Here is a 286,307-nt window from a genome sequence, read left to right on the forward strand (position 1 = left end):
TCCACACAAAAGTGGCACACAGTCAGTATGCAGGTTACATAAGATTATATACACGGTTAGCGCATGCGCTGCCTGCAACGGACATGCTGAGTCACGTCTGCCCGGAAACTGCTCCGGTCTAATTGTCCACAGTGCCTCCATTTTCCCTTCAATTGGGTAATAGTCAATACAGGAAAAAAAAAGATAATCTATCCAATGTTTGAGATGTACAAGTTACACCACAGGAAAACCAATTACCTCTATAATCTTCTCAGGTCAGAAGTCAGAACTTGGCTGAAGTTAGAACTGAAGGGTTATTGTGCTTACCAGAGTTCTTTATCTACTTATTGTGCACCCAGATGTATTTATTTTAAGCTGAGAAAATAGCACATATATCCTTCAAACACACTGCATACTTTTTCTTGTCTATTTTCCGCTGCTAGAATGTAAGCTCTCTGCGGGCAAGGAGTTGTGTTTTTTCACTGCTGTATTCCCAGGTGCTACTATGTTTGGCATGTAGTAGTCACTTGATATCTGTTGAATAAATGGCTACCTTCAACTCACTATTTTAGCTGCTGGTCAGCTATATTCTTCAGGAAGCTGCAACATTAATTTTTCCTTATGGTCAAAGAATTGGGAATGAAGAAGCTGGAGGCAAGACCAGTCTCTTGAGTATTTTCCTGTGTCTACTGACTTTCTGCCAGTCGTTAAGATCTGGCGCTCTCACTGCTGCAGCCTGGGTTTGTTTCTGGTCAGGGAACCACACCACCAGTTTGTTGGTTGTCAGACTGTGATGGCTGCTGTTGCTGTGATGATGAAAGTTCAAATATCAGTGGGGCCACCCATGGTCGACAGGTTTCAGTGGAGCTTCCAGACTACACAGACTAGGAAGAAGGACCTGGCCACCCACTTGTGAAAAAATTGGCCATGAAAACCCTATGAATAGCAGCAGAGCATTGTCTGATATAGCACCGTTAGTGAGAGGATGGCACAAAAAGATTGGGCAAGGTTCTGCTCTGCTGTCCACAGGGTCACTAGGAGTCGGAATCCACTCAACAGCACTAACCAAAAAACCTGACTTTCTATGTAAAACTTAAATTATCTTGTGATTCATTTCTTATCCATAAATTCCAGGAGCAGTGATCTTGTAAGGGTCTGAAAAATAAAATATTTGTTGAATAAATTTTAGAATAAGTGGCAGAGTTAAAAAAAAACACTATTGATGATATAGGTGGGAAGACTAGAGGGCACAATTCCAGAATTATTTCTCCCTTATTAATGAACAATAATTAGCATGTAATAATACAGCTGCAGCACACTGCTGTGGGGATTCTGTGGAACACGTAGTCAGTCTTAATGGAGACTTGGGGTGTAGTATTTGTAAATACCCAAGAAAAGCTATAGTTGCTAAATTATTTTTTGGTACTCGTTGGATCTTTGGACTTTTAAAAAGAGTTTGGTGTTTCTAGCATAGTTTATATTTATTGTTTACTAAGTGCCAGGCACTGGTCTAAGTACTTTTTGTCTATTGTCTCTCACCCTGTGAGGCACAGGTACTAGCATTAGCCCCATTTTACACATGGGCGTAATTGCAGCTTGGAGAGATCAAGTAACTTGCCTTAAGTCTTATCAAATTGCAGTGGTGAGGTGGACTTCCAGCATGGAGCTCCAGCTCTCTTAACTTGCTCTTAACAAGCCAAGAGAGCTTGGTGTCCCACCCTCAGTCATCTGCTGAAGCTTGTGGCAAAATATCCACAACTCAGAGCTCGAATTACTGCTTTCAGTGCTAATCTGGGCTCAGAGCTTGGGCTTCGGAAGCAGTAAGACTTGAGTTGGGATCTTGGCTCCTTTACTTACTAGCCAACTAGATGTGGGCAGTTTACTTCTGTAAATCTCAATTTCCTCCACTGTAAAGTGCGAATAATACCTCTTAAGAGTTGTGAGGATTAGAGGAACTAAAAGTAAGAGCCTGATACTCAAGTGAGTTAATTTTGCTATTGGGTTTTTTCCCCAAGCGAGTAATACGTATTGAATTTGTTGCCAAGCCTGCTTCAAAGGTCCAATGTTTTTCAGAAAGTGTTTGCTCCAATTGAAAAGAACAAGAGCTAAAAATGAGATGAATTGTGGTTCTGGGAACCACACTTTGAGAAATAATGGCAGGGCATGATAGACTGGTGAGAGAGAATTCTACGTGCATTAGTCCATGCATTTTCACCTCCACCTCTTTCAAGCATGCAGACCATTTGTACATGTTTACTTAAACAGGATGGCATATCATCAATCCTTGGAAGATTGAAGTTAATCAGTTTTTATTTAGTTGGCGATGTCCAACAGTCTAGGGTCAAAACTGCCGCTATGTGACCTTGGACACGTTATCTCAATGTGCCTTCGTTAAGAATTTGCAAAACTACCTGGTATATGCTAAGACTTTTAAAGTGTTAAATTCTGTTAAAAAAAATTTACTATCACTGTCTCTGGTGTCACTCCCCTGGGGCTCTCAGAACTATCCCGAAGTTTTGGGCAGCGGGGGCCCCCTGCTGGTCACATCCTCAGAGATGCCAAGTTGGATGGGCAGGCGATTTCCAACTCGGGAGACGTTCAACTTTATTGTGCATGGGGAAGGAGCTTGCTAGTTTAAATGCCTCAGCCCCAGCTAGTCTTCAAGGTGTGAAGGGAGACGGGGAGAGGACTTAAAGCCTCCAAGAAATTAGGGTAAAAAAGGTAGAGAAAATTTTTCTCTGTGCGTCCAGTTTAGTCTTTTTGCTAACCAAAGGTCCTGCGTTAGGGCACCTCAATTCCTTTCAAGGCTCAGCTTCGATTTCTAGCGTCTGGGGCGGGCACTTAAGAGGGCCATTTCACAGACCGTAACGCCCGCTGGCTTTCTTCTCGTCAAGTCCTTACCCGCTCCTCCGACCAGGCTGGAGCGGCTGTCGCGGACGCGCGGGCCGGCTCAGCGCTAATCCCTCTGCGTCTAGGACCCAGCGGCTGCCGGACAGCCCTGGCCCCGCCTCTCCGCGCATCAGCGCCCGCGGATTGGCTCCAGGCAGCGCGGCTCCGCCCCCGCCATGGCCGCCGCCGCCGGGGGAGCTAAGTGGCTGCTGGGGTAGTGGTCTCGGCTGCCGGCGGCTGCTCGGCCCGCCGGCCGTGGCGCATGGGTCTTCTTCGAGGCGGGCCCCCATGCGCTCGGGCCATGGCGCGCCTGGGTGCCGTGCGCTCCCATTACTGCGCGCTGCTGCTGGCCGCGGCGCTTGCCGTTTGCGCCTTCTACTACCTAGGCTCGGGCCGGGAGACCTTCTCCAGCGCCACCAAGAGGCTGAAGGAGGCCCGCGCCGGGGCCCCCGCCGCGCCCTCGCCGCCCGCGCCGGATTTGGCGCGGGGCTCCGTGGCGCCGGCCCCGGGCGCCAAGGCCAAGAGCCTGGAGGGCGGCGGGGCCGGGCCGGTGGACTACCACCTGCTGATGATGTTCACCAAGGCGGAGCACAACGCCGCGCTGCAGGCCAAGGCCCGCGTCGCGCTCCGCTCCCTGCTGCACCTTGCCAAGTTCGAGGCGCACGAGGTGCTTAACCTGCATTTCGTGAGCGAGGAGGCCAGCCGCGAGGTGGCTAAGGCCCTGCTGCGGGAGCTGCTGCCGCCCGCCACCGGCTTCAAGTGCAAGGTGAGCGGGACCGCAGCTGGGGGCCCCCGGCGTGTGGCCCACCCGGTCCCCGGTGTAGTCAGAGGTCCGAAGGGAGGTGTCTTCGTTGCGCTGTCCGCTGCCAACCCCTGTAGAAGCCTAACCCCTTAAACCACCGCCCCACGTGTGTGTTCACAGCATGCTGGAGGCATCGTCTGGGGGCGTGTCCCACAGAAGGTCGCGCTCAGCTTGTGCAGGAGTGGAGCCGCGGTGCCACCTGACTTCCCCTCTCCCCCCGCCCCGGCCACGTCTCTCCTTCTTAAGTGGGGCCCCCCGGAGAATTGGCACGCCCCCTCTTTGCTAGCGTTGCAGGATAGTGCCTTCAGAGTCTGCACCTCTTTCTTCTCCTCAAGCTTTGCCTTTTGAGGATGGAGCAGGTCATCTGAAGGCACCGATAGTCATCCTGTGCAGAGTCTGCTGGGCAGGGTCTTAGTGAGGCCTCTTGCATCGTTGACGTTGCAGTGACTTTCTCGTAGCCCTTAAGGTATTGCGGTCGAAACTGGTCAAGCCCAGACCCAGCCAGTGTGAACCATCTCATCTCTTCTCCATGCCCCCTTGTCCCCTACCCTCAAGGGTCATGAGCCCATTTAGAGAAGCTGCGGGCTCCTCCAAAGGAGGAAGAGAATGCGCGAAGAGGTGCAGATAAGATCTGGGGAGAGCCGAGCAGAGCTGTCTCCCTTGTCCCAGGCTGGACCAGCCTGCCTCCGTGGCGGTGCCCACCTCTCCCCATCATCACACTTCGCCTGCTTGTCAGAGATTGGGTTCCTAGCCTAGTGTTCATCGCTCAAATTGCTTGCCTCAGTTTGACCTAATGGTTGCACAGAGGGGATCCAAGGTCTGAGTTTTGGGTAGGAGTAGGTGATCTCAAAGGATGGAGACTGATGTTGGGGGAGGGCGGTGAGGCAAGAGTAGGGCTTCATGTGTCTGTGTCCAGAGAGTGACTCAGGGGAGCTGCTGCTAGGGTCCTGAGGGTTCAGGGTCTGCTGTTTGTTGCCTACAGAATCAAGTCCCAGTTTCTTGGTAGGGCTGTCTGTGTTGTGGGCCCAGCCTTCCTCTCCAGCCTTGCTTCTTGTCCTTCCCCTACATGCACCTTACATCTTAGTGGTACTGAATGTGCCTTTACACAAGCTGTACTCTGCCCAGAATGTCCTTACTTCCCTCTTGAGCCCTTGGCTCCTTTTTAGTCAGCTCTCACCTCCCCTGGGAATGTCCCTAGACCCTGGAGATAGTCCATGCCCAGCACTCCACAGCTCTCCATTCCTGCTTCCCCCATAGCATCAAAGGTCTGTTCCCTGCACAGGACAAGTGAGCCTGTCGGGAACACCCACCACAGGGAAGGGCACCTGAGTCTGGATTTCATGCTGTAGGAGACCAAGAGTCCAGGACCTGGACCTTGTGACTGGAAGGGCCTTTGGGACCCACTGTCTGACCTGGGGTTTTTCAATTTACCTAATTAGAATCTCCAGATGTAGGGCCTGGCACCCTGTCCCAGGTGATCCTTAGGAATATAATGTCTGAGTAACTGTGCTAGTCCAATGGAGAAAGCCAAGGGCTCTTGGTCACAGGTCCAGTCTGGGCAGAGCTGAGATTTGACCAGCATTGTCATCCCTTCACTTTCTGAGACAGAGGAAGCAACTCAGGCTTACTCTACACCATTGCCAGATCTCTGCCGTCCCCGTATGCCAAGCTCCAGCCACAGCTACTTATTGCACACCCAGTGCTTTCCAGGCACAGCTACTTACTGCACACCCAGTGCTTTCCAGCCACAGCTACTTAACTACACACCCAGTGCCTTCCAGCCACAGCTACTTATTGCACACCCAGTGTTTTCCAGCCAACATACCTTTGCTTATGTCATCCCTCTGTCAGGATACTCTTTCTCCGTCCATCTCCAAGTCTTGCCCATCTTCAGATACCATCCCCTCCTTGGAGCTGTCTGAGGGATCCCCCTCTGAAAGGCGTGTCTTCCTCTTCCTCCTGCAAGTACCCCCCTGGTGCTGTGACTATATCATGTTGTGTCTCCCATCCCTATGCATAATGCCTGGCACATAGTGACACCAGAAATACTTGTCCAGGGGCAGGCCAGCCTCAGGGCTGGGTTCCCATCTTGGGGTCTGTGTTTCATGCTCTGACTCCCTCCCTCCCTTTGGTGAGCCCTGTTCTGACAGCCATAGTGGTCACCCAAGGCCTGGAGGCAGCTGCAAATGACCTGAAGGAATTGACCCCACCCCTGTTGAGACATGAGAGGTGAGGGTCCAGGGCTTCCAGCCAGATGGCTGTCGTCAGATAAGGATTTATCAGTTCCAGCATAAAAGTGCTCCCACTACTTTTGAGTTCATATTGTGTGAATCTGTTTTCTGTTTGTGATAAGAGGTGCTCTTTTTTCTTTAAATGTGTGGTCCTAAAAGGTTTGCCTCATTTTATTTGTCATTTAATTTTTTCCTCAGGTTTTGAGTATTCCTGAAAGCAATGCATCTTCAGGCACCACTTCATACATGCCTTCCCCGCTGCCAGCAATACCCCCGTGCCCGCATCCTTAGCTCGTACTCTGCTTTCAGGTCTCAGTGTCAATGTTGTTTCCTTGGTAACCCTTTCCTGAGCCCCTATAACACCCTCTCATAGCATCAAGTACTTTTCTGTAGCAACGTTTATCACAGTTGTAATTATCTAATTATTGAATGAATTATTTGTCTACCTTGCTAGACTGTAAATCCCTTAAGGGCACGGACCCTGCCTTCTCTGAAATGTTTTATCCCCAGCACCGAACATCATGCCTTACATGTGGGAGTGCATTTTATACTGAGAATTATCTATTCCATATTAATTAGGAAGAAGGAAACTGTAGAAATTCTCACCCTGGTTGCATCAGAGCTGGGAGGGATCTTCCAGAGCACGTAGCACACCAGGTGAGGAAACTTCCCAAGGCCACGTGGGGAGTTACTGACTGGCTGGGGCTAGACCCCGTGAGCTGGGCCAATGTTTTCCTTTTGTACCATGTTTCCCTTCTAAGGAGCTCTTCTCCCGTCTAAGATAGGGTGGGGAGGACAAGTCACTTCCAGGGAGGGTTTCCTTGAAGTGTGTTAGAACACCTTGGGAGGAGGAAGGCCGCTCCTTGCCCACCCAACTGTCTGCAGACACCCTGGGAACCGCCCCCCGCCCGTGTCTGCAGGATGCAGAGCAGGGCTACCGTGAGCAGCATAGACATGCTCACACCCAGAGGGCCATTTTCAAGTGACACAGAAATACCTGTTTGCTGAAATGCTTGTGGAAATTGATCACAGTGACCTGAGATTGTGTTTTGGTTAATGAACTACTAGCTAAAAAACCATTCATTTAGCCAGAATAATCTTTCAGTTATTATTGAAAGTCTCTCAGAATCTACTGGTTTATCTCCTAACAGTGGTGGTTACGTGCTGTCATGTTGCCTCTGACTCCTGGCAACCCTGTGAATGGGTGATGTCCACAATGTCCCGTCCTCACAGCCCTACTCAGAATTTTTTTCTTTTTCTCTTTCTTTTAAACTTTTTTACCTTGAAGATCCTATGATGAGACACTCCTGCACTAAGGGAGTATATTTTTTGTTCATTTATTTAATAACTATCCAAACCAGGTACTGGGTTAGGAACTGCTTCTAGCCTATGTAATAGGTCTATAGACTAACTGCATATGATCACCTGATGACACTTAGTAAAAATACAGAATCCTGGGCCCTGCCCCAGTCTGTGGGTCAGACTGTCCTGGACGAGTCTTGGGAATCGGAGTTTTTATGGGGCTGCAGAGGCGAGCGTAGGAGTCCTTGCTGTAAGGGGTCCAGGAGCACCTGGTGCTCTCCTGCCAGTCTTTCAGACTCAGTTCAGGCATCCTTTTCTCTGTGCAGCCTTCCCTGGGAGCACAATGCCTGGCACATAGTAGGCATTCAGGAAACATCTGACTGAACAGCTTTCTTTCTTCCAGGCTATCCTGGCTCAGCTGGCCTGGGAAAGACTGCTGCATTCACCTTGCTAAAACGCTGCCTTTATCACATCATTTCCACTCCAAACCTCTGTCATCCCAGGTCATTCCAGCCTTCTAGACCCACAGTAGCTGGCTTCAGCTTCCTTGTCCAGCCTTTCCTTCCTAAGCTGTAGGAAAAGCTGTTCCTTATCATAGAGCTTTGCTTGCTCTGCTTCTGAGCCTTCTGTTGTCTCCTGCTGTCTGTCAAGTGGAATACTATGCTTTTAAAACTTATGTCAAGACTTATCTCTTCCATAAGTCTTCCTTGCTGTACCAGGTTTGATAGAATATAGCATGGGAACCCCCAGATATTGGTGGCTTAAGCAAGAGTGAGCTTTATTTCTTATGTAAATGAAGTCCAGGCATTCCTGGGCTGGCATGGGAGCTTTGTGAAGTCATCAGGGTTGTAGGCTCCTTCCAGCTCTGTTTCACTGTCCCTAGGGAGTGGCCCTTGTCCTCATGGTCCAGGATGGCTGCCAGAGCTTTAGCCATCACGTCTGTGTTGCAGCAGCAGGATGGAGGCAGAACCAAAGCAGAGTACTCAGTTAAAAGGAGAGGTTCAGTTAATAAGGAAGGAGAAGAGAGCATGTTTTGGGCTGGCAATCAGCCATCTCTGCCCCACCCCCTCAGGAGCCCAGCCTGCACTTTGAAGCCCCAGGAATGACCAAGCACCTCTGTGTGTGGGACCCTGAATTCCCAGCTGCAGGGGACACAGGCATGGGTCAGGCACAGCCCCTGCCATGCAGGAACCACATCGCTTAGCATTGCACTCACTTACATCCTGTCCTGCTGCAGACCACAGTGGGGTGGGCAAGGAGAGGTCCCGAGGGAGTGAGACAGCGCTGAGTTTAAATGCTGGTTGCAAGTTACTGCTGGGTGACCGTGGGTAATCCCCCTCACCTCTCAGGGCTTCCAAGCCTCCTGTAAACTGAGGGTGAAATACCCACCTCCCATGTGCCAGTGAGGATTAAATGCACGATGCTGTACCACACTCAGCCCAGGGCTGCTGTGTTGGTTATTATGGGTCCAGTCTCACAGTGCCGTTCTGCTCTGCTGACTTCTGGGGAAATCAACACAACGAGTGGGCCCCAGAGCACCTCGCCATGACTTGGCACTGACAGGACCCTGCGGTCATCTCCTCCCTCCTTTTTGGGGTGGCCGGCCCCCTGCAGCGGCCTGGGGGGCTCACCTGCCTCTGTTGGTACACCCTCAGAGGCTCAGCAGTGTGGCTTCTTTGTGGTGTTTCTCTTGTGCTGTCGCTGTGTCATCACTCAGATGTTAACCACTCAGAAAGCCCTTCCTTGAACCCTTTTTCTAAAGCAGCCCCCACCCCAGGCCTCGTGATCTTTCCCATCACCTTGTTGGGGGCACCTATTCATTTGTTCATTCATTCATTCATTCAACAGATGTTACTGAGCATGCAGCCCCTGTTAGGTGCCTGCGAACAGCAGGAACAGAACAGAGTCCCTGCCCTCACGGAACTTACAGGGTGGGGTTGCGGGGGGAAGTTGGGAGGTCGACTTCAAATAAACGAGAGCGGGAGTCAGGTTGTGATAAGTTGCAGAGAGAGAAGTAAGGCTGGAGGAGGACACGGAGTGTGTAGGGGTGGGGAGGGTTGGCAGAGGTGGTCAGGGACAGTCCCATGGATACGCTGCATTTGAACCGGGGCCAAAGGAAGTGAGAGGTGAATTGTTGGAACGTCTGGAACGGAAAGCTCTAGTCAGAACTGCACATGAGAGGGCTCGGGCAGGGGTGTGCTCCACGCATTTGAGAAAACATCCTGTTCCCCCTCCTGGAATATAATGTCCACGAGGGCAGGGGTACTACTTACCTCCTTCGTCTGACCTAGTGCAGCCTCCTGCGTATGGAAGGCATGGAACAGTTGAGACGTCCATCACTGTCAGATTCTTAGCACAGTTCCTGGCACCTTCTAGGCTCTCAATAAATATTTGTAGTTGACTGATTGATGGCTCTATTAATTAAACCCAAGAAATCCTAGAAGAGTTCTCAGCCATCTGTCCCTCTTCTGTCAAACCCCCGCCTCCTCAGGGCGTGAGGCTGGGTTGCTCAGTCTCCAGATGACAAGTCAGGAATAAAAGGGAGCCATGTGCATTCCATGCTTAAAAGCGATTGTTGGCTTCCAGGAGGAATGTGTGCTGAGTTCTAGGGGTGACTAGACAGATGTTAAAGCTCTTGGCGCACACTAGGAAATTTCCAGTTTCTTTTACTGCAAGAGCATAACGGTGAGTGTCCTTGAAAAGATAGTAGCTCAGCTCGTGGTTGGGGCTGGAAAGAAGCCTGAGTGTCAAGACCTCGATGCTGGCTGTCTCACTGATGAAGCTGATGACAGACAGGTGACACTGAAATGCAGGTTCTCCAGCTTGTCATGGCAGCGGGCACCTGGCACCCAGAATGAAACTTCTGAATATGGTATGACAGTCTGGGAAAGAGGTGATCAGAGAAATGTGTCCTGAAATGAGAGACTCTTTGAAAACATAGGCTGACATATTATTCTATAGGATTTAGAGAACAGTGGTGTTTTACCAAACTCACTTAACAGTGGAACTCTTTTAAATTATAGTATGTTCATGAAAGAACGGTAGTAGTTTGCGTACCAGTGCATGTTTCTCATGGAAAACTTTACTCATGGATCTAGAGAATAATTTTGTATAGTATTATTGTATCATATACAATAAACTCTGGATTATTTCACAGGTATGTGTTGAAATGATAAGGCAAAGTCCACAACATAGGCCATGGGTCATCATATAGATGAAACACACTGATACATGGATGATTTGTAATTGCTATGGGGGCCTCAACACACAGATGAAAGTTCCAGCTTTGGGCATCAGTAGTTCTCATGATTTTCTGACTGTTCTCTGTTCCCATGGGCCATTTTTAAAAGACATAATTACATTTTTTTGCAATTTAAAAAAACTGATATAATTCACATACTCTAAAATTCACCCCTTTAAAATACACAGTTCAGTGGTTTTTAATATTCACAATGTGGCTCAGTCATGACCACTAATTCCAGAACATTTCATCGGCCCAAAAAGAAACCCCATACCTATAAGTAGTCATTCCCCATTCTCCCTTCTCCTCAGCCCTGGCAAACACTAATCTGCTTTGTGTCTCTGTAAATTTGCTTATCCTGAACATTTCATAAAAGGACTCCTTCACTGTGACCTTTTGCGTCTGGCTTCTTTCACTTGCCATAATGTTTTTTTTTTTTTTTATTAATGTTATGATAGATTACAACCTTGTGAGATTTCAGTTGTACATTTTTGTTAGTCATGTTGTGGGTACACCACTTCCCCCTCCGTACCCTCCCCCCACCCCCCCTTTTCCCTGGTAACCACCGATCAGATCTCCTTCTCAATATACTAATTTCCACCTATGAGTGGAGTCATATAGAGTTCGTCTTTCTCTGACTGACTTATTTCGCTTAACATAATGCCCTCGAGATCCATCCACGTTGTTGTGAATGGGCCAATTTCGTCTTTTTTTTTGGCTGAGTAGTATTCCATTGTGTATATATACCACATCTTCTTTATCCAATCATCAGTTTCTGGGCATGTAGGTTGGTTCCACGTCTTGGCTATTGTAAATAATGCTGCGATGAACATAGGGGTGCAACGGACTCTTGAGATATCTGATATCAGGTTCTTAGGATAGATGCCCAGTAATGGGATGGCTGGGTCATAGGGTATTTCTATTTTTAACTTTTTGAGAAATCTCCATACTGTTTTCCATAGTGGCTGTACCAGTTTGCATTCCCACCAACAGTGTATGAGGGTTCCTCTTTCTCTACAACCTCTCCAACATTTGTCGTTCTTGGTTTTGGATGTTTTTGCCAATCTAACGGGGGTAAGGTGATATCTTAGTGTAGTTTTGATTTGCATTTCCCTGATGATTAGTGATGATGAACATCTTTTCATGTGTCTATTGGCCATATTCATCTCTTCTTTTGAGAAATGTCTGTTCATGTCCTCTGCCCATTTTTTGATCGGGTTGTTTGTTTTTTTGTTGTTAAGCAGTGTGAGTTCTTTGTATATTATGGAGATTAACCCTTTGTCGGATAAGTGGCTTGTAAATATTTTTTCCCAATTGGTGAGCTGTTTTTTTGTTTCAATTCTGTTTTCCCTTGCCTTGAAGAAGCTCTTTAGTCTGATGAAGTCCCATTTGTTTATTCTTTCTATTGTTTCCCTCAACTGAGGAGTTACAGTGTCCGAAAAGATTCTTTTGAAACTGATGTCAAAGAGTGTACTGCCTATATTCTCTTCCAAAAGACTTATTGTCTCAGGCCTAATCTTTAGGTCTTTGATCCATTTTGAGTTTATTTTGGTGTGTGGTGAAAAAGACTGGTCAATTTTCAATCTTTTGCATGTGGCTGTCCAGTTTTCCCAGCACCATTTGTTGAAGAGACTTTCTTTTCTCCATTGTAGGCCCTCTGCTCCTTTGTCGAAGATTAGCTGTCCATAGATGTGTGGTTTTATCTCTGGGCTTTCAATTCTGTTCCATTGATCTGTGGACCTGTTTTTGTACCAGTACCATGCTGTTTTGATCACTGTAGCTTTGTAGTATGTTTTGAAATCGGGGATTGTGATTCCGCCGGCTTTGTTTTTCTTGCTCAGGATTGCTTTAGCAATTCGCAGTCTTTTGTTCCCCCATATGAATTTTAGGATTGTTTGTTCAATTTCTGTGAAGAATGTTCTTGGGATTCTGATTGGGATAGCATTGAATCTGTATATTGCTTTAGGTAGTATGGACATTTTAACTATGTTTATTCTTCCAATCCATGTGCAAGGAATGTTTTTCCATCTCTTTATGTCATCGCCTATTTCTTTCAAGAAAGTCTTGTAGTTTTCATTGTATAGATCCTTCACTTCCTTGGTTAAGTTTATCCCAAGGTATTTTATTCTTTTCGTTGCGATTGTGAATGGGATAGAGTTCTTGAGTTCTTTTTCACTTGCCATAATGTTTTTAAGGTTCATGTTGTAACATGTCAGTACTTCATCCCTTTTTATGGTTGAATAATATTCCATTGTATGGATATACCACATTTTATTTATCCATTCATTAGTTGATGGACATTTGGGTTGTTTCTGCTTTTTGGCTATTAGGAATAATTCACTGTGAATATTCATTTACAAGTTTTTGTGTGGATATAGTTTTCAGATCTCTTGGGTTTATACCTAGGAGTGAAATGGCTGGGTCATGTGGTAACTCTTGTTAACCTTTCGAGGAACTGCCAGACTGTTTTCTGAAGTAGCTGCGCCATTTTACATTCCCACCGACAGTGTATGAGGGTTCTGATTTCTCCACATCCTCACCAGAATGTGTCTGTCTTTTTGATTATAGCCATCCTACTGGGTATGAAGTAGCATCTCATTGGGGTTTCGATTTGCACTTCCCCAATGATTAATGATGAAATGATTACATACTGATAAGGTCAACTGCATAAGTGTATTTGGTATTTTTCTTACATATTTACCAAAATGCATTTTACAAGAAAAACCAGGTATCTTGACTCCCTCCTCCTCATCCTGAAAGATGTTGTAACATCTCTGGAAACACCTATATTCTGAAGAACACGGTTTGGAAATTTCTGATGTGTACAGTAATGTTATGCCTAAAACCAATGAGGGGGTGTTACTAGTATGAAGATTTGAGTAGGAGAATAACTAACCACATTTGTTCAGCACTGCAGAGCTTATAAAAACGTTTTCACAAACGTCTCATTGGAGCATCAGTGTGATGGTGAAGGAACCCCCAAGGCTGAGAGATCTGGGACTGACCTGAGCTCCACACTAGGGCTGGAGCTGGCCTCTTAATCTGTATCATCCCCCTGCCCAGCTGCCCCAAATAAATACAGTATGAACAGACTGTGCCTGCCGCCAGTGCAGCTTCAGTCTCACTGGGCTTCACGGGGCATCGCAGAATCACCAAGCATTGGAGAAGGAAGGAAACAACCTCTGGGCGTGGCATCCTCCCAGTGACAGACCTCAGGCAGAGAGGACAGAGACTTAGTGCCACACAGAGCTGGGCCCGCCCTTGTTCTATTTGAGTGTCAGCGTTACCAGCAGCCTTGGTCCCTTTTGGAAGGGTGGATGAGAGCTGGCTTACCTTAACCCCCACAGCAGAGCAGGCAGGATGTGGGGCCCCCACGGATCTCTGGCTGGGGGTGGGCGAGCACCACCTTGACCTCCAGGAGGCCAAACCCCTGCCGGTTCCTCAGGGCTAGTTTTCCAGCTGCCCTGTGCTTGAGACGGACCAGGGAGTTGCTATTGGCGGAGATGTATTCCCCAGATGGGCACCAGGTGGTGTGTCCTCTGCTTGAGGGCGTGCGCTGGAAGGAGCTCCAGGGCTGGAATCAGCGCGCGGGGCTCCCCGGCCAGGAGAAGGAGGAGCTGCGGGAGTGCAGCTCACGCTGGACCGCCGGGCTCCCCTGCGGGTCACCGCGCCCTCTCTGAGACCCGCGGGCAGTAGTGGGGAGGGCAGGAGCTTGCCCTCCTGCTCCCGGGCCAGGGTCACCTCCCCGGCCTACGAGCCGCGTGCGGCGCTCCGCGCGGCCGCTGGGAGGCGCTGCTGCACCGCGTTTGCGCGGCCGGAGCCAGGCGCTGGGTGCTCGGGCCGCGCTGCTTCTCCCACCACCGGAACCTCGCGCGCACGCGGAGCTGTTCTTGTTCTTTCTCGACGAACGTTCTCCCCCCTCCCTCCCTCCCTCCCCGCCCCCCGTGTTTTACAAGGGAAGACTGAAGTGAAAGGGAGTCTGCGTGGCGATTGTGGGCGGTCATTTCCTTCCTGCGCCCGCTGTACACCTGCTTTGATGAGGCCCTTTGAAAAAGGTGGATGAAAAAGAAGCTGCGATCCTGGCTGGAGAAGCCTGCAGTGCTTCCCCGCGGCACAGTCGGAGGGAAGAGTGAGGATGGGGGCGGAGTGTGTCCCTGCGCATCTGAGCCTGCTCGCCCCTCCTTGGTCCCAGCCCCGTGACCCCACCCGGCGCCGCCCCCGGGCCTCTCAGCTTCCCAGGGCGCATCCTTTCCCCTCAATCTGGGGTCCCGTCTCACCTAGCACGGGCCCTCCGGGTGCAGGGAGGCGGGCTTCCGCTTAGAAAGGGAAAGCGTGTCTCTTGGAGCTGCGTGAGAGGAGAGCCCCTCTCGCCCGCGGTGAGCTCGGTTTGCGCTCCGTCTGGGGACCCAGATGTCCTGGCACTTGGTGGAAAGTTGGGCAAGTGGCCCGAGTCTCCGAGAGGCAGGCATGGCGGGGAGGGGCGCGTTCATCCCAGTGCAGGTCCTGGTTGCCTGACTGCGTGGAGTCTCTGCATCCTTAGCTGTCAGATGGCCTCGGATTCCCCCCTCATGGGGCACGTCACAGCGGTGAATGTGAGCATCCCCAGTCCGTGCCTGGCGGAGGGAGGCTGCTAGAGGTGAGGAGAAGCCCCCCGGCCGCTGGAGGGGTCGAGAACGGGGGCTTCCTGCATCTCCCGCACCTGCAGAATGCCGTCTGGGGTACCTGGCAGGACCTGGGAGGGACTCCCTGCTTCCCTTCCTCACACCTTTCCCTGTCCACGGCTCTTTCCTTTGGCCTCTGCCACTCACAATGGCCTGTAGGTTGCTGAGGGCCCGTCAGGGTGACCAGGACATCTCCAGCCTCCCCCAACCCCCCCCACCCCCCTCCCCGCCCCGCTTCCCCAGACCATAGGGCCCTTTACTAGGGACCCTGGCCCCAAGAGGCAAGTTTGTGATGCAGTCTGTATGTGCTCCTGTCCCTGTGTGCTCCTGTCTCTGTTCCAGGTGCCTGTTCTGAGCAGCAGAGCCAGGGCCTGTCAGCTGGCACAAAGCCTGCTGTTAAGTTAATGTGTTTTAAATTAAAGCCATTTGTTTTATTTATTGGGGTAATTACTGTTAAGCAGCCCCGATTAAGTGATCCTCCTGCTGGTGGGACGGAGTGTCCCAGAGGCTGGCCTCTGTTGCCCTGCTCTGGTTCTCCGGCCTTGGAAGCACCCCTGTGCTCCCTCACCTCCTCTTCCTCTCCACCCTGGAGCTGTCCACCAGCAGAGCTGTCCTGCCTGCCAAGGGGTGGCCCCAGGGCAGGAGCGCATGACTTGGAGCCTGAGACTTGGGCTCAAATGCAGTCTGTGACATTTGGGAACAGCATGGCCTTGGATGTAACCCCTCTGAGCCTCCAGCCCCTCACCTATGACTTTACAGGGTGGTTGTGAGGTAAAATGAGGCAGCATGGGGTCCGGCACATGGCAGATGGCCAATAAATGGTGGCTGCTGCTAATGGTACCTGAGTAGGTGTGTCGGGAGGAGAGGCCCTTTTCTCATCATCTTAGAAGGCACAATGCTCGTTGATTCAACTGGAGGGCAGTGAGGCCAGCTCGAAAAACAGCGTTCTGTCCAGGTTTGCTCAGGGCGTCTTAGTCTCTTCTGGCTGCTATAGCAAAATACCACAGACTGAGTGGCTTATGAACAATAGAAATTTGTTTCTCACAGTTCTGGAGGCTGGAAGTCCACGATCAGGGTGCCAGCATGGTTGGGTTCTGGCAAAGGCCCTCTTCCGGGTTGCAGACTGGCAACTTCTCACTGTGTCCTCACATGGTGGAGGTGGGAGGGGCGGGGAGCTCTCCGGGGCCTCCTTCATCAGGGCACTAAGCCCATTCAGGAGGGCTCCACCCTCATGGCCTAAGCACCTCCCAAAGGTTCCACCTCCAAATACCATCACCCTGGGTGTTCGAATGTCAACAAATGAATTCTGGGGGACACACAAACATTCAGACCATAGCACAGGGTGTCCTTGTGTTCTTTCGTCTTCTTCAGTTCTCCAAACTACAGTGTTCTCTCCTTCTCTGACCCTCCCCTCGTCCCCCACACACTGCTTGACAAGGCACTGTTTGTCTCTCTCTGAAAGCACCAGACACTGTGGCTTCATCTGGTGCTCAGTTGTGTCTATGCTTTCTCTTTTCTGCTGGAAGAGGCTCCAGTCTTCGTCTCTCCCTCCCCGACTGTGCCTAGCACTTGTCTGGCTCTGGGCGGAGGCTCAGCAAATGCTAGCTTGATTTGGTCTGTGTGCTGGAGCAGGTGCTACTATTTCTTGTCAGGATGGTGATGCTGGAGTCTGTGCTTTTGTAGTCTTTGTGTAGGCAGCATGGATGATCCTGCTGCATCTTCTGGGGGATGGAGGCTTCTCTGTGAATCTTCCTTTCTAGAAGTTCCAATTCTAGAAGTTTCTAGAAGGTTCCAGTTCAAACTTGTTTCTAGTAAACTGTGAGCATTTTTCATGTTTTGTTTACCTCTTCTTAATTTGTTTTCTTGGTCTGATTGCACACATCAATTGTTCATAATCTTTTTGGGAATTCAGTGAAGTATCAACTGCAAATGATTGTAAAATGCCAGGCTACTGGGGAGACCCACATGCCTCCAGAACTTGGTCATATCCCCTGCTCCTGCTCATCCCTCTGAGTGGGGTCTTGGCCTCACCTTCTGTGGCTCACACCCCACAGAGTGCTGTGAGGGGGCCCTGCTCTTGTCAGATCATCATGGCAGTCCAGGACGTGGGCTCTGTGAGACCTGCCCACTTAGTCAGTCTCCTTGAGTCCTGGTCCGTGTGGGATTCTGGAGGGGCTTCACTGGCTCTGGCAGGTGGACAGGAGGACTAGTCATTGTTTGAAAAACCTCTACAGGATCAGGCATAGGGCAAGCTTTGCTCAGGGTGCCTGAGGCCACCTCCTGTCTGGGGGGTGGGAAGACATGGGGCAGGGGGTTCCAGGTGTGCCTGGGGCTGGCTTTGTGAGGATGGAGGGGCTGCTTGTAGGAGCCGGGGGGCTTTGGGGCTGTGCCTCCATTGTAAGTGGGTAGGATGTGACCCTCCCATCTTACAGAGGAGGGAACTGAGGCAGCTGGGGCAACAGACTGGGCTTGTCTCCTGTCAGTGGCAGGGGAGTCATGGCCAGAAGGTAGGCGGAGGGGAGCTGCAGGAGGGAGGGCCATCTGGCTGGGTCAGGCCATGGTGCTCTGGCTGGTTGGCAGAGGTCAGACCTAGTGTGGGCAGTCAGGACTCCAGAAGAGCAGAGGGAGCCACCAAGCCTGTGCCAGCCCGGCCGTCTCATGGAGCAGCTGGCTCTCACGTGGCTCTGCCTTCCCGAAGTGCCCAGAGTTGTGGTACACCCCGATGCACCGCAAGCAGTTCACGCCTCTGGGACTTTGCTCAGGTGCTTCCTCTCTGGGAACACCCATCCCTCCTTTCTGCATCTCATGAGCTCTTTTTACCCTTCAAGATTGAGCTCCAATGGGTGCCAATTATGTGTGGAAACCATCCCTGACCACCCCACTCTGGGTGAGCCCTTCTCTGAGCTCCTGCTTTGCTGAAATTGGCCCCTCTGCAAGCTCCCAGAGGGCAGGGCAGTGTCTTATTTCCTCCTGTGTCTCCAGGGCATAGTGCAGCACAGGCCTGCCGTGGAGTGAGACTTGGCACAAGCTCGCTGGACTAGACTAGGAGGTATTTGCCAGTGCAAGTGGGCAGTGAAGTATAAATGCAAGCTGTGAGCTGTGTCCTGAGGCCCACGGGAAGGGAGGAGTGGGCTGCCCTGCCCCCTGCTCCTCTCAGACGTTGTGAGCATGCTCTCACATGTGTAGGATGTGGATGGCCACCATTTGGAGTCTACCATCTGTAGAGGCTTTTTGTTTTAAAGAAGACTTCCTTGTCCTTTTTAATGCAGGCTCTCCAGGCAGGAAGTTGTCCAACCCAAGACCAGCCGGGAAGATCCTGGTCTGTTTTGGAGACTTCTTTCTGGGTTTCAGAACTAACCCCCTTGTATTACTATGAAGAAACACTGATGCTGGTCTGGGGGGTGGTGGGAGGAGCTTGGCTTGTGCTTCTGTCTTAGGGGTTTTGTTTCGCTCTCTCACCTTATACAGATAGGGAGGTTGGGGCTGCAGTGGCAACTCAAATCTGCCCAGATCTCCCAGCTGCTAAGGGCCGGTTGTTTGGTCTCTCCAGTAAGCAGCCCAGCCCCTGCCCATAGATACTCGCCCTCAGCTGAAGTGTGGTGGACAGAGCCCAGCCGGGTATTGTGTTCCTGGGTTCTAGGGCTCTGTGACCCTGGCTTCCACTGGCAAGGTCTTTCATGCCTCTGAGCCTCAGTTTCTCATCTGTAAGATGGGTTGGGACCTTCCAGCCCTGAGGGATATTCCATCGCTCTCTCACTGGCGTGTGGAGACTGGGTGCTGGGAAGTTGTAAAGCACTTGTCCTTTCCAGACCTTTCCGGAATGGAGGGTGAGAGATTGGAGGGGTCTCAAAGCCAGTAGTCCCTGGAATGGCTCTGACCAAGTCCTCCTTGCTGACTCTCCTTCCCCCCTCTGGGAGATGTTGATTCGTTTCTCAGCCTCAGTCCCAAGCCAGGCTGCACCTCGGGGTGAAGGGGGCGACGTGCAGAATCACCCAAGCTCTCTCAGGTCTTAGCCATCGTCGTCAGTGATAGCAACGGTTGCCACCATTTAAGTGACAGGCACGATGCCAGCTTCTACCTTCATTCTCTTATTTGAGCCTTGGAGCAGTCAGTCCAGCGAGGAGGGAGGGATTCTCCCCCAGGAAGAGGTTTCACAGATGAGCATCATGAGCGCAAAGCAGCTGTAGCAGCTTCCTCAGAGCCACACAGCTACGAGGTGGCTGAGCCAGGGTAGGAACCCGGTTTTTCTGACTCCTCAACACTATGCCTTGATGCCTGTAGTGTCTGTTTATTTTGTGGTTCGTTCTAGTCCCTCCAAACAGGGAACGGCGCTGTGAGAGCTAGGCTCCCCCGAGTAGGATTCCCACACTGCCCCTGTGCCCAGTGCTCGCTGGGGCCTTATGCACATGTCCTATTGCCCTTGTCAGCAAGTCGAGGGCCCACTGTGTGTCTTGGGGCATGCATGGGGCAGATCTTTTATTCCTCCTCAAGGTTATTCCCTGGAGAGCCAGCTGGGGGCCTTGCTTTAGTGTGTGGGATCTTAGAGGACCCTCGTTGGGCAGCAAGTCATAGCAGGTCAGCATTGGAGGGAACTGGAAAGGTCATGTAGTCCAGTCCCTTCATGCTACCTTCAAGAAAATGGAGGCTCAGAAAGGCCAAGCGACTTGCTCAAGACCACACAGCTTGTCAGTGGACAAGGGACCTGGGGCCCAGGTCTCCTGCCCTCAGTGTGTCCCTGCCTGCTGTCCTTGTTGTTTGTGTCTGAAGCCAGTTCTGAGTTGCGCTGGCTCTCTGTGCGCTTCTTTGTCCTCTGTTTTTGTTCCCAGCCTGACACATTTTTCGGATCTCACCTGTGATTGCCCTGCAGTCGTCTGTGTTTTGTGTACATTGAATGGCTTTGCTTCACACCCCACTGAGCAGCTGCCCCAGAATGAAGCTGAGCGGGCGTCTTCAGGTGCAGGCCCCAAGCCGTTCTGAAAGGCGCCCACTGCCCCTTTGCCTGGCCCTACGCAGCCCACTCCGGGCCTCCTGGGGGCTGAGCCTGTGTGTGTCTGTGTGTGTGTGTGTGTGTGTGTGTGTGGAGGGGATTGTATGTGTGACAGGGGTTGGTGTAATACTCCCACTGCTGCTTTGGCCTAGGTCTGAACATCAGCCCCAGTCCTGCTGTGTCTGTTACAAGGATTTCTGGGTAGTGGGCTCCCCATTATGTGAGCTGATCTACACGACACACAGTAGGGGCCCTGGATGCCTCTTTTTCTGCTGGTTCAAAGTCCAACTAGCTTGTCTTTAAGGTGCCGCTCATGCACCCCTCCTGGAGAGTCCACTCTCTCTGAAGACCTATTGCCTTGATCGCTCTCTCTGATGCCTCTGTTTTCCCCTCCTCTGTCTGCAGTGGTGGTGAAGCTGCCAGATGGGAGGCCTCCAGGGTAGCGTCCAGGTCTGATCTCTCTCTGTCCCGGTGCAGCCTGGTGTAGGGGTGGGCTCATGTCTCTTGAATGAGTATGGTATTAACTGCAGGGGGCCTGGGTCAGATTCCAGGTCTGCCTCATCCCTCTGGGAGGTGATGGGTGGTTGTTTGCCTTCTCTGAAATCCTTCCTCATCTGTAGAAGGGGTGCAATAATATCACCCACCTCAAAACCTTGTGGAGATGAAGTTAAATGAATTACTGTGTCTAAAGGACTTGTTTGTGCCCAGCATGTACCAGGTGTCTGCTGTGAACCTCAGGCCCGGCTGCCCCGTCCCCTGTGAAGGTTGTCCAGGTCTGTTCTGCCTTCCCGCAGCAGGCCCCTCTCTGGGTCCACCCCTACAGTACCATCTCATGGCCCTGCCCTGCCGGTCTGCACCTGCTCATCCTGTGTCACGGGTCAGCTCCTAGTATAGGTGGCCACGCCTGAGCCGGCTGCATGGATGCTTAGGTTTGTCTTATCAAATAAAAGAGTAGGTTTGGCACAGAGACCCCTGGCCCACATACTTTATTATATCCTGCGTACGAGCTGAGTAAGAGTGAGGTGGTGACTGAGCCTGGAGGGATCAGCTGAGACGCATTACGCCCTGTGGTCCCCAGTTTTCTCACAGTGGAAAAGCAACAAGCTTTCAGCTCAAGGGAATGGCTCCTGGGGAGGACATGGTAACTTGGAAATACCTGGTAGGGAAGTGGGCCTGCGCCTTGTGGTTGGCGGGGTGAGACGCTTGTTATTTCAGCTGCTGACTACTTGTTTTAAGGTAAGTTTAACCTGTGGTCAGTGTGGGGTGGGACTTTGGTCCTGAGTCCCTGGGGATGGTACACTGGAAAACTGGCAAGGCTTGGTCAGTCACTGCTGACCTCTGAGTCATGGCCAGAATCTCAGGTCTCTGATTGCCCATTCGGGGTCCAGCTGTGCCTGTGGCCCACTCAGCCAGGAGGGGACTGATGGGTAGGGCATGTGGGGTGCCCTCTGGGAGCATGGTCACACGCTGTCCAGCCTCAGGTGCACTGGCCACCCTGCAGTCCATAATGGAAGGTGCTCCCTAGTGTGAGCTGATGGCGGGCGCCCCCGTGACTTGTCTGAGAGCACCCTTTCTTCCATGTGTTCCAGTTTAAAACTCAGCATAGCTAGTGACTCCCTTCACCAGTGCAGAGCCAACAGCTAAATAGTTAATCAAGTCTGGTGAGTAGTATTTGCAGAGGATTTAAGATGTTATGTGGGTTTGTTCCCTTGACTTGTCTGTTCTTTAGACTCACTGAGCAGCTTTTGCTTTAATCAGAAACGTGAGCAACTGAAGTTATTTCCTGATATGGCTCTCTCAGAGTTGCAAGACTTTTAGAGCAAATGCAAAATGAAAACATTCTCTTTACCTAAGGTGAAGGCTCTGTCTCAGGCAGCTGGCTTTGGGAGATGAAATACGACCTTGCTGCTTAACCTCCTGGTTTCTGGAGCTGTTGACTTTTGAGCCCTTTTCTGTGACATGTGCGGCATCTGGAATTGATTTATGGAAATCTTTGGGGGATTCGTTATAACCTGGAAATATGAAAGGGAATTCTCGCTGCCCCATGAGCCCCCTGGGCCATGGATGGGCGTGTGAAGGCGGGAGGAGAAAGTGCTTAAGAGTGGGCAGGTGGGAGCACCAACTGGACCCCACTGAGAGCCCTTCGTGACCTGCCTCCAAGAGAGTAGAAAACTATAAATGTAGTTCTAACGAGCCGTCTTCATTTCTCCTTGTTCCCCTGAGCCTTGTCCACGTGCAGGCGTTCTTTGGTGCAGCAGGGGAATCTGGTCCCCTGCCCGTTCTGCTTGGTATGGGACCCGCACGTGATGGTGTCTCTCATGGACATTCTCCCGTCTTTCTGTCTTGTCTTCTGCTTGTTGTTTGTGCGGCTGTAGTGTAAGTGATCATCATATTTCTTTGGTAAGCCGTTCTGTGAGTTTCTGATTTTTCACACTGTAAGTAAACCACAGAGAACTTCTCTGTTGTGTACGGTTTTTCCTTTTGAATTGTTCCCAGGAACACTTGCTTGACTTTTCACCAGGAGCTCTTCCCAATCCTCTATGGTCCTGTACCCACAAATGAATGTGTCAAAGTCAGACCCTGCAGGAATGCTCCTCAGTGCCCACTCTTGGCTTTCTATTGGAAAGAGTTTTGCCAGCAAATTTACATTGCCCGGCTCTGATTTCTCTCCTTTTATGTAGTATTTTATTTAAAAAAATTTTTAGTGTTTCATTTTTTATACATTAAATTATGAAGCATCAAAATATAGAAAAATTCAAGAAAAATGTAATAGATACCTGTTTTCCTACTATATATGTTAAATAGGGACTAACAGTTTGTTGTGTTTGTTTCAAATTCTTTTTTAAAAAAATCAAATGTAGATATAGCTGAAGCCCATCCCTACGTCTTCCCCACCCCACCCCCTCCCAGGTGTTCCTTGTCACACCCAAGAAGGTGGTGTACTTTGTGGAATTTGTGTTTTTGTACTTTTACCACCTATATGTGTTTATATATACACAAACGTACATACATAAATATGTATGTTATTCCTTTGTGTATTTTAAACAGTTAAATAAATGCTCTTGTTATATATCCTTTTGATATTTCTCTTTTTACTCGACATTACGGTTTTGAGATTTATCCATGTTGATACATGTAGGTCTTGTTTGGTCATTTTAACTGCTGTGTAGGATTTTGTTATGGGCAGACCTGTTTATCCATTTTCCCTCTGAGAAATGGCTAGGTTGTTCCCACTTTTTTGTTGTTGCAAACACCGCTACCATGAACGTCCAGCCGCACGTCTGTGTACACAGGCATACTTGGGTTTCTCCAGGTTCCCTACCTGGAAGGGCATTTCCTGCCCCATGAGCCCCCTGGGCCATGGATGAGCGTGTGCCCATCTGGGAGCATGTGCATCTCTCCAAGATCCTGCTGAGCTCTTCTCCAGCCGCTGGTCCCACTGTGTGCTCCGTGTCCTCCGGAGCCCGCGGGGTAGACCCCCTTTCCTTGCTGTGGGTCCCGCTGCCATCATGTCAGGAGGTGGAAACCTGAGAACAGCTTTGGGAATGGGACAGGAGAGAAACCGAGGGCAGACTTGAGCGTCCCTTAGCGCTACTCCAAAATTCCTGGCTGTGGCGACTGGGGCCGCCTTCCCCGGCATTTTCAGAATCTCTGTGGAGGAGGGTGAGAGGAAGGTGCCTGCAGCTGAGGGCGGTGTGGCCTTTGCTGAGTCTTGGCCGACTGCTGCAATGCTGTCGAGGAGGCAGGGCCTGGCTCCCCCAGTGACCTGCCGTGTAACCTGGGATAGCTCCATCCCCTGTCGCTGGGCCTCCGTTTCCCTGTCTGCATCATGAGGGTTAACCTGTTGACAATGAGTGACCTGTATGGCCTCTTGGCTCTCCCCATGTTGCTCCCCCACTTTGATTTTTGTAATTGGCAACGTGGTCTCCACTTTCTAGCCGCGGCTCCTTGCCCTGAGTCTCTGGAGGCCGGCAGGTCCGAGTGGGGGTGGGGGCTGCCTTGCAGGGCGTCAGTGGCCTGGTGCTCCCCGATGAGCGTCCCCTCAGTGAATGGTCTGTGCGTTCATAAGCCTTGAGGGAAGGGCCTCAGATCCCGGGGGCGGGACGCCGAAGCAGATTCATGCTGACAGAGGGGACTCCAAGGGCTGCTGCTGGCCCAGGGGACACTTGCGAAAGCCAGAGCAAAGGAGCACTGCTTTCTTTTCAGGTTCGTGTAGCCCTGTCCAGTATGGCTGCGGTGTAAACTGGTCACGGAGCCAGTATTTACTGTGTGCTTAGTAGGCGCCAGCACCGTCCTAGGACGTTCGTGCTCACTGGGTGGATCAGGGAACAGAAGAGACAGAGCATGTGGAAAGCCTCTGCCTTTGTGGAGTTTCTGTTCTGCAGGAAGAAGATTAAATGAGCTAATAGTATTTGTCTGCTTTGCTGCTTGGGATGCAGTGATGTTTGTGCTCAGAAAGGGTTGGGTTTCATTTCATCACTTTGTTGTTCTGTGGTAAGCAATGAGTCAACTGTACGGTGTCCTAGGAGGTGAGTTATACAGTGTTAGCAGGGTAAGAGGCAGCAGAAGTTTGGGGTGTCGTGATTTTTAACTGGATAGGAATGGACACCGTCACTTGAAGGTGGCATTTGAGCAGAGGCGTAAAGGGTGAAGAAGTTGGCCAGGCAGCTCCTGAGAGAGCATTTGGGTGATGGGGTCAGCCAAGCTGAGGCTGGGGTGGGTGAGGGGTGCCTGGTGTGTTTGAGGAGCAGCAAGGCCAGCGCAGAACATGTGGGGAAGGGTGTCTGACCCAGCGGGAGGAGGGCGGGTCCCAGCCCTGGTCCCTCTGAGGAGTCTGGCTGTGACTGACTGGCAGGAGGAGCCTCTTCTGTGTTTTGAGTAGAGAAGGGTCACTCTGGCCACTGTGTGGAGGACAGAATGAAGGGGACACCCATTGGGAGGCCAAAGTGCCAGCCCAGGGGAAAGAAGACAATGGCCTGAGCAGGGGGGAGCCGTTGGGGTGGGGAGGAGTGGGAGATTCAAAACCCATCCATGAAAAGGGGAAGCACAAGGTTTTCTACATTAGAGTTTATTCAGACACGGACTTGTGGCCTCAAAAGGGCTGTAAACAGCAGCTGCCCCTTTGACAGAGCTCGGGTTTGTAGTGTCCACGCTCAGTTGGGATCTGCCCTTCCATGAAGGAAGAAAAGAAGAAAGGTGGAATGAGGGCAGTCTCTGGTGACTGGGAGGTTGTTCGTATTCTGGAATCGGAAAGGCCCGGGCTCAAATCTGGGCCTTGGCCGTTCACTGAGTCACCTTAGACAGGTGACTTCACCTCTCCTGCTACAGCTGCCTCCTCTATAAAGAGCACGGTCATGGCCAGGATCAGATGAGCTCCTGGTTGTTTACGTTGCTGCCTGACATGTTTCGTTTCATTTCTTTGTGGTCCTAGGATGAGCAGATGCCAGTGCCTGGCGTGGTGGGGCTTAGAGAAGTGCTGGGTCTCCAGTTATCACCCAGGGAGTCTGTCTGAGCTTGAGGTTGCACGAAGGGACTTAGTGGGGAGGACTCAGGAGATCTGGTTCTGACGTCAGCTGTGTGTGACCTTGGGGGAGGCAGGGACTCTGTCTGTGCACATCTCCTGGCTGCCGGGGCTGTGCTTGGCATTTTAAACACGTCATCTCACCCACAAAGGGAGGCGACGGACAGGAGCAGTCCTGTTAAAGTCTGGTCGTTGACTGTTTCCTTCCCTGTTCTTGACAATATCCTAGAACTGCCTGCAGCATTACCACTTGATGTGTGTTTTAAACTGACTCACCCTGTTTTTTTTCTTTTTCCTTAGCCTCTCCTTAGGTAACATCTGTGAAATCATAGTTCTAAAGTGTTTTTTACTAACATTTCTAGTAGTCTACATATCAAAGTAAGTCCCTAAGTATTAAAATAGAATGGGTGGTCTGTGTGCCTCTTAGAGGTCCCTTTTGTACCCCTCTGGAGGTGTGTACCACATCTTGGGGAGCACTGGACGAGGAGGTTTCGTGAAACCTGGGAGAGTGGGCAGCCTCTGGAAATGATGGAGGCTGCCCTGAAGTCTGATTGGTCTGAGCTTAGCAGAGTGCTCTGGTGCATCGATCCATCTGGGTCCCCATCCCAGAGAGCCAGGAGGGGAGTGGGGCTTGTGGGGACTGAGGCTCAGCCATGCACAAGACGATGGGTAGGAGGTGGAATGTGAGGCAGGCCCCCCTGGCTGAGGCCACCTTTCTGCCTGTCTGATGAAGCAGGAAGATGACTAAGTGCATCCCTTTGGGTGTCACTTGTGGTCAAACCGCAAGGTTCTTTGGGAAGTCATAGGTCATGGGAGATTACCACACAAAAAAGAACAAATCAAGGAATCTGGTGAAGAAGACTCAGCAGACCTACAACCAGTCAACTTCCTGGTGAGTAGGTAGACTGGGGCAGCTTGTCCTCTGATTCCACAATGAAATCCCTCTTAACGACCGTCTCTCCTCCTTTCCCTGCTCTCCTTCGCTCTCAGAACTTTTCTTATCTTTTGGGGTGGAAAACATTATTTTGTAGCAAACTGGCTCCTACTGTCAGGAAAATTTAGCATTAAATGTAAAAAACCAAAACCTTGTAATTTTTAAAAGAGATGTATTGGGGAATGATTATACCCACTCTGTAAAGGTTATTTGCTTTAAAAAGAGATCACTAAACGTATTCTTTAGTGAGTGCTAGAAAAAGGTAGGGAGTGACTGAGGGCATTTGTTTTTAAGAATGACGGCTCAGTGTTGAGTGATGGGGATCCAGGGGCTGGAGGCCAGAGCAGCAGGTGGTGAGTGGCGAGGTGAAGCTGTGGGGCTGTGGGAGTTGGAGGGACTGTGCTATAGAATTATGGATCGATACTTATGGAACCCCTCTGCTATGTCAAGAATATCTGGAAGGCACGGGGTCACAGTGTGATATCACCGTTAGCTGGTTATTAACACTTACAGAGGCTAGAAGATGGCACAGACCTGTTTTTTCTGCCCCCACTTTTCCCTTGGAGTCGCCTTATGATTCATTGATAATCAGCCTTGGAGGAGCATCTGGGCCACCCCCTCTGTCTCTCTGCTTCTCTCAATGTGTTCGTCTTGTCTCAGATTCTTCCTTGCCCTCCAGGGACGTGGCTGTGGCTCCTTCCCGGTGATTTGCCATAGTTCCTGGTGGTCATCCTGGAAACTCACTTGGAAGGCTCAGGTGTTCGAAGGTCTACAGAGCAGAGCACCTACAAGACCCACCAACCGTTTTCTTGCTTATTCTCTTATACACAATCTCTGTACATCGGTATGCTAACAAGGTCTTCATCTCTGTATCCATTTGCCAAAGACCCTCTTACCACTGGAGGCGAGGAGGATGGGAACAGAGCGAGGAGGAAGAAAAGTTGGTGCAGCCACACTGGGCGCACAGAGGGCACTGGGTCCAGCTCCTTAGCCTGGGGCCTCCTCCCTTCTGGTCGTGATGGGCTGTTCTTCCTTGATGGCTCTGTTAGGGGCACCTGAGTCAACAGAGAACTGAGGTTTTGAAAGCGAAAAGGGGTTTATCTTTGCCATTTATCCTGTCTCCATTACAGGCAAGAAAATGAAACATGGTGGGAACACGAGTAGGGACAGAGGGAGGAGCTGGAGAGAAGGCCCTGGCAGTGTGTGAGGTTGTGTAATCCCCTCCCCACCCCCACCAGGGCAGATGCCCATGGAGCCTTCAGCTGCTCCTCGGATGAAAGGAGTCTGGACCTTTGCCACCTTGGTCTTCTCCTTTGCACAGGCTCTGGAAGTTTGCCCACAGCCTTCCTGCAGTGTGATTTCCAGAGCTGAAACCAACCAGTACCCTGAGGCGGTCTGACTGGCACGGAGTAGAGTGGGGCCATTGTCACCACCCTGCTCAAAGTCCCCATATGGGGGCCACCTGCGCTAGAATCCTGGGGGGTGGTTTTAATTAAATGAAGATTCCCAAACCTCACCCCAGACTCTGACTCAGAATGTCTGGGGTCAGGACCCAGGAGTCTGCGTTTTTACGAGACTCCTCGGTGAGAGCCTGTGCACAGTGAAGCTGGAAACCCTCGGATCCAGGCCACCCCCCTAGCAGTACGGCTGGAGCTCACAGGCTTGCTGGACACACGTCTCCTGTCGATGTGGTTCAGCCCTCAGTCACCCACCATCCAGGTGCCAGGCCCGTCTCTCTTATGTTATGTTTCCCCCTTGTCCTACCCTGGTCACATCAAGGTTTTGGAAGACTGGAATACAGCCCCTCTCTGCTGAAATGCTGGGGATTTTGTAGGGGTCCCAGAACGTTAACTGCAGATCTAGTTGTCTGGAAAGCACTGATGGTGCAGGTGGGGGTGAGGGTGGAGAGGGAGCCAGACAAGGTGCTTTGTAGTGGCTGGATACCCTGCAGTGAGGACGGTGGGGGGCCCTGTAGCTTTTGAGCTGTTAGTAAAGTGGGTCATGAGCATAGGTGTTGGAAATTGCTTTGGAAATTAGATGGGCAGGCTTCGTTTTTCCTCTTCAGCTGCTTGTGGTTCTGCCTGACAAAATGGAATTAAATCTGGGACATCTTGCAGAAGTGATAAAAGTCGCATTAGGGAGGGGCCCAACTTGTGGATTTATATTTTCATTTTCTCAGAAAAACTGTACATCAATGATAATTTTTAGCTTTTTCATTGAAAACTAACAAATTCAGAGCATTTTTCATTTATCCTGGGAGATCTTTGTTTTGAAAGAGAGTTAAAGTTATTGGTGGGGGGGGGGGCAACAGGCAGCCACTGATAACAGAGTATTTTTAGGACTTGATAATGATTAAAAAAAGAGATCAATAGATCTGTTACTCTACCCATCTGCCAATCAATCATCTATCTATTGCTCCCCAGTCCAGGAAGACTTCATTCAAGGAAGCACCTTTGAGATAATTTCAGACGTAAAATTAAACAATGGAGCATAGTTATTCTAAAGCAACTTGTAGGTTAGGAATACAACGTATTAGGCAACAGCTCCTGTGACAAAGTGAGATATTACAGCCCAGCCCTACTGGACATTCTGACCAGCAGGTTAAAGGTGAGAAGAAGACCCAGTTTCCTGAAGGTTTAGAATGAGTCCCATGTGGAAGAAATTCCTCTCCTTTGGGGAGGGGCTAGAGTGAAGCTGGGGAAGCACATGACACACCCGGGGGAGATCCTGGGGTCAGGAAGGAGCCTCTGCCTTCTCCCGTCCTCCCAGGAACAGGCCCTGTGGGACCATTGCTGTGTCCTGGAGCAGGTTGTTGGGTTACCCGTTACTCTGGGTGCTTTCCTCTGCCCGTTCACTTGCTCATTCCTTCCTACAGCAAGCACTTGCTGAGCTTCCACTGTATGTAAAACACGGCCAAGAGCTGGACGCGTAGTGGTGAGCAAGACAGACTAGGTCCCTCCTTCATGGTGCCTTCCAGGCTGGTTGGAGCCTGGGGAGAGACAGACAATACATGAGAAGACCCTTGAAAATGTAACTTGTCAGGTGATAAGAAGTGCTATGGAGAAAATAAATCTGGTAATGGAATAGCCAGGACTGGGGGTGTGTGTGTGTGTGTGTGTGTGTGTGTGTGTGTGTATATGTTGAGGATGGGGTAGCTACTTTTTTGGTCGGAGAAGATCTCAGGAGGTGACGGTTAAATTGACACCTGAATGGCTAGAAGGATCTAGGCATGTGAGCACTCTGGGAGAGGCTTCTGAACAGAGACGACAGTCAGTGCAAAGGCCCTCAGGTGTAACAGGTGTTTGGCATGTTTGTGGGATTGGAAGATTGCCAGTCTGTTAGCAGATTTTTCTTTCCTTCATAGAAATATGCCTTCACATTCATAGTGCAAGTCAATGAGAAAAATTTTTTTCCAGAAAAGCATTTTTCCTCCAGCTCTTGTTGGAATTGATTACTAAGATCACACAGATTAGGAATGTATTTGTGGGAGCTGACCAGCCTGTGTTGGGGCTCCCTTGTGCCCACTCACTGCCCTCAGAGCAAGTCACTCTCTGATACTCATTCTCCAGTTTGTCCTGAAGGATGCTATGGGGTGGGGGTGGGGGAGGAAATGGGAGACCTACCCCCGCTCCAAGAAGGCACAACAGCTCCTCTTTGGGAAGGTGCCAAGTACTTGTCGATTCCCTGAAAGACGTGTCCTGATTCTTGAACTCAAGGAGGGCTCTTCTCCCATCTTCCCTGGTGTCCTCCCAGGCTGGAGAGGCCTGAGAGCAGGGGTCTGGCACAGGGACATGTTATTTCTAATTGTGAGGCAGATATCCTTACTTAGTGACTTTTCTGATATTAAGATGTCTTCAATTCAGAATTGTGTTTAATCGACCTACTGGTTTGGACGGTTTTAGTAACTTTAGAAGCTTGGTTTGCAAATAGGTACTCCATGCTGAGCAGGAAGAGTGAGGAAGGAACCTTCTGGTTGGGCACTGGGCAGCCCTGGCAGAGGCGGGACCCGGGGTGCGGGCTGAGTGTAGCAGGAGGGAGGACCCGGGACCACCTTTCCTCCCAGGCCGAGCACCGCAGAGCAGCGGGTTATTGCCGTGTAGTATCTTGGACTGTTCATTACACAATGTATTCTTTTGTCAAATCTAGGTGTCCTTCTATGGGGAAGGCTTTCTGTTGGACAGGGTGATATGTCAGTTGTCCTTACTGAGCTCCTCCTCATTCCTCATAAAAACCCTGTGAGACAGCCACCGTGATTCTTTCCCATTTTATAGATGAGGCAGAGTTGAAGTACTGTTTTGACCAGGGTTGCCACGTGACTAAGTGGTGGAGTTTGCATCTGAACCCAGAACTGCCCACCCCATGCCTGGGCTTGGCTCTCAGGAGGCACCGACTCCCCATCACAGGCGTGAGTCCAGCCCAAGCTGGTGCTCGCAGAGCTGAGGTGATAGCTCCAGGGGAGGGGAGTTTGCCAGCCCCCTGGCGGACATTACCGTTAACGCTCTTTTGCCGAGTCCTGGTGTTGCTGCAGAAGCCTTCCTACCCGGTGCTCCGGGCGGCCCCTTGGGGCAGGTGGAACCCCATTTGGTGTTCCCGCAGTACAAGGATTCCAGCATATGGCGGGGTGCGCCTGGAGTGTTAGATATGGATAGGTTTCCCAGAGCTTTGTGCTGTCACTCTTCTTTCCAACAGCTCTTCCAGGGACAGTCTCTGGCTGAGCATGGGGAGGGGACGTCACCCTCCTGCGGCACTGCTATTGGTGGCGGGAGGAGCTGCTGTTCCTCAAGCAGGCCTGGGTGTTTCCTGGAAACCTGGCATCTCCCTGTGCACAGGGCTGGTCCCCGCCACCTCCCTTCTTGGCTCCAAGAGCATGGCGTGACCTGACTCCAGTGGGGTATGCCAAGTGGTAAATGAGTTTTCTCCACCAAGCTGGACTAAGGCTTGGCATGGCTTTATGTCCCCAGTAGAGCAGTGGTCTGGCTCTTCAGGCCTGTCTGTGCCAACGAGCCCAGGGCCAGGCTGGCAAAGATGTCTGTCCTGCCTGGCACCAGGCCCTGCTGTTCTGGTTGCTTTGGCCTCCCCATTTTGGAAGTGTTGCGAATGTGCTGTGCATGGTGGATACGAGACAAGCTTCCCCTCTCCCCTCGCCCAAAATCTCTTGTATTACACAGTGCTCTCTCAGTGACATGCTGTATTTTGAATAACAAAGTACAGCGTGAGAACACCTTAGCCTGGAACAACCTCAGTCATTACTGAATTGGGGTGTTTCTGGAAGTTACTTGACAGGATTCATTAAAAATAAAAGGAGGCAAAGAAATTTAACACAGATTTAGCCATTATCTCTGGGGTTTTGATCTCATAATTATAAGCAAATTCCAGGAATTATAAGCGCTATTCCAGAGCTAGGAGACTGTCCCCGGAGTGTTGATGTAAGAAAGCCTTTTAAAGATCACTAATAAAAGGAAGATACTAAATGGCTCATGATTATAGGCTGATGGAAAAACCAACTGCCTTAATGATATGAACATGGGTTTTGGGGGTTGGGATACCATTTCCAATAACAACATCCTATATAAATTCACAAGGAGCCGTGTCCAGAACATCTCAAATGGATGATGTGTTCTGGAAAACTGCTGTGCGTGACTCAGCTTGACTCGGGTTGATAAAGGCATTAACATTGAGGCTGCACATGAAGGGTTTGAAAAAGAAATCATTTTTTAAGGTGGGTAGGGGAAAATAGTATTTAATAATAAAATGTTTAATTTTAAATATGTATATAAATTAATTAATAAAAGTTACAAACAGTGATTTGACTTTTTAATTGACATCCCTAAAAATCATGTAGTCAAGTTGGGATAAGCCATTGTTTTGGATCTTCTTGTTGACCACTTGCCTTCAATATGAGAGTCGCCTTATATTCCTGGTTTTCTAGATTCTATGATAATTCTTCCTGCAGCCCCTGAGGTGGGGAATGTGAAAAGGAGGAAGAACAGAGGGAGGGGTGGCATTTTCTCTGACCATTTCCCTCTCTTTCCATCACTCTTGCTTCACTGCCTCCTGCCTGGCACTGACCCTGGGCTGGGGGCTTCAGAACCTGCCAGACCCCGACCCTGCCCTCGGAGACCACAGGGTGCGAAATGGTTGTAGACATGGGGAGGCCTGGATGTTTTGATCACACTTGCAGTGTCTGTGGTTTGCTTCTTGCTGCATAAAGTGAACTCCATGGAACATATTAATTTATCTTTTAGGAGATTTATTATATGAAATATTCATTGCAGCAGGCTTCACCGTACTGCATTTGGAACAACGTACTCAGTACAGTTTGTCCTCATAAATCTATCAATGCTGATGGGATGTAATTGTCTCCTGTGAAGCTTTGGGGTGGGGTGGGGACCCGGGAGGGGGAGAAGCTGGCTGCTGGGGCAGGCCCTGCTCTGTGTGTGTGTGTGTGTGTGTGTGTGTGTGTGTGTGTTGGGTTGTACATATCCATTCCCTATCTTTTTAATGATTATAGAGCCTTCCATTTCTGAGAGAGCCCTCTTGTCAGCTTCCAGTTTCTTGTCAAATTCCAGCTTCTGGCAGTGGTTGGGATGTGTAATGAGGCTCAGAGAGAAAGGCTGCCTCCTGAGTGAAGACTGATCTGTGAGGAGAGGGGATTCAGGGGTCTGAGGAGGGAGATGGAGTGGGGGCAGGGGCCTGAGTGTGGAGTAAGTGCAGTGTGGCCGTTCCATGTTAGGTGCTTTGTCTGCTTGTCCTGAGGAGTCCTAACAGCCACCAGGGGAGGGAGGCGTTATCATTCCTGGACATCCATGAAGAAACTGAGGCTCAGGGAGGGTTAGTAACTTACCCAGAGTGCAGTTCATTTAGTTCATCAAACCTATACTGATGCCTGTCACGTGGCCAGGGGCTGGGCACAGGGCAGTCACAGCCTCCAGCCTCAAGGAGTGCCCCACCCGGCGTTCTAGAAACAAAGACCCGGAGAGGAGTCAGACAGGGAAGCGGAGCCTCCTTCCACGTGATACAGGGTGCATGGGACGGTGTGATGAATGGTGGGAGGCTGTGCACAGCCTGGAGTGAGAGTCCATCTACCAGGCAGATGGGGGCTGGGAGGGAGGGGCGAGGCTGGGAGACGGGGTTCCCACGGTGCCACAAAGAGCAGATACAAATTTATAAGGACATAGGACACCAAGGTGTGGCGGACAGAGTGGGGACTGCCTAGTTCAGTTCTGCCCGATCCCCGGAGGAAGGGAGGGCAGGAGGGGCACCCAGAGCCACTAGTGTGGGGTCTCATAAGCCTTGCTGGGGAGTTTGGACAGTAACCGAGGGCAGTGAGGAGCCGTCACAGGAAAGAGAGAAATGAATTTGTATTTTGGGAAGATTACTCGAGAGGCACAAGAGAAGCTGGTTTGGAGGGGGATGAGGCAGGAGGTGGGGAAACCTATCAGGGTTTGCGATGCCCGTGCAGCCAGGAAGCCGCGGGCAGAGGGTGAGGGGAGCATGTGGGGTGCAGGAGGTGAAAGACGAAATTCGGCATCTGTGTCGGGAAACTGCAGAACTGGTCTGGATTCCCCACCTCGGGGTGACAGGTCACAGAAAAGAAAACGTCAAAGAAGAAAAGCAGTCAGAAATAGGATAAAGGAATATAATCCATTAGAAAAGGAATGTCAAGAAATTTTAAAAAGACTTTTACAAAGAGATGAAAGATTTAAAGAGTTACAGTTAGGCAGTGTGAGCACTAACACAATATAAAAGTTTTTCTACGTTTAATAGTGTTTTAGAAATTTAAGTAGACCCATAGACAAAAGCAAACACACTCGTGAGGTAAGAGAAAAACAGGTTTCTGGCCAAAATCCGAACCCAAAGAAGGGAAAAGCAGACAGAGGGCACTTGACCGCCCCTGCAGGGCTGCGAAGGAGATCTGGGGGTGCAGGCTGGGGTGACACCAGGAGACTAGAAGGAACTGGGCAGAGTGAAAGCAAGGAAAAGAGAGAACGGAGCTACCCAACTTGAGAACTTTTTGGGTACTGCCCACACCTGTCATTTTTCCTGCTGGCAGGGCCACTGACAGTGTCCCTGAGCTGGTCAGGGTATCTGCATGGCTTCTACTCTCTGTTGGCACCCTCCCTGTTCAGGTAGGTTCTTGGTCCTGAGGTTGTTACTGTGCTGGCTGTGCAGCGTGTGGCAGCCTCGCAGGCTTGTCCGTCCTGTCAGCTGCCAGGAAAGAGGGAGGTGGAAGGGGTCATCAGCAGATCTCTTGTGAGGGTTGAAGATGGAGGAAGAGGAACATCTGGGCTCTGGCTTGGGCTGCATTTATTGAGTGCCTCTTGTGTGTGGTGGAATGTTCTAGATGTTTCAGGGCACAGGGAGAAACAGGGAAAAGTTGCAGGACTATGTGAGCAGAATGTCTGGTAATTTGATATCCTGGGGCTACATGTGGGCTGGACTTATAGTTTGGACTAATATCGAACAAGGAAACCAGCTCTTTAGGGTCCTGTTAGTTCTCTCGTCTACTGTAATCACTGGTCGTGCTGATGTCTTCCTCCTCTGCTGGTTGCTATTGAGAAAGAGGATGCATTTACAGTGGAAAGAGCCTGGGACGTGGAATCTGGAGACAGGGTTCAAGTTCTGGCTCTGCCATTTATTAGCTAGGTGACCTTGGGCAGGTGTGACCTCTGTGAGCATCTGCTCTCTCAGTTGTAATTTGGAGCTGTAACAGTGCTGGCTGCCTCCCTGAAGCCCCAGGTTGCCACGGGGATCAGTGTGTGTGTGTGAGGGTGTGTCATAAACTGCAGGGCTCTCTTCAGCAGCTGTGACATCTTTAGACTTAAGTGTTCTGGGGAAAGTGGTGCCTCACAGCGTCTCCAGGGTGTCTGGGACACTCAAGAAATGCTGTTGAGTTGATGGATGAGTTTACTTAGGCAGTAGGCATTTCCCGGGTTCCGTTTTCCAGTGGCCAGACCCTCTTACTATTCACCCTGTTGGTTAAGGGAGGTGTAGCATCTGACTAGCCCATGGAACACGTGTAGTGGCCACCAGGAACACCCATGCCGGGGCCCGTGCCAGCTGCCCAGACTTGCTGAGGGTCCTGATTTCAGGATGAGACTCTTTAGCATGGTTTCCAGCCACTGGGCACAGAGCTACCTTCAAGGAGGCTCAGTTTGAAGCTCAGAAGCAGAAGGCAGACTGACTGCTCCCATTCCTGTCCTCACTCCCACTCCTCTTCCTAAGCACCCCCACATGCATGCCTGCACACCCCTCCCACACAGCGTCCCCGTCCCCACAGCCAGCCTCTGCAGACTCCAACTGTTCCCTGTTTTCTTAACCTTCACTTGGGACCCTGCTCGTGGACCCCGAGAGGCACTGTCTGTCTCCCCAGCATGAGCCCACATGTGTGCTGGGTGTGCAGACCCGGTTCGCTCACTCTTGCCGTCTCCTTGCACCCTGCTGCAGGTTGTCTTCCACGATGTCGCTGTGCTGACGGACAAGCTCTTCCCCGTCGTGGAGGCCATGCAGAAGCACTTCAGTGCCGGCTCGGGGACCTACTACAGCGACTCCATCTTCTTCCTCTCGGTTGCCATGCATCAGATCATGCCCAAAGGTAACCTGGACTGCCAGGGGCAGCAGCCCCTGCTATTTGACCTTTGTGTCCATTTCCTTGCCTCCAGTTCTGCCAGTGCCCTGCATCAGGGAGAACAGCTCCACTGAAACAAGAGGGAGAGGGCAAGGGGCCGGCACACCCTTTGTATAACAGAGCTTCCTGCACAGAGACTCAAGGGCAGAGCCCTGGGTTGCACAGCTCTGGGCCCATTCACAAGGACACAGTGTGAGTTGTGCAGTGTGGTGTCCCTGGGTTTAGGGCATCTGGGCTCCAGGCCTGACTCTGCTTCTTGTACACATCTGTCTCTGGGACTCAGTGTGTCCATCTGTAAAATGGCAGGTTGGACAAGATGACCCTCCATCCAAATCTGTGATCCTTTTCTTTCTAGTTTGAACCTGTATTTGTCTGACTTTAAAATATCAAATCTAGGTGTGAGAGGTGAAGATTATGACTGAATAGGACTATTTTTGAAACTCTGATGCACAATTAAAGTATTTTCCGGGCTTTGGTCCCTCCAAGGCAGAAGAGATGTGATCGTCTGGTTGAGACAGGTCTGCCTTGTATGGAAGTGCTGGCAGGTCATCCTTGGTCTAGAAGTCTTGGGGACAGGGTCTCATTCGTGGGGTGCCCCAGGCTTCTGGGTTCTTCTCCTCCAGATGGTCCTTGATTGATTCTGGAGCCCTAGATATTGCCCCCTAATTTCTGGCCATGGTGAACCATGACCTGAGCCTTTTAGGGCAGAGATGGGGAGTTCCAGGGTCTTGGGGTAGCAGCTATCTGAACCATGACTGGTTGAGTTCCTCACAGTTTCCAGAGCAGGCAGAACTCGATAGCCTAGGGGACAGCCAGGGCATCTGGTGGGGGCCTGCTGCTCCGGCCCAGCAGACGTGAAAGAGGAGTCAGGAGTGGGGCTGGCCCCGTGGCCGAGTGGTTAAGTTCGTGCGCTCCGCTGTAGGCGGCCCAGCGTTTTGTTGGTTTGAATCCTGGGCGCGGACATGGCACTGTCCATCAAACCACGCTGAGGCAGTGTCACATGCCACAGCTAGAAAGACTCACAACAAAGAATATACAACTATGTGCCAGAGGGCTTTGGCGAGAAAAAGGAAAAAATAAAATCTTTTCAAAAAAAAAAAGAGGAGTCAGGAGCACCACTGTTTGAAGGGACTGGTGAAGCAGGAGTTCAGGAGCTGGAGGCTGAAGCTGGCTTCCCATTGGCATGTTGTCAAACCACAGGAAGATCTAGCCCACTCTTTTGGCTGGGACTTTGTCTCCACAAGGTGAGTTCCTGCACCATGCAGGCCTCCGAATGTTCTCTTAGCTGTAAGGCAAGGGCTCAGGGAGCTTCACGGAGCAGGGGTCTGAAGGAGAGAGGGGATGAGCCCACCGAAAGGGCACAGGGAGAAGAATCTGTGATCCTTCACGGAAACCAGGTGCCGCTGTCAGCTCTCTGCGTCTTCCCACCGGCCCTGTGAGGTGGTTGCTGAGAGCTGAGCGAGCAGCTGAGTGACTTGTCCCGGGTATACAGCCATTTTAAGTGGCGGGGCTGGGACTCGGACCCCGGTCTGTCGAGGCCTGCTTTTCCAAGCAGCAGTTATTTTTGTCCCCTCAGGTGGAGCATCTGTGATCTCACTGGGCAGGTCCTGTGCAGGTGCTGGGAGTGACTCAGACTTGAGGCAGGTGTGGTTCCCGCTTTCCTGGGTTCTAGGGGACAAGAACCCCTAGATCCTGGTCCCAGCTCTGCCACTGACCATTTGTGCGCCTTTGCTGAGCCACTTTGTCTCTCTCAGCCTCAGTTTCCCCCCCTTAACCCGAGGGGGCTGATCTAGTGAGCTGTTTCAGCTTGGCTGCGGAAGAGTCCCAGGGTACAGGAATCCCCCTGCGGGTTTCTGTAGTTCTGGGGAGCCGAGGGAGCAGGGGTCTACCCTTCTCCTCCCTCTCTCTCCCGCCCCGACTCTCCTCCCTGTCGTCCATCTTGACCGCTGTACACATCAGGCTTTGGAGCAGGATTCTAGCGGTCAAAAGGTTAAACAAGCTCCTTTGAAATGTCTCAACTAGATGGGCGGTAAGGGCTTGAGCAGTCCTGTTGTCCTGTGTGTGTGATTGGCCTTGAATGAGACTCTGTGCCAGAAGAACTGGCGAAGGACAGCAGATGTGGGGGAGCCGTGCCTGACCTTATTCCCCTTTCATCTCTCATCAACTGTTAGGTGTCTGCCCATCGTGTGCTCAGCTCTAGGCCCGGCTATGCTCTGGCTCTGGGGCAGCCAGAGGGAGGGGAAACACAGCTCCTTGGGGATTGTCAGGGCAGAGGAGATACTGCTGCCTCACAGGGCTGGGAAGGACCAGCAGTGAGATGTGACGTGCCGATGACAGGTGTTAGGGAGCCCCAGCCTCTCCCGCTTTGCCCTGCCTGATAGCCTGGCCTTGCCCAGGGGCAGTGTCTGCAGACAAAAGGCTCTGGCCAGAGCTGTGCTTTCGATGCAGGAGATCAGATCCTTGGTGTCCCTCCAAGCGTGGTCCAGTGCTCTGAGGGGCCTGTGTCAGGAGCTGGGGAAGGAGCTGTTTGAGATGTGCCGGGAGCAGACCCAAACGCTGCGTCTTTTCTTGGGTTCTTTAGGCAAACAGTAATGCACTGCCAGAGATTCATTTCTACATCGGCTCAAAGTCCGCTTCTTAAGAAGAGAGCTGTTAGGAGTGACTAAACTCTGATAGTCGTGAAATAAAGCGAACAGTGCTGGAGTTCCCCATGGAGTGTGGGGTGTTTCTGCTGAGCAGTCTGGCTGCCGCACCCGCTTGGCAGCCTTGCGAAGCTCCTACGGGGCAGATCTTCTGGAATGCCTGCAATTTTCGGGATACTTGTTTTCAGGCACTGTTAGAGCTGTCTTGAGTTTTTCATGGCTGTTTATTGCTGCTTTTTTGTATTCATTTTTTCAATCATAGAAATTACTGTTGTTTTGTTGATGGTTTTGTTCTTGTGTAACTGCTGCATTCTTGCTGTTTTGGTTATCTTGTTTATGTTTTCTCAGGGAAAGTAAGACTGGGGTGTGGGTGGGTCATAAGCCCTTTGTCCCACCCAGGAAGGCTGGTCAGAAAAGCTTGTGTTCCCCTGAGTTATGTCTCAGGGGGTCCTGTCTGGTGTTTGCCCCAGAAATCCGGGTTATTTCTCTGCATCGAAACCCCTCCTTCTCCTCCCTGTCCTGTGCCATGAGTGTCACCCTTCAGCGCCTAAACTACCTTTAAAATAGATGTGTTTCTCTTTCTCTTTAAAAGTAACACTGACTCACCTGAAAGCTACATTAAAATAGATAAAAGCCATTCCTTTCCAGCTACATAAACATCATCGCTGTTAATTCTTTGGTTATTTCCTAATATTTTCCCAACACATAGCTTTTTTAAAATTTAGCCAAAGTAGGAGTTATACTGTATGTTTAAAGCATTCTGAGTCTTTTTTTACATATCAAAACATGAAATTGAACCTTCATTTAAACTCAAAAAATGAAAGAAATGGTACCAGTAAAGCTGTACCATGACATTTTCAATTCATGTTACTCATCACCATTTTCTGCATAATCATAGTCTTTGAAAATTTTTTGAATGGTTCCATTGAGTAGATGAACCTTAGTTTACTTTATCATTTCCCTGTTCTTGGCTACCCAGATGCTTTCTGTTTTTTTCTACCATCATAAATTATACTGTGACTAATATCCACGTGCATAAAGATTATTTTCTCTAATTAGGATTATTTCCTTGTGATAGCTCCCCCCGGGGGGAGTTACTGGGCCAAAGGTGATGCTCACAAAGCCAGCCTGCGTCAGCTCCCCCCGCCCCGATGTCATCAGCCTGCGTGTGTGAGGTTCTGTGTGGTTTTCTAAGCCCATTGATGTCTGACCTCTCAGAGGGATCTCAGGCAGATGCATAAGAGCTTCAGGACAGCTGCTGTCCCCTGTCCCCACTTTGCAGGAGAGGAATCTAGGAGCTGAGGTCAGGCTACTTCTCTGAGTTCTGGGGTGAGCTGAGCCTCCCACCCGGGTTTCTGATGCCTCGGTTCATGCTCCTTCTGGTGGCCAGACCTCAATGCCCAGCCTCTCACACCCGCATAACCCCTTGAGGCTTACAAACCTTGGCCTCCTCTCTCCTCTTCTTGGCCGCTCACTGCAGTCATGTGGAGGGGGCCTGGCTGGCCTAGGTAGCTGTGTGTTTTGCCCTGATGGGGCCCCTTGGAGCAGCGCTGCACAGACCACGTCTGCAGAGTGAGTAACAAAGGGGTCCGTCCTGCCAGTGGAACGTGCTGGCTCTGATTTTGGTCAGACCTTGTTTTTCTTTCCGTTGCTTGTTAGAGGGGTCACATGTGGCTGGCTGGCCAATCTTGCCACCCACGCTTGCCTGCCCATGTGTCCTACACTGACACGCAGCCACTTTCTGCTCCTCATTCACACCCACAGGGCTTTTATCTCCTCCTGTTGGTGGTGTTAGGTTTGTCACCATTGGAAGCATCTTATGCAATGGAAAAGAAAACATTTTTTGCTCAACTGGAGCTGGAGGGAGTGAAGAGCAGCTCCTCAGGGACAGCCAGCTTCCCTCTCCTGTGTCACGCTTCTCCAAGGAGCTGTTGGCTCCTGCTTAATGATGTGGGCCGTAAAAACAGTCCTTACTGAGGCTGAACCATGCTGCCTCATGGTTGTGATGGGGTTTTCCCTGGGCAGGGAAGGCAGGTGCCCAAACACTCAGCAGTTTGTGAGGCTGGCCAGAGCCCCCAGGAGACTCTTCTGGAAGGCTCTCCTGTCCTGTGGTCAACCTTTCGCCAATAGACATCGTTTGCGAAGGATCTGATGCTTGCATGACATGGCGCTGACCACTCTGGGTGTCTCAGAGATGTTTGCGGGGTTGCTGCTTCATGGGCTCATGGTAGTGAGATGTGTGGTATGGTCCAGCAGTTAGGGTGGGATGCCATGAAAGCCGTAGGGAGAGCTATACAATGCTGAGGGTTTCAGAAGAGGATGCGTCACAGGCATTTGGCAGGAAGGAGGAGGGCTTCATGGAGGAGGTGGAAGTAGAAGTGGGCTTTGAAGGGTGAGTAAAGTTTCATTATGTGGAAACAGGTAGTGAGCAGTTCAGGCAATTGGGAAGAGTTTGGGGTGTCTTTGGGAACAGGACACTAGCTTTTTCGACAAACACATTAGGGCACACTTTGGGAAGTAGTGGAAGAAAAGATGGGCAAGGGAGGTTGGCATGTACTGTGGAGGCTTGGCTGCCAGGCTGAGAGGCTGGCCCTGGGCACAGGGGACAGAGCCTCTGTGGGCATTTTAGCAGGGAGGAACCTGACCAGATCCAGGGTTTCGGAAAGCCGATATGTCTGAGATGGGGACTGCATTGTAGGGAGAGATGTTGGGGTCCAGCTGCATATCTTGACTGAGTGTCTGCTTGGCTGGGCATTATGGATGGGCTGCAGAGACCCCGAGTCGACTCCCTGGCCTCAAGCAGCAGCTGATCTAGAGTGTGCATGTGTGTGTGTGTGTGCACGCGTGCTCATGTGTACCCAGCATGAACACATACAGATGTTGAGTTATAGTACCTGGGGAGACCTGACAGGCATCCCCAGCCTTTGCACAGCCTCCCTCTTTCCATGAGAACCCAGGGGCTGCAGAGGTCATTACACTGGCTGCTGTGGGACCAGTTATGAACTAACTTGCAGCTTTTAGCAACTGTCTTGGTTCAAAAAAAACAGCAAGTGAAGTTATGAGAGTAGGCAAAGCAGACAGCCTTCCACACAGAGCTCTGATCAGGATGGGTCATAAACGCCTGTAAAACCAATGCAGGCATTTCCGCCGTTGAACCACCTGCCTGTCAGCCGGCCCTGGAACCCAGGCCTGGGCAACAGAGCTAGGCTTTAGCCACGCTGTGCATGTACTTGGCTCCTGTAGGCCAGCCTGGGCTCCCGACCCTTTTTACCCTGCTTTCTGTTGGGCTAGGGGTTACAAAAAAGTCCCAGTCAGTTGACTGCATGATGGGTTCTGGGCAGCACCAGCTCCATGTGACATAGGTGGTTTATACCTATGTGGTACCCATATATGGTTTATACCTTGGGCCCCAGTGGAGTGTGGGGCAGCCGTGTACTCTTGTCTGTGCCCATTACGGGGTCATGTTTCCAGGGGCCTTGTGTTTCTCTTGGCTTCCCTCCCGCAGTTGAAGAATGAAGTTCTGCACGTCATCCTGTGTCTACACAGAGGAGGGGTGGCTTCGAGCTGTGGCCACCTCTTCTGACTTGGCCTGTGGCAGGTGGATTTGCACCTCTGGGCTCAGGATTCCCATGGCTGCTGGCTGGGAGCTGTGCTGGCAGTGCTGGCATCTAGATTCCACTGTGTGCCTGGGAGGACTCAGGTGGCCTATCCTTGGAGCGTGGGAACTGTCACTCTGGCTCACTCTGGGCCACGCTGAGGAGGGGCCATTTCACATGAGGAAGAGAGTGTCTTGACTTGCCTGGGGACAATATGTCCATCAGTTTAAACCCCTCATCTTTATACAGGACATTTGTGTCCACCTAAAATGGGGGTGCAGCAGTACTGTGACCCCATTTTTCAGACTAAGGAATTGAGGCACAGAGATGGGGAGAGACTTTCCCAGGGTCACAGAGCCTGGCTGAGCAAGGACTGGACTGAGGATCCCTGACTCCCAGTCAGTGCTGTCCGCAGGCAGACACTTTGCTCCTATGTGCCCTGAGGATGTCCCTACCCTTCCCTGGCTTGATCTTGGGGCTGGCCAGCTGTGTTGCTCAACTGTCCACGTTTACCACTCAAGCCTGGCTCTGGGACAGTGCAGGGAGGGTTCCCTTTTGTGGAAGCGTCTCTGTTTGCCTGTGAGTCAATAACCCAAAATTCGAGGGCCAGCTCTGCCCTCAGCCCTGTGCTGGGCCTTTGGGGTGAGCAGAGAAAATTCATTTTTGCCTCAAGTGAGGCAAAGCTCAATGAGGGTGAGAAAGCGGACACAGGCCACACAATTATGGAGAAACAGCAGAGCTTTGCCTCCGTTGTGAGAGGGGCTGGTAGGCGTGGTGGAGGCACCAGAGCTCAGCCTCTGTGCGTCATACTCCTCTCCGGCCTTAGCTTCCTCATCTGTGAGGCGGGGATGAGTTTAGCCCTTCTACCTTGGTTCCAGGGCTGTTGTGAGGAGAGGTCAGTGTGGGGAAATAGTGAATGAGTGGTGATGTGATGTGATGTGATGATGATGATGATGATGATGATTGCCACTTCATGCTGGTGTTTCTTCAGGTCGCATGCCCCTAGAGCAGTGGTGCCCAAGTTTGGCCGCCTAGAGACCCCTCCAACTGTGCTGATCACCAAGGGCTGTCTCTCCCATTTGCCACCAGGAGAAAACCGATGCCCAGGCAGGGGGAAAGGATCGTGCTGGGTTGGGTGTGCTGTCCAGAGAGGTGGGGTCTGGCCTCTTGTCACCTCAGGGCTGGAATAGGGCATCATGTCATCCCATTACTACGTGATCCCATACGCCACAGGAGGTTGTGTCCATCCCAGGGTAATGACATTAGGTTGCAGGGAGCAGGGATTGTTGAAGGTGGTTGAGCAGATCTATTATTTATTTTAAGCCTCCTAACAATCCTATGACTTAGGCAGGAATTAATATCCCAATTTTGCAGATGGACAACATGAGACCAAGAGAGGTGAGGGAATTGGATCAAAGTCACCTAGTGACTAAGAGGCAGAACTGAGGTTAGGACCTAGGTTGTCCAATGCCAGTTCTCTCCTGGCCTCAGTTTCCCCAGCTATTCACAGAGGGTATTGGGCTTCATTGTCTCCTCCATCCTCTCTAGCCAGGCGTTCTCTGAGTGTTCCCTGGGGCACACACTTCCTCCATATACGTACCAGGGGCATATTGGCCGTGTAGGTTCTGTATGATGTGTTTGTTTTCTGTATGTTCCATGGTCTTCAGTGTGATATATACCCTTCCAGATATTTGTGTGTGTGTGTGCATGTGTGTTTTCTTCACTCAAACTTCTCAGAATCCCCTTGTCCTTGGCATTTTAGGCCTTTGCATCTCTTCTACGTCTGTCTCACTGTCTAGTCTTGGATACTCACTTTAAAAAAAAATAAACTTTATTTTTTAGAACAGTTGTAGATTTATAGAAGAGTTCTGAGGATAATACAGAGAGTTCCCATATACCCCACACACAGTTTCCCCTTTTAGCATATTACATTAATGTGGTATGTTTGTTACAATTAATAAACCAATATTGCTACATTATTATTACCTAAAGCCTGCACTTTGTTCAGATGTCCTTAGTTTTAATCTGATGTCCCTCTTCTGTTCCAGGATCCCGTCCAGGACACCACATTACATTTGGCTGTCATGTCTCCTTAGGCTTCCCTTGGTGGTGACATTTTCTCCAACTTGCCCTGTTTTTAATGATCTTGACAGTTTTGAGGCGTACTAGTCAGATATTTTGTAGAGTGTCTGTCAGTTGGGATTTGTCTGATGTTTTTCTCCTCATTAGACTGGAGTCGTGGTTTTTGGGGAGGAGGACTGGAGGCAAAGTGCCATTTTCATCACATCTTATCAATGATACATCACATCATATCCAGGGTACACGATTCATCACTGTTGGTGGTGACCTCATCACCTGGCTGAAGTAGTTTGTGTCATATTTCTCCACTGTAAACTTACTCTTATTTCCTCCTGCCCATGCTTAACGAATGTGGATGGTCGCTTTTCAAAGGATATCTGTCCACTGCTTGGGCTCCATCCTGCACATCCTGCTGGTGACGTCTGCGCACTCGCAGTGCCACCAGCCATGGTCTATGGGAGCCCAGAGATTCTGAAAGACTGCTTCGCCATTCCAGAGGGTTGACCCCATTCTACTATATGGGTCAATAGATGATCGTGTCTGAGCTTCCCTTGACTTCCAGGCCCAGTGTCTGCAGGGAGCACTGAGCCAGGCAGGTCTGAAGCAGGTTGAAGGGGCAGTCGGTAGGTATATCACAGAGAATGGGAGTTCAGGCTCTGGGTCAGACAGCTGGGTGCAAATTACAGCTCCGTGACTCACTGTATTTATGACCATGGATGGTGTGGTTAAGAACATGGGCCTGGAGCCTGCCTGCCTGGGTTCATGGCAGCCCAACCATTGCCTGCTGTGTGACTCTGGCCAAGTTACCCACCCTGTCTACACCTTGGTTTCCTCATCTATAAAATGAAGATAACAACAGTTCATATCTCATGGGGTTGTTATGAGAATTAAATGAGTTAGTATATATAATGGGCTTAAAATAGTGCCTGGAACGTGGTAAAGTATTAGCTTGTCTCCTCTCTGGATCTCAGTTTCCTTATCTTTAAAATGGGGATGATACAGTACTTACCTCAGAGGATAGATGAGATGATACCCTTAGCCCTTAGCGCTGTGCCTGGCACATGGCGAGTGCCCAGTGATTATTAGCTGTTTGGGTGGTAATGATGTGTTGTGCCTTCAAACACAGCACCACGTGGTGTGGGATTGGAGTTATTCTCACATGGTTAGACTTTTTGCCTTTTGGAAAGAGGGTCTGATATGGGATAAGGAAATTTTCTGGATGATCTTGGGCCAGTCATGTCCCTCTTGTCTCCCAGGTGAGGATGGTTATCTCTGACCTACCCTCCTCTCAGGGTACTGGGAGCTGGAAAAGGAGTAATGCAGCTAAAAATGCTTCATCTCCCACAACCTCCCAGAAGACCTTTTCCACCAGCTTCCAGAATCAGGGTACCTGAAATCTGCACAATCGTAGCAGATTATTACGTCCATCATCATCAGCCCCATCCTGCTCATGTTTCCTAAGGAGATCTATGTGTGTAAAAAGACCAGGCAAATGCAAAATGTTGTAAAATCCCTGAAAACGTAGGACTTGGGGCCCGAGCTGCCTCTGCTCCAGAGTCACCTTCTGGAAGCCTAGGGTGACGCTTGCTGTTGTAGAAAAGAATGACAAAGCTGACTGGTGATCAGCAGGGGGTGGCTCAGTCCTCCTCCCAGCCCCCTTCTCCTGACATCATGGGTGTCATCACCCCTAAAAGTGTCTTTATTTTATCAGTCTCTTGCTGAGGCCTTGCTGTCCTGAGGCTGGAGACAGACGACTGGATTCTTGTGAGAACATTCTTGGGTCCTCTTCGGGTCGGTGCTGCTGGTTGGGAAAGGCTGGTGTGAATCTCGGGTAATTCATGTGCAGGTGCATCTTAGCCCAGGTTCACAGGGGCACAGGAGAAAGGGTGGAAGCAGGACCAGAAAGCCTGTAAGCTGAGACAAAACCAAAATGGGAAAATCCAGACTGGCAGCTGTCATTCATTCATTCATTCATTCATGCTTTGAAACACTGAGGTCAGTGCACAGCCTTTTGCAGAAACCCTTTAAAAATCCATCACTTTTCCCTCCCTTATGTGAAATTTGACAAATGTAGTAAAAGCCGTTTTCAGCTTGGATTTCTTTGTTCTGTGCTTTTGGTATTTTTACTCACTACCATGGGAGGTCTTTAATGTTCCCTGCTGTTCTTTCACAGCAGTTTCATAAAACAGAAAAAGCTTTTAAGGTTGTTTTATAGAACTTTACAACTTTGTTCAGTTTGAAAGCAAATCAGGAAACTGGTCTATAATCAATCTTTAATTTTCCGTCAGTGAGGCAGACATGTGTCTAGTGGAAGGGGTCTTGCAGGGGGATGCATGTGCATTCTGGAACCTGGGTGTGGTGGAGAAGGGGTGGGGATCCTGGAGTGGCCTCTTCTCTACCCCTACCCCATCAGCATCAGCATCAGGAGAAAGCAGAGACAAGGGGCCTCCTCACTGATGCTGTTGTAATTGGTTTTCCAGTCTCTGAAATCCTTAACGTGAAAGGTGCTGGCTGGCATGTGCCCCTTCCTGCAGTTAGTCCTGTGGCCTCTGCTTACTTTGGGGGTGAAGCAGCCTGAAGATGGATGGGGGCTGCTTTAGTCTGGACGTGGGGTCAGCAGCCTGGGAGCGAGTTCTTGCTCTGTCCCGACTATCCTGGCTGTCGGATGTCGGGGAGAGGGAGAACCACCTCCTTTCCCTGATTCCTCCCCAGAGGAGGCGACACAGAATCTGGTTCAGGACCCAGTTTACCAGTGGGCACGGTCTCTGTGTAAAGATCATGTGCACGAGTGGGGCTCTCCTCGTCTCTGGAGTTTTCTTCTCACTCCTGAGACAGAAGAAGCACAGCAGGAGGGGTGCCATTTTCCTCTCTCCTCTACCCCTCATGCTTACTTGTCCAGAGGAGAGTGAGATCCTGTGGAGATCTTGGGCCTCAGCCACATTCTCCAGCCTGGTTTGCCAGAGAGTTCTGGTTCGCACCCCAGCTAGTAATAAAGTGGTCCTTGGCTTTTCCACCTGCCGTTACTCCTGGCATGTCTAAATGTCTTCGAAACCTCCGCAGGAGTAGGGGTCATCACATCATCCCTGAGTCCTCTGGCCACATAACATCTCATACTGCCCACCCCCCTCCTGACTCCTAACAGAGACCGAGGGTGGATGACCTAAGTCCTCTGAGCCACCATGCTCTGCATATAAAATGGGGATAGTGGTGGTACAGATGTCGTAGGGCTGTGACGGAGGTCGTGGATGGAGAGTCGTAGTGCCTGGCACGCAGAGGTGCTCAGTGGTCGATGTTATTAGTGCTTTTCCTCTCAGAGGCTCACGTGCACTCAGCGATTCAAAAGCTCAGGTAAGTTCTGAAGTAAAAAACAGTTCAACTTCGTTTAACCCAGCATTTCTCAAACATAATTTCTCTCAGAGCACCTTTTTGAGGAATACCTGCTCACATTCTGAGATAGGGCTGTTTCAGAGAACTCACTGTAAGAAATGCTGCCCTAAAATGAGAGTAATAAATAAACAGGACTTGTGTAGCCCTCTCCGTGGGGGTGGGCGTGGGGGTGGGGGTAGGGAACGCCTCAGCCTTCAGAGAAAGGCACTTCCTGGCTGTTAGTCTTTCCTCCTCTCCTGCAGCATCTCATTGGGTGTGGCCTTCTAATTATCCACTCACCTGGCTGCCTACACCACGACTACTTCCTGAGTGGATCTGAAGTAGCTTTGGGGATGCCTGATGTTTGCCTCAGACCCAGAAGTGTTAGGAAGACTTTTCCCTGGATCCTGAATCGTGGTGGGGACCCAGGGACAGATTTGTTCAAAAGGAGCGAGCTGTATGTTCGCTGCCACCCTGCCAGCAGGGCACCCTGGCGGCACTGACAAACTGGAGTGGCTTCAGAGGAGGAAGTCCCAGAGCGGGGCTGGAGGGATCCTGAAATCACCCCTAGAGAAAACGGAGCCTCCACACCAGAGAGGTCTCACTGTTTTCTGAAGGGCCGTCCCGGGAAAGAGAAAGCAGGCCTGTTCTGTGTGGCCCTGAAAGGTCACACCGGGTGCAGCTTACTAGATATTTCTAACTCAGCCACCACCTTTCTGTGAGCCCGTGGGCAAGGCCGTTTCCCTGCCCGGGTGGCAGGTCCTCACCTATGGACTGAGGGGTTGGATAAGATCCATGGTGCAGACTGGCTGCCTGTGGCCACAGACCACAACCTGTTTGGCCATTTCATCATCCTTACGGGGGCTTTGAGTGGCAGTGGACCTGGGTATGGATACCATCTGTTCTAGTCTCACGTGGTTCCATATCTTTACGTCACCTGTGATGCCCCCTGGCCTCAGCTCTCTTTAAAGCTCTGATGGTCCGCTCAGCTCCTGCCGAGTGCTCCTTTGCTCACTCCATGCAGCTGTGCCAGCTCCCCTGCACGCTGCCCATGGATACCCCCAGGGCTGTTTCCTCCCCTCTTTCAGATCTCTGTCCAGATGTCACCTCAGTGAGGCATCCCTGACCATCCTCTGTAAAATTGTACTTACCTCCTCTAGAGCGCCCTGACCCCGATCCTGCTTTGTTCTTCTTCATCGTGCTTGTCACCATCTGAAAGAGAGTGTATTTTACTTTTTTCTGATGGTCTGTCTCCCCCTCCCAAAAGTAGACTCCACAGGGGCAGGATGTTTCATGAGTTTGTTCATGGCTGTGTTCCCAGTGCCTAGAACACACCCAGACACACAGTAGGCATTTGTCAAGTGAACTAAATGGATGAATTATTGTGAAGTGTGTATCTTGAACCAGTCTATTTTTCGGGTCACCTCAGTATGCCAGAGCCGACTTACTGCCTCAGCACTTTTTCTTAAGCCCTTTTCGAAGTGCCTGGGGAGGAAATCCAGCAGCTTCTGATAAATTGCGTAGAAACTGGACGTTCCTTGTGGGCTAGACACAACCAGGAGTGTGAATTTTCTGGATGACCATTTCTTGATGGGTCCCCCAAGCCTTGAGGAAACACAGCGGGTTCTGATTTCCTGGTGTAGTGGGCGCTGCCCGGGCTGCCAGCATTCAGCATGGCGTGAGGTGCCAGAATTCTGGTGTGGAAGAAAGCAAAAGGAGAAACAGATATTCAGGAACTTGCCTGAGTGAAACCATCTGAGTAAATATTGAACAAAGGCTATAAACATGTGTCCAGTGGTTTCAGTGAAAACTGTTTTCTGGCAGCTGCTGTGGAGCAAATTGGAGGCATTTGAGTCCTCTTATTTGGAAGAGGGACAGGCTGAGTGAATTTGTCATAAAATGCTAAAAATAGTAATGCATTGGAGACCGCTTTCTGCTCACTTAATGCCAAAAGCTCTTTCTGAGCTAATGAAAATAGTTGCCAAATTGATTGAACAGTAATATCTCCCATTTGGTTCCCCTCGATTAGATTCTGTCTGTTAACTTTTCAGGATCCTCTTTTAAATTCTCGGCCACCAGTCAAAGGCGTTAGCCAGCGTTTGTTGTTGCTGGGAGGTCAGGCAGAGGTCAGGATTGTAGGCATCTTGTCATCTGTGAAGGGTCTGCCGTCCTCCCACCATGTGCAGGGCACAGGGTGGGTGCTGCTGCCCTGCCCTCAGGGTGGGGGCGCTCACCTTCTGGGTGAGAAGAGAGCCCAAGCAAGTGGGTGCTCACAAAACCAGAGGTCAGAGGTCAGCGGCACTGGGCTTGGATTTAAGGGAGATCGTGTGGGATTATTTGCATGGCGAGTGGACCAGATACTGTCAGTTCTGTCAGAGTTCAGAGAAGCAGCTTCGTCCAGGAGGGTGAGATGGGTTGTGCCAGGCCTTGAGGGCTGAGGGGGATTCTGGGTGAGGGATGTGCTGGACGGCCTAGGCCTCGACCTGGGCAGAAGCCAGCATGCCCTGGGGTTGCCATCTCTTCCGATGGCGTTGGATCCCAAGTCCTCTCATGCAGTGTGCTTGACGAGCACCTCCGGGCTGCCTGGAAGGAAGCTGCTGCACTTTGCCTCTTCCCTTGCGCACCGGCCCCTGGTGGGATAATGTGCAGCTTCTCTACCCAAGCCATGTGTGTCATTGCCAGTGACCAGGTCCTTCCCGTTAGCCATCTCTGATTGAATTTCGGGCCTGCTCTTCCTTTCCTTTCCTCACCCACTTACACTGGCTTCTGACCATCCTTTGGAAGGTTCCCGGCCATGCTGGGCCTCCAGAGAGAGGGTTGCAGGGACCAATGCCTGACTCTCCTTGTTTGGCCTGGTTGCCCCTTCAGCATGGTTTCTTGCCGCTCCCCCACATCCACCCTGTTCTCCAGCCAAACTAGCTGCCATAGACTGTTCTTGGTCAAACGTACACTCTGCTTTCCTACTTCCTTGGCTTGCTCAGCTCTTCCTTTGTCCCCCAGGTCCCTGATCACTGGCTCTGCCTTTCAGAAGGGCCCTAAAGGCGAGCTCTCCAGGCACGCAGAGTGTCAGCTGGGCTGCCTCTGCTGGACCTTTGGGGGCAGGAAAACCCCTTGAGAGTCTTAAGTCAGGCATGATGTGATGTGGCGTGGCCTTAACTTTGTTATAAAATCTGAAAGCCCTTGGGGGGTGAGTGAGGATGATTCCCCTCATGTATAGATGAGACCTGTCAGCAGCCACGTGATTCCACTGAGTAGAATCAGCCATTCTGATGATGAAACCCTATTTTGGAGCTGCTTGTCTCCCAGGGAGCTTTCAACCTTGGCTTTTGACTTCTCTCCCTCCTACCAGCTTCTTGCCCCAGTTCAGGACTGACTTCTTAACTAGGCTTAGCTGGTTCTGCGCTAGTGTCACTCACATCTTAAGCTCTGGGGTAACTTCTTCCTGAGAGGTGAGTGCGCATAGGGGGTGCAGTGGGTGATGGTTTCCTTTCTGCACTGGGTTGAGGGAGTCAGGTACGATATTGACTTTTTTTTTTAAAAGGCATCATCTCCCACATCGTAAGATTTGTCCATTATAGTCATTAATCATAGAATGGTGAAATTTGGGGAATGAACAGTGCCTGGGATAGGAGTGCACTTCTGACTGTGAGCTGATTTCGTGGCTGACCTCAAGCAAACTCCCTCTTGCAAGCCTGTGACGGAGTGTGCTGGCCCTTGCCTGACGACCTCTCCTTCCCTGCTCTGCCTACCCCTCCCCTGTGTCTTTCCTTCTCCCTTCTGAGAGCTGAGTGCAAGTCAACACAAGAAAAGAGGGATTACTGTGGGAGGGGCGGGAATGAGAGAGCTCAGAACTTGGGGCAGCTGTGGGCACTGGGCTGTTTGGGTTATTCTCTTTATCTCTCTCTCTCTCTGATGGCGTCTTTGTTCCTGTCTGCACTTCTCCATTTTCTTCTCTCCACAACTGCTTTTTTAAATGTATTTTTTCCGTTCCCACAGAACTGAAGCTTGCATGGGGCTTTGGTTTGTTACGACTTCCCCATAACAGGCATCATCTCTTGCTATTTTCCATTTCAGATCCTGAAAGAGAATCTTCTGACCAGCCTGCAGGCCATAAATTGTTGATTTTTTTTGTTGTCATGGATCCAGTCAGCTGGGACCAGAGCCAGAGGAGGTGGGGCCACGTGGTACCAAACCTGGCCACCTGGGCCTGCCTCTTCAGCAGGTGTGTGACTACTGCTCTCAGATACAGAGTAGCTGCTGGCGTGGGAGGGGAGGGGAAAAGATGTGGATTACATGGGGATTTTGCCCTCATGATCAGATGTAGGTTTTGCCCTTATGACTTCATTTTCTAGTGGAGGAATTATGTTAGACGTTACTGTCATACAAATACCAGCCACCCTGGGGCATGTTGTAGGCAGCCTTGAAGATGACTCCCAATGATCCTCACCTCCTGGTGTTCATGCCCTTCGCTTGAGAATGTGGGCTGGACTTATTCACTTGTTTCTAGTGCAAAGAATATGGCAAAACTGTTGGCATAACACTTCTGAGATTATGCTATGAACGACCGTGGCTTCCATCTTGGATATCTTTTTTCCTTCTCTGAGTCCTTGCCATGTCGTGAGCTGCCCTGTGGAGAGGCCTCATGGTGAGGAATTGACATCTCTGGCCAACAGCCAAGAGGATCTGAGGCCGCATGAGTAAACTGTGAGTAGATGGCTGCCTGTGAGCCAGGGGCATCCAGCTGAGCTGTGCCTGAATTGTCTCAGAAACTGAGATAATAAATGTTTGTTGTTTTCAGCTGCTAAGTTTTGGGTTAACTTGTGCAGGAATAGATAACTGACACAGGGAGATATAAGCACAGAGCTGTGGGAGTGCAAAGAAGGGCACACCTTTGGCTAAGGAATATGGGGAAGGCTTTGAGAAGCATGTGGCATCTGAGGGAGGCCTACCTTTTCTCCATAGAGTGTCTCTCGTACAAGGTGGGCCATCTGCATGACAGAAGGCGAGGAGGCTGATCTGTAGTCCCAATTTCCAAAGTGGATTGGATGAACACCTGTTTTTCTGGTGAATGGCCTCTGAGAACCTCCAAAACTTCTGTTGAAGAAGGGCAGGATTTGCTGTTTCCTTGAACCTCCATTTAGCCTGCTGTGTGGTATCTCTGTTGAAGGTTGGGTCTCTTAGGCCCTGGTGGCCTCCATCACTGCACTGCCAACTGTGTATGAGGCTGCTTAGTATCCCATATACTGATTAGAAAGCAACAGCTCGGGTTCACAGGCCTGGCCATTCAGGTACTCCTTACACCTTGCTCTCTGAAAGTCTTCTGGGCCAGCCTCTTGCCCTGCCTTCAATGGCTCTTCCCAAAAGAGACTGGCTCAGCCTCTGCTAGCAGAGTCTGAGGACCTGGGTTGAAGTCCTTTTTCTCTCTCCTACTGATGATGTGGCCTTAAGCAAGGCACGAAGCATCCTGTCTGGGACTCTTTTTATTCCTCTACCTTTTACTATAAAAATTTCAAATAGTTACAAAAGTAGAGAGAATAGCATAATGAACTCCTGTGTACCTATCACCCAACTTCAATAGTTATCCGTTTATGGCCTATCTTATATTATCTCTACTCCCACCCACCGCCTTCTCCCCCAACTCTGGGTTATTTCAAAGCAAATACTAGATATCATATTATTATTTTATTCTTAAATATTTTGATAAGTGTCTGATAAATGTGTTCTTTTTTTTACATAAACACAGTATCTTTATGACATTTAACACAATTAACAATAATTTTTTATTACCACCTAATATCCAAGCAGTATGTACATTCTTCAAATGTATTTTTATAGGTTTGTTCAAATCAGGATCCAGACAAGGGCTACATGTCTCTTAAGTCTTTCTCTCTCTCTTTTTGTAAATTAAACTTTTAATTTTGAGATGATTATAGATGAACATGTAGTTGTAAGACATAACGTAGAGATCCTTTGCCCACTTTCTCCCAATGGCACCATCTTGTAAGACTGTAATACAACATGACAGCAAGATCTTGACACGAATACAGTCAAGATGCAGAACAGTCCCATCGCCACAAAGATCCTTCACGTTGCCCTTTTATAGCCATCGCCCCCCAACCCTTGCCAACCACGAATCTGTTTTCCATTTCTATAATTTTGTCGTTTCAAGAATGTTATATAAATGGAATCAAAGTATGTGATCTTTTGGGATTGGCTTTTTTTTCGTTCAGCATAGCGCTCTGGAGATTCATTCCAGTTGTTGCAGGTGTCCATAATCCATTCCTTATTGCTGAGTGGTGTTTCATGGTATGGATATACCACAGTTTGTTTGCTCATTCACCCATTTAAAGACGTCTGGGTTGTTTCCAGTTTTTGGCTATTATGAATAAAGGTGCTATGACATTTGTGTACAGGTTTTTGTATGAACATAAATTTTTATTTCTCTGGAATAAGTGCCTGAAAGTACAGTTGCTGAGACTTATGGTAGTTCCATGTTTAGTTTTATAAGAAATTGCCAAACTTTTCCAGGGTGGCTATACCATTTTACGTGCCCACCAGCAACGTGGAAGTGTGTCTTGAGTCTCTTTTAGTCTATGGGTCCTCTCTCCCTCTGCCTCTATTTTCTGACCTACCAGCTGGGGATAAAAACTTGTGCTCTGATTATCTTGCATGATTGAGGTGATACATGTGAAACTGCTTTATAAACTGTCCCAAACTGGGACTGTCAATGCTTCTCTTTTATGGGGGTATCAGCAGATGTCATCACAGCACCTTAGGGAAGTGCTGTGGATGCTTATTCACTGTCTCCCCTGGGTTTCCTAGGCTGGCTGGATTCTGCAGGGCACCAGGGTAGCCACAGGTCAGGCATTGTTAGCTGAGCTTGGCTTTTAAAAGATGTTGGAGGTGGAAATGAGATGCTCAGCTTGCCTGAGCAGCCCATGAGACCACAGTCCCTGCCCACCTCTTAGGCACGCTCCAGCACGACCACTCTGGCTGCTGGGCTGGTCCTCTAGTCACCCTCTCATTCTTCCTAGTCCTGGCTGGCCGGCAGTTCTGTGTGGTATGATAGTGTGTGTGTGTGTGTGTGTGTGTGTGTTGTGTGTGCGCGTGTGCACCCTGGCCTTTCAGCCACAGGTCTATATACCAGATTTGCTTAAGATGATGACAGTTTTCTAGAACACTGTGTACAGCAAATTCTGGGTTCTATTAGAAATAAAAATGCGAGGCTTTTTAAAAGCACTTTCCCCGTCTCCTCCCTGTGCTGTCTCTAACATGACTGTAATTTCCTCAGTTGTCGTCCTCCTCCCCTCTCCCTTGCTGAGCTGTTGACTGATGCCCCTGATGTTAGTGTCAGCCTCTGTTCCAGGGGCTGACCTGACTAAATGTCCCCAGGTTCCTTGGTGGCTTCAGACAAGAGGCACAGCAGTTACCTGTCCTCCCAGCCCCATCAGCATTAGGAATGACAGTTCCAGCATACTGCAGGGGGGCCGTGTGGAATGACTAATAGACTTGTGGAAAAACACCGTGCAGAGGAATCGTGGTGGAGAGACACTAACTCAGCAGAGGGAGTGGATCTGCTATGTTGTTTGCACCTTACTTTAAACTCCCAGTGATTGCTAGATCTCTGTTCTTTGTGTTTGAGAAAATGAGATTTTTCTCTTGTTGCATTCACAACTTTTGTGGGTTTTCTCTAGTGTCGGCATGCTCCCCTCTCGCATTGCTGTCAGTCCCAGGCTTGGGGTTGAGATTGTGTCTGCTGCTCTCTTGAAGGGTATGTGGACCCCCAAAAGAGTTTCCAGTGAGGTGGAGGGGTGGGTACTAGCCACTCAGTCAACAAATTAGTGCGTCAGTGAAGGTCTGGGAATGACGCTGGCCTAAGTGTTCACATCAATGCAGGACAAAGATGTGAGCAAGGATTGCAACCAGACGGCAGTTAGAGGTATCTTTGGGGCTACTCTACATGGAACCTACTAGCTGTTTCTGTCTCATCATCTCTGACATGTCCCCCCTCTCTGGGGGCAGGGCTCTAGGGAATTCCAAGGAGCCAGGCTCTTTCTCTGGTGGCAAAGTGCTCCTCTCTTTGGACCGCTGTGACTTAGCAATCGCCTTTCTCTGGGGAGTCACTCTCAGGGTATCAAACATGGAGGCTCTAAGGGCCCAGGGGTCACATTTTTTATCCCACAGTCCCTTTCACTTGTGTCTTACTTTTTGTAACCCTTTTATCAACACCCGCCATGGACTAGGGCACCAGTGAGAGGTGCTAAGAGGCACCCTCCTTGCCTCTTGGCCCCACAGAGCTTACAGGCTAGTTAGGGAGAAGACCCTGTTGCCAGTCATTATCCCCCAGCTGCCCTTCCCCTCTGCCTGTTCTTGCTGCTGTCTCCTTGGGTCAGACCCTCACTGCAAAATGTTGTAGTGTAACATGTATAATATAAATGCACAATTTCGAGAAGACTGACCTTGTGCCAGGAATGTGCTGCGTGCCTTACTGTATGTGTTATCTTATCCCCTGTAAGCCCAGAGGGAGGAACATTCCCTACTTTGGGTGAGGAAAATTGGACCTAGAAGGATCAGGTGAATTGCCCAATGAGAGACACAGCACTGCTGGGAGAGTTGGACAGGAACTTAGACCGTCTAACTCCAGGGCCTGTGCTCTTTACCAGCAAAAGGGGATTTGGATGATCCTCAAACCTCGGGGGAACTTAGTTGAATGCTGTCCTAGCCACTTTCATTCTCACAAATAACTTTCAAGGACAATGAACAGTGCACAGCCAAAAATAACCAAGCACAAAGAAAATACGGTGTGATGAGTGAGAACCGGTAAAAACAAGAGACAGCAGAAGCAGACCCGCTAGGACTTCAGACGATCAGACACAGAGCACGAGAAATGTACGCTAACCACGTTTAAAGAAACAAAAGACAACCCTGAAAATCCCTGCAGGAAACAGTAAAAAGTGACCTCGCGTATTTGAAAAACAACCATGTAGAACTCTTAGGAATAAAGAATACGGTAATCAAAATAAAAACATATGGATGGTCAATTAGAAAAATCTTAAAAATGCAGATTTTTCAAGGTAACCTGTGCACAAACTCCTTCATTCCTTCTTTCCTAACCCAATTCTACTCTCCTCTTCAAGGGTAAGCACTGTAAATAGATTGGTGTGTTTCATTTTAGGCCTTTTGCTATGCATTTATGAACACACATATGCCAGCAGACAACAAAAGTTTTAAAAAATATAAATGAGATTAAGCTCTACATTTTTACTTGCAACTTGCTTTTTCTCCCATACTTAATAACATGAGCGATATCAACATACATAGATTTACCACATCAGTGAAACTCATTTAAAGTTTTGTTTGTCGTCTTATTTTCAACCACATCCACATGGTACAAAATTCAGAAAATACAAACACATATATGGAGAAAATAAGTCTTCTTACCCTCATCCCTGCCACTAAGTTCTCAACTCCCTAGAAAGGTTCTGCACCTTGTTTTTTTTTTTCATTTAACAATATGTCTTGTTGATAGTTTCACATATGTGTGTTTAAGGGTGCCTTGTTCTTTTTATAGCTACGGAGTATTTCATTGCATGGAAATTTGTTTAACTAGTTGTTGAATAAATTGTTGAAGTACCTTTAGATTATTTCCAAATTTTGTGATTAAAAACAATACTGTAGTTACTGTCTTGTTCATAAATGATTTTACCCTTAAGCAGGATTTTGTTGGATAAATTCCTGAAAGTGAAATTGCTGAGTCAAAGGTATGTGCATTTAAAATTTTTATAGATCTTGTTAAATTGCCCTCCATTGTGTTTATATCAATTACTTTTTCTTTTTTTTTTGAGGAAGATTAGCCCTGAGCTAACATCTGCTGCCAATCCTCCTCTTTTTGGCTGAGGAAGACTGGCTCTGAGCTAACTTCCGTGCCCATCTTCCTCCACTTTATATGTGGGACGCCTACCACAGCATGGCTTGCCAAGCAGTGCCATGTCCGCACCCGGGATCCAAACCGGTGAACCCCAGGCTGCCAAAGCAGAACGTGCACACTTAACCTCTGCTCTACTTGGCCAGCCCCATATCAATTTCTAAATCCACTAGCAATGCATGAGATTGTCTTGTTTCCCCACACCCAGCTCAGAATGTAAGCAAACTATTTCATCTTTGCCAATTTTATAGGTGAAAAATTCTATCTCAATGAAATATTAAGGTTTCTTTCTCTTATTTTGAGTGACATTGGGTCTCCTTTCATATAGTAAGAACCACTGAATTTCCTTTTGTGTGAACTATTTATATCCTTAGCCTATTTTTCTATTGGGTTGTTGACTTTTTCTTACTGATTTCAAGGAGCTGTTTATTTCTTAAGGAAATTAGCATTTTTGTCACTGATATACGTTGAAAATATTTGTTGTCTTTTGATTCTTTTTTTAACAAAGATTTAAAAAAATTGCGTTGTCAGATATATCAGTCTTGTGACTTTTAGATTTTGTGTCACACCTAGAAAAGTCTTCTGCACTCTGAGATTATAAAAAACATTATTGTGTGATTTCTGATGAAGTACTTTGTACATTGTAGTGTGTTATCAGAGAAATGAACTATTGTTATCCTTAAGAATAGTCCTGGCCTGCTTTTTCCTGTGAATTTATCTGAAGTAGTCCTTCTTTTGAGGTGACCAAAGTGGGTGACTGGATACAGGAGGCTGGAAGCTAGGAATCGGATAGTCTCAGGATATCCTTTTAGCTTGAGTGTGTGGACCCCAAGTCGACAGTGTTCTCAGGGTTCCTAGGTTTTCATCTTTGGGGGCTGCTGGTAGACATGACAGTCTACACATATGGGAGTGAAAGCTATATAATTTTGAAGAAAGATGGACAGGACGGTGGGCGTTGGAACCGGAATGCTCTAAAGCCCACGACTGAGCTTCTCCCCTGCAGAGGGCTTGGGTGGGCAGTGCCAGCATTTGCTTCTGAGATTCTTTGTCTTTTGATTGACAACTTACCTTTTTAAATTTATTAATGTATTCTATTAGGTTATTGCCAATTTTTTTTGACCGGGGACCTAGTTGGTCTCTTTAAGATGACATTGCAATGTATGTCCTATTCCATTGTGTATTGATTTTAGGATTGTTTCTAAACATTGATGTTTATTTCTTTTGTTTCCATGTTACTAGGAGTCTCTGTAGTTGTTTGTGCTGACAGTCGGAACAAAGTGGGGTTCAACACTCCAGAGATTTGTTCCAAGTCTGAAGTTGGCCCTGGCCAATCCCTGCAATACTCTTGGCTCTTTTTTAGCCCTCATTTACCTGTGGTGATGGAGAGGAGGAACAGAGAGGTGGCTAAGTCCCCAAATTGGAATTAATCAGAATGCTGAGGCTTTGGGTCCTTCTGGGCCTCAGGCTATGATGCCTTTTTTCCCTTGGCCAGTCAGGTCCTGTGAGGCTTGGATGGTCCCTGGGACCCGTGTATCAGCCTAGTTGGGGCTTGGTCTGGAGGGGCCAGCCAGGATAGGTGTTCTACCTGAGATAGCCCAAAGTGTGAAGAGCCAATGGAGTGAATCTAAGCCAGGGTCCTTGTCAAAGGGAAGCCTGAGACTCCAGTACAGATTCGGAGTCCAGAAGGGCAGAAATGGGATCACCAATAAGGAATAACATCAGGACAGGACTTGAGATAAAGTGAGTATAGATTAGGGAGGAGGATCTAGTTGGTGCTTGCTTTTGTTGGCACTTGGTTTGAGAGTGTGTTAGGATAAAGCCAGAGGGTTGAGATAGACTCACAGAGACAGGTACCTGGAAGGAATGTCCCAGATGCAGTTGGGTAAAAGTTGTCCTGGGGCCCCAGGATGTACAGAGCCTCTCCCCCTGCACGGACTGAGGGCTCTTCCCAACAAGCCTGACCTCGCCCAGCCAGTGATTTGAAAGGCAGTAGGTTCCACACCCTCTTCGCAGAGGAATGCAGAAGTCTGGTGGCCTTTTATAAGATGCCAGAGAGGGTGCTCAGGGATCATCCAGGACAGTGGCTCTTAACAAAAGGGCAGATCAGAATCACCCAGGGAGCTGTTTCCAAAATACTTTGTCTGGGTTCCAGTGCTCAGAGATTTTTTTTTTACTTGAGGTGAATTTTATATACAGTGAGAAGAGATGTTTGACTGAGGAGGTCTGGGGTTGGATCGGGACAGAATTACAGAAAAGTGCCCTGGATAAGTTCAATGTACATCTCTAATGGAGAACCTTTGTTCTCTTCATTCCTAAATTTTACCGATGGAGGGGACTGAGGCCCAGAGAGGTGACTAGTGGTGGAGCCCCAGAGCACCTTGGATCTTGGGGCTCATGTTGAACCAGGGGCCTGAACCCGGGTTTCCTTCTTGTGGTCCAGGGCTCTTTCCACCAGGTGACTTAAATGAGTGACTGATGAAGTCAGACAAGAGCAAGGCTGTTTGACCACCTCTTCCCAGCCCAGTCTAGACAGATGATCCCAGGTTTACTGATGTTACAGTGCAGCCCCAGATCCCTGCCCTACAGAGTGCAGGAGGAGGTTCACATGAGAGAACTGATTATGGGTCGGTGAGCCCTTGTCACCAAAGCTCTTGCTTGGGGGGAGCCAAGTTGTGAGGATGAAAGACAAGTTCCATGTCCTGTTGCAGGCCTCTTGGGAAGCACTGGGAAAAGCATTTTCCAGGCTTGATTCCGGAGGAGTTAGGGAATTCCACCACCGCTGTTTCCACTGCTGCTCCCAGTGGACCGTGCTGTACACTTTGATGAATTCTCTCATGTGATTCACTCTTGGGAGCAGGTGCAGTCATTTATCCCATTTTAAAGATAAGGAAGCAGGTTAAGTGAAATGGCCAAGTTTACCCAGCTACCTGGGTTGGAGTTGGAGTTCAAACCCAGGCAGAATGACTTCAGCTCTGGGCTACCACCCAGAGCACTGGATCTGAAAGAAATCTTGAAGAACAGCATTCCCTAGACTGCATTTTCCAGGGAAGACCCTTATAGGAGATGTGAAAAGCAGCGATGAAAAAATATGTGGAAACAGAGCCCTCAATCCCCTTCTTGGAGATTCACAGCGTGCGCCATCACACTGAAGACTTGGAGAAGAACAGCACCAAGGAAATCCATTTAACTTGGATTAGCAAGCAGTCCCCAAATTGATTCACCCACGGAACGTTTCTTTCCACATTATTCTAAGTGGATATCCTAAACACCATCATGGCTCATAAGTTCACTTCTCTTATTTTCAATGAACACATGTGACCCAGGGGAGGGCAGGGGCTTATCTAAGTTCCCACATGAGTCTGTCGCAGGCCTGGCGATCTCTGCAGCCTGAGGTTTGTCAGGATGGCCATATTTGAGGGGGCACTTGGAACCCTGATGGGACACAGGTAGATGATAACCACTAGAGAGGCCCTTTAGCTTGGGCCATTCTGAAGGTGGCAAAAAGATGTGTTGGAAGTAATTAGTTCTATATGTAGTTATATAGAGCCATACACATTATTTTGAGGAACTTTGGATAAAATCCAGTTCTTTCCCACGGTGGTGATGGGAACCCTGAGCCAGTGGCTAAGGGAACAGACTGTGCCTTTTTGGTCTGGATCCCTCTTCCGGTTCTGCCAATGGGGTCTCTTCTGTGGGCCCTGCTCGTTCCTACCCCACACTGACTCCTGGGCCTGGTAGTTGCATTCACATATCCCAGCTCTTCATTCACTTTGCAGATTAATTTTAGTCCCTGGCAATGCAGCTGATCAAAATTTATTTCCATGTAGCAAGACTTCATCAGTTGATTTTTATAGAGATTTGTTTTTTCCAGTGTGCTTGGCAAAATGCCCACCAATATTTACTCATTAACTTGAGAATTGGTTTTTGTGCTCCCATCTGAGGGCTCTGTGGCTTTTGTCCTCATTTTCCGCAGGGATCATTGTTCTCGGTGGGAAGGGGAGGGGATATTTCGCTCCTTGTGATGGAAGAGTCGCTTCCTGAATTGGCTGTCCAGAACTGTGGATGTCATGACATTGTGAACACCATGAAACTTTTCTCTGATGACTAGGGTGTTCATGTTTAAGGATTCTGTTATGTATTGCATAACGGTTAAGAGCATTGGAACAACACTGCCTGGTTTTGAATGCGGCTCTGCCTCTTAGTACCTGAAAATAATAGTATCTGCTTGTGAAGGGTAATTGAGTTAATAGAAGATATGCTTACCAGGCACATAACGGGTGTTACAGAAGTGCCGCTGTTACTGCTCTTGTTAGTGTGGCTTCGGTTGGGATATCCCTACGACCAGCTCCCCTGAAACCCAGGCCCTTGACTCTCTGTACTTGGTGACCTTTCTTGTCATGGAGTCACCGTGGCCTAGAACTCCTTCTTCAGGCACTTGACCTTCCCAGGATGAAATGCCTGGGTGGCTTGCTCCTGACTGACTCTTTTCTAAAACTCAGGGGGAGTGGGAAGGGAAGTTCTGCATTACACAACTCCTCTCTTTGAGCCTACTTCCTACTTAGAGTTACTCACCCTTTTTATGAATCACCTGTGCCAATGATTACTTCCTAAGTTTGCATCCCTCCCTTCCCAAACATGCTTCTGGGATATCTTCCTCACCAGTTGCTCCACAGTCAGGAAATGCAACTTAGTTTTCTATAATCCAAGCCAGACAGAATTGGTGAACCTGACATACACTGTATATCTCCAAGCCCCAGTGGAATGGTTATTGGATTATCTGCCAATGTGAATTAGTCACACTTCAGCTAGTCTGATTTTATGGATAAGGGAAAGCTGAGGGTGAAGCCTGTGATTAGCACGTGAGCCAGGTTTGGCTCGGCTCGGCTTGGCTCCTCTCTCCAACTTGAATGCAAGGTGCAATGGATGAGTGGGGCCAGCGTAAGTTCCCCCCAGTCCTGTGTCTGCAGGGTCTTGGGGGGAGGCCTCTGGATTTGCTTTTCTATAAGTTCCTGGTCTGCATTTGCAGAGTGTGTGAGACCAAGTGAGCAGAGTGTTTCTAGAAAGGGAGAGTGATCACCTGTGTCAAATGCTGATGACAGGTACATATGATGAGGGCTGGATTTAGTAACAGAGAGGCCATCCGTGACCTTGATGAGCAGCTTCACTGGAGCAGTGACAGGTGTGAGCCTGAGTGCAGGGGATATACAATCATTTTCTTTTTTATAGACATTTAATTTGTTTAGATTGTTTCTAGACAATTTTTGCCATTTTAGATTGTGATGCTTGTGAACATCTTCAGGTACATAGTTTTTCTTTCTGAATATTATTTCCCAAGGATAATCATCACAGTAAGATTACTGGACTAAAAGATTAAAACATTGTAATATTATGCCACTACAGTTTGACTGTCAGTCTCTCCTTTGCAGATTCTCTAAAACAATTTGAAATAGCATTGCATTTTTGTTGTAAATAAATATCCTGGATAAAAATAGAGACTGGCCGCTATTGTTTCAAGTTAAAAGCTAATTGAACCGTGAAAACTCATTGCAGTTCAGGAGTAGGAGGTACAGAAAATAATTGCCTCGGTGCATATTGATTTTTTTCAATCCAAAGTGGTTATGCTGTGAGATAATTGACCAACACTGGCATTTTAAAAGGACATACCAGTCCCAAAGCAAAGGATTTTCATTCTGCTAGTTTCTCTGTGTTGAAATGTGCTACTTCTTTTTTAAAAAATTTCCATGAAGTGACAATTAATGACTTGAAATTATAGCCAATTTAGTCTCACCTCGTCTAATACTCATTATTACATTGGTATTTTAGTTCCTGTAAGGCATTTTATAATAATCCCTTTTTTTCCTGTCTGATGTGACTTTTAAATTTTGTTTTACATAATTTGGGCCCCAATTCTTAGTGTAGTGGTGAAATTATGACAAAATTCAAAGCAAGTTATTTATTCAGCTTTAAAAAGAGACAGCAGAGGCCTCGTCCATCCCTCATGTCTGCATCATAGGTCTGACTCATGTCTGTGGTCTCTCCCTCTGTTCTTTTTTCCCCCTAAGATGTGTTGCTGAAAGATGGAGGGAGCAGCCCTGAGACCCCTGTGAGCACACCTGGTGCCCCAGGGGAGTATTTGTATAAGTCTGGCTTGCTGGTCCAGGTAATGCTGGCAGGGATGGAGAGGAAGCCAGGGCCCTTGTGTGCTGTGGGGAGTGGGGCAGCATGAGTTTAGGGAGCACCTAACCCTGCTGCCAGCTGCCCCCTGAGGGGTTGCTAGGCCAGTGTTCAGTATCTAAAGCTGAGCTGTGTGATACAGTAGCCAGGGGCCACATGTGGCCATTTAAATAGAAATTAATTAAAAGTAAATAGAGTTAAAAATTCAATTCCTCTGTCACACTAGCCATGTTCCAAGTGCTTAGTAGCCTAATGTGATTAGTGGCTATTGCATCCGCCAGTGCAGATATGGAACATTTCCATCTCTGTAGAAGGTTTTATGAGATAACAGTGCTCTAGAGGATGTGGCAGCCTCCCCAGGGGGTTTGAGAGGCCAACCTTTAGAGTACTTGTTGGTCAAACCCCTCGTATAAGGAATGGGGTTCAGCTTCCTGAAGAAGGGAAGTTGTCGGTGATCTGGGAAAGCAGCCTTCGGCCTCAGGCCGGAGGGAATGGCAGTGCCAGGCAAGTAAACTGAGGCAGAATCCCAGACACACACTGGGTCAGCCCCGTGAGGAGGAAAGGGGGCTGTAACCTGGAGGTCATGGCTCATCATGAGTCCCATTGAAGCACTGCGATACCTTAATGGCAGTGAGACTGAGTCCAGACCCCTGCAGCTGTGGCTGGGGTTGCTGAAACCCTGCCCCCCCTCACCCCCAGGGACTGAGCCTGCTAGGAGAGGCTCCTTCTGGGGTGCAGGGCAGGCAGGGTTCCCAGTACAGCACTGTCTTGCCTCTCAGAGCTGTTCCAGAGAGTTCTGGGAGCAGAGCTTGGGGGTGGGCAGAAGGGGGACACTTGGAGAATTGAGGGACCCGGACACAAAAGGCTAGTTACTCATTCATGAGTCTCTTTCATTTACAACACACTAGGAGTGAGCTTTCCCGCAGGCATCTGGGGTTCCAAGAACAAAGAAACAAATATGAAAAAGATGCCCCCTTTTTCTTAAAGCTGAAAGAGGCTCTACCCAGTGGAAGAAATGTGGCCACACTCCGTGGGACTCCTTCTAGGAACAATTCTGGCTGCCTGAGAGCCTGGGGAAGGAGTCCATAGTGGCCACCCCTGGGGGGCCCAGCACCACCTTCTAGAGCCCTTCAAGGCATGCCTGCCACGTTAATAATAATAATGACACTGAGGATGATAGTCAGAATAATAATAATGATGATAGTTAATATTTACATAATGTCCAGGACCCAGGCACTGTTCTAAGTGATTTATATAAGTTCATTTATGAGAACAGTAGCAAAGTTTATCGTTGGAGGGTTCTCAGTGGGAAAGGCCTGGCACAACAACATTTAACAGCATCAACCACCATTATGATAGCAGCTGCTGTATTTTATGGTTTAAAAAGAATTTTTACATACATTGTCTTTTTTTCCCCCAAACTGCTTTGTTGAGATAAAATTTACATACCACAAAATTCACCCATTGTAAAAGCACAGTTCAGGGGCTGGCCCCATGGCCGAGTGGTTAAGTTTACACGCTCTGCTGCAGGTGGCCCCATGTTTCATTGGTTCGAATCCTGGGCACGGACATGGCACTGCTCATCAAACCACGCTGAGGCAGCGTCCCACATACCTCAACTAGAAGGACCCACAACGAAGAATATACAACTATGTACCAGGGGGCTTTGGGGAGAAAAAGGAAAAAATAAAATCTTTAAAAAAAAAAAAAAAGCACAATTCAGTGATTTTGGTAAATTTATAGAGTTATGTAACTATCACCACAATCTAGTTTTAGAACCTTTTCATCACCCCAAAAAGTTCTCTTGTGCTCATTGGCAGTTAATCCCTGTTCCCACCCCTAGCCAAAGGCAAGCACTGATCTGCCTTCTTTCTCTATAAATTTGCCCTTTCTGAAAATTTCATATGGATGGACTCATACGATATGTAATCTTTTGCATCTGGATTCTTTACTTAGCATCATGGTTTTGGGGTTCATTCATGTTGTAGCATGTATTGGTAGTTTATTCCTTTTAATTGTTGAGTAGTATTCCATTGTATGGATATACCACATTTTGTTTACGTATGTACGAGTTGATGGACATTTGTGTTGTTTCCAATTTGCAGTTATTATGAATAATGCTGTTATGAATGTTTACGTTTTTGTATGAACATAATGTTTTCATTTTTCTTGGGTAAATTCTTAGGTGCAATTAACTGAACGTTTGTGTCTACCCAAAATTCATATGTTGAAATCCTAATCCCCAATATGGTGGTATTTGGAGGTGGGACCTCTGGGAGGTGATTAGTTCTAGTGGTTTTTCTGTGTGGATTCCTTGAGATTTTTAACATACAGGATCATGCCATCTGTGAATGAAGACAGTTTTATTTCATCCTTTCCAATCTGTATGCCTTTAATTAATTAGTTGATGATGATGATTTTTGCCTATTGTACTCAGTGGAACCTCTACTTCAGTGTTGAATAGGCGTGGCAAAAACGGGCACCTTTGCCCTGTTCCCAGTCTTAGGAGGAAAGCAGTCAGTTTCTCACCATTTATATATGATGGTTGGCTGTAGGTTTAAAAAAACCTGATAGATGCCCTTTATCAGGTAGAAGAAATTCCCTTATTTTCCTAATTTATTGAGAATTTTTATCTCGTCTGTTGAGATCATCAGTGATTTTTATCCTTTATTCTATTAATCTGTTATATTATATTAATTTTGGATCTTATACCAACCTTGTGTTCCTGGGATAAATCCCTACTTGGTTATCTTATATAATCTGTTTTATATGTCAGTCAATAGAGTTTACCAGTATTTTCTTAAGAATAAAAATTTCTTTTCTTGTGATGTCTTTGGTCTCAGCGAGTGAGTTGGGAAGTATTCCTTCCTCCTATTTTCTGAAAGATTTTGTGAAGGATTGGTATTATTTCTTCTTTAAATATTTGATAGGATTCACCAGTGAAATCATCTGGGCCTGCACTTTTCTTTGTGAAAAGATGTTAAATTATGAATTCAGTTTCTTGTTATAGATTTATTCAGATCATCTATTTCTTTTAGGATCAGTTTTGGTAATTTATGTCTTTCTAGATACTTCCATTTTATCTGGGTTGTCCAATTTGTTGGCATAAAGTTGTTCTGTGGGGTTGGTAGTGATGTTCTTTCTTTAATTCATCATTTTGTAATTTGTCTCTTCTCTGTCTCTTGCTTTCTCCTTCTCTCATCAGTCTAGCTAAGGATTTGTCAATTTTGTTGAGCTTTTCAAGGAACCAACTTTTGGTTTCTTGTTTTCTCTAATGTTTTTCTGTTTTCTCTTTAATTGATTTCTGCTCTCATCTTTTTTATTTCCTTTCTTTTGATTGCCTTGGTTTTAGCTTGTTCTTCTGTCTCTAGTTTTTTTTAAGGTGAAAGTTAGGTTATTTATTTGAGACTCTTCTCTCCTGATATGGGCATTTAAAGCTATGAATTTCCCTCTAAGCATTGCTTTAGCTGTATCCCACATATTTTGTTATACTATGTTTTCATTTTCATTGAGTTCAAAATATTTTGTAATTTTGCTTGTCATTTCTTTTTTGACCAGTGGGTTATTTAGAAGTATGTAGTTTAATTTCTAAATATTTAGAGGTTTATCAGGTTTCTTTCTGTGGCTGATTTCTACCTTTAAAAAGAGAATATACTTGATGTGATTTCAGACTTTTTAAATTTTTGAGACTTGTTTCATGGACTACCATATGATCTATTCCAGGAAAGCTTTGTGTGTACTTTAGTATGTTGAATCTGTACATTGTATATTCTGCAATCATTGGCTGGAGTGTTCTCTATATCAGTTAGATTAAGTTGGTTGATTGTATCATTCAAGTCTTTTATATCCTTGCTGATATTCTGTGTAGTTGTTCTATCAGTTATCAAGAATGGAGTATTTAAATCTCCAGCTATAGTTGTTGAATTCTCTATTTCTCGTTTCAGTTCTGTTAGTCATTGCTTCCTGTATTTTGGGGATCCATTTTTAGGTGCATATGCATGTATAATTATTAAATCTTCTTGATTAATTAATTGCCCCTTTTATCATTTTGGAATTTCCCTCTTTATCTCTAATAATAATTCTTGTGTTAAAGTCTGATTGTCTCTTACTAATATAGCCACTCCAGCTTTCTTGTGGTTACTGTTTGCAGGGTATAGCTTTTCCCATTCTTTTACTTTTAACCTATTTGAGTCTTTGAATCTAAAGTGTGTAATTTGTAGTCAGCTTATAGTTTGGATCTTTCTTTTTTATCCAGTCTGGAAATCCTTGCCTTTGTTTAGGATGTTTAGACCATTCATATTTAATATAATTAATTGTTATGGTTTGGTTCACATTTGCCATTTTGCTGTTTGTTTTATGTATGTCTTCTGTATTTTTCGTACCTGTGTTTTTCCTTGATTGCCTTCTTTTATGTTAAATATATTTTAGTGTACCATGTCAATTCTTCTGTTGATTTTTTTAAACTGCATTTTTTTAGTTATTTTCTTACTGGTTTCTCTAGGGCTTACAATGTACATTTTAACTTATCACCACATACTTCAGATTAATGGAAACTTAATTCCTGTACAATAGAAACTTTGCTCCAGTGAAGCTCCATTCCCTCTCCCATCCTTTGTGTTATTATTGTCATATTTATTGCATGTGTATATATTATAATGCCAACAATACTGTGTTATATAATTTTTGCTTCATACAATTTTATGTCTTTTGAAAAAATTAAGAGAAGAAATAAGAAAAATATGTTTAGTCTTTTATATTAACACATATATTTAACATTTTGGTGCTCTTTATTTCTTTCTATGGATTCAAATTACCATCTGGCATCATTTTCTTTCAGTCTAAAAGACTTCCTTTATGGGCTGGCCTGGTTGTGTAGTAGTTAAGTTCATGTACTCTCCTTTGGCAGCCCAGGGTTCAGGGGTTCAGATCCCAGGCATGGACCTACACACCACTCATCAAGCCATAGTGTGGTGGCATCCCACATACAAAAAATAGGGGAAGATCGGCACAGATCGTAACTCAGGGCCAATCTTCCTCACCAAAGAAAACAAAACAAACAAACAAAAAAGACTCGCTTTAGTATTTCTTATATGGCTAGTCTGTGAACAATGATTTCTTTCGTCTTTGTCTGGAAATGTGTATTTTGTTTTCACTTTCGAAGAATTGTTTTGCTAGATATAGAATTCTTGGTTGATAGTTTTTTTCCTTTGAGTGCTTCAAACATGTCTTCCCATTGCCTTCTGGCCCCCATTGTTTTTTGATGAAAAGTTAGTCGTTAATTATATTGATGCTCCCTTGTACATGATGAGTTGTTTTTCTCTTGCTGCCTTGAAGATTTTTCTTTCTCTCTGTCTTTCAAGAGTTTAATTATGTTTTGTCTAAGTGTAGACATCTTTGTATTTATCCTACTTGGGGTTTGTTGAGCTTCTTGCATGTGTAGATTAATGTTTTTCATCAAGTTTGGGAGATTTTCAGTCATTATTTCTACAAATATTTTTTCTTTCTCCACTCTGGGACTCCCATTGCACAAATATAATATGTTTGATGTTATACCACAGGTCTCTGAGACTGTTCATTTTTTTTTTTCAGTTTTTCTGTCTTCTTCAGATTGGATAATATCTATTTCTCTATATCCAAGTTCATGGATTCTTTCTTTTGCCATCTTAAGTCTTCTCTTGAGCCTCTCTAGTGAGATTTGATTTCAACTATTGAACTCTAACTCCAGAATTATCATTTGATTCTTTTAAAGAAAAATTATCTGTCCTTATTGAAAATATTTATTTGTTGATTTATTGTTATCATATTTTCTTATAATTCCTTGAACATGTTTTCTTTTAGTTCTTTGGACATATTTATAATATCTGCTTTGAAGTTTTTGTCTGCTAAATCCAACATCTGGGTACACTCAAAAATAGTTTCTATTAATTGCTTCATTTCCTGAGGATGGGTCACACTTTCCCCTTTTTTTTTTTGCATGTCTCATAATTTTTTGTTGAAAACATAACATTTTGGTAATATATTGCAGCAACTTTGGTTTCTGATATTTTCCCCCTGAAGGTTGTTTCTATTTTATTTGTTTGTTTCTTTGCTTAATAAGTTGCCTGGAATAAATCTGTGAAACCTGTCTCACCTGCAATGTGTGGCTGCTGATGTCTTTGCTCATTTGTTTTTTATTTTATTTTATTTATTATTTTTAAGCCTGGATTCCTAGAGGTTGCTCTGTCTGTGTAGCTTAGTGGGCAAGTCATATATTTCTACCTCTTGGTTTTCTTATGTAAAATGGAAATAATATAGTACCCAACTCATAAGGTTCTTGGGAGACTTGAATGATCTAATCGGTGAGGGGTACTCAGCATACTTTACTAGGAACTGGTAGAGTAAGTACTCAGTGGATGTGAGCATTATTATCATCTACTATTATTGTGTAAGGAAAGTGAGGCTGAGAGAGATGAAGTGACTCAAGATCCCACATCTGGTGTGAAAGCTGGAGCAGAGCTTGGACACAGGCCAGTCTGATGCTCTTCCACCAGTCGCACCTCCTGCTTCTGAAATGGCTCGAATGATTTGACTATCAAGTCACAAAATGTTTGAGTAAGTGCTTAATATTTATACAAGCTTGACTGTGGAGGAAAGTCAAGCATTGGAGTGAGGATTGGAAGAAATTTGCCCTTTTAACCCCAAGATTCTATGATTCTAAGATAGTACACAATGGACAGAGATGGGAACAAGAAGTTTTAGCTGTTGGGCCCCTGTGATCACCTGGTGCTGATGATCAGGGCCTCAGATTCCTGAGGATCTGAAGTGGGGGAGACCACATGCACCCAGGAGGCGTCGTTGGCCCTTAGTCTGGAAAGTGCCTGGCAGAGCTCATCTCACCAGGGCCTTGCAGGAGTCTGGATTTCTAGAGAGCTCCCTGGGGCCAGTGTACCTTACGTCACTGTCTGCCCAGCTCAGGAAACGAGAGGAAACTGCAGAAGAAAGTTTGCAGAACAGATATAGCTGTTGCTGGAATGCGCAGTCCCTGTGATTCCCGTGGCTCCACAGTCTTCTCCAGCCAGCACAGAGGATTGTTTCAGCCTCGCTTCCTGAATTTCCTTCCTCCAGGAGTGAAGGGCGAGTCCTGCATTTGTGGTTAGCTGGCTAGAGACTGTTCCTGTTCACTGTACCTTAGGGAGGTAAACTAATTCAATTCTGTCCCTTAGACTTTTTTCCTGTCTAGAGTGGTATCTCTGGGATCAAACTTTTCCTAGAATCAGATGTTTACTGTTGTCTAAATTTAGAGCCAGGCACACTTGTTGAGGCATGAGTTGAACTCATGTCCTTGGGATGTGTTTCATATCACAGTGACTTTCTTTTGCAGGACCTTTGTCAGAGAGAAAGGATTTACTTTTTTTTTTTTTAAAGGGGGGCTAAAAGGTTGACAATAAATAAGGGCACATCTTGAAGTGTTTAGTAAGAAAGGGAAGTTTTAAGTATTTCCTGGCATTCATCTAATTTGCAAGTGCACAACTTGGTTAATCATGTCCAGGCATGTCCTTAGCCCCAAGTCTTCTCGTAATATTACGAGCATATTCACAGGAATGCAGCCTGCATCATTCACTTCTCTCTGCAAATGAAAAAGTTTCAATCAACTGGGACTCTACCTCAATTTGCACGCAAAGCAATTAAGATCAAAGCAGCTTAGAGGAATCGTTTCCAGAGATGGAATCCCCTTTCTTTCTCCTCTATACCTTGCAGCTCTTGAGCTGAGTCACTCCAATAAACCTTAGGACAGGATATTAGGGGGAGGTTGCCTCTCTGATTGGTTGACCCTATTCTTATGGTTCCTCTTGGTGCATTTCACAAGGATAATGTGAAATTTCCTGGAAAAATTGAATGGGGGTAATGGGGGTGGAGGCAGATATCCAAAGAAGGAACACAGAAGGGAAAGTTGAGGGTATCAGAAGCAAAGGTTCAGCCAATATTGCCAGTAAGAGGACTCAGGTAGGTGGAGAAGTTGTCACCAGCACTTCACTCCCTCAGTCATTCAGCAAAGATTTATTGAATTCCAACCATGGGCCAAATCCTGCCCTAAGTGCCAAGGACACAGGGGTTAGAAAAATAGATGTGGCCTCTGGAAGGTACAGTGAAGATAGACATTAATCAGATCATTGAACTGTGGTTCATCAGTTGCAGTCGTGATTAGGGCAGTGAAGGGGACCTACAGGTGCTGTGTTAGTGGGGATTCGGGATGTGTGGGGGGGTGTTAAGAAAGGCTTCCTTGGAGAGAGTGACATTTAAGGTGAGACTGATGGGTGGGTGGGATTTCGCTGGGCCAGGAGGCAGAGGGAGAGGAGTACAGGCTGAGACCATATCAATGTAAAGCCTTGCTGGGTAGAGGGAGCACGATGTGCCCTAAACACTGAGGCCTAACCAGTGTTGTTGGAGCCTGGCGAACAGCAGAGCAGGGCTGGAGGGGTGGGTGGGGTCAGGCCATGCAGGGCCATTGACAGCTTCAATGAAGATTGGTTATCAGTGGAATTTACGACCATTGACGGAGTTTTAAGCAAGGGAGCAACATGGTTTGCGTTTTCATCTAGTGACTTAAGTGCTTTTTCATGCATTCTTTTGTGGGGTGGACCCCAGAGTGGCGGGACTTGAGGATCCCCATGGAGCACATCAAAGCCCAGTGACGAGTTCTCTGTGTGGGGTTGTGGTTGCGGAGCCAGCACTGGAAGGTTTTGAAGAGGAGAATGACTTAGTCTGGGAGCAGCTCTGCCGTGGCTTCCAAGTTCTGGAGAAATTTAGTATGTACCAGAAGGCAGCTGAGGAGGCCAGTCCAGGCGTTAGGGAGAGGAGTGGCTTGGGATTTTTAAGTCAGAGGGGAGGTGTAGCACCCATGGCTGGTCTCAGAGGGATGGTGAGGCAGGAAAGCTGTCCTCTAGAGTCTTCAGAGCTTGAGTGCTGAGGGAAGAGGAGGCCTTCACAGGAAAATAAAGCAGGAACAGAGCTGAGTGAAACCGATTGAAGAGCTTGGGGCGGGGGGGTGGGGGGGGGTATGTGCGGGCGGCGAGGGAAAGGTAAGGAAGGGAGGGGCCTCTGGGCTTGTGAAAGGAGAGGTGAGCATCCAGGTGTAGAGATGGATCTCTGAGCCCCTTTTAGAGAAATGAGATTGGAGCTCACTTTCAACACTCAGGAAGGACCTGAAGGAAGAAAGTAAAGCTGCCGTGTCCACTGTGTCCACTAGCATCCAGAGGGTGAGCCCACCTGTCGCTCAGGCCAGCTCAACCTGGTTCTAGTCACTAGACGACCTCAGAGTGCAGGGCTCATATAATTTGCACCATAGCTCTAAAATCAGAAAGCTGATTTTTATAAATCCACACAAACTGACTTCATTACCCAGGAAGTCATTCAGTGACTTTAAAGATTCAAGTGAGACAACAAAAATGGGTCAAAACCCCCTCCAGACCGCAGCTTTGCTCCTGAGGCAGGCCCCAGTGGCTTCTTTCTGCTCGAGTCTTTCCGTCCTCATGGTGTCGGGTCTGGGGACTGTCCCTTCAGCCTCGTTATTCCTCCCCATTTCGCTGCACCTGTATTCAGAGTTTCGTGTTCCGCTGATCAGATTATCGTGATGGAACATTCGCCAACCGAGCTGCTGTTTCTATTCTTTATTCTCCTGAGGTCAGAGACCCTGAGCCTTCCCAACCCTGATTGTTCTTCTCTGTCTCACAGAACACATCTTTCTTCCCAGTTCTTCAGGGCACCCTGTCCTTTCATTCCTTTTCCCTTCTTTCTTTCTTTCCTTTCCGTATTTTCATTTGTGGAGCTCTCACTGCTCTGCCAAAGAGCAGACCTATGACGCCTCGCCTCCTTGCTATGACTTCTGATTTGTACAGTCTGCAAAGTGAGCCGTGTAAAATACCCAGCATTTGGGAAAATAGGATCTCAAGGATTGTTTAAGATACTGGGGAAACTATAAAACACTCCTTTTTAATGTGGTCCATTTTATTGGTAAAAATAAGAATGATTTGACGTGAAGGAGGAATTTCAGATTATTTTCTGTAACTGAAGTGTAGGCACTTCCTTCAGGATTAATAATTTTCCCAGAATGTTTTCTCAGCCCAAAGTGTCTATGCTGATTCCAACACTGAAAGTTTTTCAAGCTGTGGGGAGTGGGGAGGGGGTGGCGTTGATTGTCCAGTGAGACCTGAAGAGGGAGGGACCTTATTTCTGGGTAAATAGACCTGGATCAGATAGACTCACCAGATTTCGTGGCGTGGGGAGAGGGGGTTCTTCTGTACCATGTTGAGGATTTTCCTAAACTTCCAGAATTAGGCTATGTCTTAAGGTGGTCTGAGGGGTGATAGCCGAGGAGGGGAGTTGGGATTTTAATCATGTTTTCAGTTTATAGGCAAAGGCAGAGAAGATGGATGCCATTCTGTTATGGTCCAATGATGTTGACCATTGGAAATCCAAAAGGAAGTCAACTGAGGTATGGAAGGCTCCACATGTTGTGCCAACGACCGTTCTTCATTCCACATTTAGCATTTTTGGGAAGGTGTTATCTAAAAAATTTGTGTCATCTGTCGTTATGAAAATGAAGCAATCACCAAGCTTGTCCATTGTTCCTTTGCACTGAATTAACTCACTGTTAGTGAAAGAACTCGGATGGAGCTCTACACAGGTGACCTTGGTGCAGGACTTATCTGTGTATCTTGCTCTGACTGTTTGTTCCTGGTGGACCTCATAGGGCAATTATGGAGATGAAATGAGTTTATATATATGCTGGGAATTGTTGCACAAACTAGGTCATTAGTTTTTATCTTTTTCTCCTCCTTTTCTCTAGATGATGAACTCAGCCTGTCTTCTAACAAAGGATTTTCATTCCAGAATTTAGGATGGGGCTCCTCTTCCAAAAGGAGATGCCTCACACGTGGCCTAGGGCCACCAAGTGGATCACAGAGCTCCTTGACCTTGGGAAGTCTCAGGCCTTCAGGCTTTTTCTGACCATTCAGCCCTCACGCTTGTTCCCTGTAACCCTTGGGCTATTGAGGGGTGGGATCTGACTTGGTTCCAGGTTACCCCTTTCCTAGGGAGTAGGGTGCATAACAGTTGGGTTCTGGACCCCTTGGTAATTTCACTTTGTTCTTGTTCACAACCATAGCAGAGCCTTGATGCCAGTCTGGAGGGACTTCAGTCTTCTGGATTCCCGGAAATAATTTGACCTTCTTCCAGTGGCTACAGCAGAGAGAAACCAGTTTCTCAGAGAGCCTAAGAGCAGACAAATCCCAGCCTGAATCCCAAGGGTTTAGTGGGAGACAGACAGTGGGTGGAACAGCGTGATGAATTTAGAGTTCCCAAACCTGAACCTCACCCTTGCTTTGCCACTAACTGGTTGTGTGAACTTCGTCATTTGTTCATCATGCCTGAGCCTGTGAAATGACGATGATATGTATATGTGAGAATGTATTTCACAGGATTTTATAGAAAATAAAGGAGATGGAATATGTGAAAACATGATATAAGAGCTTTAGTAACACAGTTAATTTTTTCTGCTCTCTCTATTTTAAAATTCTTTTATCCTCGGTTCATGCTTTAACACCAGGCACATTAGAAGGATCTCAGTAAATGGTTTTGGGTTCAGGGAGTTGTTTTGGCAGTCCCATCCTAATGGTTTTAGTTCTGACCTTTATAGGGAGGTGGTGGTAGATGTTATTGTTGGGAGAAAAAAATAGATTTCATATAAAGGGATGAAAAATGTAAGGTCTTTTATTGTTTTTTTTCAAATTTCCTTCCTGCTACCAATGCCTTTTTGTGTTAAGATCTTCACCTCTTAATGGTGAAAGCAGACCTTGGCTTATTGCTAGGTTTCCAGGAGAGGGAAGGAGAATGAAAAATAAGCAGGATGTTTTCTCCTCTGCAGAGCTGTTTACAAGCTTTTGGCAGTGGGAGTAATATAACCCTGCTCATCTAGTGTGTCTGACTCTGTGGTCCTGCGGCTTGTTCACTTGAATATAGGGCTAATTGGTTTATTCAGAAAGTGATTTGAGACTTAGAACGTTGAGAATGGAGATGCTACATTCCAGTCCCTTGTATAATAAAAACTACTATTATTGCTCCAGGAGATATACAGATTGCCTTATGTGGTTGTCATTGCCAGATAATGACAGCAGCAATAGCCAACATTAATTGAGCAATTACTAGATTCTAGACACTATGCTAAGTGCTTTATGAGTGCTAACCCCTAATCCACACAGCCACCGTATGAGATAAGAAATAAGAAAGTAGGTGAACAGGATGTAATGTATACAGAATTCGAAATATGATGTGCATCCGAAAAAAATAAAAATTAAAAGAAAAAAGAATTTAAAAGAGTGCCATGAATACAGTAAACCGTATATGTTACCTTTTATTATTATTCAATAAAATTATTTTCACAATCTTTAAAACAAACAAGATATATTATGCTGTTTTTTGAACAGCAAAGTGAAGTTTACTTTGTATTTTTATTTGAAATATATTTACAGTGCTAAGTATTTTAGAGTTGACCTTAAATACTGGGTAAATATTAAATTTAAATATATTTTTAAATTATAGAGAAGGTGACTAAAACTCTGAATGAGAAAAAATATCTCATTAAATTTAAGACTACCTAATGTTTGTGAAAGAAGAAAGATTAGAAGAACATGTATTAAAATTATAAAGTAATTTATGTTTAAATTGATGAGGTGGGTTAGGGGTTTTATTTGTTTCTATTTTCCAAGATTTTGTTTGTACAATTAAATTATTTTCATAATGAATGCAAGATTTTAGAAGAAAGATTTGCAGAAACAAATGATACCAGACTTAAAGGAAAGCTACTGTAATATTAAAAAAAAAAATAAAAAAAAAAGAAAGTAGGTAAAGAGTTTTCCCATCTTAAAGGTGAAAAAATCCAGCACAGAGAGGTTAGGTGACTTGCCCATGAGCACACACCTGGTTAAGTGGCTGGCACAATGTTTGGAAAGATGGTGACTGGGAATCAGGGGACTTGGATTAATTAATTAATGTGCCCTTCACAGTGTCTGGCACAAGGCAAGAACTCAAGAAATGGTAATTTTTAGTCCTATTGGTCTGGACTTGGATTGGAGAAGACAGGTGTCTCTTGAGATATAAATGTGTCTGCAGTAGTGTGTTTCATGGGAGATCTTGGGGGACCAGGGCCATCAAGAAAAATATAGTTCATTTGGAACTAACCTCAGAATTTAGCCTGGGGGCTTAACCACTGTCTGTGAGTTAATTAGATAATTCATTGTCTTCCCCTGTATTTCCATGTAGCGTGCCACCGTGGGGAAGGGTACCGCCCTGGAGGAAGACCACACTGGTTCAAGCCCTCGCTCTGCACCATCCCGCCTGTGGGCTCTGACCCACTCTGGGGCCAGGTTTCCTCTTTTGTGAAGGGAGCAGAATAACAATATGCCTATCGCCAGGGTTGTTATGACAACCAAATGAGTTTCTGTAGAGGAAGTGCTTAGAACGGTGCCTGGCACATGGTAAGCACTCAGACAATGTTCGTGTACTGTTATTGTCACTATTTATTATCCTCATCTTCCTGCTTAATCCCTTGCCTTATTCCTCAGAGAACTTGAGGTGTTCACTAAAATAACACAAAGTTAAAAAAATAAAAACAGATAGAGACTCAGTGCCAGGGGGTAAATATATAGAAAATGAAAGTTGAGGCCTCATCGAAAGACATCAAGACATGCATGGTTGCAAAAGAAGCTCTTCAGCCCGGCTGCCAGTGCAACAAGGGAGCTTGCTGTCATCTACATTCATCATCAGAGAGAAGGAAGCAAAGCTTTCCCCAGCATTGACTTCTAAAATGAATGAACGCCTTTATTTCTCTTATTGGAGAAAATGGGCCCTACGTTCTGGACACCTGTTCGGTCGAGAGGATGTGCTCACTGCCCGGTTGGATGCTGGGGAAGCCTCTGTCATTGTTTGACCTCATCCTCTCTCTCTCACACCCTGCACCCTCCACCCTTATGTCTTTTGTCTACACTTAATTCTTTGGAATCAACTGGGCATTTTCTGTTTTGATTTGTGGTCAAGCAGGGATGAAGCATGTCACTTACTTTTTTACAGTTAAAGGTCTAAAGCAACTTCAGCTTTGAAAACGTCTGATGAACAAAGTCCTGGGCTAGGACTAGGGTTCTCTTCGTTTCTCCTGGGTGCCTGTTGCTGTTGCTTCTTGTGAGCAGATGTGCAGGCGTGTGGTGGGGGAGCAGTGGATGCCTTTCTAATGTGCCCTTGGTGTGTGTGGGGCCGTTAGGCCATGAGCCTGGTCTCTTTGCAGTGGTGCTTGCTGCTCCGGCCACCGCTGCCATCTGGTCTACTTGGCCAGATGGGGCATCATGCGCTTGTGAGGGCTGGCCCCTGAGGCTGACCCTTATCTGTTTGTTTGCCTATTTCCAAGGGTTACAGAGCCAGGAAGACAGCCCCCATAGTAAGAAGAAGAAACAGGAAATTGTTCAAAAGGGGATGATGAAATGAGAAAAGCAGCAGGAAACGGCTCAGGAATCAGGGGAGGCTGCAGTCAAAGGAAATATGTTTTGAGGACCAGGCAGGCCAGAGGGATAAATCATCCCCAACCTTTAGGACTCCTTCCTTCTTGGTCCTGACCATCCAGGTCTCCAGGATGTAAGTGACCTCTCCTGTTACTAAGGGACCGTCTGTGCCACTGCTTCCCGCTAACTTCAGCACAGATCCGGCGTCTGGAGTTAGAAGTGAATCTGTGCCGATCAGGGCCGGACGCGCCCAGGTGTGCTGTGTGGCCACCTCCCCTCCCTGCACCTCTTCTTCTGCTCCCCTCCTTCTGCTGCAAGGTCAAGAGTGCTCTCCCAGGGATCCGTGGAGCTCCAGATCACTCCTCGATGCTGCTCAGAGATCTCGGTCCCTCAGCAGCAGCTCCGTCACTCTACTTCACCCCGGTCCTGCTCTGTCTGCAGCCTGGAGTCCTGGCCAGGAGCTGCCTGTGGGTGAGGGAGACAAAGCAGGAGGGAGGGGGAACTGAGGTGCAGCATGGGGAGCACAGAGGAGGCCTTCTCAGAGGCGCACACCCAAGTCACACGGCACGGAGGGTGCAGACACAGGGCTTCCTGGGCCAGAAGCCGTACTTAGGAAATCATTTGGTAATTGCGGCTTGCTTTTAAATTTGTGCCACATTTTTTACTATTCTAAATGGAATTTAGGAAATCACCTTTCCGTGTTTACTCACAGGAAGGATGAAACTGAGTCCCCGGTTAGAAATTAATTTCCTCTGGGGTATGCCAGACTAGTTCCTTTCTGTTTCCTGGGATTGATAATGAATTTGTAACCTAACCATATCCATTCTGGGGTTTATATCCAACCCCCCGGCCATCTACTCACGTGTGCTCGTGTGCGCACACACGCACACACAGATTTCTTTAGCTTACTGATTCTTTGGCTGTGATTCAGGTTCACTTTGAATAGGACGTGACTGCACACCAGTCCTGGAACTTCCATATCCTTTTCTGGTCCAACAATTGAACATGGCAGTTTTTAGCAGAGATGAGGAGGTTGCTGAAATGGGTCAGAGAGTTTCAGGGTTGGAACAAACCGCAAGGTGTGATCCCTTCGCCGGTTCCTGAATCTCTTCTGTGGCCTCCCCAGAGAGTGAGACTGTCCAGTGCGACCTGCTTGGGTTCATGATGACGGCCAGCTGCTCCTGCCAGAAACAGCCTCTTTCATCTTCAGACATGTTTTGATGTTAGAAACTTCTTTCTTACATTTTCCAAAATCTACTTTTATCTGTTGATGCTTATACCAACTCTTGACCTCAATGAAGAAGCCCAGTTCCTTTCTTTCAGAAATTCAAAGGCAGCTTTCAGTCAGGGGAAACAGCCCCAGTTTCCTTTTGTGTTCCTCACAGGAAGTATTTCTAGACTGCTCGTGACCCAGATGCCTGCTTCTGGGTGTGCTACAGTTGGTCTCTGCTCCCCTTAAAATGTGGGGCCTAGATTTGAACACGGTACTTCAGAGGTGGGCACTATGAGAGGGACGGGCACACTGTACTCTGGAGCTCAGATTAAGGTGGTATTCTCACCTCCACATGTGAAGCACTATACCTCTGTTGATGCAGCTGCACGTAAGTTCTAGGTTGATGGCTGCATCCTGCTGGAGATGGCAATGCTTGCAGTTACCACAAGTCCCCATGTAGCCTCTTTGTTGTGGCTGCCCCACTGTACCAGGATTTACCCCATCCCAAGTTTGGTTTGGTTGGGATTACATAATGAGACTTCCTGGAGAGAGCAGGGAAGGCTTCCCAAACTGCTCTGAAAATGACTGGTGAGAGTAGGGAAAGGGGAACTGCGTGGAGTTTTACATTTGGTAGGGGTGGGGTTGGGGTGAGGGTTCCGTGCAGGCTGGGGCTCGTGTTGTTTGAACTTAGCGCTGTCACCAAAGGAGGGGGCCCCCAGCCTTTCATATCAGCTTGCCCAGATGTAGGGCCAAAGGGGAAGACGGGGCGTGGGGCTTAGCTGTCACCAGTCAGATACCAAAAAATCGAGTCACACTATCATTCTGTATCTCTGCTTCATGACCTGGGCAAGCCTGGTAGGTAGGTTTCTGTATCTTCCAACAAGTCCTTGGTGGAAGTATGTCACAGAATAAGTCTGAAGAGAGTCCTGACTTCATTCACCTGAGTTCATCTTGCAGTGGAGGCCCTCCTGTTCCCCGGGCTGGGGACTAAGGGAGGGTCAGACAGTGCCCACCTTTGTGGGGCTGCCGCCTGGTGACCATCACAGACTCAGAAACGGCTAATGTAATACCATGTATGGTAGAGTTATGTGAAAAAATACTGTAAGGGAGCAAGTAATTCTGCAGCGACAGCCTAGAAAGTCTACAAGAAGATGAGGAGTTCGGCAGGAGGACGCCCGCTGAGGGCCTGAGGAAGGGACGGGGCTCTCGTGGGCAGGGCCTGGCCCTCTGCCAGAGGAGGAGCTCCTGGCTGGTTGTGCTGATGCGAAGGCCCAGAGGTGGGGGGTGGCAGGTGGTCCCTGATGTGCTAGAGAGGGGATGTCGGCTGTGTCAGCAGGCCTGGGGAGTTATTTCCCAAGCAGGGGGTTGAGAGTTCCTTCCCATTGGTTCTGAGTAGTTGCCCGTGTCCTCCATCTAAAATCACATTCTCAGCAGACCCTGTAGGCACGTGTTCTGTGAGGTAAGGAGTGTTGCCATGGGAACAGTGACTTTTGTATCTTCTTACTGAGCTATTTACATTGTCATTTCCAGCCCCAAACTTCTGCCTTTTGCTCATTCAGAGTCCCCATGTAAGTATTAAGGAGTTAGCACGTGCAGGCTGTGGTATGAGATACAGACTAATGTCATACTCCACTCCAGTTCTCCAGCCTCCTCAGCAGTGGTGTGTCTCCAAACATGAAGAACTGGAGAGGCTGAGGGAGCTTCATAGACATGAGAAATTAATCAGACAGTGCCGGAGTATCAGAGAGGTGGTGCACACTGATGGTGCATAAGCGTGGATTGTCGTGTTTGAGACTGAGTGACAGAACTGGGATTGATATTCAAGATCTGTTTCTCTCCTCATTTCATCCCAGTTATTCTCAGATTGTGGGGGTGGAGGATGAGCACAGAGGTATCAAAATGACCTGGACAGGATTTAAACATTCTGTATAACTCCCTTCCACCCAAGATTATGATATGTGCCCTAGAGTGGGGCAAGGGTGCCTCTTCTTCCATACAGGTCATTACTGGGGTCTGGTCCTATTGTTGAAATTATGCCCCAACTTTTAGGTGTGTGGGCAGATAAAAGATGGTGCATGCTCACCTTATGCGTAGCTTGACTCGGCAACTACCTGTTCTCTCATGACTTCTGCAGTAGTAAGGCTAGGCTAGACTGGGCTGCAGTAACAAAGATGCCTTAAAATCTCAGAATTTTTTCCCCCAAGCAAATTTCACTCTGGGTGCAGTGGCTCTCTAGGGCAGCTTCCTTTCAAGCAACAACGCAGGGGTCCAGGCCACTTCCATCCTGTAGCTATGCCCCCTGGAACACATGACTTGCAGGGGAGGAGTGGATGAGACTGTGCAGTGGCTTTCTCTGTTGCAGTCCAAAAGTTACACCCATCACTTCTGCTCATAGTCCATTAGCCTGGGACTAGCCTTATCTAACTGCAAGGAGCCAGGAGAACAGGAGATGGTGAGCACTTGTAATGTTCTTACCACCATGTCCACCTGAGACCTGTTATTTAAAGGTCTCAGTTAGCACTGGTCCTGGAAATCTCTATCTGAATATCCCTTAGGTACATCAAAGTCAACATGAGCACAGAACTGATTGTCTTTCTCTCACCAAATTTGCCCTCTCCTTATCTTGGCAAATGATGGGTTGCCTAAGCCAGAGACAAAGGACTCATCTTAGACTTCCCTTCCTTCCTCATTCCCCCTTAGAATGTCATGAAGTCTCGCCAGTTCACTTGGCACATATCTCTTGCTAGCTTCTGCTCTCTGTTCCCGTTCACGGGACTGGTGCTCAGTCACTGCACACAGCATGGCCACCCTGGTTGTAAAAATTTTGAAATACTTATAATCTGGTTGACATGCTCCCTACTGCCCAGTGACTTGGCCCAGGCCTCCAGGATCCTGCTGCAGTGTTCAGGCAGCTTCCTTTCCAGTTGGTTGGCTTTGCCTTGTGCTCTGTTGACCTGTGGGCCCTCTTGTTACTTGTAGGGTCCTGCCACTTGTCTTCTAAAGACTTGGGTTGAGCATTATCTCCTGAGTGTCCTTCTCTGACCCCGCTCCCCAGCAGAGTTTGCTGTCCACCTCTGTGGCCCTGAGGCCCTGATTTCTCTGTCGAATAGCAGTTTTTATAGTCACCCTCAAGATACCAAGGTCCTTAAGTGGGTTGCTCGCTTGTAAATGAGTCTGGTTCTCGGAGAGCCTTGTATTTCCTCCTTTTATTTTATTTATTTATTTATTTTTTTTATTGAGTTAATGAGAGGTTGCAATCTTGTGAAATTTCAGTTGTACATTAATGTTTGTCAGTCATGTTGTAGGTGCACCACTTCACCCTTTGTGCCCACCCCCAACCCCACCTTTCCCCTGGTATCCACTAAACTGTTTTTAGTCCATAATTTTAAATTCCTCATATGAGTGGAGTTATACACAGATTATCTTTCTCTCGCTGGCTTATTTCACTTAACATAATTCCCTCAAGGTCCATCCATGTTATTGTAAATGGAATGATTTTGTTCTGTTTTACAGCTGAGTAGTATTCCATTGTGTGTATGTACCACATCTTCTTTATCCATTCGTCTGTTGATGGGCACTTAGGTTGCTTCCATGTCTTGGCTATTGTAAATAATGCTGCAATAAACATTGGGGTGCATAGGACTTTTGGGATTGCTGACTTCAAGCTCTTTGGATAAATACCCAGTAGTGGGATGGCTGGATCGTATGGTAGTTTTATTTTTAATTTTTTGAGGAATCTCCATACTGTTTTCCACAGTGGCTGCACCAGTTTGCATTCCCACCAGCAGTGTATGAGGGTTCCTTTTTCTCCACAACCTCTCCAACATTTGTTACTATTAGTTTTAGACATTTTTGTCATTCTAATGAGTGTAAGGTGATATCTTAGTATAGTTTTGATTTGCATTTCCCTGATGATCAGTGATGATGAGCATCTTTTCATGTGCCTATTGGCCATCAGTATATCTTCTTTGGAGAAATGACTGTTGATGTCTCCAGCCCATTTTTTGATTGGGTTGTTTGATGTTTTGTTGTTGAGTTGTGAGAGTTCTTTATATATTATGGATATTAAGCCTTTGTCAGATATATGACTTGCAAATATTTTTTCCCAGTTAGTGGGTTGTTTTTTTGTTTCAATCCTGTTTTCATTTGCCTTGAAGAAGCTCTTTAGTCTGATGAAGTCCCATTTGTTTATTCTTTCTATTGTTTCCCTTCTCTGAGAAGGCATGGTATCCGAAAAGATCCTTTTAATACTGATGTCAAAGAGTGTACTGCCTACGTTTTCTTCCAGAAGCCTTATGGTTTCAGGTCTCACCTTTAGGTCTTTGATCCATTTTGGGTATTTTGGTGAACAGTGAAAAAGAATGGTCAATTTTCATTCTTTTACATGTGGCTTTCCAGTTTTCCCAGCACCATTTGTTGAAAAGACTTTCTTTTCTCCATTGAATGCCCTCAGCTCCTTTGTCAAAGACAAGCTGTCCATAGATGTGTGGTTTTATTTCTGGGCTTTCAATTCTGTTCCATTGATCTGTGCACCTGTTTTTGTACCAGTACCATGCTGTTTTGATTACTGTAGCTTTGTAGTATGTTTTGAAGTCAGGGATTGTGATGCCTCCCGTTTTGTTCTTTTTTCTCAGGATTGCTTTAGCAATTCGGGGTCTTTTGTTGCCCCATATGAATTTTAGGATTCTTTGTTCTAATTCTGTAAAGAATGTCATTGGGATTCTGATTGGGATGGCATTGAATCTGTAGATTGCTTTAGGTAGAACGGACATTTTAACTATGTTTATTCTTCCAATCCATGTACATGGAATGTCTTTCCATCTCCTTATGTCATCATCCAATTCTCTCAGAAAGGCCTTGTAATTTTCATTATATATGTATTTCCTCCTTTTAGAAACAATGGTTGTTGAATGTGCCAAGCACTGTGCTAGGTGCTGACATTATAAGCCCTCGTGGAGCCTGCAGTCTCATGGGAGGGGCCAACCATAAATAGGTAAACAAATGTATAATTGCAAATCGTGAAGAGTCCTAAGAAGAAAATGAATGGGGAGCGTAGAGCAAGAGAGTCTGAGCAGGTCCTTGGACTTGGTCCGTGGGGTCCTCGTGGAGGGAAGTGAAAGGCTCGTCCCTTGCGCTAGGCAGGCCTGATCCTACAGGTCAGTCTTCTGATCAGTAACTTCCTTGACTCCCTGCCAAGGTGTGTGTCACTGCAATCCTCCAGAGCTTGCCCCCAGACTTCCTTTCCAGCCTCATCTCCCTCTAGGCCCCTCACACATCCTTACTCCAGCCAAGTGGCTTGCTTTCTGCTCTCCCAACAAGTCTTCCAGGTTCCCATGTCCCTGCCTTGGCTGTCAACAGTCTCCTGTAATTCCATTTCCCATATAGAGAGACTCTGGCTCATATCCGTCTTTCAAGGCCTTTTATGGACTGAATTGTGTCCCCTCTCACATTGATATGTTGAAGCCTCACTTCCCAGGTGATGGTTTTGGAGATGAGGCCTTTGGGAGGATATTAGGATGAAATGAAGTCATAAGAGTGGGGCTCTGGTCCTATGGGATCAATGTCTTTATCAAAGAGGGAGAGACATCACAACACCATCTCTCTATGAGCGGCCGCAGAGGAAAGGCCAGGTGAGGACACAGCGAGAAGGCGGCCATCTACAAGCCAGGAAGAGGGATCTCATCAGAAACTGAATTTGCTAGCACCTTGATCGTGGACTCCAGCCTCTTGAACTGTGAGAAGATCAATGTCTGTTGTTTAAGCCACGCAGACTGGGGTGTTTGTTACAGCAGCGCCAGCGGACCAAGACGAGGCCCAATGGAACCCCAAAGCTGTTCTCTTCTCCAGAGCTGCCTCCTCGCTGCCCCCACCACACTGCCTCTCTCCCTCCCTCATCGATCACAGGCTTCCTGGGATTTTGTTGTTATTATTTAAGCTCTGTCAAGCCTATCAGTTTGAGGGCAAGGGCCTTGCTTTACTATCCTAATCAGAGTGCCAGATAGTGTGTGTTTATTCAACTAATACTTGAATGAGTTAAACACACAGAGATACACCCACATACTCCCTCTCCTTTACAGTTGGCCTTTGGGCCACATGGAGTCTTCTAGGCCCGCTTTGCTGTTCTCCCTGCTCTCGACAATCACTTAACCCGATTCCTCCAGTGTACTGACCTGTGGGGTGGGGTAGGGCCCACGGTGTGATTTTTCCACCCTCATTGTGCCTCGGTTTGCCTGAACGTGCAGTGTTTCCCAGCTCAGATGGTAAGAGGAGAGGAATTGTTTTGGTGATAGCACAGAGGAGAGCCGAGGCCAGGACCAGGCCAGACCATAATGCTGAGGGGGACAGGGAAGGAGAGTGTGTGTTCCTGTGCCTTCCTGGTATGGTCTTCCTTGAGGAGGAGCAGCCGCATCTGTCTCTGGACCCCAGCCTCACAAAAGTTAGGTGGTGGAGAGAAGCATTTCCCTAAACTGAGGGGGGGGGGTTGGGGCTCAATCTCTCAAGTGGAACACTGGGAGCACAGCCAAGAGAGCCAGGGTGCCGGAGGGATGCATCAAATCAGGTACTAGGACACCCGGATGAGGACAGCACAGAGAGGTGCCGAGGACACAGAGCGGGAGGTTGCAAATCAGGCTGCTCCCTCACCCAGCCTGAAGCCCCTCCGTGGGCCTTGTGCCCACCCGGCTCTCCGGCCATGACTGTCACACCTCTCTCTCCTTTGTCTACTCAGACGTGCTGAAGGCCTTCCCTGATTCTTCACTTGTGGCTCCCTTTGTCCTCTCTTCCCCCAGATCTTTGCATTTCTGTTTCTCCGTCCTTGAGGTCTCAGCTCAAATGTTGCTTGTTCCTAAGGCCTTCTGTGTCTTCCCGACTTCAGGAGCCCCTCATAGTACATGTTGCGTCCCAGCACTCTTCTTTTCTCTGACTGAAGTCGTCTTGTCCAGACTGTGAGTGGCACGAAAGTAGGGCCCTTCCTGTCTTTTCTCTGCTGTATCTGCAGTGGCAGGAACAGAGCCTAGCACACAGCCGGGGGGTAATAAGTGTTTGCTGAATGATGGAGAATGCACAGTTGTTCGTCATGAACAGGAAAGGCTTCCAGCGTCTTGGATCTCCGCAGTGTGTCTTCGGCTGTTCGTGGTGTTGGTGGGAGGAGCGCTGGGAGGTCTGGCTTGGTGCTGCCCTGGAATGGGAGGGAATGGAGGCTGTGCTCACACTGAGCAGGGTCCAGCTATCAGCTTCCCGGGGGCGCGTTTTTCCTCCTTTGTGGTTTACTTCTAGCTTCATTGAGTTTCCATTTTTGTTATAGCATCTCAAGCCTCTCATTAGATGCAGGAGGAAAATTTGGTGTGGTTCCAGATTTTTCTTTTGAAAAGGAGAAGGACTCCATCCTTGAACAGAAAATCATAGCTCTGCCTGAGCTAGAAGTGTTTTTGAAGGTCAGGAAGACCCTGAAATTTTAGAGACTTTGTTTATATTAAGGGAGTTAAAGTTACCAAGCGTCATGACTGTACTTAAGATACGAGTGGAGGTGAAAGTGTTTTAAAAGGAAAATAAAACGTGTCCTGGCTTCCCCAGAAAAGGAAGACATTTTTTTCTTTTGGTATGTGTTCGTTTTTCTCTGACCACACGGGCATGCCTGGCTTTATAATTGAAATCATTTGGGAAGTTTTAAGCTGGTTCAACTCTTCCATCACTGTCAGTTACCAAACTCTGTACCTGGATGTTTATCACGAATGCCTCTAATGTCACAATTACCTTTTACATGAATTGCACAGAGGCCGCTTGGTCTCCTAATGTTGGACTGGAATATTCCTGAGGCAGATTTGCCCTGACTCAGCATTCCAGTAGCCAGACCATAAACACTGACCTGTGGGACTCTCCCTTCCTCAGTAGAAGATGGAAGGGGCGGGTTACGGCCTTCCTCCTTAATCAGAGCAGTGTAGGTTTAGACAACAGTCAAGACACCAAGAATCTGGATACCATCCTGCCAAGAAAAGGCTAAATGTCATATGTTTCCATAGGAATCCTGAAGTTTTTCCTTCATACAGGCATGCAGGAAATTAAACCACAAGAAAGGCCAAGTCGAATTTCTTAATCCACCCCAAACAATGAAATTGGAAGTGTGGGTTTATGGTTGGAAAGTGACTGGGTAAAAATAGCGCTGACTGACTCAAGAAGTCGGCCTCCTCAGGCTCCCAGGGCCGCTGAGTGTGGGCTCTGGTAACAGACCCCGGGGCTTGGCTGGTCAGACCTGCCCCTCGGGAATGTGGAGCCACTGGGAGAACTCAGTCCCACTTTTGTCGTCTCCTGCCTGGGTTCTCTGCTCTGTCCATACTCAATTCCAGAAGTTTCCAGTCCAGGCTCACCTGTGTCCTTCGGTGGATGTGACTCAGGGAGGCCCCCTGGCTGCTTTTGGTGTTGAGTTTAGATGGTCTCTGGATTTTCAGGCAGTGGCAGCTTTATTGTTTTCCACCCTCACTGGCCGTGTGCAGCTTACACTGTCGCTTACCTGACAGGAGGGGGATTGCTCTGCCTCAGGTCACCTCCCTTGCCCCAGAGGGTTGACTGAACTTTCCAGTTTGTGACCTTGTGTCCTCATGTATCTCTAAGGCTGAACTTGTTTTTGGCTTCCTCTAGACCTGGAGCTCTGAGAATGCAAATTGGCCTCTGAGAGACACTCATCCCAGTAGACTTGAGGGTTTTCCTGAGCTGCTCAGATACCCAAAGCGCCTGCCATTTGCCTTGGACTTCCAAGTTGTACTTGGCACGAGGAGATGGAGAAAATGTAGCGCAAATACAATTAGATAAATGACGGGAAAGAGAGACCAGATGAGAGTAAGTGCCAGCTTGTTATTGTTTGCTTTTTTCTTTAAAAAATGCATTTGGAAACCCAGAAAACCATCTTGTGGTAAAGTAGGAGGAAGGCCGAAGTTTCTAGATGGGCTTGCTTAGGAAAATGATTATAAAAATGAGTTACTCTGGCCACCTCGAGAAGGAATCCTAAAGAAACTTGCGCTTCATGGCAATATGCCTTAAATTTGATATACATTGCCAGATAATGGATATTTTCTGTGAGGTAGTTAATTAATCCCTTTAAAAATGCTTTTAGTTTAAAAGCAATACATGAAAAAAGTATGTAAAAATTCACATTTTCTTCTAGTTTCATGTGTGTGTATATATAAATATATATACGTACACATAGAAATACATAATACATTAATATATATTTGACATACTGATAATCTTATGATTACAATATTCTTTGAAAATATTAATTTATTTCTGTGATTACAAAAGAATATATATATTGTAGAAAATTTAGAATAGTATAAAGAAGAAATATAAAATAATCTGTAATTTCACGATGGGGTGAGGGTATACGGTAGCTGGTCTCCGAAGATGGACCCCTAATGAGGCATGCCTCCTGGTAGTCACTTTTGTGTCGTCTCGCCTCCTTGAATTTGGGCTGGCTCTGTGACTCATTTGTGACGAACAGGATATGCCGTGGAAGTGATGCAGTGTGACTTCCGAGGCTCAGTCGCCAGGAGCTTTGTGCAGTTTCAGCCTGGGTCTCTTGGAACACTTGTTCTTGGCAAGCTCCCTTTTGGAATCCAGCTGCCATGCTGGACGAAGCCAAAACCCCAGGAGAGCCCACATGGAAGTGCTCTGGTTGACAGCCCCAGCTGAGCTCTTTGCTGATTGCCAGCGTCAACTGCTAGCAATATGTATAATGTGGATGGTCAGCCTGGCTGACCCTTTAGATGGCTACAGCCTCAGCCGCCATGTTCCGGTATCCACATGAGAGACTCCTCCGGAGGACCGCCCAGCTAAGCTGAGTCGACCCATAGAACTTTGAGGGATAATCATACACCATTTTAAGCCACTCAGTTTTGGGGTGTTTTGTGATGGGGCAACAGAAAACTGGCATGAGGCGTGGGCTATTTTCAGCGTAAACCCATTAAAAGGGAGCATGTTGAGGCAGAAGAGCTCAGACTCCAGGGCCAGTTAGGCCTGACGTGCATTCCTGCTCTGTCGCTCACTAGCTGTGTGACCTTAGGCAAGTTATTTGGCTGCTCTAAACCTTAGTTTTTTACGTTTGTTAAGTGGAGATTGGGAGCTTTAACAGACTTCCAGTGTCTGGCACATAGTAGGTACTAAGTAAATGTTAGTTCCCATATGGTAATATTTAATAGTCATGAAGAATGGTGATAAAGAAAAATTGGAAACAGCAGTGGCAGCAGTAGAGAATATATAATGAAAAGTCTATATTTGCATTTTCTGAGGGTAGGAACAATGTTATTCATTTCTGAACCTCCTCCAAATGTGGCGTAGTGCTTGGCACATAGTAGGGACTTTGTGGCTTGCTTAGCTTGGCATGGCTGAGGTCGACGAGAGGCATATACTGTTCTGAGAACAAGCAGCTGGGTTATGAGAGAGGAAAAGGCCACCTCTCTTCAGAATCACGGGGTGGCCAGGAGGAGTCTTGGGGGGGTTTGGTCTATTCTAGCCCTCTTGTCTTTACGGTCTAGAAAAACTGACGCCCGGAGGGGAAGTGGCTTGCCCAGGGTTGGACATGGTGGCAGACTCAGGCTCATGGCTGGGGCTCTAACCCAGTGCCCTGTCTACTCGCCTAAAGTTTCCAAGTTCACATTTCATTAAATAAGGTGGAACCCATTGCATCACTTGTTTAAAAAAAGAGGAAAGAAAAAAGAAGACATAGTGTGTTCTAAAGGTATCTATGATATACAGTCATCTCCTACTTGTTTCTTTATTCACTTATTTATTTTTGTAAGAGTGGACAAGGGCCTCCTAGCCTGGTGCTGCTGGACATTTTTCAAGAGGGTCATTGCCACCCCTGAGTGCTCGGATGATGAGCTCCAAGCGACAATAATGGCAGCTCTTACCCTCTCTCTTTGTCCAGTTCCCCCACAGTGGGCAGCACCAGAGCGTTCCGGTCAGGGAAGAATTTGCTTGTTACAAGCTACCATATTTGTACCAATTTGCTTGGTACAGTTCTACCATAAGTGGGGAGGACAGAAAGCTCTCTACAGTAGAGTGCCAACTAATAAATGTAGAAGGAAGGAAGGCCTTAGAAAGTCACCATTTGGTGACAGCCATTGTAGTAGTAATTTATTCAGACAAGAAGAATCAATGGATGCTGAACCAGAGCAAGCAAAAATTTGTTTAGGAATAGGATATTTTCACAGACTCACAATGTTTCCCCACATAATGTATTGTTATAAAGAAAAAATAGTAACTTTACAGTAGTCAAAATTAACATCACCAGGGGCCAGCCCAGTAGTGTAGTGGTTAAGTTCAAGGGCTCTGCTTCGGTGGCCCAGGGTTCACAGGTTCGGATCCTGGGCACGGACCTACATGCTGCTCATCAAGCCACACTGTGGTGGCATCCCACATACAAAATAGAGGAAGATTGGCACAGATGTTGGCTCAGTGACAATCATCCTCAAGAAAAAAGAGGGAGACAGCTCAGGGCCAATCTTCCTCACCAAAAATAAATAAATAAATAAAAAATAGAAAATTTAACATCACCAATAATGAGACAAATTGACATGCTGTGCCTCCTGATATGATAGAGTGAGAAGAACACAGTGTCATTTCTGTGCTATTCTTGACAAAGGTGCATAACCTGAATCTTATCATAAGGAAACATTAGGTAAACCTAAATTGAGAGAGATTTTATTAAATAATTGGCCTGCACTCCTCAAATTGTCCTAGGTCGTGGGAAGATGTGGAAAAACTGAGGAACTATTTTATTTTATTTCTTTTAAAGATTGGCACCTGAGCTAGCAACTGTTTCCAATCTTTTTTTTTTTTTCCTGCTTTTTCTCCCCAAATCCCCCCAGTACATAGTTGTATATTTTTTTAATTGTGGGTCCTTCTATTTGTGGCGTGTGGGATGCTGCCTCAGCGTGGCCTAACGAGCGGTGCCATGTCCACACCCAGGATCCGAACCGGTGAAACCCTGGGCCGCCGACACAGAGCGCCCAAACTTAACGACTCGGCCACGGGGCTGGCCCCAAGAGGACCTATTTCAGATTGAAGAGATATGACAACTATATGCCATCCTGGACCAGAAATTTTGTTTTTGTTTTTGGGCAATTGACAAATTTTGAATGGCACTGTAGATTAAATGGTAGTGATGTATTAATGTTAATTTCCTAGTTTCAATGGTTGTACTCTCATTATGAAAGTTTCCTTGTTTTTCAGGAAGTATGCACTGAAATATTTAGGGTTTAAATCTTTTTTTCCCTTTCATCTGTAATTGTGTCAATTTGGCATTCTATTTTATGTCTTTAATTACAAAATTAAAACAAATAACAAATTTTATTTAATTAAAAATAGAAATGAAATTAGCTAAATGAAAATATAAAACAGGGGAATACATTAGTTGGTGCTTAAGTACAATTTGGTAGACAGAATCTTCCTCATTTTAGCGTCCATCATGGGAATGTGTTATAAAGAAGGTTTCCTGGGGACCCCGGTTCCACAGGAAGACAGGTTGTGTTTCAAATGACAATTGGAGTCTGGACTCCCAGCACAGGGGCCAGTGTTTTGAGTTCTTCACGTTCTTGGGTAATTCTTACTACACTCGTGGTGGGAGGGGCTCCTCTTAGCCTTGGTAAACAGGAATGAAAGCAGTGAAATGCAGACTGTATCTTGGGTGGGAGAAAACCACAGAATGGGGACAATAAGCCCTACTTGTCAGGATCAAATGAGGTACAATATGTAAAAGTACCTAGCTCAGCACCTGGCATGGAGGAACTGCATCATTTTATAGATGATGGTAGATGGTTCGTCTTTTTTATTTTTTTAATGTAGCATAACAATCAATAAAATAATATGACATTTTGGTCAGAGGCCTGGCTCAGGAGGCAGGAAACCTGAACAGCTATTTGACCATTGACAAGTCAGTTTACAAATTGCCACAGGGCAACAGATGTTCCTCCTGAAAAGACCGAAGCTATGTTTTCTCTCTTCTACTACAGAAGGTAAGGGAATGGGTAACAATTCTTCACATGTAAATCTCAGAGAGGTGTTTCTGGGTTCATAAAGTAGAGAAACTGGCTTTTCTCCTTGAAAGTTGCCATGATGTGGATTTCTGGGTACAAGGAACAACATGGGGCCACTCTTTTGTCAGCTCCTCCCTGGTCTCAGGGAGAAGTTGGGCCTGTGCCCGAGGGCAGGCTTCTTCTTCTTGGGGAGAAGTTGGCTCTTCTCTGCCTGGTCCTGCTTCCCCTTTCTGTGTAAGCAGCTCAGTAGTTCATGACCTCGCTTGGTTGCGGGTCTTTCTGCTGTACTCAGCTAGAGAGGGGGCTGAAGGAGACCTGTGGCCTTGAGTCTGAGGGTAGTGGTGGGCTGCAAGACCCCATGGAGAGGAGGATGGGTCTGCAGGCAGTTCAGCCCCAGGAAAGAGGGACAGAGCCACTGTTCACACTGGGAAGAACTGCTCCCAAAATACAGTAGCCTTTTTATTAGACAAGTGAAAGAGGTGGCCACGGTGCTAGGACATTGAAAGCAAAACTGCCTGTGCTTGCTTGACGTCTCCAGGGACCCATAGGTCAGTATCCTGGTGGTGTATGCGCGAGCAGGCAGTGCACACGAAATGTACTTTCAGTGCCAAAGGGGAACAAGGGCTGGCTGCATGAGGAGTTTACCACCAGAAACAATGTTAGGCGATGTCAGCCATCCTTGTGTGGGTGCCCCCAGGTGAGATATCCCGCTCACAGAACCCCCACGGGCATCACAGGCACAGTTTGGGGGTTGAACTTCTGCTCTGAGAGTCTGCCTGGCTTTCTGGGGTCTGGCTATCTCTGGCTTGGCTCCCTTACTAGTGACCATGCCTGGATTCCAAGGGACACGTGGGCATACAGGGGTGGGGAGCCAGGCAAGGAGTGAAGTGCAAGCAAGTGATGGAGGACAGGAGTCCTTCAGGATGGCAGCTCAGGACTGGCAGGTACAGATCTCAGTGGTAAGCCAGCTAGGACAGGCGAGGGCGGGGGAAAGTTCTGGAAGGCCAGCAGACAGGAGTCCAGGCAGGAACACACCAGTGGCTCCGCTGCAGCAAGGAGACTTGTGAACAAGGAAAAGGGATTTGACATGGCTCAGATGAGGTGGATTTAGTTGCTGTTTTGCTGTTATTGACCTTGTGACCTTAGCAAAACCTAATCTCTTTGGGCCTGTATTTCTTTATCTTCAAAGTAGGTGGAATTAATACTTGCCTGCAGTGGAACTACTGCTCGTTCCTGATCTGTTCTCTCCCTTTTCATTTATAACTGAATCCCATTTATATAGGAGCAGCATTATGCCCAGTGAAAGAATACGTTTCACAGCTTCCCTTGCAGCTATGTGTGGCCATGTGAATAAATTTTGTCTGGCAAAATATAAGAAGAAATGTTAAGGACTTCCAGGAAGATTGCTTAAAGGGTCTGCCTTATTGCAGGAGGCAAAGAGGTGGGGTCCCTTCTCCTTCCTTCTTTCTGGTGGCTGAAATGCACCCAAATTAGCTGGAACCCCAGTAGCCATAGTGCACCATGAGGCAACTTTGGGGGTGGAAACCAGATCTAAGACAGCAGAATGGAAAGGTCTGTAGAAGGTGCCTGGACCCTTGATGACTTCGTGAAGCAGCCGTACCATCCCTGGATGGCTTAGCTGTGGTCTTATGCGTGTTCAAACCATTGTTACTTTACGTCTTCTGTTATATGCCATCGGACTCAACCCGCACGGAAGCACCTGCCCCCTAGGGTTGTTGTGAGGATTAAATGGGTTAAAGCATGGGAGAGAGTTTTATGAGCTGGGGATGCACTTTGAACATTACAGTGGGACCTAAAAGTATAAGGAATCAGTCCTATTTTTGTCATTGTCATCTGAGTGAACTGAAAGGGCAAGGCCTTGGTGGACAGGCCCGACAGGCTGGCTGGGCCCAGAGGAGGAGTGTGTGTCAGGCCAGAGCACAGGGATGAGGTGCAGCAAGACAGCAAGCAGGACAGAACCTGTGTTAGTTTTCCTAATTATACACTGAATCCGTAAGTGAGGTGTGGGCTCAAATGCCAGGAAAGAGGGAGAGAGAGGTTGGAAGATGTAAGGAGAGAGGGCAGATGAGATTAGAAACAGGAGCCCCCATAGTTCCAATGAAGAAACTCAGAATGAGGAATTTGGAAAGTTGAACAAGGACCATTTAGGACCAGTTGTAGCCATATCACTGTTTCCAGAAAACACCTGTTAATTCTGCCCAGAGAAGGTTGCTTTCTACCGCTGCCATCCCCAGGGGTCTGTAAAAAAAAGCCTGCTGGTGAAGAGCAGGGACCAGGCATCAGTCTCCGTGCTGCTGAACGAAGTTAGAATGTGGGCCTGCCCCAAACAGGAAGGAGAGCTTATGCTTTTGGAGACAAAAAATAAAGTCTATAGCAGACACCAGGGAGCAATAAGCTGTGGAGAGGGGCCAGGTCCCAGCAGGGACCAGGGGCATCTATACCACAGAAATGAAAGAATGGGGGACACTCTGCTTTCCAAATGGAAAATTCAATTTCCCCTGCATACTGAACTTCATAAACAAGTACGTGAACTCTAATTTCATACTGGCAATAGAAGTGAGAGGAAAATTGAGACCAGGTGTTGTGTGTGTTGTCTTATTATATATGGCCCTAAAGTTTTTCAGCCAAGTTGGAAATAAATTCTGTCCTATCCTAAGGGATATGATTTATACCTAGTCACAGAAGGTGCTAAGGGTGAGGGCGGAGACTCATATTACACTGTTGCTGAAACAAAAACCATGTCTTTTCATAGTGATTTGTTTTGTCCACAAAACAGGAGCTGATAGTTAGAAAAAAAATGTATGGTGGAGCCGTAGCTAACACTCAGTTTTCTGTGGTTAATTTTGAGAGGGGGCGGGTGGGGCTAGGAGAAAGAATTTGTTGTACAGCTAATACATAAAACTGTCTCTGGTCATTAATTTCAACCTCTTGGCCCCGAAACCTTTCACCAGAGCTGCTAACAGGTTGTATAAATCACTCTTGTGAACTCCGTTTCCTCCCTTCCCCTCCTCCCTCATAGTGGGTGCCGGCTGCTGATGTAGGAAACATCCATTAGCAGGGGAGTGAGGACTTCCTGGCTAAGCAGCACCTGCAGAACTGGGCGCTGGTTGTATCCTGGCCATCCAGGCTCCTCTGGGAAGTTGGGCAGCCCAGGGATGAAGAGCGAGCAGGGCTTCAGGGCTCATCGAGTTTGAGTGTGAATACCCCCTCTGCCACCTACCCGCTGAGTGATCTTGATCATCGTACTTCACGTCTTGATTTCCTCATTTGTCAAACAGAAATAATAATACCAATCTCAGAGCATTTGGAGGATTGAATGAGTATAGTATATTTATCCATGTTGGCTATTGTCGTTCAAAACTTCCTTTCAACTTACTTTTGTGGCATTAAACCCTTTTTTCCTGAAATTTCTCCAGTGGTCTCTGCTCAGTGAAAGGGAACCCCAACAGTCTTCAAGCTCCTTCAGGGTAGGGCTCCTGAGGGAGGTGGCCGTGGGAAGTGGGGAACCCCTTCTCTGTCCACGGAAGTCCCAGTCACTGCCCCAAGATGATCTGGAACTGCTGCTGTTTTCACCCTTGATGTGGCCGCATTTCTTGGTTTTGAAGAGAGCGAGATTTTAAAAGGAATTTCAGAGATGTCTGAAGGCTCTTCTCAGAAAGCTGTATGGGATGGATCAAACGAACTATCGAGTGAGGCAAATCTGTGCTTGCTCTGAACTCTGCTTCCATGCTAAGTCATCTTAGATAAGTTGCCAGAACTCTCTGAGCCTCAGGTTCCTCATTTGAAAATGGGAAGTACTGATACCCATCTGGCAGAAGCGGAGTGGAGGTTCACGAGCTGAGTCAGTAAGTGTAAAGCCCCAGCGTGGGCCTCGCACACTGACACCCTCTCTCTCCCTGTTTAGGGAGGGAGCATTTGGCTGACCAGGCTGGAGGAGTTCCAGGAATCTGTGCCCAAGGCCTTGGACCCTTGGCATGATCTACTCTGTTCCTTCGTAGCAGCTATTCCCATAGTTAGCCAGCTGTCCTGCAGCTGGGCCTTCCACAGCAAAGGGAATGGAGAAGAGGCTTTGCGGGACAGGGAAAAGCCCAGCTGGGAAGTGACCCGAGTTCCCTGCTGGATGTGAGAACCACTACAGCCACTTCCACCCACGGACCCCCTTGGGGAAACAGCTTGGGTCTGTGCCTTGGGTGGTGGGCCCTCCGTCACAACCTGAGACCCTCCAGCAGGAGAAGCCAGTCCGGTGTGGCTGATGTGGCTCATCGGGACTGTGTCTGTCCCATGGGCCTCAAAACAGCTCCTCCCAGGTCACAAGCCTCTTAGCATTAGTGGAAACCTCCACCCCTTTCAGTTGCCCTTTGGCTCCTGCAGGCCAGAGGTGCTGCTGATCAGCAATTAAAAAGCTCCAGAGAATGATAAAGCAGGTGGCAAATTGCTGCAATATTTCCAAGGGGACAATGAGAAATGGAGCTTCCCTTCCATGCAGCTGCTTCCAGGTTCTCGGCCTCATGACGCCCCACATAGCTTGGTGTTGTCATAATTTCCCCTTCTCCCAAAGCCCTTCTTGGTTAGTGGAGAGCTTGGGCTGATGTTCTGAGGTGAAAGCCCTCTGATGTGTTGCAAATATTTATCTCTGGGAAGTTTGGAAGCTCTTTCAAGACAAAAAGGGAGCAAAGGCACTTGCATGGTTAATCTGCCCCTTGGAGAAGGCGTTTTGTTGCCAGGATGGTAGCTGAGGGCTTCCCTGAGCGACTCTTCATAATTTCCTGGTCTGTTTTGTTGCATGTTGTTTTGTGTGTGTTAAGATGTGTCTACTAGGAATTGTTTCTGGGGATAGGAGAGGGGAAGGGAGAGGAAAGGAGGCTTTTTTTTTTTTCCTTTTGCTTGTTTTCGGGTATCATTAATTTCTCACTCCGGTTGTAATTCCATCCACAGTCAGATGAGATGCCTGGTGGATGATTTAATTGGAGGCTGATGCTGAGCTGTCCTGAGCCTGTTTCCACAGGGGAATATCGACTTGGGAACCTCCGAGCTGGTTCTGACGCCCTGACTGTTGCCTTCTGCAGTGCGCTTGCACAGAGGAATCGACATGATGGCCCAGCCAGGCTGGCGCTAAGGGCATCAGATGCCAGCAGGAGGCGTGAGCTTCCTGAACCCTGAGAACAATCACCTGGGCAGTCAGGAACCTCCTCAGTACTATCCAGGAGCAGGGTGGTGTTGATGGTAATGGAGACTCAGAGGTCTTTGAGTTGACATACTTCAGTGGATCCTGTCTTGTGCTCAATCATCAGTTCTATCGTTGGGAGTTTCAGCCAGGACCCCTGAACCACCTTCTGAACGCTGGAGGCAGCAATTCTTCCATTTCCTGAAATAGCCCAGGCCAGCTTGCCTGATCTCTTGCCAAACTATTGTCCTCCATGGAAACCAGTGTTTAAAGCTCCAACTGCTGGCCCATGAGGTGGGAATGCTGGAAGCTCTTCTAGGTTCCATCATCTACCAAGAGGCCTGGTCAGCCAGCATCATGAGGTTGAGCTCATCCGAGGAGGGTGCACAGCACAGATGTGTTCCTCAAACACCAGCTGCACACACAGGCCTTTTCCTAACACACGGGCAAGCTTCCTTCCAGCTGAGACAATGACCCAGGTGCACATTGATACTTCAGTTCTTGTTTTTGTCATTTAAACATGTACATGAGAAGATTTGTAAGCACGAGGGGCTGGTTGGAAGGCCCCTCATCCAATTAACTGGGTGTAGCAGCAAACATTCCCAGGAATGAACAGATCTAATTAGGACAGAGGACAGCTGGGCAGTGGGGTGGACAGTGTTTGACCACTGGCTGCTGCGGCTCTTCTCCCAGGCACTGAGTTTGTGTCTCCATGGGTGGCTCCTGGATGTCAAGACAGGTTCCTGACTCTCTTTGAATTTAGCGCAGCTCAAGGTGTGTTCTTAGAGGAATGTAAAGATTGGTTTTTTGACATCCCTGCCTGATGTTAGTGTGAGAATATGGAGAGCAGTTTTCTCATTCCCAAAAGCTGGCTATAAAGTGTGTGGATCATGGAGGTCTTTAATTTTTTTTCTTTGACTACTACTTATTCATCTTCAGGTTTACATTTTCTCGGGATGGTATGCAGATCCTCCATGAGCTAGTTGTGTTGGGTGCCTGGAAAGCCTTGTGCACAATCCTTTGGGCCATTAGACAATGTTTTCTGCTCTCTAGGAGTTTATGGCCCATGTTGGGAGTGGGCAGTGTGAGGGGGAGCTAATTGACATAAGAGAATTAGCTAGGGAGTCAGAAGACATGAGTTCTGGGATTAGCTTTGCCACTTAGCTCTACTGTGTGACCCATGACAAGTCCCTCTTCTTTTTTGGTCCTCAGTTTCCCCACCTGTACCATGGGTATATTGGCCTCAATTATTATCAAGCTCTTTTCAGATCTGTTATCCTAGATTATTCTGTCCTCTACCTTTTTGTTTTTTCTCGTGGGATTCTGACATGATGGATGTTCAACTAGCCTTAGATGCTAGCCATTCCTTTGTAGATGTCTAGTCCTCCTTTTTCTCAGACATTCTTCTCCATGCTTTATAGATTTCATCTCCTCTTTGTGTTCGGGCAATTATCTCATTCGTTTATTCCTTAAATTTCAGTGGTCCTTCTGCTGTCTTTACAGCTGTCCTACAACCAGCATCCTCTCTGGACCATCACCGTGGCTGTCACTTCCACATGTCAATCCTGTTCCATCCTCAGAATAGCCTTTCAGCATTATATATAAAACCCTCTGTATGTAGTTCCCACAGAGAAGTTGACTGCATCAAAGACCAAAGGCCGGAGCAACAGGGTCCTTTTAAAGAATCTCATCCTAATGAATTCCTGCATTCCTAGTAAGCATCTTCCTCTTTTCAGCAGTGACATTTACAACTTGGCACCTTATTTCATAATTACATAAGAGGATAACCGTCTGGACAGATGCCTGCATGACAGCACAGGCTGCACGGGGGCTGTCGGCCTCCCTGAATAGAAGGGGGTGTCCTCCTGCCTCAGCCTGAAAGGTGACAACTGGGTCAGTCCTTTCACATTGGTGTGAAGGGGTCATTGTGCTGGAGCTGCTGCCTCTTTCCTTCCAAATCAGTTAATCTTGTTGGGTGAAGTTTCTCTTGAAAGTAGTGTTGGCAACTTTGAGCAGACCCTTCCTGAAAGGTGCTTTACAAATGAGCAGTTATAAAAAATATCAAAGCATCTCACAGTCCTGTGTCTTAGGGCTGCGCATTACCTTTCCAGGTTCACTCCAGCCAGTCCCTAAAGGGCAGGGAAAGAGCTCAGATTTATCAAGGGGCTTATTAAGACAAGTCTAGGGCTCTGCCCAAATGAGGGAGCTGGGTCTCTTCAGGAGACAGCTGATGTCCCTGAGCTCTGCCCTCCCAGCACATTCCTGTCCTCAGGGAGCACTCTCTCTGCCAGGGGCAGTGAGACAGGTCCACACAGGTGGCAGTGGCCCGAGACAGGCAGCCACCACTTCTGACCAGGGCCCATCCAGGCAGGCCTGGGAAGGAGGCACTGGGGCTGCTCCTTGCAGAATAGGTAGGACCTAGATGACCTTGAAAGACCAGAGAGGACACATAGCACGTGGTAGGCTTTCAAGGAAGATTGACTGAGTGAACGGCCTCTCTACCATTAGGAGTTTCTTTAATTATGGTCAAGTTATAATTTTCATATAGAGGACTGCCTTAAATTCTGCATTTGGCTAGCTTGTTGCTCTGCTCTAGAATTCTTTTTGTCTATCAAGGTCTTTGGTGCTTCCCTGTGCTCCCAGGACCCCAGTGTGAGTAGTATTGAAATTAAAATCTACCTCCCTGGAGCTCCTCACCCATCAGAAGGGGAATCAGGGCCCACTGGAAAGAGCATGCTGGGTGAGTCAAGTCAAGCAGACCAAGGTTCAGATCCCAGCTCCAACCCTTATTTGTTGTGGGACCTTAGCTATTGTTTGAAATAAACTATTGTCTGTGCAAAGCTGGACACTTAAAAATGCTCAAAGAAAGGGTGCTTCTATATGGTCATCATTTAATTTATTGAAAGTACTCCCTAAGGCCACGAGGATGAAATTTTCCCTTCTTTCATAGCCCTGACAATGCCACAAAATTACCACCATACATCCTAGAGGCCTCCCCATCTCCAGGCCACATGCCCTTTTTCCCCTCCCTCCTTCATCGACAGAACCTGTGATGATGTGGTTTCTCTGCTTGGGATGGTGGTACCATCCTGTCCCTGTCTCATTAAGGCTCTGCTTTACCTTGCGTAAGAGTTGCCTGAGGCCCTGGATGTGGGAGCTTGGGACACAGGAAATGGACCGAAAGAAAGAAAAGAAATGGCTGGAGGTGGGTATGTGCTGTGGGGTTCTCCATCGTGACTTTTTGATGGCTGTCACTCTCATTGCTGGACATCCTTCCTGGGACACAGTGTCTTTCCTTAAGGTCACCATCAGGTTCCTTCCTTCTATTCCCCAGGGCCACCTCTTGAGAGCAGCAGGTGCCTCAAGGCTCTGCCCAGTGGCCTGCCTCTATTCTCCCCTCCTGGCTTAGGGCAGATTTCCAGGAGACCAGCAAAGTCACCACAAGGGCTTCCTGACATCCAGACTCCCGGGTCTCTAGGTTGACTCCCAGGTTTCCTGGTTTCTAGGTTGTCGTTATTGTTGCTTTTAGTGCTTTTAGGGAAAGCAGCAGTTTTACGGATCCCGTGATGGGGTGGGCAGTGTGAAGCCAGGCAGGCAGCAGGTCCCCATTGGCCTGGGCAGGCCCATTTCCTGTACCCCCTCCCACAAGGGTCAGGGAAGCCCAGCTCTGGTACCCTCTCACCTTCCTTTGGCCTGGGCAGCTGGATTCTCACCTACTGTAACTTATCTTTTACAAAAAACTCATGTAGGATGTCAACTCGTGTTTTGTTTCTGCATCACAGAAGAAAATAGAACAAGGAAAATAAATCAATTTTTCTTGAACTATAAGCTGTGATTTCTTCATAAACTAGTTTAGAGAAAGGCTATTGAATTCCGCAAACATTCTGGGCATTTCCTGAATGCCGAGCCCCACTACCAGTGGATGGAGGCCAAGATGCCAAAGAGAGGTCCCTGTCTTCAAAGGGCTTCCACCGGCAGCCTGTCCTCAGACGCTGTCATGCTTGGCAGCTAGGCAGGCATGAGAAGGCTGGTGAAGAGCTGAGGGGAGAGCCCCTATGTTCTGGAAGGGTGTTGGTGTGACTTCACCCTCCAGCCCTGCCCACACGTCAAAGCCAAGCCCATGTCCCCTGTTCTGCTCAGTCTTCCTCAACTGCCTCAGGCCTCGGCCAGCTCTCTACTCTTCAAACCCTGGATTCCCATAGCGCTCGGCGGCCTGTATATAAGAGGTTTCCCACCTCTTATTTCATCTTCTCGGCATCACAGCCTTACGAGACGCGTCGTGTCATCCCCACTTTGACAAATAAAACAACCAAGATGTAGAGAACTACGATAATTTTCCCGGGGTCACAGAAGTAATCAGCACAAAACGGGGCTTGCCTTCGTGTATTCTGAGTCCCAGGTCAGCCCTTCTCCTTAGCACTGAGTACTTACTCTCTCTCCATCATCATTTAACCCCACGTGCCCCCTCTTTGGAGCTCCCACAGCCCTCTTCCATTTCATGTCAGCACTAGGTCCTCCCTCTCTGTATTTGGTCCCCTATAGGTCTCTTCTTGAGACCAGGGTCCCAGTCAGCCTGGCGTTTGGTCCCCTGCTGGCACTGACAGTGTAGGAGCTCCATCAGGCTTGGTTGGGTGAAGGATGGGAAAATGAACTTGGCCGGTACCTCCCTCCTCCCGTCTCGCCCCTAGTCATCTGGAAGCAAGGGAAGGAAACATCTCTTACGTGCCAGGTAATTACAAGACTCAGTTTGTGTACTTATAGCCCAGTTTCTCTTTCAGACAGTGGATTAAAAACATAACAGTTTCTGAGGTCTTTTAGCTGTTTCTCTCTGGGTCGGCGTCCTAACTTGACGTGGATCTTGGTTTGCAGAAGGTACTAACAAGGCCTAAGACAATAATGGTTTTCACCCCTCTCTCCCCTGGTCGTTTACCATCTGTGCCCTAAAGAGGAACACCTGTATGCTTTGAGTTTTCAGTAGGGTGTCCACATAATGGATCATCCAAATCAGATACTTTTGAGAAGGAAATGGTGCTCTGTTGACAATTACACCAGGACAGTGGGACTAAACTGGAGCATATGGTCACCTAGTTTTAAACAAAATATGTCTGCAATTGGAAGGAAGGATATGGGCAATTGTTTCTGAAGACTTCCAGAACGCAGGGAGTTGCTGGCGGGTGAAAGGCCTTTGTTTGCAGTGGTAACTTTGCATCTTCAGTGACCCCAAGAATAATCCCCTACCTGTTCTGCACCTTTCATTTCATTTTCTCTCAGTGGCTGAGCCTCCCAGGATGTGTGTCTGTGTCTTATTGTTGTCTTTCCTTTCCTCCAGAGATCCTGCGGATAATTCAGCTGGACCTAGACCTCAAGTACAAGACCAACATCCGGGAATTGTTTGAGGAGTTTGACAATTTCCTGCCAGGCGCCATCATTGGCATCGCGCACGAGATGCAGCCAGTGTACAGGTATGTGGCAGCTGTACGGGGGCAGCCTCCAAGGCCCCTGCCCACTCCTACCCGCCCCCAATCCTGCCACCCATGGCAGATGGGGATTTATTGGTGTGTGGTCTTTCTACATTTAATATCTTAGGGACACATTTGTACTTGTTGCTTACAGTTGAAAGTGTGGGTAGGTAGTTTGCTCAAAGCCATAGAAGCCACCTCATTCTTTTTGGGGAGTTTGTGACATTTTTCTTGTGGAAAGCCCAGCTGTTTTGGTTGTTGTTTCTGGTGAAGCTCAGAATTTTAAAATCTTGGGCTTTGTCTTAGAGAGGAGGTATCAAGATATAGCTTTAATTTGCCACGGTGGTGATGACCTAGGCTTTTTTGGCCTCTGGGTCACCAGTGGCCCTCCTCTGTATAAGCAGAGTGGGTTCATCAGTGTCTTGTAAGGAGGGAGCGGCAGCACGACTTTGGAACACAGATGGACCTCACCTGGTCGTGGTGAAGAAGTGCATCCTGCGTGGTGCAGTTTCATTGTCACGTGTGCATTGTAGAGAAACTCCAGCACCTGAGAACCAGGAGACATGTCCAAGGATATTCACTGCGGCCTTGTTTGTCATAGCCAAAAACTGAAATCAACTTAAATGTCCATAGACAGCAGAATGGACAAATAAAATGTATTCATTCAACTGAGTATGATATCAAAACAAAAATGAGCCACGGTAGCTACAAGCACTGATAGGTAAAACTAGACTGCAATCTTTAGGGATGCAAGCACAAGTGGTAAAAACTATAAGGAAAATCCGAGACATGATGATCCCCCAAATCCAGCACGGCCGTTACCTCTGGAGAGGGTGGGGAGTGATGGGGAGGGCCACGGGTCAGGGTGCCTCAGGAGTGCTGCGATCCTTTAGTTCCCCCAGGTGGAGACCTTGGGGGGCTATGCACGTGTTTGCATATGCTCTTTTCTGTGTAATCTGTGTCTTACAATTGAAAAAAGGAAAGGAAATCCAGAAGCACCTACAGGTTTTTGCTAAAAACTAGGCCCCTTGGCCCTGGGTCCAGAGAGTTCCATGTTGCTGACTCTTCCTCCTCTGGGCAGAGCCATGGCTCACTCAGAGCCCAGCTGCCTGGAGCTGGAATTTCACCATCCCCTGGGCTGGCCCGCTCTTTGTTCTCGGTGCAGACCCTCCTGCTGCCTCCCTGTGGACCTTCTTGGAGCTGGGCCCAGTCTTTGGAGAGTTGCAGGGCACAGCAACGAGTGACTCAGGACCATGCATTTCCCTAAGAGAGAGGGGAGGTGTGACAACCTCCTCTTGGTTGTGGTTCTTTGCGAGACCCAGATCACATAACAGGAAATTCCGGCGAGGCCTCTGAATGGGCTGATAACTCCCGGGCCTTGTGGGTTGTTCTCCTTATATAATCCTCCCGCTATGTGCCCCAGAGTCACAAAGTAGAGCCTCTTACTGCACTATGAGGCATGAGTAGGGAGGGTTTGGGCAAACACCTGCCATTTTAACTCATAGCAGCCTCCCCACCTCATGTCCTCACCTTCATACAAGGTGTATCTTGTGTCTGAGTTTCTTGATTTAGCAAAGGGAGGTGATGGAAGGAGCACTGAACTGAGAGTCCAAGGTCCTCTGTGCTAGTCCCAGGTCTGTTGCCATGCCTGGGCCTTGGCTCTCCATCTGAGGATGGGAGCCGCTGGCCCCAAGACCTCCCTCCCCAAGCTCTGCGTCTGTGATCCCAGCTCTTCCGACCCTCACCATTGCCTCATGGTCTTTCCTCTGTCCTGAAGCTGCGTGTCCGCTGGTGAGCTCCTCATTGCACCCTGGGGGCCAGCGTCCCTGTGGTGTTTAAACCAGGCTAATTGTTAAATGCAGTTGGAGGAGCCATGCCTTAAAGCCCTGGTTTGGAATCTTCTGTAATATAAATGGAAACCTGATCACACTTAATTTAAACAGTATTGGCCAGAATTTGTGTTTTCTCTAGATCTAGGATTTTATGAATGGTGAGACTTAAATCAATTTAATTGTCTGGCCTTCTCAGAAGAAATCTCTGAAAGATTTTAGATCCAAAATGAGATTGAGTTTTTCTCACCTTCAGAGGCTTTAATTATCATCATGTATAACGAGAAAGATGGGCCCTCTGCTGCAGGGCTGCTGGGAGAGTCCAAAACTGCTCCGTTTGCCGGGCTTATGCCCTCAGAATCAACAGATACGAAAACTCCTTTACAAGCTCCCTGCCCCACCCCCACTGAAATGTTTCTACAGGCCTCTAATAATTAAGTCTGCAAACGACTCCCTGCACTCCTCTGCACCCTGCTGGCTTGGGATAATTGGCTTTGAATGTTTGCAGTCTCATGCTGGGGCTGGGAATGCTTTGGTGCTGGCTGGGGCAGACTGGGAATGGAGTGTGGCTTTTTGCCGTCTTGCATGAGGAAACCGGAGACTCCAGATCAAGTGTTAGTTGTCTGCCACTTTGGAGCCTACGCCTGGGTGTGTGTGTTTGTGGGGAGGGGGTGGGAGGAGACAGAGGGGGGACGGAAAGGGAGTGAGTAAAGAGTACCCGAGCAAGGACAGGCAGAGCTGGGCCCTTCTCCTGAGCAGGCAGTCTCAGCCCCAATCTCCTGGGACTTGGTCATTGTGGCATGGGAGGGGATCCCCAACCCGGCCACATGCCCACCTCTGTGGGCACTCGCCACTCCCTGAGTGCTCCTTGAGGATCTGGCAGTGGAGTTCCGACAGCCTACATGGTGGAGTGTGAGGGGGGCAAGTTTTTCATCATAAGTGGAATCTGCTAGCATCTATGAAAAGAAAGGAAAATTTAGAAACAGAACAAAACATCACAAAAGCAAAACTTGACTGATTAACCGAGCACATTTTGATCTGGAAATTCACTAAGCGGAAATAAATTTGGATCTCCTCAGCTGTGTTGTTTTTATAGTCACTTGTCCGACAGTTACTATACTTCAAAGAGGCACATACTAAGTCATTTTTATGACTATTTCCTCTCTTTTGTGTGTCATGAATGTTAGAAGCTTGGAGAGGGGTGGGGGAGAAAGCATTTCCCAGTGTCTATTTGACAAATAGCTTTTTTTAACAATTTTTTTCCACCCCAAATGTACACCAAACTGAGTGTGTTTTCTAAAAAGTGATGGACTGTGGGATGCTAGTGTAGTGACAGAGGAACCTTTTCTCTTGGGTCCCTGTTAAGATTCTGTTGAGTCAAGTATCCCATGACCTTCCTCAGCTGAAAACTGGGGAGCAGTGGTCAGCTTGGGTGGAGCCTTGCCCTTCCTGTCTTGACTCTTCCTCCGCCTCTTAATCAGGGAACTAGACGACTGGACGGGTCCTCACTGGTGATGTGTTTTGTTGGGATAAGTGGCCAAAAGGAGAGAAGGGTGTAGTGCTTTCTCTGTAAATAGAAGGGCCTCTAAATAGACAACTGTATTTTGCAAATACTGTGTGTGTTAGTCCAGGGTGCCATTTTGAGTTTGCTTCCTTAGGAATGTACTGGACAAATAAAGAAAATGGTTGGACCCTCTTTATGTACAGCCTATAAAAATTCCAGGGGTGTTTCAGCAGCAAGGCAACCACAGGGAGACCCAGGAGCACTCAGGTGGTACTCGGAAGCCGTGGGTTACAGTCCTGCCTTTCATGAATTATCCGTGTGACACTTTGCAAGTCACTTGATTCTCTGACCCCCTGGTTTTTTCATCTGTAAGTGGGGATAAATACATCTAATGCGCAGAATTACTGGCAAACTCACATGAAATAACGCACATGACAGTTTCTGGTGTAGAAGAGACCCTCGGTAAAGAGGATTTCCCCACTGCCTCCCTTAAGCCTCATGACTCCTTTTTGTGTTTTCTTTTCCAGATGGTTTGTTCTTCTCGATTCCTCCTGCTCTACCCCACCCCAACCGTACAGGGTCACCAGTTAAAACACAGGACACCCAGTTAAACTGAATTTCAGATAAACAACAAATAATTGTTTTGTGTATGTCCCAAATATTGCATGGGGACATACGTGTACAAAACAGTTATTTGTTGTTTATCTGAAATTTAAATTTAACTGAGTGTCCTGTTAATTTTTTGTTTTTGTTCTTTGCTAAATCTGGCAGCTCTACCCCTATACAAGAGTTAAAACCTCCCCTTTTTAGCAGAAGCGAGTGGTCTGGCTTTTCTACAGGATCCTTGAGTGAGCAGGAACAAAGGGTCTGGAAGTGGAGCTCGTGAGGGAGCCGGGTAAGAGCGTGAGGGGGCCAGGTGAGAGCATGAGGGGTTGGGAGGCAGCCGCAAAGTCTCCTCGAGGCAAGAGGCCTGAGCTTCTCCACTGTGCAGGAGTTGGAGGCTTGGCTGTGGTGCTTGGGAGGCCAGTGGGGCCAGGAAACCCAGCAGTGGCTTAGCTTCAGGCCACAGGGCTCCTGCTGAGCTTGGAGCGAGTGTGTGTGTGTGTGCATGTGCGTGTGCGTTTGTGTTGAGGAGCTGGGGTCACAGCCCTTGGTTATGGTCACTCTGTCTCAGAGCTGGCCGCCTGAGGAGCTGCTGAATGGGGGCTTTGTTGGTGGGGGCCGTGGGCTTCCGGTTCATTCTCTCTTGGCTCCACAGGACAGCTGTGTGCTGGTTTGAGCCCAAACCCACCGTGAGGTGGAAGCAGCAGGCTAATCCTGTCAGCTGCTGATAACACAATGCTAGGCAGGAATTTGCTTTCCTGTTAAGTATTTTAGTAGTGCCCATGCCTTCACCTTTTTGCTCATGTGGTTTTTATTGATACCATTTGTGCTGGCCTAGCCTTCTTTGAGATGCTTGCAGTGAAAACGTCCGGCCTATCTGCAGGCTGCCTTGGCCCAGTGCTAGGACTGGTGCACGCCTCTCAGGGGAGTTGTGGAGGAAGTGAGACTAGCACAGAGGTACAGGAGGATGGAGGACACACCTCTGCCACTCACAGCTGTGTGATCTTGGGCAAGTCTCTTGACCTCCCTCAGCTTCGGTTTCTTTAGCTGAGAAATGGAGATTATGGCAGTGTATAGCTATATATGGCGGAGTGGATTGGAGGATTAAATTAGACGTTGGATTTATAGTGCCTGGCACCGAGCAGCACTCCCTAGTGGTGGTGGCAATTTTATCTAGTGCCATCTCAGCCACTTATTAGTTCTGTGACCCCAGGGAAGTCATTTAATCGCTGAGCTTCAGTTTCCTTATATATAAAATTGGAGCTACTGATAACTCAGCATAATTTGTACTAATATTTTGGCTTCTGAGCATCTGAAACCCCTTCCTGTGTTTGAGAAATTCCTTACCATATAAGCCTGCCTCCCTTTATGGAAGACAAAGTGTTACCCCCCAAGGGGGCATCATCTGCCCGCCACACGACATGCCAAGTACTCAAGTGGCAAGGGGGTAGGAGACAAAGGACTTTATTACAGCTTGCTAGCAAGGGGGACGGAAGATGGCTGACTAATGTCTGAAAGAACCATCTTACAGAACAAAGACTACAGGCCAGTTATGTAGGGGGGCTGGGCTCTGGGTGGAGGAGGCAGCGGGTCTCTTGATGGGGGCATCCATCTGATCTCTGGGTGGGGCAGACATCTGGTCTTAGTTCCTTATAATCTTTCGTTTTACTGGATATGCATCAGAGACCAGAGCAAGCCCTATACCCTGATCTTTGAGTTGTCGTTGATGATGGCTATCAGCATAGACCCTGCTGCCCGGGGGGACCATCACATTCCTCAGGAACTCCAAAGAACAAAGTTATCAACTTATAGCAGTTGGGAGGGGCCATAAAATCTACAGAGCAGGTCTGGGTTAGTTAATCAGAGGTCATTCAAAGTTACAGTATGGTTTCTTTTCTACAATATGGCTTCCCTTATGTCAAGCTTGTGTTGAGCTGGTATCAAAAGGGCTGGAGACTTTACTTCCTGGACTCATTGCAGCTAGGGTGTTGGTGCTGTGTTCCCCTCTGTCTTTCCCTCACCGGAGGAAACCACCACCATGAATTTAGTATCTATGTAGACTGACTCTTATACTTTTACTATATACTCCAAACAATATAAGGTATTTGCAAAACAGAAACTGACAGTATTACAAGGAGAAAACAACTAGTCCACAATAATGGAGGGAAATTTTAACATGCCTCTATCGGAAACCAAGAGCTTGGGGAGGGGGAAGGAATGCATATAGAAGATGGCAGTATAGTCACAGCCCAGGAGGAAGGAAGGAAAGAGGAGGGAGGGGAGAGATGCTGGAAGCCTGGCTTCTTTCCCACCTCTTCCAGGGCATGGAGTATTTCAGTCCCTGTCACCCTACAGAGGGCGAACTTCTGGCCACTCTGCCCGCTTCTGGACTTCAGCCTATGGCGCTAGCCTTGATCACCAATGTGGTTTCTGTTCTGTTTCTGGTCCACGGAGAGTTCGTCTCATTTTTTAACCCCACTATGTCCTTTTTTCTGCTGCACCTTTTGAATTTAAAAAAATTATTATATAAAATCAATACATTTTTATTAAACATTCAAAAAGTATACGAGGATTAGTAGTTTTCCAGAAATTTTCTACAAATTTATCAGTGTATTGTGTGTAAGTAAATGGATTTGTACTTTACCCTCGTGCATCTTTTTTTGTTCACTTAACAGTGTATCTTGGCCATTTTTATACCTATCTCAGTATAGTCCTTAATTAAACTTTGCTAGTCTCCCAAAATAATTTTTTTTCTTTTTACAGTGGAAAATTTCTAGCATATACAAAAGTATATGGGTGCTTCCATATTATAATATTCGTGGAGCTTCAATAATTATCAACCCCTGGCCAATCTTGTTTCATCTCTGCCCTACCCACGCCCCTCCTTCCATTATTTTGAGGCAAATCCCAGACAGCATACCATTTCACCTATAAATGTCCTTTTTAATCTATTATTTAAAAAGAAAAAAAAAGGAATCCTCTCTGCCATCGCTGGGCGTGGAGCTGAGAAGGGTTGTATGAACTCACAGTGTCATTTTGTCTTCAGGTTCCTCAGTCTGAAGTCAGCCTGTACGAGGGAGGAAAATAGACAGACATGGCTCTAACATCTAGTCAATCAGCATTTTCCATCTCTCTCCAGATTGTCTTCTGTCGGGATGTTAATGTGGCAGCCATGTCTGGAAGGTTTTACAGCCGATATACATTCAGGTCCCTCGTTCAGTGGGCATAAAGCTCTGCTTTATAAGAGGACGTACCACCATTTCGGGATGAGAAAACATAGGCCTTGAAGATGAAAGGTGTTAGATTTTCTCTTCCTTCTTTTAAAAAAAATTAACCAAGATTGAACCTTGTCAGTTTCTATTAGAGTTAAATCTGAGTGAAAGAGAGAAGAGCCTGCCGCCTTTATAAATAGTGACTGATAAAGAAGACCTGTACTGCATCACTCCTTAGGAGTTAGAAGACTGGGCTCTTTTTGCAGAGCCTGTATAACCTGGGGGCAGTGACGTAGCCCCAACAGGAGTTATTAATAAAAGGGGAGAGAAACATCTGCCCTGTGGTAGAGATAAAAATATCTACTATGAGGTTGTTATTTTTTAATGATACTATTGGGAAAATGTATTTCAAAGGAAAAAGCTGTATATGGAAGAAGCCAAGTGGAATTGTGTTACTGGTAATGTAATTGTTTCCCATCTGATGGCTGTGCCTACCTGGGTAGGCTGTGAACATCCCTATGCCACCTGAAGGCCATGGGAGTCAGGGAGGCTGCTGAAGACTGCATGTTCAGGCTGAGATGAGGTCCTGGTGGACCATGTGAGGAGCTTCCCTTCTCTGAAAACACAACTCATTTTAGTTCTTCTGTCATCCTGCACTACCGAATCAATTAAAAAGATCCATCATGTGGTACCTGACCCAGACATCTCTTGAAAGAATGAGTGAGGAAATAAATGAGTGGATGGGGTGGGACTAGATTGCGTGTTCTCTTCAGGGTTTGCAGACTGCGTACCAGGCACATAGCAGATGTTTGTTGACTACGTGAAGGAACAAATGTTTAATCAGAGGATGCCGCCTTAACAGTGTGTAGGCCAGCCATAAAGTGAGGGTTCACAGTCCCATCACTGGTGTTCTTAGAGAAAGTCCTTTCATATTTTCTTTTTAAAGACAATCCATGGGAAACATTGTTATTCTCCATTTTTATTGGGCTCGTCATGTTTGTGCACCACAGGATTAGGTGCTTTGAGGAATTATGAGTAGAAGATATGATTCCTGCTTTCAAGGAGATTAGAAAGTAATCTCCTTGGGAGATAAGGCAGGTAAAATTCAGTAAGGACACAAATGCCAAAGATGCAGACACCAAGTCACAACTGCTGTTCACAGGTATCCCTTGGACATGCCGCAAGGACACCTTGCTACAGGAACTGTAAACTTCACTGTGTGACCCACATTATCCTCAGTTTAATATTCTGCCTTCAGAATTCTAAGATATGTGTGTGTGATGCTTCTGTCTTTCCTCTGAATGGTTTTTTGGAAGGGCAGTGGGATTTGCTGTGCAGGCATAGCCTCTAGCAAATGCACTTAGGACGGATCTAGCTCTATGCAAAAATAGAAAACTCACTCGTGGGCTTTTGCTGAGGGCCTGGCTCAGCAGTAGAGAGAAACTAGACCATGCCCTCCAGGAGCTTGCAGCCTGGTTGGTGGGACCAACTCCCCAGATTGCTCCACTGGGAGGTGGGCCTCCAGCTGAGGCCCAGCAAAGGATGGTGGCCGGGAGCACTGTCCTTTTTTGCATTACTGTAACTTGTTTCTTTTGCCAAATAAACAGCTCATTGAGAGAACCTCATTTGCAATCTAGGCAGCAAAAAAGACCTCTATAAGCATCTTCCTGGGGGAAAAAAAGCAAAATAGCATGGTTGAATCACAGTGACATATGTACAAGAGAGACTTTCTGTGACAAACAGTGTGTAGAAAGGCCTGAGTTAAGCGTGACTGGTGCCATGTGACCGGAATTTCAATATGGCTCCATAGCCAGCTCGGGTACACATTTCAGCGGCATGACTGCATTTCTGCAGATGACTGAGTGAAATGGATATTCACTCCCCGGGCCCTCTGCCTCCAGGTTAGCTGCAGAACTGGTTACTGCGGAAACACCAAGTTTTTGAATTGGACTTGAGTTTGAGATGAACACCTTACCTCCTTCCCCTGCATTGGGTGACTTCTTTAAATGAGCCGTTTACTGCTGATCATAGAGAACCTCTATGATTTTCTGTTTGGGGGTGGCAGAATCAGCCCCCAACATCAAGGAGCTGCCCATAGGAATGTTTTGATCCAGAGACCCAGCCTTCCCAGGTGTCCTCGTCTTTGAGACTTTTCTATCACTATCTGTAAAACAGGAAGCTTATTTAGGAGCCAGAATTGCTTCCTATGCAGTAATTTGCCTGGACATTTGCTACGTCCCTGCCTCTGTAGAGGAGCGCTCATTATGAGGCTGCTGGTCCTGATGGACTTTCAGAAATCTGAAGTTGTGGAGATGCTCCCAGGGCCTCATTACTGTCAGTCAGTGTGGAGTGAGGTGCCAGTGCATTTGGCTGCTTCTCTGGTTCCAGTTGAACCCCTTTGGCTCTGTAAGAAAACACTGCCTCCCTTAATAAAATGAAGCCTAGTATCTGCATGGAGTATTAGCAAGGGAAACCCTTTCCTTAACTGTTAGGACCATCTTATCCCGTGTGGCCCAAGAATTGTGAACTTGGAACTGTAAAGAAGGCAGTGTGATTCTAACACTCTGCTTGGCTCAGGAGGGAACAAGACTTTCACGTGCATGATAATGTGATTGTGGGTCATTGGTATTCAGCTTTCAGAGAGCCTGGAAGATGGTGTCTAAGCAAGATAACGACATAAAGATGAATCATGTTTTTTAGAAGGAATAGCTAGAGCAGCGGAGAGGCATCCCCATTTATTCTGCCTGTCCCCTCCTGCCAAGATGTCAGCAGGGTTTGGGAAGGGTACTCTGTGATCTTGGTCCTCCTGGTCACCTCTCTGCTCACACCTTACATCTTTTCAGCTGCTGTCAAAGGTTAAAGGCATCTTACAGTTGATCGAGCAAAACACTTTTGTATAAAAGGAGGAGAGAGAGTCTTTGAGGCCCCGTTGGTGCAGAAGAGACTGAAACAGCCACCCAGAACCTGGGGGAGATTTGTGGCTGAAATGGAATATCTGTATTGCACGTGATTAGCTGCGAGTACAGGTACCCGCCAGCCACCGACACAGACCAGACCAGAGGAGCCTGAGTCCTTGGTCTCCACGCCTTATCACATTCAAGATCAGATGGATGTGACCATTGTTTTATAAAAAACTGTAACATCAGAGAACATCTGGTCAGGCTCTCAAAAGAAAAGGGGACCATCTAGTGAGTATAACATTGTAACAGGCGCAAGAAGAGGCCATCTGTGATTCAGAAACTCAGGATACAGCCTGCAGTAGCTTAATTTCAGGTAAATGCCGCCATAGTAATACAAGTTTCTGAAGATTTAAACATGGATTGTGAAGAGAAAGAAGGAAAGCAATTGATTGAAAACCCGTCTATGCCCTGGTTCTTGACTGGTGTTTCTGATGTTCGTGTTTGTTTTGTGTGAATATGGGCCCAGTGTTGCCAGATCTTCTAATTTTTTTTTCAAGAGAGCCCAGAAATCTGTGTTGTTAATGTAAAAGCTCCCAATTTTTAAATATTGACAATTAGGTAAACAGTCTGCTGGCCAAAAAAAAAAAACAAACACAATGGTGCACCAGATTCAGCCCAAGAAGTGTCAAAAGTGAGACTTTGGGTTTAAAAGTTCACTGAGGCAAAAAACTGACCAAATGGTTCTGTCAGTTGGCCTGGACCTTCCGAAGGCTTTGGTTGGCTGGTCCTTGGATGCTGGCGCTGGCAGTTTTTGGGTGCTTGAATTTTGTTTTTCTCAAATGTTTTCTCCCATTCCTTGAAGTAGGTGATTTTTATCGGTAACTTAAAATTCCATCAAATGTTTTTCTAACTAACTTCAGACTTACCTAATAACAAGATGTCAAGGCCAAGCATAATTCTTGTCCAGAAATGTAATTTTGGAAGAAAAGAAAAAGATCCCCTGACTTGCCATTTATCAGAGCTGACAACTGCTTTAACGTGTATAAGAACATCTTTAAACTACTCTCGATATCTGAAGATGCTTTTGGGAGATTGAAGGTCTAGACGGGGGGGTAAAGGGAGGGCAAGCCAAGGGAAGAAGGAAGGAGAAGGGAGAGGCCTGCCAAGGAGGCGGCCGTTGTGTGTTCACCGCTTCTCATTTCACCATCCTGTCTGTTCAGTGCTGCCTCATAAACAAGCCAGGGCAGCTCTGGACCACGGAGAACCCAGTGTGCACACAGCCCTCAGCCCCCAAGCCTTGCTGTCTGCTCAGGCATGGTAGCGAGGACATGGTTAGTGACACACAGAGTGGCCTCTTTCATGGAGACTCTTTGCCCTGGTCTTAGAGTCACAAATAGTTGTATTTCTCCTGGATAATTAATGGGTTTCTCCTTCTCTATAATTAGATGTCCTTGTTTTCAGTTGATTAATAGAAAACTTAGAGCCAAACATGTGGAACACCTGTAGCAAACTTATAGCTCCGTATAGGATGCATTTTGGTATCTTTGCTAGCTAAAATAAATTCCTTCTGGAACAAGATGGGGGATAGAATTTAAAGGGAAGGAGAGAAGAAGAAAGATGTGTGCTATCTGAATTAGGTCCTACCACTTAAGACTTCATTTTCTAGATCTGCCTGCCTGCATTAATTAAAGGTAAACATCATGAGAAATGGGAGGAAGTACAGCCTGGGTGGGGTGACCATTTAATTTCACCATTAATTTGTTGTTTAAACTAGAACACTTTTAAGAGTAAAGAGCGGATGCTATGAAAAGTCACACTAGGACTAGTGTAAACCAGGACTGTCCTGGGCCACCCAAGGATGTGTAATCACCCTAAGCTCAAGGCAGCAGAGCAGGGAAGGCTGGAGGAAGAGGACCGGGTAGGGAGTGATGGAGGGGAAGGAAGCTGTGCATGGCTGAGGTATTTAGGGTCAGAAGTACTGCTGAGGTTGGCAGTGTATCTGGACTCATCATCTGCTAGAACCAGGAGAGGAGTGTTGGGCCATTCTGGGGCTGGAATTTGGCTTTTGACTGGACTTTCAAGGTGAAAAGTCCCCTGTCTCTGTAGGTGCATCTTATCAGGTCCACCTGCCACATCTCCTGGTGGTCTGTGTCAGCTCATGAGCTATTATTTGGCCCTGGGCTGAGTAGGAAGATTAGGCTTTGTCTGTTGGATAGCACTAACACTATGTAGAGACTAATTTGCTAATTTTGAGAACTAACCACTGGAATTTGGCCATAATTCCACATAGAAGGAATCAAGGGAAAGAAGTGGAGGTGAGGTGAGGCAACTGCCTCTCAAAAGTGTAAATGCTTTGTTTTCACCATTGATTTTTGGCTGGTCTCAAAAATTCCCCAGAGCTGCTCTTAGTGCGCCTTAGCTGTGCGTCAGAATTTCACTGGGGCTGCAGCCTTTCAGCCTGTGACTGGAAAAGGCTGCCTCGTGTGCTTCTGTGCACTCCAGCGGGTCTACGGATACCTGCAGAGAGGGTTCCTCTCCCCAGACGGGCAAGTAGGGCTCAGAAAATGTTGCCCTATGCCTCCTGGATGGGCTTATACTACGTCTGGAGCAGAATCTCTGGAAGCTGGGAGGGGTTCTCGTCTGGGAGAAACCAACAAGGGGCTGTGGGTGAAGGCTGCCCAGCCCAACACAGCCCACCTCTGGGAAGGGAATGGAATGGAAGCTCGGCCTCCCACTGCAGATATCACCCATGTGGCCTGGCCCTGGGATCACACCAGATGAAGGCGACCTGAGGAAATTAGCGTGAGCTGAGCCTCAGTCTTGGGTGTATTGTTGGGAGGTGGCCCTTGTCCTCTTGTCTCAGCACATCTGAGCTTATCCAAGCTATCTTGGTGACTTTAACAGCTCATCTGTTAAGAATTCCACAGGTGTTTGTTGAGGGCTCAGTGGACAAGCTGCAGGCCCCGTCCCCAAGAGTATACAGTCGAGAGGGCTGGCCCCACCTGCCCCTGAGGGTCTGAGCACCCTATAAAAGAGTCTGTGGCCACACTCCTGTAACTTAGAGTCACCCCCAAACATTGCTTCCTTCCTGCTGCTCATTCTGATACTGGGGGCCCTGGTTCCCTCTCCCTCACTTACCACCATTTCCTGCCTCTTAGAAGCTCCTTAGCAGCCTGTCCACTTGGCTTTCAGTTTCATTTCATACTGGACACAGTCTCTTGGGTTACTGACATCTCCATGTTGCAGCCAAGGGAGAGGCTACCCTGTCTCTGTCCCCAAACTAACTGATGACTATGCTCTCTCAAACTTTTTTGAGCACGTACTGTATGCTAGGCATTGTGCTAATTCTAAAGTCCAAACTGCTTAGCCTGCTGCTTGGAGACCTCTGCAATCTGCCTCCCTCCACCCCACCTTTCTCCTTCTCCCATCACCTCTCCTGTGCCTGTGTTTTTGGCTGCACTGAACCCCCAGCAGTCTCCCAAACAGGTACTCACTCACATGTGTGGCCTTTGGGTACGCTCCTCCCTCTGCCTGGGATTCTCTCCCTCCGTCCTGCTCTTCTGTTTGCCCTACTCATCCTTCACAGCCCAGGTGAGAAGCCTCCATCTCCAGAAAGGCTTCTGAGGGCCTCCCTGCTCCTCCTGTAACCCCCACTCCTCAGCACTCACTGCCCTGAGATCATTCAACAGATCGCAACTTGGAGGACAGATGCTTCCTATGTGTGTGTGTCTCCCCTGACAAGGCAACGAACTCTTGGAGGACAGGGCCCTTGACTAATAAAACATTGTCCACCCCCGCTCCTCCCAGTCTCACAAGTCTAGTCTGGGGGCCTGGAACTGAAACCATTCATCCAGCCATCCTCCAGCTCTGGTTCTCTAAGAACATCTTGGAGTTTTAAGGTATGGTTATTATTTTCAAATAATGGCATGAAAGATCAAGAGGAAATAGAGGAAACTGAACTTTAGCCATAGGGATAAAACCAAATCATTTAGTTTTCTGGGAAGATACATGCTTTTATGGCATTTTGCCCATAGACTAGAATATTGGGAAAAATATTCGTCCTTGAAGTCAGGCAAAGCTGGGTTGACTCCTGGTTCCACCACTTACTGGCCCTATGACTTTGCATAACACATTTAAACCTTTTAAAGCTTCAGTTTCCTCCCCTGTGAACTGGGGATACACCCAGCAGATTGGTTATAAAATGATTTCTGCTCCCCCGTCCATGGCATATTTGAGATCCGTGACTCATGTGTTGCCGTATGGGCAGAAAGGGTGTGTTTGAAGGATGCTGCCTTGTCATTCTGATATGCTGGAGTTTGTGCCTTCTCTCTTTCCCCTATTTGAGAATTACTGGCCTAGATCTTTGTGGGTGCTCAATAAATAGTTGAGAATGAAATGGTGTCCTATACGAGGCAGAGGCACTCGATGAGAGTTATTCGCTCTCCCTTTCTCTCCATCCTACACAATCCATATCTTCTCTTGGTGCTTGTCGGTAGTGGACAGTGTTTTCAGAACACTGAGAGGTTGCTGTAGAGTGTGAGATGGGGCCACCTTTTGAAGCCAGAAGGAAGTTGTCCTGGCTTGGAAAGGGAGCGTGCTGTGCAGGAAGAGGCCACACCCTGCCTTATATGAAGTTACCACTGGCCCTTTTCTCTTCACGGTGTTTGAGATTACAGGCCAGTTGCATGCACCTGGCCGTGATGAAAAACATAACTTTGCTTTTCTATTCCGTGGTGCAGAAGACCAATGTGGAAAGCCCAATGGCATAGGTGCAGAAACTGGCCAGATTGGAACTGACCGTGAGTAACCACCTGTGTTTTGTAGATTACAAACTGAAAACAGCTTACAGCAATATGGCGTCAAAGACTTTTGAAGCACGGGTATTAAAGCATCTCAAGCTTCTCCTTGTAACATGCGCATCCCTGCATGCCACTCCGCTCCTATACCCCAGAAGGAAGCTTCACACTCCACTTTCTCTCTCAATCCGCTCTCTCCTTCCCCTTCAGGGCCCCTTCTCTGCTCTGGCTTCTCCAAGCCAGCTGATGAGAGCACTTTCTCTCTGGCGCCTGGGTGTGGGCACCGTGGCATGCTATAATCGTGCAGGATGACCCAGGGCTGCCTGTAGCTGAGCATAAGCTATGGACAGCCTCTTGGGACTCAACCAAGTTGATGTCTAACCACCTCTTTCTAGACATTCACTCCCTGTGATCATTTCTCAGTTTGAGAACCTGTCTTGTGGATCCACACTCTTGTGATTAAGATTTTACCATCCCAGGCCACTTCTGTTCCAGAGGCAAAGAATAAGTTATTTGCTACCTTGGGCCTCCACTTGGTCCTTTCATGTCCAAGCCTGAAGTCTCCACACCCTTTGACAGACACGCCATCACTGTACCAGCTACTCAAGTGTGCAGTGTGAGCTTCCATTGCAGCTTCTTTGCTCCTGCACTGGTTGTAACAGTGCCGCAGTCCTTTAGGCTGAAACGGTACTCCACTGTTTCCAGATTGGTTTTATGCTTGCTCCCCATACGAATTCAGCAAAGTAGGAAGGCAGGTAGTTTTATCTCCATTTTGCAAAAGAGACTGAGTCTTGGGTTGGTTAGGTCAGCCCAGGGTCACTCGGTCACTTGGTCAGGACTAGAACTCGGCTCCCTGGCCTTGGTGCCCTGCCTGTCCTCTATGCACCTGAGGTCCTAGGTGAGGTTCCTAGACCCTGCCCTCTACTCCCTGAATTATGCAACAGCAGACCTGGAGAGGTTTGGCAGCCTCATACCCAGCCACCTTGCAGCCTGGGCCACTGAGTCTCTTTTTTTGGGGATTAACAGCACATACTTACTTGCGTGTTAAAGAGAATCACAGTCTTTCCATTAAAACACTTAAGAGCACTCAAGTTTCTACCTTGGTGTTTGATCGCCGTACAAGCTGCCCTCCCACCTCCGTCCGCAGTCGCATTTGGCAGATGCTCGGTTTCTATTCCAACCCTTATGAGTCCCTCCAGCAAAATGGTTTTGTCACTTTTCCTCACAGCACAGTGACGTACCTGGTGATGCTGCGATGCGTGTGTAATTAAAGAGACGCGCGGATTGCTCCTCTCAGGCTGTGTCTGGGGGATTTTGATCACTGAGGAATCGCAGTTGTGTAGGTTTTAGTGTGAATTGTGTCCAGTCAGGCCACTCACAGCTTTTACGCCAGAGAGGGAATGTTTTTGATTATTAGAGGGTGTGGGCTTCATTTTTTTGGTATGTCTACAGCCTGGCTTGGATTATAACTTCTCTTGTCGTTAGGGAAGAGTTACAGTAAGGTCTTCCTTCCTTCCTTCTTTCATTTTTCCCTCCCTCCCTCTCTCCCTCCCTCCCTCCCTCTCTCTCTCCCATCCATCCATCCTCCATCATCCACCTAAGACGACAGGAAAGATTTACTGCATCATTGAGTCTGATGAGTTTCAATATCTACTCTGCAACTTACAGAAATCCCATTATGCTATTTATCACCAAAGCAGCCTATTTCTACTACAGTATCTTCCTCATGGGTCTCATCCTCCTGGTTCTGAGGACTGGGGGCTGTGTTCAGAGCCAGCCTGGGGTCTCCAGGGAGGTATGGGCGTGCTCAGAGTGTCGTCGGCTCTTGGGAATTGAAACCACCTGTACTTTGGCTCCTCCCTTCCATCTCCTTGCTGCCTCTTTCCTCTCACTGAAATGTTTCACAGGCATTCTGCATCCTGCTGATTGGCTTTATCTGATGAGGGGATGGGGAGACAGACCTGGGGGCTTAAGTTACTTCCTCTCTATTTGCCTTGGTTTCCTCCTTTATAAAATGAGAAAGATGAATTAAAGTGTCTTTCCTAACTCTAAGAGACAATTACAGATTCCTTAATGTAGTTACAGAATCTCAGGAATAGGAGAGACATCTGAGGGCATCTTTTCTCATATTCGAATTTCCCCTACAGCATCCCTGACGTATCAGGTCTCAGCTCGATCACCTCCTACAATGGGGACCTTGCCATTTCCAAGGCAGCCCATTATTTTATTGTTGGACAAGTTCATTGGAATGTTTTCCTGTATATTAAATAAAAATCTGTGTCCCTGTGATTTCTCCCATTGTCCCCACCTCTGTACTCTGGGGCCACATGGAATATGTGTGCGTTCTCTTCCCCACAAAAGTCCTTCAGATATTCAGATTTGCAGAGAGGCTCTCATTTCCTGTGAGTCATCTTTTTTGTGGGCTAATAGCCCTTCCTTCACATGCACCCCTCTCCTTCCCCAAGGAAGGGCACCCCACTTCTGAGCGCCAGAAAGTTGGAATATGGGTGGAAAGCTTTTCCTCTCTGGAGCAAAGATATGTGGACACACATTTCTTACCTGGGAGGCCGGGGTCCCAGTTTATAGCTTTCCCCAAGTCCCACCCAGCCTCCGAGGGCTGACTTTGTCTGTAGTGGGGACACAAATGTGTGTGCAGACTCCTCGCAGGGCCCAGTTCCCCAGGCCTTGCCCAAGTCTTTGCCCTGTGCACACAGCTCAGGGGCCTAATAATCAGCTAGGGTCCTGCTCTTCCTCTGTCTAGGTGCAGGGACCAACAAGGTGTTCAGGATGCCTGGGGCTATTAGAAGAAGAAAGGGACAGAAGAAGAAAGCTTCAGGGCAGCCAGTGTCTGGAAGAAGTGCTTGAGTTTGTTGGGAGCTGCCTGCAGGATCCCTGAAAGCAGGGCCTGCAGTACCTTCCCAAGATGGGGCTGCACAGACCACATTCCCCGGCTTTCCCCTCCTCCTCTGTATTCTCCCATCTCCATTTTAAGGAAAAAAATAGGTTGTATCATTTCTCCTGACTGGTAGGCTGGCTTGGCTATCTCAAACCACAGAACCGCGGTAAGATGAATGTTAGCAGCTTCAATCCCAGACACACCAAGTTCAGTCCGTCTTTTCCAAACCAGAGTAGCCCAAAGAGCTGCTTTTCTTTTCCTTCCTGCCTTCTTGGCGGGGAGGGGGGCGGCTGTACCTTCTGGGTTTCCTGCCAGGTGTGGGCGGTGCATTTTCACAGCTGTTAGCTCCAAGGGCCTCTGCTGCCTGGAGCTTCCTGCCAGCTGGAATCCTCAGCCATGGGGCATTTGTCATAGCTCTGGGGGATTTCTCTATGGCTGCTTTGAGACTGTACTGCCTCTATTGTCACCTAAAAATTAGCTTAAATTTTATATCGGAATAAAAATGACCTGAACCCCTAGATGTCTCTGGTATACACCTGGGTCGATCTCCTGGGATTTTGAAAACCCTGAGCTTCCGATGCCTGGAGTTCCAGTGTATGCACAGCTGCTGTTGGGCAGTAGCTCTCAGGACCCTGAGAGTCTCACTTGCCCGGGGTTCTGGAGAGTGAGTGTCCCGGCATTTGCCAAGAGGAAGGGCCTAGCCTCTCGGGCTGGGGAAGCCCGTCACTTCCTTCCTGTCTCTCAGAACTGGGCTGAGGGTGGCACTAATGAGCCAGCATAGTGGAGAGGTAAGTGCGCAGGGTGGAGGCCATCTGCCTGGGTTTGAATTCCGGCCGGCTCTGCCACTCACCGCCTGCATGACCTCGAGCTGGCCTCTTGACCTCACTGTACCTCGGGGCATTATCTTGTAAACCAGCACCTTCCTCCTGGGCGTGGGGTTGTGAGGATTGACTAAGTTAATATTTGTCCAGTGCCTAGAACAACGCCTGGCACAAGTGCCCTGTGAATATTTGTAAAATAAGTCAAGGAGTTGTGCCAGAATATACAGTGCAGCATGACAGCTGTTCACCGAGAATGTACATCTGAGGCTTCTAGACACTGGCTCGTCTGCTGTGGTTGGTATTCCTAGCAGAGGTGATTAAAATATGGACCGTTATCATGTAGAGGCTAAAAATCTAATTTTCTGCGTGCACACACATCCCCTTGGAGTCTGACAGATGCTCATGGGACAATTTTTCCAGAAGGTCTTTGGTCACATGTTGTCCTTTCAGAACTCTTGGGTACCTATGGAATGCTCCAGAATGTCTTTTTCCTCCTCCTTTGGGAGGAAGGCCCCCTCCTTCTTCTCCCTTTACAGAGCTGGCAAAGCCGTCTACCTGCAGATGTGGCTGTTGTGACTCCAGTGTCACTCAGGAGACATGAATTTTTTACTCCTCATCAGAGCTTCACAGCCCAGGAGCCACCTGTCTGTTGAACAGGAGGAGGATTTTGAGCTCCAGCTGCCTCTTCCTGCCCATTTCATGCTCCTTGATCTGCCTGATTCCCTTGCCCGCACCGTCCTCGTTCCATCAGGCTCCTGAGACCATGCTGGTGTGAACACCTGCCCGCCACTCACCCCAGGCAGGTCTTTCTGGATAAGATGCTGTAAGATTGTGTTTCACTAGAACTCAATTCACTGGCAGATTTGGTTTACAGAGTGTAGCTACTTCTGCCCTTGTTAACTAGAAAATACAGTTCATCAGAATACACAGTTCTGGTAGAAAGAGGATTATGCATGGAGTGAAGCAAATTGAATTAAAATCTTCCTTCACTGTCTTCAGTGGTAAGATGAGAATCATATTGTGTGTCTCACAGAGTTGTTTGAAGATCTTCATAAACCTCAAAGTGGTACATACATCTGTAAAAGATTATTATTATTGTTTTTTTCTTGGTGAGGAAGATTGTCCTGGAGCTAACATCTGTTGCCAATCTTCCTCTTTTTGCTTGAGGAAGATTGTTGCTGAGCTAACATCCCTGCCAGTCTTCCTTTATTTTGTATGTGGGATGCCTGCCACAGCATGGCTTGACAAGCAGTGTGTATGTCTGCGCCTGGGATCCAAGCCCGCGAACCCAGGGCCACTGAAGCAGACCACATGAACTTAACCACTACACCACTGGGCCAGCCCCTGAAGGATTATTTTTATTACTGGTCTTTAAGCATTCTCCTTCCTCGCAGTCTCCTGAGTGGTATGTGTCAGCTACAAATCTCCAGGTAAACGAAGAATGAAAACGTGGCATGACTCCTTGGCTCATCAGCTCTGACTTGGTGCCTCAAGAAGGCTCACACATCATCTCCCCAGCTAAGGCTGACGTCATTCGTGCTTCCAAAACTCTGTTTTCCTCTGTTGCAGTTTAAATTAATGGTGAACAGAAATGTTCTTTGCAATAATAATGATAACTTAGACTTAATGCGTATCACATGCCAAGCACTGTTCAAAGTGCTTAGATGTTTAATTATCTCAACTCCGTGAGGTCACTACTGTGTCCATCCCCATTTTACAGATGAGGAAGCAGAGGAGAGAAAGGCAAAACCTCGGGCCCCAGTGTCTCATCCTGTAAGTGTGGAGACTGGGTTCGAACCTCCGCACTGCTCCGGATCACTGTGCTACCCGTGTCCCCGGGGTGTGCACGTTGGCAGTGGTGGGCTCCGGGGGTGCCCCTCTTTGTGGTTGTCCAGCCCCTAAAGAAGGCATGCTCTCCTGAAAGGGACTCAGTATGCTTAGCTGCCTTCAGAACCTGTCTGCCTCCTGGGGGTTCTGTGTTTCTGAAAGGATGAGAAGGAAGTGGTATGTCCAGTGACACGGGGTCTGTTTAAGTGAGGAATTGAGGGCAGACGCTGGCAGCATGCCCCCCAGGAATCAGTGGCCTGGCATTTCAGGTTTTACAGCCATCCTCCTCGCTGACCTGTGGGGAAGGCCGTGTGTTCCCGGGGGCTCTCAGTGTTGAGCCCTGGGCTCCGGGCTGACGCCCTGATTCTGGAGTGGGTGGTCACATGGTAGGTGCCAGGGGCCCATGTGGGTCATTTAATACCTTTTCCTTGAAGTTGAAATAAAAATGAAGCTCACTGCTAGTGTTTGGGGCACTGGGGATGAAGGAGGGAGTCAGAGACAGGCCTGCTACCCTAGGGGGTATTGAGGCTGAGGACTCAGAAGGGGTTGGGGTGGGAGAGAACAGTGTGTCCTGAGGCTGAGATTGTTCCAAGGCCATTCCCTCCCAAAGGAACAGCCAGAGTGACTGCAGAGGCAGGAGAGGGTCGGGCTGGGTTCAGGACTGAGGAGGAGGACGGTTCGGCTGGAGACAGGGACCACATACATCAGGGTGGCAGGAAGTAAGCCTGGAGAGGGAAGTTGAAGCCAGCTGGTTTTTAAAAACTCAGGTGTGTACATCTGTGCTCGTCCCCTCCCTTTGGGCTGGCCCAGGGTCCACATGATGTGCATGTTTGTCCCTTTCCAGCCCATCTCTGACCCTGTTCACACCCAGGCCCTACAGGCTCAGGGCTCAGCCATGGCCCCTACAATAGTGCCAGGCAGGTCCTCAGTCTACAGCTTCCCAACCCAACAGCCAAGCTCCAGCCTTGTTCCCCGTGTCTGAGTTCCTGCTGCCTCAGCCCCACTGGCTTCCTCAGTTCCTTAGGAGTGAAGCCCTGCTTGGCTCCCCCCAGTCCACTGGCTGACTTCCAGCAGCTTCCTGTCAGCCCTCCCAGATGCTGACCATCTAGCTGGACTTCTTTATTGCCATATCTACTCACTGAGCCCCTTAGGGGACAGCCAGGAGAGATAGTGACCCTGTTTTACAGAATTTGCCCAAGGTCACCAAACTGGAAAATGGGGGAGCCAGGCCTCCAGCCTAATGCAGTATTCCTTTTACTCTATTGTAGCATTTTATCCTTAGTGGTGAAGATAGTCAGGATGTGCCGGGGCCACTGGTAAATACTCACCACAGAGTTTGTCACCTACTGCCCACTCTGCCACCCCAGCTGTACCCAGCTCATGCTCAGAACAGTCTTCTCGGAAGGACGGTCTCACTTCTCGGTGTGAACTGTTGCTGCACTGATGGCTCTTGACCACAGTGGAGGAAAGAGAGTGAGAAAAGTATCTTACAAGTGGAGAGGGGCTTTCTGGAGATGCACTTTCCTGCTGCAGCAGATTCCAAGCCATTCTTTGTGACTGCTGATTTGTGCGTTTTGCCGCAGTTGCAGAAATAGCCATGCTCTAGCTAGCCAAGAGCTCTGTGTCTGTAGTTTGCTCTGGAACAGCCAGCTGCAAATCCAAGGCCTGCTCTTGCTTACAAGGAGCTGATGAAAATATGGAGCTAGGACTGAAAAATCCACCTCCCTATAGACAACCAAGCCAGAGCAGATGTCCTGCTGGCAGTGGCCTGCCTGTCCCTTCCATGGGTGGAGACCGTGTGTGTTGGAAATGAGTAGGGATGGGCAGGGAAGGGTGAGGGAGACCTTTTCCAGCTGGTTCGGGTTCTGATGCTAGGATGATTGAGCAATGTGGGGTCAGGTCTTTGGTAAATAGGATGCTTGTGACAGAGAGGCTGCTTCCCCCAGGAGAAGGAAGGGACTGACAGGATAGATTAGCATAAGGCAGAACACTTTCTGTGGTCCGTTTCTGAGGGCAGGCTGCAGGGGAGGGGGCCCGATGGCATACATGGAGGTAGGCACCTGTATGTTGCTGTTTGCAGAACCCACAGGCCTTAGCTGTGGTATTGTCTTTGCAGGTCCTGAGCTATGCAGACCCTTGGGGACCCTGCCACCATTGGGCCCTACCCTCCTTCTTTCCTTGTAGCTTGAGGGACAAAGCCACACTTAGTACAATGTGAAGGCCCCTTTGGATCTGGCTTCAGCCTGCTCTTTCATACCCATTTCCCTCTCTCTATAACCTGAAACTGTGTGCACAATGAGTTATGTGTGGGCAAGGGTGCATTTTGTTCAGTTTCTTAAAGGTGCTGGCCTTGGGTCCAGCCCCTCCAGGTTGCCTGTTGCCTCCATTCTCTTCTTCCCACCTCCAAGGCTTTGCACGTGCTGTTCCTTAGCTTGGCATGCCCTTCCTCAGCTCCAGCTGTTGAAATCCTGCTTATTTTGTAAATTGAGCTCAAGCATAGCCACTTCTACAAGCCCTTCCCTGATCTACGCTCCACTCCTAAGTTAGAGCACCTCTCCCCTCATCTTTGTTATGAAGCTCTTTGCTTATGGCTTTGTTAAAGCAGTGATTTACTCTTACCCTGGTGTCACCACAGCTCGATTGTCCTTAAGGTAAGCAAGGTCTACCCTCACTCATCTCTGTACTTTTCACTCCCAGCCCAGCCCCACCTCACAGTTTCTAGAAGACAGCAGGCTACACAATCCCTGTCCGTTGTGTTGAATCATTGTCACTTCATCTCCAGAGTCATCTCCAGAGTCATCTCTAAAGGTGCTAGTGGGTGAGTCCTACCTGTTGGGGGGATGCTAGCCTTATACCCAACAGTCCTCAGAGAGGGCCCCATAGATCTAACAGGAAATCCTTGGAATTCAGTGCATTACACTGTGTATTTACTGAGGCTGGCAAAAAGGTAGGAGAGATATACAGATGGCCAAAAAGCAGATGAAAAGATGCTTCATATCATTAGTTATCAGGGAAATGCAAATCAAAATCACAGTGAGAGACCACTTCATGCCCACAGGGTTGGCTAAAAGACAGGCAATAACAAGTGTTGGCAAGGATGTGGAGAGGGTCTGGCCTGGTAGTGCAGTGGTTGAATTTGCACGTTCTGCTTTGACAGCCCAGGGTTCGCCGGTTCGGATCCTGGGTGCGGACCTATGCATCGCTTGTCAAGCCACGCTGTGGCAGGTGTCGCACATAAAACAGAGGAAGATGGGCAGGGATGTTAGCTTAGGGCCAGTCTTCCTCAAAAAAATAAATAAATAAAAATTTTAAAGAACTGCTTTAAAAAAAAAAGAAGGATGTGGAGAAATTGGAACCCTCACACACTGCTGATGGGAACGTAAAACAGTACAGTCACTTTGAAAAACAGTCTGGCTGTTCCTCGAAAAGTTAAACATAGAGTTACCATATAACCCAGCCATTCCACTCCTAGGTATATACCCACCCAAAAACTTGCATGTGGATGTTCATAGTAGTATTATTCATAATAGCCAAAAGGTGGAAATAACCCAAATGTCTATCAGCTGATGAATGGATAAACAAAATGTGTTATATCCATATAATGAAATATTATTTAGCCATAAAAAGGAAGTATTGACACACATGGTACAACATAGACGATCCTGAAAATGTTATGCTGAATGGAAGAAGCCAGTCACAAAAGACCACATATTATATGCTTCCATTTATATGAACTGTCTAGAATAGGCCAAAATGGTTGCTTAGGGCTGGGTTGATTTGGTTCGGAAGGTATGTGGGAGTGATAGCTAAAGGGTACGTGGTTTCTCTTTGAGGTGATGAAAATGTTCTAAAATTGACTGTGGTGATAGTTCCATAACTCTGTGAATATATTAAAACCATTTCAATGGATGAATTGTATAGTATGTGATTTATATGTCAATAAAGCTGTTATAAAAAGATAAGGGCGGGAGAAGGTATATTGTTGCAGTATAAGTGTAGACTTCAATATATGTGCTAAACTCTTTTTTCATGGAAAGAGACATCTTTTAATGCTTTCCCCGTCTGCCTGTAGCCTACCACCTTTCTCCTGTGCAATATTTTTTCCAGAATGGAACAAGCATAAGTACTGACAGACCTGTATAATGTCATTTTTTGAAGATGAAAAATTTTATTTCATTTTTATGATTCAGCTGTCCTTTTACTTTCCAAAAGAGTTAAAATGACTCAGCTTGCATTTGGATTTCTTTGTTGGCCCACTGGGATGAGACAGTTCTACTAATCTTTTAGTACAGTCATGTGCCATATAATGATGTCTCAGTCAATGAAGGACCACATATATGACAGGGGTCCCTTAAGATTAGTACCATACAGTCTAGGTGTGTATAGGCTGTACCATCTAGGTTTGTGTAAGTACACTCTATGATGTTCGCACAATGACGAAATTGGCTAATGATGCATTTCTCAGAACATAGCCCCGTTGTTAAGTGATGCATGACTGTAGATTGGTTGGTACTTGCTTTTATTCTTCATTCATTCATTCAGTCAATCACTCTTTCACAGCAAACATTTATTGTGTACCAGTGTTTTAGGATCTGAAGAGACAGAAATAAAAGTCCACCTTCAAGGAGCTTGTAGTACAATGGCAGAGACATTCAAGTAAGCAAGTAATGGACCACTATTGTGATGAGAGGCTCTGTAAACGCATCAGAGAGGCCCCTGAATTCAACTCGGGGTAATCAGGGAAGGCAGCAGGAAGAGATGACTTACTGGAAGACAAGTAGGAGTTGGCCAGGAAGAAAGGACATTTTGGGTAAAGGGAGCTGCATGCCAATGGCCATGGTGCTTGAGGGAACCGTGAGAGTTCAGGGCGCCAAGGTGGGCTGGGTAAGAGTCAGATATGCAGAGCCTCAGAACCACACAAAGACATTTGGACTTTATCCTGTAGGGACTGGGGAGGCCTGATTTCATTTTCATTTTAGGAAGGTCAAGTTGGCTGCATGATGGAGATTAGATTGGAGAGGAGTGAAAACACAAATGCCTAGGGTGGAGATGAAATTTAAGGAGGGGAGATTGGGTTGGAGGGTGAGGGCGCCATGGAGTCAATGATGCCACGCAGGGTTCTGGATTGGACGTCTTGGTGGGTGACGATGCCTATTTATGAGATAGGAGGCGCTGGAAGATGCTTTATTCCTTGTTTGCCTCCTGCAGGGCTGCAATGAGTCTGAGCTGTCAGTGCTTCTGTAAGCAGACCTGGACCACATGCTAGAAAGGGACAGAAGTGTTCCTGAATCAGCCAGCAGCCAGTGGCGTGGCCATGTGCAGTCTGTCTTCGCTAGCCCAATCACAGGTTACAGGTCCTCATGTGCCCTGGGCTCCCGACATGCTGGCCTCTTTCACGTCTCTGGCCTCTGAGTTCACTAACTGTTCATACAACAAGGAAGTGGATTTACTGATCTTTAAGCTCCCTTCCAGCTCCAGGAGTCTGTCCTTCTATGTGATGGGAGATCACACGTGCACAATTAACTTCCTTTGGTGAGTCACATAGCCATTTCAGAGACACTTCAAAATTCATTTCTGATTATCTGTCCTATTAGATCATCCTAACAGCTTAGATTTCAGTTTTGCCATCCCTACATCCCAAGGCCTCTCTTTCCAGCACTAATCTCCGAACATTCAGATTTACTGGGGAGCTGTAGTGGAGAAGGCTTTTCCCAAAGCAAAGACTCTCTCAGAATACGGTACCCCTCCCAGGTCCTTCAGGTTCCTCCCACCTTGACCTCTCAGGCCCTCCTTCTTTGAATTTCTTAGCCTAGTTCTGAAAATCCACAAGAAGAACATTCTGTTAAATGGATCCAAGTGTTGGTTGCTACACTCGAGTTGCAGAATGGTGCAAATGAAAATGAAAGGACTCTCTTTGTGCTTCTCTATGAGACCTTTTGGCTCCTCTGCTTTATAGCATCATAATTGCATCACAACCAGGCAAGAAAATCAAATCACCTCCCACCAAATTTACAGTGTTTTTCCACTAGGTGACCGGGGCAGAATGAGGGTTTCTGAGAGGCTGAGCCCTCCCTGCAGCCGGCTGACAGACCGTGTGGCGTTGTTGTTGAGCTGTCTGCTTTCTCCAGGGAGGGGAGTGTTGGGATCAGACTGAGAGAAGGAGGAGGAACCCTTCAGGGCTGCCTGTTTTTCTGTATCATCTCTTTCTCAAGAATGGACATTCTGTTCTTGTATGCTTCCTTTTCTGGAAGTCACTTTGCCCTGTCGGATTTTTGCCAAGACTGTCACAGAATTGAGGAATGTCAGAGTTGGAAGATCTGAAAGATCCAGTCCAAATCAGTGAGCTCCTTCCTAGAGAGCAGGAACTGTGTCTTCGGCACCTTTGTATCTCCAATGCTCGACACAACGCTGGGCACAGAATCTCTGTGAACATTTGCCAGGTGAATGAATGAACTGCGGAATGACTGATCTCATTCACCAAAGGGGAGGCAACTCTGACCTGCCTTCAGCAGTGGGAACTTGATTTTCTTAGTGGCCGTTGGACCATGTGTTCTCTGAGGCACAGGTGATGTCCTGGCCATGTCTGCATCTACAGGTCAGCCTAGTGCCAAGGGGGCAGGGGTGGGGGGATTACAAATACCAGCCCCTTGGCTATATTGCTGGCGTGGCTTCTTCGTGCTCAGATCTGGCCTTTCATGTGGGGCCTTACCCTGCCTCGGGCTACACAGCGGGGAGTGGGTTTCTCAACCTCAGCTCTGTGAGTTAGGGGTGGAACTCAACTCATTTAAAAAAAGAAAAAAAATTGCATCAGCTTGCTTGAGGAAGATCAATGACGAAGCGAAATTTAAAAATAACCTACGGCACGCGTGTGTGTAATGTGCCATTTGTCACTGTTGACATTTTTCATTTGCTGACTAGCGAGCAGTCACTCTAGGGTGGTTTCATGGTTCTCCCAGGTAGCTTTCTCAGGGATCTCAACAGATGCCATGAACTTGCCAAAAACTTGCTTGAATCAAAATTCTAATTCACATATTTTTATTGATTTATTTATAACTTAAGCCCTGTCTGCTTGCAAAGATTTTAAGGTGGCATCTAATAAAGGAGGTATAGGTAAGGTTAAAATAAAAAAGGATCAAAACCACATGTAGAAAGAGGAAGTAAAAAGGTATTTTAGTTGGTTTGATTGAGGATTCACTTCAACACTTAGCTTCTTGGAGGCCAAGAAAAAGATAGTTAGTGAAATAAGCGATATGTTTTGTAGCAGAAACCTGTGGTGCCTGAGTCGAATGCCCTTGGCCACCTCCGATTTCAGCTGCAGTTTCGGTGATCGGTCTTGGGAGAGCTCAGACTAGCCCCGGGACCTCTCCCCGCCTTGGGGCATCCACCTGTGCTCCCGGGCCACCCCCAACCCTGGGGCATGGGAATCGGGGGTGAATGCTCCGACCTCACGCCCATTCAGAGGGCGGTTCCGGAGGCACCTGGATGCTTCTCTGGCATCTTGGCTGGACCCAGCACCCAGGCCTACTGTAGCAGTCTCAATAACAGACCCTTACTGTTGGCTTTTCCTCCTTTTCCATCTCCTTCTGCTTTATGGATCATCTCACAAACCATGTGCACCCCAGCTCCTGTCTCAGGCTCCACTCCAAACCATCACCTGCCTCCTTCCATAGTACTGGGGTCAGGATACAGGCAGAAACAGAACAACAGAAAACAGCCACGACCTCAGGGCCGGACGGGACCTTGGCCACCCCTGCCTTAGAGCACTTTGTTTTAGAAAGGGCCCTTCTTCTTTGTGTCCAGCCTAGTGTCTACCTTGGCCAAGAAAGTGTTTTCAGTTCTTGAAAACCAGTTTGATGGTATCCTGTGCCCGCCTGGTCTCTTGCAGGCCCTGTTACGCCGGTTCCTGGGCAGACACTGTTTTCCTCCGGGTCTCCCATTCAGGGGTGCTCAGTGCACGTGTGCATGTTAAAGGCCATCCTTAGTTTAGCCCAGGGGTCCCCAATAATTGTATTAGACCCTCGAGGAACAGCAGCCCCCATATTTCCACTTTCGTTTCCAGACGTCCTTCCAAGCAGGAGGAGGCAACTCTCCTATTTTCGCCATCACTTTTTAGGAGAAGAGACTGTTTCATGATGAAGACTGAAGGAAGCCACTCATGAACTGGGCCCTCTCCTTTGTTGGTCCTGCCCGGAACTGCCCTCTGCCCACTTTCCCTGGTAGCGGGCGCTGTCGTCTGATCGGGCTTCCAGCTGTTGTGAAGACAGGTGTGTATGAACTGAAGCTGATGTGCCTCCTGGGATTGTCCTCACGCTGGGCCCAGCCCCTGTTTACCACAATGGGGCCATCAGGGCCATCGGGGCCTTTCGGTCTGATTCCCCTCTTGGCCACAGATTCTGACTGTGGACATTGCAGCTTATTTCAGGCAAGATTTCAGTTGAAAAGCAATGTGGTTTCTTCACTTTGTTGGGATAATTTGCGTTTGGAAGCCTGGGGGCCATCCAGTACTACCAGGGGGTTGACTGAGCTTGGATTCTGATTGGGGGTCACCCCCCACCCCAAGAGGTTTGAGTCAGGTGGCCGGAGGATGACTGTCCTAGCCCTCTGCTGCTCACCCTGGGCTCTGCCCCTTTGTGCCCTCACCCCACCCCTTTCCTCAGCTTGAGTGCCCCCTCCCACACCCTTCTATGGACAGGCCTGCTGAGGACCCCACTGTTTCATGGCCCCTCCTAAGGAGGGCCTGCCTGGGCTGCTTCTGACTCCTGAGCCTCCCAAGAGGAAGGAGGTAGGAATGGAAGAAACCCAGGCCCCAAGCTTTCCCCACCTTTCTCACTTACCTCTTTGGGACTGTTCTGGTCAAAGGTTTGGGAAGAGTGGAGGCAAGAAGCATCTTTTTCAGGCCCCAAATTTGATATCAGTGCAGCTTTCTCTGAAAGTCAGGCTCCCTGGCCTGTTCTCGGGGAAGAGTTTATCTGTGTATCTCTGATACCACAGTCTTCCTTGTTATGTGATTGCTTCTACACATGTTTTTCCTCTCGTTCTAGGCTATCAGCTTTTTGAGGGCAGAGACCAAGCCTTTCGTTTTTTCTCTGTCCTTGTGCGTAACTGCTTAGTAAATGGGTAACAAATGAATGGATCCTGGTAGCTTCAAAGGAGCTGTGGATGCCATTTATTCCTCCTGCATCCATTTTTTCCTGCATACTTCAGATAACCCAAGGCCGCCTTGCTCACCCTGCATCATTGATAGAAAATACAGATGTGCCTTGCACCCGTGAAAAATGACTCCCAAACTGGCTCAGGCTGCAGCCTTTCTGGAGCCAGCCCCTTCCTGTCCTCTGGTCAGCTCTATCGGGAGCTCTGGCCCCTCGGGCCTGGCTGACCACAGCCCCAAGCAGCAGGGGCGGCCTCACAGGGCTGAGGTTGCGTCCATTTCTCCATGGGGCTCTTGCATCTGGAAAGGAGGCTCATTTTCAAGGTGTCTTGGGTCCTTGGAAGTAGACATTAAAGCATGTGCTCATTAGTCTATCAGTCAGTCAGCAAATATTTACTGACCGCCGTCTGCTTGCCAGGCCCTGTGCACCAGGGGCCGGGGACGTGTTCATGAACAAAACAGACATGGTCTCTGCTCCTTGGAGTCACAGTCTAGCAGGGGAGACATAGAAACATTAAGCAAATTATCATCAGGAAAAAAGGTGTTATGCTGTGCCAAGCCAGAAGGTCTCAGAGCTCTCTCATGCTGTTACTGCAAACCATCTCCTGCTAGGTGGGTCCTGGGGCTCAGATCTATACCCATAGTTTTCCCAGAAGCCTTCTTGTCAGCACCTGGATAAAGCCTTGGAGTTTGCTCTAAAGCAGCGGCCCGGCACCTGTAACATTACCAGTTAGCATGAGGGACTCTACCTGGGCTCTGGCTCACTGTGTGATCACTCTGGTCCTCTGTCTCTTCATCTATAAAATGAGGGCTGTGGTCTAAGGCCACACTTCTCAAAGTGAGTTCCATGGAATACCAATTCCAGAACATGTCCTGGAAAAAAAGGATTTCATGATTAAGTAAGTTTGAGAAACTGAATATTTTATATAAATATATATTTTTTATTTCCCTCTTCTAGAGTCACAGAGCACATTAAAGGCTCTGAGAAGTCCCGAAGTACACAGTCTGGTCTGTCTATCTTGAATGTCACCTTTTTTAAACTTTCAGACCTGGATCCCTTTTTTCACATGGCGCCTGTTTTCCCGAGGCTCTGAGACTCCATGGAGCCTTCTGGGCCAGAGACTCTTGAAGGCCCCTTCTGCTCTAGCACTCTGTAAATAGGGCTCTGGTGATGCTCTGGCCTCGGGGGCAGAAGCTGGTGTGGGTCAGTGGCTCCAGACCCTGTAGCATCAGGCACTCATTGCTGCTTGGCAATTATCATGCCTGTGTCCAAGGAGACGGCTGACCGAATTTTCTGCAGCGGGTTCTGGAGACATCTTAAGGCACTCACCGGTGGTAGCACTGCCTCGGAATCCACAATCATTCTTAATTGGCTTCAGAACCATCAGCTCACAAAACCATCTGTCAGGGGAAACTTGAGCAGTATTCAGAGTCCCATTAATAATTCAGCCGATGAGCTTCCTCAGACGCAGGCCTTCCAGCCTTTGGGACTCACTCATCTTCTGCCTCCGGAGATGTTCCAAGCAGAGTTTTCTGTTATGTTACAGATGTTACTGACTAAGGCAGTAGTACCTCTGTGCTCTCCCAGAATCCCCAAAGCTTCATCAGTCAGAAGAGAGAAGACTGATGCAGGTTAATCCCACTCTAATTATATCAGCCAGCTCGGAGCGGGTGGGCTTGCTGATGGTGAGGCTCTGGGGCGTGGATGCCGTCCACAGGCTTCAGGCAAGCCCCTTGTGCTGGGGTAGGGTGGAGGGCTCATCCACTAATGGGCGAATGGTGCCCTCCATTCCTGTCTCTGTCTGTAGCATCCCCAGCCATTCAGAAAAAAATTACATAGGATCTTTTTTTTTTTGGCAAGTTAGTGGTACCTAAAAATGTTGGTTGAATTAGTTCTAGCTGATTAGATCTGATTCTCATTCCCATTTAGTGGAATTATAGAATGTCACAGCTGAATAGGAACAGAAATCATCTCATCCAGCTCCTTCGTGTATCAGCGCAGGAAGATGAGACCAGAGAAAAGTGACTCTCTCAAGGTCACCCAGCTGGGTCCTTGCAGAGCCAAGCGGGTACCAGGCTTCTTGGCTCACAGCCGCACATCCTTCCCAACCTGTCACCCTCCCACCCCCCAGCTCCAAGCACAGGGAGCACAGCGTCCTTCTTGGAGTGCTACCCAGAGTCCCACCGCAGTGATGCTGGACACAGATGCTCTATGCCTTCTCTGGCACTGTGATGCCAGTGGTAGTGCGTCCGTCCTGGCTGTCACGCCGATGGGTCTGAGAGGCAGGTCTATTAGGTGCCATCAGTAAGATGAAAGTAAAAGAGCCAAGGACTCCTCCCTCCTTCTCTCAGCTTCCCTTCTAATTTGTGGTGATTTAGTGCTGGCTGTCACCTCTTCAGGTTCCCTCCCCTGGCTGTGGAGTCAAGCCTGGCTGCTCAGGGGAACTGGGGCCTTGGGAATCAGCCTTTGCATCCTCTTGTGGGCTCCGCTGGGCCTGGCTATGGGGTGCTCAGGCACAGAGTACTTTCTGGCTAGACCCTGAGCTGGTTTTTCTACCTTCCCCTGGAGCCTGAAGAGAGGGAGTAGGGGTGGGGGGATCAGACCCTTCCTTCCCATCTGCCTTGGGGTGGGAGGGTGACAAACCAGGGTCTTGGAGGCTGGAGTTTCTTGTTGCGTCTCTGTGCTAGAGTGCCTTTAGAGATGCTGGGTCCACACCCACTATTTACAGTTGAGGACATGGAGGCCTGGAGAGTGGGTAGCGCTGGTCCAGGGTCCCAGGGCCAGCTGATGGCACAGCTGGGCTGAAGCACAGGCTGCCCGATGCGCTGTCCGTGTTTCTCCTGCAGAGTCTCAGTAATGGTCCCTCAGCCTTTCTAGTTTGGGGTGTCGTTCTCCAGTGTAGGACCAGCCTATCTCATAGTCCTAAACCCAGTGGTTAAAAGGTACAGAATAGGTTTAGGGAGCAGCAACTTCTCTGGTTTGGCCGATGGGGGTTTTACAGTGGGGTGTGGGGACGGATAAGATGGAAAAGTCGGCAGGCGGGGCAGCCAAGGAGGCTTGAGGGGCTCTTCAGCAGAGGACCTGTGCTCCATGGGATCTCTGGAGGGTGAGGCCGATAAGAGGTTAAGGGGGACAAGTCAGGGGGTCCTAGGTGCCACTCTCCATCTGTTTGGATGCAGGCACCCAGGCTTTCTTCACTTCCTCTCTGCCCCAGAGGGAGCCCCTTCTCTCTTAACCTTTCTTTTTCTTTGACTTTCAAGCTGGGGCCTCACTTGGCCAAGTTTCTGCCCAGAAGGCTTCCGGAGATGAAGCCAGACAGGGCTGAGGCTGGTCTGAGGGGAGGGGTGACCTCATCCTCAGGTGGAAAGACTGGCGTCTACACTGGCTCGCCAGCCTCAGACCGCTTGGGTGACTCCACGGCCCCCACGTAGCTCAGGGGGACTTTGAATCCGTGCAGTGTCTCCAAGGGCAGAGTGTCTGCCGAGCTGAGGATGCGATGGCTGCTGGGTGTTTAGACAACAGGGGAGGGGGCAACAGCAGGCCAGACAGAGTTCATGGGCCACCCTCAACCCACAACACACACAGCCTTGCCTGTGAGCCACAGAGCCGGGGAGACTGCGAGGCCTGTGGCAGGTGAGGGGCCGGGAAACAGTCTTGGGGCCCTGACTCCGTGGAGGAACCACTGGAAGGAGGGGTGCGGTGTGCGGGAGCTGCGCCAGCACAGAGCCTTGCCCTCCTTGCCACCATCTTCCAGCGCTGGGAGCGCCGGTGTAGGGCTTGCCTTGTTGTCCCCTCCAGGACCCCACCTCATAGGTGCTCAGTAACGGAATCACAGAGAAGGGAAATCCTCAATGAAATGAGAATGAGGAAAACAGGGGCCAAACTCTCGCTTTGGCCATTAGTAAGTGCTTTTCATGGACCCTGACTCAGCTGAGAAGAACACTGAAGAAATAATAGTGATGCTGCTGATGATAACAGCAATACAGAGGTGCTTGTGCTTCGGAAGCTACTGCCAATGGGAGTGGGAATGTTAACGTTTATTGGGGTGCACCTGTGCCAGGCATTGTGCTCATAAGCACTTTACATGGAGGGTCACTTAATCCTCATGGCAATTCTATGAAGTTATTATTAATATGACCCCCATTTTCCAGATAAGAATACTGAGGCACTATTGTTTGCACCCTCGCTCAAGGCCAGCCTCAGAGCTGGCAAGTGGTGGAGCCTGCATTCCATGCACAGGCTGAGGCTCTTTTCCAAGCTTTCCCTCTCTGTGGTCTGAGTCGGGGCATCTGAGCAGCATAGGGGCAGCCATGGTGTTTGGAGGAGGACACCCTGGGAGGATGGTACAGCTACAGTGTCGGAGGGGGAGGGGTGAGGCCCTTCACTGAACTTCTAGGCTCTGCCCTTCTCTGAGCAGATCATCCCCTGCTTGGGGCTTTGATGTAGGCCTTAGAAGACAGGGTAGAAATCTAAGCTTTTTTATTTTCAGAGAGAAAAAGAGAGAGAGACCATGTGAGTTTTGACTGGAATCTGATCCTGGAGAAATGCTGCAAGTGCCCCAGTCCGCCCGCAGGAATCCTGCAGACCCAGTGGGAAATTCCCATCCCAGGGGGAGCACAAGGACAGAGCCTGCACCCCACCAGCTCAGGCCCTGATCCTCTGCCTGCCTTCCCTCCTTCAGCCAGGAATCCTCAGCCTTGTTGTTTCAACTGCATAGAGTGGGTTTACCAGCTATTGTTCTTGGAAGCCTCACTGTGATCTTGGGAACTTTGAGAAAAGAACAAACAGCTAGAAAAACACAGCGTAGTTAAAAAATGTTTGTGATTTTTGTGCTGTATGGAACAAAAGAGGCATTCAGGAGACTCAGCATTGTTCCGGGGGGGTGAGGATGAAACAGCCCTCCTCTCCTTTGGGAGCATCCAGCTGATTGCTGTGGAATGTTCTTAGAGCCATCTCCCCAGTGTCAGGCACCTCCTCTGTGCGGGGTCCTGGGCTAGGAACCTGTTTATGCTTGTAATCACCTATAATTCTCATTTGGTTTCTAGTCCATTTTTTTCACCTGGTTGGGAAAAGTGGGTCAATGTTATCCCCCAGTCACAGTAGTTTCATCCTTGTTACCAGCTCCCCAACTCTCTTACTGGATACCTTCAGTTTTCTATCAGCAGGAATAATAATGTCATATTTAGATAGCAACTCATAGTCTACTTAGTAATTTCCCTTAGTGGATCTTTATTTCTGTTTCATTATATAGATGTTATTTCCATTTTATCAAAGACAAAACTGAGGTTCGAAGCAAGGAGGTGACCTGTGAGATGTTGCTCAGCTAATAACTAACAGAGCCTCGATGAACACAGCACTCTTAGGGCTCAATAAGATTCCTCCTTCAAGGAAGTAAATTTTGAAAGCTTACTACCTCAGCTTCTTTGGAAATTCTAAAACATTGTGGAGCCCCTGCTGTCTATCAGTGAACACGTTTTCTAGGACTGGGGCTCTAAAACTCTCTAATTGTGAACTGGAGAATTAGAATCCCTTTGTAGCCCCCAGAATGTGCCCTGGGGGCCCGGCCCATGCACCCGTAGCACGCCAGTAAAGGTGTCACTCCCCAGCAGTCTAGCGCACCCAGTCCCCCCACCACAGCCCACCGTCCACAGCCCTTCAGTAGGAGATTCTAAGGAGCCAATACTGCTTTGCCTTCTCAAGGACACACAGCTTAATTGCATCTCCTCATTCCTCCTGCCATGTCCATGTCTGGTTTAATCTGTGCACCCTTTCCTGTGTCAGTCATGGCCAGACAAGCTCAGTGAAATGCATTTGGAGCTGGCTCGGGAAGCCGGGTCGCAGTCATTTGTGTTGGAACACCAGTGGTGGGCTTCTTTCACAGTCTTCGGAGGAGGGCTATGAGGAAATTGGAAGGGCCTTTGGAACTGCCCTCCTCACCATCCCACTCTGTATCTCCCTCCGATTTCTCCTCATAGAGATGGTACTGATTTGTTCCTTTGGAGGGCTTGGCCCTGTGGGGTCTTCGCCTGTATCCTAATCCCCATGTTTTACTGGAGGAGTAATAACTTGACCTGCCATCAGGAAATTCCTGAGATGTATGCTCAGCACCAGTCGAAGGAACTAGGGATGTTTAGTCAAGATAAGGGAAAACCCACAGGGGTACTGTGACTGTCTTCATGTGAGAGGAAATACGCTGGTTCCTTATGGCTCCAGGGGGAGGACTTAGGCCAGAGGGTAGAAGCTTTAAGGGGGTGAAATTCAGCTCAATGTAAAAAAAACCACAACTCACTAAAAAGCATAGTTTTCAGAAAACAGAATATGTTGCCCTGAGCAGAGTGAATTTTCTCTCTCTGGAAACTTGTGTTCCTCTGAGTGAGGGGGCTGTGACACAGGGGCCAGGGAATGGCGGCTCCAGCCCGAGTGGGAAATGAGATGACATTTGCCTCTGTGCCTACTGGCCTGTGATGGTGCCCTCCACAGTGTCCTTTAGAGACAGCCACCCACCACGACTGAGCCAATCCAGACCAGCCAGGGAGGCCCCGTGAAGGGCGAAGAGGATCAGGGAAAGAGGACGCCCCTGACCCTCTGCCCCCAGGGGGCCGTGCTTTTGGTGTCAGCCTTAATTTCTCTGGCTGATGGTGGTGATGGTAGCAAGAAGGCAAATCCGTGATTTTTATAGAGAAAAAGAGCTGAGTTTGAGCACAGTTGGCTGTCATGACTGGTGGCCATTCAGATGGCTTCTCGGGAGAGGAGAGAATATACAACATCTTATTTGTAGATTCACACCTTGGAGGTAGTGGGAGAAGTTTGCTAAAAACAGCAGCATGGCGGAGGGACAGGTCTTCCCTTCCAGCAGCCTTGTGAGTTGGAAGTGTGGGCTGGAAGAGAGCAAGGACTCCCCAAATTGTGTCCTTTTCATTGTTCATCATTCATCAGTGCAGGGACATGTGTGTGTGTCAGAGAGCAAGAGATGCATGGGTTTTGTCTTCTTTGTTTCCCTGTCTGAGCTCCACACTAAATAACTCATTTTAATAACTTGGAACTGTTCTATGCTTTTATCTATGTTTATAAAAATTATCCAGTTCTGCACACACATAAAAACATATATACATGTACAAGCTTTGTAAAAAAGTAATTGTTTTACAAAAATGGGATCATATTAATCCCACCTACTGCACACTTCTTGTTCATCAATACTTCATAGAAAAGCCCCTCCAAGTCCCCTGGGATGCCTCTTTCTTCATTCTTTTTTATTCCACAGAAGGGGTGGCCCCTATTTTATCCAGCCATTCTTATAGTGATGGGCATTCACTTTGTCTCTATTTTCTTTTACTTATAAATAGCTGCCTCCATAAACATCCGTAAACATCTTTGTACGTGTGTATATACTTATGAACTGCCGCTTTCATTTCCCAGGGATAGATTCCCAAGAGTAAGAGTGCTAAGCTGAAGGGTGTAGTATTTTTATTTTTGATAGATGTTTCCCGGTTGTTTTACAAAACAACTACCACAATTCTCGTTTCCGTTAGCAGTTGGTGAGAGTACCCATTCTCCCATCTTCACAGCATTGTTATTTCCTTATTAGTGCTAGCCGGTCTGATGGGTAGACGGTAATATCTCATTGTTACTTTGATTTTTATTTCTCTCACTTCCGTTGAGTCTGGGCATCCTTTCATATGATTATCTTCTATTTGCATTGCTCTTCCATGAATTGCCTGTTTGTATGCTTTGCCTGTTTTTCTCCCAGGATCCCAGGGAGAAGGGACCAGCAAGACTGACTGGGTCTGCAGCAAGCAAGGGTGTGTTTCCATAATAGCCTTCACCTGGTCCTGGTGACAGTTGGTTCTCAGTGACCTCCCCTCCCATGCTTCCCTCCCTCCTTTTCCTCTCCCTGGCACAGTTTTTAGAGTCCACAGAAATGAGAAATTAAATCATATCCTTCCAAGGGTCCCAGGATAGGGGTGAGGGGAAAGCAGAAACTGAAGCTGTGAGCAGGTGAGAGCTGCTCAGCTGGCGTGTGGGTCAGTTGTGTGGCCCTGGGCAAGTTTCTTATGCGAAATCTGCGTCTGTGAGATAGGGAACAGATGCTTGTCAGGGTGGCACTTGGTGATGCATCTGTAAGTAGATCTTGACTGATTTTTATAAAGCTTAAAGTCTTCCTACTTAAAATGTAGTTGTGGACCAGAAATACAGAATCTCGACCCCCCCCCCCCAAGACCTGCTGAATGAGAATCTGTGCTTTAATGAGATGCCCAGGTGATTCAGATGCACATGAAAGTTTAAGCAGCACTGGCTTAAAGCACTTTGATTAGAATTGTGAGATAAACCTAGTAGAACTTGCCCAGAAATTTTGCTGCAATTGTGAAATTTTTAGACGCATCAATAGATCCAATGTAGTTTGGCTTAGATAGCTCATAGTAGCACAAGTTCTTGTCTCTTGATCTGGAAGTCCCTTAGTGCGTGTCACCTAACAGAATACTGCTCTGTCTCCCTCAGTGACAGAGAAACCTCAGTTTAAGAAAGCTCAATATACCCAAATCCAGTTGGTTCTCTCTGTCCCTGAGCCTTACAATCATACCAAGCCCACACAATAAAGAACCTGCTCCAGCCATCCCAACTCCATTTGCGACTTCACACAAATGCTCCAGCTGCCTTGACTCTTGGCTCCCTGTGGGCTCTTGTGTTCCCGGCTCCTCATCACTGGCTCTGTCACCTGGCTTCCACCTTTCTCTCTTGAGTCTAGCCACAGCCTCAACTCCTCCAGTTTTCACACTGAACGTCCCCCATGAGACCCTCTCACCCTCTGAGTCAACGCTCCTGGTCCTCCTCTAGGTAACTACGCCCTAGTCCTGACATTGACCCACTTGGCCTTCACTCTCACCCTCTGCCTCAACTCAGACAGGCCTTCCTCCCCCTCCATCTCAGCTCTAAAGTGAGAACACAAGGGCCTTCCTCCAGAGCTCACAAGGGACGTACTAGTCCCCACCTGACAGTGAGCTATGTGGTTCTCCTTTACATAACAGTATTCCCAGGAGCATTTCTATGGTTCCTGTGGCATTCGAGCTTGCTTGGTTTCTTAGGATGGCTTATCAACCAGGGGTCAGTGCAGGAAACAGAAACTACTCCAGGTATTTTAAGCAGAAGGGGTTTAATATTGGGAAGAGATGCTTACAACATTGTTGGAGGGGCTGAAGGGGTGGGTTCTAGGTTGAGCCATTTGAATGACTCCTAGATGGTATAGAAGCAGCTGCTGCCAGCCCCACAGCCATTTCTGGACTTCCCTGGAAGCTGAAGGAGGGACACTCCAAGTTGAGGTCCAGGGATTACAAAGTTGGACAAGAAGCTGCTACCACTGCCCTGTTTTTTTGATACCCAGGAAGCTGCAGCATGACGTCTGGGTTCAGAGTGACCATGACTTCTAACCAGCAGTGACAGCCAGGAGCTGCCCTCCCTCCCTCCACGTCTCATGTACATTTGATTGGCAGGACCTGACTCACTTGCAGAGCTCCAGCTGCCTGGGAGTCGTCTGGGAAACAGCGCTTGCTGGGTTCCAGTCTCTCAATAGGAGGATGAGAGGGCGGTGTGGTTGGAGCCAACCACACGTCGACCTCAGAGAGGTAGGATTTTGACGGGTGGCAATGGGTGGAGGCATTCTGCCTTCATACTCCAAAATTCAGCCTCTGCCCACCCAAGGGAATGACTGCACAGAGGCCAGACTCTGCTTTCTTCCCAGCCTGGACTCCAGCACCTTCTGCAGGTGGCAGCCCCCCCATGGAGTAAGTTCTTCCTTCCCAACAGACGTGGTTCCACCGCACCAGAAGGAGACCACGGTGTGCCGTCACGTCTCTCTGCTTTTCTGAACATATACTATGCTGCTGCCTTCCTGAGGGCTCCCAAGGATTTATATTTTATTTCTACTTAGTTTTACCTGATTCCAGAGTGACAGGCTTGAGAGATGTGCTGGAAATAGGACTAAGCATGCCGGCTTCAACATTTGATGATGTTGGGTCTCATTAGGATTTTGTGTCCAGTCCTGGTGTCATTATTAAACATGTAAAGGGATGTTCTCCCAGCACTGTAATTAGCAAGAACTTTTTCTTGCTCATGATATGGTTGTATAACATGACTGCCTGTGGGCTTTGTGGGGGAAAATGTGTTTCAGGTGTTAGGGAAATGACAATGATTGGGGTCTCATGGGGCCCGTGGGAGGGCTCTCTGTTTGGGGGTGTGGAAGGCTGCTCAGCAGGCAGGTGTGATTTGGCTTGTGGCTGCTGGACTGGCCAGGTGTTTAGTGCCTAGGAGGCGGGGTTGATTTGTCATAGGAGGGAAATGGGATTCAGAAGCTATCCCATGCCCCAGGCGAGGCACTTCTTCAGGGGGCCCCGGGCAGAGTCCTCTCGGCCTCCTGCTCAGATGCTGGCTTGGTGCCTTCTGCATAGGATGCGCTCAAAACGGTTTATTTGTTACATGGAATGAAATGAAAAGAGATTACATACGGGTAGGAGTTGGGAGACTCGTGATTCTCAGCATCTCCCAGCTCCCCAGGCAGTAGGCATTCCCTGGGCCTCAGGCCCTCGGTGTGCGGGAAGCAAATGGGGGCAGCTGTATTTGGGGCCCCATGTGGAGGAGAGAGAAGGTGACTGCCCCTACAGCTTTCCTGGAGAGCGTTCGGGACGGGGCACAGTTTTTGCAGCATGATAAGTTGCCACCATTACGGAGCAGAATCCAGAGATGGTTCTGCAGCAGATCTCCTCGCTGTGTCCTTAATTGAATCTTGGAATGTGTTCTGAATTTTAATCCCTGGGGCCTGGCATTCAAGACCTCCGTGACCGGCTCAGTACGCTTCAGCCAAATCGGATGCTCATGGTCCCCTGAGGCTGTGCCAAGCTTTTGTCTTCTTATCTTTGCTTCTGCTGCCCCTGCCACCTGGGGGCTTCTCCCCACCTATCTCCACCTTGAGAAATCCTCTCTTTCACGGCCACCTCAGGCATACCTTCTTCATAGTGTTTCTGACCGCCAGCCACAGGAGCTCCCTGTTACCCTGTCTGAACACCCAGAGCACTTTTCTCTCCTTTCTCCTGGCCCTCACCCCTTTCTGTCTGTTAGTCCCATGGGTGCTGGTGCACGTCATCCTCCCAGCCAAGCTCTGTCTTCCAGGTTCTGGCTTAGTGTAGGTGCCAACACATGTTTGTGGAGTGAAGGATTAAAAAGTGAAGCGAAACATCCGTAAAACAGAGGGGGAAATCTCAAACCAGTTAAAGAAAGATTCTGACAAAAAAGGGCTGCATAGTAGTGTGGTTAAGCCCGTGGGTGCTAGGTTCACATTGCCTGGGTTTGGTCCTGACTCCGCTACTTAATAGCTCTGTAACCTTAGGCAAGCTACTTTACTTCTCTGTGCCTCAGTTTCCTCCTCTGTTAAGTAGGGATAATACCAACCTCACAGGGCTGTTGTGAGAACTCAACTATTTTAAAGTATATAAAGCCAGCCCTGGTGGTCTAGGGTTAAGCCGCCTCGGTCTGTTTCCCGGCTGGGGAACCACACCATCCATCTGTCGACTGTCATACTGTGATGGCTGCTGCTGCTGTGATGCTGAAAGCTATACCACTGTATTTCAAATACCAGCAAGGTCACCCATGGGGGACAGGTTTCAGCGGAGCTCCCAGACTACACAGACTAGGAAGAAGGACCTAGCCACCCTCTTCTGAGAAACTGGCTGTGAAAACCCTGTGGATTGCTGTGGCACATTGTCTGATACAGGGCCGGCAGGTGAGAGGATGGCGCCAAAAGGCTGGGCAGGGTTCCGCTCTGCTGTCCACAGGGTCATTAGGAGTTGGAGTTGCCTCAATGGCACTAACAACAACAAAGTATATAAAGTTCTTGGAACACTGCCTGGCACATAATAAGTATTAATATACATTAATATACCTCCCTTCCCCGATTAAGCTTTCAAGACCTTTTTACTTGCTTGTCAGAAGACAGTGCCAGAAGTTGGGGATGTTCTGAGCTCCCACGGGATCTCCACCTCTGTGTAAATCCCACGCTGTGGCCGAGTCATACCAACTGAGGACTGGCTATGGCCACATTCGGTGTGAGGGCTACTTATACGAAATGCTGCTTAATCTTCACAACAGCCTCTGTGTGTGTATTAATATTCCCATCTTACAGGAAGCTGAAGCTCAAAGAGGACCAGCATGTGGCCAAGATGACACAGGGAGTTAGTGGCATGGCTGCAGTCGAAACACAGATCAGACTCCACAACTGTGTCCTCTTGGCCGTTTCATGTGGCTCCTCCACTGCCTGGGGCTGGAGATGAGTGTGGGTGGTTCTGACAGGGGTGGGGTGGGTGTGGGGGCCCTGCTGTGTGTTGCCTCAGAGGAGTGTCAGGAGTAAAAGTGGATCACCTGGGCACATCTCCTGGGGCCTGGAAAATCCCCAAGCATCCAGTAAACCGGTGTTCATCAGTTGCCCAGTGTTTAGCTGTAAGAGTTCACAGAACCCGACCAGGATTCCTGCAGCCTTTTGCTGAGACGTCACTGAGGTGTCACCAAGCCTTGTTTCAGTTTTCTAGTCCATGGATTCCCTTCTGGGCTAGAAATGGTCTTGTTGGTTTTAAGAATAATTATAACCATCTTTTTCTCACTTCAGCTGATGTGGTGTACCAATTTACTGACTGATGTTAGCACCCACGTCATTTGCACATTTATACAGCGACAGTAATGCCAAGTAAACTGTAGAAGAAATGAGTTCCTAAGGCGTTTACAGCCCATCGTAATGTACACTTTGCATATATAGCATGCATGTGCTGTTTGAAGCAAGCCTTCACCACTGGCTCGAGCAATTGATGTCTTATATTTACATATTTCTTTCCCCAGGAAGCATAGAGTAAGGCTGTTTGAAATCTTTAAGTCGCATTTATATTTTTGAAAATTCTGTTCTGTTGTAACGGTAATACAGCCCCGAGGCTCTCTGAGGACAGCATAGATTAGAGGCCTTTCTGTCGGCCTTACCAGCCTGAAGGCAACAGAATTCTGTGGGAAAAATACATGACTCAAGAATCACTACCAATGGTGGTGGGTGGGCCAGAGATGGCACAATGATGTTCAAACTTGGTCACAATTAGCAGGTCCCTTTCCTACTGCTTTCAGACGTTCACAATGACAGGTGCATCTCCTTCATAAGAAACCCTGGGCGCCATCCCACACCTGGAGCTAGGACAGACAGCCCACCCATAAGTCAGCCCAGCCCAGCCCCTCTCCTGTCACCCTCTCCCCATCCCTCTCTCCCTCAATCCCTCCCTTCCATCCTCCCCCCACCCCTGTATCTCTCTCTCTCATTCACTCACTGTTATGGGTTGAATTGTGTCTCCCCAAAAATTCACATGCTGAGGTCCTAACCACCAGTTCCTCAGAATGGGACCTAATTTGGAAATCAGGTCATTACAGATGTAATTAGTTAAGGTGAGATCCTTAGGGTGGGCCCTCATCCAATGTGACTGGTGTCCTTAGAAAAAGGGGAGATTCGGACGCAGACGCACGCACTCAGGGAGAATACCATGTGAAGATGAAGGCAGAGATCAGGCTGTGCTTCCACCAGCTAGAGAACACCAGAAGTTCCCAGCAAAACGCCAGGAGCTGGGGGAGGCGGGGAGCAGATTCTCACTCACAGCCCTCGGGGGAACCAACCCTGCCGACACCCTGATCTTGGACTTCTAGCCTCTCAACTCTGGAACAATACGTTTCTGTTGTTTAAGCCGCTGAATTTGTGGTACTTTGTTACAGCAGCCCAGCAAAAACACACACACACGCCCCCCACTCACCCCCCCACCTTGTCCAGCCAGGCCTGGTTATTATCACTTCTCACAGCGTGCTCCCCGGGGGCTCAGGTGGACGGGAGCGTCTTAGTTGTGATGAAGGTGGCTGCCTCCCCCATGGGAGCACCACGCACCTGCCTTCCTTTTTAAAGTCGTGCTCCGGTTCGAGAATGGAGATCTGCAAAAAACGAAGAGGACAGATCTCTGGTGTAAGGCAGAGAGCATGAGTTTCAGGAGCAGAGGGACTGGGGTGACTTAAATCCCAGCTCTGCAATTTTCCAGTTACTTCACTGAGACGTCACTGCCTTACTGACATATTGGAAATAATAATACCTGCGGGACTGCTGTGGGAACTAAAGAGAATACAGGTAAAGCTCTGAGCATAGTGCTTGACTCACAAGTGGTAGCTGCCTTAATTATTAATACTAATAAGCACTGTGTGGGAAATGACTTTAACAGTAGTGTGTTGTAGAGGACAATCCTTGGGTCTGCTTTCCTAGGCTGAAATACCCTGGGTTCTAGATTCATATGTGTGAGTGTCTGTGTATGTGTCTGAGAGAGAGAATGATTAAATTATATGTAAGTGTTGTTCTTTCCCTATGGTTTGTAGAGTTTTCCAGCTTTTTACTTTGAACATGTATTTTACAAACAAGGAATTTATTTTTTTAGAAAGGAGAAATATTTTACTCAGTCTCAAATGGGTAAAACAAGAGTTAGATTCAGCAGTTTGATAACAGTTGAAGGATCTGCAGAAAGTTTCCAATTAGACCCACTTCTTCAGATTTCTTTATATCTTGCTAAGATTGCATGTTTTTGTGAATGTAGTGGTTTGCATTTCTTTTCTTTTCTTTTTTTTGGTGAGGAGGATTGGCCCCGAGCTAACGTTGGTTGCTGACCTTCCTCTCTTTGCTTGAGGAAGATTGTCCCTGAGCCAACATCCATGCCAGTCTTCCTACGTTGCATGTGGGATGCTGCCACAGCGTGGCCTGATGAGTGATGAGTAGATCCATGCCCAGGATCTGAACTGGTGAACCCCAGGCAAGAACCCAACCACTACACCACCAGGCCGGCCCCTAGTGATTTGCATTTCTAGTTAATGTTTATGCCTGGTTGGTTTTAATATGCAGTTATATTTCATAAAGAAAAACAAGAATGGATAGAAGAACAATATAGCGTGGTTGGCCCTGCCTAGGAATGGGCCTTGGAGCCGGCGACCCAGGGCGGCCCCACAGGTCACCTGGTACAGGCCTGACCCCCACGCTGGAGTGGGGTAAGGAGGGTGCTGAAACCCCAGCAGCTGGGTAGGGGTGTTGATCTTACCTCGAGTGGGATGCGTTCGGCTGTGTGCGAGGTGGATGGCGTTAGCGTTCTGTCACCCAGATAGGACTGTCGTCGTTTGTTGTGTGCAGGGACCCTGCCCGGCACTGGGGTCCCGCTGTGCAGGGAGCCGGGACTGGCAGCTGATGTCTCCAGGCTCGGGTTTCCACTTTCCTCATTTAAGACGTGAGGGGGCCCTCCCCACCATGCCTGTGTCCTGAGCCGTGAGGGTGAATGCACTGACGGGGCTTGATGATCCACTCGAAATGAGGGGCACTGGGCAGGGGTTCCTGGTGGGGAAAATAGGGCAGCTGTTGTCAATTTTGCCCCCTGGCACTTTGTGGCCCCTTTCTTCTTTCTGAAAGGAGTTTGGAGGCGGCTTTTAGTGTTGTTGGAGTGAAGCTGTAAATGGAAGGTCATTCCAGGCAAAACAAAACAGATGCTCCCTCTGCACTCGGCAAGGTTGGGGCGGGGGGCTGAGTGTGTTTGGGATTTATTTTATTTTCTAATCCTGTTAGCAACAGAAAAAGACTCTGAGGAGCCTCTGATTTTATTACTGTGGGGAGCAGTTTATCTGTCGGCTGTGGGATCCCTGGACAGATGTCCAGGGCTCCAAGTGTCTTCTGCCCACTCCTGTAGGGGATAGTTTGAATTCAGCTGAGGCCTTGGAGGAGTAAGTGCCAACAGGGGGTTCTGTCTCTCCTTTGGGGATGGGGGCCATCCAGCCTGTCGGTTCTGGAGGGAGAGTGCATTATATCCTGAGGCGCACGCGGCAGTGGGAAGGCAGTGGTGAAACAGAGGTAGAAAGAGGACTTGGTGCCCGTTGACTCCATTGGGCGGCCACCCTCAGAGCTTCTCTGCTGAGAGCACCCCCAGACCCCCTTCCTGTGCTGGCCCACCTCCCTCTCCTGCGCAAGTACAGTTTCACACCTTGCCAGCAGGGGTCTCACCTGTGTCACGTCCAGGGCTGTGTGCCCAGGGGAGAGCCTTCTCTGGGCTCCTCCCCCACAACAGTTTAGAATCACTGAGCTCTGGAACGTTCCAGCCTCATGAGATTTAAACACCATTTTGAGGCTCTGAGAGAGGAAGTGGCTAATCCCTTGAGAGAGGGTGTGTTAGGAGCCAAGCTGGGGCCAGAACCTTCTTGGGGGTGGGGTAGGGCTGCAGAATAAAGCAAGAGCATCGTTCCATCATGAACATTAGTGAATAACAGAATGAAGCTATATTTGGCCTCCACAGAGAGATTTTATTGTTTTTCTCAGAGGGACAAGATAAAATAATTTTATGGATTTTTTGATTGTCACTTTATTAATGATAACAAATTAGGCACTTTGACATAAAGAGCCCATGTTTAATTTAAAGCATTCCTTTTCCCTAGGAATCATCACCTTGGCGTTCAAATCAGTAGTTAAATGCTGCATGTCAATGAAATGCTCCCTGAAATTAATCAGAAATTCTCACACTTGCTAAAATGTAAATACTCTGGGAAAAGGTAAGGCTTTAAGCTTACAAAGAAGCACTGATGTTAGGGTAAGAGAAGTCTTAATGGAATATCGGGTTCTTACTGTCCCCCAGGATGGAAATCAAGAGAAACAAGAAACGGGAGTAGAAAGTAAAAGTTTATTAGCTTGTGCACAGGGAGGCACAAGGGAGCCTGCGTGGAAAGGAAAGGGGCAGGTGACCAGCTCGTTAGGGAGCAGGATTGTGGGGCTTTGATTAGGCGGAGGCTGAGGAGGATGGCCTTGTCATGGCATGTAGAGGCGGGGTTGTGCGTGCGCCTGCTCTGTTGTTCAACATGCCACCTTATGTGACGCTTGTGTGATTAGCATGCTAGCTCTCCGCCCCTGGGTGTGATTTTCACTATGCTAATGGGGCTAGGGTCACCTTCATTGGACTCCTGGGTGCAAGGGTGCAGGTGTAAGCCGAGGAAAGTCCACAGGCTGTGGAAGGTGGATCTTGGTGGCCTCTATCTGAGTCTCCTAGCATGAGGATTGGTTAGGGGCCTTATCTTGTTAGGCAAATTGCCTTGTCTCGTTAGGCCAGTTTCCTGTCTCACGGCGGGGGGGGGGGGGGGGGGGGGGGGGGCGGACACAGGAGGTATAACTTTAAATGCTGGTGACTGTTAGCGCTGTCACAAAGAAAGGAAAAGGTAAGCCCGGAGTGGCTGGAATACCTTGGTTCCTTCACAGCCTCGCTGACAGTGATGGGATGCCCGGAGGGGCTCTGCTGTGGTACTCATCCCTGGACCTGGCTGATGGTTGAACCAGGTCTCCAAGTCACTGCTCTGTGGCCTGTGTGTGGACACGGAGGCACACATTTGGCTGGAGCTTCCAGGGATGGGCTACGGTTTCCGGAGGAGTCTGAGCCGCTCACACCGTAAAGCAGCGCAGAGAGCAAACCCTCCAAACGCGGCCCTCGCTGCCCAGAAGAGCAGTTTTAGAGCAATTTAAGTGCTTCATTTCCTTTGACTGCTTCTTTTTATGAAAAATGTAAATAAACCACTCTTGAGCCATTAACCTTTTAAAGCTGTATGTTGTTAAAGGATGATTTCTTGTTACAATATCATCATTTTCTCCCACATCTAACCCATCTTAACGCACGTGTGCCTTTTTTGTTTAGAACAGAAATTTAAATATAAGTCGGCTAAATAATTTTGTGTGTAAGTCTCCCTGTTGTGGACTTGGTGTGACATTTCCCCATGGGGCTTAGGTCAAATGAGACAATGCGCTCTAAGTCTGTCTGCTTCTCACACTCTGGTAAATGCCCTGGGGACACTTGTGCTTGTACCCTTTGTACTTCAAGTCACAGGATAAACATGTTGCATCTTCCTAAAGAGTTGGTTTACTCAAAGATTTACGAAGGGCGTAATTGATATGTTAAAACATACATGGATATATTGTAGAGTAGAATATTAAAGTTTCATCAGCCTTTTAGAGAACACACGATTTTACAGGCTTGGCACCAGCTGTGTCGCAGGTCCCCTCCATGCTGGCCTCTGTCCTTTCCCCAGGGGGACGTCACAATCACCCAGGGAGCCTCTCCAAATTCAGGTTCCTGGGGCTTCCCCCGGGGGGATTCTGATTCAGTTGATCTAGAGTGGGGCCTCCAAATCTGCATTTTGTTCATGCACCCAAAGTGTATGGCCTGTAACTAGATTTGGGAACCAAAGAAACAAACGGTTTCTTCTAGCTATAGAAGCTGGGGAAGGAGCAGTAAACTAGTAAACAGACTAGGGGGAAGAGTGGGGGTTTTCCCTTATAGCATTTTTTTTGTTAATATGTATTAGTGGCCAAGATTTAAAATCAGGGTGTTTAATAGCCTTCCTTTAAAACTCAGAAGTGGGGACAATACCAGACCTGCCTTCTCCCCAGGGTCCACAGCCTGAGCTGAGCAGGGGCGGCCCGTTGTTTCGCTGGCCTGTGCTCTCCAGGTCTCCATGACCTGCGTCTCCCCGCTCCAGCTTCACTCATTCGTGTCATTGGCCAGCCCTCTGGGCACTTGACGTTTTGATCCCTGCTCAGTGGACACGTGGTCGTGCATAACGTTCTTCAGTCATAACTTGAACAGCTGAGTCACAGACATCCTTTTCCAGTGAGCAGCAGGAGTCTACTCCTGCCCCCACTGCCCCTCTCCCGCCCTCAAGGGAACCACTCACCTGTGTTTCCACCCGGAAAGTGAATCATTTTAGAGAGAAGGACTTCAGCTGAAGAGTTATAGGGACTCAGAATCATCGCCTCTGCTTAGTACTTCTCCTTGTTTTTCAGTCGCTCCCCTTTACTTCTGTGTCTGTCTCTAGAGCCCTGTTTTTCTCTCATAGACCTGCTGTGCCACAAAGCGCACACACACACACACCCACCCACACCCCCACAGATTCCCTCACAGCCGTCGTAGTGGAAATGCCAGCCCAGAATGCCTCTGCTGACCAGTCAATATCATGGGCATGAGCTCCTCTGTTTCTTTCACCGTTGATCCATGCTAAATTCCATGTCCATCTGTGTTTAATATATAAAAAGGAACCCATATGCCATTAGGAGATAGGTTTTGTCCTTTTGTGTTTTTTTCCAGTTTTGTTGAGAAATAATTGACATACATCGCTGTGTGAGTTTAAGATGTACAGCGTGATGGTTTGATTTACGTAACGCTATGAAACCATTACCACAAAGTTTAGTTAACATCTGTCATCTCATAAAGATAAAATGAAAAGAAAAGAAAAAATCTTCTCCTTGTGATGAGGAGATAGTTTGTATAGGAAAATATGTTCAGAATTCCAAACAGCAGACTGGAAGTGATGAACTGTTAGAGCGTCATACTTCTGCATCCTTGTTGGGGAGGCTGTGTGTGAGCACATGGCTTGGCAGGAACATTAGGTACTGTCAGCCTGTGCTGGCCCTGCTCAGCAATCAGGAGTATGACCTCTGCTCTTGTTTTCTTCTGAGATATTACAGGGGTTCTCTTTTATTCCATGAGGTCAAAGGATGCTGTTTGGATTGGTCATTTGACACAATTGTGTTGTTTCTCTGATTTTTTTCTTTTGGGTTGCCCAAGGCCTGAATCACATTTCTCTTGCCTAGCAGCTTCCCCTTGATGGATTCCAAAGATCTCACGGAACACCGCCTCTTCCCTCATTTATCTGAGTCTAGGTAAAGGCACAGAGATGGTGAATGTCAATAACCTTTAAAAGGCAAAGAACATTTTCCTTTTTAAATTTAACTCCTCTTTTGCCTTATCTAGATTGATTCTTTCTGGGCTCTCAGCCTGAGTGAGCCCACCTGACCCCTAACAGTTCCAGAAATGATGAATGCAGGCTGCTGGGTGGGGCTGTGTCTACACTCCACTTTTCCTTGGCAAGCAAACCACCAGATGGCCAGCCTTGAGAAACGAGGCCCAGCCTTGGGGCCCCGCATCCCAGGCTCTTATCCTGAGCAAATTGCTGTTTCCACGTAGGAAGCCCAGCCACACCTTCTGTCTACTGCCTGCAGCACTGACGGCCAGGAGCACAAGCCCCCGTTCTCATCAGGTTCTGGCTGTAAATAGAGCCTTGCCTTTCTCATTCCTTAGGGATATAAAGAGTAGGCAAAGTCAGAAAAGATTCATGCCAACCTCACGGTTGGAAAAACATAGAATCAGACCTGCCAGACATATTTTCTGACACATCCCAATTTCATCTATTTTATCTTAATAAAGGACCTGCTGTTCTCATTTTCATTCAGAAAATAAGTCAATGGAAATACATATATAACCACCACGTTTTACCCAGATCTCACTGAAATGTCTAATGTACAAAAGGAATATCACTGGGGCTAATTAATACTTAAAGCATATGGAAGTTGTATACATTTTCTAGAAAAACTAATCAGAGGGAAAGGAGTGGTTTTGCACAAAGGGGGTGTTTTTGCCAGTTTTACTTTGGCGATGCCCCAAGAGTATAGGTACTAACCCGCCAGGGAGATGGCGTTTGTTTTTCCCAATGTGATGGGAGTGGCTTTGGTGCAGGCGGCAGTGGGGGTACAGTGTTAATTCTGTGCTGTAAATTAATTAAGTAGATTGTGTTCAGTCTAGTGGCGCGTGTCCAGGCTCTAAAAGGGTCGCACAGCCTTGGCCAGTGGCCCGGCAGGCTCTGAAGATAACATGGTATTTATTGGTTGTAGCCTCACTGTCACATGCTGGAGGTGCTTTGTGGCTACCCACCTGAGGTTGGGTGTGGCTACAGTTGCTCCCAAAGCTGTTCACAGACACTGGCAGGGCCCCTGCCTGTTTGTCTGCAATGTGGAGCCTGGCTATTTCGGAAAAGGCAGGTTTTATCCTTGCTATTTGGCGGTGAGAATCAGCCAGTCTAGAAGAATTCACTTCGGTAAACATGGACTGAGTCCCCACTTTGTGGCAGGCACCAGGCTAGGCAGTGGGATTCGGATATAACAAGACACAGTCCCTGTCCTCCAGGACCTCACAGCTTCATCAGACAGAGAGGCACACAGGATGCTTATAAACAGCACAACCGTGGAAGTGTCCAGGGCCTGGAGGAGGGAGCTGGGTTTTACTGAAGAGAAGTGTCTGGTGGACAGGGAGGGAGAAGGACACTGCAGCCAAGAGGAGCAGAGGCACAGAGGCCTGGGCAGGTGGCTTGCACAGGGATGCAGCTACTTTGGTCTGGATGGAACACAAGGGGAGGGGCTGGGGAGCAGAGGAGGATGTGGTTGGACAGGGGCAGGGGCCAGATCATTAAGAGGTCTGCTGTGTTGTGCTAAGGAGTTGAGTTAATTCTGTAGGCAGTGAGGAGCATGGCATCACCCTGCATTTGGGGTAGGAGGCTGCCTTCCAGGAGAGTGGCCAAACCCTGATCCTCTCCTGGCACACTGTCTTGTTAGCTTGGCAGTCAAAATGCCGAGCTGTAACTCACTTCCATCCCATATAGGCCACACTTTCTGGGACAAGACCCCATGCTAGTTGTAGGCAGGAGATTCAGAGATGAACAAGAAACCAGCCTTGTCCACCTGTCCGTCAGAGGTCCACAGGCTGTTGGGGACGGGGAGGGACAGACACAGCTGGACCATTCACTGCAAGGAGTGACAGCCTGTTGTCTGAAGCAGTGGGAACAGGGCTGTGGGGGCTTCGTTCCACATGCAAGGTCTCCGAAGGCTTCTTGTGGGGCTGGAAATTCCAGATTCCCCTAAACTTTTCTTCTGGAGAATTATTTATGGCACTTTATTTAATCTATCTCCTTTTTTTTTTTTTCTTTAAAGTATTTATGAAAGGGAGACTTTCTCTTCCCTCTCCCATTTGTGCCCAGTGAGGAACAGATCTCAAATATTACCAAAGCTACATTTAAAAAACAGATAAATTTTTCTTACAAACTTCCACACTGCACAAGATTTCAGATACAGTTACTGCATTTAATTCTTCTCAAATGGTTCTGTCTTTGCTAAACTGTGTGGGGAAAGGGGCTTGCGAACCCCTTTGATTATAAATAACAGATCTCCCTTTTGGTGACTTGACTACACCCAGACTGCCAGGCAGGCCCCAAATGGCCTCACCCGGTTGACGGGCACTTCGATGATGGACGCGAACTGCGTCTCCCTGTGGTCGTGAGACCCAGGTGGTGACGGAGGCAGAGCACAGTCTGTCCAGCTGTTCCCCCAAATGGGGATCCACACACCTGCACTGGGGTCTGCTTCATCTGTGGGAAGTGGAACAGATTTCTTTTTCTCTCTCAGACTTTTATTATTTTAACGTCTTGGGAAGGGAGAAGGAGAGGAGAAAACCGTCCCTCTTCAAGAAAGAGGCTGTTGTTTGAGAACCTGACCTCTGTCCCACATGTCCTCGGCTCCCTCGGAACATTCCATGTTAATTACACAGTGCGCTGCTGCGTGGTTTTCCCTTTGGCATCCACAGCTTTGGAAAACAGATAAACTGTGATTGTAGAGCCCTCTTTGTGCTTGAAGCAGCGAGAAGGGAAAGCCACAGCTCTGTGGGGACTGAAGGCCTCTGGGTGGCTTGGAGACCAGCAGCCTGAGGGCAGTGAGGCCCAGGGAGGAGTCCTGGGAGCAGGTGGCCTTGGGATACAGGCAGAGAGCGAGGCAGTCAGTCCATCTGATTCTATCGCAAGGCATGAGGGCTCCAGCCCTCAGATCCCAAAGGGGAGAAAGGGCTTGCCTCTGGCACCTGAGCTCAGCAGGGCCATTGCAGTGAGAGATCCCCGGGGACCTTGCCAGTGTCTGGGCCCAGTGGCTTCTCCTCGGCCACTTATTTTATTGTGGTAAAATATATATAACATAAGATCTGTCATTTTTAGTTTTTTTAAGTTTGTAGTCATTGGCATCAATCCCATTCACAATGTTGTGCAACCATCCCCTCTATTTCCAAAATATTTTCATCGTGCCAAACAGAAACTCTGCACCCATTAAGCAATAACTCCCCCTTCCTCCTTCCTCAGCCCCGGGTACCCTCCAGGCTACTCTGTGTCTCTGTTCTAGATGGTTCCTGTAAATGGACTCAGACAGCATGTGTCTCCTCCGCCGTCTTTGCAGCCTCTAGGTCCTGGAGCACACTGTTCCTCTACCGCCACCCCCACGCTGGGCCTCTGGGGCCCTGTCGCTCCTTCCTCCTGGTTCATCACTGAGGTTGTACTCTCCATGGGCCTTTCTTGCTTCCCCTCAACCAGCCTGAGCTTTCTCTGTCTGGATCGTTTGGTTTGAAGTGCTCTTTCTGCACAACCTGACTGCTCTGTATGAGATTATTTGTGCAAGGGTCTTCCCCAGCCCCACTCCCCTGCTGAAGCAGCAGCAGCTAGAGGGAGCGGCAGGATCACGGCACGGGATGTGTTTGTCTTAGCGGAGTGTCCACACGGTGCTCACCGTGCACTGAGGGGTGGTGCAGGATGATGTTATAAGAGAGGCCTCTGGGCCAGGCTGCCTGAGTTCCAGTCTGGGCTTTATCACTTATTAGCCGAGTGGCTTCGGCTAAATTCCTTAACCTCCGTAAGCCTCAGTTTCCACATCTATAAAATGGGGATAGTGATAGTGCCTACCTCACAAGCTTGTGCAGAGTAAATGAGTTCAAGTATGTAAAGCACTTAGAACAGTGCTTCTGTGTGCTGGCATGTGCTGCTGTATAAGTGTTTGCTGTTATTATTGCCGTGTTGTAAACTAGGTCACAAAGCTGTGAGGATGAAATGGGATAATGACATAAATTATTTTAAAAATGGCTGGCATGTAATAAGCATTTAGTAAATGACAGCTACCTGTATGAGTGTATGTGTGTGTGTGTGAGTGTATGTATGTGTGTGTTTGTATTGTGTGTGTGTGTTTGAGTGTATGTAAGTGTATATGTGAGAGTTTGTGTGTGTGTGTGTGTGTGTGTGCATTTTTACATCAAAACCAGCTCAGCCCTGAGACCAGTTCCAGGGGCTGTCTCCAAGTTGAAGTTGCCACTCTTCTGATATGGGGGACTGGACCACCCGGGGGCAGATCAGAACTAACCTGCCTGCATTTCCTGTTCTTTTGGTGGCAAGAACAGAGAAATAGGAAGCCCTGGAAGATGGATGCCAAGGACGTCTTCTTAGGAGTGTGCTGAGGCAAAAATCTGTGCAGCCTGCACTGGGGTGTCATCTGAGTTCAGAGCATTTTCAGTATTTTCACCTTTTTTTCTTTTTTAAATCTGGAAACAAATCATGCGAATTTGAATTCTTTCTAACCTCAGGCAAAAGACCCTCACATTCCATCTCGATTTGGAAGATTGAGTGGACTTTACTGTTTATGTGGGTGCCTGTAGTTTCAATCAAGATTCTTGTTTTTTTAAACCCACAGAAGAAAGTCATCCTCTACAAAAACCAAGCTTTACAAAACTTGTCTCTGTGCTCTGATTTTAATTGCCAGTTAAGAGAAACCTCAGCCCTGCTTGTTAAATAGCTGTGTGAAATGTTACCAGGGCGTGGAGAAGAGCTGGGGCTGGAGAAGGAATGGCCTCTTGCAAAGTTGTGCCTCTTTCTGAAGAAAGAAGGACTCAGAACCAGCTGGGAAGTTGAACTTTAGTTTCCTAAAGGCAGAGGAAGTGTATCTGTGTGTGTCTGTGCCTGTGTGTGTGTGCATGCGTGTATGTATGTGCGTGTGTGTGTGTGTTGAGGGATGCACTCTGGGGACAAAGTGTGGTTTCTGGGGATCACACGTTGTTTCTCCCTCTCAGAGCCTCCTGAGCTCTGTGTTTGCACCACCGTCACTGATGGTGCTCCCTCTCTGGCCACGTGTCCCTCCGCGCTGGACATGGCCTAGGACCATGCCAGAGGGATCCCCTGGTCTCCCCTCGGTCGTCCCAGGCTCAGCAGGTACTCCCTACAAATATGTTGAAACAGCATAATTTTCTGATTATGATCAAAACAGTTTGCTTTTGTATGTGTGTGGGGGGAGGCTAGGATGCAGACTGACTATCAAGAAATGCTTGCTGAAGATGGATGGGCCGTCAGCCTAATTTCTCCTCTTGCCTTTGCTTTAGACCATAGAAGCAACACAGCTACATACTGCGTATTGAGCTGGGTTCCCTGAGCCCCTAGGCTTTCCCTGGAAACAAGCAAGACCCTCTGTGAAGCTGCTTGAGTATCTATAGGCCAGGAAAAGGGGCCGGGAAGGAGGGGTTTTGATAAATGATCCTTTCCCAGCCACACTGGTTAATGCAGCTTCTAAAAGCACCCAGCTCTCTTCTGTTGAGCTGCTGACCTGCAGTGAGAGGCAGATTCACTAAGTGGGGACACACAGTGCCCTCCAGTGAAGGCCGCCCTGACCAGCAGACCAGGAGGTGGCAGGGCTTGGGGCCTTACCCAGGGCTCTCCAGGTCCAGGCTGGCTGCTGCCTGCAGCCCCTTGCTCTGTCATGGCTCCCTGTGCGTGTTAGCAGTCCTTCTTGCTCGTGCACAAGCTCCCAAGTAACACAGTCGCTTGAGGAATTGCCCGTGAGCATGACCCGACCACCCTCTTCCCCTAGCACCACACGCCCGAGCACGCAGAAGGAGATTTGGAGACCCTTAGTCTAAGAGACAGGCCTTCAGGCCCTCCTCCCTGTCCCCGATCACCTGGGACACAGGTTGTGTGCTAGACCCAGGGCCAGACAGCAGGAGGAAGGGAAGGAGAGCTCTCATCATCCATCACCTGCCGTGCCCCACAGTGTTCATAGGGTATTTCATTTAATCCTCTAACAACGCCTCTCTTCTGAGGTTTCATGTTCCAACAATTACAGGGGGAAAACTGAAGCAAAAGGAGGAGAAATTGCATTTGTGGGCGCCTGCAGCTTCAGGGACTGCCAGGCACTGCCTGCCCTCATGTAATCCTCCCCAGAGGTGAGGTCTGACTGGCACCAGGACACCGTTTGACTGACTTGAAGTCTTCGCTCCTTCCTCTACCTTCTCCCTACCTGAAGTGTGGCTTGTGGACCGCAGCATCAGCATCACCTGGGAGCTTGTCAGAAATGCAGAATCCCGCCCCTCACCTGCTGAATCCCGGACTGCGTTTTAACCAGATCTCCAGACACAAATTTTGTGTGCACAACGAAGTTTGAGAAGCACTGTCATTCATCACACGGCTCTTATATGAGAGAAGCCTGAGAGGGGAAGTAGAGGAAGAGCGGGGTTAGCTGAGAAAACCTGCCTAGAGGTAGATGTGAGCCAAGCTACCGAAGAGAAGCATCATTTTCCAATCAGAACGGCAGCATTAGATACCTTCCCAGTCCGCGCAGAGAGGGGCCCCTGACGCTGCAGCCTTGTGGTTCCTGCCTGTGTGGATGAGCAGACGGCATGAAGACAGAAGAATCGACACCTGCACAGGCCTCAGGTCCCCACACATCCAGAGACGGAGCCGCTGGGTGGCACGGTCAACACGGAGCTCACTCAGTGAGGCACCTGCACCTGGGATGCCCTCCTGATGGGGAAAGGCTTGGGCTGGAAGGGCTGAGTTTGTTCGAGGTTTTCCTGAGATCTGAACAACGTGTAGAGGATGCGTCAGTGAGTCGCATCCTGTGTCAGCAATCCTGGCACATTTGTGTCTGGACACAATGAGTGGCAAAGGCCTGGCTGGGCCACTCTGGGCCTGCGTGCATGTGGGCAGGTGTCTGTTGGTCTTGGGCAGGGGGCCAGGCAGCTCTGAGGAAATGAAGGAGGAGGCCCCGATGGGAGAGGAGTGCAGAGGACGCCGGCCAGCCTCAGGGCGTGGATGCGGGTTGAAGCAGAGTGTTGACAGGCAGGGCTGGTAAGGTAGCCTCGGGGGGGCCTGGCTCGGCTCCACTGGACAGGTTCATTTCTTTTCTCCTTCGCCTCCTTCCCAAGGTGTGTCCACAGCCAAGGGTTCTTCTTGCTTTTCCTCAGGCTGAGACTAGGTGGAAACTCGTGGCCTCCCCACCAAGATACCCTGCAGGTTCTACATGGGGCAGAGGAAGGGCGGCTGCCCCAGAGCAGAGCAGCTCAGCCCTCCCCTTGGTGGCACCAGGATTTGCGGGATGTGGGTGCTGAAGATAAGCTCCTGATTGGTCCTGATGTGGTTCGGGTTAGAATACTCAGTCAGCAGGCCAGCAGCCCGAACTGCCGTGGTGAGAAAGGCAGAGAGGGGGCGCCCAGGAGGAAAGGCTGCTCCCAAACAGCCAGAGAATTGTAGAAGAACAGCTCCAGGAGTGGTGTCCAGCAGAACTGCTTGTTTTCAGAGGATTCTGATTACTTTCCTCAGGTGGTGGCTTGGACTAGCATCTCATTTTAATGCCAACTTTGATCTGGTTTTTAAAAATTCTACTCTCCACGTTCACTCAAATCCTGGTTGGCTGTTCTGGTTAAGCCCAGGCCCCAGCATCCCTTGTACTCCATCCCGGGGAGAGCCGAGAAGTCGTGGGCCCTGTGTGCAGCAGCTGGATTCCTCTTCTGAGATGCTCTGCCAGCCCCAGGCAGCCCCAGGCACGGCTGTGTGGACACCCGAATAGAGCGCTGGGTGGGGAAGAGGGGGAGGGTAGTTCCGATTCTCCTCTGCTCCCTCTTTATAGGGGGCACCCAGACACAGCAGAGATTCTGCTGAACCATCTGGAAGGCCTGGAGAAGAGACTTGAGCAGAATGGCTCCAAGGAGGGGCTAAGGAGTACACTTCCAGTTTAAAGGGGGAAAGTCTCCCTAGGGAGTCGCGGTAGGGAGGCAGAAGGAGAGCTGACCTGCCCCGGTGAGGGCAAGGGTGGCTGAAATCCGGAGGGAGCCAGGGAAGGCAGGCTCCCTTCCAAGTCATCTGGAAGGGAGGCAGCATGTAAACAGGCCACACAGGCCAGCGTCTCTCAGCTGTCTCCTTCCCCATCCTCCCAGCCTGGGCCTGTGTTTGGAGAAATGCACAAAGGCAGAAGGGAGCACGGTGCTGCCCCTGAGGCGGTTAGAGGTGACTTGATGTTAGGAACCACAGAGCTGCAGCATATCTGAGCTGGGAAGGCTGGGGAGACCAGTCTCCTTGTCGTACAGGTGGGGGAATGAGGCCCAGACCGGGGAGTGACCTGGCCAGTGTTGCTGTGCAAGTCAGTGACAAGGAATCAAATAGCTCTTGCCGTTTATGCTGTACCTGGAGTGCTGGAGACAGAAACCCAGACTGAGCTCCTCATCACCCTTCATCCTCTATATCCGTCAGTCCTCGGACCCAGTCGCACACCTGCTGACTATCTCCTGAACCCTCCACTTCTTTCCATCCTGGACACCCCCCACTCCCCAGGTCACGGCAGCAGCCTCCTGTGAGTCTTGCCTCTTCCAGCCCTGCCTCCTCCAAGCCCCCTACCCCAGCCAGTGACCTTCCTCATACACAAGCGGCCTTGCTTTAGACCCTTTGTTATCCTCCCTGATCTTCCTCACAGGAGCCTCCCTTGTCTGGCCCCTGCCCAGCGCCCATCACATCTCCAACCGTGCCGTACTGGGTACTGTCTCACTGCCTGCCTCTCCTCTTCGCCAGCCTGACTCTGCACTTCGAGTCTGGGCTTAGATTCCAGTTTCTCTAAGGAGGCTTCCCTGAACCCCCAAGATGGGAGGAGGAGCCTCCATTTTGGGTCTCAAAGCCCCTCATTGTTGTGCCATCTCATCTCTTACCACCCGGAGCTGTAATTGCCTGTTGGCTGGTCTGCATCCCCCCACACTAAGCTCTGTGAGGGCAGGAATCATAGTTGTCTAACTTAGTGCTGTCTCCCAGGGCCTAGAACCGTGTTGAGCACACAGTCAGCTTTCAGTAGATATTTCTTGAATTAATACATGTGCCAGGCTCTCCCCTGGCACTTTGTGTACATTTGCTTATTGAAGCCTCATAAGAGCCCTAAGAAGACCTCATTCTCTCAGTCTTGCCGATGACCACACTCAGAGGGTTAAGTACCTGGCCGGAGCCCCACCTCTAGGAAGGGGCAGTCCTGAGATTGGAGCCGACTCCTCTGCCCCTGCTCCTTCCGGCTGTGCTTTCTGAATGGAATTGCATGGAGTCTCCCCTGCAGGTCTGTGATCTCTACCCAAGCGAAGCGGCCTGCTCAGAGATAGGGAGGGAGCCTCGCTTCCAGCCAGGGAGGCGCGGGCAGCAGCTGCGATTGCAGGCCCTTTGAGGAGCTGTTTATTTTCTGAACCAGACAGTTCTGATAACCCCCTGGTCCTGTTGCTCCTTGATCCAGCCTCGCAGGATTGTGATCTGAGCTGGCCTGTCAGGAGGACAGATTGTTTTGCAGATTTTCTTCTTCTTCTCTTTTTTTCCCTTTTAAAAAAAAATAAAAAAGCAAAGACAACGCAGTGGAGTGCCAAGCTGTGAGGCTTCAGGGCACGCAGTTCAGGCAGCTGCATGGGGACACTGGCAGGCTGGGGACAAGCTGGCTGTTTGGGTGGGCTGAAGGCCAGGCGTTTGCCCAGGTGTGCTCTGTTTACACAAATGCCCTCTGATGCAGCTGCCCCTGTGCACAGGCCCCGGGCGCCCTTGGGTGAGGAGAGGCTTAAAAAGTCAAGAATGGTCTTTCTGCATCTTGGGGCATCACGGAGTTGTTGAAGGCCTGCACAGCACAGGAGGCAGAGATGAATGGGGCGGCTGCCTCCAGGCTAGCCCCGCGGTGGAGGGGCAGGCTAGCCTTTCCAGCTCTGCGGGTGCCTCTTTCCTGTGCTGAGCAGGAGCTTAGCACTCACAGTGCTTGTGCCATCACCACAGTCACAGGACAAGACTCTGAGGGGCCTGAGGCCATGAACGAAACCCTGGGCCAGCCCTCATGGGATGGTTAGAATGACCCTGAGGGTCAGAGTGTTCTTACATCCATCCTGGACTCTGCCCTGTTGTCACCATACACAGTTTGTGGTCAGCAATGTCCGTGCAGCCCGCAGGCACGGCAGGGCTCTCAGAGCGGTGAGGGGGCACATAGAGGTCAGCGCCATCTCCGTTTCTCTCCGACTTCACTGCATCGCTTGGGGCCGGGTCACAGGGCCAGGGATGGGGACGGGACTCTCTGATGCGGGTCCCAAGTCATTATCACCAGCAGAGAGGCCAGAGAGGGGTGGAGCCAGGGGGCAGACACAGATTTTCTCTCTCCAAAGCGCCTGTGTCTTCTCTGCACCTCCCGGCAGGGACCCCACGAAGCCTCTGTTTGTCCCCAGCTCGAACTTTCAAATGGCAGTGGTTTCTCTTCCTCCTTGACCTCACGCAGGAGGACTGAGAACACTTGAATAATGTAAGTCCCACGGGGATTGCCTTGGCTTTGGAGAAGGTTACGTCCACATGAAGACGTCGTGGCCTTTCACGTGAAGCACAGACTCTGGACGGTTTCAGTATTCTGAGAGAATTTGGGAGGGGCTGCCTCTGTGGCCTCCCTTTCTTACCCTGAGCTCCCGTGGCTGGCGGGATACCCATCTCGGGCATCAGAGAGGCTCCCCTGCCAAGAGCCGAGGTGGCTGTCCCCAGCGTCGTGACTGGTTGTCCCATCCAAAATGGACAAGGGTCTCTTGCTGTTCACCTTGTGTCCTCAGTGCCCTGCATGCCCCAGCCCCCTGATACTTGATGGAACACATGGGTTGGGATGGGTCCCTGTGGTTTGGTTTCAAAGGCCGATGGGGCCCAGGGATTGTGTGGAGAGGTGGCAGCCTTGCAGAGAGCATCCTTGGGTGGTTAAACTCACTAGACGATGGCAAGTGAGAACAGGCAGCAGGGGCTGGCCTAAGTTAGGGAAAGAACTGGATGTGCTATGACCCTAAAAGAGAGCGTGATTTTCCTTAGTCTTACTCTGGAAAGCGTGAGACAAAAGCTGAGGCTGCCATCTCACTGGTGTGGGAAGGGCCGCAGGCAGCTTTGTGGTGCCCTGGCGTGTGAGCTCTTGTGTCCTAGCTGGTGTCCTCATGCAAGTTGCTTCCACTCTCTGTTTTCCCAGGTGATCTCGATGGGTTTCTTCAGCCATAGGATTTTGGTTCTAGGGCCAGGGCCCTGACTGGAACCAGAGCACCTGGGGCAGGGAGCACACTGGCCGACTCCTGCTGTCCTCCCACCCTTACACACAGCCTTCTCCGTGGTTGGAACCGGCATGATGAAATTCCAAATCCCCCCAACCCCCTCAGTCTTGGTGTGTGAAATCCCCACATCCTGCCTTCTGCTCCACCAACCAGACCTTCCCTGAGAACCAGAGTGCTCTGGGAATCCATTCTCTGGTGGTATTTCTCACTCTAGCTCTGAACTTGGTGAGAGCACAGGAGATTGAGAGCCCACCCTGTGGGCTCCACACACTCATGGGCGCCTCTAGGAGCAAATTGCTAAGTAGGGAGGGCACTTCCTTCTGACCCCGCAACCTCAGCTCTGGGCTTAGCTGTGGAGGACAGCTGCGTGACCGTGAGCACATACCTTAACCTCTCTGAGCTTTCATTTCCTTATCTGTAAAATGGAAGTATGGAGAGAATGTATGTAAAGCTGAGTAAGGGCTCCAGTGAATGGCAGGAGCTATTCTCTTCCTCCTTCTCATTATTTCGGGCACAGTGCTTAGGTCCATAATAGTCTTTGAACAAATATTTATTGCAGACTTAGGTATATGGATGATCCTGACTTCTGAGAAGGATTTGATGAGGAGAGAGGCCTCTCGTGCTGGGGAAGGCTGAGGGAGGCCCCGGGGCATCTCGGTGGGGCAGGGGGTTCAGTGAGCTTCCTGGCTGACTCGCTCACCTGTGTGGGGCGGAGGCCTGGTGTCTGTGCCCTGTGACTTGTGGGTGGGGAGCTGTCCACAGTGCTTGTATGTGTGTGTGGGGGCGGGGGATGTGCCCCATGACCGGGGGCAGACTTGGAGAGGCCTCCTCCTGCTTTGACTCCCACTCCCACAGAGCTGCCATGGTTTTATGCTGGAATAACTGAGGGAAGGGGGACTTCTCCTGCCCCCGCCTCTTCCTTGCGGCTGCTCCTGCACAGCCGCGCAGACAGCGGCACCTGGGGGAGAGAAGATGGGCAGGTTTCAGGAACATCAGTGAAACCACCAGGAAGAGAGGGAGGGAGGGATGCAAAAACTAGGAACGTCCATCCTCGTTTCCTGAAACCTGTATCTACAAGCACCCACACAGGGCAAAAGTAAAGGATTCAGCGGAAGCAAATAAACACAGTGACTGCCCTACATGGGGCCCCCGACACGGCACGTTGCTGGGGTGCTGATGATTGGAAAGCACCCAGATGCCCAACACCAGACAGATGGTGGGACTTTGTTGATACATGGAAGTGGGTCTTTGAAACATAAACAAGTAACTAAAAAAACAAATATATATATCTCTCTCTCCACATTGTACTCACACACTCGTGCTGCATTAAGGGAGATGAATGTTGGAGTTTGGTGATCAGTACGTTCCCTTGAAGTTCATCCCAGAAGTTTCATGGATGATGTTAATCCTGGCATTAGAACCACAGGCTTTCAGAAAAGCATCCTAGGCCTGATCAATCCATTTAACAGGTGCAGGAACTGAGGCCCCAGGAGGGGAAGTGACTTGCCCAAGGTCACCCCGCTGGTGGGTCAGAGACAGGTGAACAAACAGGCTTCAGGGCTCCCCCGACCCCCGCCACAGATGAGGTGGGGGAAGCTTGTCTGTTTGCCATAGAGAATCCACGCTGCTTCTCACTGAACTTGACCTGTCTGTGGCTTCCATCTTCTCCTCTGATCCCATTGAGCATTTTACCTGTGTTCTCTTATAAAATCCTCTCAACAATCCTGTTTCCATGCAGGAAGCCTGAAGCATGGAGAGTTGTACCTTTTCTAGGATAGTAAGCAAAAGAGCAGGATTTGAACCCGGGCTGTCCTCCCCTAGAACCTGCATTCTTAACCGCGTGATACGCTGGTACTTTTCTTCAAGGCAGTGGAAAACATACATACCTGCCTCCCTGCCCTGCCCTGCCTCCCCCCGCCGAGACTGTTCGCTAATCCCTGGGGGTGGAAGGTGGGAGAGCTGGGCCCTCCCTCCTGGCACCGTAAGCTGCTGCCTCCAGGAAGCATTTCCCCAGTGGCACCTTCCGCCCCCTGCTCCCCAGGACTGTGACAAAGTGAGAAGGCAGCAAGTATTAGCATAAAACTTGTATAATATTTGCAAGTGGCTATGCCACCTATTTTATGGCCATTTTCAGGATAAAATGATATCATTGCTATACTTGGGGTTTTTGTCTCTTTATAGAAATAATAAAAATACCCTTTTTTTCTGCTGAGCATGTTCCTCAGACCAGCAGCATCGGCATTACCTGGGAGCTTTCAGAAATGCAGCATCTGAATGAGAAGCTGCATTTTAACAGCATCCCAGGTGAATCCCTCACACGGTGAAGTCTGAGAAGTACTGCTGCCCATGACAGGTTCTCGCGGGGCAGGGCCTGTGTCTGGCCTGGCGCTGTCCCCCCACGGTGCCTTGTTCTGTGCCTGACAAGTGGGAGATCCTCTGTGTTTGTGTCAATGTGCCAATCACTGTTTTTACCCAGACCCAGCCCACAGTTGCGTAGGACGGCGAGCAGGGGCAGACAAAGGCAGAGGTCAGCTTAGATGGAACGGGAGGGCTCAGGGATTTTTTTCTGGGCTTGAGAAGTGATAACACTTTGCTGCAGCTCAGTTGCTTTGTGCCTGGGTCAGCCACAGCCAGGTCGTCTCCCCAGCATCCGGTTCCTGCGTCGGAACACCCCGTTCTGGGAGGGTGAAGGGTGCTGGGCTGGATTGATGGAACTTAGTTCCGGACCCAAGGCTAAATTCCACACATACCCCTCCCCGTCACCCTTACTGCACACTCCTGCCTGCTGTTCACTGTCCCGGAAAGCACCCCACGTGTGTCCTGGGCACTTCTCTCCTGTGTCCCCTGGTGCTGTGGGCTCTTGGGGGCAGTGAGCCAATTCTGAAGGTGACTCTCTGGCTCTGTCTTCACCCTGATGAAAGTCCCTCCCTCAGCCCACTTCACAGGAAGGGCAGGATTGTGGAGCTGAGCTGGGGCCTGACCGCCCAGGCCAGGCCGCCCGCACGTGGGTCTGCACGTGGGTCCTCGCCAGCCCAGCTGGCTAGCTGCACGCCCTGCGGTGCCTTGGTTGGGTCCGGGGGCTCCCACCAGATTTCAGCTGCTCTTAGCAGTGATGTACCAGCTCCAATACTTGGAGGCCAAGGGGTCTTCCAGGTCCTGTGCTGGGATGGACATTGTCCAGAGAGCTGTGGGCACCCCTGGGTCAGGTTACCATTGGGGCTTCTTCATTGCTAACCTTTGTCACACTGGTGTCTCATCAAAGATGTGAATTCCTGGGCTCATGGGACCAACTTTTCTGCCTCGCCTTCTCTGACACTGGTGGCTCCAGCTCATTCTCCCCCACCTGCCTTTCTGAACTATTGTCCCATCTCCTTCATTCAGCGTTCTCCTCTGTTGAATTTCTGCCATCTGATTTTACAATTTCTTGTTCCTTCCTTCCCTCATTCTTTCATCTCTCCATCCGTTTATCCACTTGAAACTTAACAGTTCTCAAGAGCCTGCCATGAATCAAATGCCCATGCTAGGCCCTCAAGACACAAAGGGGAATAAGACACATCCCAGTTATCAATCCCGGGGCTTCCTGACCCCGCTCATACCCTCAGTACTCGGGCAGTCCTGTCATTCCTCTGTTGCTGCTTCCTCATTGCATCTCCCTGGGGCCCTTGTGAACGATTTCTCTTTCTCAAAGCCTTATTTGCACCCCAGCCCCTCTGCCTCCACAGATGATTTCACCTCTTACCTTCACCAAGATTTAGAGTTCACCAAAAATGAGCTTTTTCAGTATTCCTAACTCCCCCCAGGAACCGCTGCATCTTCTCACTCCTCAGACGTGTCCCAGGATTCCCCTCGTCTTGGCCAGCTCTTCTGCCCAGCTCCTCCGACCTTGGACAAATGTTTTCTATCTCCCTGTGACCCCTTCCTCATCTATGACATGGGGATGACAGTACTCAGCTCATTTGTTTGTCATAAACATTAAATGAGTTAACATATTTGAGGACTTAACACAGGGCCTGGCACATAGTGAGTGCTCAGCGAATATTCGCCGTTATCATGACTGTCATCCCTCCGAGCACACGCCCTTCCGTGCACCCTGTGTTTCTTGTCTTCAGCCTGGCATCCACATTCTCCTCGGGCATACAGGTTCTTTTCTCTCAGCATATAGACACACTCAGCTCTCCCTCTCCGTAAATATTCTTCCCTCTACCCTCTCCTGGCGGTAGGCTGCCACCTGCCTTCCCTGCTTCTGTTCCCTCCTGTGCGTGTGCTCCCCAGGGCTAAGTGTCCGGCCTCGCAGTCTCTCTCACTCACCTCTCTCAAAGGTCTCGGTTGCCTCCTGCAGCATTTTCAAGCTCTCATGCTCTGCAGCTTTCGACACTGTTGTATTCTCGGCATGCAGTGAGGTGCCGGGGGTCCAATAACAGTGAGTGGGGAGCGAGGAGGATCCAGGGAGACTGACGATCTAGAGACTAGGGAGAGATGGGTCCCCAGAGACCCCCAAGGGGGCCAATGAGCAAGTTCCATGGGAACATTGGGGTCATAGGGGATCTGCCTCAGAAGCAGAGTACCTTCTGGTGGCAAGGTTCATGGAGGGAGCGCACGCCATGAGAGCACTCCATTTGGATAGTTCAAGTGGCGTTTGAAGACCCTGAGGCCAAGGTGAGGCCATCATCGTGGCCGTTAAAATTATTGAGGCTGCCCCTAGGGAGGGAGCAGAGGAAGAGGATATGGATGGTGGGCAGAGGTGATGAGCAAGGGGGCGAAGAGGCAGTTAGACTGATGATGATGCAGGCTGCCGTGGATGGTGGGAGGACAGTCCTGGAAGTCGGGGCGGGGAGGCAGTGTGCATCCCTGGGGTGCAGGGGGGTGGCGGCAGGATTGGTCTCTACTTGGGGAAGGGAGGGGTGGAGATACTTTGTCCTGTCTGGGGTGTCGTTTTGTCCAGATCAGTGTTCAAATTCGAGGTGGAGAAGGGGCAGTTGATATCGGTAAGAGGGTTTGGAGGGCATCATCTGGGGAGAGAAGACCCGGACACCCCCTAGATTGGATGGGGGTAAGGGGGTGGGGAGGAAGTCTGCGGGCACTTTGATTGGACACCTGGGTCGCAGGGCCGGGGGACGAGAGGTTGGAGTGGGCACAGTGGGCCTGCAGCTCCCCGAGGTTCCCACGGCAGACAGAGGGCCCATGGCCTGAGACAGTCTGGCTGCTCAGGCCGTCAGTGTTGGGGAGAGGTGGCTGGGCTACTCCAAGGTCCTACATCTTTCCTGGCTCTTCTTTTTCCACCCCCTAAATGTTGGAACTCTCCAGAATTCTGTCATACCTGCTTTGCATTCTATGCTTATGACCTGTATCCAGCCACCTGCTGGGCTTTCCCATGCCACTGTTCTTCTCACTGGCATCTGTTCAAGACCACATGGGTCATTCCCCTTTTCCTCCTCCCAGCTTTGCCATGGGTATTCGTGGCTCCACCATCCCTGTAATAACCCAGGCTTGAAGCCCCTCAGAGGTCTCTCTCCCTGTTGGAACCCTCCAATGCCTCTTCCTCCATCATCTCTGTCCCTGTCCCTCCTCCAGGGCCCCAGCTCAGTTCAGGCACATCCATCGCTAGATATGGTTGTTGGATTGAGTGATGGTGAATTCCCCAGCCCCACCCACCTGTGTTCACGGGGGCAGCAGGTGTGGGAGGAAGCTCACGTGGCCACCAGAAGCTTGGGAGAGGCGTGGAAGAGATTCTCCTTCACAGTCCTTAAAAGGAACCAGCTCTGTTAGCACCTTGATCTCAGACTTCCAGCCTCTAGAACTGTGAGGATAAATCTCTGCTATTTAAGCCACCCTGTTTGTGGTGCTTTGTTACAGCAGCCCTAGCAAACTAATATAGAGAGCTCAGTGGTCCTGAAGGTAAAACTGAAGAGCCCACTGTACGAGTCATAGCAGAGTCCACTCTCTAGAAAGCTCGGCTCATGTAAATAGCTAGCCCAGTGTCCAGTCGTGACCTCCCTCCCCAGCTGAAGCTCCAACATGGCACAGTTCAAAAACCACAGACTTTGGGAAGGCGTGCTCAGCAGACCTTAACTCCTTTCTCCCTGTGTTTCCCCCCGGACCCTCCTCAGGTCATCTCACTTCCATGAACCCGCATCGTCTCAGACTGGGGCAGGTGGTGCAGAGATGCCAGGAGTTTGCAAAGCAGGAGCATTTGCAGCCTCTGGTCCAGGGGGAGGCTCCAGTGAGGCTGGGCCGGGAGAGGAGGGAGGGTGAGCAGGAGGCCCCAATGCTGGTTCCTTCTGGAGGGGAGGCCGCTGTAGCTCAGTGGGAGGGGGCCCTTGAGGAAGCTCCTGCAGTGTGCCTCCCTCTTGGGTCTCAGTATCCTAGAAGTCCTCTCCTCTCCCGCCAGGCAACCTGGTTCCAGTGCCCAGGCGCCCTCACAGCCTGTGAAGTCGGGCCCCGCCCCCAGCCCCACTCGCCTCCTCTCCGGGTCCTGGGTGGATTGTGGTTTGGAAACTCAGTTGCTGGCCTGCAATCAGCGCTGGTGTTTGAAAGCAAACACGTTTCTTCTGAGGTCCTGCAAGCGAGGCAAGCACACATCTTCCACCTGCTTCATTTCTCTCCTGTTGCCCCAAGCAAGGTCGTTAGTCATTTTGCTGCCCAGCTCCCCTTCCGGTGCAGGTGTGTTGAGCTTGGAGGAGGTAGTCCCTGCCAGATCATTCAGTACAACCTCTGTGCCTCCTGACAGGCTGGCATTGTCAGAGCCGAGCTGCCTCATCTCGCCACAGGGCTTGTTTTGGAGGTGGGAGGGAGCAGTTTCCTTCTCTGAGCAGAGGCATTTATGGAGAAGTGCAAGTGACTGGCCTGGGATTGTGGTGTGGCTTTCAGTGCCTTGACTAGAGCAGGGCACTTTCTGAGCCTCAGTTTCCTCTTCTGCAAAATGGGAAGGTGAACTAGGAGGCTCTAAGTGTCTCAGGCTCTGATAGGCTGTGGTTCGATGAGGAGCCCCTGTCAGTCCTCCCACCATTAGCCTGTGTGACTTTGGGAACATTTCTTACCCTCTCTGTCCAGCAGAGCTAGAGACCTAGACTGTTCCAGGCCTTGCTAACAAGAGATCCTAATAAGGGACAGTTGTGATTCTTGGCAGGAAGGAGTACCCTGAGGAAATGGGCAGTTTAAAGCTTTGCGGAGGCCCCACACTCCAGGAAGCCCATGCTCTCTCTAGCTTGATACCACAGGGCGGTGGTTCTCCCAGGGAAGCGACGAGTCAGCACCCATCCCAGAGAACTTCAGCTTCAGCTCGAGGTGGGACTGAGAGACGGTGTCATTGCTCTGAAATCGGTCCTGTATCACCCAGAGCTGCCCCTGGTCACCTCACAGGACCTGGGGTGGATGGAACATCAGGCTGCCACCGAGCCTTGCTCTTCCCTCCTGGCCTCTCCTCTCAGAGGACTGGAAAACAGCATCCCTTCCAAGGCAAACACGAGCTCACCGGGCCTGGTACACAAGCATGGACATAAGGGAAATAGTGTTTCCTGATTGCGGCCTTCGCTGATTAGGTACCTCCAGACGGCGTGCGTCCTCCGGGAGGAGGCCCAGCCTCGCTGGCTCAGCAGTGACCTTGCACTCAGCTCTGATGGACACTTGAGGGGCGAGCCACCATGAGGAGACGGGCTGCATGTGATGCTGTCCTTATGAATCTCAGACCTAAAATGCAGCCTTCTTTGCCTCAGAGCCTACAGCTGGAGCTCAGCTGGAGTCAGCACGGGCTTCTAAAACCTTCCTAGGGAGCCTTGTGCAATTGTTGAGGCTCAATGTGTGTTCCCATCTTTGCTTCTCTCTCTTGGAAGTGGAAGTGGAAAACCCTGAGCCTTAGGAGCTGAGAAAGGCCAACCCAGGAGAAAAAAGTCATGAAGAGACAGGGAGACAGCAGGGTCTGTGATCTGGGCGGGGGGCGGGAGCGGGAGAAGGGGATTATCCATGGCAGCGCGTGTTCTTTTCTGGAGGGCATGAGCTTTCGATTCTCTGGCCAGGGCCTCTGGTTGAGATGCCTGTTGGAGTGACCTTCGCAGTGGTCATCGGGGAAAGACCTGAAGGAGGAAATAACTTTGCTGTTCAAAATTATTTCAAATTCCCCTTTCCACAAAGATGGGTTTTCTCCATGAAAATTAGTTCACCAGTTTTTAATAGTCTCTTTTATGATTATTAGGACATACTCGATATAAAAAATTTAGAAAATTCATCGCCCATAACTGGAAGAATGTGAAGCTTGGAAGTTCTTAATCTGTGTTTTCCCTACAAGGCTAGGAAACTTCTGGAAGGACTCAGTGTTTACAACAGACCATCTGCATGGGGGCTTGCTTCACAGTTGAATTTCTGAAGGGGAAGAAACCTTGTCACCTCTCGTGTGAGTCTCCAGGTGACCGTAGAGGATGGGAACAGACCTCTGTGCAGGCTCAAATCCAGAAATTTAGGCAGGGCAACATGGCTGCGTTGTGGGCATGGGAGGTTAATCTGAGAAACTTCTGGAAGCTCCAGGACTCAGAACCAGATACCTGCATTCATATAGAGGCTTCTGCAGCCTCAACACATGGCCCCTGGCAGTGCCCGTGAGAAAGGAAAGGATCTGGGGCCCTCACTGACCCTCCTCACAGAGGCTGTCAGGTCTGACCCTCAAGTCAGTGCCGCACCAGTGGCAGCTACGTCACCTGTTGATGGCCTGGTCCCCAGTGCCCATGGCCTTGGGGTGCACCAGCCAAATTCAGAAATAAGATTGGAATCCAAGTGCTGCTCCTTGGAACATTAGCCCATAGAATCTGAGGCCGTCAAAGATGAAAGTCACCTTAAAGATCAGAAGCCCCGGATTCGTGTTGGGGCCCTGCCCTTGACAAACTGAGGACCTCTGTTCCCTTCGTGTTACAGTGCAGGCAATGATGTTCTTGCGCAGCTGGGGAGAAGGGGCTGAGGGAGAGAATGGAAGAGGGCTTTGCAGCCCTCGCCACGGTATGGCGGGTGGGGAATCAGTGATCCCTCCTGGTGAGGCTGTTTCTCGCAGGACCAGAGCCCCTTATGTGAATGCTAATCCCTTCCACATCCCTGTCCCTGTGCCATTCTCTCTACCCCAAGGCTGGCGCGGCTCCTCCACAAGAACCAGCTGACATGGAGGCCAGAGAGACCTGCCATTCCCCCAGGTGGCCTCTCTGTTTTTCTGAGCTCATTTGGGGGTAGTAGGAACGCTTCGAACAAGGGCACCCTGGAAAGAATTTTGTATGTAGACACTCATTGGTTCATTTTGAGGCTGTGTCTCTGCTTCAGCAGACACCCTGGGCAGCTTGCAGCTCCAATTTCCTGTCCCTCCTTTGCTTCCTTCCAAATCATAATGTGCTGCTCCCAGACCTGGTTCTTCCTGGCTCTTTGTTATAAAATGCCTCTCCATCCTAAGTGAGCGGCGGTACTGGGCATTATGTTCCCTAAGAGCCACCTGGGTTCTGGTCTCCGCCTGGAAGGATGTTCTGTCCTTCTCTCTCTGCCTCTGGCCCTTCTCTCTTGGGCTCGTTCGGTTTGGTGCCAGGTCACTCTTGCATAGGCAGGGAAGATTGGGGGGCCTTCCCTGCTGAGGTTGGTAAGGGGGCCTCAGGGCTGTGGGTGGCCCCTCTGCTCCCAGCTTGTTCCGGGTAGAAACCCTTTGAAAATATCTGAGCCCCCTCTCACGGTTCCTTGCTCCTCTCCCTCCCCCAGAAGAGGTCAGCGGTGGGGAACTGAGGGCACAGGGAAGCAGCTGGTTTTTCCCAGGAGCTGCGACTGTGTGTCCTGACATTTTCCTGCCCCGGGTTCCAGCCAACATGGAAGGCTGTGTAGCCTGAACCGCACCGACTTCTCCATCATTCCTTATCAGTTGCCTCATCCTTCCTGAGGCGCTGCTGTACTGAGGAAGCAGAAGCAGTGGCCGTTCTGGGGGACCTCACAGACCGACGGGAGGCAGACTTGACCCCACACCCCACACGCCAGCCCGCGCCGCATTCTCCCTCCCCTGGTGCTCTGGGAAGGGAGGAGACAGAAGCGTGGGGGAAGTACAGAGGACCGGTGGGCTCGATGGCGTATGCGGTGGTCCAGGAGCTCCGCAGGCACCGGCTCTGCCTCTCTGCTGCTGTCTTCCCCTTTCCCCTGGGTCTCCTCCCTGGTGAATGCTTCTGTTCACACCCCTGATGAGTGAACCGGGTGCCTTCGCAGTGAAGTACCCCTTCCCCAGTGCGACGGTCCCTCCTTTACCAGACCATGGAGGCCCAGGTCTGTTTGGTAGAAGTTTAGCTGGTTGCCACCTGAGGAAATATGGTAAAATGAACAAACAATTGCCAAACTGCATTCCACACCCCCATGAGCCCATCGCTGCAGCCTTCGTGGCTAGGAAGACTCTAGCAGCTCAGTTTGCTTTGGAAGCTTTTTTCTGCCGAGGTTGTTATCACCGAGCAGGCGCCAGAGCTCTGCTGCACTCACAGTCCTATTATGGCAAAACTCAGACAATGAACCTGTGTATTCCACTGGTAAGAATGTCCAGAGGGAATGCTTTTCCCCTGGCCAGGAGCACAGTCTCGGCCCCTTTGTGATATGTGAGACATCAAGGAAGGTTTCTCTATTCCTACACACAGAGAAATGTGTTGGAACTGGAAAATGGATCGCTGTGGCCCGCCCTGGACTGGGTCTCTGGTTTTCTTTCTGCTGCACCGTATGCTCCACAACACAGCTCCTACCCTGTGACAGGTCGGGGGGACTGTCTCTGTGGGAAGCCACAGGGGTGGTGTTTCCAGGCAGGGAGCAGAATCAGTTTGGCCTTGATGGGTTGCCCAACCCATGGACCCTCTAGAAAAGAGGTGAAGCTGGTAAAATTGGGCGGGATGTAGTCTGATGCGGAACCCTCCCCTGCCCCACTCCTGTCCCCTGCCCATGACCAAGGGCCCCTCCATCTTTCCTCCTTCCTCCAAGTCGCAGGCCCCTCTGCTGTGACTTCATCCCTGGGGAGGTGGAGCCCGGGACCCTCTCTGCCCCCTCCTGCTGCCCACCCCTTGCAGGACCCACAGGAAGTCAATATTAAAGAGGTTGGAGAACAGAATGGCCAGCGCTCTAACCACATCACCCACAGGGAGGTTTCTGGACCTGTCTTTCCTTCTCCAAATGGCAGCATTTGGATAGAGGACCTAGAAGGGTCCCCCTGGCTCTAACATCCCGTGAACTGTGGACCTCGATTGGCTTTCTAAATCTGCCTAGGAGGAATTGAAATTGAGGGGACGTTCCCACCACAACAGCCATAATTCTCCCTGGCTCTCCACAGCTGCTTTTCACCCCAACCCCGGGGTGTCCCCGAATTGTTTCAAGCCTCCAGCCCCTGCCCAGCCTTTCAGAAATGCCAGGCTGGGGGTCCTAATGAACGAGGCTTGTTCCAACACAGGAAACGATTTTATTTCAGCCTGACTTCGGTTGCCTGCGTCTTTTCCAGCTCACTATTCAGAATTGTTTACCCCATTTCTCTCTCTCTTCTCCTTTTCAAGATCACAAACAAAGACAAGGGGGTGAAAAGTTCCACCTAGATTCTTGCTATTTAAGAAGTGGACTCTGGAGCCAGATGCCTGGGTTTAGCCCCTGCTTCTGCTGCATACTAGCTGTGTGACTTTGGGCAAGTTACTGAACCACTCTGTGTGTCAGTTTCCTCAGCTGGTGAAGTGACATATCATCTCGTAGGAGTGCGGTGAGGAGTAAATGAGGCGATCTAGTGCATTGCCTGGTACTTCCTAAGTCTATGCAAATGTTCCCGATGACGACAATGATGTCATCTGGGGTAGCAGAGGCTGGAGGGAAGAACATGAGGCTTGGAGTCAGGAGACGGGGGTCCAAGGCCCAGCGCTGCCACTTGCTGGTGGTATGTTGCAGATTCTGAAGCTCATTCTGCCTCAGTTTTTGTAACTATAAAACTAGGGGTGAAAATGGTATCCCACCAGGGCGATTGTGAAGACCCAGGGAAATAGGGCTGGCACACTGCTTCACCCCACAAACCAGGCTAAATCTGTTCTCTTTCCCCTTCCCAGGCACACATTCTGGCAGTTCCGCCATGAGAACCCCAAGACCCGGGTTGGGAGCCCTCCCCCCGAGGGGCTCCCTGGCTTCAACAGTGGGGTGATGCTGCTGAACCTTGAGGCCATGCGCCAGTCCCCGCTCTACAGCCGCCTCCTCAAGCCGGCGCAGGTGCAGCAGCTGGCTGACAAGTACCACTTCCGCGGCCACCTCGGGGACCAGGACTTCTTCACCATGATTGGCATGGAACATCCCGAGCTCTTCCACGTGCTGGACTGTACCTGGAACCGGCAGCTTTGCACCTGGTGGAGGGACCACGGCTACACTGATGTTTTCGAGGCCTACTTCCGGTGTGAGGGCCACGTCAGGATCTACCACGGGAACTGCAACACCCCTATCCCAGAGGTCTAGGTCCGTTCTGGCCGGCCGTGCCCTCGGGCCTCTGGATCTGGGGAAAGGGGAGGGGCGCCTCCGGGATAGGCCCCAGGGCAGCGTCTGAACTCCTAGAGGGACACTGCAGGGATGTCCTTTGTGATCAGGTGCTGCAGCTCTCCCACCCTGCAGGTTGCTGTCCTGAGGCTGCAGGGTGACAACTGGCCTGCACATTGCTGGTACTCAGGACCATTTTCCTCCAGGGAACCAGGCATCGTGAAGGGCAAACAGGGAGATATCTTCCCGTGGGCCAGGAAGAGAAGCAAGGAAAGAAAATGGTGCCTCTTGCCTTCAGCCCCTAAAGCATGGAAATCATTTTAAGAACCAGCCTTTCTTGGACCAAATATAAATTTATTTTAAATTGACAGGAGAGAAGGAACAAACAGTACTACAGGAGCTCCCAGTGAGCTCTAAATGCGCGAGCCAGGGTTTGAACAAGCAGCCCAGAATTTTAAGCGTCCAAACGAATGCCGACCTTGCACGGGCGCACCCCGGGAGGTCGTGTGCTTCTTCCCTGATGCTCACATTGCCTGGTGTAGGTGTCAAGATCACCACCTCTGGAGAGGGCCTTCAGCACCAACTGTGGCCCATGTAAGAAAACTGGGCTCATTTTTCCAGCTTTTATCTCCCAACTGCATACCAGAACATCATTATCTCTTATTCATCTAAGCCAGCTCCGGGTGACCAGACTGTGCTCAGAAATCAAATCCGCCATCAAAGCACAGAGATTGGCCACCCCCAAGGATGTGCAGTAGAATCGTCTAGACTGGGAGGACTCATTCCAAGGAGGAGCCCAGCAGTGCCCAAGCAAAACCATGTGGCTTGGAAGAGGTGTCACTCTTAGGCTTGTAAGCATTCTAGTCTCTTTGTTTAGAGAAATCATCCTCGTGATTATCTTCTTGTACCATGTCAGACCCTATACCTTAGAAGAAATTAGGGTGTCCTTTCTTTATTTCTTCCTTCAATGCGTTCTCCTATAAGTGAGCTACAGATGTGGAGCCGCTGGTCCATGTTGTAGAGCCCAGCTGAGGTCCTGGGGGAAGAAATGTTGTTGGCCTTTTATCTTATTTTATTTCCATTTCATTGACTCTTTTATTTCTTCTCGCTGTGGGTGAGAATAGCTAATAAATAATCTTTGAGAACACAGTGACTTAGGTTGTTTGTTCTCTGATCACAGTTTTCCGCTCCGCGAAGGTTCTGAGTCAGGAGTGTAATCGGTGTCACTCAGAGTCTTCCTCTCCACGTGATCGAGCTGCGTGTGCTCACAGCGGGTCCCTGAGAACGAAGGGGGAGCACTTCTGAGGGGGTGACGTGGAGGGTAGAAGTGCTGTATTGGGTTCAAAATAGAGGATCATTTCGTTCTAGGTATTGGCAGGACCATCTGCTCCTGGGTGCCAAAACAGCCCCATCACTTCTCATCCAGCTTACCCCAAACCATGCGATGATGTCATCCCCTGACAAAATGGAGCATGTTTCTCCCCTAACTCTCGGCTCTGACAGAACCGCTCTGTTTTCTTAGATACTTGATTTCCTATTTATAGCTACCAATTACTGAATGCCTGCTGTGGGCCAAGCATTGTATTGGAGGATGTATATATACTATTTGATAACCTTACGAAAACTCACGAAGGTAATTCGGATTCTAAAACTTATTGTATAAAAATAATGAGATGTGGACAGAGAGTCACTGTTTATCACAGCATCTTTTTTTATAATAGAAAAAAATTACAAGCAACTTAAAATGTTGAATAGGGGAGTGGATACATAATGTATGTAACATTCATATAATGGAAAGGCTTAGGCATCAAAAATCATATTTTTGAAAAATGTTTAATACCTTGAGAAATGCTTACAATGTGCTATTAAGAATGCAAAATACAAGATTATATGTATAGTGTGATCCTAATTTTATTTTTAAAATTACATATATTTATGTGTATGTGTATATATGTGTGTGTAGATATAAAGAGTGAGAGAGAGAGCCTGTTTTGCTATATTTTATTGGTTAATCTCCTAAAACACCATGTGTTTCAAACATCACATTAAAAAACCCAATTATTTCAATGGGGAAAAAGGTGAATGGAACGCTAGAGAATTTTAGACTCACACTAGGAAAGGTATTTTTCCTGCAATAATTTCAGGAACTAAAGTGTTTCTATAGCCATGAGTGTCTTTTGTTATTGCAAGGAAAAAACAATGAACTAGTTGATCAAAATGGTCAAAAGCCAGATAAAAATCTCCTCATTTACTTTTGGGATCACCTGATCAGGAGCTTCCCCGTCCTCTGTCACCAGTGGCCTTGACCTTGAACTCCATGTGTGAACCTAACACTCAACAGGATATCCAGCCGGACCAACAAAGCCGCCTCAGTGTGTTCCTGCGCTTTACCACGAGCAGCTTTTTGACCAATCTTGGCGGGCTGGTTCCTGATTGGAATCCTTTATAACCAATGCAATGCAAACATAATTAATTATGCTGTGTTTCATTTGCCTTCTGAAAACTTTCACTGTGGGGCATATGCTCTTACCCTGTATGTGTGAGTAGAACAGAAGTCAGAAAAGAGAACCATTTCTGGGTGCTAGGATTAAGGTGCTTTTTATCTTTATCTGTGTTTATTTCTATATTTTCCATAGTGAATATTAATTATTTTTATAATAAAGATAAACAATAAATGCTGTAAAATTTTAGCCACCTGCCTTCCCCCCAAATACAGGTAAGCATCATACTGGCCCTGCCACAGCTCACGGTTGGCCATGTTACCATCAGCGACGAGAAAACTTAATCTCGGCTAGGTAGGCTCTGGGTTTTCAACTTTCCCTATGGATGCCCTAGTTCTCTAAATAAAAGTGACCTAATAATAACATCTCTAGGCCCTGTTTCATTTCCGATACCATCATCTTTCGTGAGTACGTAAATGATAATGGCCTTTAGAAAGCTCTTGGGCTTGTTGAAGAGATTTATTCTTGTATGTGTGTCAAACCACATACCAGACCAGCTATGGCAATCCCCTTTGACGGCATCTCATCAAGTGAGAGTGGCATCCTGGTTCAGAGGGCCCCACCTAGAGCACACCAGGAGCTGTGAATGAGGGGCAAGTGCAGCCCAGCCTCTGCTCATTCTGAGGCCTCCTGGCTGCTCTCGGCGTGGGAGGCCCTGAGGTTGGGCTGGATGTGGAGACTGGCCCAGCCAGCAGAGACTTCCGAGCAAGCAGGGTGGTGTGGTAGACAGAACCTCACACCCGTGTCAGAGGCCTGGCTTTGAATCCACATTCTGCCATCACTACCAGGGCCATCTTGGACAAGCAAGGTCACCTCTTTCCCCATTTCTAGACACGGGTAATAAAAGCTCCCTCAAAGCAGTTTTGTAGGAAGAACAGAGATGTGTAAGGGGTTGGTAAATAATATATATGTGCAAGGGAATCTTATAGTTACTACATAAACATTCTAAAGAGTAAAAGACAGCCATTTGGGGTACATTAAATGTGGCATCGCCCTCAGCCCAGTGGATGACCAGAAGCTTGCTGGTAGGCTGTCTGATTTTTGTTAGCCACACCACTCTGCAGAGGCCTATGTGTGTCCAGGAGGTTGGGTGTCCTTGGATAAACCCTTTCCATCTCTGGGCTCAGTTTCTTCACCTGTAAAAACAAGGGGGTCCAGGGATTGGACCAGATCTCCCAGCAGCCTCCCCGCCCCGGGCTCTGTTGGAGTAACAGATGTTGTGCGCATCCCTCGGGGTTCACAGGGGCACATGGCCGGGAGTCCAAATCACAGGCAGAACCTCCAGACCTCAACGCATTGTCCACCACTTGGAATTGACGACCATTCAAACAAACTCATTCAAAACATACTGTTAGCACACTTTTTCCTCCCAATCTGAACAGGCACAGTGAGCAATGCAGACAGCCACGGGGATATTTAAAATCCAGAGAATTGACCGCCTTCATGAGCCCCAGCCCCTTGCTCCTGGTCCACTGGTTTTAGCTATGGCAGCTACAATCTTGTCTTCGCTCTCGGCTGATGGGACCGGCTCCCAAAGAGCCTCCAGGCAGAGCCGCTGTATAGATGGACCTACGTCCCCATTGGTCTCACCTTGGGGAGTACTGAGTCTCCAGCCCCCAGCCAGGGAGGCCCGGTGGAGCGGCCCTGCAGGACACGTTGAGTGGACTGGCCAGCCTTTCCTGGAGGTACTTGCAAAGACCAAAAATGCTGGTAGAGTGAAGCCTTCTTTAACTGGGGCTGGCTCACCTCCCAGAGTGCCTCCATGTGTTCCCCATTCTGAGGCAGACGTGTCCACCCCATGCAGACTCTGCGGCCTCACTGAGCACCACGCATCCTCAGAGCCTCAGTGCTGGAGGAGCCTTTTCACACCTCGGAGGCCAGCTGCCCTCCTCTCCAGCCCCGCTTCCCTAAGCAGTAGGATTTGCTCCAGTCCTTCTCTGAGCCCCACTCCCTATGGCACAGGCCTGAGCAGGACCACGAGAGCCTGGAGCCTGGGCGTGGTTTCTGGCCCTGGTGTGGAGCCAGCAGCTTGACTTCTCCCCAACAGGGCCTGGCAGACAGCAGGGACCTGGGTGTGTCTGGAAAAAGCGAGATGCTCCCACTGAACCCTCTTCCTCCTCCTGTGCTCTGAACAGCCTCCAGGGCATGCAGAGAGAGCCTCAGGCTCAGCTCGAGGGTCTCCACCCTTGCCCAGCACGCACTCCATCACTAGGGCCTGTGGGTCCTGACTCCCTGAGACTCCCTTCTCTCTGGTCAGGCCCTCCTCCCTTTTTGTGGGCTCCTCACTGCTTTATAGTGGGCCCTGCCTCTGGTCTCATTCTCTCCAGCACATGCCTTGCTAAAGGCCTTTGATGACTCCCTGCCATCCCCAGGATGAAGTCCCAGCTCCTGACAGTGGCATCCAAGACTCACCACCTTCTCCCAACTTCCTCTGTGCAGGAGGCTGCGCCCTTGGTGTCACTAGCAAAGCAGAGAGCGCTCCCAGCTGGGCGGTCCCTGCTCACCCCTCCCTCCCCACAGCCCTGCGCCTTGTTAAAGCTACTCCTCCCAGAGCTTGCTCTCCTACCTTCAAGGGCCCTTCCCAGCTCTCTGGGAGGCCTTCCCTCACCCCCAGCTGCAGTAAGCTGGCCATTCCCACTCCTGCCTTCCTTACAGGAGGGGAAGCTTTCTCCCTGATACATACTCACTTGCACATTGGCCTCACCATCGGTGCTGGCTTGTGAGCTCCTTGAGGGCAGAGACCGTGGAGACATCATCTCTGCATGGCCCCCAGCACTCACTCAAGCCCAGCACAGAGCTGGGGCCACAGGGCAAGAGGAGTGGTGTTCCCTGGGGCTTGGGCTGGTCTGCTGTTCAGTGACAGATGTGGGTGAAGTCAGAAGGTCCCAACACTTCCCTCCCACTTTTCCGTCCACGTCCCTCTCACCATTTTTAACCTCAGGCATAGAGGGTTGAGTTCCTGGCACTCCTCAATGCTGGACCCATTCCCCCAACTGCTCCCTGGAAGGCCCCTTCTTGTTTTGTTCACTTATTCCCGTTTGTTGCCATACCCGACTCCCATTGCCCTAACAGACAATCATTCTAATCTGCTCGCTGAGTATCTTACTGTGTTCCTGCAAATGGTATTACTGTTCTCTGTACACGTGTTTTAATTGAGGTAACTCTTGGTAAATTCTCATGCTCTTTCTTTTTCGTTCAGCACTATGTTTAAGACCCATCCCCATTATGTGCACACCCACCCGCTGCCTGCTCCTCCACGGTGTGCTCCTTCCTCAGTTTACCCGCCCTTGTCCACACTGATGGATGTCCATATAATCTCCCACCACCTACTCACTCCACCTCACATGAATGACCCTGCTGTGAATGTTCTTGTCCTTGTTCCTTATGGACCTGCTCAGAATTTCTTCGTGTTCTAGATCCAGGAATAAAACTGCTGGATCATAAGGTTTGCAGATACTTAAATTTCTGACAAGTGGTGCTGATAGCTCCCCAGGGGGTCGCCCCTCCCCACTCTCACTGGCAAGAGCCCTCACTTTCTCTGCACGATGGTGCTCCTGTTCACGTGCCTGCGCATCGGCACACGCGTGCACCTGTGAGCATATTGGACTTCTCCAGAATGTGTGGCTGCTCTGCGTGAGTGGTGGGACACTGACCTTGGCCAGCGGGGCACCCCTCTGTAAACTGCGGGGAGTTCGCCGGGCTCCTGGCCTTGCTGGCCTCCCACGATGGCTGTGGGTGGTAGGTGAGACAACCCATAAGAAAATACTTTCGAGGCCCCAGACATACGCTCACTCCCTCACACCCCAGCCTGTCCCCAGGGCCACAGGCGGCTCTGTCAGAAGCTCTGCGCTCAGCCTGAGTCCCGCCCGAGGGCATGTCCTACCATCTAGCCCCACATCCAAGCTGCCCCATGGGTAGAACCCGGTGTCCCCTGATTATGGCATCCTGCCCTCTCTCCGGAGGGCCTCCTCTCCCACACCCCAGGCAACCGGGAAGCTCCAGCCCTGTAACCCTCATCCAGCCAGGCCGGGCAATTTCCAAAGCACAGAATGCCTTTACACGGGGTCAGATCCGGGGCTGGGAGTTCCCGCTGGGTGTGTGTAGAATTTCCATGCTTGCAGGGCATGCTGTCAGAGTCGTAGGTAATCCTCTTCTGCTCAAGCAACAGTCTGAGCCAGAAAGTGGCAGAAATGTCGATAATCTTCCCAGGCTAAGTGAACACATGCTCTGAAAAATGCTAAGTCCTTGTTCATCAAGGGCAGGCAGCATCCTGGTAAATTTGAGTCCATCTCATCCTGTCCCACCTTTCAGGAAAACTAACCTTATCTCTACCCAGGAGGCCATGACAGCCCTCCCCTGCAGGCATCCCTTTTGGGTGCCTCTGTGGCCTCTCCCCTCCAGCCTGCCTTCCCTGGCCCAGCCTCCTTCTCCAGAGGCCCAGGATCCCCTGCCACCCCACATGCTTGGAAACTTCTCAGCTGAGGCCCCCACCATCTCACCCATACCCACACCACTACCACTGTGTGCTATGATCATGCACCACTCCCCGACTCTCCCCACTGGGCTTCTGCTGTCCCCGGGAAGCAGGCTCTGAGATGGACATTTATGTGTAGAAGCCTTCCCCGGAAGCATTCTGTGGGAGAGGAGGGGAGCAGGACCAGGCAGGGAGAAGCTGAGCTTTGAGGTAGTCATGATGAAGGCCTCAGCCAGTCCCACACAGAGCTCCAGAGCTGGGGTGGCCTTGCAGAGAAGCCTTGGTGATTAGAGCCTGACAGCGGGGCCTTCAACCCTCTCCTGTTCAGTCACGGGGTACCGGCTGCCCCCGGGGAGAAGGCCCCCTTGGTGAGGCTGCACCCCTCAGCCTGGATAACTCAGGGAGGGCCTCAGCTCTGAGCCATCAGCAGCCGACACTCCTGGGGAACAAGGCCTCGTCCTGAAGGAGGATCTGGGCAGCACGCCAGAGTGTCCACCATGAAAGCCCTGCCCCTGCAGGCCCAGCTGCCCACAGCCCTCCTCCTCTATCCTCCTTGGCTGTCCTCGGATCTCCTCTTTGTTCTTTCCCTCAAAGTCCTTCAGCTCCAGGCATTTCCGGCTTCAGCTCTGCCCTCTTCCGGGTCTCCTGGCACCCTTCCCTGAGTGGGAGCCTGGGCCCAGCCTTCCTGTGCAGACTGCTGTCTCTCCATGATGTCACTGCCCTGCTATTCCAGCCCGCATGCCCCACGCTGCCAGGCAGGTCCCAACGGCAACGCCAGGGAAGGTCTTCTGCTGTTGGTAGGGAGCAAGGCCCTGACTCTGTTCCCTCCCTTTGGACTCGGATACCTGCAGGAGCCCAGTGGCCCACCTACTGCTGGACTTTCCAAGATCTGTGCGTAGCCCAGGGCACACTGACAGGCTGTAGGGACACCACTCCACAAAAGGAGCAGGACCTCGGCTGGTGGCAAGTGAGGGGCACTTCAAAGGTTGGGAACCCCCGCAAACACTGGGGGGCATCTGCCCTTGCCAGGGTGATGTCAAACTTGTGAGCCTCTGCTGAGCTTGCCTTCTGCTCATTCTTGGGGAGAAGACAGAGGAATTCATGCAGCAAGCATGGGCCTTGGAGAGGGGGACCCACGCTGACACCCCAGCTGTGACACTGTTCATATATATTTACCAATATATATGATATTTACCAAGTCCCTGCCTTGGGCTGGATTCTGGGGTCACAGTGGCGAAGAAGGTGGGTCAGTCCCCACTCTGACAGAAGTTCTCACACAGTGAGGTGGTCCCACTACCGAGGACAGGTGCTCTGAGAGGGGGCCATGGGTGCACCTAGAGGGGTACCACAGGATCCAGACTAGGGGTGAAGGGTGTCTCCTATGGGATGCGACAAGAATTCCAAGACATGTGCCACTGGTGAGAGAGAACATGGCTGTGTGGCCATGAATATACTTGACCTCTCTGAGCCTCCTGATCATACCCATCTGCTGGCCACAGTGAGGACAAAATGAGATAACGCAGGTAACACACCCTCTGGTCCTAACTCACGAACTAGAGTCCCAACTCAGGATGGCTATTACTGCAATAAGTACACAGAGCTCCCATTCTCTGGGAATGAGGACATTCCCTGAGCTCTGTGGATGAGTCTGAGCTAAGGACTCTGTTCCAGCCAGGGTCTGGGTGGGACTCGGACCACTAGGATTCTCATTCTTGCCCAGCCACTGCTTCCAACTTGCAAGGAGACCCAGAGCAAGTTGCTTCCCGTCTCTAGAACTCACTCGCCTCCTTGGTAACAGAAGGGTTGGACCAGAGTCTGTCATTCAAGGCCTAGGTGGGGATGAACATTTAAAAGCCAAGCCGGCATCCTCGTGTTCTAGGGAGTCCCCGAGGTGAGGCGGGAGCCTCCCGGGCACAGTCTGGGTGAGGCGAGATGGGGCCTGGGTGACCACCTTTGATCTTCTCAGCCAGCGGATCTGACACCTGTGGCTGCAAAAGACCAAAAGACAAGGGAGTGGATACCATGTGAAGTGCAGACAGTGCCTGTCTGACACAAGGCTGTGTGATGTGCCTTCGTGGGAAAAGCTCGCTTCGGTCCAGGTCCAGAATTCTAGTCTCTGGCCTGTGAGGATGAAGGAACGGATGCCCGGTCCTTGAGTTTCCCTGAAGAACTTAGATGCTCGCGGGGCTCCATCTGGAGCACCTGCGCTGCACCTCGCTCCCTTTCTTCTTTCCCACCTCCTGCTCCCCCATGAAGACTCGGCTCAGGGCTGGGGGAGGCTTTCTCTGAACCCCCAGCCGGAGTTAGATACCCCTCCCCTGTCCCCCACGACACTGTGCATCCCTCTGCAACAGGATGAAGAATTTCGTGGGTCAAGCTTCCTTGTAAGAGAGGCAGTGAACTCCCTCTCCAGAGAGGCGTGAAGGAGGGCCAGGAACGTGTACACCCTATCGTTCTCGGCCTGGCCTGCAGAGGGAGGCAGAAGTCCAGGGGCCCCTTGGCAGGTGGCTAGGAGGCCTGGACGATGGGAGGAAGGAGAGAGAAGTGGTAGGGCCTGTTTTAAGAAAAGAGTCATGAGTGAGGGTTCCAGAACATGAGAGGCATGCAGAGGCGAGAGAGGAGTCGGCAGAAAGTGTAAGAAATGGTGACACTTGCGGCGGGGGATTACGAATGGCATCACCTTTACTCTTTTTCAAGAAACACAAGTACAGAGCAACTTGGCTTTTTTTAATTAAATTTTGACTGCTGGGCGACACATCGTTGGATGCCACGAAAGGCAGAGACTGGGTCCCGTGGGGCCCAGGGGTTTGCTGCACAGACACCTCTGTAATCTTACTGCCTCTTCAGTTGCCTGACTCTGCCTGTAGCTGTGCGCTCCTCAAAGGCATGGACTCTGTGTCCTGTGCTCCCAGCACCTGACACCGTGCCTGGGATGTTGTGGACGCTCATTAAATGTTTCTTGTTTGACTGCGTGAATACGTGAAAACCATCCCCACAACTTCAGTAGAGAAAGAAACGGCACCAGTGAATTTGGGGAGCAAGTCAGGCCCAGAGTTGCCCACTTCGCAGAAGCCCATTAAGGGCCAAAGGAGAGACGTATGGGAGAGCACTGGGCAGCTGGGGACTTAGCATTAGGGCAGGCTTGGGGAAATGGGAGGAGGCCGAGAAGGAAACAGTTGTGACAGGAAAGGCCCCCCTGTGCCCCCATTTAATGAATCTCTGGTGTTCACGTCCATTCTCTCATCAAGCTTAATGAATTCCTGGGACTTGACAGTCCCTGTGGCAGTTGTTTTGTCCATAAAATTCCTAGTATCTGGTTGGAGGCTGTCCTCAAATGTTCTATTAGCCCCTTTCAATGGGACCTAGGTGGATGACCCTGAAGTGCAGGTCGAGTGGGAAAGAGATGCTTGGAAAGGTAGTGAGCTCCACACCACTGGAGGTATGCCAGTAGACTCTGCACAACCTCTCGTGAGAGGACATGAGATGAAAGTTGAGCAATAGATGGAAGCTCAGATGGCCTGACTTACATGTCCCTGATAACCCTGAGATTCTGGAGGGCCAAGCCCATTTCTTGCCTTTTTTCCCCACAACTAACCTCCCTGGGAAATATTCACACTCTACACTGAGCCTTTTCAGGTCGCAGTTCTGGAGGCTCTGCCTACTTCTCTAAACCGCTGTAGGACCGGGATCTTATGAAAATCCCTTCCATCCTCTCCGCGCTCTCCCTGTCGCCCTTCCATGCGGTAATCTCAGTGTCCTATAAGAACACTGCAGAAGGCCACACTGGGCCCACAGGCAGAGACGCAGAGGGAGGGGGTGGCTGGGGGAAGGGCTGTCGGCCCGGGCCTGAAAGGTACGTAAAGGGGAGTGATGGAAACAACGTCGCTGCAGGCACCTGATTCATGTGCTGGTCAGTTCCCAGATCAAACCACACACAGGGGCTGAAACCCTGAGAAGGGAGGGGACTCATAAAAGGAGCATTAGAAAGCGAAAGGCAATATCCTTTTTTAAAAATTACATTTGACATTTTAAAACAGAAGATTAATGACCTTAGCAAAATGGAGAAGGGACTGTCCTGACCCAACCAAGATAAAAACTACAGGTGCCAAAAGGTGCTCTCTGTGATTTCTTTTTCTTTAAGACAAACAAAAAGATGTCATCAATAAACCCTACCAATGCTCTTGACTGTAGCTGAGTGAGTGTAACCCGTGGAGTCCTTGGTCACAATTTGACCCCACGTTGGCTTCAGCCATCACAGTTCAGCTTACAGAGCCTACGCCACCTTACTGCCCAGCCAGGGCCGGTGCAGGAGCCCTGCCGGCCTCAGGGGGGTGTTTAACCACTATAGACACGCTCCGCAGCTGTTCTTGCTGTACCAACGGCAGTGGGGCCTTCACTCTGAAATAAGGTGTTATGAGGTACCCCTTCCCAGCCCTCCTTTCGCTTCCAGTTCCTGTTGGGAGAAGTGGGAGTGGTGGGGAAGTAGTGAAGATGGGAACAATGTTATATGGGTTCAGAGGACCTCCCCATTCATAAATTGTGTTTTCATGACCCCATTTAGCCTTACGGCAGAGTGCACACACCCCCCGACCCAGATTGGAAAGAAAAGGGACTATTATCCCCATTGTACATAGAGGGTCCACTGAGGCTCCGAAAGGTGGTAATTTGCTTAAGCTTGCCTAGCTGGCAAGTGGTAGAACTGGTACTATAGCAAAGGCCTTCTGGCTCCCCGCTATTTTATCCTTCAACAAGCCTTCGTTTGTTCCTACTGTGTATCAAACACTGTTCTAGGCACTGGAGATAGAGAAGGGCCCGTCAGCCACGGGGAGGAGTGGGGGTTGTATCCTAAGTGTGATGGGAAACCACTGGAGAACTTGGAGCAGGCAAGCGACACGATCTGGTCATTGTGTAGACAGGAGATGGTAGGTGGGCAAGACCAATCAGGTAGGTTGGTGGAAGACCAATCAGGAGGTGATAAAATAGTTTAGGGAAAGGGTGATGGTGGCTTGGGTTGGTGAGATCAAGGTGCAACGAGAAGTGGAAAAGCAGGATATACTTTGCAGGGAGAGCATCCAGCCCTTGCAAGGAATAGGGCTGCAAGTAGGCTGGGGATGAGTAAGAGAGGGAGTCAAGGCCTTCTGTGCTTTTGGGTCGAGAAATTTGATGGATGCTTTAATTAAGTTTGAGAAGACTTGGAGAGAAGCAATATTTTTTTAGGGAGCAGAAGAAATCACGTCTTGTTGATGACAAAGTTGAGACGTCTGTTAAACAACCAAGTATGGATCTCAAATACGCCGTCAGAGTTCAGGGGAAAGGTCGGTTATGGGCTATCAATCTGAGACTCAGGTTTGTGCTTTGAAGATGGCTAAGTGAGGACATATTACCTCCCCTTCTCCTCTTGAAAATCACCCCAAAACAAAAGAGAACAAAAACCTAAAATAAAACAAGTCGGATGAAGTGAGGAGCTGTCTGTAACCCCAAACCACAACATGTGAAGACGGGAAGTAGAGAGAGGAATGATAAACGACTTAGCAGAGAGGAGAAAGCCCCAGTCTACGCATCTGAAGGCAGAGGGTCCTGGGAAGAAGGGAGCTGGTCTACCGTGCAGAGCCCTGCAAGGAACAGGAGTGGGAGGCCCTGGGTACGAGAGGCAGGAGTGAGGCCAGGGAAATGGGGGCTGAGAGCAGGGAGGGGGTTCTGAAAATCTGTGTAAGCAGCAGTCCCCACCCAGATCCCCACCCTTTCTCCCATCTGGCAGGAGACTGGAACTGTATTCCCTGGATAAAATGAACCAGGGAGGCCTGCGAGTGGGGAGGGCGGTGATGAAACCCTGGCAAAAGATGACCGACTGAGCAAGAATTTGCATCTGAAGGCTGGGCCTACCCTCACCTCTTCCCTCCCCAGCCCCAGAACCCAGCAGCTAGGCTTCTCCCCTTGGGCCCAGAAATATCTGTAGCTACTGCCTTTGGGGGACCTAAATGAAAACACCACGGACCACCTGATCACCCCACAAGGAAGCTCACCAGTCTCCTCGTCCCCAGAATTTCCTAGAGCATTTGGACACAGAGGCACAGTCAAGTTCCATCAAATATTTGAAGAAAGTCTCCAACACAAAAAATAGAGATCAAAACAAACAGTCAGAAAAAAGCCACCAGAAGAAGCAGATATAATACCCAGAGATAAAGAAAACATCAACATAAACTATAATATCCTCAGAAAGATGAGATGGTACTGCATCCATGAGACACAAATATAAGCTGTAAAGAAGGAAGAGCCAGAGATCATAAAATATTCTTGGAAATTAGAAATGATGGCTAAAATAAGAAATTTAATAACAGGGTTCGATGAGAAATTTGGGGAAATCTCCAGGAAGTAGGAGGAAAAAGGCAAAGGTAGAAAACAGGAAAGAAGAGATTTTTAAAAATTAAAAGCTCATTTCAGAAGATCCAGTAGGAGTTCTAGGAAGAGAAATCAGAGAAAGGAGTATGGAGGATATTACCAAAGGAATGATACAAGAAACATAAGAAAATATAAGAAATAATATAAGAAAAGTTCCCAGAACTGGAGGACATGATGCCCAGTCCAATGATGCAAGAAGGCCTAAAGTGGTACAATCGACATGAAATTTATGAATGCCCAAGATAAAGAGAAAATCCCCAAAACTTCCAGTCAAGTGTGAGGATGGAATAAAGACATTTTCAGACACACAAAATCTCAGAACATTTGCCTCCTCTGCATCTTTTCTGAGAAAGCTTTTGGAGGAAAAGCTCCATCACAATGAAGGAATGAACCAAGAAAGGATAATGCATGGGATGCAGGCAGTGAGGTCCAATCGAGCTGAGAATTGAAGAGGATGCCCAGCTGCGCATCATGCCCAGAGAACAGCAGTACACTTTGGAGCAGGAGGTCAGAGGGCTCTGGAGGGAAAACAGAACAGGTAAAGTTAGTGACGTATCTGACCAAAAAATTATCTTGATAGGCCTTAGGGGGTGTAGGAAGATCTAGCCAGATAGTAAAAGAAAAGGAAAACTGTTTTTTTTCTAGCGTTAATAATTTTCATTTGATTTAAGACAGAAAATACATTCACATGGCCCATCAGGGAATATTATTATCATAATTATACCAATAAAATGCTACTGCAGATTTTTTAAAACTTGAAATGTAAGGACGAAAGGAAAGGGATGTAAAATATCTTATTCGTTATTTGCTGTAGTAAGTTCATATAATATATAAAATTGATCATCAAAAGCTAGCAAGATATGCACATTGTTTAGGAATATGGAGGTAAAATTTGGAAGGACACTGGAGGAATTGGAAGAGAGTGTTTCTGAGGAAGTTTGAGGAAGGGGAGAGAAGACACTGCTGGCTTTTAAAAAAATAAGCTTTTTAGCACTATTCAGCTTTTTAAAAAATTATTTGCATGCAATGTTTTGACAAAAATAAGAGGTCACTGACAAACAGAGGACATTAAAGGTCTCAGGACTGGTTGAAATCCTTAGGAGGAATGTAAATAGCAGGGAGATGAGGGCTTGGGACCAAGTCTTGGACACTCCAACCTCTAGATGCTGATCTGAGGGGGAGGAAGAGTCAGCACAGGCAGCCGGGGGGGAGGGGGCCAGGACGAGGGCAGGGATGGGATCAGAGGGGCCAAGAGAAGAAAGGGTTTCGAGAAGGAGGGATGGTTAACTGAATGCTGTTGGCCCTGGAAAATAAGACAGGGCTGGAGTTATTCTGGTACATGAATGCAATAGAATTAAAGATGGCATTTTAAACTGTATAATTCAAACAAGGGCTTTTGCCCCCAGATTGCCAGTGGTTAAACACACACATCATTGCTTATACAATTCTTTGCATATTTCTCTTGGATGGGCAGGTAGATGGCTGGTTAGTTGGTTGGTTAGTTGGTTGGTTATGTGGGGTGGGTGAGTGGGTGGATGGATGGATGGACGGATGGATGGATAGTTGGCTGTATGGGTGGAAGCCTTGTCCCTTTTTGACAGTCACGGGAGCCTAAGGACTGTGTTCCCAGTGCGTGAACAACAGAGCAGCACAAAGAAGTCCCAACTCTAGCCTGCGTTGGGGTTGGCTGCTCAAGCTGAGGAGGGGAGCAGGGGGAGTGAAGGGTCCATCCAGCAGCCTGGGAGTCCACACCTGTCTCTGCATCCCTGCTTATTTCAAAGACATGGGGCCGGCAGGCCCAGACCTAGAACTGGACAACCTCACCACTCACTCTTGGTGGTCCCTAAGACACCCTTTTTGAGGGGGCCAAGGTATCCCAGGAATAATAAGAAGAACCTGAGGTCATCTGATATTGATTTTAAATAATGCTGGGCTGCATCTCGTGCCCCACACCCTGCGAGGTCCAGTGTCTTCCCCAGGACTTCTGCAAGTTCCCAGGGCTTACACTGTCATGGGGCCAACATGAGGCCTCCTCCTTGATTTCACCACCTCCCTCGCATGCCACCTCCCGCCCGGGCCAGCTGTTTTCTAGAAGGCCCACAATGTGGATTCTTCAGATTAGATTCACAGTGAACATTTTGGGCCAGAATTCTACATAGCTGGTAACGTGTCCTCACCTTCACATCACATCAGGAGTAGATGACGTGAGCGGGTCCCGCTGTGGGTGGTGCTGGGTTTAATAACTTGGTCAAGGTGAATCAGCCAAATGTCTCCAACGGGAAGGCATCGTTTCCCCTTTGTAAGTAATAATTCATCTGTGGGGTGATACTTGGGAACCGTGTGAATATCCTGTTCCCCAACAACCGCCCACCCAATGGTTTTAGCATCCACAGACTTGCTGGTGTCAATTATGATATCAGTGGTTGCAAATGGCAATTTGCTAATTCTCTAATTTATTCTGGATTTATTAGCTGGCCTTCTACTATAAAGAGGAGCTTCCTCTCTCTTTACTTTACCCTTTAGACCAGTGAATAAAGCAAACCACAATGAGTGATCTTGAAACTAAGGAGAGTCATGCCCTGGGGAGCATGCAGCCTGCATGTTTGAATTACCTAGGAGCTTTTAAAAATGATCAGTGCCTGTTCCCCGCATTCTGACTCATTTGGTCTGGGTGAAGCTTGAGCACTGATGTATTTTTGCAGCTCCCAGGGGATTCTGTCGTGTAGACAGGGCTGAGAACCTGCTCTGGGTACTGGAGAGCCACGGAAGAGTCTGATGCAGGCAAGTGAAGGCCCCACTGGAGCTTCAGAACATCCCTCTGGCTGCAGGGAGAGGCACTTCCAAGGGGGGAGGGCTGGGGGCAGGGAGCTGAGCCGAGTGTGAATGCTGGCGCAATAGTCCTGCTGAAACACCACGAAGGGGAGAGCTAAGGAGTGAGGTTCACGTTCAAAAGCATTTAGATGCTGTAGTCCTGGGTACCTTTGAGGAAGTTGTGGGCTGAAATTAATAAAAAGTTAATAAACGGTGTCTTTCATATATATGGCATGGCCCGGTGTTTCAAGTATTTTCACTTCCCTCAGAACTCACATTTAGAAATGTTTGGGAGGGCAGAGAGGGACCAAGAGGGTGAGGGTGAGGTGTGCCCCCACCACCCCACCTTTGCTCTCCAGTTCCCCAGAGCTGAGCAGCCAGCCATCTGCCTGTCACCTGGAAAGGGACTTCCTTAAGACACAAGAGCAGGGGCCGGCCCGGTGGCACAGTGGTTAAGTTTGCATGTTCCGCTTCGGTGGCCCAGGTTCGCCAGTTCAGATCCTGGGTGCGGACTTACGCACCACTTGTTGAGCCATGCAGTGGCAGGTGTCCCACATATAAAGTAGAGGAAGATGTTCACGGATGTTAGCTCAGGGCTAATCTTCCTCCAAAAAAAAAAAAAAAGAGAGACGCAAGAGGGAAAATGCTCCTTTTGACTTATGATTCTCATTAGTTTTAAGATTACTCATTGTGATTGGCTTTATTCTGCTCTTTATTTAAATTACACACACATGTCTATCAAGAATGGCAGGCAGGTGGGAGCCCAGAGGGACCGTCAGCTTCAGGGAGGGCATGACACTGCTCAGTGCCCCACGGAGTGTGATCCGACAGGGTGGTGGCTGCTGGGGCCCAGCCCATCACTCCTGGCAGACTCCAGGTGGCTCAGGAAGGCCCATCTGAGGTGGCAGGGTCTGGCTTGGCATCTCTCCTTTGTAGAATGGGGTGGAAGGGCCTTTCTTGGGGCATCTGAAGCATCCCCACTAGCAGGTGTCTCAAAGGGTTGCAGCTACAGTCACGGGAATGCTGACCCCGGGTTGTTTCAGGGACCCTTCCCCTGGGCTCGGCAAACCCCTCAGGGAAAGGCCGGGCTCAGAGCACTGCTGAGAGGCCAGCCGGCCCCGCCCACAGCTCCAGCCTTCCAGACTGCTCTCTCAGGGACTGCCACCCGAGGCCAGAGCATGGGACCACAGGCGCTCAGCAGAATCCTTGAGCCCAGCGTCCCATAGCCACAGCTAAACTCATTCCATCAGGAAGCCACTTCAGCTTCTCTCTCTGGCACCCAAGGGACCCAGGAGGACCCAGGCCTGGGAGTCAAGTCCTGGGGAGCACCTCATGGCCAGAGACCCAAGACCTGGGTCAATGATTCTATGTGACACAAGTGAGAGGGCCATGCAAGGCGCAGGCAGAGTCACCAGTATTGAAGGAGCATGAAGGAAGGAGCATGACTGACTGCTCCTCAGAAGAAGAGGCGTCTGAGAAGGAACACTTTCGGGGGCAGGCAGGGCCCTCCAGCTGCAGGGATCAGTGCCGCCTCTCCAGGGAAGCCAGTCTCCCTTGCGAGTCCTTGTCAACAGGAGGGCACCAGAAGAGGGGTCCAGATTCCCAGGTTACATCTGTGTCTGGACACAGGAGCCTGGTGCAGACAATGCCCCTTCTCCATTGCTAAGATAAGGAAGTGACTATTGTCCTGGTTTTGCCATTGTCCTTGCTGTGTGACCTTGGGTGGGTCCCCACCTCTCTGTGGGCCTCAGTGTCCTCAATTTCTACTAGGCCTTTCAGGCTGTAGCACTTAGGGCCCTAGAGTTGGTCATGGGGCCCAGGGTCCCATTCGAAGGGGCAGAGCTGGCTGGCTCCATCCATCACCATACTCTCCTCTCCCCTGTGACCTGGATTTGGGCACAGAAGGAGAAAGCACCAGGGGTTTGCATGCTGGTGAGCTGATGAGGTCAACAGCTCTTTCCAGGTTCATCTCCCGCAAGGGCCCCCTGAGTTAGCCGCAGGCAGTGGGAAGAGAAACATCTGGACTCTAGCTTTGGTGCTGTGTGACCCTTGGGCAAGTCACTCCCCCTCTCTGGGTCTCAGGTTCCTCATCTGCTGAAAGGAGCAACACCTGCCTTGGTCCTCAGGGTATTGTTGGGTGGATGGAACTTGACGGCCTTTGAAGCCAGTAAGGAGCCATTGGTTGAATGTGGGAAGAGGACAGTTATTTCCATTGTGCGGTAGAATCCTTGGCTCCCTCACTCCCTTCAGCCACATTGCACTTCGGGGGCAGTGGTTTCTCCTCAGAGCTGGGCAGCAAGATTTCCTTTTATTTCTCCTTCCTCGGCCCTTCATCCTCATCAAAAGATGAAATTGCCTTCCGCCCCAACTTGGGGAAATACTGTGAGGTTTAATGAAGTAATACTTGCAAGAATAGTCTGGCTATGAAGCCGGCTCCTCTCTTTGCCTTCCTGGGGCTCTTCCTGTCCCCTCTCCCCGGAGAGGTGGAGCTGGTGGGAATCCTCACCGAGCCCCCAGCTTCAGAGGCCCCTCCTCTGCAGGGTCCCTTGGGCACGCTCCTCTTGCAGCGGCAGCTCTGGGTCCCCAGCAGTTTGTTGCAGAGTCTCTGGGACCTCCAGAGCAGGCCGTCCATACACCGCCAAGCCCTGGCCATCTGCCCCCTACAGCCTAGGATGCGCCTGAAAGGACCAAGCTCTTTTCTTTCCCCGTAGTTTCTCTCCCTTTCTCAGAGAATGTCAAACAGACAAATGCAGTTTAGAAGAAATCAGTATCCTTGGATGGAGGGGAACGTGCTGCATTCACAGCAAATCAATTCGGCACAAACTTACAGAGCACGCACTGTGGATGGGGCCCTCCGCCCTGGAGGGAATCAGAGTGGAATCGGCCCCCGCTGGGCCATAGAGCAGCTCACAGGCAGGAGGGGAGATGGGCGCAGGCATTAATAATTCATATTTAAGCTGAAAAGTGCTGCCAAACCAGAAAACTGTTTACCCCTCTGAGCCAACACCTCCTCACCTGTGGTATGCTGGCAATAATACCTAACTTGGGTTGTTGTGCAGAAAATATAAGATGAATAAAATAATGTATGGGAAAGGACTCTGAGGCAGCAACACAATGTTAAACTGGTGGTGTAGGAGAAGGAGAGGGAGGTTCTGACTGCGGGGTTGTGGGCATGGTTCTTGAAGGAGATTGGATATGCACCTTGAAAAATGGTATCATATTCAGTATTAAGTTCAACCATTAGTACTAGAGAAATCCAAAAAGGCAAATGGCTTAAACAAAATACAAAGCTATTTCTTTTCATGGAAATATCCAGAGGTAGGTGGTTTAGGACCAGTATAGCAGCTCCCTGGGGTCAAGGACCCATGGTATCCTTCTGGCTTGTTGCTTTTCTATAGATAGCTTCTGTCTCATGATTACCTCATGGTCCAAAATGGCTGCTCAGTTCCAGCCATTATATCACATTCTACCACCAGGAAGGAGGAAAAGAGAAAGAGAAGAAAGTCACATCCCTTCCCATTAAGAAAAAGTCCCTGAAGTAGCACTTGCCTATTGACTACATTTTAGTCACATGGCCACATCTACTGCAAGAAATGCTGGGAAATGTAGTCTTTATTTTGAGTGGCCATGTCCTCAGCTAAATATCCCATGGAATAGGGGGAAAGAGACATTGGGACCAACAAGGCCACTGCCACAGCTGGGCAGGCCTCTGGCTGCCTGCAGACCACATCTCCAGCTCTCACTCCTTTTGCTCTCAGGGGACCTCCTTCTGCCCCTCCCGTCTGGCATCCAGAAGAATGAAGCTGCAGAAGATTGGCCTGCTGGCTCTGAATTTTGACTGCTCTGGGAAAGCATATCAAGTTAGACCATTTCAGCTGCTACAGAGAGAGCTCTGCCAGGAGCCGAGGGCTGTAGCGTGGGGTTGTGTGCTGGTGTCTGTGCAGCCTCAGTGGCGAGAATACTCTGATCTGAAGATTTTCCCCAGGACAGGAGGGGTCCTGTCTCTGAGGCTTCTCTGCAGCCCCAGGCGGGAAGGCTGTCTGAGGGGCTGATGGAGACTCACCCTTCCTGTCCCCAGTGATATGGAAGGAGACTGGATGTCTCTAGGACCCACCTCCACTTTCCCATGTAGACAGGCGTGGCTGGCCAGCCCCTGGGCCCCTGCACCTGGGGAGGAGCTGGGGGAGTTGCAAAGAGAAGTGTGTCTGGAGGGGTTCCACCTGCTGCCTCCCTTGGAGTGTCCAGGCTTCAGGAACGTGGGGGGGTCCTGTGAGCCTCTTAGTGTTCATCTCCCATGCCCACCACTGCCTGGCTTCCTGCAAGGCCGCCTCACCCGGGTCATGGCCTCGCCCTGGCCCCGTGCCTGCGTTGCCCCCATCCTTCCACAGTCTAGTGAAAAAGCCCTTCACACCTTCGCTTACATGGCCCCTTACCCTGGAAGGCTCTGCCTGCCCCTGCCTTTCAGAGTCCAGCCCACCGCCAACTCTCCCTGTACCCTCTTTCTTCAGCTCCCTGCTCCCATCCCACTTGGCTGTGACCCACCCAGGACTCCCCTTTGCACTAAACACACCCCTCTCCTAATGGGACCCCTTTAGGTTTGGGTGTAGGTATTTGCCTCCTATCCTGAGTTCTGCCCTACACTGAGACCCTTGAGGTATAGGGGCCATGTCTGTGTTTCTCCCCAAATAAGGACCAGGCCCAGAGCAGGTGCTCAGCGGATGTAAGCTGAAAGAACCCTGGTGGACACAGGTTAGCCACCTCCCCACTGCCCACTGACTGAGAAGATCCCAAGTGTTTGCTCATGGCCACATGGCGGCAGGTGCCCGGAGCTGTTAGGAGGTCCAGGGTATGTGGACGGCTTTAACAGACAGGGTGGGCCAGCTGTGCTCAGCGCTGTTTAGGGCATCGTTTGTGTGGGACACGCACTCTGAGTTCCAAATGGCCCGGTTCCAAAGAAGCTCATGGGAGCAAGCAGTCTTTGGTGAACCCGGGGACTTGCTGCATGTCCACGCGCCAGGCCCGGAGCCCTGTCTGAAGACAAACCAAGACGGGAGGGACATAAACACTTCTGAAGTGGGAAGAGCAGATGTGAAATAGAACGTCCTCCAGCCCCTCGTCCTTGTCCTTTTAAACTAGAAAGGCCTGAAGCCACCTCCCCGTTCCGCCCTTCCCGCACGAGTGAGGTTCCACGTGGGCTGGGCTGCAGCTGTCCTCTCCTCTGTGTCCTAAACAGACTTCTCTGAACCTTGAAGGTCAATATCACGGCACTTTCTGGATCCGAAATGAAACGATCCACCGTTAGATCCAATTAGCCAAGGCCCACCTCTGAGGTGTGAGACAGCATCACGCTCCCTTCCCTTTTAAGCCGGCATAGATCGCTGTGTAATTGACCCCGTCTGACTCAGGGTCTAATCTGCCAGGTGTGTCTGCCCAAGGCCAACCGAACAAGCTCCTGGCGCGCCCGCTTGCCGATCCGGCCGATTCTCACCCGGACTCATTTTTTCAGCTCAGCTGTTGCTGAAACGCACTGAACCTTTGCTTGAGGAAGATTGTTCCTGAGCTAACATCTGTGCCAATCTTCCTCTATTTTGCATGTGGGATGACGCCACGGCATGGCTTGATGAGCGGTGCCATGACCGCGCCCAGGATCCGAACCTGTAAACCCCAGCCTGCCCCAATCGGAGCATGTGAACTTAACCACTTGGCCCGGGGCTAGCCCCTATTGATAATATTTTTGATGCCTGAGATCATATTTGGTGTTTTAGCTTTTTACCAATGTATACCTTATGTACAGAATAGCATACTTAAGTGTACAGCTTGATGTGTATTTGCAAACTGAACATACCTGTGTAAACACTCTGTCATTTTTAAAGTCCTGATTTATCAAAAGAAGATTCTGTCAGGAGGGGAAGCCCTGATTGTGGGTACTGGATCAGAGCCTGTGTTAAACTCACCAGTCCTCACAACAAGCTGGAAGCTAGGTTGAACTCTCTCGCTTGCACAGAAGAGGAAATATAGGCTTCGAGAGGTGTGGCCAGCTGGCTGGTCAATCAAAGGACTGGGGCTCAGAGCAGCCCTCCTGGCACCAAGTCTGCCCTTTTCATACTCCCTCCGCCCATCCTCGGTGCAGCTTGGTGAACTGCGTGACCTGCTCTCTGGCCTTCCTGGAGCTGATGTGCCTGAAGTGTGGTGCCCAGACAGTGGACAGATGCACAGATGGATGGACGGACAGGGATAGGGGGCAGCAAGGACAGCAATTCTGTACTTTCCCTCACCTGCCAGCGTCCTTGGAGGGCCTATGCGGTCCAGCTGGGGACCCCATATACATGTCTTCTCCAGGTCAGGCAGCAGATACTGCCCACTTCCTTGCTGAGCGCTCCCTCTGTCCCTGGGAGACCAGAGCCCATGTATATCAATTCTCAGGCAACAGGTAGCACTTACCAGGCATCTGCTGCATCCCCATCCTTGGCATCAGGCTGGTCCATCACTCAGACATTTAACAACCACACAGTAAGGCACTGACCAATCAGATGCCAGCCATAGAGCAGGAGCAGAGTCTGGAGGCCCTGGCAGGCCAGGCATCACCCCTTAGCAGCCAGATGGTGGTGGAGAGGGGGTGGCTGGGGGAGATGCTGGGCACCTGGTGGGGGGTGCTCTCCAGGGCTCAGGCAGCAGCTGTACAGAAGCATTTCAATACTGTAACACCTGACCTGGGCACACCAGTGCATCGTGACTGACCATCAGCCCTGCTTGGAGATCCCATGAAGAAAAGATCTATCGCTTGCTCCCAGGAGCTTGCAACGCAGCTGAGGAGACAGGTGAGATCACGGCTGGAGAGAGCCAGTGCTTTGGCCTCAGCTAGCCAGTCCATTTGTTTGTCCACCGCATGCACCACAAGCACAGGTGGACGGGTCCGGGATGGCCTCTGCGTCAGGAGTGCATGTTCACAAGAGGAGGGAGGCAGCGAAGCAGTTCACCAGCGAGGTCTTTTGTTTGAGGGTGGTCTGTGTTTGAGGTCACTTTAGAGCATTTTTTGGGGAATTACAGAGCCTTAGAGCCTCACAGAATCACCTTTTCTAGTTCCCTGTGTTTCAGATGAGGAGCCAGGGTCCCTGGAAGAGAAGTTACTCCCCCAGGGTGGAGGATGAGGGGCAGATCCAGGCCTCCTCGGCCCCTCCCCAGCCCCCTTGGCTGCTCACCCAGCTAGCACATTCCTGCTCCCATCCTGGAAGCAGCGACTTCCAGGAGGTGGAGAAGCTGCTGGAGGTGACAGATTGACAGCTTGACAAAGGGACAGGTCACAAAACTATACAAAGCCGACACTGCAAGACCCTTGGTGACCACTAGGGTGGGGGCACTTGCCCCACCCTCCCCCATGGGCCTGAGGTGGCCCCTGAGGATCAAATTATGTTCAATTTATTTGCTTAAGAACATGCAGCTGAGTGCAGTGTTTTTAGGAAGTTTTACACCTAAGTTAGTAAAAAAAATTTTTTTTTAAGTTTGTGTTTTGGGATGGTCTTCAGTTGCCCACCCACCGCGTTCATTTCCGTGGAAGCCCCTGTTTCCTGGCGGTGTCTGATAAGGGATTTTCCAGGAACTCTGGAGACCTCTCCTGTGAGCAGTCGTGTCAGAAATCTCACTGTCGGGTCTAAAGGCCCAGTTACAGAGTAGATAAACCACCGATTTACCAAGTACGCAGGCTCGCTTTTCTGACCTGAGACCTGGGCACAGTTCTGAAGGAAGATGGATTTTGGATGTAAGTGTCTCTGTGATTGTTCCATGTTCCTGAGACAGAAGACCTTCAGGTCCTTGAAAGCAGAGATTCAGGAACTGACAGCCAGCTTCCTGGAGGCCCCCTCCCACCCTAAGAGGTGCCCCATTTGCCAAGGGGTCTTGGGGGGCTGGCAACCCTGCCCTGGCTGCCAGGAGACCCTGCCTTTTTCTGCCACACTTGGTCCCCAGAGAAATCCCAGTCTTCTCCAGGGACCATCTCGGTGCTCGGAATCGTGCCTTTTGACCTGTCGAGGCTGGCTCAGGCCTGGGAGGAAAGGAAAGTAAATAAATATAAATCTGTTTGATCACAGGCAGAGCACTTATCTTTCAACAGGAAGCTTCCTGAGGAAGAACAGCGAAGGGGTTTGGAATGAGGTGTGCTGTGTAAGCACTGGCTGTCCGCGCCTTTGCTTGTCATGGTTAGTGCCCGGTGTGCCTGGATGGAGCCTCACTGGAAGTGACATGATGGCCATGCCGAGCCCCAGCACTGGGTGCGCACGCTGGAGCCCTGCCCTTCCCACCCAGGTCCCTCCAGGTGTGCACCTCCCTCTGGACCAGCAAGGGCAGCTGATGGACCCAGCCTGGCTCCCTGCAGCTTCCCAAGTGGAGGAGGAAATGGGTCTTCATCACTGAAGCCAGTGAGCCAGCCTCCCTCCAGGGCTGTGGAGGCGGCACTGGGGCAAGGGTAGGGCTGGGAAGCCAAACTCAAGTGTTCCCTGTGGGGTGTCCTTTGACCTTTCAGGATCCTGACAGACAGAGGATGCTTACACCCTTCTGGTTTTGGCCTGGGGAATCGCTTGCCTGGGCCACATCCTCTTTACATCTCTGTCCTTGTCTGGCTCTGGCCAGACTCCTTGTGTGGGCTTTAGATTCTGAAGAACCATGGGGTCCCAGAAATCCTTTCCTGAAGCTCAGGGGAATCCAGTGACCTGTGGTCAAAAGCCCATTTGTTAATCAGCTGGTAAAAGGTCATGGGTCTCTCTCATGCTCCACCTGGTAGATGACGTTTACTCTGGAGCTCCCAAGGGCACCTTACACTCGCCACACAGAAACTAACTCCATGCTCGCCCCTCTGCCCTCTTCCCCTCTCACTCCACCCATCCTTCCTTCTGCTGGGCTTCTGAGGACCCCAAGTTACTCCACACCCCCAATCCTCTTAATATTTTAAATCAGAAACCAGGCAACAATTTGATGTCCCAAAGATGTCCTTTGTGATGAACCCCATGCCACTTGATTTGGTTAAATTGATCTTATTCATTCATTTATTCCAGACACTTCCAAAGTGCTGGGCACCATGCTGGATCTAGAGTCACAGAGGTGAGGAGGATTGAGGCTGTGTCTGCAGGGACAGTGGCATCTATGACTAACGCCCTCACAGGGGGCAGGAAGAGAGCTGTGCCCTGGGCTGGAGGGGCCACCCTCAGTGGCTCCACACCCACACCTTGCCCCGTTCCTCAAAAACCTGGGCAGTCTGCAACAGGAACCACAGGCCACAAAATAAAGGTCAGTGTCAACAGCAGAGAATCAGGAGGTGGGAACACGAAATAAAATGGCCCTGTAGACACCACATATTTTTAGAAAATGGAGTTCATTCATTCAGAAAGCTTGTGGATAACTGAAATGGGTCGACCAGGAAGAACACAGAGAATAGCAGCCCCATCTAGGGAGCAGGCCCAACCCTGTGCTGGCCCATCACGTACGTCGTCTCGTCTGCTCCTCAGAACAAGCCTGTGCGGTGGGCCCTCTGTGCACGCCCATCTTACAGATGAACAAACAGGGTCAGAGGAATTACGTGGCTCGTCCACAGTCACAGAGCTAGAGCCAGGATTCAAACCCAGGTCTGTTTGACTCCAGTGTTTCTGCCAGTTACCACATGGAAAGGATTCCTCGTTTCCGCCAGCTTCTTTCTAATCCCAGCAGATTAGGCGTCCAGGCATTGGCTAATCAGGCCTTGAGTACAGTGACAGATATTAGCGAGATTAGCGGTTTCATTTTTTGTTGGTGTTCTGGGAACTGATGGTTGGCAATTACCAGCCAGGCGTTATCTCAGGTTATTTGTTGAAATCTCAGCCCATATTTACCTTGCCCAAGAATGGCTCTGGAAAGGGAATGGACTGGAAGTCAGGTGACTGAGGTGTAATCCTGGGCTTGCAGGTAATTGGCAGTGCGACCTTGGAGAAGTCACTTTTCTCTGGTTTCACTTTCCCTATTTGATAATGAAGGAATTGCAGCAATTCTACTTCTAGGACTAGGAGAGAAGTGCATGTGCATCAAGGAGCATGCCCAAGGATGTTCATGGCAGCGCTGCAGGAGGTCATGAAAACCTGAAGACCACCCACCTTAGCCCATGGTAACCCCAGGTGGTAGTTAGCCTCCAAGTTGGCCCTCAATGATCCCTGCCTCCTGGTATTGCCCCAGGTATAGTCCCCTCCCACACTGAAGCAGGGTTGTTATGCATGACCAATAGCCAATAGCAAATAGCAGAGCAATGGCATGCCACTCTTGAGCTTAGGTTATAAAAAGACAGCAGCTTCCCTTGGGTTCTCTCTCTGTCTGTCTCTTTCTCATCACTGGGGGAGCCGCCTTGTTGTGAGCAGCCTTATAGAAAGCCCCATGCAGAGAAAAACCGAGTCCTCTTACCAACAGCCATGTACGTGAGCCACATTATGTGCCAATTTTTTAACCCCAGTCAAGTCTTAGCTGACTGCAGCTGTGGCTCCACTCAACTGCAACCTCAGGAGAGACCCTGATCCAGAACCACAAGGATAAGCATTTCCCAATTTCCTGATCTGTGTGAGATGACAAATGTTTGTTGTTTTAAGCTGCTAAATTTTGGGGGTAATTTGTTACACAGCAATAAATAGCAAATACATCCCATACTATAGAATATTATGCTGCAGTTAAAAACAGAGTAGATCTCTGTGTGCGGATACAGAAAGATTTCTAAGAAACGTTGTTGTGAGGAAATAATAACTACAGAAAAACACACAGAGCTATATCCCTTTTATGTAAAACTCTATCACCACCTGCTATAGCTTATGTGCATTTACATATGCATATACATATGCAGTAAGTGAGCCATCATGATATACCAACGATTAACATCAGTCTGCAGTGAGGGGGTCAGAGGAGGATGCAAAAGAGGACTAATTTTTTATTCAATATATTGTAATTTTATTTTAGATTTTTACTATGATAATGTGTCCATGTATGACTTATATACAATTAAAAAATTCTTTAAACCGAGGGATTGGACAATATGATCACTGAGGTCTCTTTCAACTCTGATGTTTTATAATTCTATTAAAATATCACTGAATGTAGACTAAAAGAACAAGATAACATTTATCACCTGCTTGTAGGAAAACATTAAAAAGTTTGATAAATCAGGGGCCGGCCCAGTGGCACAGCGGTTAAGTGTGCACGTTCTGCTTAGGTGTCCCAGGGTTCGCCAGTTTGGATCCCGGGTGCGGACATGGCACCGCTTGGCACACTATGCTGTAGCAGACATCCCACATAGAAAGTAGAGGAAGATGGGCACGGATGTAAGCTCAGGGCCAGTCTTCCTCAGCAAAAAGAGGGGGATTGGCAGCAGATGTTAGCTCAGGGCTAATCTTCCTCAAAAAAAATAAAAGTTTGATAAATCAAGTGTTGGCCAAGATGTTAGGAAAGTTGGTAGTCTCACACACGCTTCTTGGAGAATAGATGGAGAATCTCTTGGGAAAGCTGGTTAGGATGAGCATAAGCTAATATCAACTGAAACAAAACATGCAGACTCCACACCCTTCGAGGCCCAGCCCTTCCACTTCAGATATTCATTCTTTTACATAGAAACATGCTGGAAACAAGACGGCATTGGGTGTACTTACATAACTGCTATACTGTAAGGAGCATTCTGTGACATGCCTAAGGATGCACAGGGCAGCAGGGCTTGCAAGAGCAAAAAGTTAGAAATAACCTAAATGTCCATAAAAAATGTTGGTGTATTATCATACCATGAAATAGTATGAAAGTATTAAAATGAATGAGCTAGACTTCTAGGTCACAGTGTGGATAAATCTTTAAGACACGTGAAGTGAACGTTACATATGATGTGGTACCATTTAGAAACACAAACACACGATACCATCTCATTTCCTGATGTTTCGATGAAAAATCACAGAAGAAAGTCTGTAATGGTACAAGCCAAAGTCATAAGGGTAAGTGTCTGGGTCTCTGGAGAAGGGGAAGAGATTATGATTGAGGGATAATTAAAAAGGACTTAACCTTTATCTACAATGTTCTGATTTGATTAAATAGTTATAAAGCGCTAGTAAGCACTAGGTAAGTAATGTACTTAAATATTCATGTGTCGTTAAAAATTAATTGAGAAATGGTCATTTGCCCACACCAAGAAGAACTTTGGCTGGATGAGTAGGAGGTCTGATATTTTAAGAGCAGTCTATCAACGCTGGCTGGCTGTACATCAGAATCTCCTGGAGCTTTAGGAAAAAATGATGCTAGTCCTGCCCGCACCCAGCAACTCTGATATTATGGGTGCATGGCTCTGTCCTCCGTGCCTTGCAAAGGCTTCCCAGGTGATTCTAGTGGACATTTGGGGCTGAGAATCCCTGATTTAGAGAAGCAGGCACTGAAAAACTGTCACAGACGGTAGGACACTAAGGAGACATAATGATGTGGTCTCCTGGATTGGATGCTAGAATGGAAAAAGGACATTAGTGAAATCCAAACAAAGGATATAATTTAGTTAATAGTGTGTACCAATGTTAACCTCAGTTTTATAACTGTACCCTAGTTATGTAAGATGTGAACATGAGGGCCGCTGGGTGAAGGGTGCAGGGAACTCTTCCATCCGTACAACTCTTCTGTAAATCTAAAATGATTGCAAAACAAACAAGCGCTACATATCTTGGATAATTGTTCTGGTTATATTTTAATTCTTGCTCAATCAAAAAATCTGTCAAGTCTTTTGTGTTTTTGAGTGTTGTGCTTTAAAGCATTGGGGGTGAGGGTTTGCCAGATCTGGTGCTTCTGAGGTTTCTGGGTAAGAACAAAGGTCTGGCTAGAACCTCGGAATCTTCCCCTCCAGCTGGAGCCCGGAACTCAGCATCCCAGGGAGGGGCCTCGCTGGAGCCATGCCCTCTCCTGCAGGGTTGCTGGCTTCTGGCAATGAAAAGATGCTCAACAAAGCTCGAGGGAACTTTTCCCTCCAGGTTCACAGGGTACATTTCTCAGGTGTAAGAACTGTCCACGAAGCTCGCTGGTTGCTCCAGAATGGGTGGGTAGGAGAGAAAAGGCCCTTCCCACAAGGGTGGAGGAATCCCAGAGCCGCTGAGCTGGGAGATCTCAGTGCTCACGGGTCTGATGCGCACATTGCAGAGTCTGGGAGAACAAAGGCCAGAGAGACGGGGAGGCCGGGCCACGCCTGCCCCGAGCGAGGGTAGGGCAGTGCTGGCCTTTGAGTCCAGGTCTCTTGATCTGCAATTCTAGGGCCCTTCTCATTATTTCATCTTTGTCCCTGAACTTGACAAGTAGGTGTCTGTGTAAGGGGAACTTGTCTCTGGGCTTCAGAGAGCCCAGAGCTTAATTCCTGGCTCCTTGTGACTCCCTCTGCCTCTGCGGAGGAAAATGTCTCCTTTTCCACTACTTACAAGAGGTGGGCTCTGTGAGAGGCCTCCAATCTGCCAGCTGCCGACACTTCGCAGAATGAAATCATCCTGCTGAATTGATAAATTCCGGAACTACTTCCATCTGAGGCCTGGCCGGTCCCCACCTGCTGCACTTGACTGAGGAGGGTTCTGCTCCAGTTCACCTCTCTCAGCTGACGTGGGTGTTCAGCTGAGACGAATGGGCTATATTGCCATGAAATTTCCCCAGAATTTGTGCCATGCCGCCCCCCAGCCTGCCAGACCACACAGGGGCCTCAGGATCTGCCTGAACATCTCATCGAGGCTCGGTCTGCCTAGAAGACACTTTGGGAAAAAGCGATTGCTTCTAAAATCGTTCGCAGTAAAGTGCCTCTGATTTATTTTGCTTGAGGAAAGAAAGAAATGATCCTGGCCTATGGCTTTGAGCAGGAAGGTGATGGGGAGACGGGAGCAGTGGTTCTCAGCAGGCTATGCAGTAGAATCACCTGGTGACCCCATTCCGATTTAATCGATTTGAGGGCCCAGGCATGGGTATTTTTCACAGTGCCTTAAATAGCTTTCCTAAACAGCTCGGGCTGAGAACAGGATCGGAGGGAAAGGGGGAAAGAGCCTTGAAGTCAGCGGATGGGATTCCTTATGTTTGCTAAGTCAAGAAACTTTCTAGAGAGGGGAAGGACTTGACCGAGGTTCTGTATATTGTTGGCAAATTAAATTCAAGTTTCAGCTGAGCAAAAATCTGTGCGTCACCTAGTCTGTGCTGGGTGAGCAGGAAACCAGGATGTGAGGGGTGGTTTCTCCCAGCCACTCACCCAGCTGTCACAGGAAGCAGAAGAGGGGAAGGGCCAATCCCAACAGAGAAGTTTGGGGAGGCGGCGCCCAGCTCCCACCATGGTCCCCTCCACCATCTCCTCCCGCATAATGCTGCAAACCTGAAGGTTGAGTGGCGGTCTCCTTTGAACAGCCTCTCCTTTGAGAGCGAGGATGGTATGTAGTTGATCACATGGGCTCTGGAAGCAAGCTGCCCAGTTTTAACTCTAGCTCCGGTGCTTCCTAGCTGTGTGACCCAGGGCACATTTCATAACCTCTCTGAACTTCAGTTCCCTCATCTGTAAAATAGGGATAATGAGAGAGTATGCTCCACAGGGTGGGGAGGGCAAAACAAGTTAGCACGTGCATATAAAGTGCTTAATCCAGTGTCTGGTACCTAATGTGCTCTCATTAAATGTTAGTGGCTGTTATTAAGCTGGCAGGCTCAACACTCTGCCTCCTGGTTGGAAGGGAAGTTTCTCTGCAAAGCAACTCTGTCCTGCTGATGCATAAGCAGTCTTTAATGCCAGGGCCGCCACCGACCCCCTTGGCTGCCTATGTACCGTACCCCCAACCGCCTGCTCTCAGATGCCCCTGGGCCTAGCTCATCGAGAGCCTGCTCCCGCTACCATCTGTGCTCAGCTCCCCCTGCAAGCGGATCCCACCTGTGCCTGGTTCCTGTCTGAGTGCTGGTCCTGCTCTGCCCGCAGACTCACTTGTCACCACCTTAAGTCTGTGTTCTGAAGCACGCTCTTCTGAATAATCCAGGGCTGGTGTGTGCGGGGTGACCCGACTTCAGCAGGAAAGAGGCAGAGGCCTCATGGACTCCCTGTGCCTGAAGAGGGAGGGGCGTGGGTGAGCTGGGATGCTGCTGGAGTCACTCAGTCAAGGGAACTGCAGTGAGCGACTCGCAGCGATGGGTGAGGCGTGGCCTCTGAAAAGCAGCAAAGAAAACCACTACAGAGGCCGGTGAGTGAGGACTTCCCGCCCCTCATCCTCACCTCCTCTCTATCCTCCATGGTGCCTCCCCTGCGGAGGCCAGAAATGCAGTTAGCAAGATGGGGAAGAAGAGAAGAAGCAGTAAGAGGAGAAGGGGAGAAGCTCACCCTCTCTGTTGTGGGCTGAGTTGTGTCCCCCCAAATTCATATGTTGAAACCCCAACCCCCAGTATCTGAGAATGTGACTAAATTTGGAGATAGGGCCTTTAAAGAGGAGATTGAGGCCATTAGGGTGAATCCTAATGCAGTGAGTCCTTATGAGAAGAGGACATTTGGGGACACAGACCCAGGGGTGCACGCGCACAGAGGGAAGCCCATGTGTGGACACAGGGAGAAGGTGACCTTCCATAAGCAAGGAAAGAGGCCTCAGGAGAAACCAAACCTGCTGACACATTGACCTTTGAACTCCAGCCTCTTGAACTGTGAGAAAATAACTTTCCGTTGTTTAAGACGCCCAGTCTGGGGTATTTTGTTATGGTGGCCTGAGCTGACTAGTATACTTCCCCAGCTGGATGCTTTCTAAGGGCCCTGACACTTAATATCCTGCAATTTTTTTTGTGTCCTCACAAAGAATTATTTAAAATTGTCCCTGGCCCTTGGGAAAGCCATGAAAAGGAGAGCCTGGAGCTGGGTTTGGGGGCGCCGGATTCTGGGGAGTCTGGCCAGCCAGCTCCCACACAGGCTCAGGGCACAGGAAGGAAGGATGATGTTCTCTGGGGGCGTGGCTCAGCCTGCCCTCTTGTTTCATGGCTGCTCTGCTGAGCTGGCCCCCCGAGCTAAGCAGCAATGCATTTCACAGCCAACAGTGGGCAGAGAGGGGACTCTGCCAGGTTACCCAGCTGGGGTCAGTTTTCTGGCCCAGGAATAAAGGGTCAGACCAGCCTGTGAAATTCTGCATTACTGACAGGCTTTACTGCTTATGGGAGTTCAGGTCAACTCAACAGAGTGCCTGCTGCATGTTGAGTCCCAAGCTAGGCACATGCTGGCTATGAGCTTGCCACGAGACCTGGCCCAACCTGCATTTCCAGTCTTTGTTCTTTTCCACACCCCAACCCATGCACTTCGTATACCTGTGTTAGTCAGGACTCTTCCAGTTGCAAGTGACAGAAAACCAATTCAAACTAATGTAAACAAATAGTAAGGTACTTATTAACTCACATAACTAGAAAGTTCTAAAGGGTCCAAGTGGCTAAGGCTTGGCTTGATCCAAGGGTAAGTGTCAATAGCAATAATATGGTTCTTTATCCTCCTCTTCATATCCTGCTTTCCTCTTTGTTGATGTCCTTCTGAGATAGACTTTCCTACTCCGTGGCAAAGTGGTTACCAGCAGCTCTAGACTTATGTCTGAATGAGCCCAGTAAGAAGATGTGGCCAAGACTCTGCTTGGCTTTTCTTGGATCATGTGCCCATTTCTGAACTATTTGCTATTACCAAAAAGGGGGTACTCTGATTGGCCAGGCCTGGATCATGTGCACAGCCTTGTAGGGTGGGGATGGAGTTACCCACATGAAATGGGCTTCCACTTTGAAGGAAATGTTCTGTGAGCAGAACAAAAGAGAAAGAGAAAGTATTCAGGGCAAACAAAACTTATAGCTAGCATGGTCGGCTCCAGAAAGAAATAGAACAGAATCATTACTATTCCCAGACCACTCCTCACATTTCCCACCACCTTGATTCAGGGCTTCCTCCTGCCCGTGTTGTGATGGAAATCAACGGAAAATATGATGGCCGTGAGCAAAGCTTACTGCGGGCCGCAAAAGGCAGCTCAATAAGCTCCAGGAAGTAGAACTGCCATAGACTTTCTTTGATTTCAATGCAACACAAATAAAAACTGATAAGACTAGAAAGCAAAAATCCCCATTATTTAAAATTTAAAAAACAAACGGAACCAAATTTTGTTCTTCCAGTTTCTAGTCCAGCGTGTAAGGAGCTTAGAAGTTGTCACTCCATCCTAACAACAAATAAAAAAGTGAACAAACTGAAAAGCCAACAACTCTTCTTAGATCTGTCAGAGAAGTGAGGTCACAGGGCAAACCACTGTCCCCAAAAGTGGGGACAGGCACAACTGAGTTGAGCAGAAACCCACAAGCAGAAACCTTCGTGGGAACCAGAACCAGGGTAGGAAAACCTGAACTGTACTCGATTAATTGCTGAAGGCTCAGTGTAGACAAGTCTGTAAGTTAGAAACTTCCACTCTGTGAAAGACAGTGTTAGGAGAATGAGACAACGAGCCATAGCTGGGAGAAAACATTTGCAGAAATTATATCTGATAGGTGACTGCTATCCAAAATAGACAAAGAACTCTTACGACTCAATGAGAAGAAAACAAACCACCTGAGTGAAAAGTGGGCAAAACACCTGAACAGACACCTCACCAAAGAAGATACACAGATGGCAAACAAGCACCTGAAAAGATGCTCCCTATCATACGCAAAGTAAAACAACAATGAGATACCACTACACACTTATTAGAATAGCCAAACTCTACCATACTGACAACACCAAATGCTGGTGAAGATGTGGAGTAACAGGAACTCTCATTCATTGCTAGTGGGAATGCAAAATGGCACAGTCACTTTGGGAACTTCATCAGACTAAAGAGCTTCTGCAAGGCAAAGGAAACCAGGATCAAAACAAAAAAGCAATGCACAAACTGGGAGAAAATATGTGCAAATTGTATACCCAACAAGGGGTTAATCTCCATAACATATAAAGAACTCACGTGACTGAAGAACAACAACAAAAAACAACCTGATCAAAAAATGGGCAGAAGATACAAACAGACATTTCTCCAAAGAAGATAGACAGATGGCCAATAGGCACATGAAAAGATGCTCAACATCACTAATCATCAGGGAAATGCAAATCAAAACCACACTAAGATATCACCTTACACCTGTTAGAATGCCTATCACCAAGACAAAAGCAACAAATGTTGGAGAGGGTGTGGAGAAAAGGGAACACTCATACACTGCTGGTGAGAATGCAAACTGGTGCAGCCACTATGGAAAACAGCATGGAGATTTCTCAAAAAATTGAAAATAGAAGTACCATGTGATCCAGCCATCCCACTACCAAGTATCTATCCAAACAGCTTGAAATCAACAATTCAAAGTGACTTATGTACCCCCATGTTCATTACAGCATTATTCACAATAGCCAAGACAGAGAAGCAACCCAAGTGCCCATCGACTGATGATTGGATAAAGAAGATGTGGTGTGTATATACAAAGGAATACTTCTCAGCCGTAAAAAAAGACAAAATTGTCCCATTCTCAACCTCATGGATGGAGCCGGAGAGTATTATGTTACGTGAAATCAGCCAGATGGAGAAAGACAGATACCAGATGATTTCACTCATATGTGGAAGATAAACGAACACAAGGACAAAGAGAACAGTTCAGTGGTTACCAGGGGAAGGGGGCTGGGTGGTGGGCACTGGGGGTGAAGGGGAGCACTTACATGATGATGGACAAGTAATAATGTACAACTGAAATCTCACAATGCTGTAAAATAATATGAACTCAATAAAAAAAAAATGGCACAGCCACTTTGGAAGACAGTTTGGTGGTTTCTTACAAAACTAACATACTCTTACCAGCATTACACTCCTTGGTATTTACTCAAATAAGTTGAAAACATATGTCTACTGTTAAGAACTGAATGTTTGTGTTCCCTCAAAATTCCTGTGTTGAAGTCCTAATCCCCAGTGTGATGATAGCTGGAGATGGGGCCTTGGGAGGTACTTAGTTTCAGATGTAGTTGTGACAGTGGGGTCCTCATGATGGGATCACCGCCATTATAAGAAGAGACCAGATCTCCCCCCTACCCCCGTACCACATGAGGATTCAGCAAGAAGGCAGCTGTCTACGTGCCAGGAAGAGGGCTTTTGCTAGAATCTGAGCGTGCTGGCACCCTGATCTTGAACTTCCAGCCCTTAGAACTGTGCGAAATAAATGCCTGTTGTTTAAACCACCCAGACTGTGGTATTTTGTTTGGCAGCCAAAGCTGACTGAGACATCCAGACAAAAATCAGTAATCAAATGTTTATAGCCTCTTTATTCATAACTGCCAAAACTGGAAGCAACCAAGATGTCCTTCAGCAGGTGAATGGATAAACTGTTGTATCCACGCGATAGAATATTATTCAGCACTAAAAAGAAATGAGCTATCAAGTCAGTAAACGATATGGACAAACCTTAAATGCATGTTACTAAGTGAAAGAAGCCAATCTGAAATGGCTACATGCTGTGTGACTCCAACCATATGACGTTCTGGAAAGGGCAAAACTGTGGAGACAGTAAAAAGATCCATGGTTGATTAGGTTGGTTAATGGTTCATCTTTTCCCCCCCAAAGAAACAGCTCTCAGATTCATTAATTTTATCATTTTTCTAATCTAAGGATTCACTAATCTTTAAGGTCTTTATTAAGTTTTTCCTTGATAAGAGGGTAATATCCTCAGATACAGAGGAAACTAGGAGGATTGTATATGATGTTACTTCACTCCACTCTATGCAAGTCATTTTGAAAATATGGATGAAATCATTTATTTTATAGGAATATAATTTCCCTAAACCTACCCTCAAAATAGATGGAATATGTAAAATTAACAAAGAACAAAGAGAGAAAACATGTCAAACAGCCACCAAAAAATCAGGAGACTCAGATGGCTTCACAGGAGAATTCTATGAAAATCTGAAAGGATAGAAAACAATAATGGTGGCTGTCATTCCAGAGCACAGAAAAAGTCTTTTTATGAAACATAGCACTGATACCAAAACCCAAAAAAAGAAAGCTGCGAACTAATTTTGATTATGAACATCAATGTAAAGAAATCCTAAATGAAATATTAGCCAAAAGAATGCAGCAGCACATTAAAGACATTTCAAATAAGTGATAAAAATATGGATTATTTAATAAATAGAATTGGTCCAATTGGTAGCTGTCTGGAAAAAATCAAGTTGGATCCACACCTCACATCTTACATCAGAATAAATTCCAAATGGATCAAATATTTAAATATAAAAATATTGGTTTTCTCCCATTCTTCAGAGCAGGGAAGGTCTTTTTCAGTATAACGGCAAACCCAGAATCCATAAGAAGTTGGTAAATTTAAGTACATGTTTTTTAAAAAAAATTTCAGTATGGAAAGAAACACTAGAAACAAAATTTAAATATAAATTGGGTAAAATCTCTGCAAATTACATCATAAATAAAGGGCTCTTAATATTTAAAGAGCTTCTATAAAACCAACTAAGAAAAAGACCCACAACCCAACAGAAAAATGGGCAAAAGATGTGAACAGACAGTTCACAGAAGAGGAATTGGAAATAGTTTTTAAACAAATGAAAAAGTGTTCAACTTCACTTATGAAAATGAAATGCAAATTAAACTACAACGAGCTATAATGTTTGCCTGTCAGATTGGCGAGGATAAGAAAGCTTGGTAATAGGAGGTAGGGAGGGAAGGAAGGGACGGGCTCTGTCACAATATTACTGGTGGGGGTTTGTAGCTTGTCATGAGTTACTTATCCAGAATTGAAAAAAAATAAAGCATTTGATGAGGGGAGAGCTTACTTTTGACTGGGATTTTCAGGGAACACCCCATGGGTGAAGAGGCACCAGCTGTGTCTTACGGGATGATGTTGATTGGGCCAGAATGTCCTGGGCAAGGGAACTGACAACTCCAAGACATAAAAGTGGGAAGCCGGAGGAGGGAACTGGAAAGAGTCACACAATAATATTACTGAAATGTCATCTTTAGTCAAGTGACAGCTAAGGAGATATTTCTACAAGGGTTTGTTGGACGAGCTCACTGAGAAGTGAGGGACGTGGTAGGGCGGTTAGTGAAAATCGGGTCAAACGCTGTACTGTTTACCAGCTTCGTGCCCTTGGGAGTTATTTGCCTTCTGTAAAGTGCACATAACGATAGAGCCTCTTAGGGTTTTATGGGGACCAAATAGGTAAGGTAGGTAGAGGGCTCGGGCCAGGCCTGGCAGCAGCAGGTGTGCAGTGTCTCAGCTCCTGTTGTGACTGGAGGGCTCCTAACGCTAGTTTATTCTGTGGACAGTGAGAAGCCAGTCCAGGTGTCGGTCAGTGGAGTGACATCCTTGAGCTGCAATTTCGGGAAGTCATCTGGTCACCTGTGCAAGGTGAGTTGCAGGGGCGTGAGATGGGAGTCAAGGAGACCGGGGGGGAGGCTGTCAACAGGGTCTAGGTGGCGGAAGAGGAAGGCCTGACCAGCTCGGTGGCCGTGAATAGGGAAGATGGACTTCATGACAACAGAATGTGGAGAGAGAAGAAAGTGTATTGAGTGTATTTGGAGTTTTAAATCCAAGTTTCTCAGGTTGGTAGCACCTCTAATGAAACAGAGATCCTGAAGGAATGAGCAAGTTTTACAGAAAAGATTACTTTTTGGATGCGTTTTTGGTATGTGAAGGAATCTAGGTAGAGATATTCAGTATGAAGTTGAAAATGTGGGTGGGGAACTCCAGGAAAAGGTTGAGATTAGAGATAGTACTGGGAGTGCTATTAAATAGGACTTTTAGCTGCAAGAGAGAAAAGTCCAGCTTGAATTAGTTCAGGCAAAAAAGGTCTCCTTATGTGTGGATCCGGGAAGCCCATGGAGTCCACGTATGGCTGGATCCAGGGGCTCACACAATGTCTGCAGGTCTCAGGCATTTCTCTCTCTGCCCTATTTTCCTGTGCTTGGCTTTATTTTCTTACAAGCTCTGTGCATGAGGCAGCAAGATAACCACTAGCAACTCTATCAACTCCAATAGAAAGTTCTATTTTTTCCTTTAATAATAAATTTTGCAGAGAAGTTCTGGGGAAGCCTACATTTGGTTTGGATTAGACCGTTTCTGCAGTGAAAAGGCAGAAGAATCAGCAGAGAATGGTGTCAAGGGAACTCCCAAGAAGGAGTTTCAAGTAGTCATTGATGTCAAATGCTGAGAGAAAAACTTGTAAAAAATGAATAAATTTCATCTAATAAATGTATATTGAACAAACAGGGAATACATATTCCTCCAAAGAAAAATATTATGAAACATACACACACTGATCAATCTGAATGTATTAGCTATATATTGCTGTAATAAGAAATTACCCCAAGACTTAGTGGCTTAAAACACGTTCATTATCACAGTTTCTGTGGGCCAGTAATCTGGGCATTGCTTAGCTGAGCCCTCTGTCTCAGAATCGCTCACAAGACTGCAATGGAGGTGTTGGCTGAAGCCATGGTCTCATCTGGAAGCTCAGCTGGGGAAGGGTCCACTTCCAAGCTCATTCACATGGTTACCAGCAGGATTCAGTTCCTCACTGGCTATTGGCCAGAGGCTGCCCTCAGTTTTTTGCTATGTAGACCTTACAACATGGCATCCAGCCTTCATAAGAGTGAGCACATGAGAGAGACAGCCACAAGATGAAAGTCACGGTCTTATAACCTTAACTTGAAAGTGATATCCCATTGCTTTTTCTATTCATTAGAAGCAAGTCACTAGGTGCCGCCCACACTCTAAGAGAGAAGATTATACAAGGGCATGAATGCAAGGAGGCGGGGATCATTGGGAGCCATGTCAGAAGCTGCCTACCACACTGAATCATTAGGAAATACACCAGGCATTTGAAAAGGTAGAAACCTTGGAGGCCACATTTTCTAGTAACAAAGCAATATGACTAGAAAATAAATCATCTGTAAAGCAAAACCACAATAACAAGAAGCTATATATCAAACTCAAGAGATATAGTCAAAACTGTGCACAGAGGAAATTTTATGACATTAATTGGTAATGTTATTTAACAAAAAATAATAAAAATAAGTGGACCTCACCTTCAAGTAAGGAAGCTGATCTTTCTCTGCCCCCCAAACAAAAAGACTGAAGGAAAGGGGCTGACCCTGTGGCCGCGTGGTTAAGTTCGCTCACTCTGCTTCCACGGCCCAGGGTTTCACCAGTTCAAATCCTGGGCGCGGACATGGCACCACTCGTCAGGCCATGCTGAGGCGGCGTCCCACATGCTACAACTAGAACTAGACTCACAACTAAAAAAAAATACAACTATGTACCAGGGGCTTTGGGGAGAAAAAGGAAAAATAAAATCTTTAAAAAAACCCCCAAAACTGAAGGAAAGCAGCAAGAACAAATGCAGAAATCAATAAACCAGAAAATAATAGAATTAGTAAACTATCCAAGAGCTCATTTGATAAAAACAATAGGCAAATCTTTAATAGATTTAACAAAGAAAATGAGGGAAGATATATCTAACATTAGACTTGAGAAAGGGGGTAAACCACATGAGCAAAGGACACTATTTTCAAATGAAGGAGAACACTACGCACTGTATTTGCTATTAGATCAGAAAATCTCCATAAGATGAACAATGACTGATTATAGAGAAAGTAAAGAATCTGAAGTCAAACAGATTTCAAAGAACAGCGCCATGGGTGAATTCTATCAAAACTTTAAAGCACAATTTGTGTACCACTTATCCCAGAGTATAGAAAACATATCCCATTTATTTCTTTGAAGGTAGCTTCACCTGAAACCCAAGTCTTGATCATCATTTCATCTTGGACAAAGCTCTCTCCTCAGACTTTAGGTTCCTTCCCCACTTGTCTGCGAATCCAGTGACTTTCCCCAGGCCTCGTGCTGCTGGGAGAGGAACGTGTTGCAGACCTAACAGCCCCAGGATGTCTTCTCTCCTCAAGATCTCCTTCCTCTGCCCTGGGGCTCAGGCAGGAAGATCTGGAAGGTTCAAACGTGAACTGAGGATCTCTGCTGCCTGCAGTACCTTCTCCCACCTTCTCTAGCAAGGGTGTGATTGACTTCAGTCATGCTGAGACCTGCAGGACCCTGAGGAATACTACCGATTCTCCAACCTGGTCAGAAAAGGCTGTTTTAATGATTTTGTGCCCCTAATGCTTTCAAAAATGAATTTGAGGTCTCACAAGAAAAGATACCTTTCAAATAGGCTGGAGGGATGAAAAGAGAAAATTAAGACAGGAAAAGAGCAACCAAGTAAACTAAATAGGTGATAGTATTTTTACAGCTTTATTGAGATATACTTGACATATTGTATAAGTTTAAGGTGTACAGCGTGATGATTTGATATGCTTATCTATTGCAAAATGATTACCATAGTGTTCACCAACACCTCCATCACATCACATAATTGCCATCTCTTTTTTGTGGTGAGAACATTTAAGATCTACTCTGTTAGCAACTTGCAAGTATCTAATACAGTCTTATTAACTATAGTCCCCATGCTGTTCATTAGGCCTCCAGAACTTATTCATCTTCTAACTGGAAGTTTGTACCCTTTGACCAACATCTGCCCATTTCCCCCACCCTCAGCCTCCAATAACCCCTCTCTACTCTGTTTTTATGAGTTCAACTTTTTTAGATTCCAGCCATAAGGGAAATCATGTAGTACTTGTCTTTCTCTGTCTTATTTCACTTAGCATAATGCCCTCAAGTTCCATCCATATTGTTGCAAGTGGTGGAATTTCCTTCTTTCTCACAACTGAATATTATTCCCTTTTATATATACACGTATATCACATCTTCTTTATCCATTCATCCATTGATGGACACTTACGTTGTTTCCATATCTTGGCTATAGTGAATAATGCTTCAATGAACATTGGAGTACAGATGTCTCTTCAACATCCTGTTTTCATTTCCTTTGGATAAATACCCAGTAGTGGGATAGCTTGATCATACAATATTTCTGTTTTTAATTTTTTGAGGAACCTCCATACTGTTTTCCAGAGTGGCTGCACCAATTTACATTTCTACCAACAGCGTACAAGGGTTCCCTTTACTCTTCATCCTTGCCAACACTTGTTTTGTCTTGTGGGGTTTTTTTGCTGAGGAAGATACACCCTGAGCTAACATGTGTTGCCAATCTTCCTCTATTTTGTATGTGGGTTGCCACCACAGCATGGCTGCCAATGAGTGGTGTAGGTCTGCACCTGGGAACTGAACCTGGGCTGCCAAAGTGGAGCATGCTGAATTTAACCACTAGGCCATGGCGCCAGCCCCTATGTCTTGTATTTTTTATAATAGCCATTCTGACTGGTGTGAGGTGATATCTCATTGTGGTTTTGATTTGTATTTCCCTGATGATTAATGATGTCAAGCACATTTTCATGCATCTCTTGGCCATGTCTTCTTTGGAAAAATTTCTATTTAGTTCCTCTGCCCTTTTTTAATTGGATTGTTTGTTCTTTCACTATTAAGTTGTGTGAGTTTTTTAAAATACATTTTGGATATTAACCCTTTATCAGATATATGATTTGCAAATATTTTCTGCCATTCCATAGGTTGCCTTTCCATTTTGGAGCTTGTTTCCTTTGCTGTGCAGAAGCTTTTTAGGTTGATGTCATCCCATTCATTAATTTTTGCTTTTGGTGTCATATCCAAAAAGTCATTGCCAAGACCAATGTCAAGGAGCTTTTTGCCATCTTTTCTTCTAGGAGTTTTAAGGTTTCAGTTCTTATGTTTAAGTCTTTAATCCACTTTGAGTTAATTTTTGTGAGTGGTGTAAGATAGGGATCCTATTTCATTCTTCTGCACGTGGTTATCCACTTTTCCCAACACCATTTATTGAAGGGACTATCCTTTCCCCATTGAGTACTTGGTTCCCTTGTCAAATATTAGTTGACCGTATATGTAAGAGTTTATTTCTGGGTTTTCCATTCTGTCCCATTGGTCTTTGTGTCTATTTTTATGCCAATACCATACTGTTCTGATTCCTATAGCTCTGTAGTATAGTGTGAAATCAGGGAGCATTACGCTTCCAGCTTTGCCCTTTCTCAGAATTACTTTGGCTTTTCAGGGTCTTTTGTGGTTCCATAAAAATTTTAGGATTGTTTTTTCTATTTCTGTGAAAAATGCCCTTGGAATTTTGATAGGTATGGCATTGAATCTATAGATGGCTTTGGGTAGCGTGGACATTTTAGCAATATTAATTCTTCTGATCCATGAACATGAGATATCTTTCCATTTGTTCATGTCTTCAGTTTCTTTCATCAAAGTCTTCTAGTTTTCAGTATATGGATCTTTCACCCACTTAGTTGAATTTATTCCCAAGTATTTTATTGTTTTTGTTGCTATTGTGAATCTCTATTTACTTTTCAAATGTTTCTTTGTTATGTTTAGAAATGCAACCAATTTCTGTATGTTGATTTTGTATCCTGAAACTTTACTGAGTTCCTTGATTAGTTCTAACAGTTTTTTGGTGGAGTCTTCAGGTTTTTTTATACATAAGATCATGTCATCTGCAAATAAAGACAATTTTAGCTCTTCTTTCTGATTTGGATGCCTTTTATAAGTATTAGTATTAAAATAGATTGTATGGTTTGGTTCTAAGCTTCTTGGCAGCCAGGATAAAAAGTGAAACATGAGTCTTCATATAAAACATGCCAACATATTTTCTTAGGAGAGGCAGCACTTTTGCTGGCACTAAATTCTAAAATTATTTTTCACCTAGTGTTTACCTAAGAAAAATATGGGCATATAATAGACTAATTCTCCAATAAAAATTCCATAGTAAATGCAGAAGATTAATTCTGGCTGTTTCTTACAGTGGCTGCCAAGAAAATCCCAGAGCAAAACATTGAAACACAGCCCAGTGAAGGGGATTCTGCAGGAGGCTGAGTTCCTGTGATCCAAGTAGGAAAAGCAAAGACTGTAAGGTTTCCTCGTTAGTCATCAGGAGAGTGAGAAGAATTTCTGTAGTATGTGGGGCAGAAGCCATTTTCAGGGGTTAAGACACAACTCGGAAGCAAGGAAGTGGAGACAGCAGACATTGAATCTGTGTTTAAGAAAGTTGGTCAAGATGTGGTAAAACCTTCTAGTGAATGCCTATTTCCAGTTCTTTTCCCCTTTCTGGCACACAGGAGGGATATTTCTTAACCTCCTTGGAGTTGGGAGGGATTGCCACTTCTCCTGCTGCAGCAAGTGGGTGAGGCCTTGAGTTGAGAAGGGGGAGGCACAAGATTAAAGCAGGCTGCTTACCTGGTCCCTGCGTGGAAGACAGTTGCTCTGGAAAGTCACTTTGACCTGTAGTGGACCTTGCCTGAGTGAGGAAAGATAAACCAAACCTTTGTTGTGTTAGATTTGGGGCTGTCTTTTCTAGCAGCATGACCTGTCCTATCCTAACTAATACAAGCAGGATGAGGCAAGAGGGATGAGAGGGTGAAGAGAGGTTATTTTTAAGTATAGGAAAGGCCTGAACATATCTATAATCTGAGGAGAGTGAGCCAGAAGAGGTGGAGAGTTCAGAGCTATAGGAAAGAGAGGACCTGCCTGGTCATTCAGATTTAACACATGACAGCAGGTTTGTGATTTCCAGCAAGAGAAAAAGGTTTATGGGTTGCTGTCCAAGATGGCGGCATAGAGGCTCCAGAACTCACCTCCTCCTGTGGACACACAGCTATACATGGAACAATTCCTTCGGAAAGAAATCTAGAAACAAACTGAGCAATTCCTACACATTGGGTGAATGAGAAAATACTCACGTCAAAAGGGGTAGGAAAGGCTGAGACACACTCTTACCATAAACCCCACCTCCACACAGCGAGAGGAAGGTTTCCTTTGGGACAAGAAGAGAGCTACTTCTTCCTTGAGCATTGGGGGAAGGAAAAGATGAGCAATGAGAGAGAGCTGGAAGGGAGGGGGCTGATGGTTTTTGTCTGGTGGTCTTGATTTCCTCCGTAAATGTAGAGATGAGGATGCCTGGTGAGAGGTGGGAAGAAGTGGTGGGACAGGATTTGAGACAAAGGAGAAAGGTTTGGGGAACTCCCAAGAGGTGAAGCGTAGGGTGGTGAGGAAGTGGAGCAGCCTGCTACAATGGGCCAGCGTGAATTTGTAGAAAACCTGGTTTTTGAAAAGCTGTGAGCTTCCCTGGGAAATCTCTGCCTCCTCATGGTGGGGAAAGGATAGTCCCATTAGCCTTCCTGAAAAGAAGGCAAGCTCCCCATCACTGAAGCTGCTGAAGCAGAGCTTACATAACCAGCTGGGGGGGATATTGTGAAGGAGATCCCTGAATTGGATGGGCTAAGTAACCTTTAAGTTCTCTTCCAACCTTGAGATTTTATGATTCTATAATTCTATGCATTGTAAGAAACTTAACAAAATCAAATTACTTCCAGCCTACACAAATTATAGTGACCTGCCTTTCAGCTTCCCCAAGGGAACGGACTTAAAAATGCTGTGCACTCGGAATAGATTATGTGATTCTTGTGCTCTCATTCCAGGTCAGTTCTCCTCAGTGTCACATAATTATGATGGAGCGGATGTACCATCGTGCTGACTGATAAGTTAGCACAGTATTCATCTCTCTTGAGCAGGCATGATGGAATGGCTGGAAACGGAGTATCATTTGATACATATTTTTGTTTGCTGGTGCCTTTTGGAATTTTCTGTTCCTAAACTCAGCATTTCCTCTGCTGACTCTGGGTTATCAAAGTTTTGTTCTCTTTAGAGAATTTTATTTAGTTCTTATATCTTGGAAGCAGCTTTGTAAAGGAGGCAACAGGTGAGAGGGGAGATGTCCTGAATGGTTCTAGCTGCAAAGGTACATCAAATCTCGAACTGATGACAGGAGCCCCATCTGAGTACTGGTTACCTGATGTGTCCTGGAATAATACAGACAAAACAAAGACTGTTTCAACATCATCATACTTGCTTCATACTGGGACGGAACTATTATTTCCAGCCTAGATCAAAGGGTAATGTTTAGAACGTGGCTCATTATATAAGTCACAAAACCATTGAACATTTTGCAATTCTATTCTAGTTTTATTGTCTCCCCCCAACCACTCCCATCACCGTAACAATCCATTCCACGACCAGCAGCAGATGTAGTTTCAGGAGAAATGGGAGGCATTGGCTTGTCAACGTGACCTCCAGCCCCAGTCTGGAGATGTTTGTCCTCAGAGGTCTCTTTCTATCTTCTAGTCAGCTTGGAGCATCTTGTGACATAAACCATCTGCCCGGCGCACTGAAGTATTTCCATATGGAGTGGGGCTTTACAACACTCTTTGACATAAGAAATATTGCTCGAGTCCTCCTTCAAGTCCAGCATCAGCAGATTAGGGGAATATCAACGTTACATAAGCCCTACATGTCAGGGGAGAGGTCAGAGGAAAATATTCTAAGATCAAAGGGAGTGCAGATTATCACCCTGTTTATAGATAATAAACTGACGTTGATAAATAGCCTCGTAGTGCCCAACGATAAAGAACAAAAGGGCAGAAAAATTAATAAAAATCTCCAATCACTCACTGCTTTGTGGGGAGTCAGAAAGAGTTCTTCACTTCCGGTTGAAGCTACCCCACCCACAGAGCCTAAAGCATGTTGGTTAAACTCTCTCGACCTCATGTTTCATCTGAAAATATTGAGATTAAAATGAGAATCTATTTACTGACACCATACTTGGCTGTTTCCAAAATGGATATTAAATGGTTTTAATAAAAAAATCTATAATTTGTATGATTCTTTAAGCAGAATAAAAGGAGAACCATGTGGCAAAATGAAAAGAGAAAAAGATTGTACCAGAACCCTAGACTGAGTAAGGGTCCTGCAAACAGCAACTGCAGTTTAGCCCATGGAGTCTTAGACTATCTGGAAGATTCTGCACCAGCCCCAAATACCACGATTGTCATGAGGAATAGTTCCTTGCGTTTACCAAACAGGTCCTGTGGGAGGTGGATGGTAAAGAGTGTTGATGTGAATCGCTGTAAAGCCCAGGGAGAAAATGGACTGTAGGAAAATCTTGGAGAAACATAAATAATTCTGCCACAGTACCGGGATAAAATATAAGACAAATTATTGTAAATGAATAGCCATGTGTGCAAACAAGAAAGAAAAGTCACCAGGCACCAGAAACGAAGAGGGAACTAAAGGCTATGGCAGAAGGGGAACGAGCTGCTGCTGCTGACCCCCGGATTGCAGGTGGGCTGGCTGTGGGAGCGACCGATGAAGAGGTGAGTGTGGCGGTCATGGTGATGGCAGCGTCAGCAACCTGGGGCTTGGGCTCTCGTGCGCAGATGGGGGCAGGAAATGATTCCTTGGGCCACAGAAGGCAGGGAGTGGGAATGAGACCCCTGCTTAAAGCTGGCATTTTGGGAGGGCCACATCCTCAGGGGAAAAGTCTAGATTAGGAAAAAACCTGTTCTCTCACGGTCACAAGATCACAAGAAATCATGTCGGTCTCTGCTTGGGCTGACAGTGAGAAATTCTCCCCTGAGAAATCAGGGCTGTGCCTCACATAGATTTAAGCTTGAATTTATACTACCCAGAAGGCTGGGAAACTCCCAAGCCAAAAACCTTAATAAAAAATGAGTCTCAGGCTGCGGATACTTTTGATTTGCCTGGAGAAGGAAATATAGCAACACTCTGGAGGGACTATTTTGTAATCTAGGATGAAAGGGGTTTCATGGAACACACAAGCCACACCAAAGATGTGGAAAATATCCCTCACACACAAGAGTCTGAAGATGTAATGAACAGAAGGACTAGAGTTCCAGGAAATTGGGATAATAGACAGTCAGATAAAGAATGCAAGTTTGCCTAAAATTAATGAAGAACTTGCACATGTACAAAATGACGTATGGACAAGGTTATTTGTAGCAGTATTATCTGTAATACCAAAAAACTGGAAGGAATCCACATCCTTCTGTAGAGCATGGGTTAAATAAGCAGTGGTGCATCAACCCGATGGACTGAGTGCAGGTATAAAGAAAAATGGAGAAGCCCTCTATGCACTGGTGTGAAAACATATCCTGGATATATTGTTAACTGAATAAAGCCAGGAGAAGTCTATATAATTAGCTCCCTTATATCTAAGAAGGATGGTAATAATAAGACTTTATATGCTTATCTTTGTATGTTTGCATTGACATGAAAAGAATACGTGAAAAAATTAATTACTTTTGTTGACCATTGAGATTGGAGTCTGGATGGGTAGAGGGGGCATGCTATTTTGATTTTTAAACCATGAAAATGTATTAACAATTAAAATTGCTAGGAATAGAGAAGATTTGGATAATGCAATTAATAAGCTTGATCAAATGGAATATACGTGAACCATGCACCCAATATTTAGAGACTATATTTAAAATATACTCTTTTAAAATATATATAAAACATTTGCAAAAATTGAACTCTCTTTAGGTAATAAATAAATCTCCAGCATATCCTCTAAGGTTTAATATCTATAGTCCTCATTCTCTGACCATAATATAATAAAACTAAAAATTAATATATAATCAATACACCAATTTTATTTCGTTATTTAATAACTAACATAATCCATGGATCAAGAAAGAAATAATATTAAAATCACGATATTTACAATTGAATGATATCTAAAACTTTACATATTAAGTATCTAGGATACGCCTAAAGTGGTCCTCAGAGGAAAGTGGATAACCTTATATACATATATTTAAAAAGTAGCTTGCATGGATCAATGAAGTAGAATTGAGATTCCGGAACCAGATCTTCACATATACTGTCAGTTGGTTTTAACAAGGGTGCTAAGACAATTCAATGGAGAAAGAACAGTCCTTAACAAATGGTGCTGGAATAACTGGATATCCACGTGCAAAAGAATGAAGCTGTACCTCTCACCTCACAGCACATACAAAAATTAACTCAAATTGGATGAAAGCCCTAAATGCAAGAGCTAAAACTATTACTCTCTTAGAAGAAAACATCCGTGTAATTGTTCATGACCTTGGATTAGGCAGTGGTTTCTTAGATGTGAAACCAAAAGCACAAGTAACAAAAGAAAAACAGTGGACATCAACAAAATTAAATTGTGCTTCAAAAGGTGCCATTAAGAAAGTGAAAAGACAACCCACAGAATGGGAGAAAACTTTTGCAAATCATATATCTGATAAGGGACTTACACCTAGAACATATTTACAACTCGATAATGAAGAGACAACCCAATTTAAAAAATGGGCAAAGTAATTGTGTGGACATGTCTCCAAAGAAGATATACAAATAGCCTATAAGCACATGAAATGGTGCATGAGGATGGCTCAGCATCCTGGACCATCGGGGAAATAAAATCAACATCACAGTGAGGTACCACTTCACACCCACTGGATGCCTATAATCAAAGGCAGAGGGGCTGGCCCCATGGCTTAGTGGTTGGGTTTGGCCTGCTCTGCTTTGGCGGCCCAGGTTTGGCTCCCAGGTGTGGACCTACACCACTCGTTGGCAGCCATTCTATGGCAGCGACCCACATACAAAATAGAGATGGATTGGCACAGATGTTAGCTCAGGGAGAATCTTCCTCAGCAAAAAAAAAAGAAAGAAAAGATTATATCAATGTGAATGACAATGTGAAGAAATTGAAACCCTCATACACTGCTGGTGGGAAGGTAAAATTGTGCAGCCACTTTGGAAAACAGTGTGGCAGTTCCTCAAAACATTCAATATAAAGAGTTACCATATATGACCCAGCAATTTCTCCCCTAGGTATATACCCAAGAGCAATGAAAACATATGTCCACATAGAAACTTGTGCATGACCATTCATAGCAGCAGTATGTATAAGAGGCGAAAAGCAGAAACTGCCTAAATGTCCATGAACTGATGAATAGATAAACAAAGTGTGATATGTCTACACAACGGAATATTATTTGGCAAAGAAGAGAAATGAAGATACATGCCACAACATGGATAAACCTCAAAATCGTCATGCTAAAGGAAAGGAGCCAGTCATAAAAGGCCACATATTGTGTAATTCCATTTACATCAGATATACAGACTAGGTCTGTCCACAGAGACAGACAGCAGATTGGCGGTTGCCTAGGGCTGAGGGTGGAAAGGAGGAGGCATGTTGTGAGAATGGGTATAGGGTTTCTTTTTGGGGTGATAAAATGTTCCAGAACTGACTATGGTAATAGTTGCACAACTCTATGAATACACTAAAAACCATTAAATTATACACTTTAAATGGGTGAGTTAATATGGTATGTGAATTGTATCTCAATAAAGCTGTTACTTTAAAAAAAAACCTGGCCTGAAAATGAAGGAGCTAAGCCTACAACTCAAGAAATCAGAAAAAGTACAAAACGAAATTTGAAGGAAATGGAAGGAAGAAAATAATAAGAGCATAAATTAATGAAATAGGTATAATGATCTTGGCAAAAATTAATAAAACAGACAAACCTATAACAAGACTGCTAGAAAACACAGGAGAAAGCTCAAAGAACCCATTCAGGAATGAAAAAGGGGCCATCACCATCACTGTGAATGCTGCAGACATTGCAAAGATAAGAAGAGAGTTTTATGAACAAATTTAAGCCAGTAAATTCGACAATTTGAAGGAAACAGATAAATTCACCCCCAAATTGTGTGTTATTTGAAAGAGAACCGTCCTCTCAGGCTCTTTAGTGTGGATGGGTTTAACTTACAGAGAGGAGGATGCCGAAGGGACGGAAATGGAAGAAGAGGCAGGGAAGAGCAGTGGTCCATTGGGCAGGCCTGGGCAGAGCACCATGCAGGGAGGGAATGGGCTTTGCGGGGCACCAACAGGGCACTGGAGCCTGGGAGAGAGCTCCAAGAGGGACACTGCCAGTCTCCGGTGACCACTTTCCCAGGGTCTCAATGTTGCTTCATCCAGGCCTGGCCATCACTGGTTCAGTGAGGGCACCTCCTCCTTTCTGCCCTCGGTTGTCATCTGGATCTGCTACCGCTTGCTCTGCATCTCACGTGGGTTCCTTCTCCTATCGGGAATTTTAATTTCCTTCTCTTTCAAGTGAGAGAGTTTGTCCAGATGATGTCTATGGTTCTTTCCAACCTAGAGTTCTCTGAGTCTGAGTTGCCCTATCTTCCACTGGCTGCAATAGTTGTGAGAGAGGAATTGTTTGGTGATTTTGCAGATCCTCCATAAATTCAAGTTACAGAGGAAGAGCTGGGGTGGTGGTTCTCACACTGTGTTCTGTGGAACCCCAGGGTTCCAAGAAAGATTCTCAGTGGTCTTTGGGGGGTGAAGGGAAGCTCAGCTGTGCGGCTTAGGGCTCCTGCCAGAGTGTCATCCTATGAAGATTCGCTGTAGCTGTTTCATATTCTTGTGGAAGTTCATTTGCTAAAGAAGGCTCAACTCTAAGCGATTTTGAAAACACTTTACCATCTAGGCTGCAGTCAGAAAACAGGCCTCAGGTCATTGACTGTCGATGTCAGGAGCTGCCTGCTGAGGCTCAGGACCGAGAGGCCATCTGACATGGGCTGACATGAGGGTCTCCTTTATCCACCATGGACTGAGGAGCTCAGGACCTGTCTGTGTTGGATTTGTGTTTGCTGTGAGGCCTTCATAGCACTTGATGTATTCTCAAGACTTATTGATCTCCCCAACGTCACTCCAAGAGCCTCAGGAGAATGTGAGCCAGGTTCGGCCTGGCTTTCAGTGGAGGGTTCTGAGTTTGCTGGGCGTGTGCAGAGTGGGCGTCTACCATGTGCTCCGTCCTGTACAAGGTCTATGGCGAGAAAGATGCGGGAGCTGGAGGTGGGGCAGGGGAGGCTCTCGAACACAAAGGAAGAAAAGGCCAGCTCCTAAGGTCCCCTTGCTGAGAAAAAGTAGCTGAATAATTCCAGGAGAGTCAGTGGTATTTTGGGGTGAAAGTTATAGAAAGAAAAGGAAATGTTTAGATGGAACTCTGGAAAAGTCGTCAGATAGAAGAAGATTTAGAATTGTCGTGTGGCTGCCAGAGGTAGAACTGAGAGTCGTGAGTGGAAATGGTGGGGACATGTCTTGGCCTGACAATGTGAAGCTACTCCCAACAGTAAGACTTGCTTGAGGACTGACCGACTGCCCTCATGAGTCTGTGAGCGCCCCTCTGCGCTTGTGCAGAGACTGGACAATTCGTCTTGGGAATGTGGGGGAGAGAATGGGTGATGGAGGGGGGCGGTGGGCAGGGGAAATTGTAGAGCCCCATGGCCCCTTCTAGCTTCGGGCTAGGAGCTACATTTTTAGGTACAGATTCAGGTGCTTTAAAGGTTCGGAGAAAGAAGGCAGCAGGGTCTGGACTGGTCAAAGGGGGCTTCCTTAGGCCCTTGCAGTCAACTTTGAATACCAAGTGTGGCGGCTGTGCTCTGGGCAACCTCTCCTGGAGCACTGGGCAGCATGTTGGGGAAATTAGAGTACATAAAACTCCACTGTGATTGCAGGGACTCTGGGCATGAGATACCATCAGGAGACGAGGCTGGCCACTGAGGCCTGGTGTAACCAATAATTGGAGCCATCACACAGGCCTGTTAGCTTGGCTCTGTACCTTCCAAGGAGCGCTCGGAGTGAAAAGCACCTTTATGAAATGCCCCATTCATTTCCTGCCGGAGATCCTATCTTCAGCCTGGGTTCTCGCCTCCTGAAGAATTAGCTGTTTCTTACAAAGCGTCCCCTCCCAGTAACGATGCTGAGGGAACCGTGGAGGAGGAACAATTTCCATTTGGCAAAGCAAATTATGTATTCTCCATATATTTTCTTAAGTATACTTCTTTGCTTGTTGAAACATTTGGTATAAGATATTGGACCAATTTAACACTGCATCATTTCCTATCACGTATTATGGTTGATCTGAGAGAACACGCTTAAAAGCTGTGAAAATGATTTGAGTCACTGTAAATGCTGTAGCTCCAGGAGTAGAAAGCAGCTGGATTCCGATATTGCGGATGTAAAGCTGGCTGAGATGTTTTATCCTGCTACGGCCAAGAGCTCTGGCTGAGAAGATGGAGACAGGGTATTAAGTAATGTCCTGGTTTCTGTATGGCAGCCTTGCAGGTAACCATCCATGTTTACCAGCCCACAAAAGAGCTAATGGTATTTAGCGCTGCTTTCAACTATCTAGCCTATAAAGAGAGGGACATCAATAAAATCGAGTCATTAATATAGGGTCATAGGCGTTGTTCCTGGCCTGGACCTATAGAAATTCTTCACTGCGTGAATCTGGCTGAATTTCTGAGAAGAGAACCAAGGCTTAGAAGTAGGAGTTTTGATCCATAGTCCTACATGACCCCTGAGTTTTGGTGATATGGGTGGTGCTGGCGTGACCATGTGCTCCCTGGCCTTGGATTTCGTTGAGCCCCAGCTGGGGAGACAGATACAGCTCTGGCTCCTACTGCTCCTCTGAGGCTGTACAGGCTGCGGAGGGACCTAGATTGCAGAGCCAAGGCAACCACCCCCTGGGACTGCCTGGGATGCTGGGTATTGAAACGGCATGGGCGTGGGGGGAAGGGGAGCATCTTTGAAGCTACAACACAATTAATGGGAAGACAGAAATGAATTTATGCAGCCTTTCCCCAAAGCAGTCCCTCCGAGAGGCGTGAGGTCAGCTTTACTGCTCTGGCTGCCTGATTCAGCTCTGCTCTCCCTTCAGCCTGAGCTCTTCCTTTGCTCCCATCTCTCCCTGCTCAGAACCCCCTCGGACTCCTCTGCCCCTCATCTACCTCATGTTTAGGGGAGGCATCTGGATCTCCCCAGGCTGCAGGCTGCTCGAGGGCAGAGACTCCCCCGTGTTGCCCGTGGGGAGCACAGGGCCTGGGGGTGAGCAGTGAGCACCTGGGCTCAGGAGTGGGGCCTGTGTTGCCTCCATCCCTGGCACATGGCAGGGGCTCATAAATATTTGCTAAATAAAGGGCTGCAGTTGCAGAAGGCAAGAGCAGCCTGCTTCTTCTCCACCTCTCGATGCCATTGCAGGACCTGACCTGTAGTCAGTACTCAGTGTGCTGATTCTTTGCTGTCTTAGTTTCTCATCATCCTCCATTTCTGGGGGGCAGGCAGGCTCTGGAACCCTCTGGAATGGCCATGTGAGATTGCCACTAGGCTCCCTTGCATGTAGAGAGGAGGCTGTCTCACTGGGCCAGTGAAGTGGCTGCCTCACCTGCCTACAGCTGTAGCCAGTCTCTGCAGCCCCTGGAGGGCTCTCGGCGCGCCCTGCGCCAGTGCTCTGGCTTCTCTCCTGGGTTGACAGAGGGGAGGCTCGCAGCCCAGGGTCCAGATGGCTGGACCTCCATCAGCGGCCTGATGTTTCCCTCCTTCCACAGAACAGCCAGCCAGTGTCAGAGGGAGGAGAGCTGGGGCTGTGCTGTCAATAGGAAGTGCCAGGGAGGTGGGGACGGGAGGAGCTGCCCGGCTGTGCCAGAGGGACTGGTATTGGGAACTGGGGGGTTGGCAAAGGCAAGCTATAGGCAGCCCAGCCCTGACCTGGGAAGGAGAGGGGACAGGAGGGGAATCTGGGGAGGAAGAGTCTCAGATCCCCAGTGGCGCATCCTTGAGCCAAAGTCATCCATTGGAGCAGTCCCTTGTCAGGCAGGAAGAGGCCTGTGTTAGAACCTCTGCTGTGCTCGGTCTCTGGCTGGGGGCCATCCGCTTCCATCTGTCGCTGCATGTTTCCCAAGGGCCAAGGGCCTTGTCCTTCCCAGGTCAGACCTACATTGTGGTCTAAAGGGTGTCCGCCCCATCCCCGGCTCTCTCCCCTTTATCCTTCACAGGGCTTTTCCCAGTAAATCTCTTGTGCATCTCAACTCTGGTTGGTATCTACTTCTAACAGGACCTGAACTATCACACGTATGATATGTGTTCCCCTGTGCCTGGTTCCTTTCTGCATTGTCTGTAAGTGAGCCGCCGCTGTTGTGGAGCAGGAGGGCACTGCTTTGGATACAGGTGGTATCCTCTTGCACATGAAAAGAGACCTTGACAGCTGCCAGAAGCTTTGGGTGTCTTCCAGTGCCACATCTCAGCCAGGGCAGGAGCCCCTGACGGGTGTCATCTGGACTCTGATTGAACATCTGCAGGGAGAGGTCACCACCTCCTCTGAGTGCATTGGAGGGCAATGCAAATTGCTAGAAAGTTCTTCTCCGTGCAGGTGTGGCTTGGCAGAGGTGAACCCAGATTTGGGGGTGGTAGGAGGTAATGAGAGTGGAAGAAGGGTCCCTCCAATGAGGTTTCTGCAGCAGCAGGTTGAGCGCCCCAACTTTCTCCTTGGAAATAAGACATCCTCCTTTTGCTAAAGAGAGAAAACTATCTGTGGTCTCCTGCCACACAGTCTTAGGTTTAAGTCCTAGCTCTGACTCCTAGAAGTGTGATCTTGAGCCATCTCTCAAACTCTCTGGGTCTCAGTCTCCTCTTATTTAAAATAGGATCATAATACTTACCTCCCAGATCTCTTTGAGGATTAAATAATTTGATGTTTGTGAAATGTTCTTTGTGGAAAACAACAAAAACATGTTGCCTCCACAGAGCCCAGCTCACAGTTCTGAGGTGCTGGTCCTGGATGTGAGTTTGGGGGTGCCTGTGTGCAGTGGGTTGGATGGTGACCCCTAAAAAGATATGCCCATGTTCGAATCCCAGAACTGCGAATGTGACCTTATTTGGAAAAAGGGTCTTTACAGATGTAATACAAAGAAGAATCTTGAAATTAGCTCACCCGGGATTATCTGCGTGGACTGTAGATTAGTAACAAGTGTCCTTACAAAGGACAGAGGAAACCCCCACCCAGACCACAGCCAGGTGGCAGAAGAAGCTGCAGAAGGTTTTTGGGCTGCTTAAAGCACGGAGCCGCAGTGAAGATGAGCAATCTTAACAAAGCCATCCCTCCCGCCAGAGCAGATGGCACAAAAGGCTGCTTGCTTTTGATCCTCATGTCTTTGTAACCGGAAAAACCACATTTTAGAAGTAGAGTTGTACAGCAAATAAAACATTATGTAACATCTTGTATGTGTGAGGAAAAAAGAATAGCTACATGGATGTTGACAGAAGTCTGAGTGTGGGGAAGGATCCCATTCATGCCCCAAGGATCAAGAAAGCCGCCCGCCCGCCAGCCTCCCCTCTTCCTTTCGTCAAAACATATTTGTTAAGCTTCAAGTTTGTGCCAGGCATTGTACTGAGGGCTGGGGACAAGGCTGTGAACAAGAAAGATGGTCTTTCTCCTCCCTGGGCACACAGCCCAGGAGGGGAGACAAGTGGTTAACAAAAAGGTGGACCCATCTTTTTAAATGACGATAGTGACAAGTGTTGTGAATTGCTTTGGTGCCCTTGTCAAAATTCAACACCCATATACGCGTGGGTCTATTTCTGACTCTCGATTCCGCCCCGTTGATCTGAGTCTCTCCTTTATCAGTTCCACACCGTCCATCTGCCACAGGAGGTCTGAAGGCTGGGGGTGTACATACTCCAACTTTGCTCTTTTCCAAAATTCCTTTGGCTCTTCCGGTTCCTCTGCTTTCCTATCTAAATTTTAGAATCTGCTTTTTAGACTCAGCCGTATACGTCAAGTGTTATGAAGGCAAAGTCCACGGAGCTGAAGATTTTTCATAAACGAAGTTTTAGCAATCAGGCCCGAATGTTAGGCCATAGGCTAATGACAGATGAGGTAAGAGTTCGCTTCTTTCCTTTTTTAGGTGTTGATGACGGACTCGGAGACTCTATGATCCTTTCACAAACGGTTTGAGGTGGCTGATGGTTGGATGTGGGTCGGAACTATCCAGAGCTGCCCAAACCATCCTTCGTGTACTTTGCTTCTTTTACTCGTCTTTAAAAACAAAGGTGGAAGTGAACCCAAAACATGATACTGGCCTCTAAAACAGAATGGGGGGGAGAGTGGGGCAGAAAGAGGCCATTTCGGTGGCTGTACCTCAGACCAGACCACAGGATGTGAACCTGCAGGCTGACTGTCTGTGGGCCCCGAGCCCCTCCCACGTGGGCCGAGGGCCTGAGAGCAGGGCTGACACTCCATCCAGGGATTCAGGGAATGGCAGGCCGGTCACATCTGGCTGACTCAAACATGAGAGAAGGTGAAGTGGCCCCAAATCTAGCCAGGCAGGGAAGCTGCCTCTCCCCTGGCGAGCCCTGCTGGTCTTTGCTGTGCTTGGAGCAGGCAGAAACCTCCTCGCTCTGTGTTGTCATTTGCGGCCCTGCCGCTTTGGGTCTGCGCCGCTCTGTTCAGACAGTGCACGGTCCACTGCGAGTCCTTGGGTAGGTGGGCAGAGCCCGCAGGCTGCACCTCACCCTCCCCCGGGCCTCGGCCCTCACAAGACACGCAGCAAGAGGGAGGGAAGTGAGAGCCCAGGCTGTCTGGGGCCTCCCAGGGAGAGACAAATGAGAAAGCCAGGGCTAGCACGAAGACACCAAGCTGGCCAGCAGGCTGACCTGAGCAACCCAGTCCTCCATCCCTGGAGGGAGGCGGGGAGGGCCTGCGAACTGGGCGACAAGATTCCTGCCCCCTGGAAGCTCACCTTGCTGAGGGAAGGAGATGGGCCTTCCAGGCGAGGGGTCTAAGAATGCCCCCAAACACACACACAAGGTGGCAGCGAGGCACAAGGGCAAAGGCACTGGACTCGGCGTCAAGACCGGTCTCTGATCACTGCCTGGTTCTGTGATCTGAGGTGGTCACACAATTTCTCTAAGCCTATTTTCCTTTGCTGCAAAATGGGGTAGTCCTTCTGCCAGTCGAAAATCAAAATAAATAGCAGGCAGAGGAACGGGTAAATGGACAATCCTAATAGTCTGTGCCCATATGGTGTTCACTGTGTGCCAGGCGTTGGTCTCGGCCCCTTGTATACATGAAATCACTGAGGCCCTCTAACACCCCCATAATCAGGGTGCTGTTACTATGAGCCCAGGATACGGAGGGGGAACAGGGTCCAGAAAGGTAATGGAATTGGATGAAGTTTGAGTGGTGCGGCTAGGATTTAACCCGGGTCTATTCTGGAACCCTTGCTCTAAACCACAGCGTTCTCATGTCCCTGATGAAAATACTCTGGGAACTGCAAAGTGTTGTACAAATCTAAAAGTTAAGATACACAGTTAGTTTGTCCCCACTGTCCTCATCTGCCCTCATCTGGAAACGGAAGCCGTGTGGGTGAGGGCTGGCTTGGGTCAGCTGCTCCGCTCCTTGAAGAGCCAGCAGCAGGGGAAGCTGCAGAGGGGATGTCCCCGTCTGCATGCACGTGTCAGTGCACCCAGAGGGCGGGGCAAAGCCTCCTTAGGGGCAGAGAGAGAAGGTCTCAGATCGTGGACCTCAGGGAAGACAAGATCTGTCCTGAGTCCAGAATGGTTCTAGAACCAGCCTCCCAGAGGTCAGCAGCCTCGGTGTAGTCTCGAGGGCTAGATGTGGCTCCTTTGGTGGCCTGGGAAGTCAACGGACAGTGTGGAGCCTCACTCCACACAGGACCAGGGCTACCAGATAATAGCAGCTCGGAGGAGCCTGGATGCGGGACGGCACGGGCAGGGGAGCACAGGGGACTGGAAGAGGATGCTGCAGCAGAGTAACTGGGGACAAGATGCGCAGAGGCTTAGGGCCGGAATGGACCCTAGAGGCCTCTTAGTCTCACACTCCCACCTGAGCCTGAGCCTGGGGTGATTTGCCAGGGCCTGAAATGACCCATTGTCTTAAATTGTCTCCTTCAACGACCTATTCCACAGGCCTAAGAGGTCAAGCTCAGAGCTTTCTGCCTTTGAGATCAACATTGCCCTATGTAGCAACTTCTTTGAAAATGCAAGCTCACTGGGGCCACGGAGGCCCCCAGACCTTAGTGCGAGGGAGTTTGGACCCATTGAGGAGCAGGGAGAGGGCACCAGGCTGGGAGACAATGACGAGAGACAGGTTGTAGGTGGGCCATAAGGAAGAGGGGGTTTGGGAAGCTGCTGGTTTCACCTACAGCTGGACCTCAGAGAGGCGGCCTCCCTGGAGGCCTGAGCTCACCAGGGGCCTCAGAACTTTGCATTTATCAGTCAGGAGAGCCTTGCTGCCACAGCAAAGGACCCCAAAATTTCAGTGGCTTCAACACAAGAGAAATCTATTTCTTACTTATGGCACAGTCTAATGCAGGGTACCCTCGGCTCCGCACTGTCACTCAGGGTCCTAATGCCCTTCCTTCATGTGGCTCCCCTCCTCACTGCTCAGAGGCCTCTGTGTTAGCCAGTGGGAGGGGAACGAGAGTGAATACTGCACGTGGGACATTGGTATGCCCCGGGCTTGGAACTCACTGTTTCCACCCACATTCCTTCCATTGGTCAGCACTCCATCACTGGGCCACACCTGATGACAAGGGGAGGCCAGGAAAGGTGCTCCAGCTGAGTGCCCAGGAGGAAGAGGCAAACAGCGCTTTCTCCCACACTGGGATCCCTGTCCTTCCTTTGAAAATGGATCAGGGCACAGTTTGGGCCATCAGGAAGGCTCCTCGGAGGAGGCAGCATTGGCTCTGAGACTGGAAGGATGGTGGGCTTCTCCCTGAGATGGGGTGGGTGTTGTGTGCAGAGGTACAGAGAGCGTCCACACACACAGACTCTTCCCCGCCCCCACCGCCCCTCCCCAGGTGCAACCCCCAGGGCACGCGGGGACAGAGCTGATCTCTCAGCTGGCTCAGGATGGAGCAGTGCAAGTATGGAGGACCAAGAAGGGTAGTTTACCCCAAATATCTCAGGCTGCTTGACCTGTGCGAATGAGTACACATCTCATCTCTTCTCACAAGGACAAAAAGTGGTCATTTTGTGAGTCAGGAAGGTGCTTTTATAGCCAATAATTACATATTCATGGGAGAAATGTAATAAAAATCATTCCTCTCTTCATTTACTGAAATGCGATTTTTCTGTAGTCATTATGTAATTACTGGTATTTTCTGGTAACATTATTAAGAATAACTGGACCACCATTTCCCAATGTCTGGACACCTTCAAACATGAGAAGTGCCTCGTTCGACAGGGAGAATTGGGCAGAAGGGGCCATTTTCTTGGAGAAGACCCTGGCAATGCTCCAGGCACCTTTGTCAGGTTCTTGGGAAGGAATGGTTCCAAAACCGTCGCCTGGTGCTGACAGAATGGTTTGCAGCTGCCTTCAGTGCCCGGCACACTTCTCAGCACCCGCCCTCACAGCCCTGGACACAAAGTGTCTCAGGGAATGTGTCCCCTGTGCTGGGCTGATGGCAGACCCGCCTGCAATCTGAAGCCCAGGGGACAGGGACCCCCAAAAGGAACAAGCTGAGGGCCTATTCCAGAACTTCTCCTGCTGTCTCCTTTTCCTCAGCTCTTCCCTCTCCTAGATGGCTGGGGTGGAGATTGGTATTCTCTTTCCCAGAATATCATTTAAAATTGGCAGGAACTGTTTCAAAAGAGCAGATCTCTGACCACTTCGAATTGCCCGTGCGTTACACAGTTGTTCCTAAGGCTCTTAAATTATTCACAAGGAACATGACAGCAATTGCTGTGGGGCTCGGGGAGAGGAACACTGTGTACATCTGCTCAGGGTGTGCACTGCCCAATTCCAGGGGATGCCACTTATACAGATTACAGTGTGTACCAACAGCATGACTGTAGGTGGGTGGCCCTGCTACAGAATCCTGGACACAGCTAAAGGTGCAAGGAAGCAGCTAGACACCCCTGGCTGGTGCTGACAGGCTTTCTCTAGTCTCCTGATACAAACATGCACCATACTTCTTGTTAGTTACCAACATAAAGGCATTGTCATTCGGGTGGCAGGACCGGAAGCCATCGACTGGGCTTTATGGCCTGGGAAAGCCATGCCATGTACTGCTCCTCAGATAAGCGGCCCTACAATCAAAAGAAGTGAGCAGATGGTGTAGTCTTCTCCTCTGGGAAGTGAGGACTTCTGGAGACTAGAGGGCAAGCCCTCCTGAGAAAGACAAATCCGAGGGTCTCAGGGAGAGAAGAGTTCATGAGTGGGCCTGGAGGGCCCGTGGGAGGGAAAACTGCAGCCTTCAAGCAAGAGCCCAGGTTCAGAGCCTGCAGACGAGCTTGGCGCCCAACCCTCAGGTGGGACCGGCTCCAGCAAGCTGGTGACGAGAGTCTATTCCTTCACTTTCGATACTTTCATGTCCACGAGCCCTTTCCTCGCACCAGGCTCTGTGCCGGCTGGGCATTGTGTTATCTCATTCAGTCCTCATGGGGAACCTCAGAGGAAGGGACTTCCATGCTCCTCATTTCAGAGATGAGGAAACTGATGCATGGAGAGGTTCAGTGACTTGCCCAAGATCACACAGCACGTACGTGGTGGAACTGGGATTTGAACCCAGTCTCTGGCCCAGAGCCTCGTTTCTAACCATTGTGTTCATCTGTGTTCAGGGTTCACTGAGCAATAGGAAAGGAGGTTACAGGAGTGGATGGGAGATGCGTGGATGGATCGGTCCCAGACACCCTGATCTAGACGTCTTTCAATCCCGGACGTCCTTCCCTCCCTTTCTCTTTTCCTTCCTACCCTCCTCTCATGCTTTTTCCTGCTCTACCCCTCCCTTCCCACCAGGCTCGTCCTTAACCCCCTGCCTCTAGGCTGGAGGGGGCTATTTCCCAGATCCCCACTTTTTCTGTCCATCAACACCAGGTCTTCCCTTTCAGATTTGGTGCCAATTCACTGCCTTCAAGAAGCCTGCACAGGCTCCCTTCAGTCATTTATTTATTCAGCACCCACTGAACACCTATTTTGCATCAGGGACCATTCCAAGCCCTGGGATGCAAAAATGAATGATCCTTGGGCCCTACCCTTAAAGAGCTCACTGTCTAGTTGGGGAGACGGGCCAGTGAATATAATAGACATAGACTAGACCAGATGCCCCTACAACAGCAGCTCTCGGGCTTACTGTGCCGCTGAATCACCTGGGGCTCTGGTTAAGAGGTCTGGGTGGGGCCTGACATTCTGCCTTTCCAGCAAGCTCCCAGGTGATGCTGATGCTGCTGAGGACCACCCTTTGCATAACAAGACTCTCAAAGATTTCAGATGCTGTGATAGGAATGTATGCGTGCTGCTGGCGGAGGGGGCTCAACGAGAGAATAGGAGTCGGAGCCTGAGCCAAGTCCTGACCAGGCTCAATGAGAGAATAGGAGTCGGAGCCTGAGCCAAGTCCTGACCAGGCTCAATGAGAGAATAGGAGTCGGAGCCTGAGCCAAGTCCTGACCAGGCTCAATGAGAGAATAGGAGTCGGAGCCTGAGCCAAGTCCTGACCAGGCTCAACGAGAGAATAGGAGTCGGAGCCTGAGCCAAGTCCTGACCAGGCTCAACGAGAGAATAGGAGTCGGAGCCTGAGCCAAGTCCTGACCAGGCTCAATGAGAGAATAGGAGTCGGAGCCTGAGCCAAGTCCTGACCAGGCTCAACGAGAGAATAGGAGTCGGAGCCTGAGCCAAGTCCTGACCAGGCTCAATGAGAGAATAGGAGTCGGAGCCTGAGCCAAGTCCTGACCAGGCTCAACGAGAGAATAGGAGTCGGAGCCTGAGCCAAGTCCTGACCAGGCTCAACGAGAGAATAGGAGTCGGAGCCTGAGCCAAGTCCTGACCAGGCTCAATGAGAGAATAGGAGTCGGAGCCTGAGCCAAGTCCTGACCAGGCTCAACGAGAGAATAGGAGTCGGAGCCTGAGCCAAGTCCTGACCAGGCTCAATGAGAGAATAGGAGTCGGAGCCTGAGCCAAGTCCTGACCAGGCTCAACGAGAGAATAGGAGTCGGAGCCTGAGCCAAGTCCTGACCAGGCTCAACGAGAGAATAGGAGTCGGAGCCTGAGCCAAGTCCTGACCAGGCTCAATGAGAGAATAGGAGTCGGAGCCTGAGCCAAGTCCTGACCAGGCTCAACGAGAGAATAGGAGTCGGAGCCTGAGCCAAGTCCTGACCAGGCTCAACGAGAGAATAGGAGTCGGAGCCTGAGCCAAGTCCTGACCAAGGCTGAGGGGATGTGGGCTCTGTCACCTCTCGGAAATGAAATGCATTCAAGACAGCACCAAGGGGCCGGGACGGTTGTAATCTCTCCCAGAATAGATGTTCCGTCCATTCTGCCTTGACTTGCTCTGCACAAGTCACTGGCTTCTGGGAAGTGTGGGGGTCGGGCCAAGATCTCCAGCTCTGACATTTTTAGAAGTCTACGATTCCCACCCAAAACACAAAATGATTCCATTTTGTGGAACAGTGTTAGAGCTTGGTAGACAGAAATGGTTAGAAAAGACACAATTCAACCTCTTCGTTTTGCAAATGAGAAAACAGGTCCCAAGACAGGGGTAATTTTCCAAGATCACACTGTGGGTCAGGGCCCAGCCCCCAGCCCCCAGAGCACACAGCCACCAGGCCAAGGCTCCTTCCCTCAGGGACTCCGCCTCCTCACACAGTTCCAGGGGCTCCATTTCAAGCTGTTGCATAGAAAGCTGCCCCATGGAGTTGTCCTGCCTTCCATGGTCCTGAGCTGCCGTTCAGACTGAGACAAATAACTGAACAGCTCATCTGGGAGGAGTCAGTGAGCCCTTCCGTGAGATGCTGGCGACAAGCCAAGCATTCCCAGCCTAAGGATTGGGTTCTCGGGAAGGAAATTACAGAGTCCCAGTCCCGGTTATCACAAGGACTTCAGCGTAAAACCAAAGTCTTTCTCTCTCTCTTTTAATCTCAAGTGATCCATGTGAGCAGTACATCTTCCCTGGTACTGTAAGTACAGCAAAGAGCAGACGGAACCTGGTGTGCCCGCCAAGTGCATCCGCTGAGGGTGCGCCACGGGGGCTGGGACCTGTCAATGCACAGACGCAGACGTGCATGTGCACCTGCAAAAACAAGCCCAAGGGCTCATACAAGTTGTCACACACGTGTATGTCACTGGTACACAATCGCACAAACCTGCACACGTACCTCAGCGTTCAGGAACACTCAGGAACCTAGCAGAAGGCGCCGGGCACGATGGTGCCCCACAAATGCCCATTTGGAATGTTGAAAAGCAAACTAGTGTGCTCTGTACGCTGAAACCCTATCCCTTTGAAAAAGAAGCCCCACCTCTCCCCCAGAGGATTAACCCGCTCACCTCATCCGCTGTTTTAATTAGTACATGGCACAGCTGGCGGCGGATGGAAGGCTGACGCTTGAGTTGCATGGCTGCAGAATTTCAAACATGTCAACGAGCTTTGATGGCTGTTGTGATCAGAAGACTTTGGTTAAATAAACAGATGCAGCAAGCGCTTTGTGCCAATAAGCACAAAGCATGTCAGAGGCTCCTCTACTCCGGGAGGCAACCCTTTCCCACTCCTGCCTTTGGCCAGTATCCAGGCCAGCCTGGCTGTGACAAAGGGATTAGAAGTCCCTGCCCCTCCCCAGCTCATCCAGCTGGTAGGCCTGCCACCTGCTGGCTCTCTCCCCAGTGATCAGAGCAAGGTGCCCCCTGAGCATCCCCTCCCCGGATGCAGCCCCACTGCGCCCCTCTCTCCTGCAGGTGAATTCTGCAGATACTTGCTGAACTTCTACCGGGGAGGTGGGGGAAGGGCTGAGAGCCTGGAGGGCTGAGACTTGTCAGCTAAGTCCTTTGCCCTCAAGAAGCCCCCAGTGAAGCTGGGGAGACAGACCTAAACCTCAGAAACTCAAGTTCTTGTGGGCTGAAGGCTAGCAGGACTCAGTAGCAAGAGCTGTGTGAATGAACTTGGCCTTGACCAGGTGCTATGGGAGGGAGGGAGGTTATGTCTCCTGGAAAAGTAGTTGGGGTTTGGCTTTGGTGGTCTTTGAGCAAGTCTTGGAGGATGGGAGAAATGTCCAAAGAGAAACTTACGTGGGTGGGGAGAGAGGCAAAGGGAACACCCGCAGAGGTGGGTAAGTGTCTGCACAATCAAATCACTGCATTGACTGGAGTATAGGGGGCTTGCTTCAGGGATGGGTGGGAGGGAGAGCTTCCTCTGCTGAGGCCAGAGGAGAGGGTGGGGTGGATCACATAGAGCCTTGAAGGGCATATGGAGGAGTTTGAGCCTTACTCTGTGTGGTAAACGAAAGGCTGTTCATCCAGACCAATGCTGGCTAGTCTTGGGCCTACCATTGTCCCCGAGTAGATGGGACAGTGACAGCACCGAGGTACAGAGGGAGGAGGGGACAGGTGGAGCAGTAGCAGGCACAAGTAGCATTATGTTAATACTAGAGTGGCACTGCAGGTGATGACCTTTGGCCCAGGTGGCCCCTGGGGTGTAGGTGTCTCTTTTCCTTTGCCTAAAGAAATTTGCATGAAAATGATTGAGAAGTACTTCCTCAAATCAGTGTGGTCAAACTCAAGAACTTGTCTGGGAACCCTCAGGAGTCACTGGGCCCTCGGTTGAGAAGTACTGTTCTAGCTACTCTGCTATTGTCTTCTTGGCCTACAAAGGCCACCAGAGAACTTCAGATGTGGACTGCAGTTTTTTTATACTTTTTTTTTTCCATTTGATTTATTTACTTTTATTTTTAAAATTTATTTTATTGAGATCACATTAGTTTATAACATTGTGTAAATTTCAGGTGAACATTATTATATTTCAACTTCTGTACAGACTGTGTCGTGTTCACCACCAATAGTCTAGTTTTTTTTTTTTAAGATTTTATTTTTTTCCTTTTTTCTCCCCAAAGCCCCCCAGTACATAGTTGTATATTCTTCGTTGTGGGTCCTTCTAGTTGTGGCATGTGGGACGGCGCCTCAGCGTGGTTTGATGAGCAGTGCCATGTCTGCGCCCAGGATTCGAACCAACGAAACACTGGGCCGCCTGCAGCGGAGCACGCGAACTTAACCACTCGGCCACAGGGCCAGCCCCCCAATAGTCTAGTTTTTATCCATCACCATCCATATGTGCCCCTTTACCCCTTTCGCCTTTCCCCCACCCCTTCCCCTCTGGTAACCACCAATCTGTTCTCCTCATCTACGTATTTGTTTATCTTCCGGATGTGAGTGAAATCATACGATATTTGTCTTTCTCTGATTTATTTCACTTAGCATGATACCCTCAAGATCCACCCATGTTGTCGCAAATGGCACAATTTTGTCTTTTTTTATGGATGTGTAGTATTCCGTAATATATATATATACACCACCTCTTCCTTATCTACTCATTCCTTGATGGGCACTTGGGTTGCTTCCAAGTCTTGGCTATTGTGAGTAATGCTGCAGTGAACATAGAGGTGCATATAGCTTTTTGAATTAGTGTTTTCATGTTCTTTGGATACATACACAGAAGTGGGATAGCTGGATCATATGGCATTTCTCTTTTTAATTTTTTGAGAAATCTCCATACTGTTTTCCATAGTGGCTTCACCAGTTTACCTTCCTATCAGCAGTGTATGAGGGTTCCCTTTTCTCCACATCCTCTCCAACACTTACTTCTTGTCTTTTTAATAAAAGCCATTCTGATGGGTTTGAGGTGATATCTCATTGTAGTTTTGATTTGCATTTCCCTAATAATTAGGGATATTGAACATCTTTTCATGTGCCTGTTGGCCATCTGTGTATCTTCTTTGGAAAAATGTCTGTTCATATCCTCTGCCCATTTTTTGATCGGGTTGTTCTTTTTTTGTTGTTAAGCTGTTTGAGTTCCTTATGCATTTTGGAAATTAACCCCTTGTTGAATATATGATTTGCAAATATTTTCTCCTAGTTGGTGGGTGGTCTTTTGTTTTGTTGATGGTTTCCTTTGCCTTGCAGAAGCTTTTTAGTTTGATGTAGTCCCATTTGTTTATTTATTTATTTTCGTTTCCCCTGCCTGAGTAGACATGGTATTCAAAGAGATACTGCTAAGACTGATTCAAAGAGCGTACAGCCTATATTTTCTTCTAGAAGTTTTATAATTTCAGGTGTTATTTTCAACTCTCTAATCCATTTTGAGTAATTTTTGTGTATGGTGTAAGATAACGGTCTACTTTCATTCTTTTGAAAGTGGCTGTCCAGTTTTCCCAACACCATTTATTGAAGAGACTTTCTTTTCTCCACTGTATATTCTTGGCTCCTTTATCGAAGATTAGCTGTCCATAGATGTGTGGTTTTATTTCTGGGCTTTCACTTCTGTTCCATTGATCTTTGTGTCTGTTTTTGTGCCACTACCATGCTATTTGGATTACTATAGCTTTGTAGTATATTTTGAACTCAGGGATTGCGATGCCTCCAGCATTGCTCTTTTTTCTCAGGATTGCTTTGGCTATTCAGGGTCTTTTGTTGTTCCATATAAATTTTAAGATTTTTTGTTCTATTTGCATGAAGAATGCCATTGGGATTCTGATAGGGATTGCATTGACTCTCTAGATTGCTTTAGGTGATATAGGTGTTTTAGCTATGTTTGTTCTTCCAGTCCGTGACCATGGACTGTAGTTTTTTGATCTGGGTCAAATTGTGTGATGCACAACTTACTGGCTGATACTGGGAGACTTTATAAAAATGTTAATGTGTTTTCTGAAATGACAGTGTCGAGAATTTACTCAAAACAATGCAGAGTTCCCACCTTTTGAAGATCTAAATAAGAAATTTCTCTCAGAGCTTAGAACCAGTAAGAGTTGACCTTTTCCTAAATAACTGGTTTATCCTCACTAAATCTATGCTCTTAGTCTTGTAATTGATTGTATTTCCCTCCTTGCATGGGATGCTAGGAAGCTCAGAGGCAAATTTTGGCCCACTTTTAACAAAGTTTATAGGACCCAACTTTTCTTTCTCTTCCAGTTCCTCACTGAAGTTTTTAAAATTTGTGTCAAATTTATTTTTCTAAGCCACCAAGAATCACATGAATATGACATGGGGATAAAAAATGAAAATTGATTAATAATCATGGACATTAAAATGGAAAAAAATTTTAGAGAGAATCTGGTCCTGCCCCTTAAATTATAGAGAGTATAATTAAGACTTTGAGAGGAGTTAAGTATCAGCGTGCCTCAGGAAACTGGGCTGGGGGCAGGTAGCGGGAGCCTGTCCCAACCACTCCTTTTTCTGCTTTGTCTCTGAACCATCAAAATCCAGAAGGGGATTTTTTCCACCCCTTTCCATGCAGTCACACAAAAGCATCTCTGAAATAACTCGTCCTGCTGCTCTGGCTTCCTCTAAGGGAATCTCTTGGCATCACCAGTCAGGTTAACATGCCCCAAACACCCTCTGTCCAAAGTGAAGAGAAGGTGTAATCTTCTGCATCACAAGGGGCAGAATGTGGGCATTTAATCAATAACTCGTCTTAAATAAGATCGTTCTGATGTGAACGCTATACCCTGCAATGTGCTGGCTCTCTGTGCCCATTAGGAACCAAAGCAGCGGATGCTACATTTCTATCCAGGGGAAGGGAGAGGCAAGTGTGTTTTATAACAATCCTTGAAAGAGAGATGGGACGAGAGCTTCTCTCCTCTGTGGACCCCCAGGCAGCAGGGAACCAGCCCCTCCACCTCATTTGTGAACCATTAACAGTGACATTACCATAAATTCTCGGAGAAGAGATCCCAGCCTGAGAAGTGGGAGGGTCAGCGTTGGTGGAAAGAAATGATTCCTCCCTCCTTTCTTTGCAGCAGTTTTAAAAACAAATTAGGCTGTCTCTGTCTAAAAAGCTAGCTAACAGCCAGCGTTCCATGGAGCTTCTCTGGGGCTCTCTGCCTCTGAGGTCTTCATCCCTGAGCAGTAGAATCTTTCTGGACCTTTCTGATTCTGATGGCGGCTGGTGAAATGCAATCTTTGTCCTGTTGCTGAGGCAGATATAAGACTGTGTGGACCTCTCGGGCTAGGACGCTGGGGAGTGGGTGTCCAGCCGAGAGACCTGAGTGGGCCTGGGCTCGTGTCTGAGGTCCCAGTTCCAGGCAGCCGTGTTCTCTCGGCTCTCACAGTATACTCGAAGCTGTGCATGAAGGGTGGGGTGGGCTTCCAGGATTTGGGGATTCTGGGTGGTCCTGGACAGCACTCCTCTGCTCCCTCCAGCTCTGGGCTGAGTCATCTCATCCCTGGAAAGCCTTCCCTGACCACCTGACCAGTTCTCATCACACTGACCCCTCCTTCTCAGCACTTGTGGTAGTTGCAATTGTGCATTGCTTTGTGTAATTGTTCACTTAATGTCTCTCTTCCAGGGGACTGTGTGCTCCATGAGGGCAGGTAAAGTGATGGTTCTTGTTTACCATCGTGCTGAGCCCGATTCCTGTCACATTGCTGATGCCATACATATTTTTCAGTTGAATGAATAAATGATTGAATGAATGAATCTCTGGACTTGTTAAGCATCTATTGTCCTTGATTCCTTGAATTAGGCCTGGAGCCGCATGGGGCTGAGCTGTGCTGGGGAGAGATGCTTTTCCTGTCCTTAACTCTTGGGGAGGGATTGTTCCCAGGCAGATGGCCTCAGGATGTGAGGGCTGTAGTTTTGAGAGGAGAATGTGAGCTTCAGCCCAGAAGGTGGTCCTGGGAGAGGCCCAGGCACTGAGATCAGAGCCGAGGGCGCAGGAAACTGCCCAGGGAGGTGTCAGAGCAGCCGGACACACAGTGGAGCTCTGGTCTGGATTTCCAGTTCATAAGCATGATGATGAGGCAAGTAGATACAGCTTGAAGTTTATATGTGTGTTTTTAAATCTGAGTTTCTATGATTATAAAGTTAATGGGAAAAGAAGAAGAAACTTGAGTGGCCAATAAGTATATGAAATTCTCTTTAATAATCATGGAAATGGAAATTTAAACAAAAATGAGATACCATTTCCATCATCAGCTTGGCAAAAAGGGAATGGCGTGGCAGTGCCAGCACTGGTGAAGAGGTGGGGAGGCCCTCATAGGCCGCTGGGGGAGGTAAATTGGTAAACTGCTTTGGGGGCATATGGTCAACCCTAAGATGTGCGTACCCAAGGACCCAGTGATCCATTTCTGGATACATGTTCTAGTCTAGAGCAGTGGTTCTCAAACTGTAGTTGGTGTCTGAACCACCTGGAGAGCTTGTTAAAACAGATTGCCTGGCCCCAACACCAGGGTTTCTGATTCAGTCTGGGGAGGGGCCTGAGAATCTGCATTTCTACCAAGTTCTCAGGTGATGTTGACGCTGCTAGTCCTGGGGCCACACTTTGACAACTACTGTTTTAGTTAAACTCCTGCTCATGTGCAAAGGAAAACACGGCCAGTGATATTCCTTGTATCACTTCTCATAGCAAAAATGAGAAACAGACCCGAAGTCCTTCAGGGCACAGAGAGGGTAACTAAAGAATTCCCAGAGAATCTAGTGGAGCTGGGAGAGGGGAATTCCTGCCCTAATGTCCTTCCTTAAGGCAGGTCCTGAAGATGGGCACTGACTCCTGCTCTCCAGCAACACTTCCCACCAAAACACTTGGGTTTCCCTGGAGCTCTGTTCAGCCTGTGTGACCTCGGACACCTGTCGGCTTCCTCTGTGAGAGGCCTGGGAGGCGGCCCAGCCTGGAGCAAAGGACTGAGGCAGAAAGGTGCAGCCTCAAGCCACCCCCTCCACCCTCCGTTCATTCACTTCAGACACGCTTACCGCTCACCACGTCCCTCCCATGTGTAGGACCTGTGTGGCCCTGGGGCAGGGACGTGAGGCAGTCAGAGAGGACAAAGCCTGGTCCTCATGGAAATGCAGGCACAGCCACAAATATGACAGTTTAAGGCCTAAAGGGGGAGCGAAGCCCAGAGGGGCTGCAGGAGTTCTGGGGAGGGAGGGAGGCCTTCACTTCCCTGCAGAGAAGGCAGCTGGGGAGTTTTCAGGGAGGGGGGCACATCGTTAGGAGGTGTTCGTTTTTTAAAATTTTTTTTCAGCTTTATTAAAGTATATTGTACATATTATAAAACCCAGCCATTACAAGTGTGTAATTCAATGATTTTTAGTAAGTTACCGAGTGGCGCAGCCGTCACCATAAGTCAGCTTTAGCACGTCTTCATTCTCCCTGTGGGCTGCCTCGCACCGTCTACCGTTGACCCCTCTTCCACCCCCATCCCTAGGCAAGCGCTCATCTATTTTCTGTCTCTAAATTTGCAGGATTACGTTTTAAAGGATGGAAACTGGATCTTAAATCAAGGTAATCGTAGGGAAAGTGCAAAACCTGGGGACACACGTGGTGCTCTTATAGCAGAAAAGCAGCTCCAGGGCCTCTGACTTTGCCATTTGGGGTGAAATTCTGAACTCGGAAGCTCCAGTCAAGAGCTCTGCACCCCTAGAAGCACGGTTCCTGCCTTTGGGTCACGTGAAACCTTTCTTTCCTCTACCTTCCGGGTGGTCGGATTCCTGCCCTTCCTCAGTCCCCAAGCTTGCTCACGTGGATGCAGCACTGCCCTTGGCTTTGAAAATATGTTTGGCAGTGGATTCTCTGGCCCGGCGGTCATGGACAACCAGGCTGGGAAGTCCTTGGAGCATAGAGGATGGACAGAGCCATCCTAACAGCACAACGGGGGTCTCTACTCTCTTGACGTCGTCTGCCCTGGGCCTGCCCTGATGGGGTCCTCATGGTCTCTGCCCACCTTAGGCCCAAACATTTCCACACTGAAAACGAAAGAGGCGAGAGCAGATCATCTGTGCTCAGTCTGTCTGCCTTTTTACAATCAGGCGTGCTCTGAGATGCTCTGGGCGAGATTCTTTAAAATCACGTTTTTCCCCCTCATTTCAAAAGTAATGCAAACTCAATGCAGAAAAATAGCGCAACGAAACAAAACCCAAGTCAACTCTATGGGCTCACCTTGAAGATAACCACTGCTGCATTTAGGGGTGTGTACTTCCTGTCTGTTTCCCCCACTTCCCGGGCATTTTGTTGGCTTCCAGTGGATCCCCATGGCGGTGGGGAGGTGTTTTGGATGATCGGGCACCAGCCTGGCTCTTACTGGTTGGAAGGCCCCGGCACTGGCTTCCACTAGGGCTTAGACATCACTTGCTTCTGGGGCTTTGAACCGTGTTTAACCTTGATCTTAATTTTTCCCTCTGACAATGAGTCAAATGCTCAGCTCTAAGGAGAGAGTCGCTCTCCCTGGGGCATTATCTATGTGTAAAGGAAGAGAGTCAACCTGAAGCTATTAACAGCTCTAAACCTCTAAGGAGTATCTGGGCAGCAGGTTGCAACACATCTGAGATAATTTAATTTTTACAGAAGCTATTTCCATTAATCATTTATTAATGGCTCTCCCAACTGAGGCAATTAAATAGACCTAGGGTTAAAAAAGAGCCCCACATTCATTTCACATCTGTCTAATTACCCTGAAGCTCATGGATCCTGGAAGAATGTGGAAAACAAATTCCATTCTGCTTTGTACTTTGCATTTCTCTCTGGGTTCGGCTTCAGCCCCAAAGGGAGGCAGCCTCTGGGGGTGGTGTGTGTGTGTGTGCATGTGTGTGTATGAGATCCCAGGGGTCCAGGCTCGGAGGGCAAGGGCACTGAATGTGAAGTCTGAGGAAGCCTTTGGGGCTGGGGCAGGAGCTGGGGCGGGGGCTGCCCGAGGAAGCGGGGCCCAGAGCTGAGCCTGCCTACTGGGATTTGACGGCTGGACACAGGGAAATATGGTAGCAGCTCCCCGCACTTGTCCCAGACAGGGCAGGAAGGATTATTTCATTTTTATAACTTATAAAATAGATTAAATGATTATATTGGATCAAAATCATGTAAATCTTGACCTATTTTTAGGACACTATCTTATGAGATTTATTCCAAAATTTATTTTCCAGTAGGTTTTATGCTATTCCTTGAAATAACCAATACTTTTCTGATAGAAAGTAAATCTGATTTGGTTGATAGATTTAACAGTAAGGACTGGCACAACAGGTTGTCTGAGAGATAATTTTCGTAGATTGATGAAGTAAATTTGCAGTTTCTAGGTATTGTGAAAACATATTTAAAGCAAGTGATAATACAAAAGGATTTTATTAAAAATATTGTATTGGCAAGGGTTTAATTAAATTAATAGAGTTAGATTTCCCAACCTCATCTGAAAATAATGGGTTGAATCTGATGCCTCTAAGGGAAGGAATAACAGATCTGAGTGATAGTCATTTCACAAGTCTTAGTAGGACATTTTTGGTGTGCTTTCCAAAAAGTGGCAGAGAATAACTCGAAAGACTGGGCAAAAATCCTTTTGCAAGTCAAGTAGTTTCCAGTGTCTCACATTTACTCCAAGGCATGTGTTCTGGAATCAGTGGCATATTTAAATAATCTCTCTCTCTCTCTTTCTCTCTCCTCCCCCGGGGGATTTGTGGATTCTATCAGTTACATGTGTGTACGATGCAGCCACACCATCTCGAATCCTGGCGACTAGACAGCCATGGCAGAGGACACTTAGTGCTTTGTTGGTCGGCCTAGAGTATACCCTCTCTTCCTGAATCTGCTCTTTCTCCTCCGACCGTGTGTACAGAATGCAAATGACAACAGATTCTTTGTAGCTCCTCCAATCAAGAAGTGAAGTCTGCTTCCCTACTCCTTAAACTTGGACTTGACTTGTGACTTGCTTTGACCAAGAGAATGTGGCAGGAGTGACGTTACGTGGGTTCCAAATCTAGGCTTCAAGAAACCTTGTAGCATCTCTTCTTGCTACCCTGGAATTCTGCTGTCATGTGAATCATAGCCTGGCGAGGCCGTGTGGGGGAGACTGAGACACCCTGGCTGACAGCATGCTTACACGTATGTGAGGCCATCCTAGACCATCCAGGCCCAGCCAAGCTGTCAGCTAACTGGTGCTGCGTGAGTCCAGATGAGCCCAAACTGTTGACGCACAGAATTGTGAACAAATAAACTTTGTTTCAAGCTGCTAAGTTTTGGAATGATTTGTTAGCTGTTGCAGAGGTGGCTGTTTTAAAAAAATGTGTGCTCCTCTTCCATATTGTGGGCTTGTTGGTTGGAGGTGGCTATTCAGCAAGGGATGACCTTTCCCAACTCCCTCTGCACTTGGATATGGCCATGTAACTGGCTCTCGCCAATGGAGCACAGATGGAAATGATGCATGACACCCCTGGGCTGAGGCTGTAGAAGTTGACGGGCTTCTTCTCTCTCTTTCCCCTTCTGACGGCTAGAAACAGAGGACTCCCAGGTCCCAGGGGATGGTGAAACCACAAGATCCAATGAGCGGGGGTTCCTGGTCACCACTTGGTAAAATTGCCCACCCAAAACAAATGGCAGCGTTGGCATGTTACAAAAGTGATAAATAAACTTCTATTGTGTTAAGACTCTGAAAGTTTGGAATATGTTTGTTAGAGCAGGTCAACAATACAAGAGTCCACAATCAGAAATCACTCTGTTGGGCACCATTCCCAGTTACATACATGAACCTACTTCATCCTGCCCACAAGCCCACAAGGTAGTGAGGTGGCTCTCCCAAGGGAACACATCTAAAATACAGCGGGGCTGGGATTTGATCTGGAACGTGGTCCCTGCCCTGTCACCGGCTCACTGTGTGATCTCAGACAAGCTGGTCCTCCCCTCTGGCTGCCCGTTTTCTCATCTGTAAGATGGGCTGGGAGGGAGGAGGGTGTAATCTGCGAGCTTTCCTCCACAGCTCTGACACGCTGGGCTTCTGTGATTCTCAGGCCTGAAACCGAGACACAGGCAAAGGTGAGTCAAGCCGCGAAGGGACTCCCCAGAGGAGCAGGAATGAAAGCCTCTGCTTCTCAGGGCCCTGGAGATGCACCCCGGTCTCACGGCTCTTAGGTGGAGTCAGCAGGTGATTGCGGACGCCGGGCTGGCTTGGCAAACCTGAGAGCCACAGTTTCTGTGATTCAGAAGACAGGAGTGAGGGTGTGTGATTCCACTCATGGGTCTCTCTGGAGTGAATCCCAGGCCCAGCGTGCCCCTCCTCTGCACTCCTGGAAACCCTGTACGCGGTGATGGGTGCCATCCCATAGTTGCCTGGGGAGTCATGGACTGAGGGGCTGGCAGGGTCAGGCAGTGCCCTAGGATGAGGGAGCTGGAGATGACAGCTCCAGGAAGTAGGAAGGGCAGGAATTATAATGCCGTTTCCCCCGTGTCAAATGGGGAAGCAAAAGCCCAGTGACGCTAAATGACTCACCCAAATTGTCCAGTGAGTTGTGGGCCAGACCTAGTGCCCAGCTTTGGCGGCTGGCCCAGGGCTTTTTTTCATCCTCATGAACACCTGCTAGGTTTGGGCTGAGGTTGGCAAATTGGTGCCATCGAACTCTGTTTTTATTCAAGTTTCTGGTGCAGGGAAGAATTTTGCAAACATAGCTGGGAGAAGCTCCGATTCTTGGGAAATCCCATACAACAGATTGCAGCTGGAGAGGATGGCCCTGCAGGATGATGACCTCGGGGCCTTCAGCCGTCCTGTTCCTCCCATAAAGGCCTTGCAGGAAACCTGGTCAGACTAACACTGGAGGGGGTGGTGGCTGCAAGGCCTCTGCCTTCTGTGAAGTTTCAGTTCAGACCCCTGACAATCTGAGAGGAGGCCTGGGCTCTGCTGCTGACCTAGAGACTCACCGGCTGTGAGATTCAGTGAGCGGCCTTCGTGTCCTTATTAGGGGTGGGAGTCGGGGGCTGGACTAAATGATCTCCAAGGTCCCCGTGACCCGATTCCTGCAGGAAGGGGAAAGGTATTTCGGATGAGAATTATTTTGATTTCAGCAAGTTTTGAAGCCCAACATTTCCGAAAGGAGCCTGACTAGGGAAAGAAGATGATCTTATAATTACCTACACATTTTCTCACACCAATGGGAGGGCAAGAAACTGTACCTGGCGGGATTATGCTCAGGACCCCGGGATGGGAGTTGGACCATACTCTTGACTTCTTTATTTCTTGGTTTTCTCTTAGAATTTGCTTCTTCGACCTGATCCTGGCTCAGCCACAGCTGACTGGGCCTCTGGGCTCTTTGCTAAGCACGTTCGTAGACAGGATCTCGGGCGGCTCCTTCTGTGCTGTGGTTGGTTTTGTTCTCCAGAGCATCTTTGCTTCTGTCCAGAAGGACATGTGCATTGTCTTCCAGGGTCTGCAGGGCTGCCATGTGGTGGAGACATTTGCTGTACCCGGTGAGGAATTTGACTAGACAAGCTCCTGACTCACCTGGATTCCAGACGGCTCCAATCTGAGGAGCTTTGCCTCAGCCGTATTAGTCAGGACTCTTTTGGTTGAATGTGACAGAAACCCAATTCACACTTGCTTGAAAACGAAGGGGAATTTTTGGCTCAGGAAATTGGGAAAGACGGGTGGAGTGGACATCGGACGTGGCTGGATTCAGGGCTCAACAATCTTGTCAGTTCTCTCTCTCTTTCCAACACAATCTTTTTTTCTCTCTTTGTGAGTGGTCGTCATTCTTTTCTGCGACAGGTAGGATTACGTGGGGGTGGGGTGGGGGGAGGGAGAGGCACAGCTGCAGACAACCCACTTTAATCTACCCTGGTAGCGACCCTGGAAAAAAGAGACCTCAGTGGATAAAGTCCCAGGGGAAGGCTCAATTGGCTGGCTCAAGCCACACGTCCACCTCTGGGACCAACCCCACATCCAGGCCAGGTTAGGGCAGCAGGGCACTGCCGTTGCAGTCAAACATTATCCTATGGAATGGGTGCTGTGGAGGGGCAATTTTGTAAATGAGGAGGCTATTGTTCTCAGAGACGGGGCAGAGGGATCCTGTGACAGAGATCAATAGGGATCACTGAAGATGTTGCATCAGTGTCCAGTAACAAGAACAGAGGGAATTTAATAGAAAGAACTGTTAGGTCTAAAGTTGCTAACTGGGTAACTGAAGGGTCACAGGAGACCTCTCAGGCCTCAGGAGCAGACGTAGCAACTGCAGGACGCAGCCACCATTCCTCAGGCTGAGGGAGCAAAGGGAAAGGTAGAAACACAAGGGAAGCCCTGAGCAGCTGAACCTCAGACTTGTGAAGAGGGAGAGCCCGGGCGCCGGGACCCAGACTTCTGAGCAGGGGTGCCAGCCGGCTGTTGACAGTGTCTCCTGGGGGGCGGGCTGGGGAGAGAGATCCTGCGAGAGCTGGAAAAGCTGCGAACTGGATTCAGCTGCTGCTTCAGCAGGGCGCTGCCCGCGGCCAGGGTGAGGAACAGTTGTTGGGATGGTGCTCACAGAAACAGGAAGCCCACAGGAAGCCGCCGGGGAACAAACAGGAAAGAGCGAGCCGGCTCCCTCCTCCACCGGCGGTCTCCTTCCAGCGCCCTGTCGGCAGAGCCTCCCACAGAGGCCACTGCAGAGCGGAAATGAGCCCGCGGGATCCCAGCTCCAGCCCCTCAGGGCCAGCGACTTCCTGACGGACCCAGGCGTCCTGTTTCAGGTGTTCTGCTTGGTGCTGTGGACTCCTGGAGGTCAGGGACAGCCGTGATCTCTCTGTGACCTTCTCAGGGACTGGCATCCTTCCCGGGCAGAGCAGGCCCTAGTAAGTCTGTGTTATGCTGAGATGAGCTGCATAGCAGGAGCACAGGACAGGCGTGTCCTGGGCCAATCCGCAGCGCTCCCTGCCCAGCCTTCAGAGTCCCTGTCTGTCTTCCCAGCGGGTATGATTCCAGGCTCTCCCTGGGGCACTGCGTGGGGCCAGGGAGCGGGTGTTGAACACCGACTGTGAACAAGGCTCTGCCCAGCCTGGTTGAGGTACCCCAATTCCCTTGTCATCCTGACCCACTTTCTGAGAAATTCCACAGGAGGGTCCCAGCGCCACCACTGATAAGCTGTGTGGCTTTGGGAGGGGTAGTGGACTATTCTGAGCCTCCGTTTCCCCAGAATGCCCGCTTTGGTCCCTTAATGTCTTCCCCAAGAGACAAGAAGAGACTCTTGGTCCTCTCCGTCCCATGTCCATCTCTCTCCCCCATCTCCTCCTCCTTAGAGGGGTGAAAATTTAGCTTCATAGTTCGGCTTTGAAAGGCGGTCAGTATTAGTAAGATGGAGACCAGTTTAGTGCAGAGGAACGTAAAGATCCAGGCCAACTGGGACTTGCTGGGCAGAGTTCAAGGGGCAGCCGCAGGATGCAGCATGGCGCACTCTGTGGAGAGGGGGAGCAGAGGTGGCGCGAAGGCGAGGAAGCAGGTGAGCACCGTCCTCGGCTCCCAGGGAATTCCAGATCAGCCGAGCATTTGAGCTGACTTCTCAAGTGAGCCCTGAGCTTCCCAGCCTCCAGGTGCTTCAGGGCGGGACGGCAGGGGCACAGACCCCGTGCTGGGAAAATCGCTCATCTTGAGTTCTTTACGGATAGGGGCTATGCCTGATCTTTCTCTGGTGGTGTCGCGCCCAGAGAATATGTGGGGTGTGTCTGGAGACCATGGCCAGGGTGGGGTGAGTGTTAGGAGGGCCTGCGGTGGCAGCATGGCCTGGGCCACGGCTGAGCCATGGGTCTGTGAGCCGAGGCAGCAGTGCGAGTGGTGGCAGATGTGACATTTCTCTGTGAGGGGCCCTGGCAGGTGGACGGAGGGGAGCAAAACATAGGGCCCTCTTTCCCAACCAGAGAAGAGATCCACAAAGAGCCCAGTGCCTCAAAGGGAGGCTAATTGAGTCCAAGGACTGACGGCGGGCCTGGACCCATTGGCATCCTGCCAGCCAAGAAGCACCTGCTTCCTTCAGAATTTAGCTTTCCTTTGTTGAATGCAGCTCTCAGGTGAGGAATGGTTTGAGCTATTTCTTTTCTTTTCTTTTTTGTAATGAGCCACTCTTGTGGGAAGAGTCCAGTGCCTGGTGACTTTTAGACACAGAAGCTGGGAGGGGGAGTGACATTTTCCTGAACAGGCCCTGAGCACCTGTCTCCCTCCATCTGCTCAGCTGCCCGTCATCGGCCCTGCTCAGTGCTGGCAGGAGTTTGCCTCCCAGCCAGACACCTGGGCTGCCTTCCCTTGGAATTAGGGGCTGGGAGGCTGGTGGGTGGAGAGGTGTCTGAATCCAGGTTTCTGACATTTTTCGTGGGGCCCAGACACACAGCAGGGGGTGGAGAAACCCCCCTCTCTTCCCTGCTTAGTAGCCGTCTCTGCTGGGCCAGCTCAACTTGAAAGACGGGTCACAGTACTTGTAGAGAAGGGTGGCTCAGAAGTCAGCCTGCCCGTGTCTAAATCCTGACTCTGTGACCCTGGGCGAGTCATTTCACCTCTTCAAGCCTATATTTCTCATCTGTAAATTACCCAGAGAGTTATTGTGAGGGTTAAATTAGACAATGAGGGTAAAAAGTTTAGCGCAGGCCTGGAACATGGTAAGCCTGATGGAAGCATGGCTTTTATTAATAGGAGAATGTATTCATTACTTGTGGCTGCTTTAACAAATTACCATAAACTGGGGGCCTTAAAACAACAGAAACTTATCCTGTCACAGTTCTGGAGGCCAGACGTCCAGAATTAAGGTGTCAGCAGGGCTGTGCCCCCGACTGGAGGCTCTAGGGGGAAATCTGTTCCCTGCCTCTTCCAGGTTCTGGTGGCTGCCAGCATTCCTTGGCTTGTGGCTCCGTCACTCCAGTCTTCAAGGCTGGCGTCTTCAAATCTCTCCCCGTGATCTGTCTTCACCGGACCTTCTCCTGTGCGTGTATGTGGTCAAATCTCCCTCTGCCTCCCTCTTAGAAGGATAGCTGTGATGCATTTGGGCCCATCCAGATAATCCCGGATGGTTTCTCCATCTCATGGTCCTTAATTTAGTCACGTCTGCAAAGACTCTTTTTTTGTCAATAAGGTAACACTCACAGTTTCCAGGGATCGGGACGTTGATATCTTTGGGGACCATTTTTGAGTCTACCAAAGAGGGACAAGCTGGAGGGTTGGGGGGAGGGGAGACGGTGCCTTGGGTCACTGTCCTAGGACAAGCTCTCCAGGGGCAGACCTGCGGTGAGGATTCACCTGAATGTGGTTTATTAGGAAGTTCTTCCTGGAGAAATTGGTTTGAGTGGGAGAAGCAGGTGGGAGAAGGAGAAGCCAAGCAGTGTGAAATCTGAAGCCCCAGCCTCAGGCTTCTCCCCCAGGGAGCTTGAAAGAGAAAAGTCCCTGATGGGATCAAATCTCACAGGTATCATTACCCAGTCCTGTTTCCCTCCTTCCTCGTCTGGAGGGAATTATTGTCACAAATTTGATTTATTCCTTCTCGTCCACCTAAAAAATGTGTACAACATATATATGTGCCCATAAGCAATGTAAAGTATTGTCTTCTGTATTTAAAAACGTAAATACTGATATAAATAAATGATATCTCACTTTGCACATCTTTCTGCCATTTTGTTTTTGTCCCTCCGTGTAGGGTTGGGGGATCTGTTCACGTTGAGACACACAGATTTAGTTCTTTCATTTACACTGCTGCTAATTAATACGTACCATTTTTACTTTATTCCCTATTTTTTTGATGGAAGTTTAAGGTGTTTAATTTTTTTAATTATTACCACAATTCTAAGGGGTCTCCTTGCCCACGTAGAAGAGTTTCTCTACGGTCAATACTTTGGGAATTTGCTGGGTCATTTAATAAGTACGTTTTTCAACTTAAGTAGAAACTGCACAGCTGTCGCCCGAATGGCTGGGCTAATTTGTCCCCTACCAGCAGCTCATATGTTCCCATTCCCTCGTATTCTCACAAAGATTAGTATTAGACTCTTGAATTTTTTCCAAAACACAGTATGTGAAATGGCATCATGTTTTAACTTGTTTTCCATGAGGGCCTGGGAGGTTGACATCCTTGCACGTGTTCATCGACTGCTCCCTCGTCTGTGAGAGCCCCTCATCTCTTACTCTGCTTTCTGTTGGGCTGACTGTCCTTTTCTTAGTGAGTTGTAGAAGGTCTTTTTATACTCTGGAAACTACTTTTTTTTGCTGTTATATGTTGCAAACAACTTCTAATCTGTCACTTTTTGTCAAAATATTTTGATTTTATATAGTCAAATCTATTAATTTTGAAATGATTTGTTCTTTTATGTCTTGTAAATGTTCTAGCTGCTGTCATAAACACGTTCTCATTTTTTTCTAATAGCTTAAAAGTTATATTTTTAATGTTTAAATCTTTATCTGGAATTTATTTTTGTGCATATTATGAGATAGAACCCTAATTTCATTCTTTTACAAGGAAAGCCATTGTCTCAACACCATATCGATGTAGTTTCTAGGCTCTCTGGTCAGTTAATTTGGTCGATTGTTCGTTGCTGTACAAATGCCACCCTATTTTCATTATTACAGCATTATGGTAAGTCTTTACGGCCTGTTGGTTAAGCCATCACCCCTACCCTCTTGTTGTTCTTCTTTAGAATTGCCTTGGCTTTTCTTGGTGGGATATGTGAGACGGAGCCTAGAAATCCTGCAGCCATTTTGCTCCCAGAGGGAAACCAGCCTTAGTGTGAAGCTGATATTATGAAAGAGAGAGCAGAGATGGGACAATACGGGATCATTGCTGATGTTGTCACTGAATCAACCCACTCTGATCCTGCCTCTGAAATTTCTGTTTATCTGAGCTAATAAATCGACTTTATTGTTAACCAATTTGAGTTGATTTTTCAATAAATTTAACCAAATTTTTCTAACTGATAACCTGGTGTATCTTTTTCTAATTATTTTCCAACTGTATCATTATGTTGGTGTGCTTCTTATAAATTGCATATATCTGGATATTTAAAGTGTAGTGTGAGTGTCTATCTTTTAATAGGCAAGACTAATCCATTTATAATTTATATGATTACAGTGATTATTTGGATTTATATCTATAATCTCATTTCTCATTTTCCATGTATCATTTCTTTGCCTTACCCACTTCCTTTTTCCCGATTTCTGTGGGATTGATTGGGTTTCCTTCCCTCTTTTGCCTTGATTGATTTGTCAGTTATGCATTCTATTTCTGGTCTTTTAGTGTTTTCCTAAAGTTTTGTTTGTTTGTTTGTTTCCTTTGGTGAGAAAGATTGGCCCTGAGCTAACATCTGTGCCACCCTTCCTCTATTTTGTATGTGGGACACTGCCACAGCATGGCTGATGAGTGGAGTAGGTCCACCCAGGATCCAAAGCCATGAACCTGGGCCACCAAAGTGGAGCATGCAAAACTTCAACCACTCAGCCATAGGGCCAGCCCCTTCCTAAAGTTTTTTTTTTGGGGGGGGGGGTAAGATTAGCCCTGAGCTAACTACTGCCAATCCTCCTCTTTTTGCTGAGAAAGCCTGGCCCTGAGCTAACATCTGTGCCCAACTTCCTCTACTTTATATGTGGGGTCCTACCACAGCATGGCTTTTGCCAAGTGATGCCATGTCCGCACCCAGGATCCAAACCAGTGAACCCAGGGCCCTAAAGTTTTTAATATACTTACTTCACTGTATATTTTTCCAGTGAGGGTAATCAATATCTTTGTCCTCCTCCTGAATAAAAATAGATATTTTATTCACTGTAACTTTATTATCTTCCCCCACTCATCTCCTTATTACTATTTCTAGTATTTTAATTCCCCCATGTTTTTAAACCTCCTCAAACTGATGATGATTCAATACTTGTTTAGATCTTACTGATTCCTTTGTTTATCTTTTAACTAAATTTTTTTTAGTCACTCTTTTCTTCAGGGCTCATTTTCTTCCCTTTTTTTTCTGAGTGAAATTGTTTACTAGTTTTATTTCTTTCAGGGGGGAATCTCTGGATTTAAACTGTTTCAGTATATCTTTTGAAAAGTGTTGATTTTGCCTCACTCTTAAACGACAGTTTAACTGGGTACAGAATTCTAGGAGTGAGTCCCAGCCCCAAAGCCACCCCGACTTAGTAAGGCCACGTCACCAAATTCCATGCCTCACAGGAATGCTTCTCTTTCGTCATCTCCTAAAAGGGAAGTCAATGAGAACTTATTTACAGGTACTTTGACTCCCTTAAGTCTAAACATATTGAGAGAGGAGAAGGAAATGTTCCACACTAGAATCCCCTTGGAAGACATTTTTCCTTAGCACTTTGAAACTCTGCAGTCCTGCGCCACATAACGACATTTTGGTTAATAGTGGACCCCACACAGGCATACCTCATTTTGTTGTGCTTCACCTTATTGTACTTCACACATATTGCGTTTTTCACAAGACCCTCCACTAGCAAAAAGATTACGACTTGCTGAAGGCTCGGATGATGCTTAGCATTTTTTAGCAATAAAGTATTTTCAATTAAGGTGTGTACATTACTTTTCAGACATAATTCTATTACACACTTAATAGACTATAGTATAGTGTAAACAAAGATTTATGTGCACTAGGAAAGCAAAAATATTTGTGTGTCTTGCTTTATTGTGATGTTCGCTTTATTGTGGTAGTCTGGAATCAAACCCACAAAATCTCTGAGATATGCCTGTATATGACAGTGGTCCTACAAGATTAGTACCATACAGCCAAGGTGTGTAGTAGGCTCTACCATCGAGGTTTGTGTGAGTAAACTCTATGATGTTCGCATAATGACAAAATGGCCTAATAACACATTTCTCAGGACATATCCCTGTAGTAAAGCTACGCACTGCATTTCCGTTGTTTTGTGGTATCTATGTTGATGACGGAAACTCTGCTGTTCATCTGATAACCATTCTTTTCTAGGTATCTGTTTTTGCTAAACTAGCTTTTATGATTCTTTTTCTTTGTGGATGTGGATTTATGTTTACTTATCCTGCTTGGGGCCTAATGTGCTTATTCAACATAAGGACACATGTCTCTCCTAAACTTTGGAGAAATCTCAGCCACTATTTCTTTAAATATCAGCTCTTTCCTAGTCTGTGTATTTTTTACTTCTGGAACTCCTATTAGACATATATTACGGCTTCTCAGTCTCTACTCCCCATCTCTTAATTCCTCTCTCATGTTTTACATCTCTGTGATTTCCTTAGCTCTATCATCCTATTCACTAATTCCTCCTTCAGTTGTGTCTAGTAATTGTTATTATGTTATTATCAATGACAATATTGTTCATGTCTATAATTTTCTATTTGGTATCTTTTTCAATCCTTTTTATCTTTTATAGTAATCTGTTTTTGTCTTATAAATCTGTTTCTTCTTTAATTTCTTTGAATACTATAAGCATAGCTATTTTGAAGTCCTTTTCAGACTTCTGTATAATTTTTAGTTTCTCACTTGTGTTCATTTATTGTACCTCGCCCAGTGTAGATGCTGGGTCTTTATCTTTTCTCCTATTCCCCCAGGGTTCTGCTTCTGATGTCCTTGAAGTGCACTCTGCCCCAGTGGGCTGGGTCCTTCCTGCGGCTGGTGACAGTTGGATCACCCTGGAGTGCTGTGTTGCTGTAGTTGGGGCTGCATCCATCCTGTGCTCAGTGCCTAAAGGAACCCCTAGGGCTTGACTCAGCATCCACAAAGCCACCAACACTGCCATCTACTTGAAGTGCATGCTAGTTGCCCAATAATTTGGGCAAATAATGGCATTTCACTTGGAAAAATTAGAAGCTGTGTCACCAAAAATAACTCCAGGAGGTACTGCTACCTCTGCCTTAATTATCCACGTTAGCCTGTGAAGTGAGCTAAAGCTACTAAAATCCAGATTGGATTAAATTAAGAGGGAAGTGGTTAGTCAGTTACAAATCCTTCTCTGTTCCCCTAAGATGAGCTTTCCGGAAGTGTAAGGAGAAATGGAATCATTTAAACAATCATTAGAAAGTATGTAACTAATATATTATTTTCTCAGAATTTTAACATTTTCTCATGTTTGAAAATTCAGAGCAATACAATTGTTAAAGAGAAACCCAAAATGGCACCACTTGCGCTAAAGTCCATGATACCAAACCTGGATTTAATACCTGACCTAATTGCAGCTTCGACCTTCTCTGGAAATGCAATCTTAATCAACTAGTCTGGAATTTTCTGGTCAGTACCAATGAGGTAATCTCTCATGTGGACCCTCTCCATCCCACACAGGAAGAAGAAATTTGCATGATAAAAACTTTGCATTCTCTTGCCCCCAAAAGAGAAGATGTCCTGGCCCAAGATAACCCTTTCTCTTCTTTTGCTATAACTTCCTTGCTCCACCTACCTTCCTATAAAAACCTTCTATTTTATATAACTCCTCCCGGTACCTCTCTGCTTGCTAGATGCGATGTTGCCCTGACTCATGAATCGCTTAATAAAGCCAATTAGATCTGTAAGTGTATTTGGTTCAATTTTGTTTTTTAACATAATGTTGAGGTTTTTGTAAAACATACGCAGACAGATGTATGAGAAAGAGAGGGAAAGAAGGAGGGGAGGAGGATGTCAGAACAGGAAGAACTCCCAAAAGATCATTCACTATGGCCAGGGAAACTGAGGCTCAGAAAGGCAGAGTGACTTATCCAAGGTCACACAGCTGACCAGTAGAGCAGTACAGTAGGTCAGTAGAGCCCAGGTCTCCTGAGTCCTAGTTTAGGTCTCGTCCCCCTGGTGCTCCCTGCCTCAGGGTGTCAGATCCACTGTGCAGATAGAGGTTGCTGACCAAGCCCAGGGGACAAGGGGTTCTGGGAGGTTTCCTGTGCCTGAGCCTGAAGGAAGGGGGAGCACCTGGATAAGGAGCAGGGATGGGTGAAGGCACGGGGGCCAGCGAGCATCTGCCCAGCAGAGGCAGAGGCTCCTCTCTCAGCCACCCCTTGAGCACAGCCAGGACAAGGCCCTGAGTGTCTGGGGTAGTGATGCTCTCAGGAAATGACAGGGGCACCCAGGTCTCTGCACTCACTAGTGAGCTGTTTTAATAAAGGACATGGGGCTGACTGGAGGGGAGATCGTCACTCTCCCCAGAGAGGCCTTGAGTGATTTGCACAGCCTGATGTGTGCTTCCCTCTTAGCATCTAGAGCAAGCTCTGGCCATTGGTATGTTTGTGGATTCATCTCCACTGGTCCGGGAGCTCTTTCAGGTTGAGGAGCATGTGGGTGTGGCAAGGGGAGCGATCCGCCCCAGCTGGGAGAGTCTGGCATCACTGACGTTGTTTGGAATCGCCCGTGCATGGTGAGAGGACAGAGCAGGCTGCGTTTTAGGCAGTTCTATCACCGTTTTACATTGTCTACAGCAACGCGCCCCTTCTTTTTGTTCCCATGAGGACTATTCTCACTGCCACCATCCCCCTGCGTACAGAGCCCTCTTAACAGAGCTCTATGTGGTTGTCTGCTGACTGCAGGGCTGGGTCCCACGGCCACCCCTGGAAGAAAGGGTACCTGGGAAAGCAAATACTTACCATCTCCAGCCCCTCCAGTGGAAGGTGGCAAGGGAAGGGACTGACAGGCTGCCATGCCCTTCAACACTTATCCCCCCAGGGGTGGGGCATTAGCCCTAGCAGCTGGCAGGCAGGGCCTGCTGTGGTCCTGCATCTTAGAAGTTCCCTTACCAATCTTTGGAGACCACTGGGCCCTGCCAGAGCCAGCTGTATTGGGCAGCTGTTGCCAAGATCCCCGTTGACAGAGCCGGAGGCATAGGCGCTGAGGCAGCACTCCCCACAGAGGTGAAGACTGAGCGCATGTTTTCTGGGCGGGTTGTGACTGCAGGCTCTGACTGGTTCTAGAGATGGATCCAACCAATGGATGGTAATCCAAATTTAAAGTCAGGCGTGTTTGAAGGAGGTCAAACTTGGCCTAAACAATCTCATCCGAAATATCAATAACAACCAAAAATCGAATAGAAAAGCTGATATTTGGTTGCTGCTGTTGAAGTGTACTTTTCTATGTATCTCACCATCAGTTACCAAAATCTAACATTCCTATTAGTGATGCTAAATATTCCCGTTGAACATTCCAGCAAGTAAATTAGATAAATTTGGCAAAGTGTCTGCTTGGCTGGTTGAGTTCTCCAAGTTGGCTCTCAGTGCATTGGTCTCTCAGCTTTCTGTGAACTGGCATCTGCTGGGTTGGCCTAGACTCACCTTCTGGATGGAGATGAGAAGGGCTGGAGTTACTGAGTCAGAGTCCTTGGGGATGAGAGGGGACATTGTGTCCAGGAAGTGGGGGTGTGACCAAGGCCCTGTTGCAGCTGCCCGTGTGAGTGTGCACGGCGTCGGCTTGGCTGAGGTGAACTTACTGTTTAACTTCCAACGGGTCTCATTGGAGAAATTCAAAACAGGAGACACTTGTCCTTGAAGCATCCGCAGCTGTGGAGGGTTCAGAAACCTGAGGGTCTTTTCTTTCTCAGGAAGGACAGGGCTGATGCTTGAGAACCCCAGGGAAGACTATTTGCAAGGGTGCTGAGGACCAGAGTCTGGGCAAGACAACCAGGTGCCGGAAAAGGCCAGGGGGAGAAGGAGGGGAGTGAGGCAGCCACACACATTGGCTGTGGCTAGTCTTGGGGGGAAGGTAGGAAGCTGTGCCACCTGCCGGTCTGCTAAGTGGGACCCTGGGAGCACCTATGGGTGGGTGGGAGGAATGAGGGTCTTGGAGCAGGAAAATCTGACTTTATGGAGCATATCCAAAGGACACAGTCACAGCCAGTCCTTGTTAGAATCTCCATACTGTATGCTAAAAATTTGCATCGTGTTTGTTTATTTTGCAAATAATCACAAAGTGTTAGGTGCATGGGAGCAGGGTAGCTGGGGTCTGGTTGTTGGGTAAAAGAGATGCTTTCCCAGTTTCAGAGCATTGCTAAATTGGTCCATTTCTAAAAACAAAATACGTATTTGTTGATTGACTTGATCGTTACTTACAGTTTTGCCCATCAATCTGCACGACTACTCGAGTACAGTATAAGACGTGCTTCATCACTGTTGACATTTTCCTAAGTGCAGTGTTGGCAGAGTTTAGAAGTTTTGTAAATATTTTTTTTCTGGGTAAAGAGGCTTCTTCAGGCTGGGTGCGGAGTGGTTTACAGTGTGAAGAATCTGAGAGCTTTGGACAGCACAGGCTTAGAGATGTGCTGTAATGGCTAAAAAAAAGGATTTTACTAAATAGCTGTGTCTTACGAATTGAAGCAGATTCAGGGCCCTTGAGAGAGAGACTCATGGTGCTGTCTGGACGTCTTGCGTCCTGGCCAGGCCTGACTCTTTAAGCCGTGGATTCCACACTGGGACTTTGCCCTGGCGCCCCATAGTCGTGTCTTATTACAGCATCCTTCAGCTCCAGCACTAACCAGGAAGCACTCCACGTGCCCCAGCCCCTCCAAAAGAGAGAAAACCCCCAAGAACATCTCCAGAAGCACATATGTGGGAATAGGTCAGATTTTATTTTAAATTTCTCACATTGGGCAGGAAAATGCCAGTTCTGCAAGGGAATACACCACACTGGAAAAACAGTGTTCTTAAATCCACAAATTGTTCTAAGAGCCGTTATTGGAGTGCTCCTGTTGCCCACACAATGGAATTTATTGGGTTCTAAAAATAGAAAAGGATATGAACTATTAGTGGGTATATTATTTACCTATTGCTACATAACAAATCGCCCAAACCTTAGAGGCTTAAGACAGCAATAATCATTTAATATCTGTCATGGTATCTCTGGGTCAGGAAGTCAGAAGCCGCTGGGCTGGGCAGTTTGGGCCCAAGGTCTCTCCTGAGGCTGCAGTCAGATGTCAGCTGGGGCTGACATGCAGATCGTGGCGGCCAGCTTCTCCAGGGAGAGGCATCCAAAAGGCCAAGGAGGAAATTGCCATGCCTTTTACATCCTGGCCTTGGACGTCCCACACTGTCATTTCTGCCGTGTTCTACTCCTCACACAGACCAGCGGATTCCATTGAGAAGAGCCCACACAAGGGCTTGAATGCCAGGAGGTTAGGATCGCCAGGGGCCAACTTGGAGTCTGGCTACCAGAGTCAGTACAAAACGCAGACTCCCACTGAAAATCCTGGAAATGAGTTCTCCCTCCAACACGCCCAGTCCATACCAGTATTTGGTTAGTGGGACCACAGAGCTGGTCATTTCCTGGTACTATAAAGGTCATGTTTTAAATTCACAAATCAGGACTTTGTGCCACCTTAGCCAGACTTTCTTTTGCTTCTCTGTGTTCATTCTGTGAAACGGTGAATCTCTCTCGCCTAGGTTTTGTCTGTATTGGGGTGCTCTGGGGCCTGCAGGGCTCAGTCAAGGCACAGCAACTGTTTAAGCTTCTCGTACGTCATCCAATCCCAGGTTGCTGTCACTTCACTCTAGTCTAAATGTTCTCTTGCACGTGAGTCAATTATAAAGGAGCCATTTCTCAGGAAGAGAAACATCACCTTTGGCTAGTGAAGCTTCTTAATTGCAACAGTGGAAAGCAATTCTGCTAATTTAAACCAAAAGAAACTTATGAGCTTAGAAAATAGGCCAGAAAAGAGAAGGCCAGGAGTGCTCAGTTTTACAGCCAAACCACAGCCCAGAACCAGGCAGGGGAAGATGCTACTGACACATCTGCTGGGAAACTCAAAGCCTGAGCTGGCAGCCCTGCCACCCCACTGCCATCACCACCCTGAGACACAGAGCGCTCATTACTGCTGGCTCTGCTGTGCCTGCTCCCCCGCCCGCCCCCACTGGACTTCACGACCACAGATTCTGCCATCACTGGAATGCTTTTTCTGTTGACCCTAAGGTTTTTCATCATCAGATCCTGGCTCAAATCTGAGGCAGGTGAATCTGGTTAGCTGAATCCAAACCATGTACTCCTGTCCTAGCTGCAAGGGAGGCTGGAAACACATAGATCTGGCCTCCTTGGCTCCACAGTGGGAGGAGGGCTCTGCTTCCTATCATGACTCATAAGGTGGTATATTCACAAGCTTGGAGAAGGGTTCCAGATGCTGGGCCATCAAAACTACTACCAAACGTCCTCTACAATTAGTTCCTGCCTGGAGAATGACATTTTTTAAAGAAAAATACCTGGAAAGCAAATGAAAAGTTGACCTGGGCTGGCTGATTTGTCAAAAGGTCAAAGGAGTGTCTACAAACAAAGTCCAGTGGAAAATAACAACATCAAAGCAAGAAGAAATACCTACAACTCAATAATAAAAAGACACATAATCCTATTCGAAAGCGGGCAAAGGACTTGAATAGACATTTCTCCAAAGAAGATATACAAATTACCAATAAGCACGTGAAAAGATGGTCAATGTCATTAGCCATCAGGGAAATGAAAATCCAAACCACCGTGAGATACCACTTCACACCCACTAGGATGGCTATAATCAAAAAGACAGAAAATAAGTGTTGGCGAGGATGTGGAGAAATCAGAACCCTCGTATGTTACTGGTGGGAATATAAAATGGTGCAAGTCATTTTGGAAAACAGTTTGGCATCTCCTCAAATGGTTAAACATAGAATTATCATATGACCCAGCAATTCTATTCCTAGGTATATACCCAAGAGAAATGAAAACATATGTCAACATGAAAACTTGTATATGAATGTTTATAGTATCATTATTCATGATAGCCAAAAGGTAGAAACAATCCAAATGACTATTAACTGATCAATGGATAAGCAAAATGTGATATATCCATAGAATGGAATATTATTCATAGTAGATCTGTGGTACTTAGGGCTGAGAGGGCAGCTGGGGGGTTGGCTAGTGATAGCTTCAGTGTATGGGGTTTCCTTTTGCTATGATGACAGTGTTCTAAAATTGACTGTGGCAATGGTTGCACATACCTGTGAATATGCTAAAAGCCATTGACTTGTAGACTTTAAATGAGTGAATTATATGGTAAGTGAATTATATCTCAATAAAGCTGTTATTAAAGAAAAATACTTGCTCATTATAGAAAAATAGAAGGGGAAAAATGAAACTTTATATTAATATTTTGATGTATTCCCTTTCATTCCTTTTCTAGGCAAAGTATTTAAAAATTTTATGCCACATTTTTTAAGGATAATACATATTTTAATTTTATCCTGATTTTTTTGGCTTACTGTAAATATTTTCCAGATTTTATTATTCATTTTTATTTTTTAATCTTTTATTGCTAAACATTGTTTTTAAAGATTGTATCATATATTTCACCAAGTGGATGTTTTGGAAGCTCCTTAAACATTCTCCCACTGTGCGACATTCAAATTATCTCCAATTTATCATGATCATAAATATGATTTGATGAACATCTGTGTCAAGTTTATTCAAGATTTTTTAATTGTTCCTTAGAATAGCTTTAAATTGGGGTCATTAGATTAAAGCACTTGAATACTTTCAAGACTGTTGATACTTAGCATGCAAAGGAGATATACCAATTTACCTCTCAAAAGAGGTTAAGAGAAAAACATCCCATGCCCCTCCCCCACGCCCTAAACCGGGTGCTCTTCTCCTGTTTCGTGCTTTCTTCCCCACCCTCCTCATTGCTCTCGGAAATGGTTTTGCGCTGTAACATATGTAGTCAACACCACTGTTTTTTTCCATCTGGGCCCCTGAGTTGATTGCTATCTGGTCACGTTCAAGATGAGATATTGGATTTTTTGAAAGCGTAAATGCACAAATAGCACAGGAGAGGAAGCAATAGCGACAAAATTGGGAAGCTGAGAAGCAGCTGGACAAAGGGTAAGTGACTTGGCAGACATATGAAAGCTGAATACCAAGTCAGCAGTGGGGAAAGCTGAGAAAGAACGCTGTTTAGGGATTCTGTGTGCTACTCAGGAACCGGGACACCTAGTTCTTCCGTAAGTGAGAGCAAAGTAGCATTCAAAAGAGGAGGACTGGTTGCAAACCGATTTAAAAAGCAGATAAGTCTCAAGACTGCCTCCCGCACTCCATGCAACCAGACATGTTCTGCACCCCTGCTGGAGACTGCTGCTTTATCTCGGGAAAGGGTAACACAGGGGCGCTGGAGTGGGGACCCCGGCCCAGGCGACGGCAAGGGTGCTGTACTGAAGACAGCAGGCGTGTGTGAAGGTCTTCATGGTGGATGTTGAGACACTCCAGCCTTCTCAGCTCCCAGAACGCAGGCAGCCAGCTATATGTACACTCCAGGCAGGAGGCTGACGCGTCTCCTCCAGGGCCCGGCCAAGAGAAAATTCCTAAAGATAATAATGTCAGGAGTTTTCCACGAAATGACCCAGTCAGATGACCTTACAGTGGTGAAGGCTGTAGCCAATAAGCCACACACATACTGGGCACCTTCAGTCACCATTTTCCCGCTTCCCCCTTAAATGTGATCGAAGTCAAGGACCGTTTAATCTTCCCACTGAGAAGCGGGGTGTGCCTCACCATGTCCCCACTCAAGCAAGGCTCTTTGTAAGGGTTTATATTCTATTGATGTCTCGCACAATATTAAGTGCATTTTTACATTTTATTTTATTTTTGTTGTCATATGTGAGAGGAAACTTTCCTCCACATATTTCTTAACTGACTGTTGGATACATATGTATGAATGTTATTGCTTTTCATGTTCCTTTCGTATTCCACTACTTTATTGAGCTTTCTTATTAATGCCAAAAATTTTCAGATGACTCTTGGATTTTGTGGAACACTTACACCATCTGCAAATTGTGATAACTGTGTCTCCTGTTCCTTTTCTGTTGCTACACTCGTTTCTGGTTCCTAGGCCTTGGCCCCCAATTTGAAGAGTGTCAATTCCTAGTGGGGATAGTGAATACTCTTGTTTGTCCTTGACTTTAATCAGATGGCTTCTAAGAGTCTTGCCATTAGGTATTATGCTTGAAGTTGGTTTAAGAAAGATTCGCTTTACCATATAATGGGAATATTCTTCTTTTTGCTTTTTCAGGAATTGATGCCAATTTTATCAAATGACCTAACAGTACTTACTGGGATGCATGTGTCTTTTTCCCTTTGATTTACTGATACACTCGGCTGAATAAATTAAAATAATAGCATTCTTTCAGTAACCATTTTCTGAATGGATCAGTTGGACACAGTGGCAAAATCATGTGAGGACACAGGCCTCCCGGGTGTCCACCTTCAGCAGGTGGCACCCCTGCAGGCCCACCCTGCCTGGCGACTTCTGCCTCCTCCAGTAGTCCTTGAAGATGCACCCCCATGCCCCGCCACCCTCCAGGATGGGGAGGTGGTTCTAATCTCTTGCCACTCAAAGTGTGGTCCATGAACCAGCAGCTTCAGTATCACCAGGGAGCTTATTTGAAATGCAGACTCTTACACCCCACCCTGACCTACTGAATCAGAACCTGACATTTAACGAGACCCCCCCAAGAGATTCGTGTGACCATGAAAGTCTTAGAAACACAGCTCCAACATGATGTGTAATGGCTTTCCTAGTTTCTCTTCTGCCAACAGGGCAACCCTCTAGTCCCACCCAAGAGCTGTTGACAGAATTTCTAGGGTGTTCGTGTGTGTGTATGTGTAAGAGAGAGAGAAATAGAAACAGAGGGACATAACAGGGCTGGGATGAGTACACGGGTGCATGAACCTTTTCAGCATCCCTGGGCAATTATTGCCAGTGATCTGGCACGCATGTGAGAGCCAAGCTCTCAGTGTCCATGGGCTGGGAAAGGGAGAGCCCCTGAGGTAGTGCAGGGAGGAGAGCAGAGAGCAAAAGAGAGGGCAACAGGTTTCCTAGGAAGGGTCACTTGGTGGTTTGCTTTAAGCAGCTGCAGATGGTGACTCTTAAAGTGCCTGAATCATCAGGGAGGGGATGGTGGCTTGTTAATTATCTCCAGACTTGATGGCTGGCAGCTGCTGGAGACAGGATTTCTTCTAGTTTTCTTGGAACGCTGAATCTGGTTAAGAAGACTTAGGCATCCTCTGTGTGTGTGTGCGTATCTTCTTTGCAAAGTATCCCAGCCTCTCTTTTCTCATTTGTAAAACAGAGACAGACATCCTTACTTCTAACCTCGGCTTGAGGGGAGGATTGAGGACAAATTAGAAAGCACAAGAGGAAGTTCACTGTGAGCTCCATAAGAGGGAGTTGGTGGTGAACCAAAGGTGTCCTCAACATGAATCCAGCCACAGGATAGTGTCGTCATCTCCTGAGGCAGAATCGATTTCCCATGCTTCTCCAGGGAGCTCAAAACGGAAGCAGGGAAAATGGAACCAGCAGAGCAGAAAGCACAGCTGTCTGTTCAACTGACACTCCAGGTTCATATGAGAAAGAGCCATGAAGAAGAACATCTTTTTAACTCTGGAATACAGATTGGGTTGACTTCAAAGAAGCTTGCATATCAAAAGCATTTTGCTATTAAGTTTTACAAGTGAGACTAGAGGCCATCATTTCAGACAGGGCTAGAGAGAGGGGCTGGATAGCACAGCTCTGATGGTACCGGAGGGGAGAAAGATCAAAGAGTGTGATGAATCAGCTGCTCTACTGACAAGAGAGGAATGGGAGCAGAGGAGAAACATGCCGGGGGGAAAAACTCAGACCTGGGAAAGAATTTTTGAAGAAGTAGATGAGGAAGGGAATAACATTTATCGAGCCTTTGCTGCTGGCCAGGCACTGTGCTAAGTGCTCTACAGCCATATTTCTCCAACTTTAATGTGCTCATGAATTAGTTAAGTGACAGAACTGGGCTCCAAGTTCAGATTTGTAAGACTCTGGAGGTCACACCCTAATAGACCATGGTGCTGTATGATCTTCCATAAAGCAGGGCTTCTCAAACTTTAATGTGCTTCTCAATCGCTGAGGATCTTGTTTAAATGCAGATTCTGATTCAGAACATCTGGGGTGGATCCTGAGATTCTGCATTTCTAATAAGTGTCCAGGTGATGCTGGTACTGCTGCTTCATGGACCACAATTACAAAAGCAAGACTTTAGAGATAGTCTATTCCAGTGATTCACAACCTCGGATGCATACGAGGTTTACCTGGGGATGCTGAGGCCCAGGTAATTTTTAGAAGTTCTCTAGTTGATTCTAACGTTCCACCAGGATGGAGAATGGCTGATCTGGTCCACTGGTTCTCAACAAAACTGTGGGGATGGAGATCGTATGTAGGTAGGGGGTAGGAGATGACTTGCAACAGAATAATCTTTGGTGTTTTTTCAAATTGTGGGGTATGTTTATATCTTTGTGGATATGTATAGTTTCAAACTACACATGTTCCTCTGTTTTAAGATTTAAGTGTGTTTTCCAAACTCATACCCTTCTGCCAGCTTCCTCTTGACATTTGAGGGGTGCGTAAGTCATAACTAAGGGCAAGGTAGCCCTGGAAGAATCAGACATAATTCAAGAAACCAGCAATAACATTAAAAAATTGTAATTAATGTTCTCAGAGAGATCAAGAGGATATTGCATGCATAAAACAAAAGCAGACTTGTTTCTCAAATGTGAAAAGTCATGAGAACAAGAACAGAGATCTTCTAGATTTTCAACGTGTGACTGATGAAATTTAAAATTCAATGGGATGAGCCTAATAATTTAATGGACAAGACTGAGAACCAAACTGGTAATTTGGAAAGGAAATCTCCAGAACAGAGAGTAGAAGTACAAAGAAATAAAATACCAGAGAAAAGTCAGGAGACATGGAAGATAAATCAGAAGGTTCAAAATATGCCCAATCGGAGTTTTAACAGAAAATGGATATTTAAAAAATGGAGACAATATTTCTTAAACTGAAGAAATTTGGAGTCTTCATATTGAAGCAGTCCACAGAGTATCAAGAAGGATTTATGAACTAAAGACCAATATTCAGACCTATTCTGATGGAATGACAGAAATCTAAGGGTAAAGACAAAAAACAAAAACTTACAGAACAGGGAAAAATAGGTGCCTGGAAAAGTAACAAGATTCAACTGACACGAGATTTCTTTTCATCAGCTCTACTAGATGCTAGAAGCCCATGGCGTAACGTCATCATCAAAGTTCTGAGGAAAAATGGTTTAGAATATTAAAAAATGGTATAGAATATAAAATTTTATACCTAGCCAAACTGTCAACAAGAGGGTAGCACCCAAAACAGTCATTTTCAGATGTGGAAGAATTTATGACACTATTGCGTTAATTTCCTTTGGCTACTGTAATAAATCACCACAAACTTCACAAACTTGGTGGCTTAAAACAACACAAATTTATTCTTTCACCATCCTGGAGAACAGAAGTCTGAAATCAGTGTCCCGGGGGTGAAGTCAAGATGTTGGCAGGGCCACGCTCTCTCTGGAGGCTCCAGGGGAAGACCATTCCTTGCCTGTTCCAGTTTCTGATGACAGCTGGCATTCTTCAGTTTGTGGCTGCATCGCTATAGTCTTTAAGGCCAGCATCTTCAAATCTCTCTCCATTCCATTTCATCTCCATCTGCTCTGTCTCTGTGACTTATCTCCATCTGCCTCTGTCTTATGAGGCCACGTATGATTGCATTTAGGACCCATTTAGATAATCCAGGATAATCTAAATCCTTAACTTAATTATATCTGCAAAGACCCTATTTTGCCATATAAGGTAACATTCACAGGTTCCAGAGTTTAGGATATGGATGTCTTTGGGGGTGCCATTTTTCAGCCTACCACCAGTTACCGATCACACACCCTAAATGAAAGCAGATTTTGATGAAATACTCTAGCAAAACTAAAAAGGAATTTAAAAAGAGAATGACACGAGAGACAAGAAAAAATGCAGCTGGAATTGACCCAGAAGAAGTGAAGAAAGCTGAAGGAAATTATGAGACTCCACTAGAATCTTCACTGCGTAGAAGTCTCCTTAGGGGCCAGCCCAGTGGCGCAGCAGTTAAGTTCGCACGTTCCGCTTCAGCAGCCCGGGGTTCACAGGTTCAGATCCTGGGTGCGGACATGGCATCACTTGGCACGCCATGCTGTGGTAGGCGTCCCACATATAAAGTAGAGGAAGATGGGCATGGATGTTAGCTCAGGGCCAGTCTTCCTCAGCGAAAAAAGAGGAGGATTGGCAGCAGTTAGCTCAGGGCTAATCTTCCTCAAAAAAAGAAAAAGTCTCCTTAGAATTTCAAAGCTGTCATAACAGGTAATCACGTTTCCTTCTTCTCTGTGGAGCCAGTCTTATTATTTGTTTCTCCAGTGAATAGTGTTCATCCAGTCACACAGATGTTATTGGTTTTCAATTTTTAGACATCATGGGCAAAATGTGGAACATTTACTTGTAGCCACAGAACAGAGTGCAAATGTTATAAACCTTGAAATTGTAAAAAACAGTATAATAAAATTGAGAGTGAGAGAGAGGTAGAAAAAAAGAGAGTTTCACTGATTTTTTCAGCTTTCATAGTGAGGAGTTAATGAATGCTGTATGAAGTATATGAATCAAGGCAGATTTTTAGGTAGATTATCAAGAGTAACCGGTAGAGGAGCTAAAATGAGTAACATAACTGAATAAACCGGAGGTAAAAGCGAGAGGTGAGAGGCGGTGTGAGCGCTGAATTCCTAATCCTGCATGGAGAGCCGCCAGCGGACGCTCTCTAAAGATAAGCCACAAATCAAGATATAATTGTGTTTTTCAAAAGTGTAATAGACGTTACCGTAAGAAATAAAAAGAGGAACTTTCAACACAGGTTTCCTCTGGGGAGTGGCACTGGGTTTAGAAGAGGATGGGGGGAGATTTTTACTTTTCACTTTGGATTCTGCTGTGCTATTTGAATATTTTCAACTACGCCCATGGACTACATTTATAGTTTTAAAAAAAACCTTCATAATACAAATAAACATAGCACTTTGAAACACAAAGCAAGTTGCCTGAGAGGTCCGCAAGTCTCCTGCCATGTGCCATGTACCAGGATCCTTTCTGAAGGGCACAGGACAGTGATGTCCAGAGGCAACGAGGAGGGTGGTGGGGGTGTGGATTTCTGTCCTCTGGGGAGTGAGAGAAGCAGTGGAGGCAGCTCAGCCTCGAGAAGAGAAGGCCTGTGGGGACTGAGAGCCTCCGTCAAAGCTTTGGAGGCTGCCATGAGGGCAGAGGGCACAGATTTGTTTTTTGAGGCCCCAAAGGTTAGAACTAGGATCACATGGTGGAATGTTTAGAAAGACTTCAGCTCACTGTGAGGAGCACAGAGACAGAACGGGGGTCCTCAGGGTGTAGTGAGTTCCCCATCAATGAAGGTGCTCCAGATCAGTATTTGGGAGGAGTACAGAGGGACACAGCACAAAAGGACAGAAAGAACATGAAATTTGGAATCAGACGGCTAGGGAGTCTAATCCTTGTCCACGTTCTTGAGTGGCAGTGTGACCTTGAGCAAGGCAAATGCCTGAACCTCTCTGAGGCCCAGTTTCCCTTGACTGAAAACAGGATTAATAACTGCTCGCTGATCCTGTTGTTACAAAGGCTTACGTGAAATACTCCACGGGAAAATCAGCCAGCACAGTGTCTGGCATTTAGTAAGTGTGCAATAAATGGTAGATGTCATTACGGAGGGCACTGGATGGCATGAGAGAGAATAAGCTGTGTCACCTAGGCAGTCCCTCCATCCTGAGATTCCTGGGCCTTCGGAAGCAGACGTTGGGCACTGAGCTCAGGGACTCTGTCTGAAAGCCGGGAGACTCCCTTCCGTTCCTACTGTGGGGACCACTGGGCCAGGTCTGGGGTGGATTCTTTCCTACTTTGCCAGCTGGAGACTGAGGAAGTTCTGGATCCTACCATGAGCCAGGGGTCAAATAGGAGAAGGGGCCATCTGCCCCCCAAGGTGACAACATCATCTGGAGCATCCCTTCAAAGGAGAGTTGGGAGGCTTGGAAAATTACTGTCACTTAAGACCTATCCCTTGAGCCCCACAAGTGGCAAGCCGGTGTATAACAGCTTTCCAACCCTGTGTCCGGGGGTAGACTGATTTCCATCTTGGCCTCCGGTGGGCAGCGTGGAGAGCCCCTGGGCTGTGACGGCGCATTCTCAGCCACAGGCGTCATGGCAGCCCTGATGGATTCTCCAGCCCAGACATTTGGGCAGGCGCTGTGCTCTCCCAGGCCACGACCGTGAGCCATTTATAAAGGCAGCTTCCACATAATCACGCCACTGTCCCTTCAAGGACATAGCCTGCCACAGAGCTGGAAGCCTGCACCCCACACCCTCAGCACCACAGCAAACATCACGTGGGAAGGGGGGATGATGTATGGTTTTGTTTTCCTTTTAAAGCATTTAACTGTGAGTAGCCGCGTTCCAGCAGAGCTCTTTGTTTCAAACAGGGAAGCCATGGCGTATGGGTCAAGGCAAGGCCAGGGGCTGGGACCTGAGGGGCTCAGCCAGGGCCCAGCTCATTCTCAGAAACCTTGGCTGACCCCCATGGCTCCCTCTCATCAAGGGCAGTGTGGACAGGGAGCTGACTTCCCAGATCCCACCGCTTGCCCCTCCCAGGGTCGGACCCGATGGCCTTCCTCGGTGGCAGTGGTGTGTGCGCACAGCTTATGGTCCACACCAGACGAGGGGTGGTGCTCCTGGAGGGCAGAGATCTTATCTTAGCACTGGGTGCTCTCTGTCCACCCTCACCGAGATCTAACCAAGCAGCTGACACACTGTTCACTGCATAAGGACTAAGAATCAGCAAATGCATGGATGCCCCTTTCCTTTGCTTGCAGAGCACAGGGAGAGGGAATCCCAGAGGCTCCTGGGGGGCAGGCACGGAGAGTCTTCCCTTTTCCTACCGATCCTGACACTTCTGTGTTCTCTCCCTTTTCTTTCCTCTCTTTGTCTTCCTAAAAGTTCATAAAAACTAATATACTGTATAGAAACTACATTCCTAAGGATTTTACTCTTTTCATCACATTTCAACCTCACACAACCCTATGGGGTACATTCAGTTGTTGTCCCCATTTTATAGATGAGGAAACCAAGGCTTGGTGTCAAATAATCTCACTGAGGTTGTTACCAGTAGTCAGTGGAGGTGCTGGGATTCAAACCCACATCTGCCTGACCCAGGGACCCCTCCTTTCTTGCCTCTTCCTTTCCTGGTCGTTCTCTTGAGCCCTGTACCACTCGGCCTTGCTCGCTCCTGCTGACGAAGCTCAGCACTGACTTGGAGGCTAGTCCTGCATCACTCACGGTCATTTCTCTCCAAGGGCACGAGGATCCTTTTCTAAAGCTGCCCCTCTGGGTTTGTACTCTCCCAGGGGGCATCACGGCCTCAGTCCAGTTATGGAGGGACTGTGAGCCCTGGAAGGGAGTTGTGTCTAGAAGAAAGTGCTTAGGCTCCTGAGCACAGACCTGGACTCAAATCCCAGCTCCTCCATGTTTTAGCTTAGGCAGATCAGTTAACCTCTCTGGCCCCGTTTCTCCTCAGAAATGGGTTCTTGTGAGGGTTCAGTGAGGTAACATGTTAACCCACCCAGAACAAAGCCTGGAGGGTGGAGGGAGTCAGGTATGAGAGTTACAAAACAGCCTGAGAGACCCTGGCCGGGGTTTGGAACAACCTCCTGGGAACCTGCCTCCCCCAGCCCCTCTGTTGCGGTATCGCCTCAATCGCTTTCTAGGCTTTTCTTTAGCTTCCTGAGGCTCCCCTGTATTCTGTGCTTCTTTAGGGTGAAATGTTAAAAGAGTTTATGGGTAGACTAAAGTATATGATCCTAAGTTAGGATTTTTCGTTTCTTTGAAAAACAACATGTTTCTCAATTAGGATACTTCTACTAGAGATTAAATGAATAAAATTAGTTTTCACATTTTTTAAAAAAAACATAAAGCTTCCAACTATTGCAGTCATGCTGCAAACGGCAGGTGCTCTGAGCCCAAGTATAGAGTGGAGGTGAACAGCACAGGCTCCGGAGTCAGACAAGCCTGAGTTGAAATCCTGGTCTACACTCAATGACCGCGTGACCTTGGCCACAAGACTGAGCAGCCTGAGCCTTGGTTTCCTCCTCTGTGAGGTGGGTCTAGAGACAGCCGAGAGGTGAAGCCCCGAGCAGGGTGCCCAGCGCCCAGGGAGGGGACCCAGCGCTACTGGGCTGTGTGGTGGGGTTTGGACACACACACTCTCACACTCACACACACTCACATGCCCACAAGGACGTGGTTTAATCAGTGAACTTCTCTAGTGTCATTCAGGCCACGGGCCCCTCACGAGGCCGGTGAGGTGCTGAGGGGCAGGTGCCAGCAGCAGCGAATCTTCAAGTGCTCGAAGCTTTCCCGGCTCTGTCACCTGCAGAGACAGACAGGTGAGGTTAAAGTGCTACTTGGTGTAGACAGGAGAGTGGTTTAACCTCAGTGTGGTTCCTTTGGCATCTAGCTTTTCTGGATACCTGTATTTTATAAAGGCCTCCCTCTGTACCCCCTGTCATAGAAAAGACAAGGTCAAACACAGGGAAACACCCCCCAGAATGAACCACTGGACCTTCCACACCCTCCCAGCCTGATTCCCCCCACACCACCTGTCTGCCTACACAAGAGCTGACACGACACGTTCAGGCTGACGGTGAAGAGAAGTGAGGGGTGATTCCACCGAGCTGGTCCTTCCATGTGAGTTGCCCAGGGCCATCGCAGGGCGAACGGTCCCCCCAGAGACTCATCTGAACTGGAGGTGACTTGAGGCCATGTGGGGAGGGAGACTGCTCCGCTATCTGGGGCCCCTGGAGCCCTGGTGAGTCACAGCACTCCTTCTACTTGCTCTTTCATGGAATGGCAGAGACTGAGCATGGCTGCGGCCCAGGTGTGGTGACAGGCCCTGGGGCCAGAGAAATGAAAAAGCCCTACAACTGTCTGCAAAGGGCTGCGGGTCTGGTCTGACATCCCCCTTCCAGTGGGCCAGCTATGGTGGCGCCAGTTCATCACACACAGGAGCCGCTAGAGGTGGGGACTAATGCCTCCCTGGGAGGGGGTGATCAGGGATGACTTCTCAGAGGAGGTGATGGGGGCTTGCCAAGGTGAGTCCCTCCCAGTTAAGCAAGGTTTCACGACACCTCATAGCTCTTCCTCTCTCTGGCTCCCCAGCTCAGGACTGGTGGGCCTCTACCAATTCTTGTTCCCCATTCAATATTGAACGTTGCCTTGGACAGATTGAGCTGAAGATCACCCCCTCCTCACCACCCTTTGGCTGGAAGATGACTGACACCCCTCTGGGGGCCTGCAAAGTCCTGCCAGAGAGCCAGGAGTGAAAGTCAGCATGTCCAAGGAAGTCTCATGGTCTTGGAGATCAGATGCAGGCTAAGCCAGCTGTGGGAGGAGCCACCTGAGCGCCCAGGCTGCCCAGGAGAGCAGTGGTGCCCCCAGTAGAGAACGTAGCCTACCACATCGAGTGGGGAGGTGGTCAGCTGAGGCGCTCAGCATCGCCCTGTAGGGGGAACTACAAAACACTAGGTTTCTTCCAAAGGGTGAGGAGCAGAGAACTGGGTCATCTGAGGAAGGTTGAGGATGGTTGGGGATGGGGGTGGGTGAGAAAAGTCATGAAAGTGCTCCTCTAGGACCAGAAGGGCATCCTGGGGAAGAGTGAGCTTCGACATGCTCTGAAACTCTGTAGGAATGAGCTAGGATGGGTGGAGGAGTTACAAGGAAGCAGAATACAATCCGTTATTAAATAATTTATTGTTCCCAAGGTCACCAAGGATGTCGTGTGCTGCTTTAGGAGGCAGTGCGTGACCTGTACCTAGAGACACTCAACAGACTGCAGAGCCTCTTGTCAAGGACGTGGTGGAGAGACTCAAACATCATTGGATGGTGATTGGACCAAGTACCCTGCACTGTTCATTCTTAATCCTGAGAGTCTCTGATTTTATTGTTAAAACAGACCTTAGGAAATGGGCACACCTCATGAAAGGGGGATGCTCCCCTTCCCTCCTCCTGCCTGGGAGAGCAGTGTTTCAGGACTCCTCCACTGAAGGGCTCTTTCTTCCTCCCCTCCTTTGTCACCCCCTCCGAGACCAGATGGTCCTTGGAGGTGCAAAGCCATCCAGGACTCGCCTTGTGCATTCGACTCCTTGTCAGCCTCAGTGAAGCCAAGGGGCAGCCTCTGGGCACGTGCCCCACATTTGGGAGCCACAAACTGCATCTTCAAATCATTTCTCTGTGAGAAGCAATGTCCCCTCTGGCATCACACTTCTTTGAAGCCCTCCTTGTTTTGAAATGTTTTCGCATTCAATTCCCTTTCCCATCTCAAAAAATGAAAAAACAGAAGTTTATTCATTGTCTATCCCCCAATATTTTTTCCTTATCAATTTCAGTTGGAACATTCAGTACCAGCCCCTGTTGCGCCGTACAACGTCCCGTGAATTAACGTACTTCTCTTTTATTGATTTAGTAGTTGGCATTTCCCGGTGATGTGGAGGCTGGTATGGAAAGACAGGGAGTTAACACTCTCAAACTTCAAAAGAGAAAGCAATGAAAATTGAGAGGGTCGAGAGAGGCAAGTAAGGACAACCAATGTTATTCATTCAAGAATTCTGTAAAATGGGTCACTTGCGTCTGGACATCTGAGGCAGGTTTAACAAACAATCTGACAGGAAGATGGGCACAGTAGGGCGGTGCACCTACAATTTAGACCTTTTTTATTAACAACAAACTGCCACAAGGGGCCCTAAGAATGTTGCTGCTAAAATAATGGGGACCACAGAAATAGGCCTGGGAGAGGCTGGTGGGAGTAGGAGTTAACAACTAAAGGGTGTGAGGCCTCAGACAAAGGGGGTATGTCCAGCCATGAGCAGAGCCCCAGAACCAGTATGGGGGGTGAAGGGGTGAGGAGAGTTGGGGGAAGTATCTGATTCTAGCGCTGGGGCTGAAACCACGGGATTTGATTACTTTGACCCGTGGCGCAACCCTAACCATGCTGACCACTTTGCTATCACTTTGTTTTAGGCCGTCACTTTTTCTCCCCTGGATTGACAACACCCTCCTAACAAGTCTCCTTGCCTCCAGACCAGGCTCACAGCCCTCTCTGCAACCTTCAACTCCCAATCCACTCTCTACACTGATTTGACCTGATCACGCCCAGCCTCCAGTCCTCCGTGTGCCCCATGTCCTTCAGGGAGACTAGGAAATGTCCTTTGACTGATGGATGAATTAACTATGAGTAAGGTGGGTGGGTGCCATGGCCATCAAAGGCCAAAGTGAGGGATTGGGTCCCAGGATCAGGGACCCAGGAGATCCTGTAGACAGGGAAGGACCCAGTCAGAGCTGTTTGAAGGCAGGAGTCAGAGGGAGAGGCGGCTGGACTGGAGTCAGGAGACCTGGATGCCCATCCCTCGCCCTGTGATGAGAGCCAAAGGACAGCCCTAGCCCTCTTCCATGCCTGGCATGATACATTCCCCAGCTGCTTCCCTGTGCAGCTCTCTGGGCCGCACTAGAATCAACGGGGATGGTGGTTGTGATGATGTCATGAGAATACAAGCCAAACCATCTTTAAGAGAGAGAAAGACAGAGGCTGAAGAAACCCGAACCAACAGTGCATACATGTGTTCACAGAGAGGCACCACAAACCTGCCAGCTCCGGTGTAGCTTCTCCTTTCCCGGCACAGAGCAGAAAGGCCGTTCTCACACACCTAAGCTCAGATTAACTGCAGTTGCTAATAATAAGGTTAAGAGAGGAAGGTGCTGCTTCTTCTTCTTCAGCAAATACTGCAGGAACGCTTGCTGAGAGCCTCCTCTTTTCAGGGGTGGGGCTGGGGCTCGGCAACTAGACTCGTCCAAGCCCAGCTCAGGTCATTTTGTTCGGAGAGGATGAGCAAGAGCAGGAGAGGGGCAAGTCTGGGCATCTCATCCATCCAGGGGCCTTTCTAGTCTCCTCAAAATCTTCCTGTCTGGAGGCATGCTGGAGCAATCAGGATTATTCTGGTGCCTACGAAGGACAGGACCCAGGCTGAGAGCCCCCTGGACTAAGGCAGAGCGGTGGGGTCTTTTCATCCAGCTTCTCCTTACATTTGCAGGGTGCCCATTTCCATATCATTATCACGTTATGTAAGCATGGTAGTTTATTCTGCAAGATTTCCAAGGACTAACAAATGTCGAGCATATTAAAAACTAGTAATCCAAAGTACATTGATTATTTACATATACAGTTTATACCAAACCAGCGAAGTGATAGTCTAGAATAATAATTGGGCTATAAATGCAAAACTGCATTGCACATGTACTAAAGGGTTGTTAAATAAATAACTCACAAACGTTTTCAACGGGCTGAAAGGAAAGCCCAGGAAGAAGAGGAAATTTGCAGAATGGAGACTGCTTGGTGTCCAGGCAGACGCCACAAGGTGACATTAGACTCTGAGTTAGCAGGACAGTCCATAGTGGTCTGTACAGCAAGGAGAGGAACACAGGCAGGAGGAGCCGACAGCCAGGGGACAGCGGGCTGTGAGCAAGCTCACCAACAAGTGGAGCTTCAGAGGGGAAGTCAGATCTTCCGGTGGAGGAAGCAACGTTGAGTTCCACATGAGAAGATGATAATGGGGAACCTTTGAGTGTTCACTGTGTCCTAGGCACTCCGCTAAATGTCGTGCAGTATCTAGTTTCATTGTCGTACAACCCTGTGAGGGAGGTGATGTTATTGTCACCACCACTTCTATTTATTGACGAACAAACTCATGCTCAGAGAGCTGAAATAACTTCCCCAAGTCACAGATGGCAGTTTCTGAATCCTCTAGCCTGACGCCAAAGCCCAGGTGACCGACCACTGTGCTACACTGCCTCTGTAAAGCACTGGTTCAGAGTCAAGGCACTTCTACTTCCTTCAGTCTTGCTCAATATGACGTCCTCCATTATATGTTTATTTTGAGAGGGGGGCAAACATTTGTAATATGTATGTATTTATTTGTGCTAAAATAATAAAGATTTCCACGTACAGAAAGCACAGTCGACTAAAGTTGCTTGAAGCAATTGCCCTTGAACTCTGCAGCCGGAACCCTGGGGGCATATCTCAATTCCAGGTGGGGTACTTCGGAGGGATGGTTCTCCTCCATAGAACCAGCCTTTGGAGTCAAACCCACGAAACGATCGCAAACTTTCCTGGATGCTAGGCGCTCACATGACTTATGCATTTAAAAATTTTTAAATTGTATTTTAAGATTTTCACATATTTTTCTCTTGACAAACAATGGTGCCTCTGACTGAGACTGAGGGTGAAGTGCAGACTCAGATGTATATCTGGCAAGAAGCTGGCAAGAAAGTAGGAAGACCGCCTTTTTTGTTTTCTTAATTGCTACTTGGAGAATGTGGTTTGTGAGGATGAGCGTCAGATTTTCTCACTTAATGTTTGAAAATTTTTACCTAAACCCGCACAACTCCAGTCATAACTTTTATTAAGAAACACACCGGGTACTGACACACTCATTCCTCTGTCAGCCACACGGCCGGCCTGGGTCAGCCCCGGTTAAGATGCATTAAATGAATCCCTATTTGTCTTAGTGGAGATTTGCTGGCTGCTGTAACACACAATCCCCACGTCTCAGGGGTTTCATTTAGTGATTGTTTCTTTCTCAGACATAGTTCAGGGTGGGTTGGGGGTGGAGGGCTCTGCTACCCACATGTGCTCAGCACCCAGGCTCCCTTCATCGGGTGGCTTCCCCATCTTCTCAAGCCTCTGGGTCTTCTCCTGGATTTTCTGCATCAGTCTGGCAGGATTCCTCTCACTCACCCCCTCCCCAGAGAGCAGAAGCAAGGTCCCACCAGGCACTGCATCTAGTTCAAAAGGTAGGCTCTTCGGGTGCTGTGGAATACTCCAAGGCCTTTTGAATCCAGGCTCCTGGCTTCTTTGGCAATACAATTCTCTCAAAAACTTGGGAGGCTTTTAATCTATTTGCTTCTAGTCAATTCTGTGTGCCAGGAACTGTGCCTATAGTTTTTTCCCAAGTAATAATTCTCAACCCTGTCTTATTTTTATTTGCTTTCTCATACCATTCTTTCTCAACTTGACAGTGGCTACCTTGAGGCTGTCAGGCTTAGAGAGGAAGATATAGTCTATGAATTGATTTTTACTAATTCACTGTTTAGCTGAGAAGAGTCATTGGATCTTGATTGCTCAAAATTTTTAAAAATTCAGACATTGAGGATAAAACTTTCACCGTATTAAACCCCTGAGATTTGGGGATTGTTCGTCATAGCAATTAGCAGATCCCCACTAATGTGAATTAATACAGTGATTAATTTTATCTGGGAGGTAGAAGGACAGAGCCCAAAGGAAAAGACAGTTTCTTAGAAGAAGCAGTTTTGGGTTTTTTTCAGCTTTATTGAGGTATAATTGACAAAATTGTAATATATTGAAAGTGTATAACGTGATGGCTTGATAAATGTATACCTTGTAAAGAATTCCCCCCATCGTTATCATCACATCCATCATGAAGAGGTAGTTTTTTCCTGTCTCTGCAAGGCCCTGAATTTCTGACTCTCTATTCCATTCCATTTCCTGTTGCAAACTTGCCAGTTCTTTCCTGAAATCATCTTTTTCTTGTAATATCTTGCTGAATGCAGCCAATTACTACCAACATACGGCATTAATATTCTCATTTCCATCCTCTTACCCCAATGCCTATGTTTATGACTTCCAAGTTATCACAGGCAACAGTTTTTACCAAGTGTTTTGTCCTAGTATAACAAGGATCTCCAGTTAGCCAACCTGTTACATCTCTTTCCTCCTTCCTCAGCCAAGGCCTTGTATTTTAGTTTTTCTTATGGGGATGCTCCGCGTCAAGAAACTTGCATTACTCAAGGGCTGCTAATTGCGGAAACAAACAGCAGCCAGACATCCCGAACATAACAATTGATACAAAGTAAAAGTTTGTTCTTTCTCATGTCCCAGGACAGTGTGGACTCAGGGGTGGTGTGGAAGAAGGGAGAGCTCTGCTCCATGCTGCTAGTCAGGGACCCAGGCTCCTTCCGTTGTGTGATGTATGCGTTTGGGCACTGGGCACCTTCCCTGGATTCTGGTGTCTAGTTGGCAGGCAAGGGAAGAAAGATCACAAAGAAGCTCGTGGGGAATTTTTAGGGCAAACCCGCAAGTGCTTGTTCACTGGCAAGAACTACCTACATCGCCCCACTAGATGCAAGAGCTCTTGGAAATTCAGTCTACTGGCAGTCCAGGAAGGAAATGAGACACAGACGCTGGTGCACAGGAGCAATCTCTGCACCTTCCCTCCTCCCCCTGCCGTGGGTGCGATGGACGCGGAGGAACACAGTCAATTCTCCCTTCAGTGGAGCGCTTGTTGTCCCAGCTTCATGGAGGGCTATCTGCCGACGGTTGAAGGCTTTAGGAATTCCCCTTTTGGAATTGCCTCAGCTGCAAAGAGCCACCTCATCCAAGGTCACATCCTTCCTGAGGTGGCTTGAATCCAATACTGATCAAAGAAAGGGTATAATGGCCCCTTCATTTGACCCAAAACAGGACAGCTCTGATATGAGGTACTTTACATCTAGATCCTGTGGGCTTGGCCAATGCTGGTGTTGGGTCTGCTCTGCAGCTGGACTTATCTCTCTGTCCAGCTGGGCCCTCCCCTCTCTTCCACAGGTATCAATCCCGAGAGCATGCCCTAGTAAACATCCCCACGCTAAGCTCCATCTCAGAGCTGGCTTCCTTGGAGAACTTAACCTGCCACAATGGGTACCTATTGTAAGTACTTCTGTCAGGGTTCTTTTCTATTATTGTACTCTTTTGTTGTTGTCTGCCATGTCCCCAACACCTGTAACAGTCCCCGGCACACAGCATGTGCTCACTAAAATATATTTTTAAAGGAATGTCTATTTAAATATATTTGTATACCTGTCATTCTCCTTTGTGAGGCCATCACCTCCTCAAGGACAAGGCCTAAGTGATCATCTACTCTGTGTCACTATCTGTTAGCAGAGTGCCTGACATTTAATCATTACTCAAAAAAAATTTTTTTTTGGTGAATATGTAAATAGTACGAAAAACTGAAGAATGGAGGGAACGATCTTAGACCAGGGCCCAGTCCAGAACTTCTATGTCAGAAAGACTTGGGTGGAAAACTGGTGGTGAGGGGTGGGGATGTCTAGTGATTTGTCTGGAGCTGATAATATTTGCTAAATGAGTGTTCTTTCTACTTAGAGTATTTTTATTTGAAGTAAACAATGGAGACTGTTAGGGGATAAAGCCTGTTCGACCCACCTTTGGTTGTGCCATCATCAAAGCTGAAGGAAGTCCGCCAGGCAGTGAAGGTTGGAAGGCTGTGGGGGGCTGAGGTGGGAGCACATCACTCTCTCCACATCCATTTACAGCACCTACAGACAGGCCTGGCGGTGGACGCCGGTGGTGAGAGTGGGCTCCAGCAGCTGTGGGCCCGTTCCTTAGGACACTTACAGGGAAACTGACAAGACAAATTCATCATGAAAAATTAAACAGCACTAGGATGGCGAAATGAGACAATAAAAATAGATAGGATAAAGGCCCTGCTACAGGTCACCTCAGATGCGAAGAAGAAACTCAGCAGGCCTCTGTTCTGAATCGGAGCAATTTGTTATCTGTTCAGTTTTCAGCACCGGAGACACACAAATAGAGATGGATGTCAAGCAGGAAAGGGGATAAATAAAGGTTTTAGATAGAGTTGACATGAATAGAATAGGTGATTAATGAGAGAAAGACTAGAAAACCAGGAGACATGAGAAAATCAATGAAACAAGAAAGTATAGAAAGTGAAAGAGAGAGAGGAAGAGAAGAGGAGAGTCAAAGAGAGACCTCTGCCGGACCTCAGGCTGGGTCCTCTCCAGCCTCTCAGACAGCACTGTTCCTCACATATGTTCCCCAGCCTTGTTAGGGGTTCCGGAAGGTGAAAGCAGGGACCCTGTGCCAGGCCTCTGGCCCCACGAGCTCCTCTCTCCTCCTCGGAGCCCCAGGCCTCCCCGCAGGGCTCAGGCCTCCTGAGAGCCCATCAGCTTCCTGCCTCTCGCTCTGAGAGGCTGGCGTTGAGGAGCAGCTCAAAGATGCCTCCCCTTCTCTGTCCCACTCGAGTCTTCCTTTCTGCCTTCCTTCCTCTAGCTCTCCGAGTCCACCTCACCCCGCCCTGCAATTCCCACTGGGGAATCAAGGAGCCAAATTGTTCTCTGCCTCCCCTCCAAATGGCGAAGATGTCATGTCCCAGATTGGAAACAGCATCCGACAGGCCCAAGTCTTCTTCTGGAGGAGAAAATTAAATGGTGGGATGACAGGGAAAAGTGTATAGGACAGTGAAAAAGGCTCTATAAAGACTTATTAATGGGGTTGAGATTTTGTTCCCCAATTGATCTCAAAATAACAACATACTTAAAGGAGAAGAATGACATTAAATAGGGATGTATTTATTTCTGCGGATGGAAACTAGTACAAAGGCCTAAAATGAATTGACCAAAGACCTTGAATAATGCTAAAACTTAACTTGGTCAGGGTTTAACAAGTACCTTTTCTGGTAGAATGGAAAGAGGCCTGGAGTGGAGTCAGGAGACCCCGTTCCATCAACTTGGAGTAACCTTGAACAGCTTTCTCCTCCTTGGCTGCAATTTCTCCCTTTCAGATAAAGGGATTGGTCACAAGTAATTTCCAGAGTCCTCCTTGTTTTACTCTTCTAACTCAAAATAAGGAGAGGGGGTAAGAAAGTGATTCCAGCTCAAATCTATGAGGATGACGGCCTCAAGTGGAAATCAACATGGGTGCCTTATGCCAATATTGCCAATTCACTAGCACAGTGTTGATAACTCATTGGATGTGGTTCTGGCTGTCCCCAATCCCCAAGTGGAGGACACAGAGGGCAGGGCAAACAGAAGTGAGGTGGAGAGATGGAAATACAGAGAGACAAGAGGAAAAGTCCAGTCAGGTAGAGAACGTGCAGCTTTCCACCAAACTCTCTCCACTGTCAGGACAACAGGCACGTGGGCAGCACGACCCAGTGCTGGGGTTCCCTATGATCTCCAGTTTGAGGACCTCCCCCTTGTGATTGTACTTCTATTTTTAGTATCAATTTGAGATGATACACACTTACAAAAAGCTGCATGGATCTCTTGTATTACAAGAGCATTGACAATAATTTGAAAAATCTTAGTACATTTATGTCTAAGAATTATTTATTCAGACTTCAAATAGTGCACATAGATTCAGGAATTCTGAGTTCCCATAATGTCCCCAGTCCTCCAGGGTTCTTGGCCAAGGCTGGGAACTAAACATCTCGGAAAGTGGTTCTCAAAGCGTGGACCCTGGATGAGCAGCATCACCTTCACTTGGGAGCATGTTAGAAATGTACATTCTTGGGCCCCACCATAGACCTAATGGATCAGC

The 286,307-nt window shown here is 48.3% G+C and overlaps 1 protein-coding gene and 3 long non-coding RNA genes across 7 annotated transcripts; 2 read left to right on the forward strand and 2 right to left on the reverse strand.

Moving 5' to 3' along the window:
* The first annotated feature begins 3,024 nt into the window (after positions 1-3,024).
* XXYLT1 (xyloside xylosyltransferase 1) lies at positions 3,025-177,592 on the forward strand. Of its 3 annotated transcripts, none has more exons than XM_014860144.3 (4): positions 3,025-3,634; positions 35,995-36,142; positions 103,238-103,370; positions 176,031-177,592. In XM_014860144.3, the coding sequence occupies exons 1-4, from the start codon at positions 3,131-3,133 to the stop codon at positions 176,425-176,427; spliced, it is 1,182 nt and encodes a 393-aa protein (XP_014715630.3). In that variant the 5' UTR covers positions 3,025-3,130; the 3' UTR covers positions 176,428-177,592. The 3 variants fall into 3 exon arrangements, with proteins under 3 accessions (XP_014715630.3, XP_070365252.1, XP_070365253.1); XM_070509151.1 differs by lacking the exon at positions 3,025-3,634 and adding an exon at positions 14,302-15,080; XM_070509152.1 differs by lacking the exon at positions 3,025-3,634 and adding an exon at positions 24,214-24,298.
* Positions 44,228-49,628, reverse strand: LOC139045402 (uncharacterized). The gene is made up of 3 exons (XR_011503730.1): positions 49,307-49,628; positions 49,010-49,070; positions 44,228-46,406 (listed from the first exon to the last, which is right to left on the reverse strand). It is a non-coding gene; the product is annotated as an uncharacterized lncRNA (long non-coding RNA).
* Positions 177,593-216,892: 39,300 nt separating the features above from the next.
* Positions 216,893-239,878, reverse strand: LOC139045403 (uncharacterized). Its single transcript, XR_011503731.1, has 3 exons — positions 239,652-239,878; positions 219,877-221,498; positions 216,893-219,137 (listed from the first exon to the last, which is right to left on the reverse strand). It is a non-coding gene; the product is annotated as an uncharacterized lncRNA (long non-coding RNA).
* A 12,312-nt stretch (positions 239,879-252,190) lies between these two features.
* LOC123285566 (uncharacterized) lies at positions 252,191-256,954 on the forward strand. Of its 2 annotated transcripts, none has more exons than XR_006527315.2 (3): positions 252,191-253,524; positions 253,940-254,089; positions 256,691-256,954. It is a non-coding gene; the product is annotated as an uncharacterized lncRNA (long non-coding RNA). The 2 variants fall into 2 exon arrangements; XR_011503732.1 differs by having other exon boundaries at positions 252,192-252,880.
* The last annotated feature ends 29,353 nt before the right edge of the window (positions 256,955-286,307 follow it).

The sequence above is a fragment of the Equus asinus genome, chromosome 5, assembly GCF_041296235.1.
Source record: "Equus asinus isolate D_3611 breed Donkey chromosome 5, EquAss-T2T_v2, whole genome shotgun sequence".
In the NCBI taxonomy this organism is placed as follows: domain Eukaryota; kingdom Metazoa; phylum Chordata; class Mammalia; order Perissodactyla; family Equidae; genus Equus; species Equus asinus.

What these genes read in the sequence shown, in the direction of transcription:
- XXYLT1 (XM_014860144.3), top strand. Translation starts at nt 3,131, where the DNA reads ATGGGTCTTCTTCGAGGCGGGCCCCCATGCGCTCGGGCCATGGCGCGC. An exon ending in GCATCAGATCATGCCCAAAG is followed by an intron (nt 36,143 to 103,237) that starts GTAACCTGGACT and finishes CCTTTCCTCCAG; the next exon opens with AGATCCTGCGGATAATTCAG. An exon ending in GAGATGCAGCCAGTGTACAG is followed by an intron (nt 103,371 to 176,030) that starts GTATGTGGCAGC and finishes TCCCCTTCCCAG; the next exon opens with GCACACATTCTGGCAGTTCC.